Source organism: Saccopteryx bilineata, chromosome 3, assembly GCF_036850765.1.
Source record: "Saccopteryx bilineata isolate mSacBil1 chromosome 3, mSacBil1_pri_phased_curated, whole genome shotgun sequence".
In the NCBI taxonomy this organism is placed as follows: Eukaryota; Metazoa; Chordata; class Mammalia; order Chiroptera; family Emballonuridae; genus Saccopteryx; species Saccopteryx bilineata.
In genome coordinates, this window is record NC_089492.1 from 294065566 (window position 1) to 294350531 (window position 284966).

Here is a 284966-nt window from a genome sequence, read left to right on the forward strand (position 1 = left end):
TCCCAAAGGTGCCTTGACCAGACAAGGCCATGGTTTCGAAACAGTGTCCTCAGCGTTCCAGGTCGACGCTTTATCCACTGTGCCACCGCAGGTCAGGTCCCTTAATTAGACTTTTAAATAACTGGAAAGGGGGTATTAGGAGGCAGAGAGGCATTGAGACTTTGTAGGGTCACTCAGCTGATAAGAGTCAGCACCTAGGGCCTGACCAGGCGGTGGCGCAGTGGATAGAGCGTCAGACTGGGATGCGGAAGACGCAGGTTCGAGACCCCGAGGTCGCCAGCTTGAGCCCAAGGTCGCTGGCTCGAGCAAGGGGTTACTCGGTCTGCTGAAGGCCCGCAGTCAAGGCACGTATGAGAAAGCAATCAATGAACAATTAAGGTGTTGCAATGCGCAAAGAAAAACTAATGATCGATGCTTCTCATCTCTCCGTTCCTGTCTGTTTATCCCTCTCTCTCTGACTCTCTCTCTGTCTCTGGGAAAAAAAAAAAAAAAAAGGAGTCAGTATCTAGGGTTAAGACCAAGAGAAAATGCAGTCATCCCAGGTCACACAGTTCCAAAACTGATGACCTGGGAGCCAAGAGGTCTTTGAAACCTGCTGTGGTCACCCACTTCTCAGGACCTCCTTTTTTTTTTTTTTTTTTTTTTTTTTTGACAGAGACAGATTCAGAGAGAGGGACAGATAAGGACAGATAGACAGAAAGGGACAGAGATGCGAAGCATCAGTTCTTTGTTGCGGCACCTTAAGTTTATTGATTGCTTTCTTATATGTGCCTTGACCGGAGGGGCTACAGCACAGCGAGTGACCCCTTGCTCAAGTCAGCGACCTTGGGTTCAAGCTGGTGTGCCTTGCTCAAACCAGATGAGCCTGTTCTCAAGCTGACAACCTCAGGGTCTTGAACCTGGACCTGGGCCCTCCTCCTCCTCCCAGTCCGACATCCTATCTACTATACCACCTCCTGGTCAGGCAGGACCTCCTTCACACCGATTGTTACCATCAGTACAGAAGCACTTATGGACCCTGCAAAGGTGCGTGAGTGAAGGGTGTTTCAGAACCTCCTTGATCTTGATCCCACTCATGATCGCTGCAATTGTGGAGTCCTGGGAGTCTCTACCTATCTGTCTTCTAGCTCTTTGGAACTTGGACCTTGAACAAATCCTAAGCCCAGGGTCCTCAGACCAGGCTGGGGGTTATATGGAGTGGTTACTATTGCTAGCAACAAATCACATAAGGTATAAAGGCAGATTGCCCCAGATACAAGGTACAACTACATTTAGACTTGGAGGTGTGGGCAAGGAAACCTCAAGTCTCCTTTCTTTTATTATGAGAACAGTGAGCGAGAGGTCAGGAGTTAGGCCTAGGATGAAGATGTGTGTCTTATTTTGGAGGTGATGGGAACAATGAGAGGTTTAGAGCAGAGGAGGAAGGTGATCTGACCAAACCATCCTCTGCCTTCCTGTGGCTGCAGCACGGAGAACAGGCTGGGGTTGTGTAGGTGGTAGGAAGACCACGTTGGAAATGAGATGACTAATAGTCCAGGTGAGTGTTGGTGATGTGAACCAATGTGGTCATCTTGGAGGTGACAGAAGTGCATGAATTCTAGATCAGTTTTTTTTTTTTTTTCCAGTAGATCTACTCTGGTTTTCTGATTTGAAGGGAAAGGAGAAAAAGAAATCAGGGATGACTGCAAGGTTTTTGGGTTTAGCAGCTAAAAGGATGAAAATTTCATCAACTAGGATAGGGAAGTCAGTAGTAGGATTGATTTTCATTTAGTTAGCTAGGGGTTTTGTTTTGGTTATCGGGGTATTAAGTGAGCAGGTGGACATACAGGTCTAGGACTCTTAGGTGGTACTCAGGATGGAGACAATGGCAAAAGGTGGTGGATAGTAGTATATGGACCAGGGTAAAGCTGGGTAACTTAGCTTGGGCGGCTGAAACAAAATACCTTTGTTTCTCACAGTTCTGGAGTCTGGAAAATCCAAGATCAAACAGCTGGCCGATTCTGTTCCTGGCGAGGAACTCTTCCTGTTCTGCAACTAACTGGACCCTCACATGGCCTTTCCTGGTGCAAACAGTGGAGAGAGCACAAGATCTTTACCTTTCTCTTCAAAATCTTGCTAATCCCCCATCATGTGGGTCTCACCCTCATGACCTTATATGAAACTAATTTCCCAAATTCCTACCTTTAAATACCATCACATTGGAGGTTAATTCTTTCTTTAAAAAAAAAAAAAATGTTTATTGTATTGATTTTAGATAGAGGAAGGGAGAGACAGGAACATGAATCTCCTCCTGTATGTGCCCTGACTGGAGATTGAACCAGCAACCCCTGTTCTTTGGGACGATGCTCTAACCAACTGAGCTATCTGGCCAGGGCAGCAGTTAGGTCTTAACAGGAATTTTGGGAGGACTTATATATTGTCTAGGACACTGTGGGTCATGTTTAGTAGGGTAGTCCTGGTCATGATGACATTAACAGCACCCCAGGAAGAGGAGAGTGGAGTCTGAGGACTGGGTCTCATGCATGGGCACCTAGGTGGGGCATCGTAAACACCACAAACGCAGGTGAAGGAGAGAAGTGGCCATGAGAACGGTGTGGGAAAGGATAACCTGGCAGGTGAGCAAAGTGGCTGATTCACTGCTCTGGGTACTCAACCAGGATTTTGTTGTGACCTTGGTTGTGTTTAAGGAGTTTCACTCAGGTGGGTGGACTCATTTAGGGCACAAATAATCATGAGGCAGGGTCATGAAAAGTGTCTGAAAGGGTTTTTTGTTTGTTTGGTATTTTTCTGAAGTGAGAAGCAGGTAAGCAGAGAGACGGACTACCATATGTGCCTGACCAGGATCCACCCAGCATGCCCACCCAGGGGGCAAGCTCTGCCCATCTGAGGCATTGCTCCGTTGAAACTGGAGCCATTTTAGTGCCTGAGGCGGAGGCCATGGACCCGTCCTCAGTGCCCAGGTCAACTTTGTTCCAGTGGAGCCTTGGCTGTGGGATGGGAAGAGAGAGATAAAGGAGAGAGGGGAGGATGGAGAAGCACATGGGCACCTCTTCTTTGTGCCCTGGCTGGGAATCAAACCCGGGACTTCGAAACGCTGGGCCAACGCTCTACCGCTGAGCCAACCAGCCAGGACATGTAAGGGTTTTGAATGAGATTTCGGAAGAGGGAGGCATCAAGTGCAGCCCCAGTAAAAAAGAGTTATGGGTGTATGAGATCCACAGTGATTCTGGGTGGCTGAAGCTAAAGCAAGGAGCAGAGTCAGGCAAGTAGACCTGTGGAGCAGGATTGTGGGTTGCTGATGGCAGTGGGGACCATTGGAGGTCTGTGGCAATACTCGATTCTGTTTAAATTTGCCAACCACTCTATATGCCATGTGTTGAATAACTAGGAAGGACAGAGAGATGCCTGAGTTGGAGGGAAAGGAAGAGTTAGTGACTGAGAGACAGGTGTGGTAGAAAGTGATGTCCACTGGAGAGGGAGTGAGAACTGATGGCCAGGGGGCACCACCATTGAGGACATACAGTAAAATGTGAGCCAACACCCTTGTTTGTGTCTGGGAGGCATGATCTGGGATTCTAGCAGAAGGATTGCCTGACAAGGGGGAGTGCTTTCCTGCTTGCAGGTCCAGAACTCAGATATCTATTGCTCACCTGCCTGTTGTTACCATGGATGGACACAGTGATCAAAAGAATCATGAGAGCCCTGGCTGGCTAGCTGGGCAGTAGAGCATCAGCCCAGCGTGTGGAAGCCCCAGGTTCGATTCTTGGCCAGGGCACACAAGAGAAGCACCCATCTGCTTCTCCACCCTTCCCCCTCTCTTTCCTCTCTGTCTCTCTCTTCCCCTCCCACAGCCAAGGCTCCATCGGAGCAGAGTTGGCCCGGGCACTGAGGATAGCTCCATGGCTTCCACCTCAGGTGCTACAATGGCTCGGTTGCTGAGCAATGGAGCAGCACCTCAGAAGGGCAGAGCATCAGCCCCAGATGGGCCTTTCCAGGTGGATCCTGGTTGGAGCACATGCGGGACTCTGTCTCTGCCTCCCTGCTTCTCACTTAAAAAAATATATAAATAAAAAGGCATGTTCATCTAGGATTCACAGAATTTTCATAGAGTTAATTCACCTTGTTATATTTGAACCTTTTGGTGTCTTTCATCTTACAGAAATTAAATAAAAAGGCATGTTCATCTAGGATTCACAGAATTTTCATAGAGTTAATTCACCTTGTTATATTTGAACCTTTTGGTGTCTTTCATCTTACAGAAATTGTACACTTAAAAATACTCTCAGCCCTGGCCCTGGCCGGTTGGCTCAGTAGTGGAGCGTTGGCCTGGCGTGCGGAAGTCCCGGGTTCAATTCCTGGCCAGGGCACACAGGAGAAGCGCCCATCTGCTTCTCCACCCCTCTCCCTCTCCTTCCTTTCTGTCTCTCTCTTCCCCTCCTGCAGCCAAGGCTCCATTGGAGCAAAGTTGGCCCGAGCGCTGGGGGTGGCTCTATGGCCTCTGCCTCAGGCGCTAGAATGGCTCTGGTTGCAACAGAGCAACGCCCCAGATGGGCAGAGCATCGCCCCCTGGTGGGCATGCTGGGTGGATCCCAATTGGGCGCATGTGGGAGTCTGTCTGACTGCCTCCCCGTTTCCAACTTCAGAAAAATACAAAAAAAACCCAAAAAACTCTCATTTGCTTATTTTTTTTTAATTATTTTTATTTATTCATTTTAGAGAAGAGAGAGAGAGAGAGAGAGAGAGAGAGAGAGAGAAGGGGGAAGAGCAGGAAGCATCAACTCCCATATGTGCCCTGACGGGGCAAGCCCAGGGTCCTGAACCGGCGACCTCAGTGTTCCAAGTCGATGCTCCATCCACTGTGCCACCACAGGTCAGGCTCATTTGCTTATTTTTAACTTTTGGTTTTTGCATTGCTTTTTAAGTATTTGCTGTAACTTTTGTTATAAGAAATATAATTCTATATGGTTTTATTATATGACCAATGAACATTTGTTAGAGCAGTGAATAAACATGACACCTCAAAATCCCTTTTTTATTTTTACTCTTTTGGCTAGTCTGAATGCCCTCTTTAACTCTTTCCCCAAGCTAGAATTGCTCAATGTACTCCTGAATGAGAAAGAAACAAATTTTCTGGCCTGTGGTGGTGCAGTGGATAGAGCGTTGACCTGGAATGCTGAGGTCACTGGTTCGAAAACCTGGGCTTCCCTAGTTAAGGTACATTTGGGAGTTGATGCTTCCTGCTCCTGCCCCTCTCTCTCTCTTTACTCTCTGTTTAAAAATGAATAAATAAAATCTATTTATTTTATTATTATTTTTTTTTACAGAGACAGAGTCAGAGAGAGGAATAGATAGGGACAGTCAAGCAGGAACGGAGAGAGATGAGAAGCATCAATCATCAGTTTTTCGTTGCAACACCTTAGTTGTTCATTGATTGCTTTCTTGAAATATGTACCTTGACTGCGGGCCTTCAGCAGACTGAGTAACCCCTTGCTCAAGCCAGCGACCTTGGGTCCAAGCTGGTGAGCTTTGCAGAAACCAGATGAGCCCACGTTCAAGCTGGCAACCTCGTGGTCTCAAACCTGGGTCCTCTGCATCCCAGTCCGACACTCTATCTACTGCGCCACTGCCTGGTCAGGCCAAAATTGAATAAATAAAATCTAAAAAAAAAGAAAGAAAAAAAAGAAACAGGTTTTAGAGATGGTGTCCTCAGAGTGACCAAGGTTCCAGTAGAGTCACATGTTCAACTGGATTCTAATCTCTTCTCAGACTAACTTACTTATCAAATTTCACCCAGTTTTACACTTTTCACCCTTCACTGGTATTTCCCCAGAGCTTTCCACCTCTATCATTAAAGAACTACATGAATGTTATTTTTGAATTTTGTGCAATTTCTACTTTACAACTATCTTTAGAGAGATAATCTGAAAGCTTCATGCAGTAATGTCTATTCAAAAATAGGAGACGAGCCTGACCTGTGGTGGCGCAGTGGATAAAGCGTCGACCTGGAAATGCTGAGGTCGCCAGTTCGAAACCCTGGGCTTGCCTGGTCAAGGCACATATGGGAGTTGATGCTTCCAGCTCCTCCCCCCCTTCTCTCCTTTCTCTCTCTCTCTCTCTGTCTCTCCCTCTCCTCTCTAAAATGAATTAAAAAAAAATCAGTGATACTGTATCTTATTACATCCAAGAAACCATCTAGTATAAGCTACACCCAGATTCAAACATCAAACTATGAACAAAAAAATAGGAGACGAGATCAGGCACCTTCAGGGTGGTATGGCCGTAGACCAAAAATAGGAGAAATGCTTTTCTCATAATAATGACTAGTGTGACTCTGGCCTGTTATTCAGTGGGTAGAGCATTGGCCTGGTGTTCAGACTCCCAGATTTGATCCCTGGTCAGAGCACACATAAGAAGCAAACATCTGCTTCTCTTCCCCTCCCTCTTCCCTACTCTCTCTCTTTCCTTCTTGCAGTGAATGGCTTGATTGGTTCAAAGTAGGAGCTCCCCAAATTAGATCTTACAGGTTCTGTACCTTTACAGTATTCAAGCAATGGGCACGTGATTCCTTTAAGGTTTCCCAGGACTCAAGAAGAGGGGATGACGGCCCTGGCCGGTTGGCTCAGTGGTAGAGCATCAGCCTGGCGTGCAGGAGTCCCAGGTTCGATTCCCGGCCAGGGCACACAGGAGAAGCGCCCATCTGCTTCTCCACCTCTTCCCCCTCTCCTTCCTCTCTGTCTCTCTCTTCCCCTCCCACAGCTGAGGCTCCATTGGAGCAAGGTTGACCCGGGCGCTGGGGATGGCTCTGTGGCCTCTGCCTCAGGCGATAGAATGGCTCTGGTTGCGGCAGAGCGACACCCTGGATGGGCAGAGCATCGCCCCCTGGTGGGCATGCCGGGTGGATCCCGGTCGGGCGCATGTGGGAGTCTGTCTGACTGCCTCCCCGTTTCCAACTTCAGAAAAATACAAAAAAAAAATAATAATAATAATAATAAATTAAAAATAAGAAGAGGGGAGGAGGGAAAGTTTCCGTGGGGTCAGCAAAGGGGAAGCGGCTTCCAGATCACGGGTCATAACTACATACAGATCCTACTTCTCTTGCTTTGTGTTGCAAGCAGCTCTAAGCACACATTTAGAGAACTATGAGATGTAGTTAATTCATCACTGGCCAACTCAGTTATCCCTGCTGGCTCCTTTCCCCTGTATTCTTCTGGTTTCTCCTCTCTCAAGAGAGAAGGGAGGCTTGCTCTCTCTTCAATCCTTGCTGCCCAGACACGGGTGTGGGTCTCAGGGCTGCCTCCTCTGCAGTGGTGTGATTCAAATAATTTAACTGGTTCTCGGTCTTAATTACCATTTTAAGTATAAAAGAAGTGACATACCAAAAGGTATTTTATTATTTTATGCATTTAATACTTAAATAAAAACAGTAAGAGGTATACAAGACAAGATTTTTATGAGCTTTTAAATAGTAATGAAAAAATATCAAATAGTTCCTTACAAAAAACAATAACTGTTATTTAAGATATTCCTATATTGCTTCTTGATTGGCGTCCTCACTAGCAATTTTTTTTCACCTGTGGACGGAATGAACGTGACTGTGGGCGCTAAGAATACACTATGGCTCAGATGGATGTTAAAAAGGAATAAGGGGCCTTGGCCGGTTGGCTCAGCGGTAGAGCATCGGCTTGGCATGCGGGGGACCCGGGTTCGATTCCCGGCCAGGGCACAGAGGAGAAGCGCCCATTTGCTTCTCCACCCCCCCTCCTTCCTCTCTGTCTCTCTCTTCCCCTCCCGCAGCCAAGGCTCCATTGGAGCAAAGATGGCCCGCGTGCTGGGGATGGCTCCTTGGCCTCTGCCCCAGGCGCTAGAGTGGCTCTGGTTGCGGCAGAGCGACCCCCCGGAGGGGCAGAGCGTCGCCCCTGCTGGACGTGCCGGCTGGATCCCGGTCGGGCGCATGCGGGTGTCTGTCTGACTGTCTCTCCCCGTTTCCAGCTTCAGAAAAATACAAAAAAAAAAAAAAAGGAGTAAGGAATGTCAATTTGTGATTTCCACATGGGGCGGCTGCCCAGGTGCCCACCCTAGAGAGAACCCTGGTGACAAGTGCCATTTTAACCACCGGTTCACACCGAACTCAACAAAAAATTAGGTGTCGATTCTGCCGAACCAGTAGGAACTGAACCAGTAGGAACTGACTGAATCCCACTGTTAATCCAAATTCGGAGGAACCCGAAATATGGAAGATAGGAACAAGGTCCATCGTTTACACATTAAAGCTTTATTGTCTAGCTTGGCCAAGCGGCGCGAACTCCGACAGAAATCTGACGGCCCTTTGTTCCACTTAGTTTTTATAGTTTTGTAATTGGGAAGTACAGAAGCAAAAATTGCAATTAGGAGCCCCTTACCGCTATTGGTTATAGTCATATATCCTTTAACATGATAGGACCACGTTCAATTTGCAAACCATACATCATTTTGGAGAAAACAAAATTTACAAGCCAACACAATGGTAGAAAGATGTCTCTTTACATATTAAAGGCTTTCCTATATTATCTAGTGTTTATCTGCTATCTCTCTGTCCAGAGTCACACACGCATTTACATAGGAGAGGTAGTTTTGGTGGGGACAAATGCCCGCAAATGGCTCATTGCTATAAAAAAGGTTTATTTTGGCTTTTCTCTTCCTGCACCTGGCTAGCCATTCACCCCTTTCCCCACAGGTGTGGTGGAATGTCTGGGAATCTATGTTTTCCTCCCCTTGCATTTACAATACAATGCCAAGGGCCATCCTGGTTATGCCAATCACACAGTACAGAGACTATTTCTCACCATTTCTCTGCATACCTTAACCCAAATTAATAAAATGTTCTCCAAGCCTCCTAAAATATTAATATTGCCTGACCTGTGGTGGCGCAGTGGATAAAGCGTCAACCTGGAAATGCTGAGGTCGCCGGTTCGAAACCTGGGCTTGCCTGGTCAAGGCACATATGGGAGTTGATGCTTCCAGCTCCTCCCCCACCTTCTCTCTCTGTCTCTCTCTCCTCTCTGTCTCTCTCTCTCCCTTTCTCTCTCCTCTCTAAAATGAATAAATAAAATTTAAAAAAAATATTAATATTAATTCTGTAGCCTTTGGTACTTTACAACACCTGCGGGTGAAATGTCTCAGTGGCTCCTCACCACCACTGCCTCTCTGGAGACAATTCTCTTACCCCTGACCCAGATGAATCTCACAAAAGTGACTTAAAGCTTCCCTCTACACATATTTTTTTTCTTTTTTTTAAAATTTTTTTATTATTATTCATTTTTAGAGAGGAGAGGGAGAGACAGAGAGGAGAGACAGAGAGAGAGAAAGGGGGAGGAGCTGGAAGCATCAACTCCCATATGTGCCTTGACCAGGCAAGCCCAGGGTTTCGAACCGGCGACCTCAGCATTTCCAGGTCGACGCTTTATCCACTGTGCCACCACAGGTCAGGCCCTCTACACATATTTAAAAGAAAAGAAACAGAAGGGGACTCAGACTGACATTTCACGTGGCACTTAGATTTTGTTCTGTAGCCTTGGGGCATATCTGAGAGAATACCTCTCCAAACATTTCTTCCATCCCTGGAGACTTCCGCAGAGAGACGCGAAGCACGGCCGCCTAACTGGAGCTTGGAGGCACCATTTCCCAGCGCTCCTCGGGGTAGCAGAAGGCCTCAGTTCCAGGTTACAGCCCCGGGTGAACTACGCGACCCAGAAATTTCTGCGCCGCGCGGTAGCGGAGCTGTATTGGGCATTTTTCTGCGTGCGCGGAAAAAGCATGGGCGGGACTTCCGGAACTCACGGCATCTTCCTCGCCGCGGACATCTTGTTCGCTCTTGCCATGCGCGACCGTGCAGAGGTTTGCAGTCTCTGTTTCGGGTCTGAGGGGAGGGGAGCGGGTACCGCGGAAGGAGAACCCCGGTCCCCATGAGGAACAGGCTCCGTGGCGGCGGCGGCCGCGCAGATGGGCCTGGCCTAGGTAGGTGCTTTGTCCGCGGACCTTGACGCGGCCCCAGCCCTCCACTGGGAATCCCAAGTCCCCGATGCGCGGTGATCGCTGAGGTCGCCGCAGCAGGCCAGGCTCCAGAGCATTCGGGTTGCCCCCCCCCCCCATTTTCCAAAAGCCAGCGGGAGGAGTGACTTGAGTCGTGGCTTCTGCAAGGAGCAGCGTGTGAGCTGCGGCGTGACGGGGAGAGGCGAGGGCCTTCATTGCGAGGACGCCAGTCTTATACCCATTGTTCGCTCGGCGGTGGTGGTGGTGGGGGGGTGATGAGGACAGAGGCAGGAAGGCCGGTGCGGAGGCCACAGGCTTTCAGGAGGAGGAGGAGGAGGTGGTGGTGATGGAGTAGGTGCAGCGTGGGTGGAGGGAGAAGTCATTCACTTTTCTGGAGAGATTTACCAGAAGCCACAGGGTTTGATGCTGGGGTCAGATATTGGTTGTGAGTGGAAGTAGAGAATGGGGGGGGGGGTCTCCCGAGTTTTTAATGTTTCCCCTCCAGTGGAAGCTAGAGCAGAAGAGCACCTTTTTGGCTACCAGGAGTGGAATTTCGAAACGTGGTAAAGCTGAGGTGTCTCACAGTTGGAGGTGTCACATAGGCATCTGGACGCACTGGGCTGCAGTTCTGCAGAGGGAGAGGTGCTGGAGACCCCAGATGGATGAGGCCTGGAGTCAAACCATGGAGATCAGATTTAGGGGAAGAATTGTTTTTTTAAGTATGTTTTTTAAATTGTTATTGACTTATTTTTAGAAGAGAGGGGAAGTGGGCGAGAGAGAGGAACAGAAACATCGATTTGTTCTACTTATTTATGTATTCATTGGTTAATTTTTGTATGTGCCCGGACCGGAGATTGAATCTCTAACCTTGGCATATGGAGACAACATTCTCACCAACTGAGCTACCTGGCCAAGGTTAGGGGAAGAATATTAGGGATATTTTTTTGTTTGTTTTTGTGACACAGAGAGAGGGACAGATAGGGACAAACAGACAAGGAAGGGGGAAAGATGAGAAGTATCAGTTCTTTGTGGCACCTCAGTTGTTCATTGATGGCTTTCTCGTGTGCCTTGAGTAGGGGGCTACAGCAAAGTGAGTGACCCCTTGCTCAAGCCAGAGACCTTGGGCTTTAAGCCAGCAACCTTTGTGCTCAAGCTAGCAACCATAGGGTCATGTCTAGGATCCCACACTCAAGCCAGACCCCATGCTCAAGCTGGTGAACCCATGCTCAAACCCGTGACCTTGGAGTTTCTAACCTGGGTTCTCTGCATAACAGTCCGAGGCTCTAGCCACCATGCCACTATCTGGTCAAGATTAAGGATGTTATTTTATGTGGCCCCTGAGGTGAGAGAATGGAGGGCAGGGGAGAAAGGGTGGAACATCCCTGAGATTCTCTCCATAAAGTAGGGCTCCTGGCATATGAAAGAGATATGGCTGATGTTAGCAGGAGAAGGCTATACAGTATTAGGAGCGTGACATGGGTGGAGAGCAAGGTGTGAAGTGTTACTGATTTGCCATGGTGTGTGTACTCAGTGTGACCCATAGCTACTGTCTGTGGAGCAGAGGAATAGTCAGCCAGCCAAGTGGAGCTTCATCCAGTCCAGTCCAGGGCTTTGGTACATTAGTTCCCCAGTATCTCAGGTTAGAAGAGATAATGAACATTTGTAATGAATGGCCACTAGCAGGCTCACCTTCAGATGAGTATATGCTAGGCAGGCTGGTTTAGCGAAAGGCAAATATATACCTGGCAAATATATACGTAAGCAGGCAGTTAAAAATGAAAACATGGCCAGACCGGTGGTGGTGCAGTGGATAGAGCATCAGACTGGGATGCGGAGGACCCAGGTTCGAGACCCGGAGGTCGCCAGCTTGAGCGCGGGCTCATCTGGTTTGAGCAAGGCTCACCAGCTTGGACCCAAGGTCACTGGCTCGAGCAAGGGGTTATTCAGTCTGCTGTAGCCCCATGGTCAAGGCACATATGAGAAAGTAATCAATGAACTAAGATATCACAACGAAAAACTAATAATGATTGATGCTTCTCATCTCTCTCCGTTCCTGTCTTTCTGTCCCTATCTATCCTCTCTCTGAGATAGACTCTCTCTGTTAAAAAAAAAAAGAAAACATGTAACCTGACCAGGTGGTGGTGCAGTGGAGAGAGAGTAAACCTGGGACATTGAAGCCTCAGATTTGAAACCCTGAGGTTGCCAGCTTGAGCATGGGATCATACAGATGAACCCATGGTCGCCGGCTTGAGCTCAGGGTCACTACTTGAGCAAGGGATCACTAACTTGGTTAGAGCCCCCAAGTCAAGGCACATATGAAAAGCAATCAATGAATAAGTAAAGTGCTGCAACTACAAATTGATGCTTCTCATTTCTCTCTCTTCTGTCTCTGTCTAAAAAATAAAAGAATATGTAGATAAGATAAACAGATTTGTACCCATGCTTAATAATTGATGTTTTTGCCTCTGAGTGCTGTATATTATTACAATGGCAAGTCTCAAATTTCCCATTTCCTTAAAAGGTTAAAAACAAATTCAGAATTAAAAAAACAAAAAAAACTGTTACTTCATTTGCACCAGAACCATCTGCAAAGTGTTAAAGCTCACGGACAGTAAAAGCGAATTCAAAGATTTTTAATCTGTACTGACATGTCTGATATAAACAGCAGCTCTGTTGGGTACCCCTGTTATTACTGCTTAACAGATGAGGATACTAGACACAGATTTTTTTTTTTATTATTCATTGTTGAGAGGAGGGGGGGGGGGGAGAGCAGGGAGCATCAACTCCCACATGTGCCTTGACCAGGCAAGCCCAGGGTTTCGAACTGGCGACCTCAGCATTTCCAGGTCGACGCTTTATCCACTGCGCCACCACAGGTCAGGCTAGACACAGATTTTTACTCATCGTCATGCAAATGGTAGGGGGCGACACTTAAGGTCAGAGTATCTGAAATCATCCTCACAAGACAGGGCAGAAGTCTGGTTAACAGCCCAGGAGAAACCACTGTCCTAACCTCCCAGATCCCTCCTCCTCCAAGTCGCTGTGGTGGCAGAAGGGCTTATGGTCTCTTTATAGGTGACTGCAGAGTGTTCAGGCCCTCATTTAACCCACGCTCACCCTGTAAACTTAACAAACCAGTAGGTAAATGGTGTCTTGGGACTGTCTACCATTGAGTTTAGCGCTCCCCTGTCACCAGATGTCTTGTGTTCTGACTTCTATTCTCAAATCATATGAAAGGGTTTCTGTTACCACCAAGCAGTGGGATGGATTTCGGAACAGTATCACAGTAACAGGAACGGGCATGTGCAAATGCCTCTCATGAGATTGCACTGGGAGTGTTCAAGACCTTGGTCCCCATTATGTCTGGTGTGATCAGAGAGCAGGGAACGAGATTCAACTTTGGAATGATGGCCCATGAAGCTAGACTTCTATTCAGAGAGTGGCTGGAGCCATAGAAGGTTTGGGGCAGAGGAGGGAGTGGTTTTCTGAGGTGGGGGGGGGTGAGAGAAAGAAGGGAGGAGTTAGAGATGATCCCACAGTTTTTGGTTTGAGAAGGTGTAGGAATAGAGAGATCATCCATTGAGATGGTGAAGAGTTAGATTTTGACTTTTTCCTGGGGTCGATGCTCGGACCAACTTGAGCCACTGGCTGCAAGAGGAAAAGAGAAAGGGAGAAGGGGGAGAGAAAGGGAAAGAAAAGCAGAGGGTTGCTTCTCATGTGTGTCCTGACCAGTGATTGAACCCGGGACATTTGCACACTGGGCCAATACTCTATCCACTGAGCCAACCATCTAGGGCAGGGGTCCCCAAACTTTTTACATAGGGGGCTAGTTCACTGTCCCTCAGACCTTTGGAGGGCCAGACTATAAAAAAAACCTATGAATAAATCCCTATGCACATTGCACATATCTTAAAATAAAAAAACAAAATGGAAACAAATACAATATTTAAAATAAAGAACAAGTAAATTTAAATCAACAAACTGACCAGTATTTCAATGGGAACTATGTTCCTCTCACTGACCACCAATGAAAGAGGTGCCCCTTTGGAAGTGCGGCGGGGGCTGGATAAATGGCCTCAGGGGGTCGCATGTGGCCTATGGGCCATAGTTTGGGGACCCCTGATCTAGGGCTTAGATTTTTTTTTTTCTTTTGATTTTAGTGAGAGAGGAAGAGGGAGAGAAAAAAACAGGAACATTGAGCTGTTCCTGTATATGCCCTGACCAGGGATCGAACCATCAACCTCTGCTGCTTTGGAACGATGCTCTAACCAAGTGGGCTATCTGGCCAGGGCTACGGCTTAAATTTTGATCATATTGAATCCATGATATTCCAGACATCTGAATGGAGTTGTCAGATGGACAGCTAGACACACAGGTTTGGAGTTCAGAGCGATTCAAGTAGGAGACATCCACAAGGTGGCAGCCAGTGTGTGGATTAGGGTAGAGTTGTGTTATCAGATTTGAAGAGTGAACTTTTATATAATGGTAGCAGTGCTGTTCTGGTTCTAGAAGGGGGTGGGCACAGCATAGTGGGAGTTGAGTCCCCTGAGAGACAAAAAATGGAGGGCGTTAAGGGGGGAGGGGAAGAATAGGACCTGACAGGAGTGGTCTTCCTGAGAAAGTGGACGTGAGTTGGAAGCTGGGGTTTAGCAGTGAAAAAGATGAGGTGAAAGTAAAGCTGGAGCTCATGTTTAGATATCTCTCACTTCCCAGGCTTTTGTGGTGATGTCTGGGGGGACAATGGGGAGTTTCAATCATGCTGGCAAATAAGCTTAAGGTAAACTGAGTCAGTTGACAGAGTCATTATACTTAGGGTGGAAGGCCAATGGGTGTGCCTTACATGAGATTTCCATGTTAAGTCTTTGACTGACAAGGGAATAAGATCCTCGGTGTGCAATAGCCAAGTGAAAAAGGGGTAGGTGTGTCTTTTATTTTGTGGGTTTTTTTTGTTTGTTTGTTTGTTTTTGTATTTTTCTGAAGCTGGAAACGGGGAGAGACAGTCAGACAGACTCCCGCATGCGCCCGACCGGGATCCAACTGGCACGCCCACCAGGGGGCGACGCTCTGCCCACCAGGGGGCGATGCTCTGCCCATCCGGGGTGTCGCTCTGTCGAGACCAGAGCCATGCTAGCGCCTGGGGCAGAGGCCAAGGAGCCATCCCCAGCGCCTGGGCCATCTTTGCTCCAATGGAGCCTCGCTGCCGGAGGGGAAGAGAGAGACAGAGAGGAAGGAGAGGGGAGGGGTGGAGAAGCAGATGGGCGCTTCTCCTGTGTGCCCTGGCCGGGAATCGAACCCGGGACTTCTGCACGCCAGGCCGACGCTCTACCACTGAGCCAACCGGCCAGGGCTTGTGTCTTTTACCTGTACGTGGTTCTGAACTAAAGTTCAGTCCAGGAGGGGAAGATTTAAAAGCTGGATTTTATTTTCTTTTATAAACATTTATTAATTTTAATGGGGTGACATCAATAAATCAGGGTACATATGTTCAAAGAAAACATGTCCAGGTTATCTTGTCAATCAATTATGTTGCGTACCCATCACCCAAAGTCAGATTGTCCTCCCTCACCTTCTGTCTAGTTTTCTTTGTGCCCCTCCCCCTTTCCTCCCCCCCCCCCAACCACCACACTCTTGTCCATGTCTCTTAGTCTCGTTTTTATGTCCCACCTACGTATGGAATAATGCAGTTCATGGTTTTTTTTCTGATTTACGTATTTCACTCCGTATAATGTTATCAAGATCCCACCATTTTGTTGTAAATGATCCGATGTCATCATTTCTTATGGCTGAGTAGTATTCCATAGTGTATATGTGCCACATCTTTTTTTTTTTTAAGTTTTATTTATTCATTTTTAGAGAGGAGAGGGAGAGAGAGAGAGAGAAGAGGGGAGGAGCTGGAAGCATCAACTCCCATATGTGCCTTGACCAGGCAAGCCCAGGGTTTCGAACTGGCGACCTCAGCATTTCCAGGTCGACGCTTTATCCACTGCGCCACCACAGGTCAGGCGCCACATCTTCTTTATCCAGTCTTCTATTGAAGGGCTTTTTGGTTGTTTCCATGTCTTGGCCACTGTAAACAATGCTGCAGTGAACATGGGCTGCATGTGTCTTTACGTATCAATGTTTCTGAGTTCTTGGGGTATATACCCAGAGGGATTGCTGGGTCATAAGGTAGTTCTATTTTCAGTTTTTTGAGGAACCACCATACTTTCTTCCATAATGGTTGTACTACTTTACATTCCCACCAACAGTGTATGAGGGTTCCTTTTTCTCCACAGCCTCTCCAACATTTGCTATTACCTGTCTTGTTAATAATAGCTAATCTAACAGGTATGAGGTGGAATCTCATTGCAGTTTTGATTTGTATTTCTCTAATAAATAATGAAGATGAGCATCTTTTCATATAGCTGTTGGCCATTTGTATTTCTTCATGGGAGAAGTGTCTGTTCATGTCCTCTTCCCATTTTTTTTTTTTTTTTCTTTTCATTTTTCTGAAGCTGGAAACAGGGAGAGACAGTCAGACAGACTCCCGCATGTGCCCGACCGGGATCCACCCGGCACGCCCACCAGGGGCGAGGCTCTGCCCACCAGGGGGCGATGCTCTGCCCATCCTGGGCGTCGCCATGTTGCGACCAGAGCCACTCTAGCGCCTGGGGCAGAGGCCAAGGAGCCATCCCCAGCGCCCGGGCCATCTTTGCTCCAATGGAGCCTTGGCTGCGGGAGGGGAAGAGGGAGACAGAGAGGAAAGCGCGGCGGAGGGGTGGAGAAGCAAATGGGCACTTCTCCTATGTGCCCTGGCTGGGAATCGAACCTGGGTCCCCCGCACGCCAGGCCGACGCTCTACCGCTGAGCCAACCGGCCAGGGCTGTTGAGTTTTATGAGTTCTTTGTATATTTTGGATATTAGGCCCTTATCTGAGCTGTTGTTTGAAAATATCATTTCCCATTTAGTTGGCTGTCTGTTTATTTTGTTGTCAGTTTCTCTTGCTGAGCAAAAACTTTTTAGTCTGATGTAGTCCCATTCATTTATCTTTGCCTTCACTTCTCTTGCCTTTGGAGTCAAATTCATAAAATGCTCTTTAAAACCCAGGTCCATGAATTTAGTACCTATGTCTTCTTCTATGTACTTTATTGTTTCAGGTCTTATATTTAGGTCTTTGATCCATTTTGAATTAATTTTCGTACAAGGGGACAAACTGTAGTCCAGTTTCATTCTTTTGCATGTAGCTTTCCGGTTTTCCCAGCACCATTTGTTGAAGAGGCTTTCTTTTCTCCATTGTGTGTTGTTGGCCCCTTTATTGAAAATTATTTGACCATATATATGTGGTTTTATTTCTGGACTTTCTATTCTGTTCCATTGGTCTGAGTGTCTATTTCAATGTGATAAAGGCCATATATGATATGGCCAATACCATGCTGTTTTGATTGTCGTGGCTCTACAACAGGGGTCTCAAACTCAACTCAGCATGTGGGCCGCAGAGCAAGATCACAGCGTTCGACGGCCGCACTAGGTCTACAAAAGGCAACTGTTACACAACACTTCTCACTGCAGTTGAAAACAAAAAAAAAAATCAGTATATCTTTTTTGATTTCCCTTAACAATGTTTTGTAGTTTTCTTTAAATAAGTCCTTTACATTCTTTGTTATGTTTATTCCTAGGTATTTTTTGTTGTTGTTGCAGTCGTGAAGGGGATTATTTTTTTTTTAGTTCATTCTCAAATGTTTCATTGTTGGCATATAGAAAAGCTATGGACTTTTGTATGTTAATTTTGTATCCTGCGACTTATTGTATAGGCTTATTGTTTCTAGTAGTCTTTTTGTAGATTCTTTGGGGTTTTCGATGTATAGGATCATGTCATCTGCAAAAAGTGATACCTTTACTTCTTCTTGTCCAATATGGATGCCTTTTATTTCCTTTGTCTTGTCTGATTGCTCTGGCTAGAACATCTAGCACCACATTAAATAAGAGTGGAGAGAGTGGACAACCCTGTCTTGTTCCTGATTTAAGGGGGAAAGCCTTCAGTTTTGTGCCGTTTAATATGATGTTAGCTGATGATTTATCATATATGGCCTTTATCACGTTGAGATATTTTCCTTCTATACCCATTTTGTTGAGTCTTAAACATAAAGTTGTGTTGTATTTTATCAAATACCTTTTTTTGCATCTATTGATAAGATCGTGTGGTTTTTGTTCTGTTTTGTTGATATGGTATGGTGTATTACGTTAACCATTTTACGTATGTTGAACCATCCTTGAGATTCTGGGATGAATCCCACTTGATCATGATGTATTATTTTTTTAATATGTTGTTGTATTCGATTAGCTAGTATTTTGTTTAGTATTTTAGCATCTGTATTCATTAGAGATATTGGTCTGTAGTTTTCTTTCTTTGTGCTGTCCTTGCCCAGTTTCAGTATGAGGGTTATGTTGGCCTCATAAAATGTGTTTGGAAGTATTGCTTCTTCTTCAATTTTTTTGAAGACTTTGAGTAGAATAGGAACCAAGTCTTTTTTGAATGTTTGAGAGAATTCACTAGTATAGCCGTCTGGACCTGGACTTTTATTTTTGGGTAGGTTTTTAATAGTTTTTTCTATTTCTTCCCTACTAATTGGTCTGTTTAGGCTTTCTGCTTCTTCTTGACTCAGTCTAGGAAGGTTGTATTATTCTAGGAATTTATCCATTTCTTCTAGATTGTTGAATTTAGTGGCATAAAGTTTTTCATAGTATATTCTACAATAATTCTTTGTATATCTATGATATCCGTGGTGATTTCTCCTCTTTCATTTTGGATTTTGTTTATATGAGTCCTTTCTCTTTTTTCCTTGGTAAGCCTTGCCAAGGGTTTGTCAATTTTGTTGATCTTTTCAAAGAACCAGCTCCTTGTTCTATTAATTTTTTCTATAGTTTTTCTGTTCTCTATTTCATTTATTTCTGCTCTGATTTTTATTTTCTCCTTTCTTCGGCTGGTTTTGGGTTGTTTTTGTTCTTTTTCCAATTCCTTAACGTGTGAAGTTAAGTGGTTCACTTGGGCTCTCTCTTGTTTGTTCATAAAGACCTGAAGTGATATGAACTTCCCTCTTATCACTGCTTTTGCTGCATCCCATAGATTCTGATATGTTGTATTGTCATTTTGTTTGTATATATCTTTTGATCTCTGCGCTTATTTTTTCTTTGACCCATTCTTTTTTTAAAAGTATGTTGTTTAGTTTCCACATTTTTGTTGGGTTTTTTTTTTCTCTTTTTTGCAGTTGAATTCTAGTTTCAAGGCTTTATGATCAGAAAATATGCTTGGAACAACTTTGATTTTTCTGAATTTGCTAATGTTATTTTTGTGGCCCAACATATGGTCAGTTCTTCAGAATGATCCATGTACACTGGAGAAAAATGTATACTCTGTCACTTTGGGGTGAAATGTCCTGTAGATGTCTATCATATCCAGGTGCTCTAGTGTTTCGTTTAAGGCCAATATATCTTTATTGATTCTCTGATTGGATGACCGATCTAGAGCCGTCAGCGGTGTATTGAGGTCTCCAAGTATGATTGTATTTTTGTCAGTTTTTGTTTTAAGGTCAATAATTAGCTGTCTTATATATTTTGCTGCTCCTTGTTTTGGTGTATATATATTAAGAATTGTTATGTCTTCTTGATTCAGCATCCCCTCAATCATTATGAAATGACCATTTTTGTCTCTGAGTACTTTTGCTGTCTTGTAGTCAGCATTATGAGATATGAGTATTGCTATGCCTGCTTCTTTTTTTGGATGTTATTTGCTTGGAGTATTGTTTTCCAGCCTTCCACTTTGAATTTGTTTTTGGGTTTTTTTTGTTTTGTTTTTTTGTATTTTTTTGAAGCTGGAGACGGGGAGAGACAGTCAGACTCCCGCATGCGCCCGACCGGGATCCACCTGGCACGCCCACCAGGGGTAATGCTCTGCCCACCAGGGGCGTCTCTCTGCCACAACCAGAGCCACTCTAGCGCCTGGGGCAGAGGCCAAGGAGCCATCCCCAGCGCCCGGGCCATCTTTGCTCCAATGGAGCCTTGGCTGCGGGAGGGGAAGAGAGAGACAGAGAGGAAGGAGGGGGGGGTGGAGAAGCAAATGGGCGCTTCTCCTATGTGCCCTGGCCGGGAATCGAACCCGGGTCCCCCGCACGCCAGGCCGACGCTCTACCCCAGAGCCAACAGGCCAGGGCTGACGTTGAATTTGTTTTTATCCTTGTTGCTTAGATGAGTTTCTTGTAGGCAGCATACAGTTGAATTTTCGTTTTTAATCCATTCTGCTACTCTGTGTCTTTTTATTGGTGAGTTTAATCCGTTTACATTTAGTGTAATTATTGACAGTTGTGGGTTCCCTATTGCCATTTTATACATTGCTTTCTGTTTTTTTTGTCTTGATTATTCTCTTTCGTTTTTCTATCCTTTGTTTTTGTTTGGTTGTATTCCATACTTCTTTCTGCTATTGCTATCTTTTTTAAATCATGTGCTTCTGTGGTGGTTTTTTCAAGCGTGGTTACCATTAAGTAATGAAAAGGGTTCCTACCCTCTTCATTGTAATGCAGTATCTTGTGAGTACTTCTGTACTCAATCCTTTGCTACTGTTAATTTCTGTCCTCTCCCCTTTTTGTTTTAATTTTTTTAATTTTTTTTTTAGAGAGGAGAGTGAGAGAGAGAGAGAGAGAGAAGGGGGAGGGAGGAGCAGGCAGCATCAACTCCCATATGTGCCTTGACCAGGCAAGCTCAGGGTTTTGAACCAGCGACCTCAGCATTCCAGGTCGACGCTTTATCCACTGCGCCACCACAGGTCAGGCCTGTTTGTTTGTTTTTGTTGTCACAGTTTAAATTTGGTTTTATTATTTTTTTTGGTGGAGCTTTTACTTGTGGTTTGGTTTGGTTTTGTTCTTTCTGTCTGGTTGGAAAACCCCCTTTAGTAATTCCTGGAGTGGGGGTTTTCTGATGATAAATTCCCTCATCTTTTCTGTATCTGTAAATGTTTTTATTTCTCCTTTGTATTTGAAGGATAGCTTTGATGGGTATATTATTCTTGGCTGAAAGTTCCTCTCTTTCAGGACTTTAAATATTGGGGTCCACTCTTTTCTAGCTTTTAGAGTTTCTGTTGAGAAATCCGATGATAATCTAATGGGCCTTCTTTATATGTTGTATTCTTCTTTTCCCTGGCTGCCTTGAGAATTTTTTCTTTGCTGTTGGTTTGTGCCAATTTCATTATGATGTGCCTTGGAGTAGGTTTGTTGGGGTTAAGAAAACTTGGAGTTCTGTTTGCTTCTTGAATTTGAGGCTTTAGTTCTTTCCACAGGCTTGGGAAGTTCTCATGTATTATTTGTTTGAATATGTTCTCCATTTCATTTTCTCTCTTTTCTCCCTCTGATATACCTATTATTCTTGTGTTATTCTTTTTGATGGAGTCAGACAATTCCTGTAGGGCTTTCTCATTTTTTTTATTTTTATTTTTTTGAGTCTCTTTCTTCTTCTCTCTGCTGTGCCTCAAGTTGCTTTGTCTTCTATTTCACTAATCCTACCTTCTATTTGGCCTGTTCTATTAGCTAAGCTTGTTACCTTGTTTTTCAGCTCGTGAATTGAGTTTTTCATCTCTGTTCGATTTGTTTTTTTGTTTGTTTGTTTTTTTAATTTTTTTTATTTATTCATTTTTAGAGAGGGGAGGGAGAGAGAGAGAGAGGGAGAGAGAGAGAGAGAAGGGGGGGAGGAGCTGGAAGCATCAACTCCCATATGTGCCTTGACCAGGCAAGCCCAGGGTTTCGAACCGGCGACCTCAGCATTTCCAGGTCAACGCTTTATCCACTGCACCACCACAGGTCAGGCTCTGGTCGATTTGTTTTTATTTATTTATTTATTTATTTATTTTATTTTTATTTTTTACAGAGACAGAGAGTGAGTCAGAGAGAGGGATAGACAGGGACAGACAGACAGGAACAGAGAGAGACGAGAAGCATCAATCATTAGTTTTTCATTGCGCGTTGCAACACCTTAGTTGTTCATTGATTGCTTTCTCATATGTGCCTTGACCGCGGGCCTTCAGCAGACCGAGTAACCCCTTGCTGGAGCCAACGACCTTGGGTTCAAGCTGGTGGGCTTTTCCTCAAACCAGATGAGCCCGCGCTCAAGCTGGCGACCACGGGGTCTCGAACCCGGGGTCCTCTGCATCCCAATCCGACGCTCTATCCACTGCGCCACCGCCTGGTCAGGCTCGATTTGTTTTTATAGTTTCAATTTCTTTGGTCATATATTCTTTGTGTTCGTTGAGTTGTTTTCTGAGCTCCCTAAGTTGGTTTTCTGTATTTTCTTGTATATCTCTGAGTATTTTTAGGATTTCTATTTTCAAATCTTTGTCATTTAGCTCCAAGGTTTCCAATATATTAAATTTTTTCTCCATAGATTTTTCCTCATCTATCTGTGCTACCTCTCTGTCTTTTGTATCCATGATATTCGATTTCCTTTTCCTTAATGGCATCTGAGGGTGGTTTTGTTGGTAGTACTTTGCGTTTAGTGTGGAACTGCTGGAGGCTCCAAGGATAGAGTTTTCTGTCTCTGGTTGAAGATCTTGTTGAATTTTTGGGGAGATTTTTCAGTAGTATCGCTCCTTATGGCGCCATTTCTCTGACCTAAAAGCTGGATTTTCAGGTACCGATGGCAGTGGGGCCCATCAACAGCGGCAGCTGTACTTCCGGATTCATTAACTACATATTCTCTACATGCTGTGTGCAGGTTTGGGTGGTGCCTATATTGTGTGTGTCCATAGATAAGAGGGAGATGTGGTCTAAAGAGAGACATTTACATGGAGATGGAATCTTTATTATTTATTTATTTTGGTGACAGAGACAGAAAGGGGGACAGACAGGAAGGGAGATGAGAAGCATCAATTTGTCATTTCAGCTCCTTAGTTGTTCATTGATTGCTTTTTCATATGTGCCTTGACATATGTGCCTCTACAGCAGAGCAAGTGACCCCTTGCTCAAGCCGGCGGCCTCAGGGTTTCAAACCTGGGTCCTCTGCGTCCCAGTCTGATGCTCTATCCACTGCACCACTGCCTGGTCACGGCGAGATGGAATCTTAATATATGGTCTGAGGGCCTCGGGGAGAGTGCTGAGCCCAAATTTGTGTAGGAGATGTTGCACTCGCCGGGTAAAACAAACACTGGAGACGTTTGGAGAGTTTCAGACAAAGTTTTATGGCCAAGAGAAAAAGAAAACAAAGCAAAACAAAACAAACCTGCGCAGGGGTGAACTCAAGTGGTAGTCACAAGAGCCACACCGAGCGCCTACAGTCTAGGGGTTCTTATAGCATAGCAAGCAAGCAGTTCATACAGAAGCAAATTTGGCATTTAGCAATTGGCTCCCCTAAATTAAATTCTAGTCACGTGCCTTAGTAACCAGTCATACAGTTGAAAGCCCCAGCTGGAAATATCCCTATCTATCCCCTAGGATGTGGTTACATTTACTGTCTTAGGAGTTCTTGTGACTTCCTTATCTCAAGGACTCCTTAGCTCCTAACCATCCTGGGAGTCTAACGACTTCTCTATCTCAAGGACTCTTCAGCTCCTAGCCATCCTGGGAGTCTGGGCTCACCTGTTTACTGGACTAGTTCCTTTGAAGTTATTTCTAAAGCCTATTAATATATTTTATAGCTTTTATTCGAATGTCACAGGAGACACAATCTCTGGACTCTTAAAGGATTGGGCCGAGCATGCCAGGCCCATAATGTATATAGTTCTGTCTACCTGCCTGCCTGTTCTAGGCTGGAGAGAATGACACATGGGAAATGAGGAAAGAGCAGGCACCCGTCAGGGGCCTGGTGTCTTGTCCAACTTAGGCAGCTGAAGGAAAGTATGTGGTGGATAGACCAGGGGTCCTGGGGAGACAGATTGCCCCTCCCTTACTTAGTTGTCTTCTTATTATTCACGTGGGGTAATACGACTTGAGGATTTGTCTGTCTTCTGGGAAGAGTGGGTAAGGGTCTGCATATGCCGATTTATGGGTCTGTGCTCTGCTCTCCCAGGTTGTTGTTTCCTTCCTATAGCTGGATCGTGGGCACTGCTTTTCTCCAATCCCTCACATAGGTCCTCAGACCTTGGCTGTGTGTACTGTCTCCTCCACTCCCTGTGTTCCCCCAGCCCACTTCCCCAAACCCTTGCCAGAAAGGGTGTCAAGGTCAGTTTTGTGATCAGTCCAGTGGACACTTCCCTCCTTGGCGTCTCTGAGTCTGGATTGCTCTGTCCACACTCATGACATCTCCGTGCTCTAGATTCGGTCTCCGCCCTTTGATATCCCCTTGGGACTACTCATGTCATGAATTACAGTCAAGGTCACTGCTTGTGGGACCAATTGGGTTGTTCCTGCAAGACATCCATCTGCCCCTTGAGCAGGCTGCCCTGGGGCAGTGCTCTCACTCAGTGGCCTGCCTTCCTCTGTCACTTGTATCTTCCAGAGCCTCTGCAGTGACTTCATTGAAGCAGGGGAAAGAACTCAGTGCCTGGCTGAGAGGTCATGACTCTAGCTACAGCAAGAGGGGCTTGGACAGAGCCTGGGGAGTGTTTGACTTTAGGGTTGGGCTCAAGTGGCACTAGAAACGTGTCCTGTGCCACTACTGTTAGGTGCCTAGGCTATAGGTCATACCTTATTCCTGTTGTCCCTCCCCACTTTGGACACTTCACATACTTGTCATTTCCATTTTAAGTCACGTCCTCCTGGGCCTGGATGTATATATTATACATTCTGTATAGCACTTACTTGTTACCAATGGCCAAGGCCCTTTCTAAAGTTATTTGCAAGGAGGTCTGACCAGGCACTGGCGCTGTGGATAGAGCATCGGACTGGATGCAGAGGACCCAGGTTTGAAACCTTGAGGTTGCCAGCTTGAGCCCAAGGTCACTGGCTCGAGCAAGGGGTCACTCGGTCTGCTGTAGCCCTCCATCAAGGCATGTATGAGAAAGCAATCAAAGAACTAAGGTGCCACAATGAAGAATTGATCCTTCTCATCTCTATTCCTTCTTGTCTGTCCCTATGTGTCCCTCTGTCACACACAAAAACGTTATTTGCAAGGAAGAAGTTGAAGAGTCTATCTCCCTTCTCCCTAAGCTACACTCGAGCATTTTATCTTTGTCCTTTGTGAGGCCTTCCCATTCTCTGACCCTTAGAGCAGGCGTCCCCAAACTGCGGCCCCCTGAGGCCGTTTATCCAGCCCCTACTGCACTTCTGGAAGGGATACCTCTTTCATTGGTAGTCAGTGAGAGGACCACTGTATTTGGCAGCCCTCCAAAGGTCTGAGGGACAGTGAACTGGCCCCCTGTGTAAAAAGTTTGGAGACCCCTTATAGAACATAGTAATACACAGCAACTCTTTCTTTAACCTAACCCAGAATCTGTTATCCTGCCAAACACTTCATAGACTCAGTCCTGGGTGTGCTGGACACACTTTTGTGATGCTGTTACTCTCTCTCACCAAAGTCAATATGCACTTTTAACAGCATTTTTCTGTCTTCAGGTTTTTGGCCTCGAGTGAAGGATGAAGAGACAGCTTCTGAGCAGAGCGTTTCTGTGGAAGTGTTACATGTTCATCCTCCCAAGGCAGGTTCACCAACCCAGAAGGCTCACCCTTGTGACATATGTGGCCCCGTCTTGAAGGATATTTTGGATCCGGGTGAACACCAGGAAACACACCATGGACGGAAACCCTACTCATGTGAAGCATGTGGAAGACAGTTCTCGTTTGGTACAAACTTCCGCCAGTACCAAAAGCAGTACAATGTAGAGAAACCCTTAAGGAGAAACAAAGGCAAGGCCTTGTTTGTGAAGAACTTTCAAGTTTGTGAAGAACTTCACCTGTCAGAAAAGCCCTCTACATGTGAGGAGGAGGAAAAGAACCTCCAGGCATGTCTGGAAAGTCGCCAGAAGGCCGCCCACAGCAAGAGGAAAACAAGGAGCACTGAGAGTGCGGAGGCCTGTCACATGGGACAGATGCATTACAACTGCAGTGAGTGTGGGAAGGCCTTCAGCCGCAAAGACACACTTGTTCAGCATCAGAGAATCCACACGGGGGAGAAGCCTTATGAATGTCGTGAATGTAGAAAAGCCTTCAGCCGCAAAGCTACACTTGTGCAGCATCAGAGAATCCACACAGGAGAGAGACCTTATGAGTGCAGTGACTGTGGGAAATCCTTTAGCCGCAAAGACAACCTTACACAGCACAAAAGAATTCACACTGGGGAAATGCCTTATAAGTGTGGTGAGTGTGGAAAATACTTCAGCCATCACTCCAACCTAATTGTACACCAGAGAGTTCACAATGGAGCAAGGCCTTATAAGTGCAGTGATTGTGGAAAAGTCTTCAGACACAAATCAACTCTTGTTCAGCATGAGAGCATCCACACTGGGGAAAATCCTTATGTTTGCAGTGATTGTGGGAAATCCTTTGGGCACAAATACACCCTCATTAAACACCAGAGAATTCACAATGAGTCAAAGCCCTTTGAGTGCATTGAATGTGGAAAATTCTTTAGCCGAAGCTCTGACTTTATTGCGCACCAGAGAGTTCACACAGGGGAAAGGCCCTTTGTGTGCAGCAAATGCGGTAAAGATTTCATCAGAACTTCCCACCTCGTTCGGCACCAAAAAGTTCACACTGGAGAAAGGCCATATGAGTGCCAGGAGTGTGGGAAAGCCTATAGCTTAAGCTCCCACCTTATTCGGCACCAGAAGGTTCACAGTGCAGGAAGGCTTTAGGAGTCCTGTCAGCACAACAGGACTCTGGAGAGGAGCTCTGTGATTTCCTCTTGAGAGGAAGGAATCAAACAGAATTAAATTTCATATATCTGAACATTAACATTGGGGAAGATACCTTATGACTGAGACACAGGGGAAGCTTTCAGGGGCTACATTGCACTTTCAGACCTACTCAGGCCCCCTTGCCAGATACCAGTAGCTGGAACATCAATTCTCCCAGTTTCGTTACCCGATCAGAGAATGCAGAACTTTGTACTCTCCAGGCCCCAGGGAATTACACTAAACCTGAGGTAAATCGGGGAGGGGGTCCATTCCCTCCCCACTGCCTGGTAAAGGTGTGGACATAACCCATTTTAGCCAAGAGGACCTCAATTGTGTGACAGCAGGAAGTTTCCTTTCCTTGTGGATGTTATTGGTTTCATGCAATCGTTTTTATAGGTTTTTCCAGGCTCCGGTGTTAACTGAACCTGGAGAACTTCTTGCCTCACATTGCTCTGTTTTGTGTGATAGTAAAGACATCATTTAAGCTACCTTTAATTCTGGAGGCCATTTTTACTGTTTGGAGTGGTTTGGAAACAATTACTTTCTGGCAGACTGAAGAGGGGAATGAACAGTATTTGTGGGGTCCTCCAGCTGTGTGTGCAGGTTAGGAGAGAACAGTTTTCAATCCAGCTTTGGTGTTAATTCTTTGCTGACAGAAGAGTTTTTTGTTTGTGTTTGTTTTCAAACAAATTTTTGAAATCAAAGAAATACAACATTTAAAAGCAACATAGGGCTCCTGGCTGGTATGCTCAGTGGTAGAGCATTGACCCAGTGTGTGGAAGTCCCAGGTTCGATTCCTGGTCAAGGCACACAGAAAAAAGATAAAAATAGCTTGGTTGTGAGCACTGGCCCCAGATGGGTCTGCTGTGACCAGCTCAGCCGTGGGCATGCACAAAAGGAAGGTGCTGCAGGACTTAAGAAAAACACACAAGACACAACATACAGAAAAGATGGGTACAGGGGACTCCAAGCCGCTAGGACTGAGAGCCCAGATCTCTATAGCCTCATCGTATTTATTGGTCTCTCTTCTCACCAAGTAGATTAGCAGAACCTGGGTCAAATTAGTCTACAATGGATTCAGGTGCAGAAGAAAGAAGACCGACCAGGCACGTAGGGAAATGGCTATAGGGATCAGCTGCTTCCTATAAACAATCCTAGCAGTGCTTGCTGGAGCAGCGTTCTGTCCTTGCAGGACTTGGCATTCCAAAGTCCACACCCAAGACATCTCAAGGATGCAGTTTAATCTCTCGGTCATTTTCTTATCCCCTTTTTGTTTTTGTATAGCCATGTAAGCAGTTTTTACAAGTCTCCTTCTACACCCATTGTCAGAGGGTTTGTTACGAACATCTGAGGACTTTTAGAAAAACATTCTAAAATAATTCATATCCCAAGGAGACCTCCCAGTAATCCAGGACCCCATTGTTTTATCCAAGAAATAGGGTTAAGGAATTGCAGACCACCAGAACAGTATAGTTTTAATTAGACACACTCCATCACGGAATTGCAGGTCTCATTCTTGCCACAGCCTCAAACCACATACCCCTTAGGGGCCCAACTGATCCCAGTTCCATAGGAACCAGTAAGTAGCAAGATACTTTTAGGCCTGCGACAATTTTCCTAGTGCATTTTTTCAATTTTTCAATGGATGGAATTCAGTGGGCCGCTGTAGCATTGCCTGCAGCTAAAGGTCCTGGAAGATTAGTAAATGAACGAATTAGTGATAGAGAAAAGGAAGCAGTGTTGTCGGACAGTTTGCTGTAATTGCAAAGGATGGCTAATAAGGGGTTGTGGTAAAGGTTTTTTATTTTTAAGATTTATTTTTTAAAATTTTTTTTGTTTATTTTTTACACAGAGTGAGTCAGAGAGAGGGATAGACAGGAACAGAGAGATGAGAAGCATCAATCATTAGTTTTTCTTTTTTTTTTTTTTTTGCATTTTTCTGAAGCTGGAAACAGAGTCAGTCAGACAGACTCCTGCATGCGCCCGACTGGGATCCACCCTGCACGCCTACCATGGGGCGAAGCTCTGCCCACCAGGGGGTGATGCTCTGCCCATCCTGGGCGTCGCCATGTTGCGACCAGAGCCACTCTAGCGCCTGAGGCAGAGGCCACAGAGCCATCCCCAGCGCCCGGGCCATCTTTGCTCCAGTGGAGCCTTGGCTGCGGGAGGAGAAGAGAGAGACAGAGAAGAAGGCGCGGCGGAGGGGTGGAGAAGCAAATGGGCGCTTCTCCTGTGTGCCCTGGCCGGGAATCGAACCCGGGTCCTCCGCACGCTAGGCCAACGCTCTACCGCTGAGCCAACTGGCCAGGGCCAATCATTAGTTTTTCATTGTGCGTTGCAACACCTTAGTTGTTCATTGATTGCTTTCTCATATGTGCCTTGACCGCAGGCCTTCAGCAGACCGAGTAACCCTTTGCTGGAGCTAGCAACCTTGGGTTCAAGCTGGTGGGCTTTGCTCAAACCAGATGAGCCTGCGCTCAAGCTGGCGACCTTGGGGTTTCGAACCTGGGTCTTCCGCATCCCAGTCCGACGCTCTATCCACTGCACCACCGCCTGGTCAGGCGGTAAAGAAGGTTTTAACAAAGCTGTTTCAATCATACTAGGGTCTCCACGCAAAAGAAAATAAAGGAGAGAGCTCATGTGTCATAATTCCCACTTTTGGGCTAGGCCAATTAATATCTCCTAATAATTTCTATAGGACATTTAAGGTCTTAATGCTATTTCTGTGTATTTGTACTTTTTGGGGTCGTATTGTACTGCAGTCTACAATAGACCAGGACAGTCTGTTGAATCTTTTCAGGTGCTGTTTTTAAGCCAACAATTTGCAACTGTTTCTCTAGAGCAGAATAGTTGATTCTTCTTGGTTTCTTTTTTTTTTTTTTTTTTTTAATTCATTTTAGAGAGGAGAGAGAGACAGGGGGGAGGAGGTGGAATCATCAACTCCCGTATGTGCCTTGACCAGGCAAGCCCAGGGTTCCAAACCGGTGACTTCAGCATTTCCAGGTCGACTCTATCCACTGCGCCACCACAGGTCAAGCTCTTCTTGGTTTCTTGCTGCTACAAGAATATCGTCCATGTCTGACCGGGCGGTGGCACAGTGGATAGAGCATTGGACTGGGATGCAGAAGACCCAGGTTCAAGATCCCGAGGTCGCCAGCTTGAGCAAGGGCTCATCTGGTTTGAGAAAAGCTCACCAACTTAAGCCCAAGGTCGCTGGCTCAAGCAAGGGGTTACTTGGTCTGCTGAAGGCCCGCAGTCAAGGCACATATGAGAAAGCAATCAATGAACAATTAAGGTGTCACAATGAGCAACGAAAAACTAATGATTGATGCTTCTCATCTCTTCGTTCTGTCTATCCCTCTCTCTGTCTCTGTTTAAAAAAAAAAAAAGTATGGTCCATATAATGGGTGATGTAGCACTGAGGGAATTGTGACCAAACAGGTTCCAGGGCTTTTGCTACAAAGTTTTGACAAATAGTAGGGCTGCTAAGTATGCCTTGTGGCAATACCTTTCACTGAAATCTTCTCATTGGCTCTTTAGCATTCAGGAAGGTTCAGAAAAGGCAAATTTTTCTCGATCTTCATGTGGCAAAGATATAGTGAAAAAATATTTTAAATCAATCACTATTAATGGCCATTCCTTAGGTATTAAAGATGGGTTTGGTAACCCTCCTCGTAAAGCTCCCATAGTTTGAATTACTGCATTTATTGCACATAAATCTCAAAAATCTCCACTTTCCCAATTCTTAATCACAAACACTGGAGAATTCCATGGGCTAAATGATTTCTCTATATGTCCTTTTTCTAATAGCTCTAATACTAATTCTTGAAGGGCCTCCAATTTTTCTTAACGGTCATTGTTCAATCCAAATAGGCTTATCTGTTGTCCCTTTTAAAGGCAGGGCTTGGGGTTTAGAGAGGAGGCTTTTGTGAACAGCAACCACTAGAGAAAAATGCTACGGATATTCTATTCCTTGTCTATGGCCTCTTATTTTAGGCCGAAAGTTTCAATTTACTGGCTTTAGCCCTGCCAGCCTTCAACAATCGTTTTAAGAGACAGATATAGGGACGGCATGTCATAACACTGTCCCCGTTCCCCATGGTTACCCTGTATTTTCCAGAGGATGTCCTTACCACTTTCCTGTTATGAACTTAACTGAAGCTTCTACTTCCCCTCGGGTCCAGCAGTTATTTTCTTACCTTATTTATTGCTCTGGTGATCCTTCTTCCAATTAGGTCCCTGTTCGAGTGCCACTTGAGGCAACCAGCTCAGCAGTGGGCGTGCATGAAAGGAAGGCGTTGCATACATGAGACACAATGTACAAAAAAAAATGGTCCAGGAGACTCCCAGCCTTGAGGACTCCGAGAGCCCAGATCTCTGCAGACTCATCGTATTTTCTGGTCTCTTTGCTCACTAAGCAAATTAGCAGAGCCTGGGTCAAATTAGTCTACAGTGGATCCAGGTGCAGAGAAGGGTGACCGCCTAAGGTTCCCCAGGCATGTAGGGAAATACCTCCAGGGATCAGCTGCTTCCTATAAACAGTCCTAGTAGTGCTTCCTGGGGCTGTGTTCTGTCCCTGCAGGACTTGGGGTTCCAAAGTCTACACCCAAGACGCTTCAAGGCTGCCGTTTAATCTTTCTGCCATTTTCCTACAGGAGTCAACGGGTGGATTCCAGTTGGGGCACATCTCCTCTCTTATTTCCCCTCCTCTCACTTCAGAAAAAAAAAAAAAAAAAGGCGCTGGCTGGTTGCTCAGTGGTTTAAGTGCCGGCCTGGCGTGTGGAGGTCCCGGGTTTGATTCCCACAGGAAAAGCAACCATCTGCTTCTCCATCCCTCACTCGCCTCTCTCTTCTCCTGCAGCCATGGCTTAGCTGGTTCGAGTACATTAGACCTGGGCACTGAGGATGGCTCCATGGAGCCTCTATCTCAAGCAATAAAAATAGCTCAGTTGTGAGTATGGCCTGAGATGGGCAGACCATTGGCCCTAGATGGGGTCACCAGTTGGATTCTGGTCTGGGGCATGGGAGAATCGATCTATCTCCCCTCCTCTCACTTGGAAAAGAAAAAAAATTCAGAAATATTAGGACACAGATAAAGCAGCTATATATAACAAAAAAATTACCAATTAAATATCTAGTTCCTAAAAGTAAACCAAGGAAAAGAATAAAAATTCATAACATTTTAAAAATTAAAAAGTGTAGCCCTGGCCGGTTGGCTCAGCGGTAGAGCGTCGGCCTAGCGTGCGGAGGACCCGGGTTCGATTCCCGGCCAGGGCACACAGGAGAAGCGCCCATTTGCTTCTCCACCCCTCCGCTGCGCTTTCCTCTCTGTCTCTCTCTTCCCCTCCCGCAGCCAAGGCTCCATTGGAGCAAAGATGGCCCGGGCGCTGGGGATGGCTCTGTGGCCTCTGCCCCAGGCGCTAGAGTGGCTCTGGTCGCAACATGGCGACGCCCAGGATGGGCAGAGCATCGCCCCCTGGTGGGCAGAGCATCGCCCCTGGTGGGCGTGCCGGGTGGATCCCGGTCTGTCTGACTGTCTCTCCCTGTTTCCAGCTTCAGAAAAATGAGGAAAAAAAAAAAAAGTGTAAAAGATCTTCAAAAGAAATTAATAAAGAAAAAATATACTAATCAAAGAAAATGAGCACAGATACAGGTAGTTAGAATTAGCCATTAATAACCACCAAAATAAAAGCAAAGCATCACATGGGAATTTCTACCTAATTCTTTTTAATAAAATATTATTAAAATTCAAAACTAGGCTATTCAAAATTTAGATTGAGCCCTGGCCAGTCAGCTTAGTTAAGAGTTTTGTCCCAAAACAACAAGGTTGCAGGTTCAATCCCTGGTCAGGGTGCAGGGAAGCAGCCAATGAATGCTTTCCTTCCCCCTGTTGTCCTCCCTCTATTTCTTTCTGAAACAATAAGTCAAAATAAATTAGGCCCTGGACAGATAGCTCAGTTGGAGAATTGTCCCAGAGCACTAAGGTTGCTGGTCCTGATCACGGCACTTACAGGAGCAGTTTGATGTTCCTCTCTCCCCTGCCTTTCTCTCAAAGAAAAGAAAAAAATTTAGATCTATTACTTTAATAATTTATACATATTTTTATTTTTCACAAAGACAGAAAGGGACAGGCCCTGGCTGTTGGCTCAGTGGTAGAGCATCGGCCTGGCGTGCAGGAGTCCCGGGTTTGATTTCTGGCCAGGGCACACAGGAGAAGCGCCCATCTGCTTCACCCCTCCCCCTCTCCTTCCTCTCTCTCTCCCCTCCCGCAGCCAAGGCTCCATTGGAGCAGAGTTGGCCCCTGGCGCTGAGGATGGCTCTGTAGCCTCTGCCTCAGGCGCTATAATGGCTCTGGTTGCAACAGAGCAACGCCCGCTGGTGGGCATGCCGGGTGGATCCCGGTTGGGCGCATGCAGGAGTCTCTGCCTCCCCGTTTCCAACTTCAGAAAAATACAAAAAAAAAAAAAAAAAATATATGGTGAAAAGGACAGATGGGGACAGACAGGAAGAGAGATGAGAAGCATCAATTCTTTGTTGCAGCTCTTTTGTTGTTCATTGACCTCTCTCATATGAGCTGAGTCAGTGACCCCCTTGCAATAAAGAACTGATGCTTCTCATCTCTATCCCTTACCGTCTGTCCCTCTCTCTGCCTCTCTCACTAAAAAAGAGCCTAACCAGGTGGTAGTGCAGTAGATAGAGCATCAAATTTAGGTGCAGAGGAACCAGGTTTGAAATCCCAAGGTTGCTGGTTTGAGCACAGGCTCATCAGCTTGAGCATAGAGTGGCTGGACTGAGTCCAGAGGTCGCTGGATTGGGCAAGGGGTCACTCGCTCTGCTGTAGCCCCACCCCCACCCCCGTCAAGGCACATATGAGAAAGCAATCATTGAACTAAGGTGCTACAAAGAAAATCTGATGCTTCTCATCTCTTTCTCTACCTGTCTATCCCTATCTGTCTGTCTCTCTGTCACACACACACAAAAAGAAAAAACAATGTATCGATATACTTAATTTTAGAAATGGAGATAATTTAATATCCACTTCAAATCACCGAACTCCAAAGCAGTCCTTTGACTAGATCAACTTATAATTGATAAATCTCTAGGTAAATTGATCAGGAAAAAAAAAATTACCAATATGAGCAATGAAAGATAACATGGCACTAGGTATATTAAAGACATTAGAAAGGATCATACATGCAGCCCTGGCCGGTTGGCTCAGCGGTAGAGCGTCGGCCTGGTGTGCAGGAGTCCCGGGTTCGACTTCCAGCCAGGGCACACAGGAGAGGCGCCCATTTGCTTCTCCACCCCTACCCCCTCCTTCCTCTCTGTCTCTTCCCCTCCTGCAGCGAGGCTCCATTGGAGCAAAGATGGTCCGGGTGCTGGGGATGGCTCTGTGGCCTCTGCCTCAGGCGCTAGAATGGCCCTGGACGCAACAGCGACGCCCCAGAGGGGCAGAGCATCGCCCCCTGGTGGGCATGCGGGGTGGATCCCGGTTGGGCGCATGCGGGAGTCTGAATGCCTCCCGGTTTCCAGCTTCAGAAAAGTGAATAAATAAATAAAAAGGATCATACATGACATTTTAAACAACTCTACAATTCTATAAAAACTAAAAATTGACCCCCAAAATTCCTGGAGATACTCCCAATTATTTAGTTTTACTGATGAAATGAGTAATCTGAAATGCCCTCTCTTATAGACACTGAATTGGTCATTTAAACATTTCCCACGATAGCCTGAGCTGTGGTGGCACAGTGGATACAAGTGTCAACCTGGAATGCTGCAGTCACTGGTCGAAACCCAGGCTTACCTGGTCAAGACAAATAGAGGAATCAACTACAAGTTGATGCTTCCTGTTCCTCCTCCCACCATCAGCCTTTATTTAAAAATCTAAAAATATATATATAAATTTCCCACTATAATTTCATGCCAAGATGGGTTTGTTAGTGAATTCTAAATATTTAGGAAGAAATAATTCCAATTCCACTCCACTCAAATTATTTTTTAAAAAAACAATGGAACTCTTTCCAACTAGTTTATGAGATCAGCTGTAACTTGATAATAAACCCAGCCAATACTACTTTTTTAAATTTTATTAATTTTTAGAGAGGAGAGAGAGGGAGAAAGAGAGACAGAGAGGGAGAGAGAGACAGAGAGAGGAGGGGGGAGGAGCTGGAAGCATCAACTCCCATATGTGCCTTGACCAGGCAAGCCCAGGATTTCGAACCGGCGACCTCAGCATTTCCAGGTTGACGCTTTATCCACTGCGCCACCACAGGTCAGGCCCAGCCAATACTATTAATAGAAAACTGCTCATGCAATAGATGCAACAAAATTTTTTTTTTTTTTTCATTTTTCTGAAGCTGGAAACAGGGAGAGACAGTCAGACAGACTCCCGCATGCGCCCGACCGGGATCCACCCGGCACGCCCACCAGGGGGCGACGCTCTGCCCATCCTGGGCGTCGCCATGTTGCGACCCTCCTGGGTGTCACCATATTGCGACCAGAGCCACTCTAGCGCCTGGGGCAGAGGCCACAGAGCCATCCCCAGTGCCCGGGCCATCTTTTGCTCCAATGGAGCCTTGGCTGCGGGAGGGGAAGAGAGAGACAGAGAGGAAGGTGCGGCGGAGGGGTGGAGAAGCAAATGGGCGCTTCTCCTATGTGCCCTGGCCGGGAATCGAACCCGGGTCCTCCGCACGCTAGGCCGACGCTCTACCGCTGAGCCAACCGGCCAGGGCAAAATTTTTTTTAAATTATTTTTATTTATTCATTTTAAAGAGAGGAAGAGAGAGAGAAGGGGGAGGAGCAAGAAGCATCAATTCCCGTATGTGCCTTGACCAGGCAAGCCCAGGGTTTTGAACCAGTGACCTCAGCATTCCAGGTCAACGCTTTATCCACTGCGCCACCATACGTCAGGCAGATGCAACAAAATTTTACAAAAAAGAACAATGATGATCAGTAGGGATTAATTCCTCACCACAGTGAGGTGAGATATAATAAAAATATAATTATATTTTTGCAAATACACATATTAAAACATATATGCTTACATATAAAATACATGCCCTAAATACATGGAAATTACCTCATATAACATCAATACAATGATCAAAATGATAAAATTAAATATTGATGTAATAGTATATAATTCAAAACATATCCAAAGGTCAATTGTCTTGTCTTCCTTCAAGTTCAGAATGAAAGCCAATGTCATTAAATTATATTTTTCATCTAATTTTAGATTTTTTCCCCGAGAAATAAAAATACAGAGCAAGACATTTAGGCATTAAAAATATCATGATCAGGCCCTGGCCAGTTGGCTCAGTGGTAGAGCGTCGGCCTGGCGTGCAGGAGTTCCGGGTTCAATTCCCAGCCAGGGCAACAGGAGAAGCGCCCATCTGCTTCTCCACCCCTCCCCCTCTCCTTCCTCTCTGTCTCTCTCTTCCCCTCCCGCAGCCAAGGCTCCACTGGAGCAAAGTTGGCCCAGGTGCTGAGGATGGCTCTGTGGCCTCTGCCTCAGGCGCTAGAGTGGCTCTGGTTGCAGCAGAGCAACGCCCCATGGTGGGCATGATGGGTGGATCCTGGTCAGGCGCATGCGGGAGTCTGTCTGACTGCCTCCCCATTTCCAACTTCAGAAAAATATATATATATATCATGATCAAAGTTTGTATAGGTGGTGAAAAATTAAATGCTCAATTATGAAAGCAAAATGATTCTAGGCCCCGGGTTCAATTCCCAGTCAGGGCACACAGGAGAAGCGCCCATCTGCTTCTCCACCCTTCACCCTCTCCTTCCTCTTTCTCTTCCCCTTCTGCAGCCAAGGCTCCACTGGAGCAAAGTTGGCCCAGGCACTGAGGATGGCTCCATGGCCTCCACCTCAGGCGCTAGAATGACTCCGGTTACAACGGAGCAACACCCTAGATGGGCAGAGCATCAGCCCCTGGTGGGCATGCTGGTTGGATCCTGGTTGGATCAGTGGGAGTATCTCTGCCTTCCTGCTGGAAGATATACACTTATCAGGTTGCACCCTAGTGAAGACAAAAGGAAGATCTTGCTGAATAGGCAAGGAGAAAAAACAGGTTACCTAAGAAGAAATGTCCTTAAACTGAGTGAAATTAAAATAAAATAATGGAAAACAGAAAAGAATCACAATGTTTTAAAGATGCAGGAATAAAATCACTCTCTACTAGGGTTGCCTATAATTCTAAACGCTTCTATGAAAATATATGCAAATTGGCTTGTGCTGGCACAGTGGATAGAGCACCAACCTGAAATGCTGAGGTTGCTGGTTTGAATCCCTCGGCTTGCCCAGTCAAGGCACATACAACACACAACCAATGAACAGCTAGAGTAAAGCAACTACTTCTCGTCCTCACAATACTATGTACAATCAATTAAATTTTTTTTTTTTATTTATGTGAGAGGGGAGAAAGCAGAGAAACAGACCCCTGCTACCACCCCGACTGGGATCCACCCAGCAAGCCCTCTATGGGGCAATGCTCTGCCCATTGGGGGCTTACTACCATTGCTCAGCAACCAAGCTATTTTAGCACCTGAGGCAAGACTGTGGAGTCATCCTCAGCGCCCAAGGCCAACTTACTTGAGCCATTCAAGCCATGGTTGCAGCAGGAAAAGGGAGAGGGAGAGAAGAGGGAGGGGTGGAGAAGCAGATAGGTGCTTCTCCTGTGTGTCCTGACTAGGAATCAAACCTGGGACTTCCACAAGCTGGGCCTATGCTCTACTGCTGAGCCAACTGGCCAAGGCTAATAAAAGTCCTTAAAAAATATATTTTTAAATCAGTATTGTCTTTTTTTTTCTTACAGGGTGGGCCCCTCCCCAGCCTACCCTGGGAACTTTGAGTCCTTTATTTGGGGGGTTGGGCAGACAGAGAGTCAGAGAGAGGGACAGATAGGGATAGACAGACAGGAAGGGAGAGAGAGAAGAAACATCAAATCTTCATTGCGGCTCCTTAGTTGTTCATTGATTGATTTCTCATATGTGCCTTGACCGGGGTGCTACAGCAGACCAAGTAACCCCTTGCTTGGGCCAGCGACCTTGTGCTCAAGCTGGTGAGCCTTGCTCAAACCAGATGAGCCAGTGCTTAAGCTGGCGACCTCAGGGTCTCGAACCTGGGTCCTCCGAATCCCAGTCTGATGCTCTGTCCACTGCACCACCGCCTGGTCAGGCAGTATTGTCTTTATATTCCACTTGAGAGACTTGGTTAAAACTCTTCGGTTTTTGCCTGACCTGTGGTGGTGCAGTGGATGGGGTGTCAACCTGGAAACACTGAGGTCACCGGTTCAAAAAAAGACCCTGGGCTTGCCTGGTCAAGGCACATGTGGGAATTGATGCTTTAAAAAAAAAAAAAAAAAAAAAACCTCTTAGGTTTTCAAGTAACTTTATAAACAATTTCTTTCTGTAGTTATACCACCAACTCTACACAATCTTCCTAATGGTTTCATTCTCTTTTTATTCTGAAAATACTTTAAATTATCAAGTCTTCCAAACTGAAGACTTGAATGTGAGAGATTCAGAAAAAGTCTTTAATATTTATATATTTTTCCTAACCCACTGGTGACTTCCTCTACTTATAACTGTTAGATGTATTTGTTCTTCTGCTTTACTATTAAAAATAGTAGTAGTGTTTTTTAAGAGAGGAAGGGAAAGAGGGAGGAGACGAGAAGCATCAACCTGTAGTTGCTTCACTTCAGTTGTTCATTGATCGCTTCTCATACATCCCTTGACTGGGGGGCTCAAGCTTGTGAACCCCTGCTCAAGCCAGCGACCCTGTGCTCAAGCCAGTGACCCTGTGCTCAAGCTGGCAAACCAGAACTCAAACAGCAACCTTGGGATTTCAAACTGGGACCTCAGCATCCCGGGTCGTTGTAGCCCTAAGTGTGACTCCAGCCCAGGGACTGGTGAACACCTCTGTTTTTGTGGCATTGTTTCCCAACTCTCAGGATCTTTGTGTTCATTACTCATGATACCCATGTTTCTACGTGACACTTTGCTGACCGGGAAAGATTTTTTCCCCTCAATGTGGTTTAAGTCTGCCACCTTCTGCAGGGCACTACATTATTCCTGTCTTCCTTCCCATGCAAGTGACTACCAAGTGCATTTTTAAACATTTTTATTTCAATTACAGTTGACATTCAGTATTATATGGACTTCAGGTGTACAGCATAGTAGACATTTATATAACTTAGGAAGGGGATGCCTGACCAGGCGGTGGCGCAGTGGATGGAGCGTCAGACTGGGATGCAGAAGATCCAGATTCAAGACCCCGAGGTCGCCAGCTTGAGCGCGGGCTCATCTGGTTTGAGCAAAATCCCACCAGCTTGAACCCAAGGTCACTGGCTCCAGCAAGGGGTTACTTGGTCTGCTGAAGGCCCACGGTCAAGGCACATATGAGAAAGCAATCAATGAACAACTAAGGTGTTGCAACGCGCAATGAAAAACTAATGGTTAATGCTTCTCATCTCTCTCCGTTCCTGTCTGTCTGTCCCCGTCTATCCCTCTCTCTGACTCACTCTCTGTCTCTATAAAAAATAAATTAAAAAAAAAAATCCAAAAAAAAAAAATTTTTTTTTTTTTAATTTAACTTAGGAAGAGATCTCCCCAATAAGTCTAAAACTGCCTACCTGGCATAATAGTTACTACGTTATTGACTATATCCCCTATGCTGTGTAGTCACTTTACATCCCCGTATTTTGTAACTGACACTATGTTCTTAAACTCTTCCCCTTTTTCACCCACGCCCCAACAGCTTCCATATGGCAAACACCAGTTTCCTGTATGTGTGAGTGTTTCTGTTTTGTTTGCTCGATTCCTCATATATATGACTGAAATCCTATGGTATTTGTCTTCCCCTAGCTGACTTATTACACTTAGCGCAATACCCTCTAGGTCCATCTATATTTTCAGAAATGGTAAGATTTCTTCTTTTCTTTTTTTGGTATTTTTCTGAAGTGAGAAGTGGGGAAAGACAGATTCCTGCATGTGCCTGACCGGGATTCACCTGGCATGCCCCCAGGGGGCGATGCTCTGCCCATCTGGGGTGTTCCTCTGTTGCAATCTGAGCCATTCTAGTGCCTGAGACAAAGGCCATGGAGCCATCCTCAGCGCCTAGGCCAACTCTGCTCCAACGGAGCCTTGGCTGCAGGAGAGGAAAAGAGAGAGATAGAGAGGGGGAAGGGTGGAGAAGCAGAAGGGCACTTCTCCTGTGTGCTCTGGATGGGAATCAAACCCAGGACTTCCATATGCCGGGCCAATGCTCTATCGCTGAGCCATCCGGCCAGGGCCTCTTGATCCTTATAATCTTAAAACCTGTGATGTCACCCTACAGAATTCAGGACATAAAGGCCCAAGGCTCCACTGCATGACCTGTAGGGATGATGTTCCCGACCCGTGCTGAGCACAACTCAACAAAAGAACTCAATGTTGTTCTCAGAAGCACTGAAGGTTGTTACAAAGACCCTTTCCTCAGGTTGAACTCTGAACCTACAAAAGTCCTGGCACCCAGTCCTGGCTAGGTAACTCAGCTGGTTAGAGCACTATTCCAATACACAACATCCCTGCTTAGAGCACGTAGAAGAATCCACCAATGAATGCATAAATAAGTGGAACAACAAATCAATGGGTCTCTCTTTCTCCCCTTCCTCTAAAATACAAAAAGTTTTGGCATCCAAGTTTCAAATGAGGACCAGAAAGCTCTGCAGTCTCTCCTTAAAGGCTTTGAACAGTGATGCAAACTAGGCCAAAATTGAAGGGATATATTTTGCCATCATACTATTGGGTTGGGGAATAAGTTCGTAGCGTTTTTACTGAAGACTTATTTAAACAAAAAACAATAATTAGCCCTGGCCGGTTGGCTCAGCGGTAGAGCGTCGGCCTAGCGTGTGGAGGACCCGGGTTCGATTCCCGGCCAGGGCACATAGGAGAAGTGCCCATTTGCTTCTCCACCCCTCCGCCGCACCTTCCTCTCTGTCTCTCTCTTCCCCTCCCGCAGCCAAGGCTCCATTGGAGCAAAGATGGCCCGGGCGCTGGGGATGGCTCTGTGGCCTCTGCCCCAAGCGCTAGAGTGGCTCTGGTCGCAACATGGCGACGCCCAGGATGGGCAGAGCATCGCCCCCTGGTGGGCAGAGCATCGCCCCCTGGTGGGCGTGCCGGGTGGATCCCGGTCGGGCGCATGCGGGAGTCTGTCTGTCTCTCCCTGTTTCCAGCTTCAGAAAAATGCAAAAAAAAAACAAAAAAACAAAAAAAAAAAACAATAATTATATCAATAAGTTAATCAATTATATATTCGCCATTGCTGTTTACAACCTCTTCCCACCTCTCAACCCATTTGTTGATGCCGTTCTGCCAAAAATCACCTGGTCTGGTGTCAAAGAAGTTGTTGAGCCAGTTTTTAAGGACCTCTTTGTTATCAAAGGTAACGCCCTTCATATGGTTTGACAGGGAGCGGAAAAGATGGTAATCGGTCGGTGCAAGGTCCAGAGAATACGGTGGATGCTGAAGGACCTCCCATTCGAGCTCTTGGATTGCGGCTTTGACAACTTGTACAACATGGGGCCTGGCGTTGTCGTGAAGGAGTATGGTTTGACCATGTCGATCAGGTCTTTTCAGTCGAATAGCCTCATTCACGCGGTGTAGCTGGGCAATGTAGAGCTCCTTGTTGACCATGGCATTCTTTTCGAGCATTTCCCAGTTCTTCATCGAATTCAGAAGGCCTTCCACTGTGGCACGTGTCATCAACATCAAAGTCGCCATTTTTGAATTTTGCAAACCATTTCCGTGCTGTAGACTCGCCTATGACACCTTCTCCATACACGTCGCAAATGTCCCAGGCTGCTTCGGCAGCTTTTTGACCTCGATGAAAAGCAAAGAAGAGCAGATGTCGAAAATGTTGATTTCTGCCTCCTGGGTATTCCATTTCTAAGCCTCAAAACTAGTAAAAAATTAAATAACTCAAAAATACAATTAACATAGTTTTGTAGAGCAGAGTTTTATCGAATGAATACTTACCCTTTGCCAAACAGCAAACAAATCGTTGTAAAAGAAAAGAAAATATAAAAACGCTACGAATTTATTCCCCAACCCAGTATTATACCCTCTGAGGCACACACTTTGGGATCCCAACAAAAGCTGTTCACCCCTTCATGCTAGCAAACCCAGTTAACTTCAGAGCACCCCAAATAGTGACTAGAACCCCCAAGATTAAGGGTGGCTTTGAACAATAAGACCTTTATTGTCATACAAACAAGAGCAATGGTAGGCACATTTCCTGGGTTGGTGACATGGAGGCTGGAAAATACCATCACAGAAGTCACATGAGACGAACAATATCCCTGAAAAAATGTAGGCTATCTTCTCAAATATCCAACAGAGTCCTTTAGGCCAAAACTGGAAAAGGCCGTGTCCTAACGCATCAGAGTAGAAAAAATAGTTAAAAGTTAAGTGCTCAGGCTGCTCATGAGTCATCCTGCAAATGACAGAATACAAGGGTTTACTTCCCTGAACATTCTGGCATGAATAAATGTTGCCCATTGTGGGCTCCAGCCAGGAGGTAGAGTTGAAATGGCTTCTGCTACACAACTTCCAGTGACATAAATCCAACTATGGCTCTAGGCAGGTTAAAAAGTGCAACGCACGTCCCACATACCTAGCATTTATGTGGGTATTCAGATGTATTGAGGCTCAATATAGGAAAATGGCCCCTTCAGAAAGATCTCCTCCAGTGTTGGTGCACTGAACAAAAAAACAGTGTATACTTGTCCAGTTAAGACAGTTCTCCCATTTGACTCTGTGGTATCCAATAAGGTAAGTCTTTTGGTGGAAGTCTCACTCACTGCACTTATAAAACCCTTCTCTACTGTGAATTCCCTAGCTGTAATGAATGAGGCTAGATTTACCAAAATCATTTACTTTGGTAAATGATTTCCCACATTTGACACACTCATAAAGACCTTCATCCAATGTGATAATGGTGTTTTAGAAGCCTGGAGCTGAAGGTAAATAATTTCCCACATTCCAACACTCATAAAGCCTTTATCCAGTGTGAACTCTTCGGTGTTTAATGAGGCTTGAGCTATGGCTAAAAGATTTCCCACATTCGCTACATTCATAAGGCCTTTCTCCAGTGTGAATTCTCCTGTGTTTGATGAGACTCGAGTTTTGAGTAAAGGATTTCCCACATTCACTGCACTCATAAGGCCTTGATCCAGTGTGAACTCTTTGGTGTTTTAAGAGACTGGAGCTGTAAGTGAAAAATTTCCCACATTCATTGCACTCATAAGGCCTTTCTCCAGTGTGAACTCTCCGATGCTGAAGAAGTGCAGAGCTTTGACTAAAAGATTTTCCACATTCGCTGCACTTATACGGCCTTTCTCCACTATGAACTCTGCGGTGTTCAATGAGGCTGGAGTTTTGAGTAAAGGATTTTTCACATTCGCTGCATGCATAGGGCCTTGATCCAGAATGAACTCTCTGGTGTTTTATGAGACTTGAGTGGTAGGTAAAGAACTTCCCACATTCACTGCACTCGTAAGGCCTTTCTCCAGTGTGAACACTCCGGTGCTGAAGAAGCGCAGAGCTTTCGCTAAAGGACTTCCCACATTCACTACACTCATAAGGCCTCTCTCCAGTGTGAATTCTTTGATGTTTAATAAGGTTAGACTTGTTGCTAAATAATTTTCCGCATAAGTCACATTCATGAGGCCTTGCCCCAGTATGAACTCTCCGGTGTTGAATAAGGCTAGAGCTTTGCCTAAAGGACTTCCCACATTCCCCACATTTGTAAGGCTTTTCTCCAGTATGGACTCTCCAATGGTCATTGAGGCTATAGCTTTTGCTATAAGATTTTCCACATTCGCTGCACACATAGCATCTTTCTCTAGTGAGGACTCTCTGTGGCAGAGTAAGTGTGCATTTGCGATCAAAGGCTTTTGTGTATTCTCCAGAGTTGTAGGTTTTTCCCCTGTGAGAGGTGGCCCCACACTCTGTTTTCCAGTTTGACTTCTTGGTGTGTGAGGCCTGGTGCTGAAAAAATCTTAAGCTGGTCAGGAAGTCCCTCACAACTTCCCCACAGGAGAAGGGCTTCCCTGACATGCAGAATTTGCAGTCCTTTGCAAACAAGTCTCTTCCCCTGTTGCTTCGGAAGCACGTCCCTCCTACGTGCTGCTTTCGATGCTGAGCTTCTGTACTGACATGCAACTGTTTCTCACATGCCCCTGTCTTGTCCAGTTTCTGTCCATGACGTCTTCCCTGGTGCTCAGTCAAGTGCAAAATCTCTCTCAAGTCCACACCACAGATCTCACAAGGATGGGCCTTCTGAGGAGACACATCTGCCTTGGGAATCCTGACTTGCGACAATCCTGGTAAAGAATTGCTGTGCTCAGAAAGTGCCTCTTCATTCTGGGCTCCATGCCAACAACCTGAAAGCAAGAAGTGGTGATGAAGTGAAGTGGACGTTGCCTTTGGTGGGAGGGGGAAGTCCACACACGTCTGTCTAACAAACCCAGGAACAAATCTGCGGCAGTGTGTCCTGGTCCAGGGAGTTAGTTCAGGCTGAGGATGGGACGATTAGCAATACTGGGATATAGAGAACATAGAACAGGGAGAGGCCTTGTGAGGCAAAGGGCACAACCATGCAGTGTGACACAGAGAGGGGAGACAGGGTATACGATTCATTTCTCAAATAATAACTTTTCAAAAAAACTTCTCCATTGGTGACACCTGAATACTGTGTAAAAGGATGTATCAAGAACCAAGAAAACACACCTATAACAGGGCAACAGGTATCCAAGAACTGTTTAAGAATATGCACACACCTCGGGACACAATGCACAGAGGCCAATGCAGAAGGTGCTACATATGGACTGGTGAGAAAAATGAGTTAGACACAGAATGGAGAGATGTAAGGTTAACTCCAGGCTGGAAGCAAGAGTAGAAGTGACAAGTGACAGAATTGACAAATCAGCAAAAGGTCAAGAGAGGGGATCCTGGCCAGTTAGTTCAGCTGGTTAGAGCATCGTCCTGATACATCAAGGTTGCAGGTTTGATTCCTGGTCAGGGCACATATAAGAATCAACCAATGAATGTATAAATAAATAGAATAACAAATTGATGTTTTTCTCTCTCTCAAATCAACCAATAAAAAATCACAAAATAAAGGGAAGACAGAAATGAAATGTAGCTACTGGCATGGGCATCAAAATACTAGTCCAAGAGAATAAATGTCTAGTATGATCTGAACACAGCACTGACATCATGTTCTCCTCCAGGTACCACTCCTCAGGGCCACGCTCCCTCTGAGCCATTTTGCTCAGCCTAGACTCCTGCACATCCTGTGAGTCACTGCTCTGCAACCCAATCAACAACTCCATCAATGAGCAAATGCATGGCACCTTATACCAGTACTAAAGACCAAAGGCACCAATGAGTAGCCAGCACTAGCCCAGAGCAAACACAGCACATGACAGCCAACAGAAAACGAAATACTACACAGAAAACATCAGATGAGGGTCTTACAAGAACAGCCCGTGGTCCGTGTAATGAATAACCATGTCAGGGATGGTAATTCTTGGCTCAGGCAGGCCTGAGGAAATGCCAGCTAGAAGACCTGAACCTGGGTGGGCACACAGGTGCCTTGGATCTGGACGTCATCCCATGATGTAGAAGGCAAGTACTGTGGTATCCATTATGTTCACTGGAAGACTGCTGACCACGATTCCTTCCCTGCAACTCTGCAGGGAAGCAGGAATTAGAGCTGCTCCAGGAAGGGGAGGGCAGGGCACACACCTCAGCCCCTACCAAGGGAAATGGGAAAGAAAGCAGAATTCTTGGCTCTGGTGGGAGAACAGACCTCCCCCTAGGGGAAGAGGGAAGGGTGGAACTACTAGTTCACAGCACAGGGGTGAGTTTGAAAACCTTACCCAAGGAGGTTATAAGTGCCAAGTTCTCCAGCATCACATCGTGGTACAGACGTCTCTGAGCCTCATCAAGGAGCTCCCATTCCTCCAAGGAGAAGTACACGGCCACATCCTCAAAGGTCACCCTGCCCTGGCATGATGGGGACAGATGAAACCACAAAACGCTCCTCTGCTGTGAACCCACAATCCCTTCCTCCCCTCATCTACTATACGCCTGTCCTCTTCCCAATCTCCCCATCTCAAAGGACAATCAAGCCCTGATGCCATTGCCGCTGTTGTCTCCTCGTGGGCTCGCTGATGAAAGAATCAGCAGAAGGCAAGTGGATAAGCAGGTATCCCAGCTGTGGAGCTGGAATAGAGGGCTCACGCCAGGCTATCCCATTGGTGTGGCTAATGTCACATTAAATGTCGATACCAGGGCCCTGGAGGCATCAGGCATATCCCCTCTCCAATTACATACAGTGTTTGAGACTGGAACCCAGAGCCACATGCCTCTGGAAATCACCATCTCACTATTCCACAACAGAGGCATCTCCCTGGCCTCCCGTGTTCCTTTTACTTTAACCACACCTCCTCTTCACCTCACTGGTGAGGGCGGGATTCCCATCTTAGGGTCATGAGGACGGCCAAACACACGGCACCTAACCCTATACAGAAGACACTACACACCACACTGGGCCACACCTGGGGGCTGTACTCTGAAAAGGAGTGAACAAGCAGTAGCTGTACGATGCAAGCTTTATAAAATGAAAGAGTGGGATACCGCCTCGATCCTGCAAAAGGGTGTGATTGCCTTCTTTGAATAACTATAGGCTGGTAGAGAACAGAAACCCATACAGAGTGAGAAGCAGAAACTACCGAGTCCCTCTGATGAGGTTATTTGAACTGGAGACCTTATTAATGGCAGGAGAGCAGGTAGGAGACCTTGCATTTGGGTCACTGGAGTCCCTCTCCAGCTTCTACCACATGGCAAGGCCTTAATTTCAGGCCTCATACCACAACTGGGCAACAGCATCCAATATTACCCTACGCCTGCCATAGTCTCCAATAGCAACACCGGCCCCAAATCATTCTTTGAAGACCTCCACGCCAGCTCCATTCCTTGCCTCAGACTTAGCCACAAAGAACAATAGGTAGAGCTCAGAAACTCATGGTTCTCTTCTGCTTGTGCACGTGATGTCCCCTCAGTAGCCACAAACTTCCCATGTCTCTCATTCAAAGACAAGCCTCACTGGGGATCCACCAGAGAGGTCTAGTGATTCTCACAGGTGGCCACATCTGCAGGTCCCAGACCTTATTCTCCAAGCTGAAAAGAAAACCCTGGTAGAGTTTAGAGCGGTGAATAAGCACCCGCTCAAGCCAGAGAGTCATTTTGCCTTAATTACTCCTAAGCTGCTGCATCCATCTCATGTTTACTCTTCTGCCTTGGCCACTGGACAGACTATCCTATACCTGACACACTCTCCTTCCATGGCCACTTACCTCCCTCATCTGTGTTTCAATGCCATCACCTAGGTATCCAAGCAAGAGGGCCAGTCCTAAGACCCTAATGTCCATCCATTTCCTGGCACCTAACAGCTTTACCACCATTATCAGAAAAATGCTCCTCTCAAAGGTGACCCACTCATTCCCGTGGGCCCACACAGCAGCCCTAACATTTCTGATGTCTCCATCCTGAACTGTTCCCCAGATTTCCAGAATTGGGTGTTGAGCTGCTCACTTCATGCCTCCACATAGTGCGCCCTAAAAAAACTCAGAACACCCCGATATCTCCCATGAGTATTACTCCTACTACCAATTTCCTCATCTAAGTTGGTCGAGTTTCCAGTCTTACAGCTGCTAAGAACAAGCGTAGGATTATCCGAGTCCTCTGTTTTATACCCTCACAGTCCACAGCAGAAAACAAAGCTGTGTCGTCTTAAAAAAATGTCCAGCCCTGGCCGGTTGGCTCAGTGGTAGAGCGTCGGCCTGGCGTACAGGAGTCCTGGGTTCAATTCCCACCCAGGGCACACAGGAGAGGCGCCCATCTGCTTCTCCACCCCTCCCCCTCTCCTTCCTCTCTGTTTCTCTCTTCCCCTCCCACAGCCAGGGCTCCATTGGAGCAAAGTTGGCCTGGGCGCTGAGGATGGCTCTATGGCCTCTGCCTCAGGTGCTAGAATGGCTCTGGTTGCAATAGAGCAACGGCCCAGATGGGCAGAGCATCGCCCCCTGGTGGGCATGCCGGGTGGATCCCGATCGGGCGCATGCGGGAGTCTGTCTGCCTCCCCGTTTCCAACTTCAGAAAAATACCAAAAAAAAAAAAAAATACATGTCCGGCTTGACCAGGCGATGGCACAGTGGACAGTGTTGGACTGGGATGCAGAGGACCCAGGTCTGAAACACCGAGGTCTCCAGCTTCAGTGCAGGCTCATCCAGCTTGAATACAGGGTCACTGGTTTGAGTATGCGATCATAAACATGACTCCACGGTCGCTGCCTTGAAGATCAAGGTTACTGGCTTTAGCAATGGGTCACTCACTCTGCTGTAGCGCCACCCCTCCACACGTCAAGGCACATATGAGAAAGCAATCAATGAACAACTAAGGTGCTGCAACAAAAAACTGATGGTTCTAATCTCCCTCCCTTCCTATCTGTCCCTATCTGTCCCTCTGTCTGTGTCACACACACACACACACACACACACACCCGTCCAGAATGCAATGTCATCTCCTAAATCACGGCTCTTTTCTTTTAACCCTCAGTTGAATTATGGCAGTAGCCTCGCCTCCCCCCCCCCCACCCCATCTTCCTTTCTCTTCCCTCAACCCCAGTCTATAATGACACTATAGCCAAATAAAACTTTGGTAATATCACCACCTCCCTTCTCTGATCCAAACACTGTGTTAGCGCCAGAACAGACATCCAACTTCTCAGGTAACCATTCCAGTGCTTACTCCTGCCCCCTTCCTTGCTCTGTCGCCACAACAAAAAGACTTGTAGCTTCCTGAACACTCTCACCTCAGTTTGACCTCAAGCATGTGCACAGCCTTCTACCACCAGTCCCTGCAATTACCTTCCACACCGGTTTTTTTACTAAATTGACAAAAATGTAAACACCTTCAGGCCCTGGCCGGCTGGCTCAGTGGTATAGCGTCAGCCCAGTATGTAGATGTCCTGGGTTTGATTCCCCACCAGGGCGCACAGGAGAAGCACCCATCTGCTTCTTCCCGCTTCCCCCTCTCATTTCTATCTCTCTCTTCCCCTCCCTCAACCAAGGTTCCATTGTAGCAAAGTTGGCCAGGTTGCTGAGCAACAGAGCAAGGCCCCAAATGGGCAGAGCATCGCCTCCTGGTGGGCATGCCAGGTGGATCCCGGTCAGGCGCAACCAGGAGTCTGTCTCTCTGCTTCCTCGCTTCTCACTTAAGAAAAATACAAAAAAAAAAAAAGTAAAAACACCTCCATACCACCCTTGACATAGCCTTGGAACTCTGTGCTTGGGGTCTTCCTCAAGGCTCTCCAAACCCCAAAACTGAGGGGGGAAAGCATTTAAGAGTCCGAGGAGCTTGCCTGGTCAAGGTACATATGGGAGTTGATGCTTCCAGCTCCTCCCCCCTGTCTCTCTCTTCTCTCTCCTCTCTCTCTCCTCTCTAAAATGAATAAATAAAATAAAATTAAAAATTAAAAAAAAAAAAAAGAGTCCGAGGACACACATTTCGGACAAGATGTGGGTAGGGGTCGGGGCCAGCGAGAGGCTGGGAAACCCTACACTTCCCTGTGGTTCCTCTACCGCTCCTGCGGCTGCGGAACACGTGGAGAGGGGCCCGTCTCAGACAAGCGATTTCAGGGCTCAATTCGACCTTTACCGGGTGCCCCTCAGTCTGTAACTTCTCCCAGCCCCGTCACACCGGGTGTCACCCACGAGCGCCTCACGGTCCAGGACGCCGGGGCCTGGGCTGCCGGACGTGACCGGCCCCCGCAATTTCGGAGGTGTGAGGCTGTGAGGGCCCGGGGGCTCACCTCAGCCGGGCGCCTCGACGCGGCCGCCGCCATCGGACTCTGCGGGTGGGGCGGGAGCAGCGGGCGAGGAGGCGGCCCCGGGCAAGGAACCTATATCGGCTCAGGCGCAGGTCACCGACGAAACTCACAGGCGCGTCGCGGGGGCAGGGACGAGTCCCGCGTGTTTTTAACCGGGCACCTCGATCCTGACGCAGAACACTGGAGCCTTGAAGGACGAACAAAACCACGAACAACTAATATGGCCGCCACGAGGGAGCCGGAAGTCCCGCCCCCTCAGGATGAACACCACGTGAAATGCACTTTTCTAAGTTCTCATTGGGTAGTGATGCTACTGCTCTGCTCTGAACATTCTGGGTAATGTAGTTCGCACAAAGCCAGAAAATGGCGGGTATAATGAATGGTTTGTCAAAAAGTCCAGGCCTACCTGACCAGGTGGTGGCGCAGTGGATAGAGCGTCGGACTGGGATGCGGAACACCCAGGTTCGAGACCCTGAGGTCGCTAGCACCTGAGGTCGTTTGAGCCCAGCTCATCTGGTTTGAGCAAAAGCTCACCAGCTTGAGCCCAAGGTCGCTGGCTCGAGCAAGGGGTTATTTGGTCTGCTGAAGGCCCGCGGTCAAGGCACATATGAGAAAGCAATCAATGAACAACTAGGGTATTACAACACGCAACAAAAAACTAATGATTGTCTGTCCCTCTCTCTGACTTCCTCGCTCTCTCTGTAAAAAAAAAAAAGGCGTGCAGAAGTCTCGGGTTCGATTCCTGGCCAAGGCACACAGGGGCACACAGGAGAAGCGCCCATCTGCTTCTCCACCCCTTCCCCTCCCCTTCTCCTTCTCTCTGTCTCTCTTTTCCCCTCCCGCAAAGAGGCCATTGGCCCGGGAGCTGGGATGGCTCCTTGGCCTATGCCCCAGGCACTAGAGTGGCTGGGCGTGTGACTGTCTCTCCCCATTTCCAGCTTCAGAAAAGTACAAAAAAAAAAAAAAAAAAAAGTAAAAAGTCTAGGCATGAAGGAGCATTGGGGAAATGGCATAGCCAGGTAGACTTTGCCTACTTTTTAAAGAGAACGTCAGCTCAGCATTTTCCTGGAGGTTAATATATATATTTTTTTTTTGGGGGGGGGGGGGAATTGAATGTGGTACGTCTGCATGCTGGGCCAACCCTCTATTCACTGAGCAAACCAGCCAGAGCCTACAACCACCTTTCTTAAGCCACCATTCTGAAAATATATATATTTTTAAGTAGAGTCAGAAAGAGAGACTCACAGGGACAGACAGGAGGGGAGAGGGATAAGACACATCAATTCTTTGTTTCAGCACCTTAGTTGTTCACTGATTGCTTTCTAACATGTGCCTTGAGGTGGGGGCCACTCCAGCAGAGCGAGTAACCCCTTGCTCAAGCCAATGACCTTGGGCTCAAGCTGGTGAGCCTTGCTCAAACCAGATGAGCCCGTGCTCAGGGTGGCGACCTCAGGGTTTAGAACCTGGGTCCTCCGTGTCCCAGTCCAATGCTCTATCTACTGCACCTCTGCCTGGTCAGGCTCCAGGGTTGTTGTTTTTTTTTTTAATTTGTAGTTGAACCCAGTCTCCCTTACTAAAAAACCCTACTGCTCCAACACCTATCACAATGATCCAGAATACAGCCTGCCTAACCATTTAACAAGGGTCTCATTAGGGGTTTTTTAAGATCTGTTTGTGATTCTCAAAACATCTCACCTGCCTGTATACACAATTTTCCTGTCCAAATCAGTGAGCAATATTTTTATCCATTTAATATACTGAATTTCAAAAGGACACTGAGCATTTAGGCACAGGGCTTACACAGTCAGTGAGGTCACTTAACTCCAGGGCCAGAGAAAGAGCCAACGACGTAAGAGCCCATTGAAACTCCTGTGGACCCATAATTCAATTACCAGTCACTTCATACAATTTCCCATTACGCTAGAAGCACTTATGGAACCTACATAGGCCATCCCCTTCCTTGCCCTAACACCCACCCACATATTCCCTGGATTTTGGTGTCCTGGGGCTCTTGTGTCATTCCCCCAGACTCTGGACCCAGAGGAACCCCAAGCAGAGGGTGCCAAGTCCACCACAGGCTTTATGAAGAGGTGTTCCTGCTTTTGGCAACCAATGTAAAAAGGTTGGAGGGTTCTTCCAGGAAGTGGTTACCATGATGCGCAGATGCTCAGAGGTATAACTGAGGTAGGAGTGTTCAGGAAACTACAGCCTGACCTGGTGATGGTGCAGTGGATAGAGCGTTGGCCTGGGATGCTAAGGACCCGGGTTGGAAACCCGAGGTTGCCAGCTTGAGCGTGGGCTCACCAGTTTGAATGTGGGATCACAGACATGACTCCCTGGTCGCTGGCTTGAATCCAAGGTTGCTGGTTTGAGCAAGGGGTCACTCACTCTGCTGGAGCCCCCTGGTCAAGGCTCATATGGGACAGCAATCAATAAATAACTTCAGGTGACACAACAAATAATTGATGCTTCTCATCTCTCACCCTTCCTGTCTCTCTCTCTCTCTCTCTCTCTCTCTCTCTCACTAAAAAAAAGGAAACCACAGGTCTCCTTTATTTCTGGTAAAAACAAGAGCAGGGAGGCAGGAGTCAGGACTGGAATGACAGAGAAGTTGGGTGTCTCTTCTGGAGGTTTAGATCAAAGGAGGAAAGTGGTATTTACAAGGTCTTACAAGACTCCTTCTGGCTGCAGAGTAGAGGGCAGAGACTGTGGGACTGAAGCTACTACCAAGGCAAAGTCGGGGGGAAATGCATCAGAATGGTGGCTTAAGAAAGGTGGTTGTAGGCTCTGGCCAGTTTGCTCAGTGAATAGAGGGTTGGCCCAGCATGCAGACGTACCACATTCAATTCCCAATCACGGCAAACATGAGAAAAGAACATCTGCTTCTTTTCCCCTTTCTCCCTCTTCTCTCTCTTCCAAGTGTTGAGGATAGGTCAGTTGATTCTAGCATTGACCCCAACTGGGGTTGCCGGGTGGATCCCAGTCACAGCACATGCAGGAGTCTATCTCTCCTCCTCTCACTTAAAAGAAAAAAAAAGTGGTTGTACTCTGGATGTACATTTCAAATTGAGGCAACTAGATTTTCTCTAGTGGAGGGAGAGGGGGTGACATGCAGGATTCAGGGATGACCCCAGGATTTTTGGTTTTAGCAGCTGTTGTAATGAAAACTCCATTATCTAAAATGGATAAGGATGTATTGACAGTAGGAGCAATATTCAGCAGGAGCTTTCTTTTGGCCACGTTAAAAGTTTAAGGTGTTTCAGAGATCACTGAGTGTAAGGAAGCATGAGGTAGGCAGCTGGACACAGAGTTCTGAAAATCTGGGGAAGTGTTCAGGATGGAAGCATCTAAAATGAGATGGGTTCCATATGGACCCAGGTGAGTGAGCTGTGGTCACACTTAGGAGGACTAATCTTTTTTTAATTATAATTTTTAAAATTTTATTTATTAATTTTTAGAGAAAATGGGGGAGGAGCAGGAAGCAGCAACTCCTTCATGTGCCTTGACCAGGCAAGCCCAGGGTTTTGAACTGGTGACCTCAGCATTCTAGGTCGACGATTTAACCACTGTGCCACCACAGGCCAGGCTAGGAAGGCTAATCTTAAAGTTACAGTGGTAAAGCTATTAGAGGGCCAGGTAAGGAGGGGTAGTGGTGCCTATTTCTTGTGTAAATATTCAACACTACAGTAAATAAGCCATGATATGTGGTCTTGCCAATTTCCCCGGTGTATATAGGCTCACTGTGGCCAATTTTAAAATGCCAATTTGGCCTGACCAGGCAGTGGCACAGTGGATAGAGCGTCAGATTTGGATGCAGAGGACCCAGGTCGGGACCCTGAGGTCACCAACTTGAGCGTGGGCTCATCTGGTTTGAGCAAAAGCCCACTAGCTTGAACCCAAGGTCGCTGGCTCCAGCAAGGGGTTACTCGGTCTGCTGAAGGCCCATGGTCAAGGCACGCATGAGAAAGCAATCAATGAACAACTAAGGTGTGCAACGTTCAATGAAAAACTAATGATTGATGCTTCTCATCTCTCTCTGTTCCTGTCTGTCTGTCCCTGTCTATCCCTCTCTCTGACTCACTCTCTCTCTGTAAAAAAATTAAAAAATAAAATAAAATGCCAATTTGATGTCACTGAACATGGATTTGGAAAGTTACCAGTAGCCCTCCAATGTACTCTATCTACACCATACTACTTCAGAAGCCACATATAACCTGAAGAACATATAAAATAATACAAAGTAGAAAAATGATTATGAAGTGAGTTTTATATTTCTATTTTGAACAGTTTGAGGAATAACTGACTTGATGGTTTGATATATATATATATCGAGAGGCAAGGAGGCAGAGAGACAGACTCCCACAAGTGCCACAACAGAGATCCACCCCACAACTCCCATGTGGGGCTGATGTTCTGCCCATCTGGAAACACTACTCTGTTGCTCAGCAACCAACCTATTTTAGCACCTGAGGTGAGACCATGGAGCTATCCTCAGCACCTGGGGGCAAACTTGCTCATTTGAGCCTTGGCTGCAGGAGGAGAGAAGGGGAAGGGGAGAATTGTAGAAGCAGATGATCACATCTCTTGTGTTCCCTGATGGGAATCAAACCTGGGACTTGTACATGCCAGGAAAATGCTCTACCACTAACCCAACCAGCCAGAGCCACATTCCTGCATCTCGAAACAAAGAGTTTCTTGCTAGGTTTTTTTTGTATTTTTCTGAAGTGAGAAGCAGGGAGGCAGGCAGACAGACTGCCATATGCGCCCAACCCAGATCCACCCGGCATGCCCACCAGGAGGTGATGCTCTGCCCATCTGAGGCGCTGCTCCATTGTAACCGAAGCCATTCTAGCACCTGAGGCAGAGGCCATGGAGCTGTCTTCAGTGCACAGGCCAATTTGCTCCAATGGAGCCTTGGCTGCAGAAGGGGAAGAGAGAGACAGAGAGAGAAGTGAGGAGAAAAGGTGGAGAAGCAGATGGGCGCTTCTCCTGTGTACCCTGACAAGGAATTGAACCAGCGACTTCCACACGCCGGACCAACGCTCCACCAGAGACAACAGGCCAGGACCTCCTGCTACCTTTTTTAACTTATCCTTTCAACATATAAAATTACTCATACAATGACATATTATATCCTTTGTCATAGCTATTTTCAAATATATACAAAAATGAAAAAGAAAGTTTTATAAAGCTGGATAAACCTTTCCCCAATCTCTCATCATTATTTATCATTAAGTGGCCATTCTGTTCCATTTCTTCTCATATGAACTAGTGGGCTATTCTACTTAGTCTCAGACATGATACCAAAAGATACATAACCTCCTGAAAATATGATACATTTTTCCAATGTAAGAGCTCTTTCATAATGCCAATAATCATCACACAAAATAAAAATATTTTAAAATTTTTATTTACTGGTCCTGGTCGATTGGCTCAGTGGTAGAGCATCAGCCCAGCATGTGGGAGTCCTGGATTCAATTCCTATCCAGGGCACACAGGAGAAGCTCCTGTCTGCTTCTCCACCCTTTCCCCTCTCCTTTCTATCTCTCTCTTCCCCTTCCACAGCCAAGGCTCCATTGGAGCAAAGTTGGCCCGGGAGCTGGGGACTTCACCATGGCCTCCGCCTCAGGCTCTAAAATGGCTCCAGTTGCAATGGAGCACCGCCCAGATAGAGAGAGCATCACCCCCTGGTGGGCATGCCAGAGTGCATGCAGCAGTCTGTCTCTCTGCTTCCCCGCTTCTCACTTCAGGGGGGAAGGGAAAGTGGTTCCAAATAAAGATCGAGATATCCCTTTTTTCTTAGAATATTAAGTAGGGAACCCTATATAGTTCGACCATCACTCTCCTCATATCCCCTGAAAGGGGCAGCCTTGCCTCACTGGAAGTAAATATTGGCAAGCAGTGAAGCTATTGCCATTTGAATCAATAGGAATGCAGACTGAGTCACAAAAGACACATCCTGAGACTGACCACAGGATCACCCTTCTCTCCAGCTTTGTTTTCTTGCCTGTAGAGCAACAGCACTTTGGGTGAACACACCAGAGGCGAAGGTAATCCACAAAACCATTAGATTATTTTCTCTGCCAATGACCTTACTTATAAAAAAGTTAGAGATCTCAAATGTCTGTATACAGATCACACAAGCCACAATCCCTAAAACATTTGTGCATAAACTTTCAGAAGAGACACCTTCATATTACTGCAGTCTCTTCTCGCTACTAATACATTGATTCTGTCCAAAATGTGGTTCCACCTAACCTCAATCTTGAAACAAATGACACCAGCCTATGAAATTTTGTACATCATGGCATGTAGCTCATTCCAGGATCTGGGATGTGGTCTTCTCAACGTTGCTGGGAATTAGGTAGTATCTACTGTGAACAAGGAAATAAATCTACCGTTCAGAAGCACAACAAAGGCTTCCCCTTCAGGGTGATCTTTGACCACACCAATAATCGGGGCAGTAGCCTGCATATTAGAACCACAAAGTTATGCAGCTTTTCTTTCAAGGCCTTGGGAAGCAATGCAAAATAAACCCATATTGCACAAAGAGTGGTTTTGAGCCATCATGTTCTTGCTTCTAAAGCACGGAAAGTTTGGGATCCTCATAAAATGTATTCACCTCTAGATGATGACAGATCATAATTCTGCTTTCAAGTCATCCTGTACAGTGAACAGAACCAACAAAATAAGAAAAGACCACATTGGCTGGGTGGGTCAGTTGGTTGGAACATTGTCCCAAAGAGCAGAGGTTGCCAGTTCGATCCCTGGTCAGGGCACATACAAGAACAGATTCATGTTCATTCCTATCTCTCTCTACCTCTCTCCCTAACTCTCTACCAAATCAATTAAAAAGAAAAGATATTTAATAAAAAAGAGAAAGCAAAAAGACCTACACGTAAAGATCATAAAACAGAGCAGTGTACATAGAACAAGCTGTTTCTTTTCTTTTTTTTTAGAGATGAGAAGCATCAATCATTAGTTTTTCAATGCATGTTGCAACACCTTAGTTGTTCATTGATTGCTATCTCATATGTGCCTTGACCGCAGGCCTTCAGCAGACCAAGTAACCCCTTGCTCGAGCCAGCGACCTTGGGTTCAAGCTAGTGGGCTATTGCTCAAACCCGATGAGCCTGCGCTCAAGCTGGCGACCTCGGGGTCTCGAACCTGGGTCCTCTGCATCCCAGTCCGACACTCTATCCACTGTGCCACCACCTAGTCAGGCTTTTTTTTTTTGAGAGGGAGGGAGCCTAACCAGGTGGTGGCACAGTGGATAGAGCATCCAACTGGGATGTGGAAGACCCAGGTTCAAAACCCTGAGGTCATTGGCTTGAGCGTGGGGTCATAGACATGACCCCAGGGTCGCTGGCTTAAGCCGAAGGTCACTGACTTGAGCAAGGTGTCACTTGCTCTGCTGAAGCCCCTGGTCAAGGCACATATGAGAAAGCAATCAATGAACTGAGGTGCCACAACAAATTGATGCTTTTCATCTCTCTCCCTTCCTGTCTGTCCGTCCCTCTCTCTGTTGCAAAGAGAGAGAAAAGAGAGAGAGAGAGAGAGAGAGAGAGAGAGAAGGAAACATCAAGCTGTTCCTGTGTGTGCCCTGACTAGGAATCAAACTGGCAACGTCTGCACTTCAGGACAAACTCTAACCAACTGAGCTATCTGCCAAGTCTTAATTTTTTTTTATATTGATTGATTTTTTAGAGATAAAGAGAGGAAAGAAAAAAGAGAGAGAAGGGAAGCATTCATTTGTTGTTCCACTCTGTGAGGCATTCATTGGTTGCTTCCTGTGTGTGTGCCTTGACTGGGGAACAAACCCACAACTGTGTCACTTCAGGACAATGCTCTAAGCGACTGAGCAAACCAGCCAGGGCCAACAGTTTCAAGTCAGTAAATGAAAACCTGAAGAAATACACCACAGCATAATCTCAGAAAAACAATGTTGCTGAAAAATGTTTTCTTTCTTTGCTGAGGATGAATCTTCTGGACCAACACTAGTCAGAGAGAAGGGAAAGAAGATCCCACCAAGAGCTCAATGCATTCATCATTTCCTCAAGCAAAATAAGAGAACAGAGAGGTCAGTTTCCTAGCATGCTGGGGCCATGGCTGGTGCACACTGTGCAGCTGAGTCAGGTAATAGTGGTGAAACGGCTCCAGCCACAAAAACTGGACAGAAAAATTCACCTCAATCTGGTAATAGCCCTGGTCACCTTATAAAGTGTAATGCAGCCCCTTAAAGCTGAGCTTGTACCCAAAACACGAAGCATCTAGCCCAGTGTATTATCTGCTAAAAGGTCTACATTCAGATAAATGATTCTCAGACAGTGTCCTCCAGAGTTGTACTGAATGAGGAAGTAAAACACTTCCAGCACATGTATGGTTCTACTCCAATGTGAACTCTCCCACATGTTGTTATGAGTCGGGGGTGCAGAGAGAGAGAGCAGCAGACGACATCATCATGGACTAGCAAAGGACCACTGCTTGCTCAGGCAAATGGCCCCGAGTTCACGCTGTGTCCTATTTTTATTCACAAGACTTCAAAAAGCTTGTCTACTGAGAAATTGGCATAACATCAAGTGTAACTTTTACTTAAAGATACATGGAGTACACCTGCATGATAGCTTAATAACAGTATAATATCAAAAGGCATTAATTGCTATTGCTTCTATGGTTCCCACACCATTCCTCTCTTTATCTCATGAGATAACCTTGAAAGGAACAGAAATCTTATGAGAATGTTTTACTGAGAAAAAGCCCAGCAACTGCCTTCAGTCACATAGACCTGTTTCAGTGACCCGCCTTCAAGTCACAAAACAATTATCTTGGCAAAACATTCTTTTCTTGTTGGCTGTGTTCCCATCCAAGGCCATGCAATGGGTTATTCCACTACACCAGTGTTTCCCAACCTTTTTTGTGCCATGCCCCTTAACCTTTCTAAAATTTTTATGTCCCCCCCTATGTAACATACATAATTTTTAATATTAAAAAATTGATTTGTTCACTTAATAAACATAAATGATAGGTTCTAGGAAGAAATCACTATGAAATTGTTAACAAAATACAGTAAGTAAAATTTCAAAACATATAATGAAAAACAGAAATTTAAATTCCAAATAATTTTAATACAGATTTTTCTATATTAATTTATTATTTTAATTTAGTGTGATCCTTGCGCTTGATGCTTGCTGCACAGAGATTTTATATTAGGTTCCAATTTGGTTAGCTTTAGTCTCAAGTCTCCACGTTGTATTATATCCAGCCGATTTCTTTTTTTTACCAGTAAATCATTTACAGCACTAAATCCACCTTCAGCTAAAAATGAAGATGGAAACGGTAGCAATAGTTTTCTTGCACATTTGGTTGAATTTGGGTATTTGATTTCTGTTTCCTCACAAAGCCATGCCATCGCTCCTTTGATATTAAATAAAGCTTTAACTGACTCATCATTTTGAAATTCTGCGAGTTCTTCTTGATACTGCATATTTGATATATCAGACAAATCCACTAACATTGGCTGCATCATCCATGTTGGGAAATCAATTTGTTTTAAATCAGAAAATCTTTCTTTTAAATCAGCCGATAGAATATTCAAATGATTGACAATAACAAGTAAAGCGGTATCAGTTACTTCACATTTTTGGAGCCAATGAAACTGTTTAAAGTTTTTGTTGTTAATATGTTTCTGACATAACTCAATATTGGTAATGAAACAAAATATCTTTGCTTTTGCATCGACAAGAGTTTTATTTGTTCCTTGAAGTTGCTTATTTAATATATTTAGTTTTTCAAAGATATCGGCTAAATAACTCACAAATGCTTTACCATCTATTGTTAACAGATGTCATTTCAGGTTTGTTGCTTAAAAAATCACTAAGAATATCAAACAGTTCCATAAATCTTTTCAAACAGTTTCCTTTAGATAGCCATCTTACTTCAGTATGAAGTAAAAGTCTCACATGGTCTTCATTTTGTTCTTCACAAAATAGCTTGAAAAGACGCTCACATTTGGCACTAGCTTTAATAGCATTAACACACTTTATTACTGTATGTAATACTTCATTCAGAACAGGCGAGATGTTTTTAGCTACCAAGTTTTCCCTATGAATAACACAATGCACAAGAATCATTTCTGGATTTGCATCTTTCATCAATTTTAAGCAGCCATTTTTCTTGCCCATCATATTGGGAGCACCATCTGCAGCACAAGATGTTATCTTTTTCATTGGTATATCACTGACATCTAAGTAGCTTTTTAGCTTATTATATATATCTTTGGAGGTAGTGGTGCTTTCTAACCTTTTACAGAACAATATTTCTTCAGCAAAATGTCCTTTATCAATATATCTTACGTAAGTTATCAATACTGCCTCACTGTCTCTCAAAGTTGATTCATCCATTTGCAAGGAGAATTTTCTTCTTTTCAGCTTTTCAATAAGTTGTTTTTCAATATCCTCACTCATTTCATCTATTCTTCTGCTAACAGAATTGTTACTGAGTGGCATAGCTTTTACATCTTTGTCATCTTTTTCAAGAACCGTTTTAAGAAATGCTGATATTGACGGTTTTATTAAATTCTCTCCTATAGTGTGATTTTCTCCAGTTTTAGCGATGAATAAAGAAATTTGATAACTAGCCTCAAGAACACGATTATTAGTTGAAGTATGAGCAGTAAATAGAGACTTTAATGTTCTTTTTTCAAAATTTTTCTTTAAAGTTTTAAAGTAACTCAAATCTGAATTAATATGAGCACTATGTTTTGCCTTCAAATGCGCCTCAAGACGACCTCGTTTCATTGATTCGTTGGTCAAGCATTGCTGGCATAAAAGACAAAAAGGAATCCGCTCATCGTGAACAGCGGGTATGAACCCAAATTTTAAATATTCCTCCAAATATTGACGAGTTTTTTTCTTGCTTGCACCACTCATTTTACTATGGGCTATAATAAAAATAAGATCAATTAAAAACTAATATTAAAATATGTGTTAAAATATATTCAATGTGACAGAGTAAACATATACTAAAAATTCATATTTATTTAAATGTATATAACACATTTACTACACTACCACCGCAAATCAAAAGGTATCTATATTTTTTCCACTTGACAAAATTTTCTGGAAAGTTATGCTTCTAAAATTAAAATTGTCGTGCATGCACTATTATAGCCCCAATAATATTTATAAAATATTATTGCTTTCTAGCCCCGATGCAAGCAGTACTTAATAGTTTAATATTGATAAAAATAAAATCAAATACTTACCAATTATATCTATACAATATATATATGTATATTTATTAAATCAACGAGCTTTTACAACAGTTTTGACTGATACTTATTTCAAATTAACACCAACTGAATGATGTGAAACACTACAGAAGTTGCGATGGGCCAATTAGGTGAGAATAACTGCGTTGTTTAGCGAGTTTTTAAAACGTCCGGGGTTCCCTGCGGCAGACGGCATGCTCCGCGGTGAACCCAGGACGAAGTTTACTTGACGACGCCAATCACCCAGTTGATATTTTGGTCTCGTCAAACGAAATTATACTTAATAATTATTTAACGCAATTATTTAAGAATTGCATTTTTTGTTAAATTTGGCACCGATATCTAGCATTGCATTTAAATGGCCCGGGGCGAAAGAGTTAAAGTCGTGTCGAGTCCATTTTCAAATTGCCCCCCTTAACTATCGAATTGCCCCCCTGTGGGGCATGGGCCCCACATTGGGAAACACTGCACTACACCCACGTTTAAAGCGATGGGTTTTGAGGCTAAAAGATTTCCCACATTCACTACACTTTTAAGGTCTTCCTCCCATGTGACCTCTCTGGTGCTGAGTGAGGCTTGAGGAATGGCTAAAGGATTTCCCACATTCACCACACTCATAAGGCTTTTCTCCAGAATGAACTCGACGGTGTTGAATAAGGTGTGAGTGTTGTCTAAAGGTTTTCCCACATTCACAACACTCATATGGATTTTCTCCAGTATGAATTCTCTGGTGCTGAATGAGGATAGAGGTATTGCTAAAGGATTTTCCACATTCGCCACATTCATAAGGTTTTTCTCCAGAATGAACTCGAAGGTGGAGAATAAGGTGGGAGCGTTGTCTAAAAAGTTTCCCACATTCACAGCACTCATAGGGCTTTTCTCCAGTATGTATTCTCTGATGTTTAGTAAGCGCAGAGCTTTGGCTGAAGGACTTCCCACATTCACTACACTCATACGGTTTTTCTCCAGTGTGACCTCTCTGATGTTGAATGAGGATATACTTGCGGCTAAAGCACTTCCCACAAATACTGCACTCATTTGGCTTTTCTCCAGTGTGACCTCTCTGGTGTTCAATGAGCTTAGAGCTTTGGCTGTAGGACTTCCCACAATCACTGCACTGATATGGCTTTTCTCCAGTGTGAACCCTCTGGTGTTGAATGAGGGCAGAGCTTTGGCTGAAGGACTTCCCACAGTCACTACATTCGAAGGGCTTTTCTCCAGTATGAATCCTTTGATGTTGAATGAGGTTAAATTTGCGGCAAAAGCACTTCCCACACACACTGCACTCATAGGGCTTCACTGCAGCGTGAATTCTCCGGTGTTGAATGAGGTTAGAGCTTTGGCTGAAGGACTTTCCACAATCACTACACTCATAAGGGAATTCTCCAGAATGAACTCTCCTCTGTTGAATGAGGTTAAAGATTTGTTTTAAGGCATTCCCACAATCACTAGACTCATACAGACTTTCACCAGAGCAGACACCCTGATGCTGATCAAGTTTGTGGTGGCAACTGGCAACTTTTTCATTTTTACCACATTGGTGATGGCTTTTTCCACTGTCAGAACCCTGCAATCTCCCACTGTCACTGTGTGGCTCCTCACTGTTAGGAGTAGCCTGGTGCTGACGGAGTCCTGAGATGGCCAGGAAGTCCTCCCCAACCTTCTTACAGGTAAAAGGCGCCCCTGATACACAGAAGTTGCACCTGGTCACAAATGAGGCCCCATCCATATCTCCCTTCCAGGACTCTTCTTCTCTGGCCTGCCTCTGTTGTTGGTGAAGGTTTGTACAGATACCAAAGCCTCTTGCACCTCTGTCACTAAAGAATGCTTTCTGCTCAAGGTATGCTTCTGGGAGCTCATTCAAGTGTGAAATATCTTTCAAGACTGAGACACAGAGTGCACAGGGATGGGTGTTCTGAGTTGCTAGAGGTGTCTCATAAGCACTGACCTCTGACTCTCCTACAGATAGACTTTTCTCAGAAGAGGGCTTCTCATCTTCCGTTTTATGCCAACAACCTGAAAGCAGAGAAATGCTGAGAAAATGGATGCTGACTTTGGTGGAAGGAGAAAGTGCCTATACAAAGATGTGTCAGACATAAATTGGTTCCATGGGTGTGTCTGAAAATAAGGTACCCAGGGGCAGGTTGAATAAGGAGCTAACTGGCATTACTGGGCCTCTGAAGATCACAAAATAGAGGAGACATCACCAAACAAAGGACACAGAGATGGCATCCACCACATAGAAGAGAAACAGGATGTCCAACTTATTCTTTTACTAACAGCGTTTAACAGGGCTTGTCTGCTGGAGACGTGGGCAAGCTGTACAAAAGGTTATGGCCTTGGCCCTTGCTGGCTGGCTCAGTGGTAGAGTGTCAGCCCAGCATGTGAAAGTACCGGGTTCAATTCCCGGCCAGAGCACACAGGAAAAGCATCCATCTGCTTCTCCACCCTTTCTCCTCTGCTTCCTCTTTGATTCTCTCTTTCCCTCTCATAGCCAATTCTCCACTGGAGCAAAGTTGGCTCAGGTGCTGAGGATGGCTCCATGGCCTCCACCTCAGGCACTAGAATGGCTTCAGTTGTAGCGAAGCAACGCCCCAGATGGGCAGAGCATCACCCCCTAGTAGGCATGCTGGGTGGATCCCAGGAGGGTGCATATGGGAGTCTGCCTCCCCGCTTCTCACTTCAGAAAAATACAAAAAAAAAAAAAAAATGGGGGGAAATTAGCAGAGCCCATGGTCTAGCTGTAAGACAAATCTACCTCTGGAGAAAAAAAGGCAGGAAGGATGTCATCTCAAGAGAGATGTGAAGGTCTTACCCACAGATGCTACAAGGGCAAAGATCTCCAGCATCACGTCGCAGTACAGAAGTCTCTGAGCCTCATTAAGGAGCCCCCACTCCTCCTGGGAGAAGGCAATGGACACATCCTCCACGCTCATATCCTGTCATAATGGGAACAATTCATTCCATGAACAGCTTCTCTCCAAGGATGCCAAGTCTATCATATCCCCCACCATCTATATCCATCTGCTCCCTCACTGTATTTCACACCTCAGAAAAGTTATCAGCCTGACCAGGCGGTGGCACAGTGAATAGCGCGTCGAACTGGGATGTGGAAGACCCAGGTTAGAGACCTAAGGTCACCAGCTTGAGCGCAAGCTAATCTAGTTTGAGCAAAGCTCACCAGCTTGGACTCAAGGTCACTGGCTTGAGCAAGGGGTTACTCGGTCTGCTGAAGGCCCGCAGTCAAGGGACATATGAGAAAGCAATAAATGAACAACTAAGGTGTCAAAACGAAAAACTAATAATTGATGCTTCTCATCTCTCTCCGTTCCTGTTTGTCTGTCCCTATCCATCCCTATCTCTGATTCTCTCTGTCTCTGTTAAAAAAAAAAAAAAAAAGCTATCAGACCTTGGTGTCACAGGAATCACTGTCTCTCCCTTTATATTCCTATGGATACTGTGTGTTCCCCCAACACTACAACAACGGGTAAGCAGATGATATTTTAGCTCAAGGCCAGTATGTACTTCATATTGCTTATTGTCAATATGGTAGGGCTCAGAAACATAGGTTACAGAGAGGTGACCATAGAGAGAGTGTGAATGATTTGACACTGATCTTGTAAGGCCTATTCTCTCTTTTTATTTATTTATTTATTATTTATTTATTTTTGTATTTTTCTTTAGTTGGAAACGAGGAGGCAGACAGACTCCCGCATGCGCCCGAGTGGGATCCACCCGGCATGCCCACCAGGGGGCAATGCTCTGCCCATCTGGGCCGTTGCTCTGTTGCAACCAGAGCCATTCTAGCGCCTGAGGCAGAGGCCATAGAGCCATCCCCAGCGCCCGGGCCAACTTTGCTCCAATGGAGCCCTGGCTGTGGGAGGGGAAGAGAGAGACAGAGAGGAAGGAGAGGGGGAGGGGTGGAGAACCAGATGGGCGCTTCTTCTGTGTGCCCTGGCCAGGAATCGAACCCGGGATTCCTGCACGCCAGGCCGATGCTCTACCACTGAGCTAACCAGCCAGGGCCTCTGTTTGTTTGTTTTTTTGAGACAGAGACAGAGAGAGTCAGAGAGGGACACACAGGGACAGACAGACAGAAAGGAAGAGAAATGAAAGCATCAAGTCTTCACTGTGGCCCCTTAGTTGTTCACTGATTGCCTTCTCATATGTGCCTTGACAAGAAGACAAGAAGGCTACAGCAGAGCCAGTGACCCGTTGCTCAAGCCAGCAACCTTGGGCTCAGGCTGGTGAGCCTTGCTCAAACCAGATGAGCCTGCGCTTAAGCCAGTGACCTTGGGGTCTCGAACCCGGGTCCTCAGCGTCCCAGTACAACGCTCTATCCACTGCATTACTGCCTGGTCAGGCAAAGCCTATTCTTGTGGATCCCTGATTGTACCTACAAGACAAAAAGAGATCATCACCCTTCACTCTTATGACCTCAGTCCCAGGGCTGTCAGACCATCAGTTGACACTACCTTGTATACCATACTTTTGTCACAAAGCGCCATTCCCAGATGTACAACTTCAAAGGTAACACAACCATGCCATGATGAGGACAGTTTGCTCCCTGATCAGCTTCTTTCCCTGGATTTTAATTTCACCACCTCCCTAATCTAGCCCCTCCTTACTGTTTGCCCTTTCCCATGCCAGCAGATTGTCAAGTCTGGGATGCAATGATACTCACTTTTTTTGAGAGAGAGAGAGAGAGAAAGGGAGGAAGCATCAACTCCTAATCGCTTTCACATTAACTGAGCATTGATGCCTTTCAAGGGAGGAGAGCGAGAGGCACACACTTGTATTGTGCATGTGCTTGCTTTTCGTACATGCTTTGACCAGAGCCAAGCCAGTGTCCCCTTGCTCAATCAAGCAAGTACACTCAGGCTTCTAGTGCCAGTGACCTTTGGGCTCAAGCTGCCAAGCTTTGGGAACATGTCAATGATCCTCTGCTCAAGCCAGTGACACCATGCTGATGAGCCCGCGCTCAGAACTGGTGACTTCAGCATTACAGGATGACACTTTTATCCAGTGTGTCACCACCAGTCGGGCAGATATCCACTATATCATATTCCTACTGATCAATGTATTAGCCTACATGAACAATAGGAAAGAGAGAAGAGAAATGGTATGTATAAGAGCTCTGGACCTGCCATGTAGGACCACACTGCCACTTGTTTTCAGGCAATTCTTCCGGTGTCCCCATATTATTTCTTCCAGGGTCCTGGGGCCGTAGACTCACACTCACTGTCTGAGTGAACATCACTCTTTCTACCCTAGCCTCCTCATGCCCAGACCATAGTCATCTTGTTGGCCTCTCTACTCATTACTCAACATGTATGGTTCAGAGAATGCTTGCACAAATTCAAACTGGTTCAGTACCACCCAGACTCGATGGGTCACACTGAGAGAGGCAGCCTTGCATTCTGCTGTAAAGACTTCTCTCCCAGACTGGTCCTAGCTTCAACCTCACCTACAGAGAACCATATAAGTTCTCAGATATCCACAGCCCTCCTCTAAGGGTGCTACAGTTGAAGTCCCTTTACCGGTCACTCTTCCTCTCTCCGTCTCACTGTCAGGAGGTCCAGCCCAAGTGGTAATCTACATCATACCCAGTGAGTCTCCCAGATGACAACGTATGCACCTGCTAATCCACCCACCTGCTGGCAACAACCGAGGCCACACACAGGGTCACAACAAAATCCTGATTGAGTTTAAAGGAGTGAATACACACCAGCCCGTCTCACCTTTTGTGAATTCCTCGTAGGTCATCAATCCATCTTGCTTCCCAATCATCCCTTGAAGACCTTGGCGATTTGGCAGCCCACACCCTCTATCCCACTCTCTACAAGACCACTTCTGTCCCTAAGCTGTCACCCTAAGGTGACACCCACCTCCCAAAACCAGGGGCCCCAATAGAATACCCTGTCGTCAGGCCCACTTGCTTCTTTCTGGGCTGCTACTGTCATTATCACCCTGAACAGGATTCTGCATATTAAGGTGATCTACAGCTCCTCCCTGATCTATACACTCCTCACTACCCTTTAGAGAAATCTCCACCCTGAAATCCTCTTCAGAGTTTCAGACTCCCATGAACTGCTCTCTGAAACATCTCATATGCCTAACAGGCCCAACAAAAAACTCCTGATGTCCACAGTGAAAACTGCTTTGACTACAACAGATTTCTGCATCTCACTTGATGGTGCTTCCACACCTCCAGCTCTTAAAAAAAACCAACAACCTTCAAGTCATTCCAGAGTCCTACCTCCCTCCTCTCTCAACCTCAAAATGAGAAAACAGGTGGCCACATCTAAGACACTGACCCAGAATCGAACTGCTTCTCCCACCTCCACAGCCACTATTCTGTTCCAATCACCATCACACTCACCCAGACTACTGCAGCAGCCTACACCTTGGTCTTTCTAGCACCTTCCTCACACCCACAGTCTTCCCCATGCTGCTGCCCACAGGGAATCTGTATAGTAAAACACAGGTCGGATCAGCTGTCTCCACAGCTCCCAATCTCCCATTGCTCCTAACTCATGCAGGATAGACACCCAACTTGTCACAAAGCAGCTCTAGACTTGACTCCTGTCCCTCTGTTCTCAATTTCTATAAGAAAGGATACCTACCTGCAGGTCACTGAACCAGCTCAGTCTCCCAGCCAAGTTTTTTGTATATTCTGGTATCCATGTGTGGGAAGACCTCCTACATCTCACTCCACTGGTTGCCAAAAAACAGGAACCAGTCCTGGGAAGTAGAACCCTGGGTTTGGTGTGTGTTTAAGGTCCCAAGGTTCCAGTAATGGGTGACTAGCAAAACAGTCCCAGGCCATACCAGTGGGAGGTCCTAAAATAAGGTCCACAAACCAGCACCCATAAGCTATTCTGCAGTTGCAGGACTCTGTGGAAAGAGAAAGATCTTTTGTGAGCCTGGCAGCCACTCTCAAGATCCATGGGCTCGGCCCTGGCCGGTTGGCTCAGTGGTAGAGCGTCGGCCTGGCATGCAGGGGACCTGGGTTCGATTCCCAGCCAGGGCACATAGGAGAGGCGCCCATTTGCCTCTCCACCCCCCCCCTCCTTCCTCTCTGTCTCTCTCTTCCCCTCCCGCAGCCAAGGCTCCATTGGAGCAAAGATGGCCCGGGCGCTGGGAATGGCTCCTTGGCCTCTGCCCCAAGCGCTAGAGTGGCTCCGGTCGCAGCAGAGCGACGCCCCGGAGGGGCAGAGCATCGCCCCCTGGTGGGCAGAGCGTTGCCCCTAGTGGGCGTGCCAGGTGGATCCCGGTCGGGCTCATGCGGGAGTCTGTCTGACTGTCTCTCCCCGTTTCCAGCTTCAGGAAAAAAAAAAAAAAAAAAAGATCCATGGGCTCAGGCCACTAAGTGTCCTTATCCAGGAGAGATGACCTCATTACCTCAGGGCCTTAGACCTCAGGCTGGGCTCTTCTTGCCAGTTACTTACCTTCTTTACAGGACATCACCTAACTGCGATCATCTATCTCTCTTTCAGTCTGTCCTTCCTCTGAGCAGTTTTTGGAAACCTTTAAAATTCTACCTCAGATAGGCCTGACCTGTGGTGGTGCAGTGGATAAAGCATTGACCTGGAACACTGAAGACGGCAGTTCAAAACCCTGGGCTCGCCTGGTAAAAGGACATATATAAGGTGACCAATTGTCCTCGTTCAGGGAGGACAACCCTTCTTTTGGAAGTTTCTTCCTCCCTCGAAAAGTATCTTCCTACATGTCCTCCTTTTTTATATTGGAAAATTAATCTGTAAATGTCCATATTTGATTGATGAAGAGTCAATCTGTTGCATGTGATGTGACGTATTTGTATCTAAATGAGTACTTCCTTCTTAAAATTATTAAAAATTAATAGGCATGTAAGCTTTTATATTACAATATAAAATATTACAAATGTTTTTATTATGCATTGATCATATTCTAATGCAGGGGTCAACAAACTTTTTACATAGGGGGCCAGTTCACTGTCCCTCAGACCGTTGGCGGGCCGGACTATAAAAAAAACTATGAACAAATCCCTATGCACACTGCACAAATCTTATTTTAAAGTAAAAAAACAAAAATGGGAGCAAATACAATATTTAAAATAAAGAACAAGTAAATTTAAATCAACAAACTGACCAGTGGCCCTGGCCGGTTGGCTCAGCGGTAGAGCGTCGGCCTGGCGTGTGGGGGACCTGGGTTCGATTCCCGGCCAGGGCACAGAGGAGAAGCGCCCATTTGCTTCTCCACCCCTCCCCCTCTCCTTCCTCTCTGTCTCTCTCTTCCCCTCCCGCAGCCAAGGCTCCATTGGAGCAAAGATGGCCCGGGGCGCTGGGGATGGCTCCTTGGCCTCTGCCCCAGGCGCTAGAGTGGCTCTGGTCGCGGCAGAGCGACGCCCCGGAGGGGCAGAGCATTGCCCCCTGGTGGGCAGAGTGTAGCCCCTGGTGGGCGTGCCGGGTGGATCCCGGTCGGGCGCATGCGGGAGTCTGTCTGACTGTCTCTCCCCGTTTCCAGCTTCAGAAAAATACAAAAAAAAAACAAAAAACTGACCAGTATTTCAATGGGAACTATGCTCCTCTCACTGACCACCAATGAAAGAGGTGCCCCTTCCGGAAGTGCGGCGGGGCCGGATAAATGGACTCAGGGGGCCGCATGTGGCCCGCAGGCCGTAGTTTGGCGACCCCTACGTATTAGTGTATTAGTGCTGCAATCAATAAATGTTCCTTTTATTTACAATATTGTTTTCAATATCGTAATTTTTGTCCTCCTTTCCATTGTAAAAATGTTGGTCACCTTAACATATGGGAGTTGAGCTTCCTGCTCCTCCCCCCTTCTCTCTCTCTCTCTCTCTCTCTCGCTCTCGCTCTCGCTCTCGCTCTCTCCCCTTCGCCTCTCTAAAATGAATATTTAAAATCCTACCTAAGATAAAGTTTCTCCTTTGGTCACACCCTTCCATGGCCCCCAGCGTCCTGAGAACGAAAAGTAAAACTACTCAGACCCAACCCTCTGTCACCCTGACACACCGGTGTCACCCACGAGCTCTTTACGGTCCGGGACGCCGCAGCCTGGGCTGCAGAACGTAACCGGCCCCCGCACCGGGCTCCGGGTTCGGAGGGGTGAGGCGGTGAGGGCCTGGGGGACGCGCTCACCTCAGACAGGCGCCTCAGCGCGGCTGCCGCCATCGACTGCGAGGACCGGGTACCAGTTAGGAGCGGTTAAGACTCAGGGTTAAGACCCGACTCTGCACGCAGGACGACGCCCTCGACTCCTCTTCAGCTGAGACCCGCAATCTGCAGCCTCTGACTGGGGAACACTTCTGAAGAGGTACACTGGACAGCCACGAGAAGGACGCCGGAAAACCGCCCAAAGTAGGTGGGCCCGCCGGGAAATGAAGCTGTCCTGATCTTTCATTGGCTCAATCCCGCCATCGTTGGGCGCATTCCTCTCTGGGTAATGTAGTTTCCCCAGCAGCAGAGGTTTCCTTAGCATCCTTGTCGCTGACCTTGACAAATAGTTTTTTGGGGTTTTATTTAGATTTTAGTTATTCATTTTTAGAGAGAGAGAGAGTAGAGAGAAAGAGAGAGAGAAGAGGAGGAGCAGGAAACATCAACTCCCGTATATGCCATGACCAGGCAAGGCAAGAGTTTTGAACCAGCAACTTCAGCATTCCAGGCCCATGCTTGATCCACTGCGCTACTCCAGGTCAGGAGACAAATAAAGGGTTTTTTTGTGATACAGCCAGTGGCACTAGGAAGTGACAAGTTTAGACTTCAGGTCCCAAGTTTTTTTGTTTGTTTGTTTTGTTTTCTGTATTTTTCTGAAGCTGGAAACGGGGAGAGACAGTCAGACAGACGCCCGCATGCGCCCGACCGGGATCCACCCGGCATGCCCACCAGGGGGCGATGCTCTGCCCACCAGGGGGTGATGCTCTGCCCCTCCCGGGGGTCGCTCTGCCGCGACCAGAGCCACTCGAGCGCCTGGGGCAGAGGGGCCAAGAAGCCATCCCCAGCGCCCGGGCCATCTTTGCTCCAATGGAGCCTTGGCCTTGCTTGCAGGAGGGGAAGAGAGAGACAGAAAGGAAGGGGGGGAGGGGTGGAGAAGCAAATGGACGCTTCTCCTCTGTGCCCTGGTCGGAAATCGAACTCGGGTCCCCCGCACGCCAGGCCGACACTCTACCGCTGAGCCAACAGGCCAGGGCCTCAGGTCCCAAGTTTTATGGGAACGTTGTCTCCTACGAACCACTTGTATGGAGACATTATTTCATTTTAAGAGAGAGGGGAAACATGGATTCGTTGTTCGTTTATTTATGCATTCATTGGTTGATCTTGTATGTGCCCTGGCAGGACAACAAATTGAACCTCAGAATGTGACTATATTTGCTTCTTTTTTAAAAAATGTTTTTATTTTTTATTTTTTTGCAGAAACAGAGAGTCAGAGAGAGGGATAGATAGGGACAGACAGACAGGAACGGAAAGATGAGAAGCATCAATCATTAGTTTTTCGTTGCGCATTGTGACACCTTAGTTGTTCATTGATTGCTTTCTCATATGTGCCTTGACCACGGGCCCTCAGCAGACCGAGTAACCCCTTGCTTGAGCCAGCAACCTTGGGTCCAAGTTGGTGAGCTTTTGCTCAAACCAGATGAGCCCGCACTCAAGCTGGTGACCTTCGGGTCTCGAACCTGGGTCCTCGGCATCCCAGTCCGATGCTCTATCCACTGCACCACCGCCTGGTCAGGCTGCTTCTTTTTATTTTTAATTTTATTTATTTATTTTAGAGTGGGGGGAGAGAGAAGAGTAGGGGGAGTGACTGTATTTGAGTAGGGAGAGAAGAGAGTTGGAGCAGGAAGCACCAACTCCCATATGTGCCGTGACCAGGTATGCCTAAGGTTTCCAATCCACGATGTTAGCGTCCCAGGTCGACACTTTATTCACTGCACCACCTCAGGCCAGGCGTGACTGTATTTCAAAAGAGCATTTGTAGAAAGGTAAAATAAAGCCAACAGGGTGGACCGTTGTCCTTACAAGAAAATAGGATGCAGACAGACAAAAGAATGCCCATGTGAGGACACAGAAGACAGCCATCTGCAAGCCAAAGAGAGAGGCCTGAGGAGAAACCAACCGAGCTGACACCTTGGTCTGACTTCGAGCCTCCAAATATGGGAGAACACAAAATTTCTGTTGTTTCAGTTGCCCAGTGTGAAGTACTTTGATACCGCTGCCAGGGACCATCACAGGGACTATCATCAGCTAGGAAGGAGAAGATATGCAGGGCACCCTCAGGATGAAGGGAGACCCAGTGTTAGGGTAGGTTGCTATATATTAATAAAGAAAGGGAGCACAAGGAATAGGACATCGAGTCTAAACACCAGGGAGCTGAATTGGACAGTAAGTCCACTTCCTTCATTAGAATATCACAGGTTCACTGTGATTAGAATATCACAGGTTCACTCCTCAGGAAACCTCCACCCTTGAAAAATCCCCAATGAGGACAGGATCATAATTAGTCATTACTGTGGAAGGACACATGCGCACGCGCGCGCGCGCACACACACACACATACACACACACACTCCTCTCCTGGACACATGCCCAGAAAAAAACACTTCTAACTTCAGAAAAATACAAGAAAAAAAAATTGTGTATTGAGGTTATCAGAATCCTTACCTTTTGGAAATGCATTAGTAAAAAGTTACACATTAAAAAAAAAGTTACAGTGCCTGACCTGTGGTGGCGCAGTGGATAAAGCGTTGACCTGGAAATGCTGAGGTCGCCGGTTCAAAACCCTGGGCTTGCCTGGTCAAGGCACATATGGGAATTGATGCTTCCAGCTCCTCCCTACCTTCTCTCTCTGTCTCTCTCTCCCTCTCTGTCTCTGTCTCTCCCTTTCTCTCTCCTCTCTAAAATGAATAAAAAAAAAAAAAAAAGTTACAGCCTGACCAGGCGTTGGTGCAGTGGATAGAGCGTCAGACTGGGATGCGGAAGACCCAGGTTCGAGACCCCAAGGTTGCCAGCTTGAGCACGAGCTTATCTGGGTTGAGCAAAAAAAAGCTCACCAGCTCAGACCTAAGGTCACTGAGCAAGGGGTCACTCGGTCTGCTGAAGGCCCATGGTCAAGGCACATATGAGAAAGCAATCAATGAACAACTAAGGTGTCGCAACGAGAAACTAATGATTGATGCTTCTCATCTCTCTCCGTTCCTGTCTGTCTGTCCCTATCTATTCCTCTCTGACTCTCTCTCTGTCCCTGTAAAAAAAAAAAAAAAATTACACATTTACATATGTGGGATTTAAAAAAAATTATTCCCTGGCCGGTTGGCTCAGCGGTAGAGCGTCGGCCTAGCGTGCGGAGGACCCGGGTTCGATTCCCGGCCAGGGCACATAGGAGAAGCGCCCATTTGCTTCTCCACCCCTCTGCCGCGCTTTCCTCTCTGTCTCTCTCTTCCCCTCCCGCAGCCAAGGCTCCATTGGAGCAAAGATGGCCCGGGCGCTGGGGATGGCTCTGTGGCCTCTGCCTCAGGCGCTAGAGTGGCTCTGGTCGCAACATGGTGATGCCCAGGATGGGCAGAGCATCGCCCCCTGGTGGGCAGAGCGTCGCCCCATGGTGGGCGTGCCGGGTGGATCCCAGTCGGGCGCATGCGGGAGTCTGTCGGACTATCTCTCCCTGTTTCCAGCTTCAGAAAAATGCAAAAAAATAATAATAATAATAATAATAAAAAAAATTATTGAGTTTAGAGACAGAGGAAGAGAAAAACAAAAAAACCCAAAATTGTTTATTCTATTTTTTTTTTAACAGAGACAGAGAGTCAGAGAGAGGGATAGACAGGGACAGACAGACAGGAATGGAAAGATGAGAAGCATCAATCATTAGTTTTTCGTTGTGCATTGCAACACCTTAATTGTTCATTGATTGCTTTCTCATATGTGCCTTGACCACGGGCCTTTAGCAGACCGAGTAACCCCTTGCTCGAGCCAGCGACCTTGGGCTCAAGCTGGTGAGCTTTTGCTCAAACCAGATGAACCCTTGCTCAAGCTGGCAACCTTGGGGTCTCGAACCTGGGTCTTCTGCATCCCAGTCCGACGCTCTATCCACTGCGCCACCGCTCGGTCAGGCTATTCTACATTTTTATGCATTTATTGGTTGCTTCTTATATATTCCTGACTGGAAGTTGCTAAAATAGCATTCATGGTGGTTAGTTAGTCTTTTCTATTTATAGACATATTTTAATTTTTTATTATATTTTGTGACAGAGACAAAGTGACAGATTAGGACAGACAGGAAGGGAGAGAGATGAGAAGCATCAATTCTTTGTTGAGGCTCCATCGTTGTTCATTGATTGCTTTCTCTTATGTGCCTTGACCTTGGAGGGGGGGGGGCTACGGGCAAGTGAGTGACCCCTTGCTCAAGCCAGCGATCTTAGGCTTCAAGCCAGCAGCCTTGGAATTTCGAACCTGGGACCTCAGTGTCCCAGGTTGATGCTCTATCCACTGCGCCATCACCGGTCAGGCTATGGATATACAGATATTGATGGACTTACGACCTATGCAACTTACGACCATTCGACTTTACGACCACAATCACTAGCCACGACTGCTCTGCGTCTGGCAGCACAAGCGTTGCCCAGCTGGGTGTACGACAATGCGGACCACCTTCTGGCAGCACTACCATCTCCGCATGCACCATTTCAACTGTTATCCCAGACTCGGCACAGCAATTTGTGTTTTGTGTCTTGGATATTTTTCATCAAACCCTTCCCAAGATGTCTACCAAGAGGAAATTGTCTTTGTCTATGCCTCAACCTGCCAAGAAGGAAAGAAAGGCCATCAATCTCAACAGGAAAATGAGCGTGGGCTCATCCGACTTGAGCATGGGTTCACCAGCTTGAGTACAGGGGCGCTGGCTTGAGCATAGGATCATAGACATGACCCAAAGATCGCTGGTTTGAGCCCAAGGTCACTGGCTTGAGCAAGGGGCCACTCGCTCTGCTGTAACCCCCTGGTCAAGGCACATATGAGAAAGCAATCAATGAACAAGTATGAAGGAGGAAAGAAAGTGAATGTGATCGCACATGTTTATGAAAAAACCAACTCTGATAACCCCAACTGCTGCCTCAGATGACATCAACAATCCGCAGCTAAGCACCAGCAGCCAATAAAATGTTTTGTATGTTTATATATTTTGATGTTTTGCAATTGGGAAAATGTTTCCTATGGTATTTTTTACACCTGTATTTTGTATTTTTGTATGCACCTGTATTTTGTAATTTTGTATGTTTTGCAAATATTAAACCAGTTGTACTGGTAATGCAGTGTTTTACTTAAACTTGACAAATTAAAAAATAAGAAACAAAATGGTGTAGAGATTATACAAATGAACAAAGAAAATTATGATATATAACAATAATGAAAGAAAATTATGATAAAATATGACTTAAAGATTTTTATAACATCATTTCACAGTACTGTACATATAGCCTACTCAACTTACGACCAAATCGTGTTACGACTGGTCTGTCAGAACCGATCATGGTCGTAAGTCAAGCACTAGCTGTATTGTATTTGAAAATAGCCATTACAAAAATAGAATCTGTCCTTACATCAGCAATATGGTGAGAAAGGAGCACTGAAAAGGGAAGAAGGTGCTTGGTTTCAGGGATGAACGCATGCATGGAAATATAAAAAATGTACATATAAAAAATATGTACCCCCTGGCCAAGTAGATCAGTAGGTTAGAGCATCATCACAATATGACAAGGTTCCGGATTTGATCCTTCAGTAAGGGCATATCAAGAATCAACCAACGAATGCATAAACAAGTAGAAAAACAAAACAATGTTTCTACCAGATCAATTAAATGGCACATTTTCAGAAAATTTTACTTAAGTCAAACTTTTTTTTAAAAAATGCTTAAAACTAGCCCTGGCTGGTTGGCTCAGCGGTAGAGCGTCGGCCTAGCGTGCGGAGGACCCGGGTTCGATTCCCGGCCAGGGCACACAGGAGAAGCGCCCATTTGCTTCTCCACCCCTCCGCCGCGCTTTCCTCTCTGTCTCTCTCTTCCCCTCCCGCAGCCAAGGCTCCATTGGAGCAAAGATGGCCCGGGCGCTGGGGATGGCTCTGTGGCCTCTGCCCCAGGCGCTAGAGTGGCTCTGGTCGCAACATGGCGACGCCCAGGATGGGCAGAGCATCGCCCCCTGGTGGGCAGAGCGTAGCCCCTGGTGGGCGTGCCGGGTGGATCCCGGTCAGGCGCATGCGGGAGTCTGTCTGACTGTCTCTCCCTGTTTCCAGCTTCAGAAAAATGAAAAAAAAAAAAAAAATGCTTAAAACTGCCTGACCAGGCAGTGGCGCAGTGGATAGAGTGTCGGACTGGAATACCGAGGACCCAGGTTCGAGACCTCGAGGTCGCTAGCTTGAGCGCAGGCTCATCTGGTTTAAGCAAAGGCTCACCAGCTTGGACCCAAGGTCGCTGACTCCAGCAAGGGGTTACTCGGTCTGCTGAAGGCCCACGGTCAAGGGACATATGAGAAAGCAATCAATGAACAACTAAGGTGTTGCAATGTGCAACGAAAAACTAATGATTGATGCTTCTCATCTCTCCGTTCCTGTCTGTATGTCCCTGTCTATCCCTCTGTCTCTGTAAAAAAAAAAAAAAAAAAAAAAAAAAAAAAAAGCTTAAAACTTATCATTTCCCAATCATTTTACTGTTTTACTAAAATTCTTCAGGTTCTTTGTTGCTACTATATCAGTATGTTGGAAATAAAATATAATGGTGTGCTACTGAGATATTTAAGCATCTTCATGTTCTGTGATATCATATTCATAGTTAAAGATTGACCATGATAAAAATATTTATATCAGAGAAACTGAAACCTAGAAAAAGATTTGAAACCTAGAATTCAATGTGAATTACTTAATGTTTACCCTTAAGGTACTGGAAAGTATGTTAACAATGCAGATGAAAATTTTAAGTGTATGGTACAAGTAGTCGTTAAATTTTATATAGAATAGAAAATTAAGGGAAAAAATTTCCTTCCAGTAGTAAAATAAAAAAATAAAGAATTGCTCCATATAGGAAACAAGTTACTCGGGTCATTGAAAAATGAGCAAAATGCCTGACCTGTGGTGGCGCAGTGGATAAAGCGTCGACCTGGAAATGCTGAGGTCGCCGGTTTGAAACCCTGGGCTTGCCTGGTCAAGGCACATATGGGAGTTGATGCTTCCAGCTCCTCCCCCCTTCTCTCTCTCTGTCTCTTTTCTCTCTTTCTCTGTCTCTCCCTCTCCTCTCTAAAAAAATGAATAAAAAATTAATTTAAAAAATGAGCAAAATTTGAACATGTCTTTTATTCCTGCACTATCTTCCTATTGGTTACGATAATCATAAAAATAAAAAAGGTAAGATTCGCCTGACCAGGCGGTGGCACAGTGGATAGAGCGTCTAACTGGGATGTGGAGGACCCAGGTTTGAGACCCCGAGGTTGCCAGTTTGAGCGTGGGCTCATCTGGTTTGAGCAAGGTTCACCAGCTTGGACTCAAGGTTGCTGGCTAGAGCAAGGGGTTACTCGCTCTGCTGTAGCCCCACAGTCAAGGCACATATGAGAAAGCAATCAATGAATAACTAAGGTGTCGCAACAAAAAACTAATGATTGATGCTTCTCATCTCTCTCCGTTCTTGTCTGTCCCCATCTACCCTTCTCTCTCTCTTAAAAAAAAAAAAAAAAAAAAAGGTAGGATTCAGCACATTTTTACCAAAAAAAGATAAAGAGGGTAAATAAATACTTTAAAAAATGCTCATCATTGCCTAACCAGGCGGTGGTGCAGTGGATAGTTTCAGACTGGGAATTGGAGGACCCAGGTTCGAGTCCCCAAAGTTGCTAGCTTGAGCACAGGCTCATCTGGTCTGAGCAAGACTCATCAGCTTAAGCCCAAGGTCCCTGGCTGGAGCAAGGGGTCACTCACTCTGCTATAGTCCCCTGGTCAAGGCACATATGAGAAAGTAATCAATGAACAACTAAGGTGCTGCAACAAAGAACTGATGCTTCTCATCTCTCCCCTTTCTCCCTGTCTGTCCCTACCTGTCCCTCTCTCTGTCTCTGCTGCAAATAATAAAATAAATAAATAAAAATTAAAAATGCCCATCATCATGAATTGTTAGGAAAATGAAACAAAACCAAAATGAGTTACTACTACACTGATTTCTAGGGCTAATATGTGAAAAGATTTACCCTAGCAAGAGTTAGCAGAATGGCAGCAGAACAGGAATGTTTATATACTGTGGGAGTGTGCAAAGACAAAGGGAATTACCATTATATACCATAGTTCTGCATTTCTTACAATAAAAAACATTCAACTACGTTGTAACAATTTGAGAAATAAAACATAGAACTGAATGTAAATATTACATAGCAGCTTTATTTGTAATTTCCTAAACCTGGAAATAATCCAAAACATAGACAGATAAATGGATACACAAAGTGATTACCCATAGGATAGAATGCTATTCAATAAAAAGAATAAATTATTTACATAAGCAGTATTTTTGAATCTCAACAACTGCAGCATGAAGGAAATCAGTATTTGTTAAAGAGTATACACCTTATGATGCCTATAAAAATTATAGAAAATACAAACTAATCAATTGTAATAGAAGATAAATCAATGATTACCTGGAGTGCTGAGGAAGACAGGGACACTATAAATGGGTTGGCAATAAATACATATATGAGTGACGGATGAGCTCATTTCATGTGTGACGATTTCACAGCTTTATCCATGTCAAGCTCACAAACAATACACAACACATAAGTGCACTTTGTTGCAGGTCAAATATACATATACCTGAATAAAGCTTTTACAAGTGGTTCCAGTCCTGGCTGGCTAGGTCAGCTGGTTAAAACGTCATCCCGCTACACTGAGATGGTAGGTCCAATGCCCAGTCAAGCCACCTATAAGAATTAACCAGTGGGTGCTTGGAAGGGTAGAACAAAAAAATCATTCTTTCTTTCTCTCACCCCATTCTTCTTGCCCTCTAAAATCAATACATTTAAGAAGTTAAAAATACTAAAATAAAAGTGGTTCCTAATGAAGACCTAGATATACTATTTTTTTTTTCTAAAAATTACATTGGCAACATTATATAGACTCTACCATCTATGTCCTCATGTCCTGGAAGAAGTACCCTTGCCTCAGTAGCAGCAAATATTGGTAAGCAGTGAGGACTACTGCTATCTGAAACAACAGGAATGCTGAGTGGGTCACAAAAGACAAATCCCCGGACTGATCACAAGACCATCCTTCCCTCAAGCTGTTTCCATGCTTGTGAAACAATAATCTTGAGATGAACACTGCAGAAAGTCTAAAGGATCCCACAAAACCATTAGATTATTTTTTACTGCCAGTGACCTCAGCTACAAAACATAGTAATGGAGGTCCTGAGAATGTCTGTACACACAGATCACACAAGGCATAGTCCCTGGTAACATCTGTGGCCGAGTTTTCAGAAGAGGCACCTTCTATCTCATTTAAGTGCAGTCTCTTCCACTCACTATTAATTGTTTCTATTCCAATTGCAATTTCATTTAACCCTAAGACTCTTACAACAAATGACACTAGCTTATGAAATTTTGTACATCATATAACCTGGGGAAAGGTCCCCGAACCATTGCAGTGAAACAGATAATGTTTACTGTGAACATGAAAATAAAATTCCATATTGTTCACTGAAGCACAATAAAGGCAACTCTTTAGGCTGACCTTTTTTTCTTTTTTCTTTTTCTTTTTTTATTTTTCTGAAGTGAGAAGCAGGGAGGCAGAGAGACAGACTCCCGCATGCGCCCAACCGGGATCCGCCAGGCATGCCCACCAGGGAGCAATGGTCTGCCCATCTGGGGTGTTGCTCCGTTGTAACCAGAGCCATTCTAGCGCCTGAGGCGGAGGCCATGGAGCCATCCTCAGTGCCTGGGGCCACCTTTGCTCCCATGGAGCCTTGGCTGTGGGAAGGGAAGAGAGACAGAAAGGAGAGAGGGAAGGGTGGAGAAGCAGATGGGCGCTTCTGCTGTGTGCACTGGCCGAAAATTGAACCCAGGACTTCCACACGCCAGGCTGATACCCTACCACTGAGCCAACTGGCCAGGGATAGGCTGATCTTTCACCTATCCAATATTCATGGCACCAAGCTGCAAATTAGGACTACAAAATCATGCAGTTTTCTTTAAAGGTCTAGGGCAGCCATGCAAAATATGCCAGTATTTGACAAAGAGCCATTTCCTGCCATCAACGCTCTTCTTTCTGAAGCATAGCATTTTGGGATCCCCAAAAATATCTGTTCATATGTACATGCTGACAGATCACAATTCTGCTTTCAAATCATTCTGTGCAATACATATAACCAACCACAAGGGTAAATATACAAAAGCAAAAAGACTCACAAAAAGAGAAAAAAAACAGAGCAGTGTACAGTAAGAAGTTCCCAGGTTGATGAATGACAACTTGGAAAAAAAATTTTATTTATTTATTTTATGTGAAAGGAGGGGAGACAGTGAGGCAGACTCCCACAAGTGCTCCAACTGGGATCCACTCGGCAACCCCTTCTGGGGCTGATGCTTCTTGAGTACTGAGCTATTTTTAGCTCCTAAGGCTGATGCAGTTGGACCAACTGAGCTACCCTCAGTACACAGGGCCAGTGCTTGAACCAATCAAGCCACTGGCTGCAGGAGGAGAAGAGGAAGAGAAGGGGGAGAGAAAGGGGAGAGGGAAGGGTAAAGGGAGTGGGAGAGAAGCAGATGGACGCTTTTCCTGTGTGCCCTGACTGGGTATCGAACCCTGGACATCCATATGTTGAGCCGATGCTCTAACCACTGAGCCACCCACCAGGGCTACACCTGGAAAAATTAATCACAGCATAATGTATATAATGTTAAAACAACCATGACCATGAAAAAGTTAATCATTCTTAGCCAAGAATGGGTCTTTTGGACCAACACTGGGAAGGTTCATTCCTTAGCCTAAGCTCACTTCCAAAAGCTCAGTGTATTCTTAACTGCCTCAAGTTAAAGGGAAAGCGCAGAGGTCAGCTTCCCTGAACACACTGGGGTTGTGACTGGTACATGCCGTGCAGGTGAGCCAGGTAGGAGAGGTGAAATGGCTTCAGCCACAATTACAACACTCTGGTAATAGCCCTGGGCAGGTTAGAAAGTGTACTGCAGCTCCTTAAAGCCTTGCTTGTACCTGAAAATGATGAGGAACTTAGCACAATGCATGTTCTGCTAAAACAGGTTTAAAATTCAGGTAAATGACTCTCAAAGAGTCTCCTCCAGTGCTGATATACGTACTGAGTAAGGAAATAAAACACGCCCAGCACATTTCAAACTGGTCTTCAATGTAAACAAACTGATGTGTAGAAGTGAGATTTACAGCTAAAAGATTTCCCACATTCACTCCACTCATAAGGTCTTTCGTCAGTGTGAACTCTTGGGTGCCTAAAAAGGGTGAGATTTGTGACTAAAAGACTTCTGACATTCACTGTATTCATAGTCTTTCTCCAGTGTAAATTCTGCTCTTAAGTGAGACTAAAGAAATTACTCAAGAATTTCCCACAAACACTACACTATTAGGCATTTCTCCAGTGTGAGCTCTGTGGTGTTTAATGAGGGCAGTTTTGGCTTAAGGACTTCCCTCAATCACTACACTCATAGATAGGGCTTTTCTGCAGTGTGAACTCTCCGGTGTCGAAAGAGGTAAGATTTGCGGCTAAAAGATTTTCCACAATCACTACACTCATAAGGCCTTTCTCCAGTGTGAACTCTCTGGTGTCGAATGAGGTTAAACTTATAGCTAAAGCATTTCTCACAACCATTGCATTCATAAGGCTTTTCTCCAGTGTGAACTTTGTGGTGTCGGAAAAGGCCAGAGCTATTACGAAAGGATTTTCCACACTCGTTACACTCATAAGGTCTTTCTCCAGTGTGAACTCTCTGGTGCTCAATGAGTCGAAAGGAATTGCTAAAGTATTTCCCACACTGGCTACACTCGTAAGGCTTTTCTCCAGAATGTACTTGATAGTGTCGAAGAAGGGAGCTGCGTTGGCTAAAGGATTTCCCACATTCACTGCATTCGTATGGCTTTAAACCAGTATGAATTTTCTGGTGTTTAATGAGAGTAGAGGTTTGGCTAAAGGATTTCCCACATTTTTCACACTCATAAGGCTTTTCTCCTGAATGAACTCGACCATGTCGGAGAAGGTAGCTATGTTGGCTAAAGGATTTCCCACATTCACTGCACTCATACGGCTTTTCTCCAGTGTGAATTTTCCGGTGTTTAATGAGAGTAGAGGAATGGCTAAAGGATTTCCCACATTCACCACACTGGTAAGGCTTTTCTCCAGAATGAACTCGATGATGTTGAATGAGTTGGGAGCGATTCTTAAAGGATTTCCAACACTGATTACATTCATATGGCTTTTCACCAGTGTGAATTTTCTGGTGTTTCATGAGGATAGATTTGTAGCTAAAGCATGTCCCGCAAACACTGCACTCATATGGTTTCTCTCCACTGCAAATTCTGTAATGATGAATGAGGCTAGAGCTTTGACTGAAGGACATCCCATAATCACTCAACTCACTAGGAATTTCTTCAGTGTGAATTGTCCTATTTTGAATGAGGTTAAAGATGTGTTTAAAGTCTTTCTCGGATTTTCTACACTCATAAGGCTCTTCTTCACAAACACTGACACCATGATGTTGAACATCTTTGTGGCTGGGGCTGGAAGCGTTTTCACAATGACCACACTGGTGATGACTTTTTCCACTGGGAAAGGCCAGCCCACTCCCACTGACACTGTGTGGTTCTTCACAGTCATGAGTGACCTGGTGTGGGAGAAGGTCTGAAATGGCAGGGGCATCCTCCCCTACCTTCCTAGAGAAGAAAGGAGCCCCTGAGGGGTAGAAGGTGCAGCTGGTCACAAACGAGGCCCTGTCTGTATCTCCTTTCCAGGGTGTCTCTCCACCGGAATGCCTCTGTTTCTGGTGAAGGTCTGCAGTGAAAGAGAAGCCTCTGATGCACGTGTCAATGAAGAATGTTTTCTCCTCAAGGGATCCTGCTTGCAACAGAGCCAGGTGCAAAGTATCTTTCAAGACTGAGCAACGCTTCTCACAAGGATGGGCCTTCGGAATGGCTGAAGGTATCTGATAAGCACTGACTTGGGATTCTCCTTCTACAGATACATGTTGCTTGGAAGGGGGCTCTTCCTCTTCCACTTTATGGCAACAACCTAAAATGAGAGAAATGCTAGGAAATGGATGTTCAGTTGGGTGGCAAAGGAAAGTCCCTTTACAAAGGTGTGTCATACATACTGTGTTCGTTCCATGGGAATCTCTGAATAGAAGGGACCTGGAGGCAGGGTGAATAGGGGCTGCTGTGCAGTTCTGGGCCTCTGAAGATCACAAAATTGGGATGACTGCACCCGAAATGAACACAAAGAGGGCATGCGCTACAGGGGACAGAAGTAGGGTCTCCAATTCATTCTTCTGCTAGTGGCATTCAGCAATGTTTGTCAGCTGTTGACATGGGCAAGTTGTACAGAAAGTTATTTATGTACTTTTCCCAGTAAAAAAAAAAGTAGCTGCCCTTTCAGGGTTACTTAAAAATGTATGTGATGGCCCTGGACAGTTGGCTCAGCGGTAGAGCGTAGGCCCACCATGTGGAAGTCCCAGGTTTGATTCTCAGTCAGAGCATACAGGAGAAGCACCCATCTGCTTCTCCACCCTTCCCTCTCTCCTTCCTCTCTATCTTTCTCCTCCCCTCTTGCAGCCAAAGCTCCATTGGAGCAAAGTTGGCTCAGGCACTGAGGACGGCTCTATGGCCTCCGGCTCAGGTGCTAGAATGGTTCCAGTTGCAACGGAGCAAAGGAACACGTGATGTATGAAGGCTAGAAAGTAGCCAGGAGTCAGAAAGTCAGAAATAAAATGACAAGCAACAAACTTTCAAGTATGGGAAAGAAAATGCAGGAATGGCCATGACTGGATAGCTCAGTTGGTTAGAGCATTGTCCTAAAGTGCAGAGGTGGCGGATTTGATCCCCAGTCAGAGCACATACAGGAACAGATCTATGTTTTTGTCTCTCTCTCCCTTCCTCTCTCACTGAAATCAATAAATAAGAAAATTTAGGCCCTGGCCGGTTGGCTCAGCAGTAGAGCGTCAGCCTAGCGTGTGGAGGACCTGGGTTCGATTCCCGGCCAGGGCACACAGGAGAAGCGCCCATTTGCTTCTCCACCCCTCCGCCGCGCTTTCCCTCTCTGTCTCTCTCTTCCCCTCCCGCAGCCAAGGCTCCACTGGAGCAAAGATGGCCTGGGCGCTGGGGATGGTTCTGTGGCCTCTGCCCCAGGCACTAGAGTGGCTCTGGTTGCAACATGGCGACGCCCAGGATGGGCAGAGCATCGCCCCCTGGTGGGCAGAGCGTCGCCCTTGGTGGGCGTGCCAGGTGGATCCCGGTCAGGCGCATGCGGGAGTCTGTCTGACTGTCTCTCCCTGTTTCCAGCTTCAGAAAAATGAAAAAAAAAAAAAAAGAAAATGTAAAAAAGAAAAAGAATATGTAGAAATGAAGTGTTACCAGTGACACTTGAACCAAAACACTACTGAACACACTGCAGGTTCCTAGTATGATCTCAACACAGATCGTAGGTCATACCCTCCTCCAGCTGCTACTCACCAGGGCCAGGCTTCCTTGGAGACCATCTTGCCACCCTGTACAAACCCAGGGCTCTCCACTCACCTTCTATTATAAAACTACTCAGAACTTGAATAATCTTGAGTTTTCAAAAAGACAACAGAGGTGAGCAGCTAGCTGAGCCCAGAGCGACTAGACATACAATAGTATTCAGAGAAGAAAATATTACAAACAACACTGATGAAGGGAGTTACCAGAACAGCTCACAGTTCATACAAGTAATGACCATGACCTCGCATGGGCAGTCACAGAGAACCATTAGCTACACGAAACGAGCAGAACTGGAGGTCACTGTTCTGGACAGAGTCACAAGGAGAGAACAAGCAAGGTGGGTTCCACTACTCTGCCTGGAAGACTACTGACTCCCAGATACTTCCCTGCACTTTTTTTTTAAGTAGAGGGGAGATAGAGAGACATGCACCCCAAACGAGATCCATTGGCAAACCCCAACTGAGGCCGATGCTTGAATCACCTAAGCTATTCTCAGTATCTGAGGCCAACACTCAGACCAACTGAGCTGTCCTCAGTGCCCAGTGCCGATGTTTGAATCAATTGAGCCACTCACTGGCTGTGAGAGGAGAAGAGAGAAAGAGGGGTGGAGAAGCAGATGGTCGCTTCTCATGTGTGTCCTGACCGGAGATCAAACCCAGGACGTCCGCCTGCTGGGCTGACGTTCTATCCACTGACCCAATCAGCCAGGGCCACTTCCCTACTTTTTTTTGAGGCAACAGGTTTTCAGAATGTTCAGGGAGTCCAGCACTGGCAGCCAAAGAACATATGACAAGAAAGTGGAAGACGTTAGTAAAACCCATGGTCTGGCTTTACTAAAGAAAAATTTAACTCTGAAAAAAAAGAAGCCTGACCTGTGGAGGTGCAGCAGATAGAGTGTCAACGTGAAATGCTGAGGTTGCCAGTTTGAAACCCTGGGCTCACCCAGTCAAAGTACATAAAACTAGCAAACAATGATCAATTAAAGTGAAACCACTATGAGTTGATACTTTTCTCCCCACCCCACCTCTCTCTGGAAAACCAGTAAATAAAACCTTTTATAAAAAAAAAAAAAGAGCATAGAACATCACCTCAGGACATTAGGAGAGATGTGAAGGTCTTACCCACAGATGCTACAAGTGCAAAGATCTCCAGCATCACGTCGCAGTACAGAAGTCTCTGAGCTTCATCCAGAAGCCCCCACTCCTCCTGGGAGAAGGCAATGGCCACATCCTCAAAGTTCATATCCTGTCATAATAGGGACAGTTCATTCCATGATCAACTTCTCTTCCAGGATTCCAAGTTAAGCATACCCCCACCCTGCACAACCAGGTGCTCACCCAACTCCCCATCTTCGAGAAGAAACTAGGCCTTGGTATCATCAGAGTCACTCTCTCCTTCTATTCCCATTCATACTGTGTCATCCCACAACAGGCAGATACCAGAGCTCGAGACCTTGGTTGTAGGCCAGATTGCCTCGTGTCCATATGGTGTCACAAACATACCATATTTTTCGCTCCCTAAGATGCACCTTTTCCCCCCAAAAGTGGAGGGGGAAATGCCCATGCGTCTTATGGAGTGAATGTTCATTTTTTTTTTTTAGCTGCTGCGGGTTCCCGGACAACTAGAAGAATATTTGAACATTAAAGTCTCTTCTCATTTGTTAATAACAGTACTAATGGTTGTTAATACTGCTGTTGAGTTTGCATGGTTGACATATTATTGTGGTATATTTTATTAAACATTTTTAATAACACACCATTTGGTTCAGAATTTTTTTTTTTTATTATTATTTTCCTCCTTAAAACCCTAGGTGCATCTTATGGTCAGGTGCGTCTTATGGAACAAAAAATATAGTAGGTTAAGCAAAGAAGTTGATCATAGAAAATGTGTGAGTGGTTTCATACTGGTCTTATTAGGCAATATGGGTGATACCCCAGAGTTGATCTCCAAAACATAAAAAAACATGGCATAGACCTTCACCCATATGACTCCAAACTCAGGCTCCTGATGCCATCAGTTTACATTACCCTTGCTCTGCACCTATCTTTGAATGACACCTCCCTTCTACAGCTAAATTCCCAGAAGCACAATGTCAAAAATAACCCAGCCCAGCCATGACAGGGACAGTTTGTTCCCTGATCCCCTCCCTCCCCAGGATTATAATTCCACCACCTAATATATCCCTTGCTTTCCCCTTTCCCTTCCCCATGCCAAGCATGTAGGACCCCAATAACCCCTTTATGGGGGCACTTCCCCTGGCGGTCCCCTCATCATTTCTTTATAAAAAACGCACCAGGCCTTGGCCGGCTGGCCCAGTGGTAGAGCACTGGCCTGGCATGTGAAAGTCCTGGGTTTGATTCCTGGTCAGGGCACATAATAGGAGAAGCACCCATCTGCTTCTCCACCCTTCCCCCTCTCCTTCCTCTCTATCTCTCTCTTCCCCTTCCGCAGCCAAGGCTCCACTGGAGCAAAGTTGGCCCAGGTGCTGAAGATGGCTCCCTGGCCTCAGGTGCTAGAACAGCTCCAGTTTCAGCGGAGCAATGGCCCAGATGGGCAGAGATAGCCCCATGGTGGGCATGCCAAGTGGATCTTGGTCGGGCACATGCGGGAGCCTCTCTGCCTCCTGGCTTCTAACTTTGGAGAAAAAAAATCCTCAGATATTCACAGCTCTTCTCCACAGGGACTGCACTTGACATTCCTTCTTCAGGCACAGCCTATCTCTCTCCACCTCATACTTACTGGAAGCCCATCCCTAGGGGTCCTCTACCACCTCATGATGACTGAGTCTCACAGATGACCACTTAGGCCATAAGGTCATCTGCCAGAATTACTGCAACACCCAAGACCACACCAAGGTTCACACACACACACACAAATCTCACTAAGGCTATAGCCAAGTGAACTCACACAAGGCCCCATCTCATCTTGTCTGAATTACTCTTTGGCCACCCATTCATTTAAAGTCCACTCATCCCTTGAAGGCCTTGGACACCTGCCAAACCATTCTCTCTCCCCACAATCTACATGACCACTTCTGTCCCTAAGCAGTGTTTTGACTCCCACAATCCGGGACCTCATCAGGAAACCCAGTCCACAGGTCTACCCTCTTCTTTCTAGGCTACTACCGTGTTTCCCCCAAAATAAAACGGTGTCTTATTTTCAGGGGATGTCTTATTTTTCCATGAACAAGAATTCACATTTATTGTTGAACAAAAAAATCAACATTTATTAATATACTGTAGTCATGTCATCACAAACATCAGCATAACCAGCCAAACTCTGAATTCCATCAAGAATTTCTTGGGACTCTATTTCCATGTACAACCATCTATGGTACTACCATTATTATCCTGATAGATTCTCCATATGAAAGTGATCTACAGCTCCTCCCTGGTCCATAAACTCTCCACTACTTACTGGAAAAGTCTCCATCCTGTACTCCTTCTCAGAATTCCAGATGCTCATGAACTACTATCGGAATGTCTCAGACCCTTAACGGACCAAAAAGAAAACACCTGACATCCCCAATGAATATTATTACTCTTAATTAGTATGGCTTTCTCCATCTCACTTCATGGTGCTTCCTTAGCTCCACTGCTATAACCAAATCTTCACAAATCCCTCCTACCTCTTCTCTCTTTCTCAAAACTGGAAAATCCTGGCGGCCACACCCAGAACACTGATGGAGAATCTAACTGCTTCCCCCACCTCCACGGCCACCATCCTGATCCAGTCACCATTATTACACTCAGGCAGACTATCAGAACAGTCTCCGCCCTGGTCTTTCTACCACCTCCCTCATACCCACTGTTTTCCATGCTGCAGCCACAGGGATTCTAATGAGACCTGGGTAAGATCACCTGCCTCCATGGTACCACATCTCCCATAGCTCCCATCACCTGCAAAACAGACACCCAACTTGTCACAAAGCAGCTCTAGACCTTGTTCCTGTATTTCTGTTCTCAGTTCCTATAAGAAAGGGGCCCTGACCGGTTTGCTCAATGGTAATGCGTCAGTCCGGTATGTGGAAGTCCTGGGTTCGATTCCCAGCCAGGGCACACAGGAGAAGCGCCCATCTGCTTCTCCACCCTTCCCCCTCCTCCTTTCTCTCTGTCTCTCTTTTCCCTTCCTGCAGCCAAGGCTCCATTGGAACAAGTTGGCCCAGGTGCTGAGGACGGCTCCATGGCCTCTGCCTCAGGCGCTAGAATGGCTCTGGCTGCAATGGAGCAACAGCCCAGTTGGGCAGAGCATCATCTCCTGGTGGGCATGCCGGGTGGATCCCGGTCGGGCGCATGTGGGAGTCTGTCTCTCGGTCTCCCCACTTCTGGAATGGAATGGAATGGAAGGGAAGGGAAAGGAAAGGGGAAAAGGGAAAGGGGAAGGGAAGTAAGAAAGACTGACTTGCTGATCCTTGAATCGGCTTCGACTCCACACCAAGGCTTTGCACAAGCTGGTATCTATCTATGCCTGGGAGGATCTCCCATGTCTCATTCCTGATTGCCAAACAGTAATAACTTTATCAAATCCTAGACCTGGACTTAGGACCCTGGGCTTGTTGTCCGTTCAAGGTCCCCAGATCCAAAGGCTGGAAGAATGGTCAAACAGTCCCAAGGCCATAAGAATGTCAGGCCCTGAAATAATCTCCATAAAGCAGCACCCCTAAGAGATTCTGCAGTTGGAAGAAATCTGAGGAAAAAGGTCTGTTGAGGGTCTGGCAACCACCTCCAGGATCCATGAGGTCCAGGATCCAAGGGTCTTTAAGCCGCTGAATACCCTTGCCCCAGCGGTGTCGCAGTGGATAGAGCATCAGACTGGGAAGCAAAAGACCCAGGTTTGAAACCCCAAGGTCGCCAGCTTGAGCCCAAGGTCACTGGCTTGAGCAAGGGGTCACTCAGTCTGCTGTAGCCTCCTGATCAAGGCACATATGAGAAAGCAATCAATGAACAACTAAGGAGCCGCAAGGAAGAATTGATGCTTCTCATCTCTCTCCCTTCCTATCTGTCCCTCTCTCTCTGTCTCTGTCTGTGTCACAGACAAAAACAAACAAAAAAACCCTTGTCCAGCTCCGGGATGAATGCATTAATTACCTCAAGGCCTAACTGAGTACTCTCGCCAGTGACTCATCTTTTCGAAGACGTCACCTCCACCTAACTGCGATCCTCTCTCTTCTATTGTTCTTCCCAGACACTTTCTGGGAAACTTCAGGACCCTACCTCAGACTGTGCCGCTCTTTGGTTCACAACCCTCCAGTGTCCTGAGGACGAAAGGAAAACTCCTCAGGCACCACGTACCGTCCCCTTCTCCGTCGCCTTTAGACACAAAACGCGGGTTTCCCCGAGTCCTCCCAGCTCCGCGGCCCCTCTGCCTGTCACCCTGACACGCCATCACACCGGGTGTCACCCACGAGCGCCTCACGGTCCGGGACGCCAAGGCCTGGGCTGCAGGACGAAACCGGCCCCCGCACCGGGGCTCCGAGTTCGGAGGGGCGAGGCAGTGAGGGCCCCGGGGACGCGCTCACCTCAGCCGGGCACCTCAGTGCGGCCGCCGCCATCGGACTCTGTGGGCGGGGCGGAGGCTGCCAGGCGCGGAGGCCCCGATCTCGGCTTGTGGCGGGTGGCCAAGCCCCGGAGCCGCCTTTGCACCTTCCGGACAATCTTCCTGCCGCCCCCCTCGGTCCTGAACAGAGCGGGGAGGACAAAATGACCGCCACGAGAAGGACGCCAAAAGCCCCGCCCAACCCCGTTGGGCCAAAAGGGAAATGCATCTTTTCTGTATTTTCATTGGTTGGATCCCATCAACGTTTTGGCGCATTACCCTCTGGGTAAAGTAGTCCCCTCAACCGAAAAGGTGTCATTAGCGAACTTGGATTTTCATTGGTTGGATAGCTGTCAACGTTTTTACGCGTTGGCTCCGGGTAATGTAGTTCTTTCAGCCGCAGAGATGGGGGTTAGCGATCCTGGATTTTCATTGGTTAGATCGCCGTCAACGTTTGGGCGCATTGGTCTCTGGGTAATGTGGTTCCATCCGCCTCCCAGGCCGCGTTAGCGGCCCAGTCACACTGACCTTGGGGAAAAAAATGGGTTGAGACCTCCAAGGAGGGGCACTTGGAAATGTCAACTTCACGTCGTCGTCGTCGGGGCGGTTTGCAGGTTTCTGGGGAGTGTTATCTGCAACTGACGTTGATGGGAAATATTGTTTCAGACTCCGTGAAGCTCACAATGTTCCCTGAGGGAAAATGTATTATTTCAGTTATTCCCAAAGACCGCAAATCTAAATGGACATATATTCTCATTCCAACACAAAGTGCATCCACTCTTACATTTTTTAAAAAAAGATATTTATTTATTCATTTGAGAAAGGAGAGAGACAGGGGGGAGGTACAGAAGCATCAACTCCCATATGTGCCTTGACCAGGCAAGGCCAGGGTTTTGAACTGGCGACCTCAGTATTCCAGGTCCACGCTATATCCACTGTGCTAACACAAGTCAGGCCTGAAAGTGTTAACCATTTAATGCCAATTCATAAGCACGGAATCTGAATCTGTAAGTCTTAGTGAATTTTGTAATCCTGTATCTTCAGTGCGGGCCATGACTTGAAATAGAAAGGAGGGATTTAAATAGCCCTCAAGGAGGAGAACAAGGAGTTATCTCTGCCTGGGTTCCCACAGAGAATATCTCTCCTGCTTGTATCCCTGATGACGGTCTAATCCATAAAACATTGTTTATCCATTTAGTATTTCCTACTCAATTTTAAGATATATTCCATTTCTTTAGGAATCCCACATATTTCTCATGGGATATAGGGGTAGTGACTGGAGTTCTCAGGAGAACATGTGCAAAGGGTGCATCTGAACACCATCATCTCATTTCATCTTGCAAGGAACAGATAGATGATCATTTCTCTGGTGATGGCTGGGACTCTTGTACATGAGAAAGATAATTGTGAAATGCAACTTACAGAGTTATTATTAATGATTATGTAGTTGCTCGGAGGAAACATCACTGAAGAGTTAAGACCTCAAATAATTTTTATCAACAGACACTTTTTTTTTTTTTTTTACAGAGACAGAGTCAGAGAGAGGGACAGACAGGAACAGAGAGACGAGAAGCATCAATTATTAGTTTTTCGTTGCGCATTGCGACTTCTTAGTTGTTCATTGATTGCCTTCTCACACGTGCCTTGACCGCGGGCCTTCAGCAGACTGAGTAACCCCTTGTTGGAGCCAGCGACCCCAGGCTCAAGCTGGTGAGCTTTTTGCTCAAGCCAGATGAGCCCGCGCTCAAGCCAGCGACCTCGGGGTCTTGAACCTGGGTCCTTCCACATCCCAGTCCAACACTCTATCCACTGCGCCACCACCTGGTCAGGCTATCAACAGATACTGATGTGTGTGTTAGGCTGAACCGAATCTTGGTAATGGGAATCAGGTTCCATTTTAGTGGATTTGTAGTGCTTTCCCATTGAAGTTTTAACTTACAATTTAATTTTAAGTGAGAGGAGGAGAGATAGAGAGGTAGACCCCCACATTTGCCCCAACCAGAAACCACTTGGCGACCCCCATCTGGGGCTGATGATTGAATCACCCTAGCTATCCTCAGCACCAGAGGCTGACACTGGGTCCAAATGAGCTATCCTCAGCACCCAGGGCAGACACATGAGCCAATGAAGCCACTGGCTTGAGAGAACAGAGAGAGAAGGGAGAGAGGAAGGGGAAGAAAGCAGATGGTCACTTCTCATGTGTGCCCTGACCGGGGATGGAACCCAGGACGTCTGCATGCTGGGCCAACTGGCTAGGGCCCACTTATAATTTTATAATAACTCATGTGAAACAACACTTCTAGACCTAACAATCATATGTTGTTTAATGAAGACTCTGCTTAAATATTTTTGTCTTTTACTTACTGATTTCTAAGATTTCTCTTATATTCAAGTTTTTCAGTTAAATATTCACAAGTTTTTCCTAATACTCATCATTGCAATTTGTAATCATTTTGAGATAATCAACTGTATTTCCTCATGTATAAGATGCACCCTTTCCAAAAAATTTGAGGTCTAAAAAATTTGGATGCGTCTTATACAGTGGTTGTAGATTTTCTTACTTGCATTTCCCACGTTTTTGTGCTTGTTTTTGGCCTCATTGTTGAAGACAGTGATTCATCATCAGACACAGATGAGGACAAGGTAATGGATGGGAGTTTTGACAGTGATGAGGAGTTTTATGAATTTTATGGTGAATAAAACTTGAGTTCAATCACTTTATTGAGGTTTTTTTTTTTTTCAAATTTTGGGTCCCCAAATTAAGGTGCGTCTCATACAAGGGGAAATACGGTATATGTGATATAATCACAGTAGTTTTGGAGTTGTCTTGAATTAAAATTAGCAATTCCTTAAGACTCCAATATTTAGTTTTCTTATTTATTGATTTTAGCGAGAGAGGAATAGAGAAAGAGAGAGAAAAACAGGAACATTGATCTGTTCCTGTATGTGCCCTCATGGGGGATCGAACTGACAACCTCTATGCTTCAGGATAACACTCCAACCAACTGAGCCATCTGGCCAGGGCTACACCAATATTTTAGTTAACAATTTATATACTGTATATTAACATTTCCCTATTCAAATAGCTATAGAAATTCTTTCTTCTGATTGAACCGTAACTGAAAATGAATTGGGTCTGGCAATATTCCTAGGAGATACACACCCATAAGGATGAAATTTGGGGACTGGTTTGGCCAAACCCTTGGGCTTCAATGAAGTACTGAAAATCTAGTCAGTGGGGCCTGACTAGGTGGTGAAAAATCAATCAATAGACATCTAAGAAACCGCAACAAAGAATTGATGTTTCTCATCTCTCTCCCTTCCTGTCTGTCCCTCTCTCTGACTCTCTCTGTCTCTGCCAAAAAAAAAGGAAAGAAAATCTAGTCAGTGGGAAATGAGATACTTGTGACTCATGGCTCATAATGGCATCATAATTAATGTGTTATCTGGGGCTGATTATGATGGAGTCGCAAGTGCGGCACATAAGCCCTGACCACATAGCATGGTTGGTTAGAGCAGTGGTTGGCAAACTCATTAGGCAACAGAGCCAAATATCAACAGTACAATGATTGAATTTTCTTTTGAGAGCCAAATTTTTTAACTTAAACTATATAGGTAGGTACATTGTTATTAACTTAATTAGGGTACTCCTAAGCTGGCCAAAGAGCCACACTCAAGGGGCTAAAGAGCCGCATGATGCTCACTAACTGCAGTTTGCCAACCAAGGGATTAGAGCAGGGCTCGGGAACCTATGGCTCGCAAGCCAGATGTGGCTCTTTTGATGGCTGCATCTGACTCGCAGAAAAATCTTTAATAAAAAAATAATGTTAAAAATATAAAACAGCCTGACCTGTGGTGGTGCAGTGGATAAAGTGTCGACCTGGAACGCTGAGGTTGCCGGTTCAAAACCCCGGGCTTGCCTGGTCAAGGCACATATGGGAGTTGATGCTTCCTGCTCCTTCCCCCTTCTCTCTCTCCTCTCTCTCTAAAAATGAATAAATAAAAAATAGATATAAAACATTCTCATGTATTACAATCCATTTCCTACCGCTCATGTTCATGGTTGCAAGTGGCTGGAGCCAATCACAGCTGTCTTCCGGGACAACACCAAATTTTTATTGGATAATGCGTAATGTACACAGGTTGTTGTATGGCTCTCATGGAATTACATTTTAAAATATGTGGCATTCATGGCTTTCTCAGCCAAAAAGGTTCTCGACCCCTGGGTTAGAGCATTATCCTGAAGTGCAGAGGTTGCCAGTTTGATCCCTGATTGGAGGACGTACAGGAACAGATTGATGTGCCCGGGCACTGAGGATGGCTCTGTGGCCTCTGCCTCAGGCGCTAGAATGGCTCTGGATGCAACAGAGTGACACCCCAGAGGGGCAGAGCATCGTCCCTGGTTGGCGTACCGGGTAGATCCCGGTCAGGCGCATGCGGGTGTCTGTCTGACTGCCTCCCCGTTTCCAGATTTGGAACAATACAAAACAAACAAACAAACAAACAAACAAACAAAAAACGCCTGACCAGATGGTGGCGCAGTGGATAGAGCATTAAACTGGGGTGTGGAAGGACCCAGGTTCGAGACCCCAAGGTCACCAGCTTGAGTGTGGGCTCATCTGGCTTGAGCAAAAAAGCTCACCAGCTTGGACCCAGGGTCACTGGCTCCAGCAAGGGGTTACTGAGTCTGCTGAAGGCCTGCAGTCAAGGCACATATGAGAAAGCAATCAATGAACAACTAAGAAGTCGCAACACGCAACGAAAAACTAATGATTGATGTTTCTCATCTCTCCGTTCCTGTCTGTCCGTCCCTGTCTATCCCTCTCTCTGTCTCTGTAAAATAAATAAATAAATAAACAAATAAAAAAAATATATTTAAAAAATAATAATAACAGCACATGAGTGCTTCCAATGGGAAGTAGATGAGCCATTGTACATGGGAACTAATTTGTGGTCAGATTATGAAAACTGAAGAGGTGTAGTGTGCCCTCAAACTATATAAGTAAATGTTATACTAGATGCAAAATACAGAGAAGTGAAACAGACAGCAAAATTTGAATAATACCCTGAACAGGAGGTGGCACAGTGGATAGAGTGTCAAGCTGGGATAGGGAGGACCCAGGTTCAAACCCCCAAGGTTGCTAGCCTTAGCCTGGGCTCGCCAATGGAGCACGAGGTCTTTGGCTTGAGCGTGGGATCACAGACATGATCCCATGGTCGCTGGCTTGCAGCCCAAGGTCACTGGCTTGAGCAAGGGGTCACTCGCTCTGCTGGAGCCCCCTGGTCAAGGCACATATGAGAAAGCAATCAATGAACAACTAAGGTGTCGCAATGAAGAATTGATGCTTCTCATCTCTCTCCTTCCTGTCTGTCCCTATCTGTCCCTCTCTATGTCTCAAACACTTGAATCATAATAGCTTATAGGTTAGAAATGATTTAGTAGTTTTCTTTTTTTTTCTTTTTTAATTGATTTGTTGATTTTACAGAGGAAGGGGGGAAAAGAGAGAAAGAAACATCAATCTGTTTCTGTGTGCCCTGTCCCGGGATTGAACTGCCAACCTCTGCATATCTGGATGTTAACTCCAGCCATCCAGCCAGGGCTAGAGGGTTTCTCTTAATGAAGGCGATGGGACCTGACTGCCTCCCATTCAACTGCCTTTCACTTTTGAGAAAAATTAGGCCTTCACATCTATCCAAGGTTATGGCCCTGCCCCATTCTCAATGGTTCATGGTTCAGCAAGACAAATGCTGACACAAAAACTTCCTAGAAATGGGTCTAAATTGCAGTGTGGGACCATGTTATCTAGCCAAGAGGTTGGTCATCACTGCATTCTTTGCATTGTGACCAGGAAGGGCAAGTGTGAAGGAAAAAGGAGCCACATACGAAACCCGACACGCTCTGTGGAGGCCTACATGGCAGACTTACAAGCTCCGAGACCTAAAGTATCACACGGATGGTCTGAACCTCAAAGCTTTCTAGTAGGGCAAGCTAACAAAAGTCAAAGTTTACCTTAACTGAGCCTTTTATTTTATTTTATTTTTTTGCACGAACAATAACATATCAGATAACATACCTTTATTTATTTATTTATTTATTTATTTATTTATTTTAGGTGAGAGGAGGGAAGATAGTGAGGCAGACTCCAGCATGTGCCTTGACTGGCATCCACCTATCAACCCATCTTGGGCCAATGCTTGAATACCAAGCTATTTTTAGCACCTGAGGCTGTCATGCTCCTGTGGAGCTATCCTCAGTGCCAGGGGTCACGCTAAAACCAACTGAGCCACTGGCTGCAGGAAGGGAAAAGGAAGAGAAGGGGGAGAGGGAGAGGAGAGAGAAGCAGATGGACACTTCTCCTGTCTGCCCTGACTGGAAATTGAACCAAAAATGTCCATATGCCTGGCTTATGCTCTATCCACTGAGCCACTGACCAGGGCATCATGTTAGAATAATGTGCCCTTGAAATGTAAGAATAATATTTTTCTAATGTTTATCTTATTGATTTCTAAAGAAAAAGGAAGGGAGAGAGGGAGATTGGAACATAGACCTGCTCCTGCACATGCTCTGACCAGGGATCGAACCAGCATCCTCCACACTTCAGAACGATGCTCCAACCAACTGAGCTATCTGGCCAGGGCAGAATAATCTTTTCCAGATCCCTTAGGGAACAACCACAGCACTAAAGCAGAGACCACAAATCCCCTCCTTGTTATCATCATGTTAATTATCCACTGTTAACTATCCTATACCTGACTATGTAAAAGAAGTATGTGTCGCCTGACCAGGCGGTGGCGCAGTGGATAGAGCGTCGGACTGGGATGCAGAGAACGCAGTTTCAAGACCCCAAGGTCACCAGCTTGAAGGTCACTGGCTCCAGCAAGGGGTCACTCAGTCTGCTGAAGGCCCACGGTCAAGACACATATGAGAAAGCAATCAATGAACAACTAAGGTGTTGCAACACGCAATGAAAAACTAATGATTGTTGCTTCTCATCTCTCTCCATTCCTGTCTGTCTGTCCCTATCTATCACTCTCTCTCTCTAAAAAAAAAAAAAAAAAAAAAAAAAGAAGTTTGTGTCTAGCATCGCCACACAGCTCGGTGGATTAGAACATTGCAGGTCCAATCCCTGGTCAGAGCACAGACAAGAACAGACTGATGTTTCTATCTCTCTCTCCCTTCTTCTCTCTCTAAAATCAATCAATAAATTTCTTTAAAAAGTATATGTCCAGATATTTTACTTTTTTTTTTTTTTTTGCATTTTTCTGGAGCTGGAAACAGGGAGAGACAGTCAGACAGACTCCCACATGCGCCCGACCGGGATCCACCCGGCACGCCCACCATGGGGTGAAGCTCTGCCCACCAGGGGGCGATGCTCTGCCCATCCTGGGCGTCTCCATGATGCGACCAGAGCCACTCTAGCGCCTGGGGCAGAGGCCACAGAGCCATCCCCAGTGCCCGGGCCATCTTTGCTCCAATGGAGCCTTGGCTGCGGGAGGGGAAGAGAGAGAGAGGAAGGCGCGGCGGAGGGGTGGAGAAGCAAATGGGCGCTTCTCCTATGTGCCCTGGCTGGGAATCAAACCCGGGTCCTCCGCATGCTAGGCCGACGCTCTACCGCTGAGCCAACCGACCAGGGCCCAGATATTTTACTTTTAATCTAATCTCAGACTTCCCTGCTTTGCTTTCTCCCACCTCACTACTCTAACACCAATGGATTTCATGTAACCCCCTTATGTCTTACCCTTCAATTCCAATGTAGACAATAAAGTTGTGTAACTGCCATTTTCTCAATTCATTGAGATTTTCCTTCCCGGCAATGGTCATCAGTTTGGCTCAACTAAACAATGTTCTTACGGGTTGGGTCGCTTTGTATGTTGACTTCTACTTGGCATCATTCCGAAGCCCACCCAGGCTCACATTGTAGGCCAGACCTGGGCTCTGTAGCATAAGGGGCGCATTGGGCTCCACTGCTCCACATTTTTCATCAGGCAGTTTTGGGTGAGCTTTGCTTGGAATTCTTTTCTTTTTTTTTTTTTTTGTATTCTTTTTTTTTTTTTTTTGTATTTTTCTGAAGCTGGAAACGGGGAGAGACAGACAGACTCCCGCATGCCCTGACCGGGATCCACCCGGCATGCCCACCAGGGGGCGACGCTCTGCCCACCAGGGGGCGATGCTCTGTCGCGACCAGAGCCACTCCAGCGCCTGGGACAGAGGCCAAGGAGCCATCCCCAGTGCCCGGGCCATCTTTGCTCCAATGGAGCCTCGCTGCGGGAGGGGGAGAGAGAGACAGAGAGGAAGGAGAGGGGGAGGGGTGGAGAAGCAGATGGGCGCTTCTCCTGTGTGCCCTGGCTGGGAATCGAACCCGGGACTTCTGCACGCCAGGCCGACGCTCTACCACTAAGCAAACCGGCCAGGGCTTTTTTTTTTTTTTGTATTTTTTTCTGAAGTTGGAAACGGGGAGGCAGTCAGACAGACTCCCGCATGCGCCCGACCGGGATCCACCCAGCATGCCCACCAGAGGGCGATGCTCCGCCCATCTGGGGCATTGCTCTGTGGCAACCAGAGCCATTTTAGCGCCTGAGGCAGAAGCCACAGAGCCATCCTCAGCGCCCAGGCAAACTTTGCTCCAATAGAGCCTCGACTGCGGGAGGGGAAGAGAGAGACAGAGAGGAAGGAGAGTGGGAGGGGTGAAGAAGCAGGTGGGTACTTCTCCTGTGTGCCTTGGCCGGGAATTGAACCCGGGACTCTTGCACACCAGGCTGACGCTCTACCACTGAGCCAACTGGCCAGGGCCTTTGCTTGGAATTCTTGACCTCACTGGTTTTGAGGGTTTTTTTTTGTTTTGTTTTCGTTTTTGTATTTTTCTGAAGTGAGAAGCTGGAAGGCAGAAAGACAGACTCCTGCATGCTCCCGACCGGGATCCATCCATCATGCCCTAGGGGGCTTTGCCCATCTTTGCTCCAATGGAGCCTTGGCTGCAGGAGGAGAAGAGAAAGACAGAGAGAAAAGAGAAGGGGAAGGGTGGAGAAGCAGATGGGTACTTCTCCTGTGTGCCCTGGCTGGGAATCGAACCCAGGACTGCCACACACCGGACCGACGCTTTATTGCTGAGCCAACCGGCCAGGGCATGGGCCTCTCTGTTTTAAGGTAATAAGAAAACTAGGGAACAAAGGTGGGTATGGGTTAAAATATATGAATTGACAGCCTGACCAATACTCTAAACATTCACTGAAGCAACCAACCAGTACTGACATATATATATTTTTTTATTTTTTTTTTATTTTTATTCATTTTAGAGAGGATAGGGAGAGACAGAGAGAGAGAAGGGGGGAGGAGCTGGAAGCATCAACTCCCATATGTGCCTTGACCAGGCAAGCCCAGGGTTTTGAACCGGCGACCTCAGCATTTCCAAGTCGATGCTTTATCTACTGCACCACCACAGGTCAGGTTATATTTTTATGTATTTAGGTTCTCAAAGTCCATACATTTGGAAGTAGATCAAAGAAAGTTTACATATTTACTTGTAGAAATTTTAAAATATTGATTTGAGAGACAGAGAAAACACCAATTTGTTGTTTCAGTTATTTATATGTTCAATGGTTCCTGTTATATGTACCCTGACCAGAAATTGTGAGAATGGGATTCATGGGGATTTGTAACAGTCTTTCCTATTTATATATATATTTGAAAATAGCCATTACAATGGCAGACCATGTCCTTCCATCAGTAATTTTTTTTTTGAATTTTATAAGTTTTATTGCAAACCTGCGCAGGGACTGCAGGCAACCCACGCAAGGGAACACTGCAGCCTTTTTTTTTTTTCCATCAGTAATTTTATAAGTGAGAAGAATCACTGAAAGGGGCAGGAGAAACTTGGTTTCAGGGATGAGAGACCATGTATGAAAATGTCAAAAATGTACTTAAAAAAAAAAAGTACAAAAAAACACACACACAGCTCTGGCCGGTTGGCTCAGCAGTAGAGTGTCGGCCTGGCGTGCAGGAGTCCCGGGTTCGATTCCCGGCCAGGGCACACAGGAGAGGCGCCCATATGCTTCTCCACCCCTCCCCCTCTCCTTCCTCTCTGTCTCTCTCTTCTCCTCCCGCAGCGAGGCTCCATTGGAGCAAAGATGGCCCTGCGCTGGGGATGGCTCTGTGACCTGTGCCTCAGGCACTAGAATGGCTCTGGTCGCGGCAGAGCAACGCCCTGGAGGGGCAGAGCATCGCCCCCTGGTGGGCAGAGCTTCGCCCCTGGTGGGCGTGCCGGGTGGATCCCGGTCTGGCGCATGCGGGAGTCTGTCTGACTGTCTCTCCCCGTTTCAGGCTTCAGAGAAATACAAAAAAAAAAGAGAAGAACCAAATGCAAATATTCATAGCACCTTTATTTCTAATGCCCCAAAATTGAAAATAACTCTACCATAGGCAGATTGATGAATAAACAAAGTGGTGATCTATAGAACACATACTACTGAGCCACAAAAGGAATCAATTATTCATATAAGCACAGTTGTTGAATCTCAAAATAACTGCAGGATAAAGAAAACCAGTCTATTAAAAAGGATTCAACTTATGATGCCTATAAAATGATAAAAAAAAATACAGACTAATCTATTGTAAAGGAAAATAAATCAATGCTTGCTTAGAGGGTGGGGGGAGGCAGTGAGATTTAAAAAGGACAGGAGATGAATGCATACATGGGTGACAGACAGGTTGATTTCCTGTGTGATGATTTCACAACTTTATCAGAATCTCAAAGCTCACCAACTAGGACATCCTAGGTACATGCACTTTCTTGCATGTCCATTACACACATACCTGAAAAGAGCTTTAGAAAGTGGTTCCAAATAAAGACCTAGATATACTTTCCTAGAAAATCAGGGTGGCAATCCTGTATAATAGACTTTACTCTCTGTCTCCTCAAGTTTGGGGAGGAGCACCCTGGCTTCTGTGAAAGTTAAGTATTGGCAGAGTGAAGACTACTGTCATCTTGGGTCAACAGGAATGCTGAGTGGGTCACAAAAAGACACATCCTGGGACTGATTACAAGACCATCCTTCCCTAACAGCTGTTTTCTTGCCTGTAGGGCAATGGACTTCAAGTGAACACCCCAGAGAGGCTGCTAGGGGAACCCATGAAACCAGAGATTAATTTTTTTGGCCAATGACCTCAGCTAGAGGAAATAGTTATGGAGGTCTTGAGAGTATCTACACACAGAGATCACAAAAGCTAAAGCTCCTGGAAAATCTGTGGACGAGCTTTCAGGAGAAATGCCTTCCATCTAATTTGTGTGTGTGTGTGTGTGTGTGTGTGTGTGTGTGTGTGTGTGTGTGTGACAGAGACAGAGAGAGGGACAGATAGGGACAGACAGAAAGGGAGAGAAATGAGAAGCATCAATTCTTCATTGCGGCACCTTAGTTGTTCAGTGATTGCTTTCTAACAGGTGCCTTGACCCAGGGGCTCCAGCCGAGCCTGTGACCCCTTGCTCAAGCCAGTGACCTTGGGTTCAAGCCATTGACCTAGGGCTTCAAGCCAGCGACCTCTGGGCTCAAACCAGTGACCATGGGGTCATGTTTATGATCCCGCACTCAAGCTGGTGAGCCTTGCTCAAGCCAGAAGAGCCCGCGCTCAAGCCAGTGACCTCGGATTTTCAAATCTGGGTCCTCCACATCCCAGCCCAATGCTCTATTCACTGCACCACCACCTAGTAAGGCTCCTTCTATCTAATTTATTGCAGTCTCTTCTACTCACTATTAATAGAGTGCTTCTGTCCGAACTGTGGTTCCTCCAAACCCTCAGTCTTACAACAAATGACACCAGCCTACAAAATTTTGTATATCATGCCACATGGCTCCTTTGCAAAATCTGAGGAGGAGGTCCGCTAAACATCACTAATAATTAGGTAATATATACCTAATTTTATTCCATTTTGTTCACAGAAGCTCAGCAAAGGCAACTCTTCATAGTGACTTCTAAACTCCTGAATAATCATGGCAACAGACTGCAAATTAGGAACTGAAAGTCATGTAGGTTTTCTTTGTAGGACTTGGGCAGGAATGCCAAATAAACAAAGTGGAAAAGAGCGATTTTCTGCCATCCTGCTGCCTCTTTTAATTTTTTTTTCCTGAAGTGAGAAGCGGGGAGGCAGAGACAGACCCCCACATGTGCCCAACCGGGATCCTCCCAGCATACCCACCAGGGGGCGATGCTCTGCCCATCTGGGGCGTTGCTCCACTACAACCAGAGCCATTCTAGCACCTGAGGCAGAGGCCGTGGAGCCATCCTCAGCACCTAGGCCAACTTTGCTCCAACGGAGCCTTGGCTGCGGGAGGGGAAGAGAGACAGAGAAGAAGGGGAGGGGGAGGGGTGGAGAAGTAGATGGATGCTTCTCCTGTGTGCCCTGGCCGGGAATCAAACCTGGACTTCCACACACCAGGCCAACGCTCTACCACTGAGCCAACCAGACAGGACCTGCTGCCTCTTTCAAAAGATAAAGTTTATGACCCTCACAAAATGTGTTTACTTCTACATGGTGACAGATCACAATTCTGTTTTGAAATCATCCCAGTGAATAGAACTGCCAAAATTAAAAAGTACAAAAGCAATAAGACATTTACAAAAACATCATAAACAACCCTGGCTTGTTGGCACAGTGGTAGAGCGTTGGCTGGTATGTGGATGTTCTAAGTTCAATTCCCAGTCATGGCACACAGGAGAAGTGACCATCTGCATCTCCACTCCTCCCCCTCTCACTTCTCTCACTCTCTTCCTCTTTCTCTCTCTCTCTCTCCACCCATCTCCTGCAGCCATGGCTCGACTGAAGAGAGTTGGCCCGAGGCACTGAGGGTGTCTCTGTGACCTCTACCTCAGTCACTAAGAATAGCTCGGTTGCTGAGCAATGGAGCAATGCCCCAGATGGGCAGAACATCACTGGTAGAGAGCTTGCCGGGTGGATCCTGGTTGGGTACATGCGGGAGTCTGTCTCTGCCTCCCTCCTGTCAATTAAAAAAAGAAAAATTAGGCCCTGGCTGGTTGGCTCAGTGGTAGAGTATCGGCCTGGCGTGCAGAAGTCCCAGGTTCGATTCCTGGCCAGGGCACACAGGAGAGGCGCCCATCTGCTTCTCCACCCCTCTCCCTCTCCTTCCTCTCTGTCTATCTCTTCCCCTCCCGCAGCCGAGGCTCCATTGGAGCAAAAGATGGCCCGGGCGCAGAGGATGGCTCCTTGGCCTCTGCCCCAGGCGCTAGTGGCTCTGGTCGCGTCAGAGCGACGCCCCAGATGGGCAGAGCATCGCGCCTTGGTGGGCGTGCCGGGTTGATCCCGGTCGGGCGCATGCGGGAGTCTGTCTGACTGCCTCCCCGTTTCCAGCTTCAGAAAAATACAAAAAAAAAAAAAAAAAAAAAAAAAGAAAAGAAAAGAAAAATTATAAACCAGAGCAGTGTACAGCAAGCAGTTCCCAGGTTGTTGAATTACAACCTGCAAAATTCATCACAGCATAACGTAAAACAAACAAAAATCCCTGAAAGAGGCAGTCCTTTTTAGCTGAGAATGGGTTCCTATGTTAGAGAGAAAATAATAAGAATCCTACCAAGAGAACAGTTTATAGTGCAATGCAGCACCTTAAAGCCTCACTTGTACCTCAAACTAATGAGGAACTTAGCCCAGTGTATGTTCTGCTAAGAGTTTTAAATGTAGGTAAATGGCTTTCAAAGAGTCTTTTCAAGTGTTGTTATATTGAGTGAGGAAATAAAACATTCCCTGCATATCTAAGGCTTTTATCCAGTATGAACTCTCAGGTGTCTAAGAAAGTGATATTTTCAGCCAAAAGATTTCCCACATTCACTTCACTCAAGGGTTTTCTCCAGAATGAACCCAAGAGTGTAGAATAAGGGAGTAGTGCTGTCTAAAAGATTTGCCACATTCATTACATGTGTATGGCTTTTCTCCCGCATGGATTCTCTGGTGTTTTTTGAGGACAGAGATTCTGCTAAAAGATTTTTCACATCTGGTACATTCATAAGGCTTTTCTCTAGTATGAATTCTCTGGTGTTGAGCAAGGTTAGCGTTACTGCTAAAAAAGCTTCCCACATTTGCCACACGTGTAAGGTTTTTCTCCAGAATGAACTCGTTGGTGTACAAGAAAATTGGAGTGTTGGCTGAACGATTTCCCACATTCACCACACTCGTATGGCTTTGCTCCCGTGTGCATTCTGTGGTGTCGAATAAGGTTAGGCGTACTGGTAAAAAACTTCCTACAGGTGTCACATTTGTAAGGCTTCTCTCCAGAATGAACACAACAATGGGAGATAAGGTGGAAAGGCTGTCTGAAGAATTTCCCAAATTCGCTACATTCATATGGCTTTTCTCTAGTGTGAACTCTCTGGTACTGAGTGAGGAAATATTTGCATCTGAAGCATTTCCCACAAACATCACACTCATACTACTTTTCTCCAGGGTGAGTTCTCCAGTGTTCAATGAGCCCAGAACTGTTGCTAAAGCACTTTCCACAATCACTACATAAGGCACTTCCCCGCTGTGAATGCTCTTCTGTCATATGATGTTCAAGGTCTGCTTAAAGGCATTCCTGGACTCGCTACATTCATAGCGTCCTTCTCCAGAGCAGACATCCTGATGTTGAACAAGTTTGTGGTTATGGCTGACAGCTTTGTCGTATTCACCCCACTGGTGACGATGGCATTTTTTTTTTTACCATGAAAGGCCTGCCCAGTCTCATTCTCACTGTGTGGCTCCTCGGTGTTAGGAGTCTGGTACTGAAGAAGGCTTGAGATGGCGGGAAGTCCTCCCCACCCTCCCTACTGCCGAAAGGTGCCTCTGATACATAGAAGCTGCAGCCGGTCACAAACAAGGCCCCATCGTATCTCCGTTCCAGGGCTTCTCTGAACTAGTGTGCCTCTGCTGCTGCCGGAGGTTTGCACTGAAAGAGAAGCCTCTCAAAGATGGGTCATGGAAGAGTGCCCTCTGTTCAAAACATGCTGCCTGAAACTCAGTTGGGTACAAAATATCTTTCAAGATGGAGACACAGCGCTCACAGGGACGGGTCTTCTGGGTCTCGGAACCTGTCTGAAAATCCTTGCCCTGTGACTCTCCTTCTACAGATAGACTTTGCTCAGAAGAAGGCTGCTCTTCTGTTTCATGCCAACAACCTGAAATCAGAGAAATACTGAAAATAACGCACATTGACTTTGGTGGGAGAGGAGACAAGTCCCATTACAAAGGTGCGTCACGCATAATGCACTGGATCCATGGGAACGTCTGAATATAAGGGACTGGAGGCAGTTTGAGTAAGAGGCTGCTGGGTCTCAGAAGATGACAAAATAGAGACGACCTCACCAGAATAAAAAACACAAAAATGATGGCATGCGCCTCATGTAACAGAAGTAAAATCTCCCATTCTTCTGCTAATGGTGTTTAGTAAAGGCTTCTCTGCTGGTGACATGAGCAAACTGTGAAGGTTGGTACTTTTCTCAGTAGAATTCAGTAAATTAGAAGTTTGTATGTATGACTCTGCTTAAGAATCTCTGCTCATCTCATAGCACATGGACAGGTTGATGTTGGAGAATACTGCCCAGGGAACTGTGCTGACAAACAAGAGATTCACGAAGGTCACAACAGTGAAGGTAGCCAGAAGCCAGGAAGTCAGATAAAATGACAAGTAAGCCTGACCGGGCGGTGGCGCAGTGGATAGAGCGTCGGACTGGGATGTGGAGGACCCAGGTTCAAGACCCCGAGGTTGCCAACTTGAGCATGGGTTCATCTGGTTTGAGCAAAAACTCACCAGTTCGGACCCAAGGTCGCTGGCTCGAGCAAGGGGTTACTCAGTCTGCTGAAGGCCCGCGGTCAAGGCACATATTGGAAAGCAATCAATGAACAACTGAGGTGTCACAAAGAGAAACTGATGATTGATCCTTCTCATCTCTCTCCATTCCTGTCTGCCTGTCCCTATCTATCCCTCTCTCTGACTCTCTCTCTGTCTCTGTAAAAAATAAAAATAAAAATAAATTTTAAAAAATAATAATAAAAAATAAAATAAAATGACAAGTAAGCAGCCTGACCAGGCAATGGTACAGTGGATAGAGTGTTGACCTGGGACCCTGAGGACCCAGGTTTGAAACCCTGAGGTGCCTGACTTGAGCGTGGGCTCATTAGGCTTGAACGCAGGGTCATAGGCATGACCCCATGGTCGCTGGCTTGAACCCAAACGTCACTGGCTTGAAGCCCAAGGTCATTGGCTTGAGCAAGGGGGTCACTAGTTCAGCTAGAGCCCCCTCGTCAAGGCACATAGGAGAAAGCAATCAATGAACAACTAAGGTGCTGCAACAACAAGCTGATGCCTCTCATCTCTCCCTTCCTGTCTCTCTGTCCCTGTCTCTCTCTCTCTCTCTTTCTCTCTCTCACTCACTCACTAAAAAGAGAAAAGAAAAACACAAGTAAGCAAAGTATCAAAAATGGTACAGAAGAGGTAGAACTGAGGTTCTGCCAGTGGCAATAGCATCAAAAAACTATTAAACACAGGGCAGGTTCTAGGTATTATCTGAACACAGGCCATATGCCATGCCCTTCCCTAATTGTCACTTAAGGCCAGGCCCCCTCTGACACCATGCTGCCATGTCAACCCTGTGAAAAATACCAGGCTCTTCTTGCACTTTCTATTGTAAAACTACACAGAACCTAAAAGATCTCAGTCTTAATGAAAGACACCAGAGTTGTCTTTCCTTTGGGCCAGCACTGACCCAAAGCAACTTGGCACACAATAGTATACAGGGAAGAAAAAATTACAAACAACTGCCCTGGTTGGCTAGCTCAGCGGTAGAGCACCGGCCCGGCATGTGGAAGTCCTGGGTTTGATTCCCAACCAGGGCACACAGGAGAAGTGCCCACCTGCTTTTCCACCCTTCCCCCTCTCCTTCCTCTCTCTCTCTCTCTCTTCCCCTCCCACAGCCAGGGCTCCATGGGAGCAAAGTTGGTCCAGGCGCTGAGGACAGCTCCACGGTCTCCACCTCAGGTACTAAAATGGCTCCTGTTGCAATGGAGCAACACCCCAGATGGGCATGCCAGGTGGATCCCGGTCGGGCGCATGCAGGAGTCTGTCTCTCTGTCTCCCCGCTTCTCACTTCAGAAAGATATAAAAAAAAAAATTACAAATAACTGAAGGAGGGTCTTATAAAGACAGCCCACAGTTCATGTAAGTAATGACCATGGCCTAACACGGGCAGTCTCAGAGAACCATTAGCTACAGAAAGGGGCACATGGTAGGTCATGTGTCTGGACATAGTCACACTGTCAGAAAGAGGGCAAGCAAGGTAGGTTCCATTCAATTGCCTGAAAAGCTTGTCACTCCTAGACAGTTCCTACAGTTTTTGTTTTTTTTTAAGATTTTATTTATTCATTATAGAGAGGGGAGAGAGAGAAAGAGAGAGAGAAGGGGGGAGGAGCAGAAAGCATCAACTCCCATATGTTCCTTGACCAGGCAAGCCCAGGGTTTTGAACTGGCCACTTCAGCGTTTCCAGGTTGACACTTTATCCACTGTGCCACCACAGGTCAGGCACCAGTTCCTACAGTTTTTGACACCACAGTATTAGAGATGCTCAAAGAGTCTGTGATTTGGGACACAGCACACAACTCAACACTGACTAGCCACAACACATATGACAAGAAAGTGAAATGAGCCTGACCTGTGGTGGCGCAGTGGCGAAACCCTGGGCTTGTCTGGACAAGGCACATATGGGAGTTGATTCTTCCTGCCCCTCCCCCACTTTCTCTGTCTCTTTGTCTCTCTCCCCTCTAAAAAATGAATAAATAAATAAATAAATAAATAAGAAAGTGAAATGAGGTTCCTGAGATTATCATTAGAGGAGAGAGCAGAGAGGAGAGCAGAAAGGCCATGTGGAGGAGGCCAGGAGAAGCAGCCAAGATGGTGGAGTGTTGAGTGAGAAGCCAGTTTGTGCAGAGTTTGTGCAGGGAGAAGGAAGGAGATGGGGAACAGGGGTGAATAAATCTGGTGAGCTAGAAACCTTTGATTCTAGGAAACTTGGATAAGTCAGTAGCTTTGTGAGCACTGAATGTGAGTGGGTTTTGGAGCCCAGTGTGTGTTTTTACTTGCCCGCCAGGTGCAAGCTAGGATTAAAGATGATGGCCCACCAGGAAAAAAAAAAAAAAAAAAGAAAGTTAAATGATCAGATACCACGGTTTGGCTGTTACAGAGCATATGCTAGTTCTGGAAAAAATAGAAAGGCAGGACATCACCTCAAAACTCAAGAGGAGAGGCCCTGGCCGGTTGGCTCAGTGGTAGAGCGTTGGCCTGGCGTGCAGGAGTCCAGGGTTCGATTCCCGGCCAGGGTACACAGGAGAAGCGCCCATCTGCTTCTCTGCTTCTCCACCCCTCCCCCTCTCCTTCCTCTCTGTCTCTCTCTTCCCCTCCCGCAGCTGAGGCTCTATTGGAGCAAAGATGGCCCAGGCGCTGAGGATAGCTCTGTGGCCTCTGCCTCAGGCGCTAGAATCGCTCTGGATGCAACAGAGCGACGCCCCGGAGGGGCAGAGCATTGCCCCCTGGTGGGCATGCCGGATGGATCCCGGTCAGGTGCATGTGGGAGTCTGTCTGACTGCCTCCCCATTTCCAGCTTTGGAAAAATGCAAAAAAAAAAAAAAAAAGAATTAAAAAAAAAACTCAAGAGGAGATGGGAAGGTCTTACCCACAGATGCCACAAATACAAAGATCTCCAGCATCACATCAGAGTACAGAAGTCTCTGAGTCTCATCAAGGAGCCTCCACTCCTCCTGGGAGAAGGCAATGGACATGTCCTCAAAGTTCATATCCTGTCACAATGGGGACAGTTCATTCCATGATCAGGTTCTCTCTGAGATTGCAAGTTCACCAAAACCCCCACCCCTTCCACATCTAATAATTCACTTGATTTCCCACATCAGAGAATATACCAGGCCTTGGTGTCACTGGAGTAACTTTCTCATTATAGTCCCATGGATACTGTTTTCCCACCTCAGTAATAGCAGATGGGGAGATACATGATACCTGAGCTCTGGGCCTGGCATGTACCCAATTATTGTCTCTAGTCAATGAGATGGGTGTTACAAACATATGTTTAGGGAGAGAAGGTGCTCACAGAGAGAGTATGAGTGATTTGATACTGGTCTTATTGATCTCCGTATTATTCCTCAACATAGGCAGGTGGGCAGGTAAATGGCATGTAAATTCTGCACCTGGCAGGACCAGAACACCCCCTTTTCTCAGGCAATTCCCCTGAGGCTTCCAATGTTTCTTTTTTTGTTTGTATTTTTCTAAAGTGAGAAGCAGGTGTGGGGGGGAGCAGACAGACAGACTCCCACATTCATCTGACCAGGATCCACCCAGCATGCCCACCAGGGGGCAATGCTCTGCCCATCTGGCATCTGGGCTGTTGCTCTGCTGCAACCAGAGCCATTCTAGCACCTGAGGCAGAGGCCACAGAGCCGTCCTCAGTGCCTGGACAACTTTGCTCCCATGGAGCCTTGGCTGGAGCAGGGGAAGAGAGAGACAGAGAGACAGGAGAGGGGGAAGAGTGGAGAAGCAGATGGGTGCTTCTCCTGTGTGCCCTGACAGGGAATTGAACCCAGGAGTTCCACACACCGGGCCGATGCTCTACCACTGCCAGTGTTGTTTCTTTGACACTACCAGACATAAGCTCAACATTCAATCTCTACTATATAAAAGCCAGCACCCTGGTTCCATGATTCATACATATTCCCTGTCCATTACTCTTCCTACCATAACTCTCTCTTGCGACGGTACTTCTACAGCCCCAGCCTCTTTTTGCCTTGTACCATAATCGTCTCCGCGGCCCCTCTACTCATGACTCAGCCTATGTGGTCCCGAATATCATTGGCAAATTCAAGCATCATCAAGTATTACCCTGACTCTGATGGTCCCTACGAACATAGGCAGTCTTGAGTCCTTCTGCAAAGGTCTCCCTCCCTACATTCCTCGATTCAACCTCACCTGCCAAGAATCATTTCATCACTCCAATTCCAGCCCAAGCGGTGCTCTTTCCCCAGGACCACTGAGTTTCCCCGAAGATCACTTACGCCCCTACACTAATCCTCCAGCCTTACTGCAACACCCCAGGCCACCCCAAAATCCTGGTGAGTCTTTAGAGCAGTGAACACGCATGAGGCCCCATCTCATCTTCTGTTAATTACTCTTCGGCCACCCATTCATGAGATGCCCGCTCATTCCATGGAAGTTGTGGCCACGTACAAAATCATACCCTTCACCACCATCTACACAACCACTTCTGTACCTAAGCTGCGTGTGACAAACACAGCTCACAACTACATGCCTGAGATATCATGACATCCAGTTCTCAAGCGTATCTTCTTCTTCCCGGACTACTACTACCTTGATCATCCTAACCAGGATTCCTCATATCAAAGTAATCTCTAGCTCCTCCTTGGTCCATAGCCTCTCCACTACCCTTTAAAGGTGTCTTCATCCTGAACTCCTCAAGAGTTCCAGATGCCAGTGTTACTGCTCTCCGAAACATCCCATACCCTTAAAAGCTCCCGCCCCCCCAAAAAAACCTGATATCCCCAATGAGAATTACTCTTACTACTGTGGCCTTCTCCATCTCCGTTGAAGGTTGGTAAAACCAAACCTTCAACTCATCCCTCTGACCTCTCTCTCTCTCAGCCTCAACATTAGAAAACACAAGTGGCTACACTTAAAACACCAACCTAGAATCCAACTGCTTTTCCCACCTCTACAGCCACCATCCTAGTCCAATTACCATCACACTCACAGAGACCATCACAGCAGCCTCCTCTCTGGTCTTTCTACCACCTCCCTCACACTGACACTGTTTGATGTGCTGCAGCCACAGAGATTCTAATGAGAACTGGGCCAGATCACCTGCCTCTACTGCTCCCAAACTCCCATTCCTTGGCCCTGGCAGGTCGGCTCAGTTAATTTAAAAAATCATCCTGAAACAACAAGGTTGTGGGTTTGATCTCCAGTCAGGGCACACACGGGAAGCAGCCAATGAATACTCGACTGAGTGGAATAAAAAATGAGTGTTTGCCTGACCAGGTGGTGGTGCAGTGGATAGAGCATTGGACTGGGATGCAGAGGACCCAGGTTCAAGACCCCGAGGTCGCCGGCTTGAGCACAGGCTCATCTGGTTCTTGAGCAAAAAAAAAAAAAAAAAAAGCCCACCAGCTTGAGCCCAAGGTTGCTGGCCCCAGCAAGGGGCTACTCGGTCTGCTGAAGGCCCGCGGTCAGGGCACATATGAGAAAGCAATCAATGAAAAACTAATGATTGATGCTTCACATCTCTCTCTGTTCCTGTCTGTCTGTCTCTCTCTCTGACTCACTCTCTGTCTCTGTAAAACAAACAAAAAACCAATTAAAAAAAATTAGTGTTTCCCTTCCTCCTCCCCTCTCTCTCCCTCTCTCTGAAACAATAAATCAAAAGAAATTATACCTGGCTGGATAGCTCACTTGGTTGCAGCATCCCGGAGCAAGGAAATTGCTGGTTTGATCCCTGGTCAGGGCACATGCAGGAGCAGTTCAAAGTTCCTGTCACTCTTTCCCTGCCTCTCTCAAAACAAAACAAAACAAAAAATCCCATTCCTTCCATCACCTGCAAAACTGACATCCAACTTGTCACAGAGCTGCTCTAGATCTGACTCCTGGCCTGACCTGTGGTGGCGCAGTGGATAAAGCATCGACCTGGAAATGCTGAGGTTGCCGGTTCAAAACCTGGGCTTGCCTGGTCAAGGCACATATGGGAGTTGATGCTTCCAGCTCCTCCCTCCCTTCTCTCTTTCTGTCTCTCCTCTCTCTCTCTCTCTCTCTCTCTCTCTCTCTCCTCTCTAAAACAAAATGAATAAAAAAAAAATAGATCTGACTCCTGTTCATTGTTCCCAGTTCGCATAAGAAAAAAAAAGGATACCTGCATGTCCCAGGACAAGCTCAGCCTCTGCACCAAACAGTTGCACATTCTGGTATCTAGGCCTGGGAGAACCTCCCAGATCCTATTCCACCGGTGGCCAAATATAGGAACCACTTCATATAACCCCAGTCTGAGATTTCAAGATGAGCCCGACACAAGTACTTGGATGAGTGGCACAACAGTCCCAGGCCATAAAAGTGGGAGGCCCTGAAATATGCTCCACAAACCAGTTACCCCTAAGCGATTCTGCAGTTGCAGGAAATTTGTGGAAAAAGAAGGGTCTGTTGAGAGCCTGGCAACCACCACCAGGGCCCATTGGCTCAGGCCTGAGTTCATGTGACCTCAATATGACCGCCTTACCTCATGGTCTCAAACCTTTGTGTGGATCTTGCCTTTTTTTTTTTTTTTTTGACAGAACATCACCTTCCTGTACCAAACGACTATCATCTCTCTTCTACCGTTGTTCTTCGTTTGAGCAGTTTTTGGAAAACTTCAGATCCCGACCTCAGACAATGTCTCTGTTATGTCCACGATGCTTCAATGGCCCCTGGGCCGTCACTTTTTCCATTGCCTTTCGACACAAAACATGGCCTGTATTTCCGGGCTGAGCGATCAACCCAGCATGCCCACCAAGGGGTGATGCTCTGCCCATCTGGAGTGTTGCTCAGCAAACCAGCTCTTGCCAACACCTGATGGAGGCCACGGAGCCATCCTCAGTGCCCAGGCCAATCTTGCTCCAATGGAACGTTGGCTGCAGCAGGAGAAGAGAGAGAGAGAGAGGAGAGGGGGAAGGGTGAGAAGCAGATGGGTGCTTCTCCTGTGTACCCTGAACAGGGATCGAACTCGGGATTTCCACACACCGGGCCGATGCTCTACAGCTGCGCCAACTGGCCAGGGTCACCCCTCCATGGTTGTTGTTTTTTTTTTACTATTTTCTTTTTTATTTAAATAAATTGTTTTCAAGATTAATGGCTATGAGCCAATCTCTATTTTAAAATTTTATTTTTATTGATATCAGAGAGGAAGGGAGAGAAAGAGAAAGAGAGAGACATTGATCTGTTTTTCCACCGTTCCATGCCTTCATTGGCTGACTCCTGCATGCACCCCAACTGGGATCGAACCTGCAACCTTGGAATGATGCTCTAACCAACTGAGCCAACTGGCCAAGGCAGCAAATCTTTATTTTTAATACCCTGCTAAGGCAAGATATTTTACTTTAAAATTTCTTTTTAATATCCTATTTTATAGTAAAAAATTATGTGGTATTCTTATGCTCAAATACTAAAAGTAATCTTTAGTCCCAACCAAAGTTGGTACTCTAAGATTAAAACAAAATTTTAAATATTTACATAATAAATATAATTTTAATCACTAAGTTCTTCTTCATCACTGAAATATGTGCTTTTCTTTATCCTTGGGCGTCTTGAACCATCTGACGTTGAGGGACCCCCTGAACTGGGTTTCCTTTTTTTTTGCTCTTCAATTTTGGCTTGCTGAAAAGCAATGGCCTGAGGCTGTCAAGAGCAGGATCTTCCCCTTCATCTTCACTTTCTTCTACTTCTTCAATTTCTTCTTCTGGTTCAGGAATTTTCTGTTTTTTCTTTTTCTCTTTCTTCTTTGGAGGTTCACGTACTCCAAGCATATTTTTAGGACAGGCATAACTTAAGTGTTCACTTTACTGTTCGATGTTTATTGCCCTGGTACAGTTTTGTGCAGTCTTTATCCAAAAATAAAATAAATGCAACACCTTTACTCTTCCTGGTATCTTTATCTTTCATTATGGTAACCTTGACAACTTTGCCATACTTGGAAAATACCCGGTATAAGTCACTGTTGGTCAGGGAAAAGAGCACCCTCCATGTCTTTACACAGAGGCTTTGGAGCCTGTCATCCTCTCCCATCCCCGTCACGCCGTGTGTCACCCACGAGCTGGCACCTGCTGGATTAAAACCGCGCGACTTGGAAGATCTAATAGTGAACAGCCCTGAGGGATCCAAGGGGTCAAAATGACCGCGAGGAGGAGAACGCCGGGAAATACGCCTGTTCTGGGCTTTCATTGGCTCGAATTTGTCAAGTGGGACGCATTGCCCTCTGGGTAATGTAGTTCCTGCAGCCGCTCACTTAGCTTTGTCTTAGTCATGGACCTTGGAGAATAAAGTGTTGTGCCGTCCCCCAGTGGCAGTGAGAAATTGACGAGCTTGGGGCGGTTCTCAGGTTTCTGGGGAGTGTTGTCTGCAACCCATCACAAGTTTGTCGACATTATTTTCTTTTATTTTTGGAGACATTATTTGAAACTCGTGAAGCTCAGATTGTTCCTCCCCGAGGGGGAAAAGTATGATTTCAGGTATTCCCAAAGATTAAAAATCCAAATGGACATATATTCTCATTCGGACACAAAATGCATCCACCCTTAGCTGGAATGAGTTAAGCATTTCTGCCAGTTCAAATGCACGGAGTCAGAAACATTAGTGGACTTTGTAACTCGTCAGGTTCAGTCTGTACTATGGCTTAGAAGACAAGATAACGAGGGATCTGGGTTCCCCCAAGGAGGGTCAGGAGAGATTATCTCTGCTTCTGGTTCCCACAAAACATTACTGCTACCTGTATCATCACTGACGGTGTTCAATCTACAGAAAAACAGTTTACCCTTTTAGCATTTTCTACTCAATATTCTAAGATACATTCAATGGTTTGAGAATCTGACATATTTCTCAAACGGAGAGCAACTTATCAAATTTTGTCTGGGGATGGGATAGTGACTACATCTGAACACCAAAACCTCTGGTTTTGGAGGAAAGGAATGATCATTTCCTTGGTGATGGCTGGGACTCATGGGCGTGGGCAATTGATATGTCAGAAAACAAGTGGTAAAACACAATTTACAAAGAGCTATTAATAGTGATTATGTATTAATACTTATTCAAAGACAGTGGTAGAAGAAGCTCTGAGGAAACATCAGTGGATGGGGAAAGGACTTAGAGCTCAGATAATTTATATCAGGAGACACTGAGGTCTGATTTAGGCTGAATCCAATCTTGGTATTGTGACTTCTTTTTTTTTTTTTAAAGATTTTATTTATCCATTTTTATTGTAGAAACAGAAAGAGAGAGAGGAAAGAGATAGAGAGAACAGGAGGAGGAGCAGGAAGCATCAACTCCCATACGTGCCTTGACCAGGCAAGCCCAGGGTTTTGAACCGGCAACCTCAGCAATCCAGATCAACGCTTTATCCACTGCGCCACCACAGATCAGGCTCTTAATTTTTTTTAATTGATTCATTTCAGAGAGAGAGAGGAAGGGAGAGAGACAGAAACAACAATTTATTCCTGTCTGTGCCCTGACCGGGGATCAAACTGGGCAACCTCTGTGCATCACAATGATGCTCTATCTAACTGAGCTGTCAGCCAGGTCTTCATCAGATAATCACAATTTTTTTTACTACTCTGTGTTACAGTCCTTAATCATTTTTATTATATACATATCAATATAAAGATAGAGGGTATCCCACTGATTTTAGAGTTTTCTTTATTATAACTAGCAATTCCGAAACATTCCAAAGTTTTAGTTAGTAAATTATATTAAGCTTTCTCTACAAATGGCTATAAAATTTCTTTATTCTGATTGAACTCTAACTGATAATGAATTGGTTCACTCGGTAGTCCAAATAAATAAACCCATAAGGATGACAATTGGAGAATGCTTTGGGTATACCTTGGGGTTGAATGAACTCCTAAACATCTAGCCAATGGGAAATGAATGCTAGTGACTCGTGGCACACAACAGTAGCATAATTAGTCTGTTATCTGAGTCTGATAATAATGGATTGGCAAGTGTAGCACACCTTGAGAACAAGGAAGTGCTGCACTGAGTATTAAGGAATTGAGAGTGACTACAGACTGTGGCAGGGGAAGGAGTCTTTCGAGTTCATGTTATTGCTTACAAAGAGAAAATGGTCATTTCAAGCCTCAGTATGAAAAACAGAAAGTTTCATGGTAGCCCTAAAAGAAGCTTTGATTTCCTTAGTTTACAGTGCTTATAGTGCTGAAAATCAAAACAGTAAGTCAGTGTCTTGTTGGATTACAGTAAGACTTTAAAACAGTACCACAATATATCTTATGACTAACTTAGGTTATTGATTTGTAAAGCAAAACTCAGAATCTTTAAATAGGACTGTCCCATTGAATGCAGGAGAAAATGACTATCTGGAATTCTTAAGTGACTCAATCTCTCCTTCTAGGTGTCTGGGGAGACTAGCCTTCCTATGATAACATCATGTTTTTTATGGGCAGTCAACACCACACACACACACACACACAAAAGGCCAATTCCCCTCAAATCTAACCACATCTGTAACTAGTCTCACTCCTACCATAATCCAGGATAATAATAGATACATCAAAAGGATTGTGGCCTGACCAAGTGGTGGCACAGTGGGTAGAGCATCAGCCTGGGATGCTGAGGACCAAACCCCAAGGTTGACAGCTTGAACGTGGACTCACCAGCTTGAGCACGGGGTTGCTGGTTGAGCTCAAAAGTTGCTGGCTTGAAGCCCAAGGTTGCTGGCTTGAGCCCAAGGTCACTTGCTTGAGCAAGGGGTCACTAGCTTGGATAGAGCGCCCTGGTCAAGGCACATATAAGAAAGCAATCAGTGAATTACTAAGGTGTGACAACAAAGAATTGATGCTTCTCATCTCTCTCCCTTCCTGCCTCTCCATCCCTGTCTGTCCCTTTCTCACCGTCTCTCCCTCGCTTTAAAAAAAATGCATTAGGATAAGTTTACACACTTACATATCTGAAACTTTTAAAAATTTATTAATTTTAGAGAAAGAGCCTGACTTGTGGTGGCTCTGTGGATAAAACATCAACCTGGAATGCCGATGTCACCAGTTAGAAACCCTGGGCTTGCCCTGTCAAGGCACATACAGGAAGCAACTACTACAAGTTGATGCGTCCAGCTTCTACTCCCTTTCTCTTTCTCTCTTCTCTTTCTAAAATTCAATAAAAGCTAAAAATAATTCTAGAGAAAGAAAAATAAAGAAACAGAAACATCAATTTATTGTTCCACGTATATATGTATTCACCAATTGTTTATTTATCTTTGACAGAGACAGAGAGGGACAGATAGAAAGGGAGAGAGATGAGAAGCATCAATTATTTGTTGCAACTCCTTCATTGTTCGGTGATTGCTTTTTCTTATGTGCCTTGACCAGGAGGCTCCAGCTGAGCCAATGACCCCTTGCTCAAGCCAGCGACCTTGTGCTTCAAGCCAGCGACCATGGGGTCATGTCTATGATCCCACGCTCAAACTAGCGACCCTCACTCAAGCTGGTAAACCCGTGCTCAAGCCAGATGAGCCTGCGCTCAAGCTGGTGATCTCGGGGTTTCAAACCTGGGTCTACCGCATCCCAGTCCAATGCTCCATGCACTGCGCCACTGCCAGGTCAGGATATATGACTTGATCTTAACAATCTCTTCACATGGTGTAGTTTCAGGTAACATTGGATTATTCATTGTGTAAATGTCACTGGAATTTATTGAATCTGCATGACTAGGTTTGATGCGTGTTCCTGGAGGCTGCCATAGTCAGAAGGGACCCACGTAGGTACCAGGTCACAAGGAGGAAGTATGAAACTGAGGCAGCACTGTTATGATTGGGCCAGGCACTGCCAGCTGAATCCCAGGCCCACATGAATCCCAGACATGGTAGGCTGAGAGATCTGGGTGGTGGTCTTGAGCCAGTGCCATAATTCTATGGGCCAGGATCTCTGGGCCCCCTGCCTCAGAGATGGTTCATTTTCTGCACTGATCCTCCACTGTTGGAGTGCCCTTATGGTCATGTGAGATCCATGGATTTGGGGAGCAGTGGCTGTGTCCCAGGAACTCCTTTTCCCGTTATGATGGGGACCTGGGGCTGCCTGTGTCTCATGGTGACACAAAAAGTTGTCTATGGGGTCCCATCTTGTTACCGGGCTTGTGAGTTGTACGCTGTGTGCTTTGACCCAAGACACTCAAAGAAATTCAGCAGAATGGGGCCTCCTGGACATGCATCCTGTCGTTGGGAGGAATGTTGTACTGTCACCATGACAGGATTTGGCTTTGCTAGAATGTTCACAAGTACCTTGCTTTTCAAGAGCTGCAGTTAAGTTCTCAAAATACACACGTCCACCACCAAGCGGGCAAACTCAAGCGGTTCTCCCAACCTGACGTGTTTCCCCACTGGATCTCTGACAGTCCGTGGAGATTTCTGTGCTCTTAGATGCCCAAAGCTAAGTTTGGCCGACTCCTACCCTTGTGTTCCCCCCTGGCGCTGGCTCTGCACTCTGTCCAGATGTGACAGCATCAGCCCTGCGGCTGCGCCACCACCCTAAAAGCCCTCCTGCCAGGGCTTAGGCTGCACAGCTCTGTACCTCCGCACCGCCAAGCTGCTGAGGAATCTCTATGGGCACCTATCCCTCCCAGGATCACGCCCACCCCTTCTTTCCTCTTAGGAATATATCTCCTAAACTAGGGTCCCCATGAGATTTGCAACCAGGGGAGCAGTGGGCAGTGGCAGCTCATTCTGGGCTAACCCCATAGGCCTTTCTTCAAGGCCCCTTTTCTCTGACTTCCCAGCGAGCCATAGCAGAGCCTCACAGAGGCTCTCCTGTTGGTTCTTGTATCCTAGGCCCTTCCTGGTTTCATTTGCCCCAGGTTTAATAAACATCCTCTCAAAGAAAAATGTATTGTACAGTCGTTTTTAATTCTGTGAAATGGTTTCACCACATCTATATTTATTTTCCTACCAATGTAAATTACATTATAGATTTGGTTGATAAATTTGCATGCCTGATAAACCACACTAGGGTATTATTTATTAATGTTTATATAATATGTCCATGGCTGAATTTAATTTGCTAAAACTTTGTTAAGATTTTGTTCTAGCTATGTTCACGTGGGTATTGGTCTGTAATTTGTTTTAGTGTTATCATTGCTTTTGGTGGCCTGTGCTGGGTTTATTTAGTTAGCTGGGACATGTTTCAGCCTTGTTTTGGAAGAGGGTGTATACAGTTGGTACTGCTTCATCTCTAAATATTCTGTAAAAGTGCCTGACCAGGCGGTGGTGCAATGGATAGAGTGTTGGACTGGGATGCAGAGGACCCAGGTTCGAGACCCCGAGGTCGCCAGCTTGAGCGCGAGTTCATCTGGTTTGAGCAAAACTCACAAGCTTGGACCCAAGGTCGCTGGCTCAAGCAAGGGGTTACTCAGTCTGCTGAAGGCCCACGGTCAAGGCACATATGAGAAAGCAAGCAATGAACAACTAAGGTGTCACAAAGTGCAACGAAAAACTAATGATTAATGCTTCTCATCTCTCCATTTCTGTCTGTCTGTCCCTGTCTATCCCTCCCTCTGACTCTCTGTAAAAAAAATAAAAAATAAATAAAATAAAAATTTAAATATTCTGTAAAAGTTCTATCATGTTCCAGGGATGACCCTCAGCCACTGAGAAAACAGGCAGATCAGTCCTAAATCCACAAGGAACTAAAAACATCCAATAACTCAAATGGACAGGAAGTTCCTTAGACTCTGCCAATACCTTATGTTAGCCCAGTGAGACCCTGCCCAGGTTGGACTGACAACTTACAGAATTCTAATATAATTTATGTTCTTTAAATCACAGGTTTGTGGTAATTCATTCAGACAGCAATGGAAAGCTCATACATTATTCTGTGCAAATTTCTTTACTGTCTGATACAAGAATATCTCCTAGATGCATGTACCTTTCCTGCCCCAACCTGGAAATAGCCTCTTTTCTAAAGAGTTTTGGTTCTGGGTTATTTATTTATTTATTTATTATGTGTGACAGAGACAGAGAGTCGGAGAAAGGGACAGATAGGGACAGACAGACAGGAAGGGAGAGGGATGAGAAGCATCAATTCTTCATTGCAGCTCCTTAGTTGTTCAATGATTGCCTTCTCATATGTGTCTTGACCGAGGGGGGGAGGGGGCTACAGCAGATTGAGTGATCCCTTGCTCGAGCCAGCGACCTTGGGCTCAAGCTGTTGAGCTTTGCTCAAACCAGTTGAGCCCATGCTCAAGCTGGCAACCTAGGGGTCTCAAACCTGAGTCCTTGGCATCCCAGTCTGACGCTCTATCCATTGCGCAACAGCTGGTCAGGCACTGGGGTTTTTTTTTTGTTTTTTTGTTTTTTTTTTTGAGAAAGAAAACATGTATGTATAAGCCAATAACTGGGTTATTGAGCATAATAAATATGCTTATGACCACTGGCAATGCCACTGCTTTCGAGGCTACCTCAGAAGAGACAGGATATACACACATGTAAACCTCTCTGCATTAAATCTATAAAGATTTCACAAGATTGGATATTTAAAAGGATTTATAAGGCTCCAACAGCATACTCAAATAAGGCTTTTATTTATAAAGATACAGAACTGTAAGAAAAAGCCTCACCTGTGGTGGCGCAGTGGATAAAATGTCGACCTGGAAATGCTGAGGTTGCCGGTTCAAAACCCTGGGCTTGCCTGGTCAAGGCACATATGGGAGTTGATGCTTCCAGCTCCTCCCCACCTTCTCTCTCTGTCTCTCTCTCCTCTCTCTCTCCCTTTCTCTCTCCTCTCTAAAATGAATAAATAAAATAAAATAAAATAACTCCAGACTTATGTTAAAAAAAAAAAGAACACAATGCCAAATGCACAATTAATAAAAGAACAAATGGATAAACTGGACTTTATGAAAATTAAGAAATTCTGCCCTGGCCGGGTAGCTCAGTTGGTTATAGCATCGTCCTAATGCACAATGGTTACCAGTTCAATCCCCAGTCAGAGCATATGCAGAAACAGATCAATGTTTCTCTGTGTCTCTCTCTCCCCCTCCTCTCTCTCTCAAATCAATCAATATTTTTTTAAAGAAATTCTGCTCAAAGAAATATTAAGAAAAAAAGGCCTTGGCCACTGGCTCAGTGGTAGAGTGTCGACTGGCGTGTGGATGTCCCAGGTGTGATTCCTGGTGAGGGCACACAGGAGAAGCGCCCATTTGCTTCTCCACCCTTCCCTCTCTCCTTTCTCTCTGTCTCTCTCATCCCCTCTTGCAGCCAAGGCCCCATTGGAGCAAAGTTGGCCCAGGTGCTGAGGATGACTCCATGGCCTTCACTTCAGGTGCTACAATGGCTCCGTTTGCAAGGAAGCAACAGCCCAGATGGGCAGAGAATCGCCCCTCGTGGGCATGCCGGGTGGATCCTGGTTGGGCGCATGCGGAAGTCTGTCTCTTTGCCTCCCTGCTTCTCGTTTCAGAAATAAATAAATAAATAAAATAAAAATTAAAAAAATGAAAAGTCAACCCATAGACTGAGAATATTTGTGAAGCACATATCAAACAAGAAACTTGAAGCCAGAATATATGATATTAATAAACTGCAAAACAATTCTTTTAGGCCTGACCTGTGGTGGCGCAGTGGATAAAGCATCAACCTGGAATGCTGAGGTCACCGGTTCAATACCCTACACTTGCCTGGTCTAAGGCACATATGGGAGTTGAAGCTTCCTGCTCCTCCCCCCTTTCTCTCTCTCTCTCTCACTCTCTATCTCCTCTCTAAAATGAATAAAAAAAACCCAACAATTCTTTTAATAGTAGGCAAAAGATATGAACAGAAGATATATGGATGGCAAATAAACCCAGGGAAAAGTGCTCAACACTGAGTCACTAAGAAAATGCCAATTAAAACAGTGAAATATTTATTATACACCTACAGAATGGCTAAAATGAATGGCCCATGTCTAACATACAAAGGTCAACAGAACATGAAGAAACTTGGAACCTAACATACTCCAGGAGGAAAAGTGAAATGGCATGACCATGTAAAACACAATTTGGCAAGTTTTTAAAATGTTAAATATGTGGGTCAACTTCCAGTGTATGTGTGAGGAGTTTTGTGACCTTGCTTCCCATTAAGACTGTGGAAGTGGTCCTAAGGGTGCACAGCAAATGAAGAAGCATTTCTTGCAGGAAATCTAATATTCTGCAGGAAGAATAAGAGCCAGTCACATCCGAACCAAGACCACTCCCTCTCTCCCTCTTTCAAACTCAGATGAAAACGACACTCAGGACCAATACAGCCAAGAGCACAGGGCTCTCTCTCTCCTTCTGAACTCCCGCCATGCAGAGGGCTGTCTTCTCAGGAGGGACAGGGTGTCAGCAATGTATCACCGTGTGCTCAGTGTGCCTACTTAGATGAGTGATGTTCAATTGCTGGCTTCTTGACAAAGCCTCCTCTCAGAGCTGCTCTCGTGTTAGGTTTCAGTTGACCAGAGACAGCACATCCCTTTCAGCCTTACGGCCTTTGTCCAATCCAAACCTTCCAGTGTTGAACAAGGTTAATGAAGCCTTTGGCTGAAGCATCTCTTCCTGGTGACTGCATCCATAATGCCTATCTGGGCTATGAAGTATCCTTTGCTCAATCAGAGCAGACTTTTGGGTAATGGCTTTCCCCTATTAGTTGCCTTCAAGACTTCACTCCTCTGTGAACTTTCTGGTGTTGAGTGAGGTTGAAATGCTGAGTAAACGATTTCCCACAATCACTGCACTCATAAGGCATTTCTCCAGTGTGAATCCTCCGATGTCTAGCCAAGCTGGGGCTGTGGCGGAAACATTTCCCACATTCCCTGCACTCATAAGGTCTCACTCCAGTGTGAACCCTCTGGTGTTTAACGAGGTTGGAATTCTGACTAAAGAATCTTCCACATTCATTGCATTTAAAAGGCTTTTCTCCAGTGTGCACTTTGCGGTGTTGCACGAGGCTGGAGCTTTGGCTAAAAAATTTCCCACATTCCCTGCACTCATAAGGCCTTGCTCCAGTGTGAACTCTCCAGTGAATAATAAGGCTTGACTTGTAGTTATAGAATTTCCCACATTCAGTGCACTTATAGGGTCTTTCTGCAGTGTGCACTCTCTGATGTTTCCTGAGGCTTGAGGTGAAGCTAAAGAATTTCCCACATTCATTGCACTTGTAAGGCCTTACTCCAGTGTGAATACTGTGGTGCTCAACAAGGGTGGAGTTATGCCTGAAGGATTTCCCACACTCACTGCAGGTAAAAGGCTTTTCACCAGTATGAACTCTCTGGTGTCGAATGAGCTCAGCATTGCTGCTACATGATTTTCCACATTCACTACACCCATAAGGCCTTTCACCAGAGTGAACTATTTGGTGTATAAAAAGTTTGGATTCATGGCTAAATAATTTCCCACATTCCCTGCACTCATAAGGACCTTCTCCAGTATGAACTCTCCAGTGATTAATAAGACTTGACTTGTGGCTATAGAATTTCCCACAGTCAGTGCACTTATAAGGTCTTTCTCCAGTGTGAATTCTCTGATGTTTCCTGAGGCTTGAGTTGAATCTAAAGAATTTCCCACATTCACTGCACTCATAAGGCCTTACTCCAGTGTGGATTCTGTGATGCTCAACAAGGGTGGAGTTACGCCTGAAGGATTTCCCACACTCACTGCAGGTAAAAGGCTTTTCACCAGTATGAACTCTCTGGTGTTGAATGAGTTCAGCATTGCGGCTAAAGGATTTTCTACATTCACTACACCTGTAAGGCCTTTCACCAGAGTGAACTATTTGGTGTATAAAAAGGTTGGATTTATGGCTAAATAATTTCCCACATTCACAGCACTTGTAATGCTTTTTTTCAGGGTGACTCTCCGAGTTCCTATGTGGCTCCCCTGTACTGGGAGTCACTTGATGGGTAAGACCGGAGTTGGTCAGGAAGTCCTTCTCACGCGGCCCCCAATCTTCTCTTCTCAAGGGTTTCTCTCCACAGGGCAGCTTCTGATGTTCGGGAAGGTTTGCTCTGAGCACTCGTTCTACATGAACACTCTGCTCAACCTCCACTCCACGCCAACAACCTGAAAGTACAGAAATGCTGGTGATGTGGGTGTAGACTGGGGGTCGGGGGCAGCACTGTCACAAACACAAACGTGCACCCGACACACCCATCCGTGAGTCCCTGGGACGGCTGCCAGGATGCGGGGCCAAAGATCTGTGTGATGCAGGGCTGCTGTACAGCGCTGGACCCTGATATGCACCCAGGTCAGTGTGGGGGTGCAGAGCCTCATGCAAAACAGGGACACAGCCTGACCAGGCGGTGGCGCAGTGGATAGAGCGTCGGACTGGGATGCGGAAGACCCAGGTTCAAGACCCCAAGGTCGCCAGCTTGAGCGAGGGCTCATCTAGTTGAGTCCAACATCGCTGGCTCAAGCAAGGGGTTACTTGGTCTGCTGAAGGCCCGCGGTCAAGGCATATAAAAAAACAAACTAAACAAAACAAACAAACAAACAAACAAAAAAACAGGGACACAAAGATGGGTGCAGCGCCTACACACTCCCCTGCCAATGGCTTTCAGCAGGGCCTTAGTTTCTGGTTACACAGGAACAGAGTGCAGAAGTGTTCTTCAGACCCAGGAAAACTGAAGCAACTGAATAGCTGGTGTTTAAGCCCTCCTGACTTGCAAATACACCAGTGAAGTCCCCTCGCACCTCTTCATGTGAACCCCACCTGACTGCCAATAAAGGCACTTACCCACAGGTTCCCTCCATATCTTTGCAGCGCTCCCTCCCAGGTAACACCCACTCCCAGCAAGCAGTAACTGTCTTTCTGGGTCCTGTGAGTATAATAAACTTTGTTTATTTCCACACATCTCCTCTGTCTTTCCATTTTTTTTTGTATTTTCTGAAGTGAGAAGTGGGAAGGCAGAAAGACAGACTCCTGCATGTACCCAACCAGGATCCACCTGGCATGCCCACCAGGGGGTGATGCTCTGCCGATCTGAGGTGTTGCTCTGTTGCAACCGGAGCCATTCTAGTACTTGAGGCAGAGGCCATGGAGCTGTCCTTAGCGCCCGGGCCAACTTTTGCTCCAATGGAGCCTTGGCTGCAGGAGGGGAAGAGAGAGATAGAGAGGAAGGAGAGGGGGAAGGGTGGAGAAGCAGATGGGCGCTTCTCCTGTGTGCCCTGGCTGGGAATCAAATCTGGGAACTCCACAAGCCGGGCCAATGCTCTACTGCTGAGCCAACCGGCCAGGGCCTCCTGTCTCCTCTTGTGGCCACATCTGACCATCTCATTAAAGGATACAAAACAATTGGCATCACAAACAGGATTCTAGTTACAAGCACAGGAGAATTTAGGAGATGCCCCTCAACTGCTTGGCTTGTTAACTGGCTGTCCCAGCTGGGCTCTACCATCTACCAGCATCATGCTGATGGCCCCATGTGCTGCTGGGCTGCTCCGTGCTCGCTCACCCAGGCACTACCAAGGCTTTGCACCCTAAGTTGTAGATCTCGTTTCCCTAGAATACCCTTTAATGGTACCCTGAGGTCGTAAGGAGTTAGAAACTAAAATTCGTAATTTTACAAGACTAGAAATCCACACTATCAATAATAAAGATTTCACTCAAATAGCTGGGGAAAGGGGGAGCTGATTGGTTACTGAGAACATTTAATCTGGACTTGCAGCTCCAGGTCACAGAGAGCCCCAGAAATGAGGCAGCGGCTGGCATTACTAAACAGCCCAAAATACATGATTTACTTAAAGATCCTTTGGCCCTGGCCAGGTATCCCAGTTGGTTACAGCCTCATCCTAATACATGAAGGTTTGCAGGTTCAATCCCCCATCAGGGCACATACAAGAATCAACCAATGAATGTATAAATAAGTGGAACAACAAATCCATGTTTCTCTCTCTCCCTTCCTCTCTCTCAAAAAACAAAGATTCTTTGACCCCCACACCCCCATTCTCAAATGGTATTTCAGGACTGAAGGCACCCAAGCATAGAGGACATCCCAAACACCAGAGCAGGTATGACAAAAACCAGAACGTTTGCCTGACCTGTGGTGGCGCAGTGGATAAACTGTCGACCTGGAAATGCCGAGGTTGCCGGTTCGAAACCCTGGGCTTGCCTGGTCAAGGCACATATGGGAGTTGATGCTTCCAGCTCCTCCCCCGTCTCTCTTTCCTCTCTCTCTCTCTCCCCCTCTTTCTCTCCTCTCTAAAATGAATAAATAAAAATTAAAAAAAAAAAAAACCAGAACGTTTGATAAGATTATAAAGGCCTCAGCTGAGGAACCTGAAACCTCTACCACCCTCAGGGATTTAAAAGCCCTGCCATTACAGACTTGGATTTTCAGGGCTTGGAGATGCCCAATGAAAAACTATTAAGAAAGATTGCATGCTCCCACAAAACTGTAGTGGTTCAGCTGACCTACCAGTTCTATGAACATTCAGGTAGGAAAACCCTGACTGTGTTTCTAATCCAGACGAAGCCCCCGTTGTCACAGAGGCCAGGAGTTGGGTGGCAATTCTTCATCTAATTGGTATGTCCACACCAAACTGGAGACCATGGTTGAAACTGCTGACAGGCCATGACAGTTCCGCCCTCCTGACTCACAAAACATTGACTCATCACACTGGGGGTCTCCTGGCACAGAAGTACTGGCCACCCAGCTGTTCTGCCTGCTCCTTCTTTCCCAATGTTCTGTCGCCCCTGCTGCCTCTAGGTGGGCATGTCTCATGAATGTATCACTAGGCAAGATTTTCCCAAATTACGACTAAAAAAGATATTATTAAAAGACCCTCACTCGCCTGACCAGGCAGTGGCGCAGTGGATAGAGTGTCGGACTGGGATGCAGAGGACCCAAGTTCGAGACCCCGTGGTCACCAGCTTGAGAGCGGGCTCATCTGGTTTGAGCAAAAGCCCACCAGCTTGAACCCGAGGTCGCTGGCTCCAGCAAAGGGTTACTCAGTCTGCTGAAGGCCCGCGGTCAAGGCACATATGAGAAAGCAATCAATGAACAACTAAGGTGTCACAACGAAAAACTGATGTTTGATGCATCTCATCTCTCTCCGTTCCTGTCTATCTGTCCCTATCTATCCCTCTCTCTGATTTTAAAAATAAAAAAGAAAGAAAGAAAAGGGGGGGCAACAGTGGTACAGCATTGGCACAGTGTGTGGATGTCCAGGGTTTGAATCGCAATCAGGGCACACAGAAGTGCCCATCTGCTTCTCCATCCCACCCCCTCTTGCTTCTCTCTCTCTCTCTCTTTCTTCTTCTCTCTCTTCTTCTGCCCTCCTATAGCCAAGGCCTGATTGGAACGAGTTGGCGCCAGGTGCTAAGTATGACTCCATGGCTTCTGGCTCAGACATTAAAAAATGGCTCTGGTTGCAGCTGAGGAACACCCCAGATGTGCAGACCATCACCCCCTAGTGGGCATGCTGGGTGGATCCCGGTTGGGGTGCATGCTGGAGTCTGTCTCTCTGCCTCCCCTCTTCTCACTAAAAAAATAAAAATTAAAGGCCTGACCTGTGGTGGCACAGTGGATCAAGCATCGACCTGGAACACTGAGGTCGCTGGTTCAAAACCCTGGGCTTCCCTGGTCAAGGCACATATGGGAGTTGATGCTTCCTGCTCCTCCCCCCTTCTCTCTCTCTCTTCTCTAAAATGAATAAATAAAAATAATTTAAAAATAAAATAAAATTTAAAAATAAATTAAAAAGCGGGCAATTATCACCATTTCTCCTTCAATAGTCCAATTTGGCTAGTCTTAAAGGCTTCTACCAACAGTAGCACTGAACTATCAATTATTGTCCTCCAAGCCCCCCATCAGGGTTCCAATATCTAATATAAGCTAAATTAAACAATGACCTCTAAAAGGTGCCCAGTGACTATTGTGACATGGTGTCCCTGGCCTGTATATTTTATTCAGTGCCTGTTTACCAGTCACAGCCTCAGTTCACCTTTCCCTTTGAAGGAACCCAACATACATTTTCTGAGCTGTTCCATGAGTTCAACAGCCCAGCCACTGCCAACAATCGGTGCTGCCAGGACCCAGTCAGGGTCCACGTTCACTTACACTATCACCCTTGTTCACACTGTTCTCGCCTGAGGACAGCTGCATGTTATAATAAACCAGCTGCACTTGGTCAGTCTCCCACATGCGGACCATCTTCATTCACCCTCATGCTTACAAGCTCATGAACGCATTATGCTTTGAACAATGGAACTTTGGGATCCTATTGTGGTCCAAAGTCACAGGCACAAAACCCCATATACCTTTTCCCCCTTCTTTTCCAAGTGAGAGGGCAGGGAGAGATAGAGACAGACTTTCATATGCATCCTAATTGGTATCCACCCAGCAACCCCTATCTGGGGCCGATGTTCTGCCCATCTGGGGCCATGCCTGTAACCGAGCTATTTTTAGCACCTTAGGGAGAGGCTCCATGAAGCCATCCTCAGCACACAGGGCTGACACACTTGAACTAATTGAGTGATGGTTGCAGGAGGGAAAGAGAGAGAGAAAGAGAGAGAGAGAAGGCGGAGGGGGAGGGATGGAGAAGCAGATGGTCTTCTCTCTTGTGTGCCCTGACTGGTAATCAAACCTGGAACATGCACACTCCAGGCCGCTGCTCTACTACTGAGCCAACTGCTAGGGCCCCTATATACTTTTACCTGTGGATTCCCAATAAAATTGTACCCCAGTTTGCAATGGTTACACAGGAGGTCCCCACAGTTCTTTATCCACTGGGTATCTCTGTTTCCATCAACCCAAGGGCGCCGGAAAAATCAGGCAATATCTATTCCCATCTTAACAGCACTTGTCTCAGCTACGGGAGACACCAGCACTGGCACCGTACAACAGCCTTCACTAAGATCACACCATGACTGCCAACCAGCACCTCTCAATGGCCCTCTCAGATGTACAAAGGATGCATGAGACCCTGTCCCTCTGCAACAAGCCCACGAGTCTCTAAGCCCAAATCATCAAGAATAACAGATGGGCTCATGACCAGGCAGGAGTGGGGGTACCTGTGCCATATAGGGCACCTCCTGCCATATGTACAATAATCACTCCAGACAACTACAGGCCAAACCACTAGGTTTAGGCCATGAAGTAAAAAGAATAACGTTGCCTGACCAGGTGGTGGTGCAGTGGCTAGAGTGTCGGCCTGGGGACACCAAAGCCCCAGGTTCAAAATCACAAGGTCGCCAGCTTGAACATGGGGTCATGTCTATGGTTGCTGGCTTGAGCCCAAAGGTCACTAGCTTGAGCCCAAGGTTGCTAGCTGGAGCAAGGGGTCACTGGCTCAGCTGGAGCCCCCTGGTCAAGGCACATACGAGAAAGCAATCAATGAACAACTAAGGTACCGCAACTATGAGTTGATGCTTCTCATCCTTTTTCCTCCCTGTCTCTCCCTCAATACCTCTCTAAATAAATAAGTAAATAAAAACACCAGATTCCCTTATACCTCCTTGCTTTTTCCCTCCAAGTACAGTGGCGTGTGCTGCCTAGGGTCACATTCATCATAGGCTTAGGAGGACTTCTCTCTCTCTCTCTTTTTTTTTTTTACAGAGACAGAGACTCACAGAGAGGGATAGATAGAGACAGACAGACAGGAATGGAGAGAGATGAGAAGCATCAATCATTAGTTTTTCATTGCGACACCTTAGTTGTTCATTGATTGGTTTCTCATATGTGCCTTGACCGTGGGCCTTCAGCAGACCAAGTAACCCCTTGCTGGAGCCAGCGACCTTGGGTCCAAACTAGTGAGCTTTGCTCAAATCAGATGAGCCCGTGCTCAAGCTGGCGACCTCAGGGTCTCGAACCTGGGTCCTCCACATCCCAGTCTGACACTCTATCCACTGCGCCACTGCCTGGTCAGGCTAGGAGGACTTCTCTTGGTTGTCACCTCTGTCTAAAGCTTCCCTATGGTGGCTAGACCAAGCTGTTCCAGTCACCTCTAAGTCTTCACCACCCCAGTGGCCATCGTTCTCCATCCCTATTAGTGCTATTAATGATGTAGAGATACTACAGAGTCAGCTGACCTGACAGTTTTAACACTTCCTTTCTTCCTGCTGTCTCAACATTCCCACAAACAGGCCGACTGTCAGCACCCCACCCTGGTGACCAGGGGACCAAAGGAATAAGGCTGCCCTCTGCCACAAGTGCCCTTTCTGACTCTCCCATGACTGACATAGGGATAGTCACATGTCCCAGTGACATCCCCGCATCTTTTCTCATCTATTCTACCGGAGCACCAGTAGGGGCGCAGGCCCTCAGTCCTGCTCACTCTCTGCTTCCTCCCTGCTTGGTTGGGCCCCCTCAGCGGGCGCTCCCTTCCAAATGATCCTGACCCCTTGGCAGGCAGGGACAGCCTCTCTGGACCTGTGTATCCTCTCGTAGCTGCACCTGACTGACCATCTCATAAAAGAACACAAAACAAGGCGACTGTTGGCGAGCTCTGCAGAGGGGGCTGTGGAGAGCACCCGGTGAGAGACAGAGAAGGGGGCAGCCCTGGGTCAGACGTCAGAGCCGGCATGATAAATGGGCCACTTAGAAAGAAAAGATGGAAACCCGGCACGGCCTCTTGCCTCGGCGACAAACAGCTCACAGCTGTCCTGCTTCCCCTCCGAGTACCTCTTGGTGTGGCTGCATCTGTGACTCCCTGGGCAGGGAGATACGGTGCTCCCCACTGCTCCGGCTGGGTAATTCCATGCGTCCTAGAAGATGCAAGTCCTAAGGGAGAGACAAGACGGGGGGGTCAAAGCCACCCAACCCGTGACAGACCAAAGGGGGGAAAACTGAGTATTACAAAGATAACCTCAGCCTGACCTATGGTGGCGCAGTGGGTAAAAGCGTCGACCTGTAACACTGAGGTCACTGGTTTGAAACCCCGGGCTTCCCTGCTCAAGGCACATATGGGAGTTGATGCTTTCTGCTCCTCCCTCCCTTCTCTCTCTCTCTCTGTCTCCTCTCTCTAAAATGAATAAATAAAATCTTTAAAAAAAAAAAAAGATAACCTCAGAGGAGGGTCTTGCATGAACAACACACTCAAGGTGGTGCCTCAATTCCTGCCCCAGGTAACGGCTCCCGTAGAAACCAGAGGAGGAGGGCAGAACCTGGGGACAGAACTGCCACAGACCTTCATAGTGTCACCAGAAGAGGAAGGAGCCAAGATTATGATCTGTTAAGCTGAATGCAAGACTCCTCATCCTCGAACCGTTACCCACAAGGCTTTGGGCAGCTCGGGGCAGAGGGGGTTAGTGCACACCACCCAGGAACGGGCCGGGGGCTCACACAACACTCACTCCAGGATGGGAAAGGAAGCAGGGTCCACTGTGCAGCTTCAGGAAGGACAGACCTGCCACTGGGGAAACAGGGAACAGCAAGCCCCACCCAGGATGCCGGACTGGGCTGTGCAGACCTTACCCAGAGATGCCATGAGCGCCACGTTCTCCAGCATCACGTTGCGGTACAGACGTCTCTGGGCCTCATCGAGGAGCCCCCACTCCTCCCAGGAAAAGTAGACGGCCACATCTTCGAAGGTCACACAGCCCTGCCAGGACAAGGACAGTAGAGTTCATGGGCAGATGTCTCTCCCAGGAGTCGAAGCATCTCCCCTACCACCCACTCTCCTCCAGGGCTCCCGACATCAGAGAAGATGCCAGGCTGCGGTGCCAGCGACACCCAACTTCTCCTCACAGTCCCATTCATCCCTGCTCAGCCCTCAGTAACAACAGGCAGCCAGGCAGATGGACATCATGTAAGCTCTAGGGCTGGCCAGCAGGTCCTCACCCTCCTCCTGCAGACAGTTTACCTGTGAGCCTCCAAATGTGCTTTCCCGACTGACCAGGCGGTGGTGCAGTGGTTAGAGTGTCAGACTGGGATGCAGAGACCCAGGTTCAAGACTCGGAGGTCGCCAGCTTGAGCGCAGGTTCATCTGGTTTGAGCAAAAGCTCACCAGCTTGAACCCAAGGTTGCTGGCTTGAGCAAGGGGTTACTCAGTCTGCTGGAGCCCCACGGTCAAGGCACATATGAGAAAGCAATCAATGACCAATTAAAGTGCCACAACGAAAAATTGATACTTCTCATCTCTCTCCCTTCCTGTCTACCCCTATCTATCCCTTTCTGTGACTGTCAAAAAAGAAAACAAAACAAAACAAAAAAACAAATGTGCTTCCCCAACACAACCAAACTTGGGTCACTGTTCTCCCATCAGTCCCCAGGACACGGCCTAGGGCCATCAAGTTCTACTCCCTCCCAACGTGCATGTCCCTGTGGACCCCTCACATCCCCAACCTCTCCCTGCCACCTCCCACATACACAGCACACCACATGCACCTCCCTGGCTGGACCACACGCCATCTGTGCACACAGCCTCCAGAGGGTACAAGGCAAATGTCATCAGTCTCATCCTGTCCAGGCCCTCAGTGGCCCTGACGGCCAAGGGGGAACTCCCAGCATTGAAGGCCTCCCTACCTGACCCCTTCTCCTCACTTTATCCTCAGCCACTTTGAACCACACATAGATTTCAGACACCCTCAGTCAGCTCTCTTCTGCATTGCTGTTGGAAAGGTGTCCCCTGCAGTCTCAGCTTTCTTGGACGCTTATCGGAAGCCCAGGGCCACCTGTCTCTCACAGTGTGCCTGATTCTCTCAAGGAGTTCTTTTGATCTGAGCTAATCCCAGGTCCCACCAAGGTCAGAGCCTAAGGCCACCAATCTCACTCTCTGCCTTGCCTGCATACCCAACTCATATCCACTCCCCATGGAAACCCTGGCCACCAGCTAGATAACCCTCACTCCTGCAACCCCTCCCCCCACGGCCACTATTCTGTGTCCTGTGAAGCTGACCACTTCTATCCAGGTGTCCAGTGAGTAGCCATGTCCTTGGCCCCGCATGCCGCTCGTTACCTAACGGTGTGGCCAGCAGCATGGAAGATGCCTGCTGCCAAATCTGATCGACAGCTTCATCCTGGTCCGCACACCATCAGTGTAGTGGGCGTCTCCAATCTGAATCCTTCACCTGAGCACCAGACTTGTGCGTTCCACTCAAGGGTCCACGGGAGGGTCTCGAGCACCTCAGTTCAACAGAACCCAAACCTGACTCCTAATATTCCCACTGAAAATTCATTTTACAATAAACACTAACTTCCCTGCTTCTAGCTACTAAGGCCAAACATCTCAGAGACACTCCTAACTCTTCCACTTCTCTCTCCCACCTTCTACATCACAGTCTGCTTGGACCTACTTAACATTCACACACAGACTCCAACACGTCTTTAACCTCCACAGCCACCCTGGTTCAGCCACCACCAACACTCACCTGAACTACTGCAGTAGCCTCTTCCCTGGTCTCCCTGCAACCCAACAATCCGCTCTCTCTTCTGCAGCAAAACAGCCTGTTCGGTCTGATTCTGATCATGCCCCATCTCTGCTCCAAATATCCTCCAGCTCCCACCCCCATCAGACTAGAGGCCCCGCTCTTCAGACTACCACGTCAGGTTTAATTCCTGCTGTTTCCACCAGGTAGAATAAAGATCTAAGGTTACCTCAGCATTCCCAGCTCAACCTCGTCCCCAGCATTCCCTGATGGGCTGTGAATAAAATTTGTGCCACTGGTTGCCAGATATGGGAACCAGTCCATAAAATCCCAGGTCAGGACTCATACAGCCTTGGCCGTGGGTGATCGCTTTCCAGGGATCTCAGATGGCAGGATAGGAAGAGTAGCAGGTAGAGAGTCCCAGTCTACGCAGGTGGGAGTGGACAAGGATGAGGATCTGGGAGACCACCCCTTACTACAGCAGATCTAGAAGCAATCCTGCAGGCCACAGTGCTGGGCCCCAAAGGCTCATCTAAGGCCTCTCGCACCATCTGGGCCTCAGTCCTCAGTAATACTTTATCTAGCTTGGTAGTTACTGAAAGGCAGAAACCAAACAGGATGAACCAAAAACACAAGGCTAGTGTGTTCTCAAAGGAAATTTTATTTTACAGGCACTTAGGTGCAAGCGGACTGAGACCAGCAAAGGCTGTCAGCACTGAGCTGCAGGAGGGGGCAGTAGATATAGGGGTTGCTGCAAGCATTTGCTGGCATGGGGTTGCCTGTACCTGGGCATGCCCAGATTAGCATATTGGGGTTTGTGGCCTTGGTCACTGTCTCCCTTTCCCAACACTCAGGTCCTCACGATGGCCTTGTCTCAAGGACATTTCTCAGAACCTTCCCAAGGTGGGGGGAGTTGCTTAAGAGGAGGGGGGAGGTTGGGTGAGGGAAATCTCAGTTTTAAAGGGGCTTTGAATTTAAGGGAGCTAACTTAAACCTAACAGTTATTTCCTCTCCACAGAAATTGTTCTTGCCCTCCTAACTGACTAATACACTTGGTAAATCGTCCCTCCTTTTTTGATATTTGTAAGATAGCTAAAAGGAACTGCATATATCTCTGTACATGGTAATAAAAAATCTCTTGTGCCTGACTGGGCAGTGGTACAGTAAATAAAGCGTGGGCCTGGGACACTGAGGTCATCACCAGGTTTGAACTCCTGAGATCTCCAGCTTGAGCATGGACTTATCCAGCTTGAACGTGGGGTTGCTGTCTTCAATGTGGGATCATAGACATGATGCCTTGGTCGCTAACCTGAGCCCAAGGTCACTGGCTTCAGCACACTGTCACTGGCTGGGCTGGAGCCCTGCCCCCCATCAAGGCACATATGAGAAAGCAATCAATGAACTATGGTGCTACAACGAAGAATGAAAAATTGATACTTCTCATTTCCCTTCCTGTCTGTCCCTATCTGTCTCTGTCAAAACAAAAAACCCTGGCCGGTTGGCTCAGTGGTAGAGCGTCGGCCTGGCATGCAGGAGTCCCAGGTTCGATTCCCAGCCAGGGCACACAGGAGAAGTGCCCATCTGCTTTTCCACCCCTCCCCCTCTCCTTTCTCTCTGTCTCTCTCTTCCCCTCCTGCAGCCGAGGTTCCATTGGAGCTAAGATGGCCCGGGCGCTGAGGATGGCTCTGAGGCCTCTGCCTCAGGTGTTAGGATGGCTCTGGATGCAACAGAGCAATGCCCCAGAGGGGCAGAGCATCGCCCCCTGGTGGGCATGCCGGGTGGATCCCGGTCAGGCGCATGCGGGAGTCTGTCTGACTGCCTCCCCGTTTCCAGCTTCAGAAAAATGCAAAAAAAACCCCAAACAAACAAAAAACAAAAAACAAACAAACAAAAAACAACAAAAAACAGAATACTGCAGAAGAGGTACAGAGGAACAAGAGATGCATGGAAGCCACAATGGCATGTACCCAATAGTATCTCTTATCAATGCGCAGGTGTCAGCAACTTAGGCTAGGGAGAGAAGTTGGTTACAGAGAGGGTATGAGTGATTTGACACTGGTCTTATTGATCACTGTAACAGCCCTCAACAATAGGTAGTGTGTAAAATAAATGACATCTAAATTCTGCACCTGTATGTAAAACTACAACCACCCCTCTTTTTCAGCAATTCCCCTGTGGTTCTTAATATTGTTTCTTCAACACCACCAGACACGGACTCACCCTTCCTTTACAACCTCTGTCCAAGTCTCCTCCTACATTGCACCATAGTCATCTCCTTGGCTATTCTACTTGTTACTTAGCAACTCTGGTCCAGAGGTCTGGCAAATTCAAACGAGATCAAGTACTAAACAGACACTTATGGTCCCACATTGATAGAGGCAGCCTTGCATCTTATTATGAAGACCACCCTCCCTGACTGTTCCTTTCTTCAACCTCACCTACTGAGAAACCACATCAGATCTCAGATATCCACAGCCCTCCTCCACTGGTGCTGTACTTGATGTCTCTCCACGTTGCCCTCACTCCAGGCCAGTCCCAGTGTTCTTCTACCCTGTGACCATAAGTTTCACAAATGACCAATTATGAACTGCTCTCTGAAATATCTCATACCCTTAACAGGCCCAAAATAAAAGCCCTCATGTCCCCAATAGAAACTACTGTTAGGCCCTGGTCAGTTGGCTCAGTGGTAGAATGTCAGCCCGGTGTGTGGAAACCCCTGGTTCGATTCCCGGTCAGGGCACACAGAAGCACCCATCTGCTTCTCCATCCTTCCCCCTCTCCTTTATCTTTCTCTCTCTTCCCCTCCTGCAGCCAAGGCTCCATTGGAGCAAAGTTGGCCCGGGAACTGAGGATGGCTCCATGGCTTTCAGGCAAAGCACTCAGAGAGATTTTGTAAAGGGCAACTTTGTAATTGTTGAAATTGTATGAATTGTACTGTTACTGTAATGTTTGTATAACGCACCTCATTCCTGCACTGGAATGCCTGTGGTATATAGATGACAAAGCGAGCAAAAGGGGTAGAATGTTGACCAAATAAGTTGGTGAAATGATTTTTTTTTTTTCAGAGACAGAGAGTCAGAGAGAGGGATGGATAGACAGGGACAGACAGACAGGAACGAAGATAAGAAGCATTAATCATTAGTTTTTCGTTGTGCGTTGAGACACCTAGTTGTTCATTGATCGCTTTCTCATATGTGCCTTGACCGCAGGCCTTCAACAGACCCAGTAACCCATTGCTTGAGCCAGCGACCTTGGGTCCAAGCTGGTAAGCTTTGCTCAAGCCAGATAAGCCCACGCTCAAGCTGGTGACCTCGGGGTCTTGAACCTGGGTCCTCCGCATCTCAGTCCGACGCTCTATCCACTGCACCACCACCTGGTCAGGCCAGAAATATGATTTTTATGTTTGCTCGCTTGTGGTTTACAATGGAGGCTGGGCAGCGCCAGTTAAAAGTGGTCAGTGAAATTGCAAGTTACCTTCCAGCTTGGGAAAGGCTATTATTTTGCTAATGGAGAGGTTTTCTTACTAGAAAGTTTTGTTTTTTTTACAGGGACAGAGACAGAGTCAGAGAGAGGGACAGATAGGGACAGATAGACAGAAACAGAGAGATGAGAAGCACCAATCATTAGTTTTTTGTTGTGACACCTTAGTTGTTCATTGATTGCTTTCTCATATGTGCCTTGACTGCGGGCCTTCAGCAGACTGAGTAACACCTTGCTCGAGCCAGCGACCTTGGGTCCAAGCCAGTGAGCTTTTTGCTCAAGCCAGATGAGCCTGCGCTCAAGCTGGCAACCTCAGGGTCTCGAATCTGGGTCCTCCACATCCCAGTCCGACGCTCTATCCACTGCGCCACCGGCCGGTCGGACCTTACTAAAAAGTTTTAAAGAAAGAAAGGAAGGAGAAGTCAGTTTCCTCCTACCCCTCCTCCACTGAGGAGGAAGAAGCTAGGAGGAATTCAGGAAGGAGACCTGCAGGGGACTATCTGAAAAACCCCTTCCTCTGTGATAAAATATCAAGGGACTGCAAAATTGTTAACATTAGTATTTTAAAAGAAAGAGTCAGGCCCCCTTACTCCTCCTTTCTGAGGAAGAAAAAACAAGAATGCAAGAAGAGCTTGCAGGGGCAAAAGTCAGCTAGTCATAGTTTAACTATTTCTTATAGTTCTCTGAAAGGACTGACACCACTTGCTAGACAGAGCAAAGATAGAATCTATCTGAAAACCCCTTCTTTTTCTCCTTTATTAAAAGCCTTTAGGAAACAATGTTTACATACCTTAATTAAATATTCCTACACTAATCCTGACCCACCCTCTCATCCTGGAGTTATGAGTGAGGTATACCTCTAGACAAGGGGATCACGAGCCCCGCTCCTTGCATGAAAACCTGTATCCTGTAACATTTTCTATGCTTTCTAATAGTCATCATTTTGAAATTCTTTGTAGCTGCAAAACTTGTAAACTAAACAAAGCAGGGCCTGACCAGGCGGTGACACAGTGGATAGGGCGTCAGACTGGGATGAGGACTCAGGTTCGAGACCCCGAGGTTGCCAGCTTGAGCGCAGGCTCATCTGGTTTGAGCAAAGCTCACCAGGTTGGAACCAAGGTCACTGGCTCGAGCAAAGGGTTACTTGGTCTGCTGTAGCCCCACGGTCAAGGCACATATGAGAAAGCAATCAATGAAAAACTAATAATTGATGCTTCTCATCTCTCTCTGTTCCTGTCTATCCCTATCTATCCATTTACTCTCTCTCTGTCTCTGTAAAAAATAAATAAACTTTAAAAAAAAAACAACAAAAAAAAAACAACAAAGCGGGGACTAGCTTGACTTCCTAATAAGCTAGCCCCAACACTCTTAGCAAAAGTAACTTCATTTAACTTCTCTCCTTATCCCAAACTAAACATTTCCCATTATTGTGGTGACAGGGAGAGGTTGTAAATCCTAGAATGTTTGGGAATGTCTCTGCCAGGTATGTAAAACACTTATCACTACTGTAAGATTAATGACTTTTGTACCATGCTCCCTGTCCTTTCCCCCCCAACCAGTATGTGGTTTTTTTTGTTTTTTGTTTTTTTTAAATTTCAGTTTATTTTTTTAATTTTTTTTTAATTTATTCATTTTAGAGAGGAGAGGGAGAGACAGAGAGAGAGAGAGAGAGAGAGAGAGAGAGAGAAGGGGGAGGAGCTGGAAGCATCAACTCCCATATGTGCCTTGACCAGGCAAGCCCAGGGTTTCGAACCGGCAACCTCAGCATTTCCAGGTCGACGCTTTATCCACTGCACCACCACAGGTCAGGCCAGTATGTGTTTTTTGTCTATAAAAGCAGGCTCAGAACTGTACTCATTACTGCATGATTTGAGATGATGCCCATGCATATCTACGACTTAATAGAGCTGCTCTTAAAATTTCCTCTATAACCCACCTTGGTACCTCTGTGGAACTCACTGGATTACTTGATAACACCTCTTTCCTAATCTTAAAAGTTTTTAAGACCTTAATGGGCCATTTCCAACTCTTATTCTCTGACCTCACCTAAACCTCCTCCCACGCTGAAGTCAGGTGACTGACGTGGGTACCTCCAGACACAGGGATCAGGAGCCCCTTGCATATAAATCTGTGTTCTATAAAGGGTATGTAAGATGTAAAAAATCTAACTATGGGGAGCATGTGTCCTTACAGCCTCTAGCACCGCCTGCTCCGCTGGCTTTTTTTTTCCTTCTTTTTTTGTATTTTTCCGAAGTTAGAAGCAGGGAGCCAGAGACTGATGCCCCTATGCACCCAACCAGGATCCACCATCCCCCTTCACCCCCCTATCCCGGCATGCCCAGCAGGGGGTGATGCTGTGCCCATCTGGGGCGTTGCTCGTTTGGAATCCGAGTCATTCTAGCGCCTGAGGTGGAAACCATGGAGCTGTCCTCAAAGCCCGGGCCAACTCCCTGGAGCCAATGAAGCCTTGGCTGCAGGAGGAGAAGAGACATGGAGAAAAAGGCGAAGGAGAAGGGTGGAGAAGCAGATGGGCGCTTCTCCTGTGTGCCCTGGCCGGGAATCGAACCCAAGACTTCCACAGGCTGGGCCAACGCTGTATCACTGAGCCAGCCGGCCAGGCCCCCGCCGGCTTTTTAATTCTCTTTTTCTTTCAATAAGTTATCTGAGCGTCTATCCTCCGTCGGGTAGCTTTCCTGGTACAACCTCAGACTAGGTCTCTCTTGTGTTCACAAACCCTCCATTGCCCCAAGCGTCCTGAGAAGAAAAGGAAAACTCCTCAGGCACCACTTCCGTCCCGTTCTCCGTCGCCTTTAGACACAAAACAGGGCGCGGGCTGTCACCCTCTGTCAACCCGTCACACCAGGTGTCACCCACGAGCGCCTCACGGTCCGGGACGCCGGGGTCTGGGCTGCAGGACGTGACCGGTCCCCACACCGGGGCTCCGGGTTCGGAAGGGTGAGGCGGTGAAGGCCCGGGGGACGCGCCTACCTCAGCCGGGCGCCTCAGCGCGGCCGCCGCCATCGCAGCCTCAGGGCCGAGGACAATGGCGAGAGCCGAGCGACCGGGGCGGGAACTCCGGCACCAACGTCAGAGGCCGGCCTCACGGGCAGCGGCGTCCCCGGCCTTAAAGCAGGCCCTACGCCGTGGCCACAAAGCCTCCTCCGGCGCTTTTGTTTCTCCGTCACCTCAGAACCGACCTGTCGGAGAAGGAGCACAAACTTCTGCAGCAACCCGAGAGCCACTAAAATGACCGGCCGGAAGTCCTGCCCCAATGGGATTCTCCCTCTCGGAAACGCCCCTTTCTGGACTCTCATTGGATTGTCGCTTCGCCGCTCAATGCATGGTTTTCTGGGTAATGTAGTTCCCACGGCTGCGCAGCAATGGATGCCACAAGCCAGACTCTCCCTAAAAAAAGGTTAAGGAAAGCCTGGAGCTGGAACTCTGAGATCGCCGGTTCGGAACCCTGGGCTTGCCTGGTCAAGGCACATATGGGAGTTGATGTTTTCTGCTCCTCTAGCCCTTCTCTCTCCTGGTCTCTTCTCTCTAAAATGAATTTTTAAAAATCTAAAAATAAGTAAAAATAAAAAAATTTAAAAAGAAAGAAAAGGTAGCCTGACCAGGTGGTGGCGCAGTGGATAGAGCGTCGGACTGGGATGCGGAAGGACCCAGGTTCGAGACCCCGAGGTGGCCAGCTTGAGCGCGGGCTCATATGGCTTGAGCAAAGAGCTCACCAGCTTGGACCCAAGGTCGCTGGCTCCAGCAGGGGGTTACTCGGTCTGCTGAAGGCCCACGGTCAAGGCACATGTGAGAAAGCAATCAATGAACAACTAAGAAGTCGCAACGCGCAACAAGAAACTGATGATTGATGCTTCTCATCTCTCTCCGTTCCTGTCTGTCTGTCCCTGTCTATCTCTGCCTCTGTAAAAATAAAAAAAAAAACAAAATAATAATAATAATAAAAATAAAAAAAAAAAGAAAGAAAAGGTTAAGGAGTGTGGTAAAGCCGCTAGGGAAGGGAGCTCACTATACTTGTTGGGTGGGAGAGCGGGGTTCGTTCCTTCTCTCAAAAGGGCAGAAGGGCGATTTCTGGGTTGCTTTTTTTGGGGGGTGGGACTACCCATTGCTCAAACCAGCCACGCTGGTCTTCAAGCCAGCCACTATGCAATCACATCCATGATCCTGCACTCAAGTGGATGAGCTCCCGCTCAAGCTGGCGAACCTCCGGGTTTCCAACCTCGGATAGGTCCCGGGTTCCAAGCGTTAAGGTAATTTTTGCGAGCCTCAGTAGGTTTCTGTGTAACATAAAAGAAGACATCATTCGGGCCAAGATAGAAAAGATAGAGGAGAGGTAATGGGCAGCCCTAAAGCAGAGGAACAAGGGGGGATCTAGACCTCTGGTTCCCACAGAAAACACTTTTCCTTACTCTCTCCAATCTCAGTGATTGTGCCCAACATGATGAGAAACTTTTATTCATAAAACACAAAATTGTTTTATCTACAAAACTTTTATATATGCAGTTTTTCCTAATATACACAACTTTTTTTTGTGTGTGTGACAGAGACAGAGAGAGGGACAGACAGACAGGAAGGGAGATGAGAAGCATCAATTCTTCCTTGTGTAGCAGGAATCAAGGAGGATAAAGACACCCAGGCAACCTGACAAAGAAAGTAGGATTTTTTTATTTTTATTTTTTGTATTTTTCTGAAGCTGGAAACAGGGAGGCAGACTCCCGCATGCACCCGACCGGGATCCACCCGGCACGCCCACCAGGGGGCGTCGCTCTGTCGCGACCAGAGCCACTCTACCGCCTGGGGCAGAGGCCAAGAAGCCATCCCCAGCGCCCGGGCCATCTCTTTGCTCCAATGGAGCCTTGGCTGCGGGAGGGGAAGAGAGAGACAGAGAGGAAGGAGAGGGGGAGGGGTGGAGAAGCAGATGGGCACCTCTCCTGTGTGCCCTGGCCGGGAATCGAACCCGGGACTTCCGCACGCCAGGCCGACGCTCTACCACTGAGCCAACTGGCCAGGGCCGAAAGTAGGATTTTAATAGCTGGTGGAGCTGCCTAACCCCAAAAGTGGCAACAAAACATGAGCTCCCCAAAGTTAGATTTCTTACATCTTAAGTACCTTTATACCTCTAACTTTCACGTGACAAATGCCTGATTTCTATAACTTCTTCATTTGCAGGCCTACGTAACTTCTGTCTCAGGGAGGAGAGGGGGAGAGGAGGCCAGAGGGTCTCTCCTTGACTATCAATCACACTATTCTTCTCTCTGGAGCTGCAAGTTCATTTCAAGGAACTGATAATAAGCAAAGACCACAGCTGTGGTTTGTTATTTTTCACTTTTCTGTCTGGTCTTGTTCCTTCAGTTCTAAACACTGAGGCCACAGGCTGAAGCAAAAGATTCCAGACATTGCAGACCCCCCTCTTCTGCATTCTTCTGGTTTTTCGTCCCTCATTTGCAGCACCTTACTTGTTCATTGATTGCTTTCTGATTTGTGCCTTGACAGAGGTGGGGGGTGCGGCTACAGCAGAGTGAGTGACCCCTTGCTCAAGCCAGAGACCTTTGGGCTCAAGTCAGCGAACGTGGGGTCAAGTCTATGATCCCGCGTTCAAGCCAGCAACGCTGTGTTCAAGCTGGATGGGCCCATGCTCAAGCCAGCAACCTTGAGATTTCAAACCTGGGTCCTTCGTGTCCTTCTATCCACTGCGCCACTGCCTGGTCAGGCTACATTGAAAGTTTTTAAGGTGTAAAATATAAAATTAGCTGTTGTTTATGAAGGAGCATTACTTTATGGACATTTATAAAATACAAAGTGGAAAGTCTGAAAATTATTTTAATTTTTATTTATTATTATTATTATTATTAGAGAGGGGAGAGAGAAAGGAGGGGGAGCAGGAAGCATCAACTCCCATAGGTGCCTTGACCAGGCAAGCCCAGGGTTTTGAACCAGCAACCTCAGCATATCAGGTTGATGCTTTATCCACTGCACCACCACAGGTCAGGCCAAAAGTTTGACAAATCTGCTAGAGAAAAACAATGTTGGCAGCCTGGTATCCTTTTAGAATTCTCTCTGCACAAGGAGTGACCACTCTGTGTCTGTGCATTCCTGTATATTCCTATACAAGTTTTTTTTTTTGTTTAGTACATCAGAAGTTATATAAATGTCTAGTCTAGTACAACTGAAACTATATAATACTGTATGTTAACTGCAGTTGAAAAAAATTTTTTTTAATTTTCAAGTCATAATTTGTATACAGACAGATGTGTAGCTTGCTTTGCTAACTTAAGAATATATTTTGTGGCCTGAACCATGGTGGCACAGTGGATAAAGCATCAACCTGGAACACTGAGGTCACTGGTTCGAAACCCTGGGCTTACCCGGTCAAGGCACATATGGGAGTTGATGCTTCCTGCTCCTCCCTCCTCCTCTCTCTCTCTCCCTCTTTCCCTTTCTCTCTCTCTCTCTCTCCTCTCTGAAAATTGAATAAAATCTTAAAAAAAAAAAAGAGAAGAATATATTTTGTGCCTAGCCGGGCAGTGGCGCAGTGGATAGAACGTTGGACTGAGATGTGGAAGACCCAGGTTCGAGACCCCATCGCCAGGTTAAGTACAGGCTCATCTGGTTTGAGCAAAGCTCACCAGCTTGAACTCAAGGTCGCTGGCTCGAGCAAGGGGTCACCCGCTCTGCTGTAGCCCCCCAGTCAAGGCACATATGAGAAATCAATCAACTAACAACTAAGATGCCAACAACTAAGATGCCGCAACGAAGAATTGATGCTTCTTATCTCTCTCTCTCTCTCCTGTTTGTCCCTCTCTCTGTCTCTGTCACAAAATAAATTAAAATGCTTTAAAAAATTAAAAATATTTAAATATATATATATTTTGCATAACTTGAATCTGCTTGTTCCTGACAGTTCCTTATTTTGACCAGTTGTACACTTAAAGCTGCTGCCTTTTTTTTTTAGGGGCTACAATGTGTCAATGTAAGAAAAGTCCAAAATTGTAGAGAATTTTTTTAAAATTTATATGTAGGAATTTAATCCACTTTGAGTTCATTTTTCTTTTTTTTTATTCTTCTTTCTTTCTTTTACAGAGACAGAGAGAGAGTCAGAGAGATGGACAGACAGGCAGGAACAAAGAGAGATGAGAAGCATCAATCATTAGTTTTTCGTTGCGACACCTTAGTTGTTCATTGATTGCTTTCTCATATGTGCCTTGACCGTGGGGCTACCGTAGACCGAGTAACCCCTTGCTCAGCCAGCAACCTTGGATCCAAGCTGGTGAGCTTTGCTCAAACCAGATGAGCCCGCGCTCAAGCTGGCGACCTTGGGGTCTCGAACCTGGGTCCTCTGCATCCCAGTTTGATGCTCTATCCACTGCACCACCGCCCAGTCAGGCCAAAATTGTAGAGAATTTTGATGAGTTTATTTGAACCAAGCTGACAATTGCCTGGGAAAAAAATCTCATGGGATTGAGAAAATGCTCCAGAAAATGCCTCCTTTGGTAGCTTATTTTATACACTAGAATCAAAGGAGGAGATGTAGGGGATTATAGGAGATTAATTGGTGGTAGACTGGGGAGGCAGTATAAATAAGTAAAGCAGGGAAATCTCTGAATTGGATAAAAATTAAAATAAACATACACTTCTTTTTACATTGGTGGTTACAGAATAGTTAACATTTACGGCACACAGAGATGGTATGCAGGGAACAGCATACCAATGAGGGTTAAAGTGGTTTTGTGCTCTAGTACTGTCAGTTGTGCCCTGAGGGATCATGAAAAGGTTACTGACATTTCAGACAATAGACAGATTCACTTAAGGCAAAGATAAACCTTTATCAAGGAAGCTACAGACCTAGGGTGTGACTACCTGCCAAGATCCACTTTTAGTTAGATTCTTATCTTCAGACCATCTTGCGTGGTCCCCCCACTGCGGACTTCGGAGACTGCTGGAGAATCTGACCACAGCCCTTCCTGGTGGCAACCCACTGCAATGTCTGCTGTCTCAACTTTCACTGGTCATCATGGAGAAAACCATGGTAACCACAGGTTGACCTGGAACGCAACTTAGTCTGGATCAGAGGATGAAAATACTACAAAACTTCTGTGGCCATCACTGGAATGAGCCCACATCTAAGTCCCTGAAGGACTAGATTCTAAGTCTAGTTGCCACCAAATGCAGAAATTCCAGTTCCATGTCATCTGCTTGGGGGGGGGAGAAGTGAATTTTAAATTTTTGTGAACAATGTGTGATCTCTGGTCAGTTATCCTACACTCTTTGGAAATGCTGTATTTGTCATCTATAAAACGAGTCACTATTGGAAAGTATTCATTTTTATTATTTTATTTTTTTACAGAGGCAGAGATAGACAGGGACAGACAGACAGGAACGGAGAGAGATGAGAAGCATCAATCATTAGTTTTTCATTGCGCGTTGCGACTTCTTAGTTGTTCATGGATTGCTTTCTCATATGTGCCTTGACCGCGGGCCTTCAGCAGACCGAGTAACCCCTTGCTGGAGCCAGCAACCTTGGGTCCAAGCTGGTGAGCTTTTCGCTCAAGCCAGATGAGCCCGCGCTCAAGCTGGCGACCTCGGGGTCTCGAACCTGGGTCCTTCCGCATCCCAGTCCGATGCTCTATCCACTGCGCCACCACCTGGTCAGGCACTATTGGAAAGTATTAACTGGGCCACATTACAATTCCAATACTCCCTCTGGTCTAACAGGCCTCCGTTGTCTGAGTATGTAGTATGTAATATGTAATGCTGACATTAAAAGTCAGCTCTGGGCTTGACCAGGCGGTGGTACAGTGGATAGAGCATCGGACTGGGATGCAGAGGACCCAGGTTCGAGACTCCAAGGTTGCCAGCTTGAGCGCAGGCTCATCTGGTTTGAGCAAAAGCCCACCAGCTTGAACCCAAGGTCGCTGGCTCCAGCAAGGGGTTACTTGGTCTGCTGAAGGCCTGCAGTCAAGGCACATGAGAAAGCAATCAATGAACAACTAAGGTGTTGCAACGCGCAATAAAAAAACTAATGATTGATGCTTCTCATCTCTCTCCGTTCCTGTCTGTCTGTCCCTGTCCATCCCCTTCTCTCTCTCTCTGTAAAAAAAAAAAAAAAGTCAGCCCTGGCAGGACCTGTGGTGGCACAGCAGACAGTCAATCTGGAACTCTGCGGTTGCTGTTTCGAAACTCTGGTCTTGCCTGGCCAAGGCACAGATGGGAGTTGATGCTTCCTGCTCTTTCCCTCTTTCTCTCACCTCTAAAATGAATAAATAAAATCTTTAAAAAAAAAAGTCAGCCCTGACCGGGTAGCTAACTGAACTGGTTGAAGTAGCCTATTGATATTCCAAGATTGCGGGTTCTACTGCTGGTCGGAGCACATACGATAAAGCATCAGCCTGGTGTATGGACCAGGATTGATTCCCAGTCAAGGCACACAAGAGAAGTGGCCATCTGCTTCTCTCTCCTTCCCTCTCCCGCAGCCAGTGGGGCTTGATTGGTTCAACTGTCAGCTTCAGGTGCTGAATATAGGTCAGGTTGATGCCAGCATCAGCCCCAGATGGGACTGTTGGGTGGACCCTGGTTGAGGCGCATGTGGAGTCTCACTATCTCCCCTCTTTTCACTTAAAAAACAAACAAAACCCAGAATCAGCCAGTGAATGCATAAATGGAAGAACAAATTGAGCTTTCTCTCTCCCCCCTTCCTCCCTAAAAATCAATTTTTTTAAAAAAGGCATTTTTATCACAAAGTGTATTTATTCAGGAACAGCAAAGAGCTGTAATTTGGGAAGGAGAGGAATGTTACGGGGGGTTGTGGGTTGTTGGGAGGGGTTGTTTTGAAGAGAGAATTCAGGGTGACAACTGGTGAGTGGCTGGAATAGTTGATTTCTTGGAGGAGACACATTTACAATAGCCAAAAAGTTGGAAACAAGTCAAATGTCTTCCACTGAGAGATTTAAATGTAAACAAACTGTGTACATTCATAGAGCAGAACTGTATTCAATAAAGTATGTCACATAAGTGTGATATGCATGAACCTCAAAAATAATTATGAACATGAATGAAATTTTTAAACCTTTGAGGACACTTCATGACTCGAATCATATAAAATTCTATAATACAAAATCTGTGAAAGAAACACCAGCCCCTAGCTGCTGTGAGGGAGAGGGGGAATTTTAAAAAGGGCACAAGGTGAGAATAAGAGTTCGTAGTTTTCCATTACAATTTTTGATCATTCCATGGGCACATGCCAAAACTAAACAATTCAAATAGGTGCAGTTCCACAGCACGTCGATATAAAAATCATTCAGATGGAAGTCTGGACCCCTTCAATTTTTTTTCATAATCAGAAATTTAGAAATGTCGACTTTTGCTTTGGGAGGCACAGCCCTGCCACATCCCTGGTCTCATTCCTTTTTTTCTTCCCGCTTTGACATATGTTCAGTGAAACAGTGCATACACTAACATAATAACCAAAGCTGTATTTGCTGACAATGGCCTTAACTATATAGAACACTCATCCCCACACCCTTTAGTCACTTGAACAATATGCGCGGAGGACATAGGTTTCAGCCCAACCCCTGCAATATTAAAACATGGACACCAGAGAACCTAACTCAAGACAGGAAAGGCACGATTCCTTTGTATACCTGGGAAACAGCTTCCCAGTAGCACCGGGCATCTGATGTGACATCGCTGGAATAAGGGAACCAATTTATACTCTCAGAAGCACTGCAAGGTTTTCATGACAAGTCTTTTTTTTTGTATTTTTCTGAAGTGAGAAGCAGGGAGGCAGAGACAGACTCCCGCATGCGCCTGATCGGGATCCACTGGGCATGCCCACCAGGGGGTGATGCTCTGCCCATCTGGGGCATTGTTCTGCTTCAATCGGAGCCAATCAAGCACCTGAGGCAGAGGCCATGGAGCCATCCTCAGTGCCCAGGCCAACTTTGCTCTAATGGAGCCTTGGCTGCGGGAGGGGAAGAGAGAGACAGAGAGGAAGGAGAGGGGGAAGGGTGCAGAAGCAGATGGGCGCTTCTGTGTGCCCTGTCCGGGAATTGAACCTGGGACTGCCACATGCCAGGCTGATGCTCTACCAATAAGCTAGCTGGCCAGGGCCTTCATGACAAGTCTTACCCTTCTACTCCTCCTCTGGGCTGAACACCCAGAGTAAAAATGAGGACTACAAAGTGCTGGAAGTCTCTCTTTGGCAGCCTTTTGCAGCAATGCAGATTAGACCAGAACTGGAAGGTACGCTTTTTCGAGCTACCGTTACCTAGCCTGATTTTGGCCAACAGAACTGGGTCCAGATTGTGTCCTAACGAGTTCCCCCCACAATGGTTGGTAGAGTTAAGAGGGCTTGTGGCAGGGGCACGAATTCAGGGAAGGGAACCAAACCAGCAGGGCAGGATATGCAACAGGACTGCTAAAAGCTTCCAATGTAACCAGAATTCCCAAGAAGGAACTGCCCCACTGGAGACATTGAGATGTATAAAAGTTCAAGCAGAGGGCTGCCTAACAAAAAAGCAGCATGTATCCTGAGGTTGGTCTCCAGCTTCTTTCCTGTGGTGGACTTTCTGGGGCCAGTTGATGTGAATACCTTCAGATCCAGTCTCTCTGGGTTAAGCTGTCACAGTAAATTGAGAGCAGAGCAGGGACTGAAAAGTTTGCCCAGAGCCATTGCACGTTCGTGAGGTTATCTGGTATGAAGTTTTCTGTGTTGAATGATGTGAGAGCTCTGGCTAAAGGATTTCCCACATTCCCCACACTCATAAGGCCTTTCTCCTGTGTGAACTCTCTGGTGCTGAATGAGGTTGGACTTTTGACTGAAGGATTTTTCACACTCATCGCACTTGTAAGGCCGGGCTCCAGTGTGGATCCTCCGGTGCTGATTGAGAGTGGAGCTGTGGCTGAAAGATCTTCCACAGTCCCCACACTCGTACGGCCTTTCACCAGTGTGGATCCGCAGATGCTGCACGAGTTTGCACTTGTAACTGAAAGATTTCCCACACTCACTGCATTTGTACGGCCTTGCCCCATTGTGAATTTTCTGATGCTGGACAAGGTTGGAGCTCTGGCTGAAGGAGTTCCCACACTCACTGCACTTATAAGGCCTAACTCCTGTGTGCACTCTCTGATGTTTAATGAGCGTGGAGCTGTAGCTGAAGGATTTCCTGCACTCCCCACACTCATATGGTTTCACTCTATTGTGAATCTGCAGGTGCTGAACAAGTCTCAGTTTGTACGTGAAGGCTTTTCCACACTCATTGCATTTGTAAGGCCGGGCTCCAGTGTGACTTCTGTGGTGCTGAATGAGGTGGTAACTTTGGCTGAAGGATCTTCCGCATTCGTTGCACTGATAAGGCTTCGCTCCGCTGTCAGGTCTCTGGCAAGTACTAATGGAGGAGCTTTGGTTCAAGGGTTTCTCACAATCATCACAGTCGTAGTGACTTGGAGAATGGAGCTGCTGAAGCTGAAAAAGTCTGTCTTCATCGCTGAGCGGTTTCAGGTAGTCACTGCATGGGTCACAACTCCTCCCACTGTGAAAGGTCTCCCCATTCCCACACATGAAATTGCTGGGTGACTTGGCCCCTCTGAGAGTGGCCTGATGCTGGAGAAGACTCAACATGGCCAGGAAGTCTTTCCTGACTGCCTCACAAGTGAAGGTAAAGGGCTTCCCTGACGTATAGAATTTGCAGCTTGTCCCAAACAAGGCTGTGTCCATGTCCCTCTGGAGGGGCTTCTCTTCGTTGTGTGGGTTTGGAATGAACCAAGTTTGTTTTCCACAGGCCTCACAGGTGTGTGATTCCTGGCCAGGATGTAATCCTGGGTCCTCTGACAGGTACAAGGCTTCTCTCCCGGCCAGTTCACACTTCCCACAGGGGTGAGTCTCCCGAATGGCTGGATCTGCATCTGGGGTCTGGTCCAGTGCCATTGGTGCTACAGGAACAGTGTGTACGGAAAGGGCTGCTTCCTCCTCCATTCCATACCAGCAACCTGAAAGCACAAAGGCAGGTGAGTGCTTGCTGACCTTGGGGGGAGGGAGCAGTCCCATCACATATGTGTGTGAGGGACACCAAATAATCGAATTCAGTATGTTGCTAAAAAGGGCTGCTTTGTACTAAGTATGGGGACTCTAAAAGGCCCAAGAATTAGGGAGCTTCCAAAGGAGTCCTCTAACTGTGGCCTTCCATAAGGTGTTGGCTGTGTGGAAGTTGACATTCATGCAAGGAAAACCAGGTGTGAGCTGGCTAGGTTAAACTCAGTATTCAGAAATTGTTTTAAAGATGCAGGCAATCCTGGCCCTGCCTGGGGAGCTCAGTTGGTTAAAGCGTCATCCCCACACACCAAGGTTATGGATTTGATACCTGGCCAGGGAACATACAAGAATCAATCAATGAGCCTGACCAGGCAGAGGTGTGGTGGATAGAATGTCGGCTTGGGATGCAGAGGACCCAGGTTTGGAACCCCAAGGTCACTGGCTCGCCTAGAGACCACAAGTCAAGGCACATATGAAAAAGCAATCAATGAATAACTAAGATGCTACAACAAATAATTGATGCTTCTCATCTTTTTTCCTTCCTGTCTGTCCCTCCCTCTCTCTCATTAAAAAAAAATAAATAAATTCAACCATAAATGCATAAACAAGTAAAACAACAAATTGATGTGTGTCTCTCTCTTTAAAATGAATTTTTAAAAACTTTTTTTTTCCCCCCCTGAAGTTGGAAACGGGGAGGCAGTCAGACAGACTGCGCCCAACCAGGATCCACCTGGCATGCCCACCAGGGAGCAACTTTCCACCCATCTTGGGGCATCGCTCTGCCGCAATCAGAGCCATTCTAGCGCCTGAGGCAGAGGCCACAGAGCCATCCTCAGCGCCCAGGCAAACTCTGCTCCAATGGAGCCTTGGCTGCGGGAAAGGAAGAGAGAGACAGAGAGGAAGGAGAGAGGGAGGGGCGGAGAAGCAGATGGGCACTTCTCCTGTGTGCCCTGGCCGGGAATCAAACCCAAGACTCCCGCACGCCAGGCCTACGCTCTACCACTGAGCCAACTGGCTAGGGCCTAAAAATGTTTTTAAAGATACATGCAACCCTTGCAACATTATATGTGATGGACGCAACAATGGGGCAACCATGGACCATAACCAGGGTAGAAATGAGAACTGGGGAAACGCTGGCAGTCGTAAGGTGGGTCAGACATTGGTGGGCCCAGGATAGGTTCCTGGTGTGATCTGAGCACACCCTCCTGCTAGGCCCTGCCTCAGCTGCCATTCACCCTCACGTCCATCCTGTGAGGCACCCAGAACTCTTCTTATTTAACCCCAGGTGAACACTATGGGACCTGGGTAACAGAAGCCCTAAGGTCACAGGGGAAGAAAGACCATTGGCCCAGAGCAATTCTGCACATGACAAAATGAAACTGAATGATACAAAGAACTTCAGAAGGATCTTTTTTTTTTTTTTTTTTTTTAATTTTTCTGAAGTGAGAAGCAGGGAGGCAGAGACAGACTCCTGCATGAACCTAACCAGGATCCACCCGACATGCCCACCAGGGGGTGATGCTCTGCCCATCTGGGGCATTGCTCCATGGCAACTAGAGCTGTCCTCGGTGCCCAGGCCAACTTTGCTCCAATGGAGCCTTGGCTGCGGGAGGGGAAGAGAGAAATAGAAAGAAAGGAGAGGGGAAGGGTGGAGAAGCAGATGGGCGTTTCTCCTCTGTGCCCCGACTGGGAATTGAACCTGGGACTTCCACACGCCAGGCCGACGCTCTACTGGGCTGATGCTCTACCACTAAGTCCACCGGCCAGGGCCAGAGGAATCTTGTGAGAACAGCCCTTGGGACAGACCAATGACAGCACATACTGGCCATAGATGGGGAGAAATGCCAGATAAAAGGTAGGTAAAATAACCTGGGTGGAGGTGTCAGGCCTACAAACAGTTACCCAGCGAGGGGAGGGATAAGCAAGGTAAACCCAGGCAGCACATTTTGGGCTCTAGGCTCGCCATCGGTCTACCTGGGCCAGGACCTAAGAGGTAAGGTCCAAATGTGAGAACAGTGCAGCTCTGGGAGGAGAGCAAAGACAGAGCCTCTATCTTTGGCATCTGGTTGGCATTTAGTTGGGTACTGAGAATAGCAGGGGTAACATTTTGTGAAGTATATGATTCTCTGAAACTAAGACAGTAATATGGAATGTTAACCGTAATTTAAAGCCATGGAGTGCAGCCTGAGCACTAGTACAGGTGTGAGGGGCTTACCCAGTGAGGTCACAAGGGCAAAGTTCTCCAGCATCACGTCATGGTAGAGGCATCGCTGGGCCTCATCCAGGAGTCCCCACTCCTCCCAGGAGAAGTACATGACCACATCCTCGAAAGTCACATGGCCCTGGCATGAGGGGGAGAGATGAAACTATAAACAACTCTGTTAAGGCCCTAGAGTCAAGCTCCCCAACTCAGAGAGAAGATATCAGGCCTTCCTTGTTCTGAGATATTGGAGATGAAATACTTTAACCTCTAAAGTTTAGGGGGACACAACTCAGCCCCTAAACTTATAGAAAAGCTCATCTAATAGCTTTACTTAAATACCTCAGGCTCCATAAAAAAATCCCCCTAAATTTCTGATGAGTCAAGAATGGTGACTAAGCAACAGGCCCAGGCTTTAGGTTGGCCATCTTGCCTCTACTACTCCTAGGCTTCTACACCCATCTCCTGTTCGCTCTTCCCTTGGGAGCCTTGGCCATCGGCCGTTCCCTCCAACTAGGTGCCCAAAACGAGAGCAAGACTTAGCACTAACCCTCTTCTTCCCAGCCTGTTAGTAACATACCACCTGAATTCACCATCTGGTCTACAAACTAACCACTACCTCTTAGGTGTCTAACGTGAAGCTCACCTCAAATTTGTCAACTTTTACGTCCTGCTGCCTCCATTTAGTGTTCCTGGAACTGTGTCATACTCCTGACTGAAATGACTCTCCGGGACCAACAGCTTGCTGCATCCCAGCTAAGGGAGCCGTTCAGACAAGAACTGTAGGGAGGTCATCCATGACACTTTCCTATATCTGTTCTTCACTAGCCACAGCTGACATTTGTCTCAGCTGGACTCTGTAGTAGCTCTCTTCCCAACCATCCCAGATCTGCATTCTGCAACTAGATGGAACACGCTGACATAGGTAAGACCATCGCCATGTTACTCCTGCCTCTGTTCCCAGAGTTTTGCACATTCTGGTACCTGTGCCCGTTAACAGCCTCATATTGACTACAAGGACTGCAAATGTCTCCACGTATTCAGTCTGGGTTGGCTGCCTCTCCAAGGTTTCAGACACAAGGGCTAAGAAAACAGCAGATGAGGAGGACCAGGAAACTTACTCCTCTAACTTGTGTTAACAGTTATAGTCTACGGCCATACCACCCTGATTGCACCCGATCTCATCTGATCTCGGAAGCTAAGCAGGGTCGGGCCTGGTTAGTACTTGGATGGGAGAGAAACAAGTGGGCAGAGGGGAGGACACAAGAGGTCATCATAGTGGAGCTCAGCCAGGAGGCTGGTTTCTTTACTCTGGGATTCAATCCTGTGTGCTTTTTTCTTTTTCTTTTGTATTATTCTAAAGTGAGAAGAGGAGAGGCAGAGAGACAGACTCCCGCATGTACCCGACCGGGATCCACCCGGCATGCCCACCAGGAGGCGATACTCTGCCCAACTGGGGCATTGCTCTGCTGAAACTGGAGCCATTCTAGCGCCTGAGGTGGAGGCCATGGAGCCATCCTCAGCGCCCGGCCAACTTTGCTGCAATGGAGCCTTGGCTATGGGAGGGGAAGAGAGAGATAGAGAAGAAAGAGAGAGGTAAGGGTGGAGAAGCAGATGGGTGCTTCTCCTGTGTCCTGACCGGGAATCAAACCCAAGACTTCTAAACCTTAGTGCTCTTAAACAATCTCCTCGTGCCATCACACTGCCATCAACCTTCTCTCTAATCTGTTCTTCCTGTAAATGGTCTCTTGGCAAGCGTTTATATCCCCAACTCAGACTGTGTTTCTCCTTCAGTGAAACTTCCCCTGGCTCCCATGGCCCTCGGCCCAGTATTTCCAGGTGTCACTCCACCTCACATCATCGGTTCCCTGCAGGCAGAAGGCCAGCCCCAGGTTCTCAAATCCTCCTGGCTCCGTTGCACCCCCACGTCTTTGCGTGGTCGGCCCTTGTGGGGTATCACCCACGCGCACCTCGCTGACCTGGAAGCTGGGGTCTGGGCAGCAGGTCCTGACAGGTGCAATGTACCAAGGGTCTTCAGGATTTGGTGAGGGGACGTGCACTCACCTCAGCCAAGCCCTTCAGAGCGGCCACTGCCATTGTGTTCTGTGCAGCAAAGACAATGGCCCCGACTTTGCCTTCTCTGTCTGGTTTTCACATTCAGATTCTCTGAATGAGGAACAGCCACAAGGAGGGTGCTGGCAGTCCTGGACCTTCATTGGCTCCACACAGAGTTCTCTGGGCAATGTTCTTAGAGCTCTAGAGGCCAACAAGTTGGACAGCGCATGGTGGAATCTCCTGGAACAGAGAGAAAGCATCACTGACAGAGATGCCCTGGCTGCAGAGTGGGGGATTCCATCTTCTTAAAATGGGCGAACTCAGTTTTCTGGGGAATTGCCTGCAACTGATAACTTCAGTGTTTAGAGACATTTCAGACTCAATTAAGTAGACAGAAGGTACTAGTATTATTTTAGATTCCCCCCAACTTTTTTTTTTTATTAAGTGAGAGCAGGGGAGGCAGGAAAACAGACTCCTGCATGCACCCCAACTGGGATCCACCCCGAAAGCTCCCTATAGAGTAATGCTTTGCCCATCTGGGGCACTGCTTATCTATTTGGCAAACAAGGTGTTTTTTTGTGTTTATTTTTTAACAGAGAGTCAGAGGGAGGGATAGACAGACAGGAATGGAGAGATGAGAAGCATCAATCATTAGTTTTTCGTTGCACTTTGTGACACCTTATTTGTTTATTGCTTGCTTTCTCATATGTGCCTTGACCGCGGGCCTTCAGCAGACCGAGTAACCCCTTGCTTGAGCCAGCGATCTTGGGTCCAAGCTTGTGAGCTTTGCTCAAACCAGATGAGCTCACGCTCAAGCTGGCAACCTCAGGATCTCGAACCTGGGTCTTCTGCATCCCAGTCCAATGCTCTATCCACTGCGCCATTGCCTGGTCAGGCCAAACAAGGTGTTTTTAGTGCCTCAGACAGGGGCCATGGAGCCATCCTCAGTCCCGGGAAACAACTTGCTCGAATCAATCGAGCCAGGGCTGTGGGAAAAGGGAGAGGGAGACAGGGAGAGAAAGGGAGAGAAGGAGGGAGAGAGGGAAGAAAGGAGAGAGAGGATGGAAGGGGTAGAGAAGCAGATGGGTGCTGTTCCTGTATGCCTTGACCAGGAATTGAACCCAGGACTTCCACATGCTAGGCTGCCACTCTACCACTGAGTCAACCGGCCAGGGCCAGGTTCCGCCAACTTTGACATCAGCTCATTTTAGTCATGTCAATGACACCAACTGTGTTCATTAGCTTCTATGGCTTCTGCAGCTGAGTTTTGGTCTATTTATGTATTATTTCTATTAGGTTATTAGATCAGCCAAAAGAACCTGGATGGTAAGGCCGAGTTTCTTCCTCCCCCACAGCGACGTAATGAAAATGAATGAACAGAGGAGCCAAATGTGCTCACCTGGATCAAGATGGTGCCTGTGGCTCTGGTTTCATAGGAAGGTCCGGAATACCATAGTGTAGGGCCAAGAGTGTACAGCACTCATTGCTTGTATCTGTAGAACACAAAGACAGTAGAGCCATGAACACAGACCATGAGGCAGACTCACATTACATGAAAACCACAGATTCATACAATAATTCCTAAACCTCTCAATTCTATCTAAATACACCAAGAGTTTCAGGATCCAATGAGGAAACAGCAGGAGCTGAGGTACTAGGACCAAGCCTCACAACCCGGCACCTACACAGGAGGTAAGTCATGCTAGGGGGCAGTCCCAGGCTTGTTCTGCATCAAACGTGAAGACCGGTAACTTCTAGCAAACCTACCAGTGCTAGATGACCTGTTTAGAAAAATAACTAATTTGTTAAGCAAGTTGTTACCAAGGGCCCGATGTCTTGAGTTTCAAGGCATGCCTCCTTTTGTTAACTTTAAAAAAAACAAAGTGAGGAATTTCCAAGGGTCCCAACCCCAACCTGAGTAAGATAATGTCCAAATGTAAGTGTGTTTAAATTTTTTCCATTGATTTGAGAGAAGAAAGGAGGTGGGGAAAGGCGTATCAACTCATTGATACACTTAGTTGTGCACTCACCGGTCGCTTCTTGTATGTGCCCTGATCAGGGATCAAAACCGTGACTTCGGCATGCCGGGCTGACCCTCTATCCACTGGGCAACCAGCCATGTCCCAAATTTAAACATGTGTAGAGGCTGACTGCATTTGAATCAGAGGAACGGAGTGACAAAGAAAGAACAGAAAATCCCTATCATCACACCGGGAAATGTCTCAACCCAGATGACAAATTCTTTCATAATTACAAAGCTGTTTTCTGCAGATTAGAATAAATATATATAAATAAAAAATACTTTCCTTTCCAGTAACATAAAGACTTTATCTGTGGAGAATGGTTGGAGTGAAAGCAATTAGGGAGAAATTGCAGCTACTGGTATAGAATCCTGAAGAAAAGGAGAAACTGGGTTGGGTTTTTTTTTCTTCTCCTACTTTGCCCAGTGGTGTCAGTGTGCAGTTTAGGATAAAGTAAAAGCCACCCAAAAAGAAGATGGAGTTGCCGGTGTCTCTGCCATACTGCCAAGCCCAGGGAAGGGTCCAGTGTGAAATACTCCTCAAACTAAATAATCCAAAATGAATTGGTTCCCTAGTTAAGAGGGTGGTCTGCAGGGAAACATTTGGGGGTGGGAAGATTCATTGTAGATTATTGGAGTTCTAGTAGCTTCTAAGCCAATATGGTAGGCAGAATACCACTGCACTTAAAAAAAAAAGTCCCTACGCCTGACCAGGCGGTTGCGCAGTGGGTAGAGCATCAGACTGGGATGTGGAGGACCTAGGTTTGAAACCCTGAGGTTGCTGGCTTGAGTGCGGGCTCATCCGGCTTGAGTGCAGGCTTACCAGCTTGAGCACGGGATCATCGACATGATCCCAAGGTTGCTGGCTTGAGCAAGGGGTCACTTGCTCTGCTGGAGCCCCCCGGTCAAGGCACATACGAGAAAGCAATCAATGAACAACTAAGGTGCTGCAAAGAAGAATTGATGCTTCTCATTTCTCTTCCTTCTGGTCTGTCTGTCCCTATCTGTCTCTGTCACACAAGAAAACCTTCATGAGCGTGTTCACCGCTACAGTGCTGAAGTATAAGGTCTACCAGAAAGTTCTGTCTGTTTTTGGAATAAAACAAAATATATAATAATATCTGAACATATTTATTTTAAAGCATATAATGTGATGAATTTTAGCAGGTCCCTGTAAAACGATCACCAGTCAAGAGGGTGACTGTACTCATTATCACCCAAAGTTTTCCTTTCCTTTTTTTTTTTTTTTAAGATTTTATTTATTCATTATAGAGAGGGGAGAGAGAGAGAGAGAGAGAAGGGGGGAGGAGCAGAAAGCATCAACTCCCATATGTGCCTTGACCAGACAAGCCCAGGGTTTTGAACCGGCAACTTCAGCGTTTCCAAGTTGACACTTTACGCCACCACAGGTCAGACTATCACCCAAAGTTTTCTCATAACCCTTCCCTCTACTTCTCTCCTCATCCAAATCACCATTCTCAAGAAACCACTGATCTGCTTGTTATGACAGATTAAGATGTATCTCCTAAAATCTTACATAAATAAAATCATGCTGTGTTCTCTTTGTCTGAATGCTTCCACTCAGCATAATTATTTAGCCATTCATATATGCTTCTGCAGATATCCGTATTTAATTTGTTAAAAATTGATGTGTAAGGAAAAAAAATTCTGATGTGTGCCCCCCCACAATGTAATGGTATTAAGAGGTGCAGTTTAGAGAGGTAATTAGATTAGATGAGGTCATCAGAAGGGGACCTTCATGATAACATTAGTGCCCCCATATGATATACCAAACAACTTGCCCTTCCTGTCTTTCCACCACATGAAGACACAAACAGGCCATTTGTAAGCCCAGAAAAAAGTCTTCATCAAGAACCAAACCAGCCTGACCTGCAGTGGCGCAGCGGATAAAGTGTCGACCTGGAATGCTGAGGTCGCTGGTTCGAAACCCTGGGCTTGCCTGGTCAAGGCACGTATAGGAGTTGCTGCTTCCTGCTCCTCCCCCTTCTCTCTCTCTCTCTCTCTCTCTCCCTCTCCCTCTCTCTCCCCTCTAAAATGAATAAATAAATTTAAAAAAAAAATTCTTTTTTTTTTTTTTTTTCCTGAAGCTGGAAACAGGGAGAGACAGTCAGACAGACTCCCGCATGCGCCCGACCGGGATCCACCCGGCACGCCCACCAGGGGCAACGCTCTGCCCACCAGGGGGCGATGCTCTGCCCATCCTGGGCGTCGCCATGTTGCGACCAGAGCCACTCTCGCGCCTGAGGCTGAGGCCACAGAGCCATCCCCAGCGCCCGGGCCATCTTTGCTCCAATGGAGCCTTGGCTGCGGAAGGGGAAGAGAGAGACAGAGAGGAAAGCGCGGCGAAGGGGTGGAGAAGCAAATGGGCGCTTCTCCTGTGTGCCCTGGCCGGGAATCGAACCCGGGTCCTCCGCACGCTAGGCCGACGCTCTACCGCTGAGCCAACCGACCAAGGCCAAAAAAAGAATTCTTTAAAGAACCAAACCAACCTGACCAGGTTGGTGGCACAGTGGATAGGGCATCGAACTAGGATGCTAAGGACCCAGGTTCGAAACCCTGAGGTCACCAGCTTGAGTGCAGGCTCATCTGGTCTGAGTGCAAAGTCGCTGACTTGAGCAAGGGGTCACTTGACTGGAGCCCATCAAGGCATGTATGAGAAAGCAATCAATGAACTAAGGTGCCACAACTATGAGTTGATGCTTCTCATCTCTCTCCCCTCCTGTCTGTCTGTCTCACTATAAAAAACAAAACAAAGTTGGCTCTGGGCACTAAGGATGGCTCCATGGCCTCGGCCTCAGGTGCTAAAATAGCTCAGGTGCAAACAATGGAAAAGGAGCAGCTGCCCAGACGGGCAGAGCATTGCCCGGTACTGCCTTGCCTAGTAGATCCCACTAGGGGCACATGAGGGAGTTTGTCTCTGTCTCTGCCTCCCCCTCTCTCACTTAATAATAATTAAAATAAACAAACAAACAAACAAAAACACTTGCCAGATTGCTTTTCAAAATGTTTACACCTTTTCCATTCCTACCATCAGTGAGTAAGAGCTCCAGTTGCTCCACATGCTTAACAACACTTGGCATGGTCAGAATTTTTCATTTTAATGACTCCAATAAGTACATAGTGATAAGTCACTATGGGTTTTCATTTTCAGTTGTAAATATTTATATACAAGGTGGGGCAAAAGTCGGCTTACAGTTGTATGTGAAATACAAGTTTACTTTTATTAACTGTTGCATTATTTCCCATATGAACTATATACCTACTTTTGCCTCATCCTGTATATTTGATACTTGTTCTTTGTTGGATGTATCTTGCAAATATGTTCTGCTAGTCTCTGCCTTGACTTTTCATTTTTCTGTCATTAGAAAAACAAAGTTTCTAATTTCAAAAGTCCCTCCCTTCTTTTAGCACCCAGAACTGTGAGACATTCCTGTTTATATAAGTTACCTAGTTTATGGTATTTTGTTATAGCAACACAAGGAGATCAGAGCACTTTCCTTGCTCAGGAAATCTCGTGTTCTTAATAAAAACACATCCAGAATCTAGCCATTTCTCCTAATATTCCTGGAACTCTGGTTCCACGAACCCGCAACTGAATTACTGCAGTTGTCTCAACTTTGGTTTTCCCTCCTCTTCCCTCAACCACATAGTAGTTTTTATTTAACAATTTTTAAAATTTATTGATTGATCTTAGAGAGAAAGGGAGAAAGAGAGACAAAAACATCAATCTGTGTCTGTATGTGCCCTGACCAGGGATCGAACAGGCAACCCCTACTATCCAGAGGATGTTCTAACACCAACCAAGTTATCTGGCCAGGGCTCACAATAGATTCTTTACTGTGCACCGATGGAGTCTAAGCCCTGGGGGTAAGGTCATCTGCCTCCTCTGATCCAAACGTCCCATTACCTCCAGAATAGATACCCAACTTCTCCAACGGCCATTCCAGTCCTGAATCCTGTCCTCCTGCTCTTGATTCCCATCTGGAAATAAGGAGACCTATGGTTTCCAGAATGCTCTTAGCTCAGTTTTACCTCCAAGCAATTTTACGTCCCCATACTAAGATAATCTTGCGACACTTCTTTCCAGTAAGATGCCACAAAAAACAAACAAACAAAAAACAAACATGTCAGGTCTCAATGGTTTCATGCCTGGCCCTTGAGCCAGGTTCACTAAACTAGGGCTGGATGTCTAATCTCTGTGCCTCAGTGTTTCATCAGACTAGCTCTTTGCTGTTAAAAAAAAAAGATTCAGCCTGACCTGGCAGTGGCGCAGTAGATAGAACGTCGGACCCAGGTTCGAGACCCCGAGGTCGCCAGCTTGAGCGCAGGCTCATCTGGTTTAAGCAAAGCTCACCAGCTTGGAACCAAGGTTCCCGGCTTGAGCAAGGGGTTCCTCAGTCTGCTGCAGCCCCACGGTCAAGGCACATATGAGAAAGCAATCAATGAACAACTAAGGTGTCACAACGAAAAATAGAGATTGATGTTTCTCATCTCTCTCCGTTCCAGGAGTTGATACTTCCTGCTTCTCAGCCCTTTCTTTCCCTCTCTCCCCTCTAAAATGAATAAAAAATTTAAGAAAGCTTCAAACACCTAGTGCTTCAATGTCTTCCCCTCCTTCAATCTGTTCTAGCATTGCACAACCTTTGGGAAACTTGTAAAACTGTAATATAATTCATGTCCCTCCTTTGTTTAAAATCCCCTATGGCTCCTACAGTACTGAGAACGGAAAATACACAGCCTGTTATTACAGGCGTGGTTCCGCCTCAAACACTGTTCTCCTCCTCCTGTAACCCACCCCCACACCTAATTACACCCCAATCGTACAAGTAAACTGTTGTAGTAATATAGTGTTATAGTAATTAAATACATAGAAATATAGAAAAATATGGACAATACATAGAAATAATTAGGATATAATATCAAAAGCAACTAAGGAAATTAAAGTTATCCCGTCTGGATAGGAATTAATCTAGTGTGTACAGACCGGATAAACAGAAGACTCTACTTTCGTGCAGGGCTCAGTTAGCGTGTGTGTGTGAAGTTATCTCTAGATAAGTGGCTTGATGTCATAACTCTGTGGATTAGCGTAAACAGGAGGCTTCCCTAGGAACATCTTAAAAGTGGCTTGATGTAACATTTCAGTAGATTAACATAAAAACGGCTCCACCACCTCCCAAGAAAGTGGTTTGAGGTGATAACCCTGTACATTGACACTTGTTAGAAGGCGTTGGCCAGAAAAGGTACTAAAGGTAAGGGGACCCCTGCTGAGGTAGTCAGTCACCCAGACTCCAACGTGAACGTGGACCTGTCTCCACGCCGCTCTGACCAAAGACAGCCGAGAGGAGTACGTCCACGGGCCGTTAAGCTGTACCCAGGCACGCCACAAGGATTTGTGAGTAATAAACTGCCTGTGTGATTCTCACAACTAACTTGTGTGTCCGTCTTGTGTCTTTCTACCGGTGGCGATTGGTCTCAGTACCAATAAATAGCGTCCTCATAGCCTCCTCAAAAGGAAGTTTCAAAGGGGCTGCCAGCCCTGCTGATTGATAAGCAGGAATGTCCCACTGCACGGGGAAGTCTAATTGGGGACGCCTAACAGACGCAAAGCTCGGGCTCTAATAGGACATCAAGCATGCACAACCAAGACCAGAAACAGGACGCGCGCATTCACTCACCTCTGCCCGGCGCCTCAGCGGTCCGCCGCCATTGGATTCTGAGAGCGGAGCGGGCCGGCGGTTCGCATCCCGGTCCCGACCATCTTGGGCGGGACCACAGCCAAGACTACGATGACGCGCCTTTCTGAGGTGGGGACTACCACGCTGACTTGTTGGTCACCGTCCCCAGGCCACGATCCCGCGCCGGGAACCACGGCCCAGAAGAACACACCCCAGCAGCCAAAATGACCGCCGGGAGGAGGATACAGGAAGTCCCTCCCGACGCCGGAAGTCCCTCCCCGGAGCCCCACTCGGTGCCACGCACGGTAACACCTCCCTCCTGAGCCTTCATTGGCCCACCCAGACTGCCGCTCTGCGCAGAACATACCGGGTAATGTAGTTCCCACCAACTGGCGCTGGCGTTCTGGCTCTGACCTCCTGCAGAAAATTTTAGATTCTGAATGCGTCTGGAAGATGCAGTTTCTGGATCTAAAGTCTTAGCACCGTCTTGGTCACTGTATGAAGCGGCAGAAACTCCAGTTCTGGCGAGAGCGGTGCGTTGCCTGCACTTGTTCACTCTAGTGTTTGGAGAAACCTCAAACTCTGTGAAGTTCAGCTGGGTCCCAGGGGCTCAACATTATTTCAGACGTTCCCCGAGAGACTATAGATCCAAATGCGCACATCCATAAATAAGTTATTATTATTTAAGAGAGGGAGGGAGATAAACAGGAAGGGAGAGAGATGCTATGCATCAACTTATAGTTGCCTCACTTTAGTTGTTCATTGATTGCTTCTCATACGTGCCTTGACGGGGGTGGGGGTGCTCAAGCAGAGCCAGCGCCCTCTTACTCAAGTCAGCAACCTTTGGGCTCAAGCCAGAGAACGGTGCGGTCATTTCCATGTTCCCACTCTCAAGATAGCAACAACTTTCAGGTTTTGAACCTGAGACCTTAGGGTCAAGGCTATCCCCTGTGCCACCACCGGTAAGGCCTGCAGCCGACCAGGACCAGGGCGGCTAGTAATTGTTCAGGTCCTGAATGAGAACGGTGGGGGATGAAGAAATAAACTCAAGAGAAAAAGGATGGGATCAGGAGGTCTCTTTGCACAGCCCATGGCTCGCAAGAGCAAAGCAAAACCCCTGGGGTCTGCTTTATTATATATATTGTAGAGCCCTAGGCCATAAAGGAAGTCTCTGAAATCTCATACAAAGTCACATATTTGAGGCATAAACAGGAATTCTTTTCTTTTTTTTTTAATTTTTATTTATTTATTTATTTTTTACAGAGACAGAGAGTGAGTCAGAGAGAGGGATAGACAGACAGGAACAGAGAGAGATGAGAAGCATCAATCATTAGTTTTTCATTGCGCGTTGCAACACCTTGGTTGTTCATTAATTGCTTTCTCATATGTGCCTTGACCGCGGGCCTTCAGCAGACCGAGTAACCCCTTGCTGGAGCCAGCGACCTTGGGTTCAAGCTGGTGGGCTTTTCCTCAAACCAGATGAGCCCGCACTCAAGCTGGCGACCTCGAGGCCTTGAACCTGGGTCCTCAGCATCCCAGTCTGACGCTCTATCCACTGTGCCACCTCCTGGTCAGGCCAGGAATTCTCTTAAGGCTTAAATAGGAATCCTCCCACCAAGCATAGCTGAAATCAACAGCAGAACAAACAAGTAGTGAGAGGAAGGGCATGTAAATTGCCTTTAACAACTTAAGCAAGGTGGGGGGAAGGGACGAATAGAAACAGCTTCACAGCTAACGTGGAGTTGTGGGGAAGAGCTTAGCCTTTAGCTTAAGCCTTAAACTGCTAGGACTTTGTTGGCTTGCAGTCTCCCAGAAAGGCTAAAAAGATTTTTTTTTAACGTATATATCATTCCATAGTTTTTATCATCTGCTGAACTATTGCTGCTACTACCCTGTTTCCCCGAAAATAAGACCTAGTGCAATTTTTTTCAGGCTTAGAAATTATAGGGCCTCCCCTGAAAATAAGATCTAGCGCATCTTTAGGAGCAAAATTAATATAAAACACTGTCTTATTTTCGGGGAAACAGGGTACCTTCGAATGACTACAGTCATTGTTAATAGCTTTCTGTAATTTGCATTTTACATGCTGGGGGTATATTAAATTGATTATTTCAACTCCTCACTGGAAAGCAATTATCACTTTTCTTGTTATTGTAGGGACTCACCTCCATGATGATTTAACTTTTATCAGGGGGGAACAAAATGGTTTAAAATAAAAAATGACAGGCCCTGGCCGGTTGGCTCAGCGGTAGAGCGTCGACCTGGCGTGCGGGGGACCCGGGTTCGATTCCCAGCCAGGACACATAGGAGAAGCGCCCATTTGCTTCTCCACCCCCCCTCCTTCCTCTCTGTCTCTCTCTTCCCCTCCCGCAGCCGAGGCTCCATTGGAGCAAAGATGGCCTGGGCGCTGGGGATGGCTCCTTGGCCTCTGCGCCAGGCGCTAGAGTGGCTCTGGTCGCGGCGGAGTGATGCCCCTGAGGGGCAGAGCATCGCCCCCTGGTGGGCAGAGCATAGCCCCTGGTGGGCGTACCGGGTGGATCCTGGTCGGGCGCATGCGGGAGTCTGTCTGGCTGTCTCTCCCTGTTTCCAGCTAAAAAGAGAAAAAAAAATTTAAAAAAAAGAAAAGAAAAAGGCCCTGGCCGGTTGGCTCAGTGGTAGAGCGCAGCCTGGCGTGCAGGAGTCCCCAGTTCGATTCCCAGCCAGGGCACACAGGAGAAGCGCCCATCTGCTTCTCCATCCCTACCCCTCTCCTTCTTCTCTGTCTCTGTCTTCCCCTCCCACAGCCAAGGCTCCATGGGAGCAAAGTTGGCCCGGGCGCTAAGGATGGCTCTGTGGCCTCTGCCTCAGGCACTAGAATGGCTCTGGTTGCAACAGAGCATCGCCCCCTGGTGGGCATGCCTGGTGGATCCCAGTCGGGGCATGCGGGAGTCTGTCTGACTGCCTCCCCATTTCCAACTTCAGAAAAATACAAAACACACACACACACACAAAAAAATCTCAGAAAAGTTTTAGCCATGATGTCTGAATAAAGCAAAATTAAGGTGAGCATGTAACTAGCATGGTCACTCAAGGTTTTGTATCCAAGATGTGATTCTTCATTATTATTTTTTAATTGATTTTAATTTATTGTGTTTACATAGATTCTAGTGTCCCCCCGAATGCATCCCCCCGGTGTTTGACTCTTCTTTTTTTTTTTATTAGAGTCAGAGAGAGGGACAGATAGGGACAGACAGAAAGGAAGAGAGATGAGAAGCATCAATTCTTCGTTGCAGCACCTTAGTTGTTCATTGATTGCTTCTCATACTTGCCTTGACTGGGGGTGGGGGGCTCCAGCTGAACCAGTGACCCCTTGCTCAAGCTGGCGATCTCAGGGTTTTGAACCTGGGTCCTCAGCATCCCAGGTCAATGCTCTATCCACTGTGCAACCACCTGGTCAGCCTAATTGTAATGATGTTTCCAGTTTCATATGTATGCCAAAAATTAGCTAATACTAAAAAAAAAAGCTAATTCTACTCTTTAAATATGTACAGTTTATTACATGTAAATTATACTTTAATAAAGCTTTAAAAGATGGCTCAAGATTTTTTTTTTTTTAGATTTTTTTTTATTTATTCATTTTTATTAGAGAGAGAGAGGAGAGAGAGAGAGGGAGAGATAGAGAACAGGAAGCATCAACTCCCATATATGCCTTGACCAGGCGAGCCCAGGGTTTTGAACCGGCGACCTCAGCATTCCAGGTCGACGCTTTATCCACTGCGCCACCACAGGTCAGGCGGCTCAAGATTTTAAAAAAATTTTATGTCCTACTCTTTTTGGGAAATAGGATTATCAACCCTGTTGATCCCACCACCATCTTTCTCCTACTGCCATCTGAGGGTTATTCTTGCCGCAGAGACAGCAAATATTGGCTAGTAATAAAGGACATTTCCCCTTCAGTCCAAAGGAATGCTGGCTGGGTCACAAGAGCGACATCCTTGGACTACTTTTCTTTATCTGTGTTTCCCTGCCTGCAAAATCTTGAGATGATCATCATTAGAGGAATCCACAACACTTTTTATTGTCTCTGACAAAGACTTCAGTTACACAACATAAACACGCCTGGAGATCCTGAGATTTGTGTGCACGCTGATCCGGTGAAGTCACTGTTAAAGAAACATTTATGGCCCTGGCCGGTTGGCTCAGCGGTAGAGCGTCGGCCTAGCGTGCGGAGGACCCGGGTTCGATTCCCGGCCAGGGCACACAGGAGAAGCGCCCATTTGCTTCTCCACCCCTCCGCCGCGCTTTCCTCTCTGTCTCTCTCTTCCCCTCCCGCAGCCAAGGCTCCATTAGAGCAAAAATGGCCCGGGCACTGGGGATGGCTCTGTGGCCTCTGCCTCAGGCGCTAGAGTGGCTCTGGTCGCAACATGGCAATGCCCAGGATGGGCAGAACATCGCCCCCTGGTGGGCAGAGCGTCACCCCATGGTGGGCATGCCGGGTGGATCCCGGTCGGGCGCATGCGGGAGTCTGTCTGACTGTCTCTCCGTTTCCACCTTCAGAAAAATACAAAAAAAAAAAAAAAAAAAGAAACATTTATGGGTTCATTTTAGAAGCATAGTCTATCGAGTTGGCTAAAGTCTGCTCAATCCCTACAAATCCAGTGTTGTTTCAGTAGCAGTTATGGTTTTCCCTAACCCCTGCGGTCTTACAAACAGTGACCGTCATCCATGGAATTGTTAACATGAGGGCACATGATTCTTTGCAGGACCTCTAAAACAGATTCCCCTCAACAGACTTCTTCCTGAGATTATCGCTGTGAACAGGGGAGAAAATTCATGCTTCTCCAAGAAGCACTTGAGAATGTCACATCTGGCCCATTCTCAAGAGTGATTTCTGAATCTCCTAAAACTCATAGCATCCAGGCTTCAAATAAAGACCGGAACCCTGCAGCCTTTCCTAGATCGTTGGCAGGAATGCAAATGTGGCAAAAACCAGTGAGCTATATTTTGCTATTATACTGTCTTCATGAAGATCCTTAAAAATGGTCACTCTTCACACTTCTGGTGCCAAAATCTGTTTATAAAACACCCCTCAGAGTAAACAGAACACTCAAATTAAAGAGAACTGGCCCTGGCTGGTTGGCTCAACGATAAGAGTGTCAGCCCTGTGTATGGAGGTCCCAGGTTCGATTCCCAGCCAGAGCACACAGGAGAGGTGCTCATCTGCTTCTCCACCCTTCCTCTTCTCCTTTCTCTCTATCTCTTTCTTCCCCTCCCACAGCCAAGACTCCACTGGAGTAAAGTTGGCCCTGGGCGCTTAGGATGGCTCCATGGCCTCCACCTCAGGCGCTAGAATGGCTCCAGTTGCAGCAGAGCAACAGCTTCAGATGGACAGAGCATCGCCCCCTGGTGGGCATGCTGGGTGCATCCCAGTTGGGCACATGTGGGAGTCTGTCTCTCTGCTTCTCACTTAAAAAAAAAAAAGAAAAAAGATGAAAGAGAACTTACATAGTAAGGACTTAAACAGTATTGTACAAACCAAAGCAATGTAATGTATATAGCAAAGAGTTCATGTTGGTAACTTGGAAGCTGAAAAAATTTATTGGAGAACATGGCCCTCCAGCCAGACTCATAGGCTATTCTCTGAGCCAACAATGGGTTCGAGTCCTGCCCAATGTAAACTCCAAAGAGCTCAGGTCATTCCTAATTTCCTCCAATACAAAGAGAATAGAAGTTAATTTCCTTGAGCACATTAGGATGGTGATGGACACAAACTGTGCGGACCTGCCATGCAGTAGATTGAAATGACTTTAACAACGGAAAATGGCAAAGAACCCTGGACAGGTTTCAAAGTGCAACCTGGAAATACATGCTTCCCACATATCTGACACTTATGGGGAATGTACTAACGAGGACAGAGGTGGCTTCTCACAGTTTCATCCAGTGTCATTATACTGTACAAGAAAATTGCACATTGCCTTGCACATCTAAGGTCTTTCTCCCGTGTAAATTCTACACTGTATAATATGGTAAGTTTTTTTGGGAAAAAGTTTCCCATACTCCCTGCAATCATAAGGCCTTTCTTCTGGGTGAACACTCTGTGATGAAAGAGTGTCAAGCGATGGGTAAAAGATTTTTCACATTTGCTACACCATAAAAACTTCATCCTATGAGAACACTCAGACAACAAACTCCAGAGATACAGGTAAAATATTTCCTACATTCACTATACTTATGACCTTTTTTTCCAATACATATCAAGTCTCAGGTGTTAAGGAAAAATTATGACTAAAGGATTTCCCATATTTTTGCACTCAGACGCCTTTCTCCAGTATGAATTCTTTGGAGTTAAGTGGACTGAAAACTATCCTTAAAGGATTTCCCACATTCACTACACTCATAAGGCTTTAACCCGGTATGAACACTCTGATGATAACGAAGACCTGAGCCAGATGAAAAAGATTTCCCGCAGTCATTACATTGGTAAGGCTTTTCTCCAGTGTGAACTCTCCAGTGTTCAGTGAGGTAAGAATTTGCTCTAAAGAATTTCCCACATTCAGTACACTCATAAGGCCTTTTGCTTGTATGAACTCTCTGATGATCATGTAGCACATAACTAGAGGTAAGAGATTTCCTACATTCAAGGCATTCATAAGGCCCTTCTCCAGTGTGAACTCACTGATGATGATGAAGTTTCCTCCTAGTGTTAAAAGTTATCCCACATACACTGCATTCATAAGGCATTTCTCCTGTATGAACTTTCAGGTGTATAAGAAAATAGCATTTTTGGATAAATGATTTTCCACATTCACTGCATTCATAAGGCCTTTCTTCTGTATGAACTCTCTGACAACTTTTTTTAAAGCATTTTAATTTAATTAATTAATTAATTTACTTTGTGACAGAGACAGAGAGAGGGACAGACAGGAAGGGGGAGAGATGAGAAGCATCAATTCTTTGTTGCAGTACCTTAGTTGTTTGTTGATTGCTTTCTCATATGTGCCTTGACCGGGGTCACAGCAGACTGAGTGACTCCTTGCTCGAGTTAGTGATCTTGGGCTGAAGCTGATGAGCCTTGCTCAAACCAGATGAACCTGCACTCAAGCTGGAGACCTCGGGGTCTCAAACCTGGGTCCTCCGCATCTCAGTCTGATGCTCTATCCATTGCGCCACCGCCTCGTTGGGCTCTGACAATTTTTTAAATTAAAACCAGCTGAGGTCCTGGCCGGTTGGCTCAGTGGTAGAGCGTTGGTCTGGTGTGCAGGAGTCCCAGGTTCGATTCCTGGCCAGGGCACACAGGAGAAGCGCCCATCTGCTTCTCCACCCCTCCCCCTCTCCTCCTTCTCTGTCTCTCTCTTCTCCTCCCGCAGCCAAGGCTCCATTGGAGCAAAGATGGCCCAGGCGCTGAGGGCGGCTCTGTGGCCTCTGCCTCAGGCGCTAGAATGACTCTGGATGCAACAGAGCAACGGCCCAGATGGGCGGAGCATCGCCCCCTGGTGGGCATACCAGGTGGATCCCGGTCGGGTGCATGCAGGAGTCTGTCTGACTACCTCCCCATTTCCAACCTCAGAAAAATACAAAAACAACAACAACAACAACCAGCCGAGCCTGACCAGGCAGTGGCGCAGTGGATAGAGCATTGGACTGAGATGCAGAGGACCCAGGTTCGAGACCCCGAGGTTGCCAACTTGAGCGCAGGCCCATCTGGCTTGAACAGAAAAAGAAAAAGCTCACCAGCTTGGACCCAAGGTTGCTGGCTCAAGCAAGGGGTAACTCAATCTGCTGAAGGCCTGCTGTCAAGGCACATATGAGAGAGCAATCAATTAACAATTAATGTTTTGCAACAAAAAACTGATGATGGATGCTTCTCATCTCTCTCTGTTCCTGTCTGTCTGTCCCTACCTATTCCTCTCTCTGACTCTCTCTGTCCCTGTAAAAAAACAAAACAAAACAAAACAGCTGGAAAAGTTTTCCCATATTCATTGCACTGATAAGGCCTCTCATCTGTGTGAACTCTCTGGTGTGTAAGGTGATGTCTTTGAATAAAGGATTTTCCACATTCACTGCAGTCATAAGGTCTTTCTCCTAAGTGAACTCTGATGATTACTGAGGTTGGAAGCAGCTAAAAAGATTTCCCACATTCACTGCACTGGAAAGGCCTTTCTTCTGTGTGAACTCTCTGATGTTGAACAAGGTTGGACCTTTGGCTATAAGATTTCCCACATTCACTGCACTTATAAGGTCTTTTGCCAGTGTGAACTCTCAGATGATAATGCAAGCCAGGGCAAGAGATAAAACATTCACTACATTCATAAGACTTTTTTCTACTATGAAGTCTCTGGTGTTGAGTGAGGTAAGATTGATGGTTAAAGGATTTCCAACATTCACTGCACTCAAAAGGCCTTTTTCCTGTATGTACTCTCTGGTGTAGAATGAGTATTGAACTACTGGTAAAAGATTTCCCACACTCACTGCATTCATAAGGCCTTTTCCCAGTGCGAGCTCTCCAATGTACAAAGAGGTAAAACTTACTTCCCACATTGCATGCACTCACCATGCCTTTTTCCAGTGTGAACTACAGTGTCAAATAAGGATGACTGTTTGGCTAAAAGATTGCACACACTCATGGCACATGTCACCTTTTTTCCCAATGTGACTTCTCCAGGGATGAATGAGGACAAATTTTTGGTTAAAGGATTTCCCACATTTGCCGCACCTATACTGCGTTGGCCCAGAATGAATTCTTCAATGCCAATTGAGGGTTGAGCTTCGCCAAAGAGAACTGCCACATTCACCATGCACATTAAGCCTTTCCCCAGAGTGTACTCTCTGGTGAACAACAAATGAAGACTGGTATCTGAATGCTTTCCCACACTCACAGCACACAAAACACTTCCTGCCGGTGTGGACATCCTAGTTCCGAATGTGTGTGTGTCTGGGGCTGAAGGCTTTGTTATACTCTCCCTGGGTGAAATGAAGTTTTCTCTTTTGTACAGTTGTCCAGCACAGGTGATTTGGTTGGACTCCTCCTTGGTGTGCATGTTTGGTTGCTGCAGATGCTCTGAGTTGGCCAGGAAGTCCTTCTCAACTTCAGCACAGGTAAGAAACTTCTCTGAAATATGGAATCCAGAGCTCGTCCAGAACAAGGCCCTGCCCACACTGCTTCTGATGGGTTTCTTGACATGGTGCTGCTCTGGTCATTTGGGAGGTGTGTACTAAAATCACATTGTTTCATACACACCCCACACCTGAACACTGTCGGCTGTGTGGCATTCCTTGGCGCTTAGTCAACTGGAATATGTCCCTCAAGAAGGGACCACAATTCTCACAGAAGTGGGTCTTCTGGTAAGGCAGAGCTGCCTTGGAGCTAATGGTCTATGACACTCCTACAGAAACACTCTGTTCAATGGGTGCTTCTAAATCCTCTGCTCCACAGCATCGACCTGAACATATATAAATGCTGGTGAAGTACATGTTGACTATAGGAAAGGAGCAACACTATCACAAATGTGCCTCTGTCATATCTAGGAAGGAGTCTGTAGGAAGCTTTTCAATGAAAGAAGTTAAAATCTGCTGTAGAAGTGGCTATTGGGCATGACTATACCTCTAAGGCAAAAGAATGGTGAAGTCATCACCAGGAAAGGACACAAGAATCAGATATAACACAAAAAAGCTAAGCATATTCTAAGACTTGTTCTTCAACAAGATTTCTATAGGATCTTTTCTGCTGGTGACATTAGACTGTGGAAAAGCACATGTCCGAACTCAGAAAAAACCAATTGTAGGTCTGACCTGTGGTAGTGCAGTGGATAAGGCACCGACCTGGTAATACTATGGTCGCCAGTTCAAAACCCTGGGCTTGCCTGGTCAAGGCACGTATGAGAGTTGATGCTTCCTGCTCCCCCCCCATCTCTAAAATGAATAAATAAAAAAATCTAAAAACAAAAAACATTGTGCCTGACCTGTGGTGGCGTAGTGGGATAAAGCGTCAACCTGGAACACTGAGGTTTCCGGTTCGAAACCTTGGGCTTGCCTGGTCAAGGCACATATGGGAGTTGATGCTTCCTGCTCCTCCCCCTTCTCTCTCCCCTCTCTCTAAAAATCAATAAATAAAATATTTTAAAAAATAAAATAGCCCTGGCCGGTTGGCTCAGCGGTAGAGCGTCGGCCTAGCGTGCGGAGGACCCGGGTTCGATTCCAGGCCAGGGCACACAGGAGAAGCGCCCATTTGCTTCTCCACCCCTCCGCCGCGCTTTCCTCTCTGTCTCTCTCTTCCCCTCCCGCAGCCAAGGCTCCATTGGAGCAAAGATGGCCCGGGCGCTGGGGATGGCTCTGTGGCCTCTGCCCCAGGTGCTAGAGTGGCTCTGGTCGCAACATGGCGACGCCCAGGATGGGCAGAGCATCGCCCCCTGGTGGGCAGAGCGTCGCCCCTGGTGGGCGTGCCGGGTGGATCCCGGTCGGGCGCATGCGGGAGTCTGTCTGACTGTCTCTCCCTGTTTCCAGCTTCAGAAAAATGAAAAAAAAAAAAAAATAATAAAATAAAATAAAATAAATTATTTAAAAAAACAAACAAAAAATTGTATATAAAAAAAAACCCAAACCAATTTTAACAGATTAGTTACTGTTTGAGGCCCATTTAAAGATACATGCTGCAACTTCCCTAGCCTGGATCCATGTTTCTTTCCTCGGGGCCAGGGAACCTTGCCGGGCAGGGTATGCGCTCTGTACTCAATAAAGCCGTTTATTATTTCACACTTTGCGGTTCCGGCCCTCTTCCTTCCTTCTCGGAGGGGAAAAATACCTTACATTTTTGGTGCCAGAAACCTGGGAAGGAGTTAGAAGTCTGCAAGGACCGCTCCTTTCACCTCCCCTCCAAGAAAGAACCAGGAGAAAGAACCAGGATCTCCGATCTCCAACCCACTTTGGCGCACGGTGCGGTAAGTCCCCTGCCTCCAGCTTTCCTCTCAGTTCTTTCCTCCGAGACTCCCTGTCCGAAACCGTAGCTACATCAGGAAACTCTTTTCCGTTAGTCCGAGTGAGCATGTGCTTGTCCCCAAGCACATCCACTTTCATCCGTGCTGGACATTGAGTTTTTAGGACGCTAATGCTCAGGTCTGACCACTCCGAGAACTGAGTGCGGCTGTTGGGGCACAGGAATTTCCCTCCCTAAGGAAGAAGAAACTGTTCTTCTTCTCCGCTGTGGCCAGGCCACAGAACCCACTGAATTAGCCTCCTGAAGGGACTTTCGGTGTTAACACCCTCACCAATTTAACTATTGCCAAAAAAGCTGGCAACTGATTGGAGATCTCTTTCATACACGGCACCTAATTATTTGTGCAACCGTCCTTAATCTCTGTGCTGCCTGTTCCACCGCGCAGACCTTTTTCTGGCCAAAGAAACCTTACCTAAAACCTCTTCCTAATCTTTCCTTCTCCGCAGACTCACAACTCTCTTTCCCTCCTGCCTGACCTCCGGGGGCACCTCTCTCCCTCACTCTTTCTCTCTCTTTCTCCCTCTCTTGGGACTTTTCTCTGGTCCCTCTGCGGACCTCTCTTTCCTCTGAGAGCCTCCTCCTCTCCCTTCGCAAAAAACCTGTTTCTTATTCACCATCTACTAACTACCTTCTCTTTCTCCTCCCCTGCTAAAAAAAAAAAAGAAAAAAAAAGAAAAAAATAAAATAAAATAAAGATACATGCTTATCACATGTCACATGTGGAACAATGTTGCAGAGCAATAGAGGAAGAGATGAGAGAAATGTGTGAGATATGAAGTCTAGAGATGTGGAGGTTCTCTATGAAATAGAAGTCAGGGTAAAAATGACAAAATAGTAGAATGGATTAGTCAGCACAGTAGCAATGATGAGAAAGTGAATAAAGCATCAATCTGGAATGCTGAGGTCGTCTGTTTGAAAGCCCAGGCTTGCCTGGTCAAGGCACATATGAGAAACAACTACTCTGAGTTGATGTTTCCCTCTCCTACTGCCGCCCCCCTTCCTTCTCTCTCTCCTCTCTCTAGAATCAATAAATTTAAAAGAAATATTAAAGAAAAAATATTATAGATAATTAAGTTCTGAGGATCTAACGTAAAATATGGTAACTATAGTTAATAATGCTGTATGTTACATTTAAAAGTTATTGGGAGCCTCACCTGTGGTGGCACAGTGGATAGAGCGTCAACCTGGGACACTGAGATCACTGGTTCGAGGCCCTGGGCTTGCCCAGTCAAAGCACGTATGACAAGCAAGCAATGAACAACTAAAGTGAAGCAACTATGGGTCAATACTTCTTGCTCCCTGCTCTCTGTAAAACCAATAAATAAAGTCTTAAAAAAATAAAAGAAGTTATTGGGAGAGTATATCTTATGTACTATTACCAAAAGGAAAAAAAATTAATTATATCAAGTGATGGAAGTGTTCATTAACTAGATTATAGCAATTATTTCACAATATATACATACATCGGATTATTACATTGTACACTGGAAATATATACCATATTCTAGACCAGCAACACTAAAACAAAAACAAAAAAAGAGAAAAAATCTAAACTAAATTCTATAAATCATGCAAAAGGGTCTTGAGAAATAGCCCACAGTTCAGGAAAGTAGTGACAATGACAATGCCTGGGAAATGTCAGCTAAGGGAAGGGACTAAATGAAGTACTATGGACCTGGAAACGCTGACCTGGCAGGAAGGGGGCAAGCATGGGGAAATGCATTAGGCTCACTGCAATCCTAAACCACAAGAGTTCAGTGCAGCAGAGAAGAAGGCAGAGCAAACACACCCCCCCAGCCCCAGAAAAACAGAAAGCCAGAGAAAAAAAGCAGTGCCTAAGCCCTGGCCGGTTGGCTCAGTGGTAGAGCACTGGCCCGGTGTGTGGAGGTCCCAGGTTTGATTCCTGGCCAGGGCACACAAGAGAAGCGCCCACCTGCTTCTCCACCCTTCCCCCTCTCCTTCCTCTCTGTCTCTCTCTCTTCCCCTTCTGCAGCCAAGGCTCCATTGGAGTAAAGTTGACCTGGGCACTGAGGATGGCTCCATGGCCTCCACCTCAGGCACTAGAATGGCTCCAGCCACAATGGAGCAATGCCCCAGATGGGCAGACATCGCCCCTTGGTGGGTTTGCTGGGTGGACCCAGTTGGGCACATGCAGGAGTCTGTCTGACTGCCTCCCTGCTTCTAACTTTGGAAAAATACAAAAAAGAAAAAAAAAAAAAAAGAAAGCAGTGCCTATGGACCACATGTGAGGACAGATCACCTTCTCAAGAAAAAAGAATGAGGCAGGACTGAGCCTAATCCAAGTCACTGGTGAGACTGTGAGAATCTTACCCACAGAGGATATAAGTGCAAAAGTTGTCCAGCATCACATCGTGGTACATGTGTCTCTGAGCTTCATCAAGGAGACTTTATTCCTCCCGGGAGAAGTACAGGGCAACATCCTCAAAATTCACACTATCCTGTCAAGATGGTGACAGAGGAAATAATAAATTCTCTTTCTGAGAACCCCACAGTCCATCACCTCACACATCTTCCCATAGCTCAGCTTCCTCCAGAGCTCCCCAGCTCAGAGGAGATACCAGGCCTAGGAGTGATGTCTGCTCACTCCTCACAGGGTCTCCTGATGCAACAGGGGACCTCACAGCCCCTCAGCAACAGGCATGGGGACGCATAGATACCTTCCAAGCTGTGGGCCAGGCCTGTAGGACCCCATCCCTCCTGTAAAGCAATTCCCTTAAAGTCTCTCAGACTGTAACTGTTAGGCTCAGCCAAAGATGGGCTCCTGTTTATCTGGTCCCCACACCAGGGCTTGGGGCCATCAGTTCTCACTACATCCATATATATCCACACCGTACTGTTCACGCTATCTCTCTAAAATCCTCAGTCCCAGAGTTACATTCCCAGAGACCTGTTAACCTCTCTGTGCCACATTACAGAGATCTCTTTTGACTAACCTATGTCTTTCACACATAGCATCCTGACAGTGCTTAACAAATTCAAGGAGGATCCAGAACAACATTATTCCCTATGATGGATCCCACAGACAGGGAAAGCTCCGAATGCACTTTAATAACCTCTTTGCTTGCCTGACCAGGCGGTGGCGCAGTGGATAGAGCGTTGGACTGGGATGCGGAAGACCCAGGTTCGAGACCCTGAGGTTGCCAGCTTGAGCACGGGCTCATCTGGTTTGAGCAAAGGTTCACCAGCTTGAGCCCAAGGTTGCTGGCTCAAGCAAGGGGTTACTCTGTCTGCTGAAGGCCCGTGGTCAAGGCACATATGAGAAAGCAATCAATGAACAACTAAGGTGTTGCAACGGGCAATGAAAAACTAATGATTGATGCTTCTCATCTTTCTGTCCCTGTCTATCCCTCTCTCTGTCTCTGTAAAAATAATAATAATAATAAAAAATAACCTCTTTGCTACCCTCTGATCTTTACTTTAATATTCATCACCTAGAACCACAGGTGACTTAAAGATACTTTTTTTTTTTTGTATTTTTCTGAAGCTGGAAACGGGGAGGCAGTCAGACAGACTCCCGCTTGCACCCGACTGGGATCCACCTGGCACGCCCCCCCCCCCCCCCCCCCCCCGTCAAGGCACATATGAGAAAGCAATGAACAACTAGGGAGCCACAACAAAGAATTAATGTTTCTCATCTCTCTCCCTTCCTGCCTGTCTGTCCCTCTCTCTTGACTCTGTCTCTGCCACAAAAAAAGAAAAAAAGGTAGTAGTGCCTGAAGAGGTAGTAGTTAGGTCCTGTGGATAGAGTAGATGGCTCAGTGGCTAAAGCTGGGCCTGGCATATGTACCTCCCAGGTTCGATTCCCGTGAGGGCACAGAAGAAACCATCTGCTTCTCTCTCCCCATCCTCTCCCATTTCTCTCCATCTTCCCATCCTGCAACCAGCTCGGCCCCAGGTGCTGGGGATAGCTCGGTTGGTCTGAGCATCAAGGATCGGCTATCTCACTTCCTCTTACTTAAAAAAAAAAAAAAAAAAAAAAAAGTAGTTAGCCTCACATCACACACACACACAAAAAGAGCGCATGCCAACACCCTGGCCCGCCGTTTGAGCAGCTTGCTAAATGATTTTCTTCGATTTGCACTTGGCTCGCTGAATAATATACACTTTCGCTCGCTCTCGAGTTCTACGGCTCTTATTTCTTCCCTCGCCAAACTCCAGAACCGAGGTCACAACCCTTTTTTCTCCACTCCAACTGCCTTACGGTCCGGGATGCCGGGGCCTGGGCTGCAGGACGTGACCGGCCCCCACTCCCTGGCTCTGTGTCGAGGGGGTGAGGCGGTGAGGGCCCCGGGACGCGCTCACCTCAGCGTGGCCGCGGCCATCGGACTTTGCGGGCGGGGCGGGAGGGTGACAGAGGAAACCCAAAGCACAGTAGTCGCTGTCCTGACTACGGCGCTTGTCACCCGGGCAGCGTGGCTGAGCCTCAGAACTGCAACTGAGTGCCACAGACCATGACTCCTCTGTCCAGAATTCAGACTGCAAACGGCGGAAGTCCCGCCCCTAGACCATGAAATCCCACGAAAATGCTTTTCTCTATCATTGGCTGAACCTTCCGCACCGTTTTCTGGGTAATGTAGCTCCCAGCCTTATAGCCACGCAGGGAAGTTCTTTATCCCGGCCTCGTAGAACATTCACTATGGGAGTATTCCTGCGAGGTACTTTCTACTACCAGAGAAGGGCTTTGCTCATTGTTGTGTGTTAGAGAGAGGAACAGATGGGGACAGACAAGGATGGAGAGACGCGAAGCATCACCATTGGGGCACCTCGGTTGTTCATTGATTGCTTTCTAATATGTGCTTTGACCCAGGGAGCTACAGCAGTGATCCCTTGCTCAAACCAGATGAGCCTGCACTGAAGCCAGCGACCTCGGGGTTTTGAACTTGGATCCTCCCCGTCCCAGTCCGACACTATCCACTGTGCCAGCGCCTGGTCAGGCTAATTGATTTTTACAGAGACATTGACTATTGTCCCATTTATTTAAGCATTTATTTGTTGATTTTTGTGTGTCCTGATTGAAGATTGAACCTGCAACCTCGGAATAGTGGCACAATGCTCTAACACGTTTATTTGTTCACAGGTTCTTACACATTGAGAAACTTATACCTTACTAAAGCTTTAAAAATTGTTCCCACACTTCTCAGAAAATAAGCTATATTGGTCTACAAGCTCTTCTGTACTAGTGAGGTTGGTCCAGCTTCAGCGGAAACTGGCAAAGGACAGATGTGGTCATTATGAGGAATATGATGATGGTTTCATAGGTTCATACCTATGTGAAACTTTATTAAATTGTACACTTGAAATATATGCAGGTAGTACATGTAAACAGTGAAGTTTTAAAAACCTTTAAATCCCAACATTTTTAGAAAAAATAGGTTTGACCACCCTACACTGAATCCATGGTCTCTCTCTCCTCATGCTTTTTGGTATATTACCTCAAAGGCAGCAAGTATGCTGAGTAACAAACATTTCCCCCGAGTAAACAGGAATGCTTCCTGGGTCGAGCCAAATCCCTGGACTACAGCTCCCCCTCCGTTTCCTGTTCTGCTGTAATAACAGCTTAGAGGGACATCATTGACAGGCTATGGGAACACACAAAACCTTTCAATTATTTTTATTTTGACAATGATGTCAGCTACACAAGATAAACATGCCTGCTGGTCCTGAGATCTGTGTACACTGATCATGCAGTCACTGCCACAGAAGTGTTTCTGGATGCATGTTTAGAAGAAGCACATTCACCTAGTTGCCTGCAGTCTCCTCCAATCCCTATTAAGCCAGGGTTTCTGAACCATCTGGTTTGCTTCTCCCTGGATCCAGTCTTTCAACTAGTGACCATAGCCCAATGAATTATGGGCACCAGGGCACAGGAATTTTTATAGACCTAAGAACGATAGCCCCTTGACAGTGCTGGTATAATTTGTAATATTTCGCTTTGGGTTAAAAAAAAAACAAAAAAAAAAACACCAAAAACATGCTACTGTCGTTAAGTACCTGAGGTCCTCACACCTACCTCCTCCTCAGGGTCAGACTCCTAAACCATGTAGCATTCAAATAAGGACCAGAAAGGCTATGGAGAGTAATGCAAGTTGATCAGATCTGGCAAGTTACCTCCTGCCATCATACAGTATTTCAACAAGTAGAGAAAGTTTGAGACCCCCTAAATAGTTGTTCACCTCTTCTAGCTTGTAGAGTCTAAATCAGTTTATAAACTACTCCATACAGTGAAAAGAACCAAGATGAAAGGGGAATTAAAAGAGTAAGGCCTCGATTATTGTACAAGCCAAGAGCAATGTGCAGTGGGCACTTCTCAAGTTCATGAACTGGAAAAACTCATCACAAGTCTCATGTGAGAGCCACACATCCCTAGAAAGGTAGTCATTTCTTTGCAAGGTAAACGAAATCCTGATATTCTCTGGGCCAACACTAGAAAGGTTCATATTCAAATAAGTCATCAAGGGAAAGCTGATCCTCCTCTAAGGACTCGGGTTATTCATAGTTAACTACAATGTCTACTGCTCACAACAATAAGGGGATATTTTATCGCTTCATATTCATTTTAAAATATTCTCTAATTTTTGTAAGGAGTGTATATGAGACCAGAGGTCAGCTTTCCTGAGCACATTAGGGTACTGACTGTTGCAAAATCTGTGGACCTGCCAGGTGGGACTAGTGAAAGGACTTTAGCCACAGAAACTAGCAGCACCATACCTAGAAGGAACCCTGGACAAATCAGAAAGTGCAACATACTTATACACGCTTCCCACAGTAATGAAATCTTATGGGGGCTCTCCCCACTGTGCATATTCAGATATATGAGTTTAAAATCAGATAGATGGCTCCTCAGAATTTCCTCCAGAAAATTGCACATTCCCTGCACATCTAAGGATTTTCTTTAGTGTGAACTCTCTGATGTTGAGAGAGGGTAGATTTTCGCATAAAAAATTTCCCACATTCACCACACTCATATGGCCTTTCGCCAGTGTGACCCCTCCGGTGTTGACTGAATTGGGAACTATCCCTAAATGACTTTCCACATTCATTGCACTCATAAGGCCTTTCACCAGTGTGAACTCGCTGATGATAACGAAGTTTGGAACTACAGATAAAAGACTTCCCACAGTCACTGCACTCATAAGGCCTCTCTCCTGTGTGAACTCTGTGATGGTAACGAAGGGTGGAACCAGAGGCAAAAGATTTTCCACACTGACTGCACTTGTAAGGCTTTTTCCCTGTATGAACTCTCCGATGATAAGAGAGAGTGTCGCTACTGGCAAAAGTTTTCCCACAGTCACTGCACTCATAAGGCCTTTCTCCAGTGTGAACTCTCTGGTGCCGAACCAGTATGGAGCTACTGGTAAAAGATTTCCCACAGTCAATACACTGATAAGGCCTTTCTCCCCTATGAAGTCTCCGATGATATCCAAGGCCAGAGGTAGAGGTAAAAGATTTACCACACTCACTACATTTATAAGACCTTTCTCTATTATGAATTCTCTGGTGTATTGAGAGGGAAGATTTGTGGCTAAATGATTTCCCACATTCACTACACTCGTAAGGCCTCTCTCCAGTGTGACCTCTCTGGTGTTTAGTGAACTGTGATCTATCCTTAAAGGTTTTCCCACATTCTCTGCACTCATAAGGTCTTTCTCCAGTGTGTACTCTGTGATGATAACGAAGGCTGGAGCTAAAGGCAAATGATTTCCCACATTCACCGCACTTATAAGGCCTTTCTCCTGTATGAACTCTCTGATGGTAATTGAGGGTGGAACTAGACGTAAAAGATTTGCCACATTCACTGCACTCATAAGGCCTTTTTCCTGCATGAGTTCTCAGATGATAACAGAGCGTGGAGCTAGAGGTAAAGGACTTTCCACATTCACTGCACACATAAGGTTTTTCTCCTGTGTGAACTCTCCGGTGTTGAATGAGTGTTGACTTATTGTTAAAAGATTTTCCACATTCACTACACTCATATGGCCGCTCACCTGTGTGAACTCTCTGGTGTAAAATGAGGTTATTTCTTCGAATAAAGGATTTCCCACATTCCCTACACTCATAAGGCCTTTCTCCTGAATGAGTTTTCTGATGATACTGGAAGTCAGATCTAGAAATAAAAGACTTCCCACATTCATTGCATTCATAGGGCCTTTCTCCTGTGTGAACACTCTGATGATAACGGAGGGCAGAACTAGTAGTAAAAGATCTACCACAATCACTGCACTCATAAGGCCTTTCTCCAAGGTGGCCTCGCTCATGATACTGCAGAGTGGAGCTGCACGTAAAAGATTTACCACATTTACTACACACATAAGGCTTTTCTCCTGTGTGAATTCTCTGGTGTCGGACAAGTGTCCACCTATTGTTAAAAGATTTCCCACACTCACTGCAATCATAAGGCCTTTCTCCAGTGTGCACTCTATGATGATAACGGAGGCTGGAGCTAAAGGTAAAAGATTTCCCACATTCATTGCACTCATAAGGCCTGTAACCTGAGTGTACTCTCAGGTGTATAAGAAGGTTATTTCTTCGAGTAAAGGACTTCCCGCATTCAGTACATTCATAGGGTCTTTCTCCACTGTGAACTCTCTGGTGATAGCGAAGGGCAGTCCGAGTGATGAAAGACTTCCCACACTCACTGCACTCATAAGGCCTTTCTCCAGAATGAACTCTCTGATGGTAACGAAGGTCGGACTTAGAGATAAAAGATTTCCCACAATCACTGCATCCATAAGGCCTTTCCCCTGTGTGAGAGCTCTGATGATAACTGAGGGCAGCGACAGAGGTAAAAGATTTTGCACAGTCATTACACTTATAAGGCTTTTCTCCAGTCTGAACCCTCTGATATCGAATGAATACTGAGCTGGGACTAAAAGATGGTGCACAGTCACCGCACACATAACTGTTTTCTCCTTTGTGCCACCCCCGGGGATGAATGAGGACAGATTTGTGATTTAAGGATTTCCCACATTTGCTGCACTTGAACTGCTTTGCTCCTGTATGAATTTTTCGATGCTGAACAGCAGCTGATTTTCTACTAAAGGATATTCCATTTTCACCACACACACGAACCATTTTTCCGGTGTGGGCTCGGCAGTGCGTCACAAATGAAGATTTGTACCTGAACGTTTTCCCACATTCACTGCACACTAAACGCTGTCTGCCAGTCTGTACGTCCTGATCCTGAGCAGGTAGGTGTTGAGGATTCAAGGCTTTCTCGCATTCCCTCAAAGGGTCATGACCCTTTCTGCTTTGTAAAGTTACTTCCCACTGGGTGTCTTTGTTTGGTTCCTTCACTTTAGGAGTGTCCTGTTGCCGCTGATGTCCCAAGCTGGCCACAAAGTCCTTCTTAACCTCCCCAAAGGTAAAAGTCTTCCGAGACATTTGGATTCGACAACTCTTCACACACGAGGCCCTGTCCACACGACTTGTGAAGGGCTTCTCTCCAATGTGCTGCACCTGTTGCTTGTGAGAATTTGTGCTGAAATAAAATCGCTTTGCACACGCTCCACACTTCAGCAGTTTCTGGCTGTGTTTTGTGCCCTGTTGCTCAACTAAGTGGAAAATGTTTCTCAAGACTGGCTCGCAATTTTCACAAGGGTGGCTCTTCTGTGAATAGGAAGCTGCCTTGGGATTTCTTGCCTGTGACACTCTTACAAAAATGTTCTGTTCAGTGAATTGTGCCACATTGTCTGCTCTACAGCAGCAACCTGAAAGCAAACAAATGTCAATAAATTACAGGTTGACTATAGAAAGGGGCTAAGCCCATCCTAAATATACACAAGTCAGATGTATGCCTAAATACATAAAATGCTTTTCTTTTCTTTTTTTTCTCCCCCTGAAGTTAGAAGCAGGGAGGTAGTCAGACAGATTTCTGTGTGTGCCCGACTGGGATCTACCCGCATGCCCACCAAGGGGTGATGTTCTGCCCATCTGGGGCCGTTGCTCCACTGCAACCGGAGCCATTCTAGCGCCTGAGGCAGAGGCCATGGAGCCATCCTCAGTGCCTGGGCCAACTTTGCTCCAGTGGAGCCTTGGCTGTGGGAGGGGAAGAGAGAGACAGAGAAAAAAGAGAGGGGGAAGGGTGGAGAAGTAGATGGGCGCTTCTCCTGTGTGCCCTGGCTGGGAATTGAACCCGGGACTTCCACACACTGGGCCAACGCTCTACCGCTGAGCTAAGTGGCCAGGGCTAAAATGCTTTTCAAAACAAGAAAATTCAGGCCTGACTGGTGGTGGTGCAGTGCATAAAGTGTTGACCCAGAATGCTGTGGTCACTGGTTCGAAACCCTGAGGTTCCCTGCTCTGAGCATAGGTTCACAGTGTTGGGTCACTGGCTTAAAGAAAATGACACTGGCATGGCCCTGGTCAAGGCACATATGAAAAGCATCAATGCACAACTAAAGGGAAAGCAGGCCCTGGCAGGTCGGCTCAGTGGATGGAGTATCCACCTGGCATATGGATGTCCCAGGTTCAATTTTTGGTCAAAGCATACAAGCGAAGCAACCATCTGCTTCTCTCCGTCTTTCTTTCCCCCTTCTATCCCTCTTCCCCTCCCATAGTCAGTGGCTTGATGGGTTTGAGTGACAGCCCCAGGAATTGAGGATAGTTTGGTTGGTCTGAGCATGTCAGCCTCAGGCGCAAAAAATAGCTCAGTTGATCTGAGCATCATACCCAGGTGGGAGTTGCTGGGTGGATCCCAGTCAGGGCTCATACAAGAGTCTGTCTCACCATCTCCCCTCCTCTCACTTATAAATACATAGATAAATAAAGTGAAAGAAACTCTGAGTTGATACTTCTCACCTGCTCTCTCTTCTCTCAAAAAAAAAAAAGAAAAAAGAAAAGAAAAAAGATAAGAAAATTCAGTTGAAGGACTGGTTGACTTGTGTATTACTAGGCTTCTTAGGTCACAAAATGGTGGAAGGGGGAAGGATACATGGTCAGGGCATGACACAAGGAAGAGAAGAAGCAGGACACACAATTCATTTCCTCTGTCAACAGCTTCCTCTACAGCCTTTCCTGTTGCTGTTGTGAGGCTGGGTAGAAACATGCATGCAAGCCCACTGATATCTAATTGTAAGATATTAGTTCCTCCTCATGGTCACCAGCTTGAGCTCAAGGTCGCTAGGTTGAACAAGGGGTCACTCGCTCTGCTGTAGCCCCCAGTCAAGGCACATATGAGAAAGCAATCAATGAACAACAAAGGTGATGCAATGAAGACTTGATTGTTCTCATCTCTCTCCCTTCCTTCCTATCTCTCTCTGTCTCTCTCACTAAAACAAACAAAAAAAAATATCGGTTCTGGTAAAAGGTCAACATAAGGATTAGTGAACATCTCACAGCAGAACTTATGAGGGCCAACAGTAAACAGTATTTCAGGAAGAAGTGAGAAAATGAATGAGATGTGGAGTCAAGGGACATGAAAATATCCCCAGGCTAGAAACCACAGTAGAAATGATGAGTAGTAGAATAAACAAGTCAACAAACTGCAAAGGCTGGGAAATAAAGAATAGAAATGGGTGTGGCTACTGGTAATGACACAAAAATTCTGGTTGAACAAAGATGGTTCCTCTATGACCTAAATAAGGCCCTGATGGCCCAATTTCCATAGCTGTCATTCACTAAGACCAGACCCCCGTGAGCCCACTTCGCCATGGCTGGAGAGATATCTACCTTGTGATACATACAAAAAGGGCTCTTACTCAAAAGTCCTGGATGGGCAACTACATAGAACAGGGATGACACAAGAAAAAAACAGAACAATTGCATGTCCAGGTCTCTCTTAGAGCAACTCAGCATACAACAGACCCTGGAAAGAGATCTAAGCGAGTAATGTCAGCAGGATGGTGAAGGAAATCAGACTTCATCACCAACAACAAAATAGTAAGACAACTATCTATAAAAAACATTGACATTGGCACTGGTCAGTTGGCTCAGTAGTAGAGCATCAGCCTGGTGTGTGGATATCCTGGGTTTGATTCCCAGTCAAGGCACACAGGGGAAGAGCCCATCTGCTTCTCCAACCCACCTCCTCTTGCTTCTCTCTCTCTTCTCCTCCTCTCCTCCTGCAGTCATGGCTTGATTGGAGCGAGCTGGCCCCAGGCACTGAGAATGGCTCCAAGGCTGCCACCTCAGGCACTAAAAAATGGCTCTGGTTGCAACATAGCAAGGGCCCCAAATGGACAGAACATTGCCCCCTAGTGGACTTGCTGCGTGGATCCTGGTAGAGGCCCATGCAGGAGGAGTCTGTCTCTGCCTCCCTGTCCTCTCACTAAACTAAACAAAACAAAACAAAAAAACATTGACCTTTGGAGGACTCCAGAGTACAGTTAAGATACAACCACAACACAGGGGAGCATAAAACGGGAATAACCACAAGGTCGAGGACATCAGCTTAGTGAAGACACTCGGGGAAGGGAGAAAAGGAAAAGGGCAGGAGCCCGGTGTACCAGCCAAAGGTGGTCTTACATTCCCAATGTCCTGTTCTGCAGAGGACCCCAGAAGGCTTTGGCCACAGAGGTCCTCAACAGCTCCCACTACAGCTGAGTACCTTCACAGTTTGCACCGCATTAAGAGGCCAAATGACTATAGGCACAGACCCCAACTGCCTGTTCCACAGAGGGTACTAGTAGCTCTCACACTCAGGAAACCAGCAGCCACTCTCACCAGAGACCTGTCAGACAATAGCAGGTTAGTTGCCCCCCACCCAACAAGGAGCTCTTGCTCCATTCCAGGAGCAGGGAAGCCACACCCACACCCCCTGATTCACAACTGTTCCCTGAATGCCCTTACTGGATAACCGGACTCCGTGGCTGTCATAAATACCCATGTCACAGGCCCCAAAGTGACGACAGCCCTTCTGAAGGGCTCCTCAGACTCCAGAAACACGATGCGTGTGTATCTGTGCTCTGGCCAGAGAGGCTGTATCACCGATCAATGTGTGACCGCACCTCACACAGCAAAGCCAGTGGCACTGGGGGCTATTCAGTATCTAAAACCCTAGAACTGCCATTGCTCTGAGTCTCTTCTCATCATACAATCCAGATTCACACTTGCTGCATGGGTGCCTGAAAATCAGACACTAATGCCACCATCACTACCGGGGTGCCCTGCACTTGGCATCAGAAGAAAACGACACAGACAAAACAATTCCCATGAGAGAACAAAATCAAAAGGTTCCCAACAACCTTCTCTCCTACTGTGAACACCCAAAGCCTTAGCTGTTGAAGACCCCTGCTGTTTCACTACCCTTGCCCTCAGGTTACAGAGAGCTGCAGGCACTAAGTTACTGGGCCTTCTTGTAGTCAGAACTGCAGCAACACCCCACCAAGACAGCACGGTGACACCCACACACAGGTGAAGACATTCCTCATCAAAACCTTTCTATAAAGTGTGGAAGGCGTTCTGCTCTGTGAAATGTACATAAAGACTACAATGAATAAATAAATAAGGAAACATGACATCCCCTAGACCAAAGGAACACAATAATTTGTCAAGCACTTCAAAAAACTAAGATCTGGCCTGACCAGGCGGTGGCGCAGTGGATAGAGCGTTGGACTGGGATGCAGAGCACCCAGGTTTGAAACCTTGAGGTCACCAGCTTGAGAGTGGGCTCATCTGATCTGAACAAGGGGTCACTCGGTCTGCTGTAGCCCCCCAGTCAAGGCACAGATGAGAAAGCAATCAATGAACAAATAAGGAGCTGCAGCTAAGAATTGATGCTTCTCATCTCTCTCCCTTCCTGTCTGTCTGTCCCTATCTGTCCCTCTCTCTGTCTCTGTCACAAGGAAAGACTTCAAAATAAAAAAACTTGGCCTTGGCCGGTTGGCTCAGCAGTAGAGCGTCGGCCTGGCGTGCGGGGGACCCGGGTTCGATTCCCGGCCAGGGCACATAGGAGAAGCACCCATTTGCTTCTCCACCACCCCCCCCTCCTTCCTCTCTGTCTCTCTCTTCCCCTCCCGCAGCCAAGGCTCCATTGGAGCAAAGATGGCCCGGGCGCTGGGGATGGCTCCTTGGCCTCTGCCCCAGGCGCTAGAGTGGCTCTGGTCTCGGCAGAGCGTCGCCCCCTGGTGGGTGTGCCAGGTGGATCCCGGTGGGGCGCATGCGGGAGTCTGACTGTCTCTTCCCGTTTCTAGCTTCAGAAAAATATAAAAAAAGAAAAAAAAGAAAAAAACACCCAGACCATTGTAAAAAACAAACAAACAAAAAAACCCAGACCATTGTATAAAATAAAATACACATACAAAATAACATTTTTTTTAAGTGACAGGGAGAGACAGGAAGAGAGAGAGATGAGAAGCATAAAGTAGTTGCAGCACTTTATTTGTTTATTTTATTATTTTTTTTTAAGATTTTATTTATTCATTATAGAGAGGGGACAGAGAGAGAGAGAGAGAGAGAGAGAGAGAGAAGGGGGGAGGAGCAGGAAACATCAACTCCCATATGTGCCTTGAACAGGCAAGCCCAGGGTTTTGAACCAGCGACCTCAGCATTTCCAGGTTGACGCTTTATCCACTGCGCCACCACAGGTCAGGCTTTACTTGTTTATTAATGGCTTTCTCATATGTGCCTTTACTGGAGGGCTCCAGCTGGACCAGTGACCCTTTACTCAACTGAGTAACCTTGGGCTCAATCCAGCAATCTTTGGGTCATGTCTATGAACCCATGCTCAAGCTGGTGAGCCCGAACTCAAGCCGGAGACTTTGGGGTTTTGAAACTGGGTCCCCCATGTCACAGGCCAACACGCTATCCACTGCGCCCCCACCTAGTCAGGCCAAAATAACATTTTCAGCAGAGAAACAGTAAAATAATATATAAACAGAGCCTGACCTGTGGTGGCGCAGTGCATAAAGCATTGACCTGGAACACTGAGACCGCTGGTTCGAAACCCTGGGCTTGCCTGGTCAAGGCAATAAATGGGAATTGATGCTTCCTGCTCTTTCCCCCTTCTCTCTCTCTCTCTCTCCCTCTCTCCCTCTCTCCTTCTCTACCTTTCTCTACCTCCACTCTCTAAAAATGAATCAAATCTTAAAAAAAATTAAACAGAAAATACTGTGCTGAAATAAAATAATGCAATAGAAAGCATTAACAGTTAACTTGATCAATCAAAAGAACTAGTCTAAAAATAAAAGTAGTCTTAAAATCATGCAGTCAAAGAAGGAAAAAAGACAAAAAAACTGGGCCCTGGCTGGTTGGCTCATTGGTAGAACGTCAGCCTGGCGTGCAGGAGTCCCGGGTTCGATTCCCGGCCAGGGCACACAGGAGAAGCGCCCACCTGCTTCTCCACCCCTTCCCCTCTCCTTCCTCTCTGTCTCTCTCTTCCCCTCCCGCATCCAGGGCTCCATTGGAGCAAAGGTGGCCTGGGCGCTGGGGGTGGCTCTATGGCCTCTGACTCAGGCGCTAGAATGGCTCTGGTTGCAACAGAGCAATGCCCCAGATGGGCAGAGCATCGCCCTCTGGTGGGCATGCCGGGTGGATTCCGGTTGGGCGTATGTGGGAGTCTGTCTGACTGGATCCCGGTTTCCAACTTCAGAAAAAAAAAAAAACAAAAACAAAAAAAACAAGGAGAGTAAGGAAAGCCTACATGAATTATGAGTTATCATGAAACAATAATATTTCCATTATGAGAAGTTGAGAAAGAGGAGAGAGAGGAAGGAACAGAAAGCTCTCTCAAGTTCTCCTCCCCACTCCCATCAGGGCACGTACAGGAAAAAATCGATGTTCCTGTCTCTCTCTCTCACTCTAGTCTCTCCCTCACTCTCTCTAAAATCAAGATAAACATCAAAATAATAAAGTCAGTAAGAAATAAAGATGATTTCTAGAAATGTTAAAAACAATAAAAGAAATTCATACAGGGTGATATGGGTATGAGTGGTTTTCTTAGCTGCAACACTGCACACCAGGGAAGTGTGTGATGGCATGTTCTAAATGCTGAAAGAGCCTGACCAGGCAGTGGCCCAGTGGTAGAGCGTCAGTGGTAGAGGACCCAGGTTCGAGACCCCGAGGTCGCCAGCTTGAACACAGGCTCATCAACTTTGAACAAAGCTCACCAGCTTGAGCCCAAGGTCGCTGGCTCAAGCAAGGGGTCACTCGGTCTGCTATAGCCCCTGGTCAAGGCACATATGAGAAATCAATCAATGGATAACGAAGGAACCACAATGAAGAATTGATGTTTCTCATCTCTCTCCCTTCTGGTCTGTCTGTTCCTATCAGTCCCTCTCTCTGACTCTCTCTGTCTCTGCCAGAAAAAATAAAATAAATAAAAACAAAACAAAACAAAATAAAATAAATGCTGAAAGAAAACTGCAAGCCACCTCTGGCTGGCTGGCTCAGTGGTAGAGCGTCAGCCCAGTGTGTAGAAGTCCCGGGTTCAACTCCTGGCCAGGCACAGAGGAGAAGTCCCCATCTGCTTCTCTACCCTTCCCCCTCTCCCTCTTCGTCTCTCTCTTCGCCTCCCGCAGCCAAGGCTTCATTGGAGCAAAGTTGGCCTGGGCGCTGGGGATGACTCCATGGCCTCCGCCTCAGGCACTAGAATGGCTTCGGTTGCAATGGAATAATACCCCAGATAGGGCAGAGCATTGCCCCTGGTGGGCATGCCGGGTGGATCCCAGTCAGGCCCATGTGGGAGTCTGTCTGACTGCCTTCCTGCTTCTAGCTTCTAACTTCGGAAAAATACAAAAAAAAAAAAAAAAGAAAAAAAGAAAAGAAAAAAGAGAATCCCCTTCCCCCAAAGAAAGCCAAAATACTTTACTAGCAAAGCTGTCCTTCATAAATAAAAGAAGGACACTTCCTCAGATTAACAAAAGATGAGGGAATATGTCACCACTTGCCCTACCCTACAGGAAATGGTACAGTGAGTTGTCCAAGCTGAAATGAAAGTGTGTAACTGGCAACAAATGCACTGTATTATTGATATTAGTCTGACTGGGCCTGGCCATAAAATGGAGCTATATAACAATATACTAGCCTGACCAGGTGGTGGCAAAGTGGATAGAGCATTGGACTGGGATGCAGAGGACCCAGGTTTGAGATGCCGAGGTCCCCAGCTTGAGCGCGGGCTCATCTGTTTTGAGCAAAAAGCTCACTAGCTTGGACCCAAGGTCGCTGGTTTGAGCAAGGGGTTACTCAGTCTGCTGAAGGCCCATGGTCAAGGCATATATGAGAAAGCAATCAATGAACAACTAAGGTGTCGCAATGAAAAACTGATAATTGCCTGACCAGGAGGTGGCGCAGTGGATAGAGCGTCGGACTGGGATGCGAAAGGACCCAGGCTCGAGACCCCGAGGTCACCAGCTTGAGTGCAGACTCATCTGGTTTGAGTAAAGCTCACCAACTTGGACCCAAGGTCGCTGGCTCAAGCAAGGGGTTACTCGGTCTGCTGAAGGCCCACGGTCAAGGCACATATGAGAAAGCAATCAATGAACAACTAAGGTGTTGCAACGTGCAATGAAAAACTAATGATTGATGCTTCTCATCTCTCTCCATTCCTGTCTGTCTGTCCCTGTCTATCCCTCTCTCTGACTCACTGTTTCTGTAAAAAATAAAAAAATAAAAAAATTAAAAAATAAAAATAAAAATAAAAAACTGATAATTGATGCTTCTCATCTCTCTCCGTTCCTGTCTGTCTGTCCCTATCTATCCCTCTCTCTCTCTCTGTCTCTGTAAAAAAAAAAAAAAAAAAAGTTAAAAAAACCCACAATATACTAACAGTCCAGTTTTGTTGTTTTTTAACTTATTGATTTTAGAGAAAGAGAGGGAGGGGGTGGGGAGAGAAAGAAACACTGAATTGTTCTTCCACTTATTTATGCATTCATTGGTTGATTTTTGTTTTGTATTTTTCTGAAGTGAAAAGCAGGGAGGCAGGCAGACAGACTCCCACAGGCACCGAATCGGGATCTACTCCACAAGCCCACCAGGGTGCGATGCTCTGCAGATGGGCAATTCTCCTGTGTGCCCTAACCAGGAATTGAACCCAGGACTTCTACAAGCTGGGCTGACGCTTTACCACTGAGCCAACCAGGCAGGGCCTCATTAGTTGATTCTTGTATATGCCCTGACAGGGGCACCCCTGGCAACCCCTGCACTTTGAAACAATGCTCTAATCAACTGAGCTACCTGGCAAGAGCTACTAACAATCTAGTAGCTCTTTTTTTTTTTCTTTTCATTTTTCTGAAGCTGGAAACAAGGAGAGACAGTCAGACAGACTCTCGCATGCGCCCGACCGGGATCCACCCGGCACGCCCACCATGGGGCGATGCTCTGCCCACCAGGGGGCGATGCTCTGCCCATCCTGGGCATCGCCATGTTGCGACCAGAGCCACTCCAGCGCCTGAGGCAGAGGCCACAGAGCCATCCCCAGCGCCCGGGCCATCTTTGCTCCAATGAAGCCTTGGCTGCGGGAGGGGAAGAGAGACAGAGAGGAAAGAGCGGCGGAGGGGTGGAGAAGCAAATGGGCGCTTCTCCTGGTGCCCTGGCCGGGAATCGAACCCTGGTCCTCCGCACGCTAGGCCGACACTCTACCGCTGAGCCAACCAGCCAGGGCCTTATTGTTTTTTTTTAAGTGAGAAGGGAGACAGAGAGACAGACTCCTACATGTGCCCCCACTGGGATTCACCTGGCAAGCCCCCTACAAGACAACACTCTGCCCATCTGGGACCATTACTCGGCAACCAAGCTACTTTTAGTACCTGAGGTGCAGGCTCCATAGAGCCGTCCTCAGGGCCTATGGCCAATGCACTTTGAACCAATTTAGCCATGGCTGTGGGAGGTGAATAGAGAAAGAGAAGAGAGAGAGAGAGAGAGAGAAGGGGGGAGTGGGTGCAGCAGAGAAGCAGATGGTTGCTTCTCCTGTGTCCCGAGAGGGGAATCAAATCTAGAACATCCACACGCCCCGCCGACACTCTACCACTGAGACAGCCAGCCAGGGCCAGTTTGCTATTTTTATTTTTTTATTTTTCTGAAGCTGGAAACGGGGAGGCAGTCAGACAGACTCCCGCATGCGCCCGATCGGGATCCATCTGGCACGCCCACCAGGGGGCGTCGCTCTGTTGCGACAGAGCGCCTGAGGCAGAGGCCACGGAGCCATCCCAGCGCCCGGGCCATCTTTGCTCCAATGGAGCCTTGGCTGCAGGAGGGGAAGAAACAGAGGAAGGAGAGGGGGAGGGGTGGAGAAGCAGATGGGCGCTTCTCCTGTGTGCCCTGGACGGGAATCAAACCCGGGACTTCCGCACGCCAGGCCGACGCTCTACCACCGAGCCAACCGGCCAGGGCTGATCTCTATTTCTTACTTCCTCTTTCCCTTCATTTCTCTTTCTCAGAAGAAATGGAATAATTTAAAAAAGAAAGAAAAAGTATATTATCAATCCTGCACTTTGACCTCTGGCCAAGTTCTTGCTACAGTTGAAAGGCCTCTTCCCCTCCGGCTGGTGTACATCAAAAGTTAACATCGCCTGACCTGTGGTGGCGCAGTGGATAAAGCGTCAACCTGGAAATGCTGAGGTCACCGGTTCGAAACCCTGGGCTTGCCTGGTCAAGGCACATATGGGAGTTGATGCTTCCAGCTCCTCCCCCCTTCTCTCTCTCTCTGTCTCTCCTCTCTCTCTCTCTGTCTCTCCCTCTCCTCTCTAAAATGAATAAATAAATAAATAAAGTTATCAACTATAATTAAAAGATAAAAAAAATTTAAAAAAAAAAAAAAAAAAAAAAGTTAACATCACAGGCGGGAGCTAAATGACTCCACCATGTCCCTTCCCTGCCTTCTGCTCACTCCCACCATGCTCAGACTTGCAATTCTGACTCTCACTCAAGGCCAAGAACAACCTGACTGCAGGGATGCATCAGCACCTGTCTAAAAAAAAAACAAAAAAAGCCTGACCAGGCGGTGGCGCAGTGGATAGAGCGTCGGACTGGGATGCGGATGACCCAGGTTCAAGACCCCGAGCTCACCAGCTTGAGCACGGGCTCATCTGGTTTGAGCAAAAGCCCACCAGCTTGAACCCAAGGTCGCTGGCTCAAGCAAGGGGTTACTCGGTCTGCTGAAGGCCCGTGGTCAAGGCACATATGAGAAAGCAATCAATGAACAACTAAGGTGTTGCAACGCGCACTAAAAAGCTAATGATTGATGCTTCTCATCTCTCTCCGTTCCTGTCTGTCCCTGTCTCTCTCTCTCTCTGACTCACTCTCTGTCTCTGTAAAAAATAAATAAATAAATAAAATTAAATTAAAAAAAAAAAGAATAACTAAAATAGAAAGTAGAAAAACAGTAAGATCAGCAAGTCCAAGAGCTGGGTGTATTTTTGTTCTTTTCCAAGCAAGAGGAGGGAAGATAGAGAGACAGACTCCTACATGTGCCCTGACTGGGATTCACATGGTAACCCCCGTCTGGTACCAATGCTCTGCCCATTGGGGGCCATGCTCACTACCGAGCTACTTTTAGCACCTGAGGCAGAGGTTCCATGAAGCCATCCTCAGTACCCAGGGCCAATGCGCTACAACCAATTGAGCCATGGCTGAGAGAGGGGAGAAGAACAAGTGGGGAGAGAGAGAAAAAGGAGTAATGGAGAAGCAGATGGTCACTTCTTCTGTGTGCCCTGACCAGGCATCAAATCGGGGACATCAACAAGCCAGGCCAATGCTCTACCACTGACCCAGCTGGCCAGGGCCTAAGAGTTGATTTTCAAAGACAAAAAAAAATTGACAAAGCTTTAGCTGAGTTAATTTAGAATAGAGGGAAGACTCAAATAAATCAACTCAGAAATAAAAGAGAAATTACAATTGAAAAACACAAACATAAAGGATCTCAGAAGATTACCATCAAATCAGGTCAAGAAATCAGCTACCTCAGAAGACACAAATAAATTCGTAGAGCCTGATCTGTGGTGGCACAGTGGATAAAGCATCAACCTGGAACTCTGAGGTCACTGGTTCAAAACCCTGGACTTGCCTGATCAAGGCATATATGGGAGTTGAAGCTTTCTGCTCCTCCCCTTCTCTCTCTCTCTCTCTCCTCTCTAAAGTCATTAAATAAAATGTTAAAAAAAGAGAACTTAAAAAATAAATAAATAAAAAACAAATTCATAGAAACATACAACCAATCAATACTCAATCATGAAGAAACAGAAAATCTGAATAGACCAACGACAAGAAAGAAAATTAAACAAGTATAAAAATAAAATCTCATAAGAAAAGGATCATGACCAGATAGATTCACTAGTGAGTTCTATTAACATTTTTAAAATGACTGTCAATCCACCTGACCAGGCAGTGGAGCAGTGGATAGAGCGACGGACTGGGACACGGAGGACCCAGGTTCATAACCTTGAGGTTACCAGCTTGAGCGCAGGCTCATCTGGTTTGAGCAAGGCTCACCAGCTTGAGCCCAAGGTCGCTGGCTTGAACAAGAAGTCACTCGGTCTGCTGTAGCCCCCCGGTCAAGGCACATATGAGAAAGCAATCAATGAACAACTAAGGTGCCGCAACAAAGAATTGATGCTTCTCATTTATCTTTCTCCCTTTCTGTCTGCCCTTATCTATCCCTCTCTGACTCTCTGTCTCTGTCAGAAATAAATAAATAAATAAATAAAATGATTGTCAATCCTTTTTAAAGTCTTCCAAAAGTTTAAAGAAAAAGACATTTCTGCCTGGCCTGTGGTGGTGCAACGGATAAAGCGTCAACCTGGAATGCTGAGGCTGCCAGTTCAAGACCCTGGACTTGCTTGGTCAAGGTATAAGTTGATGCTTCCTGGCATGACCTGTGGTGGCGCAGAGGATAAAGTGTCGACCTGGAAATGCTGAGGTCGCCGGTTCGAAACCCTGGGCTTGCCTGGTCAAGGCACATATGGGAGTTGATGCTTCCAGCTCCTCCCCCCCGTCTCTCTCTCCTCTCTCTGTCTCTCTCTCCCTCTCTCTCCTCTCTAAAATGAATAAATAAAGTTAAAAAAAAATAAGCTGATGCTTCCTGCTCCTCCTGCCCTTCTCTCTCTCCCCTCTCTAAAATGAATAAAAATGAAATCTTAAAAAAAAAAAGAGATGACTGGGGTTTGAGGATGTAAATAAAAAGCATGGTGACTATAGTTGATAAATGATATATGCTTGAAATTTACTGAGAGTACTAGTTCTTAAGCATTCTTAGCATAAAAAACACATGGTAACTTTATTTGGTGATAGATGTTTAATTAACTTCACTGTGGCAATTATTTCACTATATACATATATACATATATATATATATCACCATATTGCACACTTTTATACAAGTTCTTATCTCCACAAGAGAAAAAAAAAAGGAAAACAGATCTAAACACTATAAACTGAGCAGAATTGTGTTAAAGAAAAACCCATGGTTCAGGTAAGTAAGGACCATGATGACAACATGTGCAACTCCTAACACAAGTAGGTTGGAGGAAATAAAGCTAAAAGGGGTCCAATCTTGGGATACAGAAGTGATATGGATCTGGACACATTAACCCAGATAATGAGGGCAAGCATGGTGCATCCATTAAGCGCAATGCAATACTACTGACCTTGAATCCTTCCCTAAAAGGGTTCAGTATTGGGCCTTCAGGGGACCGAAGAGGGCAGTGCAAACAAAGCAGCCCTAGCAACACAGCAACTACCCAGAAAACTAAAGTAAGCAGTGCCCTGTGGTCTTCACCTGAGGACTGAGAGAGAGTGGTCAGGGTTGAGAAAATACCACTTCCCCGAAAATAAGACCTAGTGCAATTTTTTTCAAGCTTAGAAATACAAGGCCTCCCCTGAAAATAAGACCTAGTGCGTCTTTAGGAGCGAAAATTAATATAAGACACTGTCTTATTTTCAGGGAAACAGAGTAGATGGTTGTACATGGAAATAGACTCACAAGAAATTCTTGATGGAATTCTGAGTTTGGCCGGTTATGCTGATGTCTGTGATGATACGACTACAGTGTATTAATAAATGTTGATTATTTGTTCAACAATAAATGTGAATTCTTGTTCATGGAAAATAAGACATCTCCTGAAAATAATACCTAGTGCGTCTTCAGGAGCAAAATTAATACAAGACACTGTCTTCTTTTCAGGGAAGCACGGGAGTCTAGTCCAAATCACCACTGAGGATGTGAGTCTTACCCAGAGAGGATATGAGTGCAAAGTTCTCCAGCATCACATGGAGGTACAGACGTCTCTGAGCCTCATCAAGAAGCCTCCATTCCTCCCAGGAGAAGTAAACGGCAATGTCGTCAAAGGTCACACTGACCTGTGATGATGAGATGGAGAAAGCCATGAACATCCTGCCTCTGAAAAACCACAATCCATCTCCCACACATCTACCCCCCTCCACTCATTCTCCTCCAATGCTCCTCGCCTTGGGCATTCCATAGCTGGATGTCACTGATGCCCATCCTATCCTTAGGGTCCTTTTAGTCATTATATTCAGCCCTCAGCAACAACAGGCAGGAAGGCACAGGGAGGTAACAGAATTCTGGTCTGGGCCTGCAGGGTTCCATCTATCCTGTCATGAATTCCCTTGCGTCTCTAGATTGTGACAGGACACAGCGAAAGGTGGACTCCCTGCGTCCCCAACACAAGGGCCCTGGGGCTGTAACTCACACTTCTTTATTATATGCGGCTTAAGTGTCTGTTTGTCACCGATAGCTTATTGGTTGCTTGCGTAACTGTACTAGCCAATGGGGTGAAGTTGCCACGGCATTCAAATAGTCTCGCCTTCTGGCATGCCACCTCACAAATTGAGGTTAAAGATTGGAGCAATAGCCCTGGCCGGTTGGCTCAGCGGTAGAGCGTCGGCCTAGCGTGCGGAGGACCCGGGTTCGATTCCCGGCCAGGGCACATAGGAGAAGCGCCCATTTGCTTCTCCACCCCCGCCCCCTCCTTCCTCTCTGTCTCTCTCTTCCCCTCCCGCAGACAAGGCTCCATTGGAGCAAAGATGGCCCGGGCGCTGGGCATGGCTCTGTGGCCTCTGCCTCAGGCGCTAGAGTGGCTCTGGTCGCAATATGGCGACGCCCAGGATGGTCAGAGCATCGCCCCCTGGGGGGCAGAGCACCGCCCCTGGTGGGCGTGCCAGGTGGATCCCGGTCGGGTGCATGCGGGAGTCTGTCTGACTGTCTCTCCCTGTTTCCAGCTTCAGAAAAATGAAAAAAAAAAAAAAAAAAGATTGGAGCAATTATTATGCTGTTAAGAAATCTTCACACCAGAAGGGGTCTTTGCAATGGTACAAGACTAGAGGTTCTCCAATTGAAAAATAATGTCATAATAGCTAAGTCTTTGACTGGCTCCTCTAAAGGTGAAATACATGTCATTCCAAGAATTGATTTGGCTCCATCTCAAACAGGGTTGCCGTTTCAATTGAGACGTAGACAATTTCCTGTAAAACTTGCCTTTGCTATGACCATCAATAAGTTTCAGGGCCAAACGCTTAAGCGTGTTGGCATTTTTTTACCTGAGCCTGCATTTGGACACGGTCAACTTTATGTTGCCTGTTCAAGAGTTCGTGAAAGAACGGACATAAAATTAAAAATAATTGATGATCCTCTGCAAGGCGAGCTTAAAAATGATGGAAAGATCTACACAAGAAATGTTGTATACAAAGAGATCTTTGACATGTGAATTAACATTTTATTATTTAAATCACATTTATTGAGCTAGCGGTGGCTCTTAAGAAATGTACCGCCAGTGGTTTCCTTCATTGCACTCTACTTTAAGCAATTAAGCAAGTAGAAGGAGGAAACCCTGTGGGGCAGTAAGCAAAGCGTCCTAGCCGCCTGCCCTGGGTAATTCAGTTTGAATTAGCAGACACCTTTGCACAAATCATTTTAATTACAATTTATAATATCTAGAACAGCGGTCATTTCGTATGACCCCCGGGCTTTCTAGTCCCGTTAATACGCTCATCACGCAGTATATTGTACCTCTCTTAACACTTTAGTCCCACTTGCAATTGCAGTTACACGTGGGAGGCTGCAGTTTGGATTTGTGAGGGACAGAGTGTGGGGGACTGGCAGTGAGCTGACAGGGTTCTTGCTGCTCATCGCCCCACCTCACTTGCTTAAGTTGCTAAAAGCTAAGCTCTTCCCTACACCTCATGTTGCCTGTGAAGCTGAATGTTTTGACTTGTCCCATCTCCAAAACCTCTGATTGTTTTAAGTTGCTAGAGCAACTTAAGAGGCCCTTCCTCTCACCCTTTGTTCTGATGTTGGCTGATTTCAGTTATGTATGGTGGGGGACATTCCTGTTTATGCCTCAGATGTGTGACTTTGTATGGGAGACTTCCATACTTTGCATACAGCTCTGTATTATATACCGTTTCCTCAAAAATAAGACATCCCTTGAAAATAAGACCTAGTACCAATTTTTTTCAAGCTTAGAAATATAAGGCCTCCCTCTGAAAATAAGACCTGGCGCGTTTTTAGGAGCAAAAATTAATGTAAGACCCTGTATTATTTTCGGGGAAACACAGGTAGATGGTTGTACATGGAAATAGAGTCACAAGAAATTCTTGAAGGAATTCAGAGCTTGGCTGGTTATGCTGATGTTTGTGATATGAATACATGTCGATTTTTTTATTCTTTTGGTTCAACCATCAATGTGAATTCTTGTTCATGGAAAAATAAGCCCCCCCCCCCAATCAGACCTAGCGCGTCTTGAGCAAAAATTAATATAAGACACGGTCTTATTTTTCGGGGGGAAACATGGTAATAGAGCAAACCAGGGTTTCTGCTGTAGTGCTGGCTTGCCCTTAGCTTGCAGAGGCCTCCTGGTCCCGTGACTTCTGAGTTTTTTTTTTTCTTCTGCATCGTTCTCACTCGGACCTGGACCCTTTACTCGCCGGGCGCTGGTACCCCGGCAATTTGCGCCTTTGGGGAGCCGCTGCTCTGAAGGCCGCCTCCACGCTCCCTACGTGCCTCCCAGAAACACCACTGAATTCCCGATGCCCGGAACCGCTTTCCAATCCATGTTGTGCTCGCTGTGTCCCCCTTGGGCTGCAGGATGTGACCGACCCCCGCACCCCCCTGTACCCCCCGGGGCTCCGGGTTCGGTGGGGTGAGGCGGTGAGGGCCCCAGGGGACGCGCTCACCTCAGCCGGACGCCTCAGAGCAGCCGCCGCCATTGGAGTCTGAGGGCGGGAGCTGCCGGCACGGTGGTGCCTGACTCGGCCCTGGCGCGGGGCCTTCCGATCGGCGTCGCTAAGCCTCCCAATCCAGTCGGTGCGGCTGGGCTCGCCGCTCCTGCCAGCCTTCTTTGGTCACCTGAAAATAACAACCCAGCGTTCCCAAGGCCAGAATGAACTCGCACAAGCAGTAAGAATGGCCGCCGCCAGGAGGAGGACAACGGAAGTCCTGCAGTCCTGCACTCCCCCTTCGGAAAGAATGAAATCTTCCGGAAACGCTCTCATTCTGTTCTGTCATTGGCTTGGCTCCGCATTGTCTTCTGCGTAATGGAGTTCCCAGCACTCCGCAGGCCTGAGAGGAGGGAGTTCTTCCCCAGCCACTTAGAATGCTTGGCGCTGGAGTGATGCCGTAAAGCAGTGGTCCCCAACCCCCGGGCAGCGGAGCGGTACCAGTCCGCAGAGAAAGAATAAATAATTTAGGTTATTTCCGTTTTATTTATATTTAAGTCTGAACGATATTTTATTTTTAAAAATGACCAGATTCCCTCTGTTATATCCGTCTAAGACTCACACTTGACGCTTGTCTCGTAAGTTCGACAATTATATTTAAAAATACCACAGTAAAAAAAAATAAAATAGCCTGACCAGGCGGTGGCGCAGTGGATAGAGCGTCGGACTGGGATGCGGAAGTACCCAGGTTCGAGACTCCGAGGTCGTGCGCGGGCTCATCTGGCTTGAGCAAAGAGCTCGCCAGCTTGGACCCAAGGTCGCTGGCTCCAGCAAGGGGTTACTCGGTCTGCTGAAGGCCCACGGTCAAGGCACATGTGAGAAAGCAATCAATGAACAACTAAGAAGTCGCAACGCGCAACGAGAAACTGATGATTGATGCTTCTCATCTCTCTCTGTTCCTGTCTGTCTGTCCCTGTCTATCTCTGCCTCTGTAAAAAAAAAAAAAAAAAAAAAAATGCACATAGATATATTTGTTAAAAAATAAATAAATAAAAATAAAATAAATAAATAAATAAAATAAAAATACCACAGTTTTGGCCCTGGCCGTTTTGCTCAGTGGTAGAGCATCGGCCTGGCGTGCGGAAGTCCCGGGTTCGATTCCTGGTCAGGGCACACAGGAAAGCGCCCATCTGCTTCTCCACCCCTCCCCCTCTCCTTCCTCTCTGTCTCTCTCTTCCCCTATCGCAGCGGAGGCTCCATTGGAGCAAAGTTGGCCGGGGCGCTGGGGATGGCTCCTTAGCCTCTGCCCCAGGCGCTAGAGTGGCTCTGGTCGCGACAGAGCGACCGCCCGGATGGGCAGAGCATCGCCCCCTGGTGGGCGTGCCGTGTGGATCCCAGTGGGGCGCATGCAAGAGTCTGTCTGACTGTCTCTCCCCGTTTCCAGCTTCAGAAAAGTACAAAAAAAAAATTAAAAATACCACAGTTTTTACGCCGGTTGCATAATTTTATTTTGTGCATTTATCTGTCCCACCCTAAAGGCCGGTCCATGAAAGTATTTTCTGACATTAAACTGGTCTGTGGCCCAAAAACGGTTGGGGACCACTGCTGTAAAGAAGTGATGCTTCTGTCTGACCTGTGGTGGCACAGTAGATAAAAGCCTCAACCTGGCTTGCTAAGGTCACCAATTGGAAACCCTGGGTTTGCCTGGTTGGGACACATATGGGAGTTGATGCTTCCAGCTCTTCCCCTTTCTTTCTTTCTCTCTCTCTCTCTCTCTCAAAATGAATAAATAAATAAAAAAGGTCTTTGGACTATGATACCATTAAAAAAAAAAAAAAGAAGTGATGCTCCTACCTCTAGGGAAGGGCCTTGCTAGTTGCAGCAAAAACTCAATGCTTTTATTTTTTAAATTTTATTTATTCATTTTAGAGAGTGGGGGATAGAAGTCGAGAGAAGGGTAGGAGAAGGAGCTAGAAGCATCAACTCCCATATGTGCCTTGACCAGGCAAGCCCAGGGTTTTGAACCAGCGACCTCAACGTTCCAGGTTGATGCTTTATCCACTGCCCCATCACAGGTCAAGCAAAAATCTCAATTCTTAAACTACCTGAAGATAGAGTGAGGGCTGAGTCCCACAAGACTGCAACCCCCACTTCAGAGGCCAGTTGCAAACCCAGGGGGGTTACCTGTGGTTCAAAACAGGTTATTGTTTTTTTAATAATTTTTAAAGAGTTTTTAAAATTCATTTTTATTAGAGAAATAGAGAGGAGAGAGAAAGAAGAAAGAGATAGAACAAAGGGGAGGAGCAGGAAGCATCAACTCTCATAGGTGCCTTGACCAGGCAAGCCCAGGGTTTTGAACAGGTGACCTCAGCGTTCCAGGTTGATGATTTATCCACTGCATTACCACAGGTCAGGCCAGAACAGGCTATTGTTGATCAGAAAACCACAGGCCCCAAAATAGGATCAATCGTACTGAAAGTGCATGATACCAAACCTAGTTTAACAACTAATATAATTGCAGTTTTGACTTCTCCCAGAAACATAATCTAGTTTTTTAAAGATTATATTTATTGATTTTAGAGTAGAGAGAGAAAGGCAGGAAAGGGGTAGGAGTGGGAAGTATCAACATGTAGTTGCTTGTCTCATGTGCCTTGCTCAGGCAGGCTCAGGGATTTGAACCAGTGACCTCAGCCTTCCAGCTTGATGCTTTTATCCACTGGACCACCACAGGCCAGGCCAGAAATATAATCAATCTGTGTGACAATTTCTGGTCAAATATCAGTAAAGTGATATGTCTCATGAAAACTCTTCATTCCCTAAGAAGAGGCAATCTGAATCATGAGAACCCTTCTAGGCCTTTTCTACTGAAAACAAGGTGTCCTGGCTCAAAAATATCTTGTCTTTTCTTTAGCTAATAGTCTCCTGGCCACACTGTGCTTCCTATAGGACCCTTCAGATAAGATCTCCAATTTAAGGGAAGGTGACTTTGCCTAAAATAATCCCACCCCTTTCCAAAATTTAAAAAGAATTTTACATTTTTTTTTACAACTCTCAGCACCCTCCAAGTATCTAGATGCAATGCTGCCCAATTCATGAATTACTTAAAACCAGTTAAATCTTTAAATTTATTCAGTTGAATATTAATTTATTTATTTGTGTGTGTGTGTGTGTGTGTGTGGCAGAGACAGAGAGAGTCAGAGAGAAGGACAGACAGGAAGGGAGAGAGATGAGAAACATCAATTCTTCATTGTGGCTCCTTAGTTCATTGATTGATTTCTCATATGTGCCTTGACCAGGGGGGTACTGCAGACCAAGTGACCCCTTGTTCAAGCCAGCGACCTTGGGCTCAAGCTGGTGAGCCTTGCTCAAACCAGATGAGCCCGCGCTCAAGCTGGCGACCTTGGGGTCTCGAACCTGAGTTCTCCGCATCCCAATCCGGCGCTCTATCCAATACACCACCACCTGGTCAGGCTGAATTTTTTTAAATTTATTTATTTATATATTTTTTTCATTTTTCTGAAGCTGGAAACGGGGAAGCAGTCAGACAGACTCCCGCATGCGCCCCACCGGGATCCACCCGGCATGCCCACCAGGGAGCGATGTTCTGCCCCTCTGGGGCGTCACTCTGTTGCATCCAGAGCCATTCTAGCGCCTGAGGCAGAGGCCACAGAGCCATCCCCAGCGCCCGGGCCATCTTTGCTCCAATGGAGCCTCAGCTGCAGGAGGGGAAGAGAGAGACAGAGAGGAAGGAGAGGGGGAGGGGTGGAGAAGCAGATGGGTGCTTCTCCTGTGTGCCCTGGCCAGGAATCGAACCCGGGACTCCTGCACACCAGGCCGACGCTCTACCGCTGAAGAATTTTGTTTTTAACACTATAAATCAGCCCTGGCTGGGAAGCTGAGTTATTAATGTCATCCGGATACATCAAAGTTGTAGTCATTTTTCTTTTTTTAGTGAGAGGAGGGGACGCAGAGACAGACTCTCGCATGTGCCCCAACCAGGATCCACCGGGCAAGCCCTCCAGGGGGCAATGCTCTGCCCATCTGGGGCCCTTGCTCTGTTGAGACCGGAGCCTGAGGCAGCGGCCATGGAGCCATTCTCAGTGCCTGGGGCCAACTTGCTCCAATTGAGCCACAGCTGCAGGAGGTTAGGAGAGAGAGAGAGAGAGAAGCAAGAAAGGAAGGAGTGGAGAAGCAGATGGGCACTTTTTCTGTATGCCCTGGCCAGGAATCAAACCCAGGACATTGACATGTCAGGCCAACACTCTACCACTTAGCCAAACGGCCTGGGCCAAAGTTGCAGATCTGATCCTTGGTTAGGGTACCTGTAACAATCAAGAAATGACGGCATAGCCCTGGCTGGTTGGCTCAGCGGTAGAGCGTCGGCCTAGCGTGCGGAGGACCCGGGTTCGATTCCCGGCCAGGGCACACAGGAGAAGCGCCCATTTGCTTCTCCACCCCTCCGCCGCACTTTCTGTCTCTCTCGTCCCCTCCCGCAGCCAAGGCTCCATTGGAGCAAAGATGGCCCGGGCGCTGGGGATGGCTCTGTGGCCTCTGCCCCAGGCGCTAGAGTGGCTCTGGTTGCAACATGGCGACGCCCAGGATGGGCAGAGCATCGCCCCCTGGTGGGCAGAGCGTCGCCCCTGGTGGGCATGCTGGGTGGATCCCGGTCGGGCGCATGCGGGAGTCTGTCTGACTGTCTCTCCCTGTTTCCAGCTTCAGAAAAATGAAAAAAAAAAAAGAAAAAAAAAAAAAAAAAAGAAATGACGGCATATCTTTACCAGGCAGTATCACAATGGATAGAGGTTCACCAGGGATGCTGAAGACTCAGGTTCAAAACGCTGAGGTCACTGGCTTCAGTGTGGTCTCCCCAGCTTGAGTATGGGGGTTGCCACTTTGAGTGTGGGATCATAGACATGACTGCAGGTTACTGGCTTTAAGCCAAACGTCACTGGATTGAGCAAGGGGTCACTCGATCTGTTGGACCCTCCTGGTCAAGAGACATTCAAGAAAGCAATCAATGAACAACTAAGGTGATGCAATGGAGACAGGTGCTTCTCATCTCTCTCCCTTTCTGTCTATCCCTATCTCTCCCTCTCTCTGTCTCACTGACTCTATCTCTTGCTAAAAAAAAAAAAAAAAGGCCCTGGCCGGTTGGCTCGGTGGTAGAGCGTCGGCCTGGCATGCAGAAGTCCCGGGTTCGATTCCCGGCCAGGGCACACAGGAGAGGGGCCCATCTGCTTCTCCACCCCTCCCCCTCTCCTTCCTCTCTGTCTCTCTCTTCCCCTCCCGCAGCCAAGGCTCCATTGGAGCAAAGATGGCCCGGGTGCTGGGGATGGCTCCTTGGCCTCTGCCCCAGGCACTAGAGTGGCTCTGGTCGCGACAGAGTGACGCCCGGGAGGGGCAGAGCATCTCCCCCTGGTGGGCAGAGCATGCCCCCTGGTGGGCGTGCCGGGTGGATCCTGGTCGGGCGCATGCGGGAGTCTGTCTGACTGTCTCTCCCCGTTTCCAGCTTCAGAAAAGTACAAAAAAAAAAAAAAAAAAAAAAAAAAAAAAAAAGTTCTAAAGTCCCAGACAGCTCACAGGGCTTGCTCAGGTCTGATCCCTGTGCTGAAATGCAAAATCAGTAACACTTGGAAGAGCTTTCAAAGTTGACCTGGAATGCTAAGGTCACCAGTTCAAAACTCTGGTCTTGCTTGGTCAAGGCACCGACTGAGAGGCAACTAGGAGTTGATACTACTCCCTCCTTTCCCTGCTCCGCCTTTCTCTCTCTCCAATCTTTTTCTTTTTAATTTTTATTTATTTATTTTACTGAGGAGAGAGAGAGAGAAAGAGAGACAGAGAGGGGAGGTAAAGTAGAGAGAAGCAGGAAGCATACACTCGCATATGTGCCTTCACCAGGCAAACTCAGGGATTTGAACTGGCGACCTCAGCATTCCAGGTCAACGCTTTATCCACTGCACCACCACAGGTTACTCCAATCTCTTAAAAAAAAAAAAAAAAGACATAAAAAGAGCTCTAGAGATTCAACACCAATCCAAATTTTTCTGACAGGGGTGAGGTAGAAACAGCAAGGGAGAAAGGAGGCAGTTTTCAGATAGTGTCCAAGAATATAACCTGGTGCCTTTTTTTTTTTTTTTTTAGTTTTTTTTTTTTTTTTTTTTTTTAAATTTTTTATTTATTCATTTTAGAGAGGAGAGGGAGAGACAGAGAGAGAGACAGAGACAGAGAGAGAGAGAAAGGGGGGAGGAGCTGGAAGCATCAACTCCCATATGTGCCTTGACCAGGCAAGCCCAGGGTTTCGAACCGGCGACCTCAGCATTTCCAGGTCAACGCTTTATCCACTGCGCCACCACAGGTCAGGCAACCTGGTGCCTTTTTTATTTTTCTGTATTCACGCTGTATAGGGAATACAAAAAAATATTACATTTTTGGATCATTAAATAAACATGGTGATATAAACATGGACAATAAGAATACCTGAATGATAGGAGTAACTGGTTTTCCAGTTCATTGGTGTTGGAATCCATGGGAGTCCGAAAAGACCAAAGTAACAGGCTTTATTGAAAGGAAGAAAGGAACCCTGCTGGGCACTTCTCTGGGGAGAAGGGCACCGGTTACAGACTAGGGGCAAATTTTATAGGGTTTGGGAGAGCCTGAGGGGGTACTGAGTCAGAAGTTCCGGTATGTTCCCCTTTACGGTTTTGGCTTCCTGGAACTCTTCTCCTAGGGGCGATTATCTAGTAAGTGAGGGTGAGGTCAGGCAGCCAGGTGGAATAACAAAAGGGCAGTGGAAGTTCTGGTAAATTCATATATATATCAATTGGTAGTTTCCCAGATCTTCAAAGAGAACCATATTACTCAGCCACTGAGTTTTGGCTTTAACTTCTTTTTTTTTTTTTTTACAGAGACAGAGAGAATCAGAGTGAGGGATAGACAGGGACAGACAGACAGGAATGGAGAGCTAAGAAGCATCGATCATTAGATTTTCGTTGCGCATTGCAACACCTTAGTTGTTCATTGATTTCTTTCTCATATGTGCCTTGACCACAGGCCTTCAGCAGACCAAGTAACCCCTTGCTTGAGCCAGCGACCTTGGGTCCAAGCTGGTGAATTTTTGCTCAAACCAGATGACCCCACACTCAAGCTGGCGACATTGGGATCTCGAACCTGGGTCTTCCACATCCCAGTCCGATGCTCTATCCACTGTGCCACCACCTGGTCAGGCTGGCTTTAACTTCTTTTTTTTTTTTTGTATTTTTCTGAAGCTGGAAACGGGAGGCAGTCAGACAGACTCCCGCATGCGCCTGACCGGGATCCACCCGGCACGCCCACCAGGGGGCGATGCTCTGCCCATCCGGGGTGTCGCTCTGTTGCGACCAGAGCCTCTAGCGCCTGGGGCAGAGGCCAAGAAGCCATCCCCAGCGCCTGGGCCATCTTTTGCTCCAATGGAGCCTTGGCTGCGGAGGGGAAGAGAGAGACAGAGGAAGGAGAGGGGAGAGGGGTGGAGAAGCAGATGGGCACTTCTCCTATGTGCCCTGGCGGGGAATTGAACCCAGGACTCCTGCACGCCAGGCCGATGCTCTACCACTGAGCCAACCGACCAGGGCTGGCTTTAACTTCTTAATGGCTGGAAGGAGAGCCAGTGTCGTGAACCATCTTCATCACAGCAAAATGAAATCGGCACAATTAAAAAAAAAATTGTAGATCTTATGAAGAACTCCAGACTGACTCATAAATTGATCTGAGTGGCCTGACCAAGCAGTGGCACAGTGAATAGAGCATCATATTAGGATGCTGAGAACCCAGGTTCAAAACACCGAGGTTGCCAGCTTGGGCTTGGGCTCATCTGACTTTGAATGAGCCTGCTAGCAAACACATTTCTTTGAGATATATATATATATATAATATATATTTATGGGTTTTGGTCCATAGATATATTTTTTTATGGTATATATGATCATATATATACACATACATGTGTGTGATTTATATATATATATTATGATCTTTGCTATATAGATTTATGCTATATGTAAATATACATTTATGGTTGCTATATATATATTTATGGTTATATACATTTGTGGTTCCTTATATTTTAAAAGATTTTATTAATTTTACAGAGAGAGAAGGGGGGTAGCAAGAAGTTATCAGTTCATAGTTGCTTCTCTTTAGTGGTTCATTGCTTGCTTGTTGTATAGGCCTTGACAAGGGAAGGCCAGGGTTTTGAACCTGCAAACTCAGTGTTTCAGGTCAGTGTCTAGCCACTGCACCACCACAGTCTAGGCTGAACACATTTCTTTATTCACTGATGTATAACATAAACCTAGGTGATCCTCTGAAGAAGGTAATTAGTAAATGTTGAGCAATGAAACATGTTGCTATGGCTTTCCGTCCACTTTTCTAAATTTTTCTGCTTATAGCTACCTATATATTTTTCAGCTCATTATATTTTCCTCAAGTTTTCATGGAGGAAAACAACTCACAAGTTTATTTTATTTTTTTGTTTGTTTTTTTTTTTGAATTTTTCTGAAGCTGGAAATGGGGAGAGACAGACAGACTCCCGCATGTGCCCGACTGGGATCTGCCCCTCCGGGGCATCACTCTGCCGAGACCAGAGCCACTCTAGCGCCTGAGGCAGAGGCCAAGGAGCCATCCCCAGTGCCTGGGCCATCTTTGCTCCAATGGAGCCTTGGCTGCGGGAGGGGAAGAGAGAGACAGAGAGGAAGGAGGGGGGGGTGGAGAAGCAAATGGGCACTTCTCCTATGTGCCCTGGCCGGGAATAGAACCCGTGTCCCCCGCATGCCAGGCCGATGTTCTACCGCTGAGCCAACCGGCCAGGGCCTCACAAGTTTATTTTAAAGTAAATTTAGTATGAGAGACAGACAGGAACATCAACTTGTTCCTGTATGTGCCCTGACTGGTGATCAAACCAAAAACCTCTGTACTTCGGGATGATGCTCTAACCAACTTATCTACAAGTTTATTGTAAAACGTTTAAATAAAGAAGTGACTAAACCAAATATATTCTAGATGTGCAAGAATTGAATCCTTCCATACTGTTAAAAATACGCAAAAAGGTACAATCAGTTTAGATAACTTGCTAATTGCTTTACTTTAAATATTGACCTAGCCGACTACTGAGACTATACACTGATGTACAGAAAAAGGTAAATGAAATACACATTGACAGAAGGAATTACAAATTTTTGTACCAGCTTTATTTTCAATAGTCCAAAATAAGAAACAACCAAAGAAACAAACAAATATCATGAACAAATGAATGGATAAACGAGTGGTGATATAATCAAAGACAAAATATTTATCAGCCAAAACAAGATGAGTAACTAATATAACATCAAGCCTTAAATATTTATACAACATAAATGGAAACAGAAGAATGACAACAGTGTGTCCGTAAAGCCATGGTGCACTTTTGACCGTTTACAGGAAAGCAACAAGATGATAGAAATGTGAAATCTGCACCAAATAAAAGGAAACTCTCCTAGTTTCATACCTATTCAGTGCAGTTCGATGTGGGCTCATGCACAGATATTTTAGGGCTCCTTAGGTAGCTATCCCGTATAGCTTCTACAGACTCGTTACTGACTGATGACCTACCAGAACAGGGTTTCTCCACCAAACTGCCGGTTTCCTTCAACTGCTTATGTACTCCCACTGAGTAATGTTATTCCTATGTGGTGGCGCTTTGTTATAAACGCGCTGATACTCATGTTGCACTTGGTCACGGATTCGAATTTAGCGAGCCACAGAACACACTGAACTTTCCCCTGCACCGTCCACATCTCGACTAGCATGGCTGTGGGCTGCTCATGCCTGGAGATCCTTAGATTTGTGTACAAACTGAACTTGCAGTCTTCTTCACAGAAACAGTCCGGATTCATGTTTAAAACAGGAAATTTTCACCTTGCTAGCTAAAGTCTCCTCCAATCTGCATTACATCACTGATTCTCTAACAACTGTGTTTTCCCCAATGTTCTAACAGCCATTGACCATCACCCATGGAATTCCAGACATTAACACACATGGTACATTGCAGGACTTTCAAAAGTGATTCCCTTCAAAAGTAGTGACATACCAGGTGATAACGTAGTAACTCATGCTACCCCTAGAAGCTCTTTAGGTTGTCTCACTTGCTCCTTCTTCAAAGTAATGAGTCACCTAAACCTCATACCATCCAGACTTCACATGAGGACCAGCCAGCCCTGCACTCTTTCCTAGGAGGATGTGGGCAGCAACGAAAATTCAGCAAAAACTTGAGTCAATTTCAGCACCAGATTATTCTTTCAGAGGCAAAGAAAGCTGGAGACCACTGTAAAAGTTATTGGCTTCTTACTGCATTTAATCCAAGATTAAAGAAAACTTGAACAAAAATGCCTTCATTATTTCAAAAACCAAAGAGACATGGACCTGGCAGTTCTTGCAAAGGTGACACTGATTCTGGAAATATTCATCACAAGTTATCTAGGAAAAATAGGTCCCTGCAAAGCAGTCCTTCTGCAAGCTGCCATCTGAACTTGCATGATGTGCCTTGCGGTCAACACTGTGTAGGTCCACACCCCAACTAGAGTGATGCAAATGCAGATCTCATAGGGCTTAGACTGCTTCCAATTTCCTCCAGCAAATCGAAGGACGGTCAGCTTCCTCATAGACAGTAGGATGGTGACTGATGTAAAGTGTGGCGATCTCTTAGGTGGTAGTATATGTGAAAGAGCTCGACACTGGAATCTGCAAGGACATAAATCTGGCAAGAACCCTAGGAAAGTTAGAAAATTAACATAAACAAGACATACATGTTTCCCACATAACTAAAACTGAAGAATCTCCCTACCATTAATGTTAAAATGTATGACATTTCATTCATAAAAATGGGATCTCAGTTACTAAAAAAAAAAAAAACCTGTAATTTCCTACCCATCTAAGAATGTCCTCCAATATGAACTCTCATGTGCTTAGACAGATCAGACTTGTAGAAATAAGATTTCCCACATGTACTGCACCCATGTGGCCTCACTCCATTGTGAGTTTTCTTATGACAATAAAGACCAGTGATAGAGATAAAAGTTTTTCCACATTCACTGCACCCATAAGGCCTTTCTACAATGTGAATTCTCCGATGATGAAGAAGACCAGTGTGAGACATAAAAGATTTCCCACATTCACTGCACAGATGAGGCCCTTTTTCTTTGTGAATGCGCTGATGAGAAGAAAGGTGAGAGGGCCTGATAAATGATTTCCCACATTCACTGCACTTGTGAGGCCTTTCTCCACTGTGAACTCTCTGATGACAACGAAGGTCTTGTTTCCCCTTAAAAAACTTCCCACATTCACTGCACCCATATGGCCTTTCTTCTGTGTGAACTCTCTGATGACTATGAAGGTCATAGTTCCTGAAAAAGGATTTCCCACATTCATTGCACTTATAAGGCCTTCTTCCAGAGTGAACTCTACCATGAGTATTAAGGGCAGCATTAGAGGTAAAAGTTTTCCCACATTCTCTGCACTCAAAAGGCCTTTCTCCTGTGTGAACTCTCTGATGAATACGAAGGTCAAATTTCCTGAGAAAGGATTTCCCACATTCACTGCACTCATAAGGCCTTTCTCCAGTGTGAAATGTCTGATGAATACGAAGGTCACAATTCCTAAAAAAGGATTTCCCACATTCACTGCATCCATAAGGCCTTTCTCCTGTGTGAACTTGCTGATGACGATGAAGATTAGATTTCCTGATAAAGGATTTTGCACATTCACTACACTCATAAAGCCTCTGTCCAGTGTGAAGGTTCTGATGATAATGAAGGCCAGAGATTGTTGTAAAATATTTTTTATATTTATGATACAAAAAATCTTCTCTTATATGATGGACACCATGGTCCTGAAAAAGTGTTGTGTTGTACCCAGTGGCTTTCTCACACTCTTTACTGTTGTAGTAGTTTTTTCTTTGAGAAGTCACCCAAGATGTAGACATTTCATTTGACCTGTCCCTTGTGTGAGTATCTGGCTGTTGAAGATGTCCGGAGCTGGTAAGGAAGTTCTGCCCAACCTCCCAACAAGTAAAAGGTTTCAGGGACACATCAAAATTGCAGCCCTTTAGAAGTGAGATGCTGTGCACACCTTTTATGAAAGGCTTCTTTTCCATGTGCTGAACCTCGTTCTGGACATACTCAGAACTGAAATAAAACTGTTTTAAACATACCCCAAACCCCAACAATTTGTGGCAGTTCTGTGTTCCCTGATCAACCAAGAGGAAAATGTCTCTCATGACTGCTCCACAACTTTCACATGGGTGACTCTTCTGGGAAGACAAATCTATATTAGGATTCTTTGCCTGTGACACTATTAGAGAAATGTTCTCTTCAGTAACTTCCTCCACATCTTTTGTTCCACAGCAGCAAACTGAACAACAAAAACAAAAAACTCTGGTGAAATGCATGTTGACTTTGTAAGAAGAGAGTAACCTCACCACAAATGTCTATCTGTTACAGCTAGGCACTATTCTATAGGATTATTTTCAAGACAAGTGAGTTAGACTCTTATAAACTCCTTGAACTCAATGGTCAGCAAAGGTTGAAGATCTCAATAACAACAACACAAATATACAAGTATAAGATAAAACACAAGGAATAGAGGCAGGGTGCCTGAACACGCAGTGAAGTGGATAGAGCATTGGCCTGTGACACAGAGCACCCAAGTTTGAAACCCTGATGTTGCTGGCTTGATTGCGAGCTCACTGGCCTAAGTGTGGGCTCACCAGCTTAAGTGCATGGTTGCAGGCTTGAGCCCAAGGTCTCTGGCTTCAGCAAGGGGTCACGTTCTCTGCTGCAGCTCCCTGGTCAAGGCATAGTATATGAAAAGGCAATCAGTGAACAACTATGGAGACAAATGAGCTACAATGAAGAACTGATGCTTTGCATCTCTCTTCCTTTTTGTCTGTCTGTCCCTGTCTGTCCTTCTCTCTTTCTTTGTCACAAAAAAAAGGACTTCAAAATAAGTATTTTAAAAAGCTTACCAAGCTACAGCCTGACTGGGCGGTGGCGCAGTGGATAGAGCATCAGACTGGGATGCGGAAGACCCAGGTTCGAGACCCCAAGGTCGCCAGCTTGAGCGAGGGCTCATCTGGTTTGAGCAAAAAGCTCACCAGCTTGAGCCCAAGGTCACTGGCTCAAGCAAGGGGTTACTCGGTCTGCTGAGGGCCCATGGTCAGGGCATGTATGAGAAGACAATCAATGAACAATTAAGGTGTTGCAATGCACAACGAAAAATAATGATTGATGCTTCTCATCTCTCCGTTCCTGTCTGTCCGTCCCTGTCTATCCCTTTCTCTGTCTCCGTAAAAAACAACAACAAAAAAACAAAAACAAAAACAAAAAAAAAACTAAAAGCTTACCAAGCTACATATAGAAAAATAAAAAAATTTTTAAGTAGGGAGACACACCAAGACAGAGAGACAGAAATAGACAGGAAAAAAGAGAGATAAGAAGCATCGACTCATAGTTGCAGACTTTGCTTGTTTATTGATTGCCTTTTCAGATGAGTCTTGATGGGGGTGGGGGGGGGCTCCAGCTGAGCCAGTGACCTTTTACTCAAGCCAGCAACCTTGGAGTCAATCCAGTGACCCCACACACAAGCAATTCACCTAAGCTCAAGCTAGTGACCTCGAAGTTTGGAACATGGGTCCTCTGCATCCCAGTCTGACACTCTATCCACTGTGCCAACACTTGTCAGGCTTGTTTTTTTTTTTTTGAGAGTAAGTTTATTAAAGCTTGAGACAGTGAGGCAAAAGTGAAGGTCCCTGGAAAAAGAATCAAGGTGACCCCAAGTCCAGCTGCTCTCTTCCATTCACTCCTGGATGTAAGTCTCATTTGGTCTCTTAGAGCTTAAAATACAAGAAGCAGAGTACAAGCTTGAGTAAAAGGGGCACAGGAATGCTCAAAGAGTGCGCCAGGAGAGTCAGGGTCTTACCCAGTGAGGATATAAGTGCAAAGTTCTCCAGCATCACTTCCAGGTACAGGCATCTCTGAGCCTCATCAAGGAGGCACCATTCTTCTCTGGAGAAGTACAGGGCAACATCCTCAAAGGTCACACCAACCTGCCAGAAGTAATACAAGTGAATCCAGAACAGTCTCTTTGAGAAGCCACAATCATACTACATAGAAATCTTACCCATGTGCCTGACCTGGCAGTAGTGCAGTGGATTGAGTGTCCACCTGGGACAAAGTGCACCCAGGTGGGAAACCCTATGGTCACCGCCTTGAGCCCAAAGGTCCCTGGCTTGAAGTCCAAGGTCGCTGGCTTGAGCAAGGGGTCCTCACTCTGCTGTAGCCCCCCAGTCACCCACAACACTACCCTAGTGCACCAAAGAGCTACCACTTTTCTGTGTCTTTATCATGGAACACTCCCCAAATAATCAGGCCTATGTGTTCAGCTACCAACTTGATGTCTCCACTCACTGTTCTTTTTTATTTTCTTTCTGAAGTTGGAAACGGGGAGGCAGTCATCTATTCACTGTTCTTTAAAATTTTTTTAACTGCTAACCAAAAAAAAAAAAAAAAAATCTTGTAATATTCACAAAGAAAATTAAATTAACTTCCCTAGTCCAGTTGATGCATCCTCAAAAGTTCTGGCTGCTAAAATCAAGAACCCTTGGGTTCTCCTAAACTTCTCCTTTTTTTCTCCCAGAGCTGCAAATCTGAAACTCTACCAGGTCCTTCTTTAAAAATGAACCAGTAGCCTGACCAGGCGGTGGCACAGTGGATAGAGCATTGGACTGGGATGCGGAAGGACCCAGGTTCGAGACCCCGAGGTTGCCAGCTTGAGTGCGGGTTCATCTGGCTGGAGCAAAATAAAAAATGCTGGCCCTGGCTGGTTGGCTCAGCGGTAGAGCGTCGGCCTGGCGTGTGGGGGACCCAGGTTCGATTCCCGGCCAGGGCACATAGGAGAAGCGCCCATTTGCTTCTCCACCCCCACCCCCTCCTTCCTCTCTGTCTCTCTCTTCCCCTCCCGCAGCCAAGGCTTCATTGGAGCAGAGATGGCCCAGGCACTGGGGATGGCTCCTTGGCCTCTGCCCCAGGCGCTAGAGTGGCTCTGGTAGCAACACAGCGATGCCCCGGGTGGGCAGAGCGTCGCCCCCTGGTGGGCAGAGCCTCGCCCCTGGTGGGCATGCCGGGTAGATCCCGGTCGGGCGTATGCGGGAGTCTGTCTGACTGTCTCTCCTCATTTCCAGCTTCAGAAAAATACAAAAAAAAAAAAAAAAAAAAAAAAAGCTCACCAGCTTAGACCCAAGGTCGCTGGCTCAAGCAAGGGGTTACTTGGTCTGCTGAACGCCCACGGTCAAGGCACATATGAGAAAGCAATCAATGAACAACTAAGGTGTTGCAACAAAAAACTGATGATTGATGCTTCACATCTTTCTCTGTTCCTGTCTGTCCCTACCTATCCCTCTCTCTGACTCTCTCTCTCTGTCCCTGTAAAGAAAAAAATAAAAAAATAAAAAAATTAAAAATTAAAAAAAAAAAAGAACCAATAGCCTGACTGGTGGTGGCGCAATGGATAGACTGTCATCAACCAGGGATGCTAGGTCCTGGGTGTGGACAGCTTGAGCACCCGCTTCATCTGGCTTGAGCACAGGCTAACTTGAGCGCAGGATCCTGGCTTGAGCATGGTATTATTGACACAATTCCATGGTCACTGGGTTAAAGCCCAAGAGCATTGGCTTGAGCCTCAGTTTGCTGGCTTGAGCAAGGGGTCACTGGCTCTATTGGTGCCTTCCAGCCAAGGCATACGTATAAGAAGTGATCAATGAACAAATAAGTGCTACAATAATGAGTTGAACCTTGTCATCTCTCTTGCTTCCTCTCTCACTATAGAAAAATAGTATATTTTTTCTATATAAATAAGTAAAAAAACAGGAGGAAATAACAATAATTAAACATTTCTTTCTACCTCCATGGCCACAACTCTAGTTTCTGCCTTTTCTGATAACTGTATCTGTCAACCTTATCAAGCCCATAAGTGATTTATGTTTGAAGTGTGATAATGTAACTCAATGACGTGAGCCGTGGCCAAACCAGATATAAGTAGCGAGGGTGAAGATCAAGTCGGTTGCCTGAGACTCCAACACAGACACCACATGGACCAATCATTTGGCACAATCATTTGGCAACTGCCACAAAGCACTCTGCCTCTCCAATCAAGTTTGTTTGGGACCCCAGGGAAGTGAGAACTTATACTTAGCGGGCCACATATCTTAACTCTGAGTAAATTAAAATCTGTTATTTGGCTTAGTATGAGTGTCTCTGCCTATTCAATTGACTCCCAATTACTTTCATTTTACATCGTGACCTACCTAATGAACCCAGCTATAAATTAATTATAACTAACTAAATAGTTTAGCAATAAAAAAGTGATTTTTTCCAACTTCACACTTTCACTTCAGGTAAGCAGGTTCTTTTTATCCCCACCCATCCCTGAAGTCTGGTGACCTCCTCTGTGACTCAGTTCTCAGTGCTGCCTCTGACTGGCTCTGTGACCTTGCACAAGGATGCCACTCCCTGGGCCTCGCTGTCCTCATCCCCCCATTCCACTCTGTTTTCTCTCTCTCAGCAGGATATAAACAGTTAATAAACTCATAACGCAAAGCCCTGGCTGGTTTGCTCAGTGGTAGAGCGTCGTCCTGGCGTGCAGGAGTCCCAGGTTCCATTCCGGCCGGGGCACACAGGAGAAGCGCCCATCTGCTTCTCCACCCCTCCCCCTCTCCTTCCTCTCTGTCTCTCTTCCCCTCCCGCAGCCAAGGCTCCACTGGAGCAAAGTTGGCCCAGGCTCTGAGGATGGCTCTGTGGCCTCTGCCTCAGGCCTAGAATGGCTCTGGTCGCAACATAGCGACGCCCTGGATGGGTCGAGCATCGCCCCCTGGTGGGCGGGCCCGGTGGATCCTGGTCGGGCGCATGCGGGAGTCTGTCTGACTGCCTCCCTGTTTCCAACTTCAAAAACACACACACACAAAAAAAACCCTCATAACGCAGGTGGTGACCCTCTCTGTTCACAACCTTCCATGGCTCCAAGGACTCTCAGAATGAGGTACAATCCTCAGCCTCTCAGTGAAGACGTGGCTGCACCTCAGACTGGTTCATGCAGACAGAAGAGGAATCGGTCTTCCGGGTGTCTCCCGGGTTCGCGGCCCCTCAGTCTGTCACTTCTCCCAGCCCCGTCACCCCGTGTACCACCCACGAGCGCCTCACGGTCCGGAACGCCCGGGCTTGGGCTGCAGGACGTGACCGGTCCCCGCACCGGGGCTCCGGGTTGGGGGAGGGTGAGGCTGTGAGGGCCAGGGGTACGCGCTCACCTCAGCCGGGCGCCTTAGCGCGGCCGCCGCCATCGCACTCCGCGGGCGGGGCGGGGTGGGAGCGGCGGGCGAAGATGCGGCCCCGGCACTGCGGTCGCTGTCCTGCCCCGGCGTGGGTCACCCGGGTGTCGTCAGGGAGCCTTACAGCTGCCGCGGGAACTCCACTTTTTTGCCTTTTGCGTCCAATCGTACCATCAATGGTAGCTCCTAACCCAGTGAGACTCCACTGAGAAGAGGAAATGCCGCCGGTAAGGCCACAGAAGTCCCGCCCTCCAGTACTGCCCACACGGAAATGAGCATTCTGGGTAATGTAGTTCCTACAGTAGTACTTCCCTGGAAATTAGCATACTGGGTAAAGTAGTTTCTACAGTAATACCCACCTAGAAATGAGCATTCTGGGTAATGTAGTTCCTAGTCCAAAGAGGGGATTCTCTCATTTTCTAGCCTTCTAGAGGAGTGGATTTGGGGGCATGTTCCCAGTGGTGGAATTAAAATAATTTAACAACCGGTTTCTACACTAATGACTGTTTTCATTATTAAAAATGATATTCCAAAAGATAGTTTATTATTTTATGCATTTAATATTTGAATGAGAATAAAATAGGTACAGAAAATTGGATTATGTTTTAAAATACTAATAAAAAATTAATACCTGAAAAAAACAATAAAACTGTTATTTAATATATTTCCATATTACTTTTTTTTTCTGAAACAGAGAGAGAGAGAATGGGAGAGATAGAAATAGAAAAACAGGAAAATGAGAAGCATCAATTCATTCTGGCACCTTAATTGCTCATTAATTGCTTTCTCATATTGCCTTGACCGAGGGGCTCCATCAAAATTAGTGACCCCTTGCTCAAGCCAGTGCTTTAGACTCAAAATAGCAACCTTGGTCTTCAAGCCAGTGAGAATGGTGTCATGTCTATGATCCCACACTTAAGACAGCTACCGTACGCTCAAGCTTGTGAGTCCATGTTTAAGCCAATGACCTCGGGGTTTCGAACCTGGGTCCTCTCTTTTGCAGTCCTTTGCTCTATCCACTGTGCCACCACCTGGTCAGCCTCCACTTTGCTTCTAGATTAGCTTTTGCACTTGCTATTTTTTTTCACCTATGGAAGGAATAAACATTTCTAAAAGTTCGTGGAATATACTGTTGTGCAGATAAATATTTTTTTAAAAAGAGTAAAAAAAGTAAATTTGTGATTTTCACATTGGGCAGCTGCCCAGGCACCTGCCTTAGAGAGAACCCTGATTACAAGTGACATTTTAACATGTGATTCACTGAACTCAAAAAATTAGATATCGGTTCTGCTGAACTGGTGCAAACAGGCTGTGTCCCACTACTGCATATTCCCCGAGAATACATTCAGACTACTAAGCGTGCTCTAGCACTACCGGTAGAAGTGATTTCTAGGGCATGGTTGTCACTGGTGCTCCCGTGCGACTTCCTTTGCCTGCTGGTGTTGCCTTTCTTTCTTCAGGATGTGCTCTTTCTGACTGCAAGGCATCCTGTTTCATGTCAAATAGGCCATCTGCCATCAGGATTTTTCGTGCAGAATGTTACTGGGAGAAGTGGCTAAAGTTGTTCATGCTATCTGTTCTGCTTCATTTCAGAACCTTATACAAATTTAATGTCAGAAAACAGACACAAATACTTAATGTCAATTGCCCTTGATGATATCAGAAGTCTCAGCTCTGCCTGTGCCAGAGTGGCCAGGATCAACCTGGATTTGAACTGATGCTTCTGCCTCTAATCTATTTTAAACAATGAAGAATATGTTGAGGACATCCAAGATATGCAATTACAGGCATTCCACAGACAATGCTGGTTGGGTTCCAGACCAGCCAAGGAAATATGGCAATAAAGACAGTCACATTAATTTGTAATCTCCCAGTGCATATAAAATTTGTTTTTAATATGTATTACTGTCATCTATTAAATGCGGTATAAAATTATGTCGGCCCTGGCAGATTGGCTCAGCCCTAGAGCGTGAGTCTGGCATGTGGGAGTCCTGGGTTCGGTTCCTGGTCAGGACCCACAAGAGAAGCACCCATGTTCTTCTCTACCCTTTCCCCTCTCCTTCCTCTCTGTCTCTCTTCTCCCCCCCCCCCGGCCCCCATCCCGCAGCCAAGGATCCATTGGAGAAAAGTTGGCCCAGGCGCTAAGGACAGCTCCATGTCCTCTGACTCAGGTGCTAGAATGGCTCTACTTGCAATAGAGCAACGGCCCAGATGGAGAGAGCATTGCCCCCTAGTGGGAATACCGGGTGGATCTTGGTTGGGCACATGCAGGAGTCTATCTCTCTGCCTTCCTGCTTCTCACTTTAGGAAAGTAGTAATGTACAGGCCTAGGCTGGTTGACTCAGTGGATAGAGCATCTGCCTGGTGTCCTGATTTCTCAGTTTAGAACTCTGGTCAAGGCACACCTGAGAAGTATCTCCTTCTCTTTCTCTCCTCCTCCCCCTTCTCTCTTTTTTACCCCCTCACAGGCAGCTGCTCGATTGGTTTAAGCATCAGTCACAGATGGGATTTGTTGGGTGGATCCTGGCCAGGGTACATGTGGGAGTGTCTTTCTCCTCCTCATTAAAAAAAAATAGTAATGGGCCCAGGCCAGGTTGCTCAGTGGTAGAGCATCGGCACCGCATGTGGAAGTCCTGGGTTCAGTTCCCGGCCAGGGCAAAGAGAAGAGCCCATCTGCTTCTCCACCCTTGCCTCTCTTCTTTATGTCTATCCCTCCCTTCCCCTCCACAGCTAAGGCCTATTGGAGCAATGTTGCCCCAGGCACTGAGGATGGCTCCATGGCCTTTGCCTCAGATGCTAGAATGGCTACAGTTGCAACAAAATAACACCACAGATGGGCAGAGGATTGCCCTCCAGTGGGCATGATGGGTGGATCTTGGTTGGGTGCATTCTGAAGTCTGTCTCTCTGCCTCCCTCCTTGTCAATTCAGAAAAATACAAAAAAAAAATTTAGTAATTTACATACATTAACTTTGAAGTACTTTTTAGACCTGGCTGGTTAGCTCAGTTAAGGATGTTGTCTCTAAATAAAAGGTTGTGGGTTCGATCTCCAGTCAGGACACACATGGGAGGCAACCAAAGAACGTGCAACTGAGTGGAACAACAAATGTTTCCCTTTTCCTGTCCCCTCCCTCCCTTCTTTTCTCTGTCTTTCTAATAATCAATAAAAATTGAGCCCTGGCCAGATAGCTTGGTTGGTTGGTGCGTTGTCTCAGAGCATATAGGAGGTTGCTGGTTCGATTCCCTGGTCAGTGCACATACAGAAGCAGCTCAGTGTTTCACTGTCTCTCCCTGCTTCTCTCTCAAAATAAAAAGAAATAAATAATACTTTAGTGACTAAAAAAGAAAGCAAATCATCATCTGTACCATTCTTGGGTTGCAATGGTTTTGTGGGTGGACAGTCTTGTTTAATGTCTTAGAAAATGCATTTATCTGTGAAGGTCAATAAAGCGCATCATGATCAAGTAAGGTTTGACTGCATTAGACAATCTGGGAAATTTTATTAAGCAAATAATCTAATCATCTAGTTATACCATCATACATATGATAAATATAACACAGGAATGTAGCACACTTTCTTTTCTTTCTCTCTTTTCTTTTTACAGAGACAGAGAGAGAGTCAGAGAGAGGGATAGATAGGGACAGATAAGAACGGAGAGAGATGAGAAGCATCAATCATTAGTTTCTCATTGCAACACTTTAGTTGTTCATTGATTGCTTTCTCATATGTGCCTTGATTGCGGGCCTTCAGTAGACCGAGTAATCCATTGCTCAAACCAGCGACCTTGGGTCCAAGCTGGTGAGCTTTTGCTCAAACCAGATGAGCCTGCGCTCTAGCTGGCGACCTTGGGGTCTCAAACCTTGGTCTTCTGCATCCCAGTCTGATGATCTATCCACTGCGCCGCCTAATGGTCAAGCCCTTTCTTTTTTTTTTAAGTGAGAGGAGGCGAGATAGTGCAACAGACTCACACATGTGCCGAACTGGTACACATCTGGCAATCCCGTCTGAGGACAATGCTCGAATCATCTAAGCTATTTTTAGTGTCTGAGGCTGACACTCTGACCAACGAGCTATCCTCAACACCTGGGGCCAACCTTGGAGTCACTGGCTGCAGGAAAGAAAGAGGTGAAGGGGAAGAGAGTAAGAAACAGAAGCAGATGATCACTTCTGTGTCCTGACAGGAATTGAACGTGGGACATCTGCACGATGGTTCAATGCTCTATCCATTGCACCAACTGTCCAGAGCCACAAACTTTAGAAATAATAAAAAAACAGGATGCGTAATCGAAGCATAAATGGGAGTGTATTTAATAATAATTTAAATACCAATTAAGAAAATTGAATTTTTGAAAAAATGAAGGCATTAAATGCTGATAAAGTTTTTGGTATTTTGGTTAGTATGAAAATACTTTGTGTCTGACTGGTGTTGGCGCAGTGGATTGTTGACCTGGAATGATGAGGACTCCAGTTCAAAACCACAAGTTGACAGCTAGAGTGTAGGCTTGCCAAGTTGAGCACGGGGTCACTGCCTTTTACCCAGGGTCCCTGCCTTAAACAAGGGGTAACTGGGTCGGCTTGAGCACCCCCACTCCAAGTCAAGGCACATACATGAGTAACTAAAAGTGATGCAACTATGAGTTGATTCCTCTCACTCTCTCTCCTCCCACGTCTCGCCCATCCTGTTTCTCTCTCTAATCAATAAATTAAAAAATGCTTTTGGATTATCCTAAGGAAAGGGAACTTGTGACTTACACACATATTTAAGATTCAGAAGTGAAATAATGGTACCTATGGCATTGTCAATGCGGTAATATTAAAAACAGTCACAAATTACATTTATAGGAATTTAAAAAGTACATTTCCCCATGTATAAGACACCCCCTTGTATAAGATGCACCTTAATTTTGGGGCCTGAAATTTGAAAAAAATAATGTAATACATAAAGTTATTGAACTCATTATATTCATCATAAAATTCATACAAATCCTCATCACTGTCAAAACTCCCATCCATTAGTTTGTCATCTGTCTGATGATGAATCACTGTCTTCATTTATTTCTTCATGCTCAGATACATCTATGGCATTTGTAATGCCACACTTCTTAAATGACTTGATGATTTCAATCTTGATATTCTCCCAGGAACTTTTGACCCAATTACAAATGTCTTCTATACTTGGTTTCTTCATGCTTCCTGCTAGTGTCAAATTGTGCCCAGAAGACTTCATCCATTGGTTTCATTCGTTGCTCATAGCAACTTTGAAGGGTTAATGCTGACAATAAGAGGTGGGAGCTGAGATATCAAGCCTCCAGGTGCTCCATCTGAGCCAGTGACACCTTGCTCAGGCCAGTGACCTTGGGCTCAAGCCAGTGATCTTAGGCTTCAAGTCACCTACCTCAGGTTTTCAAACTGCGTCCTCAATGTCCCAGGTCAGTGGTCTGTACACTGCACCATGACTAGTCAGTTTGTTCAAACATTTAACGTGTGGTGAGCCTGAACAGGTGATGGCACAGTGGATAGAGCATCGAACCGGGACGCAGAGGACCCAGGTTCAAAACTGCGATGTCGTTATCTTGAGGCCAAGGTCGCTGGCTTTAGCCCAAGGTCGCTGGTTTGAGCGAGGGGTCACTCAGTCTGCTTTTGCACCCCAGTCAAGGCACATATGAGAAAGCAATCAATGAACAATTAAGGAGACACAAGAAAAAATTGATGCTTTTGGTCTCTTTTCATTCTTGTCTATTTCTATCATCCCCCCTCTCTGACTCTGTCCATCTGTTAGAAAAAAAACCCAAAAACATGTGTGGTGAGGCCCTGGCCGGTTGGCTCAGCGGTAGAGTGTCGGCCTAGCGTGCGGAGGACCCGGGTTCGATTCCCGGCCAGGGCACACAGGAGAAGCGCCCATTTGCTTCTCCACCCCTCCGCCGCGCTTTCCTCTCTGTCTCTCTCGTCCCCTCCCGCAGCCAAGGCTCCATAGGAGCAAAGATGGCCCGGGCGCTGGGGATGGCTCTGTGGCCTCTGCCCCAGGTGCTAGAGTGGCTCTGGTCGCAACATGGCGACGCCCAGGATGGGCAGAGCGTCGCCCTCTGGTGGGCGTGCCGGGTGGATCCCGGTCGGGCGCATGCGGGAGTCTGTCTGACTGTCTCTCCCTATTTCCAGCTTCAGAAAAATGAAAAGAAAAAAACAAAACAAAACAAACAAACAAACAAAAAAAAACATGTGTGGTGACATGACAGTCTGCCATTCTCCAAGGGCTATTAGGAACATAAATTTAAAAAAAATAAATTTAATTCCCCTGTGTATATTTTTAAAAAGATTCTATTAATTTAAATAAGAGAGAAGGGAGGAAGAGCAGGATGCATCAACTGAGTTGCTTCTCCTATGTGCCCTGACCAAGCAAGCCTGCTTTTCAAACCAACCTCAGCATTTCAGGTCAAGGCTTTATCCACTGAGACACCACAGGTCAGGCAAGAACATTAACTTTAAAATCAAATAAAATTTTATAATTAACAAGAAATTATGCCTATGTACATATGTAATAAGAATTAAAAAATCAATGATTCTGCACAAAACGTATTTAATTTTTTTGAGGAAATACAACATCAAAATAAACAAAAATTTGAAAAACATTAAAACTAGCTAATGGAAGTGTTAACAAAAATCTCAAGTCTTACTGGAAATGATAAAAATTTACTTGTAAAAAAATTTAAACTATCTCCAGTATCCTGCAAATAGCACAATAATCATATAAGTGGTCGGACATTCAGCCAAAATGTAAACACGAGAAAATTGTATTAGTTTTTCCTTATCTATGGAACATCTTCCAGATGCAATAAAATCTTTCTCAACTAAATGTGCTCTTAAAACCCTCAGGAACCACGTTTCTCATTCCTGGTGCTGCTTTTCTTACATTTCAACAGTACCGGATACCCTATAATGTACTATAACAGATTGTTTTCTTTTTGACTCATCGGCTAGCTTTTATTTTTAATTGAGAGGAGGGGAGATGGACAGACTCCAACAGGTGCCCTCTGGGATCCACCTGGCAACCCCCATCTTGGGCCGATGCTCAAATCAATCAAGCTATCTTCAGTGCTTGGGGCTGACGCTCGAATCAGTTGAGCTACAGGTTGTAAGGGAGGAGACAGAGAAGGGGGAGAGGGAGGAAAACAGAGCAGATGGTTGATTCTCATGTGTGCCCTGACTGGGGATCGATCCAGGGATATCAGCATGTTGGGCCAATGCTCTATCCACTGAGCCAGCCAGCCACGGCCATGGGCTAGGTTTTAATAAAGGCTTTGAACAAGCTAGGTAACGAATACAGCTCTTTATTCATTGATGTATAAAGCAGACCTAGGTGAACCCCTGGAGCAGTTGAAATAATTAGTAAATGATTGCTGAAGCAATGAAACATGTCACTGTGGCTCTCCTTCCGTGCTTCTAAATTTTTCTTCTCATACCTTACTGCAAGTTCTCACCTCACTCTATTTTCCTCAAATTGTCATGAATGAAAGAACTCAAATTTGTAGAAACTATCTGTAGCCATATTTTTAGACTCATAGCTCACGTTAATTCTTAGAACTCACTGTCCATTATTTACCATTCATTAAGATTTCTGTTCTCAAGCTTCAGAGCATTTTCCCTTTTAGCTATTTAAGTAATTGTCATTATAAACTTACGATACCTTTCTGTAGTTTGCCTAAACATAATTCTCTTCCAGATATAACCTAAAGTCCTCCAGAATACATTTTTACTGCATTTCCAGGTTAAACGATCATTTTCTGAAAAGGCTGTGAGATGCTGGGATCCAAAATTCATATATCAAGTACAGATTCCCACATTCCAAATCTTCATGAATACCAACACTGAAGCTATCCTGGCACCAGATACAAATTCGGTTTGTAACTACTATTCCCAACTACTAGTCTTATTCTCTCATTTGGAATAGACCCTATCTCAGAAAATTTAATAAAACGTTTTCCGTGAAGCCTGACCAGGTGGGGATACGGTGGATAGAGCCTGGGACACAGAAGATACACGTTCAAAACCCAGAGGTTGCTCATTTGAGCGCAGGCTCACCAGCTTGGGCTCAGTGTTGCTGCCTTGAGCATGGGATTATAGACATGATTTCACAGTTGCTGGCTTGAGCCCTAAAGTCACTGGCTTGAATCCAAGGACAATGGCTTGAACAAGTGGTCTCTTGTTCTGCTGTAGCCTCTCAGTCAAGGCACATATGAGAAAGCAGTCAATGAGCTACAAAGGTGCCATAACAAAGAACACATGTTTCTCATCTCTCCCCCTTCCTATCTATCCCTATCTGTCCCTCCCTCTCTCTTAAAAAATAAAATGATACACAAGTGTTTGCACTAGCTTTGTTTTCAATATTAAAAAATGAGAAATAACCAAATGTACATGAACAAATGTACAGAAAAAGAAATAATGATACAATCAAGATATATCTCAGGAAAAAAAGAGGAGCTACTTATATAACATTAATGAATGCCTAAGGACTTATACAATATAAATATAAGCAGAAAAAGTAGTTTTATTCCCATCATATATATTCTAGAAAATGAAGTGATCTAGTAAAATACATAGTAAATCGCTGGTTACTTGGAGAGCTGTGATGAGCAGGAAAAGATTATAAAAGATACGAAGTAAACCCACAGTGACAGACAGGGTCAGTATTAGGACTATGGGGAGCTTTAGTTTCACAGATATGTTGAGGTTCAAAATGAAACAATCTGCCCAATAACTTTCAAAAAATGAGTTTGTGAATTCTTTGTTCAAGTCATATCTTCATGCCCCCTGGGGCTCAGTCTTTCTTCAGTGACATCAAATATACAAACAATGAAGAACTAGCTTTCAATCAATAGCAATGGTGGCTAGGTCACAAAAATGTATCCCTATAAAATAGATACCAGTTTTCTTTAAATTCCTGTCTTGGTACAATAGCTCATAAGGTACAAAAATTTACAACACCTTTGTTTATTTTCAGTAACAGTGACTTCAGCCATGAAAGATAAACATAGCAGAAACCCCTCCCATTTGTGTAGACACCGATCCTGGAGTTTTTTTCCCAGAAATATTTCTGGACGCACATTCAGGAGAGGCACATTCCATCTAGCCTGTGTCTAGATATGGTCCCCTCTAGGCCAGTGCTTCTGTAGCAGTCAGTGGTTCCTTTTTAATGCCTATGCTCCTGCAACCAAGTGACTATTAGTCACAGAATTGTACACATTACAACACAAGGCAGGCTCCCTGTCTGGCTGGTTCAGTGCTAAAGCATCAGTCCGGTATGTTGATGTCCCTGGTTCAATTCCTGGTCAATGCACACAGGAGAAGCACCCATCTGCTTCTCTACCATCTCCCCTCTTCTCTCTCTCTCCCACTCCTGCATACATGGCTCAATTAGAGTGAATAGGCCCCGGGTGCTGAGGTCTGCATCGCATCTGCCTCAGGCACTACGAAGAGCTCGGTTGTTGAGCAATGGAGCAATGCCCCAAATAGGCAGAGTATCGCCCCTTAGTGAAATTGCCAGGTAGATCCCAGTCAGGGAGCATGCAGGAGTTTGTCTCTCTGTCTCCTTCTCACAGAAGTCAAAAATAAAAGACACACAGCTGTTTGCAACACTTTCACCAATACAGGCAGTGCTTGTAAACAAGAAAAAATGTCATGTGTTCCCAGAGGCACCTGATTTTGCGATACCTACTAACACTTCAAAATAATATCTGAGTCTCCTAAAACTCATGGCATCCAGGCTGCAGACGAGGGCCACAAAACCTGGCACTCTTTTCTAGGATATGAGCAACAATGACAATTCGGCAAAAGTTGATTTCAGCACCACACTGTGCCTTCAAAGGCAGAGAAAGTTTGAGACCCGTGTAAAAGTTCTTGATCTCTTCATGCCTCCAGAGCCAAAATCTACTTATACCCTAAATGACGCAGTAAATAAAACATCCAAAATTAAAGAGTACTCAAACAAAAGGGCTTTACTGGCCCTGGCCGGTTGGCTCAGCGGTAGAGCGTCGGCCTGGCGTGCGGGGGACCCAGGTTCGATTCCCGGCCAGGGCACATAGGAGAAGCGCCCATTTGCTTCTCCACCCCCACCCCCTCCTTCCTCTCTGTCTCTCTCTTCCCCTCCCGCAGCCAAGGCTCCATTGGAGCAAAGATAGCCCGGGCGCTGGGGATGGCTCCTTGGCATCTGCCCCAGGCGCTAGAGTGGCTCTGGTCGCGGCAGAGCATCGCCCCCTGGTGGGCAGAGCGTCGCCCCTGGTGGGCGTGCCGGGTGGATCCCAGTCGGGCGCATGCGGGAGTCTGTCTGACTGTCTCTCCCTGTTTCCAGCTTCAGAAAAATACAAAAAAAAAAAAAAAAAAAAAAAGGGCTTTACTTATTTTACAAACCAATGGAACATGGCTCTGGCATTTCTTGCATTGGTGACTTCAACATTGAAAATATTTATCACAGGTATTCAGGGAAACCAGGTCCCTGAAAAGGTGGTCCATCGCAAGCTGCCAACTGAACTCAGATGATGTTCTCTTAGGTCAACACTGAGTCAGGTCCTGTAACAACTTATCAGCATTAAAGAAATGCTGATTCCACCTGATCTATGGCGGTGCAGTGGATAAAGCATCGACCTGGAACACTAAGGTTACTGGTTCGAAACCCTGGGCTTACTTTGTCAAGGCACATATGGGAGTTGATGCTTCCGGCTCCTCCTCCCTTTCTCTCTCTCTTCTCTCTAAAATGAAAAAAAAAATACTGATTCTTTAATACCTCACACTTCCTATAATTTATTCTGACAAATCATAGGAAGAAATCAGCTTCTCTAAGGGCATTAGGATGGTGGCTGATGTAAACAGTGGACACCTGCTAGATGGTACAGGTGAAATAACTTTGGCCACAGAAATTTGCAAAGACATAAATCTAGCAAGAGTCCTGGACACCTTAGAAAGTACAACACAGACACACATGCTTCCCAACTAAGGAAAATTTATGGAAAATCTCCATACCGTTGACATTTGGGTACATATAATTAAAATTACACAAATGAAGCCTCAGAGTTACCTACAGAGTTGTTAACACTAAAAAACTGTACATTTCTAATACATCTAAGATTGTCCTCTAATGTGAACTCTCATCATGTGCTTAGAAAGCTGAGAATTGAAGGGAAAGGATTTTCTACACTCACTGCACTTATAAGGCCTTTCTCCAGTGTGAGTTCTCTGATGACACTGAAGGTTACTGCTACTGGAAAAAGACTTCCCACATTCGTGGCACTCATATGGTCTTTCTCCAGTGTGAACTCTCTGGTGATAGCAAAGTTGGGACTTCTGGATAAAAGATTTCCCACATTCATGGCATTTATATGGTCTTTCTCCAGTGTGAATTCTCTGATGACAGCAAAGGTGGGACTTCTGGGTAAAAGATTTCCCACATTCACGGCACTTGTATGGCCTTTCTCCAGTGTGAATTCTCTGATGATAATGAAAGCTAGTACTCCTTGAAAAAGATTTCCCACACTCCCTGCATTCATAAGGCCTTTCTCCAGTGTGAATTCTCTGATGACAGTGAAGGTGGGACTTCCTGATAAAAGATTTCCTACATTCATGGCACTCATAAGGCCTTTCTCCAGTGTGAACCCTCTGATGACGACAGAAAGCAGCTTTTGAGATAAAGGATTTCCTACATGCAGTGCACTCATAAGGCCTTTCTCCTGTGTGAACTCTCTGATGATAACGAAAACCACAGCTACTGGAAAAAGATTTTCCACAGTCAATGCACTCATAAGGCCTTTCTCCAGTGTGAATCCTCTGATGACGATGGAAAGCAGTGTTTGTAATAAAGGATTTTCCACACTCACTGCACTCAAACGGTCGTTCTCCAGTGTGAATTCTCTGATGATAACGAAGGTCAGAGTTCCTGATAAAACATTTCCCACATTCACTGCACTCATAAGGCCTTTCTCCAGTGTGAACTCTCTGATGACGACGGAAAGCATTTTTTGTAATAAAGGATTTCCGACATTCACTGCACTCATAGGGTCTTTCTCCTGTGTGAATTTTCTGCTGATAATATTTTCTCGTATGCAAAGTCATCCCAGACACTGAGGTTTCATCTGGCCTGTCCCTGGTACGTGTAGCAGGTTGTTGGAGATGTCCTGATTCAGTAAGGATGTCCAGTACTACCTCCTGGGAGGTAAGAAGCATCTGGGACAAATTGGAATTGTGGCCTTTTGCAAGTGAAACTCTGTCCACATGTCTTTCAAAATGCTTCTTTTTCACATACCGATCCTCATGGTGCTGACACTTTGTACTGAAATAAAATAGTTCTTCACATGCACCACATTTCAACAGCTGTGATCCCTGCTGCTCAACGAAGTTGAAAATGTCTCTCAAGACAAGGCCACAACTCTCACAGGGGTGGCTCTTCTGAAAAGACAAAGCCAGATTAGGATCCTTTGCCTGTGACACCCTTTCAGATGCATTCTGTTCAGTGGCAGCCTCCACACCCTCTGCTCCACAGCAGCAACCTGAACAAAAGAAAATGCTGGTGAATTACATGTTGATCTTATAGGAAAGAACATTTCTCAACATAAATGAACATCTGTCACAGGTAGGCATAATTCTATGTGATGATTTTTAAGAAAAGGTAAACTTTGAAAGAATGGTAGTTACCCATTACTCAGCCCGAAAAGTCAGTCAGTAGTGGAGACCTCACCCAGCAAAGATGCAAGCATACAATGGGACACAAAAATAAAGGCTGGGTCCATGACTTTTTCTTCCACAAAAGGCTTCCTGGATGACTTTTCATGATGGAGTAATCTGAATGTACTCAAAGCCATAAAAATCAATTATATTAGGTCACATGATATAAACACCAATTTAAGAGTTCAGTATATGAGGTGATGAGGCTGCAACGAGAGTGAAGTGCAAACAAACAAGCCCTACCAAGGACAGCAAGTACCCAGAACATTGCAAAAGCAAGTAGTGCCCACAGTGCACATGTGAACACATGCATCCTCCAGGGACTAGAAGGCACAGGGAAATGCAAATCCTAGGCCAGGTCACTGGGGATAGTGAAGCTCTTACCCAGCGAGGACATAAGCTCAAAGTTCTCCAGCATCACATCTAGGTACAGGCGTCTCTGAGCCTCATTAAGAAGGCACCATTCCTTCCTGGAGAAGTACAGGGCAATATCTCCGAAAGTTATACCGACCTGTAGGAATTAATACAAATGAAACTAGAACAGTATTTCTGAGAACCCACAATTCTACTCCTTATACATCTTCCCCATGCACAACTCCCTCCAGGCCTCTCCAGTTCAGAGACAGCCCAGTCCGGTTACTGACTCTTATTGCCCCTCAGCAACAATAGCTGGCCTAAGAGGGACGGCAGGGAAATGAGACCCAAGGCAGTGTTTTTCAAGAGAGGGTTCGTGAACCGATTCACTAGGAATTTCACGTTGGTCCACAAGCAAGTTAACCACCCTGATGTTATAGCAATAATTCTATTTTCACCATTCGCCAAGTGTAAAAAGATTGAAAAGCAGTGATCTAATCTCAGGGCCATGGCTGAAGGACCTCATTCTTCCTGCCAAGGAATTCCACTGAGAATCCCACATTATGCATCCATTCCACAGCCAAACGTGGGTTATGCTTTATCCTTAAATTCCTTTTTTTTTTTTTAACAGAGACAGAGAGAGTCAGAGAGGATAGCTAGGGACAGACAGACAGGAATGGAGAGAGATGAGGAGCATCAATTATCAGTTTTTCATTGTGACACCTTAGTTGTTCATTGATTGCTTTCTCATATGTGCCTTGACGGCGGGCCTTCAGCAGATCGAGTAACCCATTGCTCAAGCCAGTGACTTTGTGTCCAAGCTGGTGAGCTTTTTTTTTTAAGGTTCTCAAAGACTTTATTTATGAAACAGAACGACAGACAGAATATGAATGTACACATCCATATTTACATCGTAGCCAAAATAGATCACAGCTTTAACTTATGGACAGAAAGGTCTGGTCTTTTCTTCTTCTTCTCTGTCTTCTTCACATCACTGATCTGCATTTTCACTTGATCTTGCAGTTTGGAGAAGAAGGCCTGAGATGACTTCAAGGCGTTGTCTCTGCCTTCATCCTTGAGCAGCGCGGCCCGGGCCATTCCGGGCCAGCTGCCTCAGCATCTCGGTGGCAGCGGCCCTGCTGAGCCGCCCTGCCTGGCCCACACCGGCCTTTTCCAGGAGTTTCCTCCACTTTTCCTTCTCCTTCAGCTTCACGCACTTCCTCTGTTTCCTCTTCCTCCGCTCGCGCTTCTTGTCTGTGGCTGTTTTCTCCGCACCGGATTTGATGTCTCCGGCTTTGTTTTTCTCCTTGACTTCCTCTGATGCTAGGAGGGCCGCATTGCTGACGCTCACGGGCGCCACCTCCTCCATGGTGATGGCCGGCAGGTTCGAGGCGACTTTCATCTCTGGAACGGGCAGCTTGGGGATGAAGTAGAAGTTCGAGAGGGCATCCAGCTTCAAGAAGAGGGAGTCCATCAGCTTCTGAATTTCCATGTGCTCGGGGTTTTCTTCCTCTTCTGTTTTTTGCTGGTGGAGTCTGATGCACTCCTGCTCATAAGATCTCAGCCAGGCTCGGCTTGCTCTTCTTGTGGTCCAGTGTCAGCCGCTTCTTGTACTCGTACGCGTCCTCCTTCGGCTTCTCCTTCCGGACAATGTCGTCCCAGGCCTGATCTCTGATCCTCTGCTTGATGATGTCCTCTAGTTGAAGGGTGGTTTCCTCGGTGATCACAGGTGCCATGCGGACGGCGTGGTCGAAGTGCAGGGTCTCCTCCAGCAGGCTGTTCTCTGGCCGCTTCTGCGCCGTGACCTCGCCCTGGAGCTGCCACGGCTTTTTCTCCAGCAACTCTTTCTCTAAAGACACAATTTTTTCGTTCATCTTTTCCTGTCTTATTTCAAAAGAGGATTTAACTTCTGTGGAATCTCTCTGTACATTTAAGGTATTGGCATCCTCAGTCTCCTCATCCTCTGGCAAGGCGAACATCACCCTTTTCGAGGTTTCTTTATGTTGCTTATTGTCTTCAGTTTCTTCAAGGTCATTCTCTTCATCCATTTCCGAAATGCTTTCTTCTCCTTCCTCAGCATTTTCTTCCTCTTCTTTGGCAATTCCTTCCAATTCCTCATCTGAACCCTGTTCTCCACCATGAGCACCTGCTATATCTTCATCACTTTCAACTAGGTCAAAATAATCTTTGTATTTCAAGTTTCTGGAACTTTTACCTGACTTAAGTTTCTGACTTCCAAACAGTCCTCCCTCATCTGCGTCAGAACCAACATCTTCAAATAGAGCAACCTCCTCTTCCTCCTCTTCCTCAGCAGCGTCTTTCCGTTCCTCTTCCTTTTCCATGTTTTCTAAAAAGGTCTCCATTTCGGCAAGTTTGAAGAACCGGTCGTCCACAATGGACTTTTCTCTGGGTTTTGAGGGCATTCTGTTCTGCGTCTTGCTCTGCTGTTCCAGTTTGCCGATATCAAAGTTAAAGTCAGAATCCTCGTCACTGAAAACTGGGCTTTCCCTCAGGTCAGCTCTGCTTGAGGGTTCGGCCATCCCCTCCCCCTCGAGGTCATCACCACTCAGGTGTGCTGCGTCCTCCTCCTCCGCACCTTGTTCTGGGTCTGCCTGGCCGTTGGCCTCCATCTTCGAGCCACCCTGTTCAGACTCCTGCTCTTCACCTTCACCCTCCGGAAGAAGACTGATGTCTTCATCCGCAATGGTTTCATTCATGGCGTTCTCAAAGTACCGTAATGCCGGCTCATTCTGCAATTCCAGCTGTTGCCAAATCTGCTCATCATCAAAATGATCTATCACCAGTTTCTGTAAAGGACTCCCACGGACATTGCCATTCTCCAGTGCTTTACTAAAGTCGTAAAGTATTTTTGTTAAGGAAGTGAAGTTTGATGCCAATTTATCTTGAACCGTGAGAAAGCTCTCCGGCCGGCCCGTGGCTTTCCCCACCTCGTCCAGACAGCGCGGCGACACCACAGCCGTGTCGCCACGGTGCCATGGCAGTCCACGACCCGGCTCTCAGTGCCGCATCCAAGCTGGTGAGCTTTTTGCTCAAACCAGATGAGCCCGCGCTTAAGCTGGTGACCTTGGGATCTTCCGCATCCCAGTCTGACGCTCTATCCACTGTGCCACCACCTGGTCAGACTCCTTAAATTCTTACACCAGGTTCTCAGACATCCTCTAGCTGTACACATCATTGTGTAATCTCTATCTCTTTCGCATATTTAAAACCTAAGTTTCTCTCAGTGCTGCCACCTTCCTGCTGCATACCATAGGGATCTCTGTGCACTCACCCATAAATTTGGTACATGGTATCCAGAGAGCGCTTAATATACTCAAGCAGGATTCTGAAACACCAAAACCCTCTGAGGGATCCCAAATGGAGGAAAACCCTAAATGAGGCTCTGATGTCCTCCTTATCTACTTCTGATCACTGGTACAATATTTGCCACCCAGATTCTAACGGAAATTTCACAAAGAAATGACCCCTTTCCACTCTGTTTACGTACTGTCCCCTCACAACCCACAACCCTCTTCTCACCGCTCAAACTTGGCTTAACAAAATCAATTACATGGTCTCTATTACTGGCACAATGCCACTTCCAAATGACCATATTTGCCTATGACTTTAGCCATCAGCAAGGCAAAAACTAGCCAGAACCCAGCAAAGCACAAGGTAAAATTCCTGTGAAGCACGATCCTGCCCTCAGTATCATTTCCTCTCAAATACCTCTTGACCTCTACAGCCAGCACTGTCACTGATCCCATCCAGCCTTGATCACCTGGGGGAATCACACTCTCTCCACTCTAATGCCACTATCACTTCTCTACCTCACCTGTGTTTGTGAGGATGAGCACCCCTAATTGGGTGACCAGGAGTCAAACCACTAAGCTTTTGCAATCATTTCCACCACAATATGCACTCCCTCCTGAATGTCTACCTCATCTCCACCCTGTTAAACAAAAAACCACAGCTTTTGCACATCTCCATCCTGTATCCCTCCCCAAATTTCCAGATTTGTGTGTTCAGTTTCCCACTTGATACCTTCTGAGTCTTACCACAGACGAGAAAACACTTCTGATATTTCCAAGGAAAATTAAGCTACTACCATCTTACCCAGCAGATGATGGAGCATCCATCACTTTAGCTGCTAGAACCAAAATTCCTGTGTTGTCCCCAACTCTTCCCTTTATCTCCCTCCATTGCAGTGTCTAAAACTCTACTGGGCCCTACTTTTAACAACATGAACCATGGAAATGACCAGGCAGTGCTGGAATGGACAGAGCACTGAACTAGGATGCAAAGGACCCAGGTTTGAAATTCCAAGATCGCTGGCTAGAGCGTGGAGTCGCTGGATTGATTGTGGGATCATAAAAATGACTCCATGGTTGCTGGCTTGACTCTAAGGTCACTCGCTTTGCTGTAGCCCCCTTTCATAGCCCAGGTCCAGGCACATATGTAAAAGCAATCAATGAACAACTAAGGTACCGCAACTAAGAATCGACGCTTTTCATCTCTTCCCCTTTCTGTCTGTCTGTCCCTATAAGTCCCTCTGTCTGTCTCTGTCACAAAAAGAAAAAAACTGAACCATGGCAACGACTCTGGTCCATCAGCACTCCTATGGTCACAGCACTTGTTTTCTCCTGAGCTCCTGCCACTCCCTTAACCCCATTATCTGTCCTCCACTGTGCGGCCATATAGAGCCTGTTAAACCCAGGAGAGACCCACTCCTTTATCCTATGCAAATGCTCCATTATCTCCATAATACTGTAGATGCCAACACTGTCACTTTGCCATTTTACAGGTCTTAATCTAGAGTTCCCTGCTCTTTGTTTTGAACACAAAGAATGGAAACATGTGCTACCTATTCTCAACTCAGTGGCATCTACAAGCATTTTGACATGCTGGTGACTCTCCCTGGGTTAACCTTCCATATCTGTTTACATTTATCACCAAAAGTTGGGGCACGGTCATTTTACCTGTGGCCTACACTCAGGACACTGGGCTTGAGGGTACTGCATTGATTTCCACATCCAAAAACTGAGAAAATACCAAGAAAACATTCTGGAGGTGAGGAAGGAGAAACCAGAAGAATGCAGAAGAAAGGGGAGCCTGCAATGTCTGGGATCTTATACTCCAGCCTGTGACCTCAGTGTTCTTGACTGAGGGAACAAGGCCAGACAGAAAAGTCTGAAAAATAATAAACCATTTGTATGGACCTTGCTTGTTATCAGTTCCTTGAAATAAAATTGCAGCTCCAATAAAAGGAATGAAAAGTTTATCAAGGACAGACCCTCCAACCTCCTCTCTCCTTCCCCACCCTAAGACATGAAAGTCATGTAGACCAGCAAACAAATAAGTCATAGAAATCTGGCATTTGTCACGTGAAAGCTAATGCTGTATAGGTATATAACTGTGATGGCGAACCTATGACACGTGGCTGCATGCTGCTGCATACCAAAGAACTATGGGGCCGCATGCCAAGAAGGATGTTTCATCCTCGGCTCCTGCACGGCCAGGTGCAGTAGCCAAGGATAAAACATTTGCTGTAGTGTAGACACTCTATGCCGAAGGTCTGTAAGCCAAAACAACAGAACTCCAGTACAGAGCGTCTAGTTCTGGGACTTCCGGTTAGGCCATTAGGGGGTCTTTGACCTCACTTCTGGCCAGCGGAGCAGGGAGCAGCGGAATGCTGCAGGGGACGCATCTCTGGGGGCCCTGTGATCGCCATTACTAGCAACCACATAACCACAGCAACCATCATCCAATCTACTGTTCTGGGGTGTCTTGGATTTCTAATTGACCTTCATTACTGAGATAAGTGAGGGGGAGGCTGGGAGAGGTGAGGGCCTGTGCTATGGGTGCCGTTTCCCACCATTAGAAATAGCGGCAGCCATCTTAATTTACATAAGATGCAACTTGCAGAATTTCAAGACAGCATCTGGGCTCAGGTGTTTGTCCACTTGAGGTCAAAGCTTGAGAATATGGAAAGGTGCCGCTTGGAGAATCAAAAGAAGTGCTACTACGAACAGGAAATTTGGAGCGTCTGGAACTGATTACCAGACACTTTTAGCACCCTGAAAAATATAGCAATGGCTTTACTCACAATTTTTCCCTCTACATACTTTTGTTAGACCTTATTCTCAGTGTTAAATAACATCAAAACCAACAAAAGAAACAGATTGACAGATGAAGTTAGTAGCACTTCCTTGGGCTTGAAGCATACAAAATACCAACCTTCAATTGAAGACTTAGCCAATGAAATTCAGCAACAAAAGTCACTAATAGGCAGGTTAGTTAAAGAATTTTCCCTCACCCTCACTTATCTTAGTTCAGGGCACCCCACACAAGTTAAATAATATCAAGACCAACAAAAGAAACCGACTGACAGATGAAGAAAGAAGTCACTAAGCAGATAAGTTAAATAATTAGTTTTTGGTTTATTAAATAGTTATATATTACAATTATACATTTTTTATTTAAACTATAAATATTGCGAAATTATGGGTTTTTTTCCTCAAAGTGACACATCATCCAAGCTATGCTCGGTTTTTTGGTGAATTTTGACATACCAAACTCAAAAGATTGCCCATCACTGGTATATAATATGTAAGAAATCTAACTTCAGGGAGCACGTGTTTTGTTGCCTCTTTTGGGGTCATGCACCTTTGAGAGCTAAATAAATCCTACTTCTTTCATCAGGTTGTCTGGGCGGTTTTGTCCTCCTTTGATCCCTGTAACAGAGGCACCAGGATCCCAGACATTACAAGGTGGTGTCAGGACCAGAGGGAATCGCTGACACCCAATCCTGACTTGTGTAATTTACATAAGTGGTTTTTCAACCTTTGGAACCAGTGGGAAGACACAACCACTATTCCCTGACCAGTTCTGGAGTCTATTGACCTCTAGCAAACCCTTTTTTTCTGGGAATCAGTCCTCAGTGCTCCCTCTTCCCAGCTCTGTGACCTTATACAAGGGCTCAACTCCTGGGGCCTCACTGTCCTCACCACCCCATTGCAGTCTGTTCTCTCTCTTCTCAGCAAGATTTTAAAATGCCTTAAAAACCCCTGTCCCTCTTTGTTCACAAACTTCTATGGTTCCAATGACCCTAAGAATGAAAGTATAGGCCCCTGCCTCCCAGTCAAGACGTGACTGTCTGCTTGTAATTCCAAGGGCCGCCACCATCGTGACCATTCACATGCAGGTGTCTCAATGAATTCAGGCAGAAGGTAAAGAAACAGTAGAGCCCAAGGATGGTTGGCTATTCTGTTTATTGGTGTCTCCCTAGACCGGAAAGCCACAAGAAAGCCACCCTTGAGAGCAAGAAATCAGATGTACCAGGAAGCAACCCAAGGGAGGACAGATAACATTCTTTCTTTTCTCCTCCATGAGAGAGACAGAGAGAGGGATAGCCAGACAGAGAGAGAAATGAGAAGCATCAATTCTTTATTGCAGCACCTTAGCTGTTTATTGATTGCTTTCTCATACGTGCCTTTACCAGGGGGCTACAGCAGACCTAGTGCCCCCTTGCTCAAGCGAGTGAACTTGGGTTCAAGCTGGCAGGCTTGGGGTCTGGAACCTGGGTTCTCTGAATCACAGTCTGATGCTCTATCAACTGTACCACTGCCTGGTCAGGCTCAGATAACTTTTATAAAGGAATGAGAATTTATTAAAGCCAGTGGAGCTCGTGTAGCATGTAGCTCTAAAATATGAACTTCCTGAATTTGATTTTCTTACAGGTTATATACCTTTACAGTGTCTAAGCAACGGGCATGTGATTTCTTTTAAATTTTCCCAGTAGTAAAAGAGAGTGGAGGGAAAGTTTCAGTGGGGTCAGAAAGGGGCAAGGGGTTTCTAGATCCCTGGCCATAGTTAAATACATATTCTGCTATTCTTGCTTTGTATTGTAAGTGACTCTTAAGCACTCATAATGACAACTATGGGATGTAGTTGACTTATCACTGGCTGAATGAGTTACCCCTGCTGGGTCCTTTCCTTTGTATTCTTTTTGTTTCTTCCTTCTTAGGGAAAAGGGGGCCCGCCCCTCTTCCTCACGGGGAGGAAAAAGAAATCCTGCTGTGAGGGAAGAATATCTTTTCCACTTCTGTTCTTTCCTTCCAAACTTTCTGGCGGGAAAAATCTCTTCCCCATCAAACAATGGCGCTTCGCAAGCAGGAACGCAAAGAGCAATTTGCAATCAGCTGCCACACGCTGAACTGCCCAGCGCCATTTTTTTTTGGGGGGGGGTAAGTTTTTCTAAGTAAGAAGAGGGGGGAAGGAAGACAGATCAAGACTCCCGCTTGCGCCCCACCGGGATCCACCCGCCATGGCCACCAGGGGGCGATGCTCTGCACTTCAGGGACGTTGCTCTGCTGCTGCTGGAAACATTCTAGTGCCTGAGCCAGAGGACAAGGCACCATTTTCAGTGCCCGGGCCAACTTCGCTCCAAAGGAGCCTTGGCTGCGAAAGGGGAAGAGAGAGAGAGAAAGGAGAGGGGGGGGAGAGTGGAGAAGCAGATGGGCACTTCTCCTGTGTTCCCTGCCTGGAAATCAAACCCGGGACTTCCACACGCCGGGCCGACGCCCTAATGCTGAGCCAACCGGCCAGGGCCACCACTTTTAACAAGAAAAGTGAGGAAACTAAAAACAAATTTTCCAAACTCATTTGCCCAGTTCCGCACTTACCTCAGTCCCGCGCCGTAGCGCGGACGCCGCCATCGCCTTTGGGAACTCGGAAGCGGGGCGGAGTGGCAGACGAGGAGGTGGCTCAGGGCGAGGCGGTCCAGGTCCTGGCCCTGGAGCAGGTCGCCTGGGGCGGCGTCGCCAAGACTCACACTTCCGTTAGCGAGCCGGGGACCACGACTCCCGGATCTCGCGCCTTCCCTCCCCACGATCTCCACGGCGACTTAGCGCTCCGGAAGCGCAGACTGACCTTGAGAAGAGACCAACCACAAGCCCGAAGAACCACGGAAGTCCCTCCCCTAAGCCTTGTGCCTGAGCGGAAACGCCGTTTTGGAGCCTTCCCTGACGCAATCTGCGGTCGTCGGCGCACCTCCTTCTGGGTAATGTAGTTCCTGCACTCCAAGGCGGTGATTCTGTCTTCTCGCACTGACGCCAGGACTACCCCACGTGTATTGCCAGGAAATTCGAGGGTCCTTATCTCAATGACGTTTTGAAAATGTCCATAAAAAGCTCGGTTAACAAGCTGTTTCCTAGTTTTGATTTGTTAATGCTGACACCAATAGGTTGGAGCTGAGATATCAAGCCTCCAGGTGCTCCATCTGAGCCAGTGACATCTTGCTCAAGCCAGTGACCATGGGCTCAAGCCAGCGATCTTAGGCTTCAAGCCACCAACATCAGGTTTTCAAACCTGGGTCCTGAGAGTCCCAGGTCAATGCTCTATTCACTGTACCATGACTGGCCAGTTTAAAAAAAATTTTTTTTTTAATTTTATTTACTCATTTCAGAGAAGAGAGAGAGAGAGAAAGAAAGTGGGAAGGAGCAGAAGCATCAACTCCCATATGTGCCTTGACCCATATGTGGGTTTCAAACTGGCGACCTCAGCATTCCAGGTCAAGGCTTTATCCACTGCGCCACCACAGGTCAGGCAACTGGTCAGTTTATTCAAACATTTAATATGTGTCGTGAGCATGAACAGGTGGTGGCACAGTGCATAGACAATCGAACTGGGACACAGAAACACAGGTTTAAAACCTTGAGGGTGCCAGGTTGGGCACAAGGTTGATGACTTCACTAGGGGTCACCCAGTCTGTTTTAGCCCCCCTTCAAGGCACATGAGAAAGCAATCAATGAAAAGCTAAGGAGAGGCAACAAAGAATTGATTTTTCTCATTTCTCTCCCTTCCTGTCTATCCCTATGTATCCCTCTCTCTTTGTTAAAAAAAACCAAAACATGAGTGGTGATATGATACTCTGCCATTCTCAAAGGGATATTGTGAACATAAACTTTTTTAAAAATAAATTTAATTCCCCTATGTATCTTCTTAAAAAGAGTTTATTAATTTTAGAGAGGAGAGAGAGAAGGGGGGAGGAGCAGGATGCATCAATTAGTTGCTTCTCCTATGTGCCCTGACCAAGCAAGCTTGCATTTCAAACCAGCAACCTCAGCATTCCAGGTCAAGGCTTTATCCACTGAGATACCACAGGTCACGCAGGAACACTAACTTTAAAATCAAATAAAAAAAATTTTTTTTTCATTTCTCCGAAGCTGGAAACAGGGAGGCAGTCAGACAGACTCCTGCATGCGCCCAACCGGGATCCACCCGGCATGCCCACCAGGGGGTGATGTTCTGCCCATCTGGGGCATCACTGTGTTGCATCCAGAGCCATCCTAGCGCCTGAGGCAGAGGCCACAGAGCCATCCCCAGCGCCTGGGCCATCTTTGCTCCAATGGAGCCTCAGCTGCGGGAGAAGAGAGAGAGAGGAAGGAGAGGGGGAGGGTTGGAGAAGCAGATGGGCGCTTCTTCTGTGTGCCCTGGCCGGGAATCGAACCCGGGACTCCTGCACGCCATCCCGACGCTCTACCGCTGAGCCAACCAGCTAGGGCCCAAATAAAATTTTATAATTAAAAAACTATGCCTATGTATATATATAATAAGTATAAAAAATGAATACTTCTGCACAAAATCTATTTAATTTTTTTGAGCAAATATCACACCAAAATAAACAAAAATTGGCCCTGGCCAGTTGGCTCAGCGGTAGAGCGTCGGCCTGGCGTGCGGGGGACCCGGGTTCGATTCCGGGCCAGGGCACATAGGAGAAGTGCCCATTTGCTTCTCCACCCCTCCCTCCTTCCTCTCTGTCTCTCTCTTCCCCTCCCGCAGCCAAGGCTCCATTGGAGCAAAGATGGCCTGGGCACTGGGGATAGCTCCTTGGCCTCTGCCCCAGGCACTAGAGTGGCTCTGGTCTCGGCAGAGCGACGCCCTGGAGGGGCAGAGCGTCGCCCCTGGTGGGCGTGCCGGGTGGATCCCGGTCGGGCGCATGCGGGAGTCTGTCTGACTGTCTCTCCCCGTTTCCAGCTTCAGAAAAATACAAAAAATAAATAAATAAATAAATAAACAAAAAATTTAAAAACATTAAAACTAGCTAATGAAAGAGTTAAGAAAAATCTAGTCTTACTGGAAATTATAAAAACTTCTAAAAAAATTTAGATTCCCCAGCATCCTGCAAATGGCACAACATTCATATAAGTGTTTGGACACTCAACCAAATGGTAAACAAGAGAAAATTGTGTTAATTTTTTCTTATTCATGGAATATCTTCCAGATGTAATTGAATCTTTCTTCTCTCATTTAAATATGAGCCCTTAAAACCTTCAGGAACCACGTTTCTCATTCCTGGTGCTGCTGTTACATTTTTCTTTCTTTTTTTTTTTCTCTTACATTTCTACAGCACCTGTTACCTTATAATTTACTATAACATAGAATATTTTAAGACTTTATTCCATTTTTTTTTTCCAGACAGGAGACGGATGGAAAGGGGGAGAGTAGGGGGAGGAGCAGGAAGCATCAACTCCCCTATGTGCCTTGACCAGGTAAGCCCAGGGTTTTGAACTGGTAACCTTAGTGTTTCCAGGTCAATGCTTTATCCCACTGCGCCATCACAGGTCAGGCAGTTTTTTTTTTGACTCATAGGGTAGCTTTTTTTTTTTTTTTCTTCATTAGTTTCTCGTTGCGCATTGCGACACCTTAGTTGTTCATTGTTTTTTTCCCCATTGATTGCTTTCTCATATGTGCCTTAACCGTGGTCCTTCAGCAGACTGAGTGACCCTTGCTTAAGCTAGCGACCTTAGGTCTAAGCTGGTGAGCTTTGCTCAAACCAAATGAGCCCGCGCTCAAGTTGGCGACCTTGGGGTCTTGAACCTGGGTCCTCGGCATCCCAGTCCGTCGCTCTATCATCTGCGTCACCGCTTGGTCAGGCAAGGGGTAGCTTTTTTTTTAAGTGAGAAGAAGGGAGCTAGACAGACTCCAACAGGTGCCCTAACTTGGAGCCACCACCTGACAACCCCAATCTTGGGCTGGTGCTCATATCAATCAAGCTATCTTCAGTGCTTGGGGCAATTGAACCAGTTAGGCCACAGGCTGCAGGGAGGAGGAGACAGAGAAGGGGGAGAGGAAGAAAAACAGTAGCAGATGCTGGCTTCATGTGTGCCCTGACTGGGGATGGAACCCAGGTTATCTACATGTTGGGCCAATGCTCTATGCACTGAGCCAGCCAAAGGCCATGGGCTAGGTTTTTGTTTTGTTTTTTTAGAAGAATTGCTTTTTTTTTTAAATTTTCTTTTAAATTTATTTTAGAGAGGAGAGAGAGTGAGACAGAGAGAGAGAGAGAAAGGGGGGAGGAGCAGGAAGCATCAACTCCCATATGTGCCTTGACCGGGCAAGCCCAGGGTTTTGAACCAGCGACCTCAGCATTCCAAGTTGACGCTTTATCCACTGCGCCACCACAGGTCAGGCGCAGGTTAGGTTTTGTTTTTTGTTTACAGGGACAGAGAGAGAGAGTCAGAGAGAGGGATAGATAGGGTCAGACAGACAGGAACGGAGAGAGATGAGAATCATCAATCATCAGTTTTTCATTGCAACACCTTAGTTGTTCATTGATTGCTTTCTCATATGTGCCTTAACCGTGGGCCTTCAGCAGACTGAGTGACCCTTGCTTAAGCTAGTGACCTTGGGTCTAAGCTGGTGAGTTTTTGCTCAAGCCAGATGAACCCGCGCTCAAGCTGGCGACCTCGGGGTCTCGAACCTGGGTCCTTCCGCATCCCAGTCCGATGCTCTATCCACTGCGCCACTGCCTGGTCAGGCAAATCCTTAAGTATTTATGCAATATAAATATTAGCAGAAAAAGTAGTATTATTCACATCATATACATTCTGGGAAATGCAAAATGATCTATTAAACTAGAAAGTAAATCAGCCCTGGCTGGTTGGCTCTGTGGTAGAGCTTCGATGTGGCATGTGGAAGTACCGGGTTGGATTCCCTGTCAGGGCACTCAGGAGAAGTGCCCATCTGCTCCTCCACCCTTCCCCCTATTTTTCCCCTCTCTTTCTCTTCCCCTCTCACAGCCAAGGCTCTACTGGAGCAGAGTTGGCCACGGCACAGAGGATGGCTCCATGGCCTTTGCCTCAGATCCTAGAATGGCTACAGCTGCAACAAAGTAACGCACAGATGGGCAGAGAACTGCCCTTTAATGGGTTTGTCAGGTGAATCCTGGGCAGGAACATGCTGGAGTCTGTCTCTCTGCCTCCTTGCTTCTCACTTCAGAAACAAACAAACAAACAAACAAAAGCAAAGAAAGTAAATTGGTGAATACTTGGAGAGCTGTGAAGGGCAGGGAGAGGAATGTAAAAGGATATGAATTAAACCCACAGTGACAGACATGGTCAGTATTAGGACTACGGTGAGTTACAGTTTCACACATATGCTGAAGCTAAATATAAAACAATTTGCCCAATAATTATTGGAAAATACATTTGGTAACTATGTTTTATCCATATTCTCATGCCCTCTGAAGGGTCAGTCTTTCCTTAGTGACATTAAATATACCAAACAATGAAGGACTGTTTTTCAATCAATAGCAATGCTGCCTAGGTAAAAAAAAAAACCCGTATCTGTAGACAACAGATACTTTTCTTTATCTTAGCTTCCTGCCTGGGCACAATATCTGATAAGGTACAAAAATTTACAAAACCACTGGTTTATTTTCAATGATAATGACTTTAGTCACAGAAGAAAAATATGGCAAGAAACCCTACAATTTGTGTAAACAGTGATCCTGCAGTTCTTTTCACAGAAACATTTCTGGACGCACATTTAGACAAGTCACATTCCATCTAGCCTGTGCCTAGATTTAGAATCTTACAACACCTATTGGGCCAGTGTTTCTGTAGCAATCAGGTGTTCCTCTTTAATCCCTATAGTTCTGCAACCAAGTGACCATTAGCCTTGGAATTGTACACATTACGGCACATGATGCCCTATTGGTAGGCTCAGTGGTAAAGCGTCAGCCTGGCATGTTGATGTCCATGATTCGATTCCCAGTTAGGGCGCTCAACAAAAGCACCCGTCTGCTTCTCTACCTCTCCCCCTCTTGCTTCTCTCTCTCTCTTACTCCTGCAGACATGGCTTGATTACAGTAAGTTGGCCCTGGGTGCTAAGGAAGGCTCCATTGCATCTGCCTGAGGCACTAAGAAGAGCTAAGTTGCTGAGCAATATCCCAAATGTGCACAGCATCACCCCTCTGTGGGCTTGCCAGGTGATCCCTGTCAGGGTGCATGCAAGAGTCTCTCTGCCTCCCCTTCTCTCGCTGAATAAAAAAAACAGTGGACACATGGCCCTTGGCAACACTTTCAAAAATGATTCGTTCAATACTGGCAGTGCTTGTAAACAAGGAAAAATGTCCTGTGTTTTCAGATGCAACTGATGTTGTGACACCTCTCAACACTTCAAAGTAATCTCTGAGTCTCCCAAAACTCATGGCATCCAGGCTCCACATGAGGGCCACAGAATCTGGCAGGCTATTCTGGGTGGATATGGGCAACCATAAAAATATGGCAAAAGCTGATTTCAGCACCACATTGTACTTTCGAAGGCAGAGAAAGTTTGAGACCCATGTAAAAGTTCTTGACCTATTCATGCCTCTAGAGCTGAAATCTACTATAATCTAAATGATACAGTAAATAAAATATCCAATATTAAAGAGAAGTCAAATAAATGGGCCTGCATTATTATACAAGCCAATGGGACATGTAAAATGGCTCTGGCATTTCTTGCATTGGTGACATCAACACTGGAAATATTCATCACAGATATTAAGGAAACCAGGTCCCTGAAAAGGCAATTCCATCTGCAAGCTGCCAGCTGAACGCAGATGATGTTCTCTGCGGTCAACACTGAGTCAGGTCCCGTCACAACTTATCAGAGTTAAATAAATGCTGATCCTCTAACAGCTCACACTACCTATAATTTCCTCCAACAAATCAGAGGAAAACATGAGCTTCTCTAAAGACATTAGGATGATGAATGATGTAAACAGTGGACACCTGCTAGATGGTACAGGTGAAATACATTTGATCACAGAAATCTGCAAAGATATTAATCTGGCAAGGGTTTTGGAAGCCTAGAAAGTACAACATAGACACACATGCTTCCCACCTAAAAAATCTTATGGAGGCCCTGGCCGTGGTAGAGCGTCGGCCTGACGTGCAGGAGTCCCGGGTTCGATTCCCGGCCAGGGCACACAAGAGAAGCGCCCATCTGCTTCTCCACCCCTCCCCCTCTCCTTCCTCTCTGTCTCTCTCTTCCTCTCCCATAGCAGAGGCTCCACTGGAGCAAAGTTTGCCCGGGCGCTGAGGATGGCTCCGTGGCCTCTGCCTCAGGCGCTAGAGTGGCTCTGGTCTCAACAGAGCGATGCCCCAGATGGGCAGAGCATCGCCCCCTGGTGGGCATGCCGGGTGGATCCTGGTCGGGCACATGCGGGAGTCTAACTGCCTCCCCGTTCCTGGCTTTGGGGGAAAAAAAAAAAAAAAAGTCTTATGGAAAATCTCCATGCCACTGACATATGGGTGCATATAATTAAAATGAGCCAAATGGAGACTCAGAGTTACCTACACTATTGTTAACACTTATTAAAAATACTGTACATTTGCCTGACCTGGTGGTGGCGCAGTGGATAGAGCATCGGACTGGGATGCGGAAGGACCCAGGTTCGAGACCCCGAGGTCGCCAGCTTGAGTGCGGGGCTAATCTGGTTTGAGCGAGGCTCACCAGCTTGGACCCAAGGTCGCTGGCTCCAGCAAGGGGTTGCTCAGTCTGCTGAAGGCCCGCGGTCAAGGCACATGTGAGAAAGCAATCAATGAACAATTAAAGTGTTGCAACGCGCAATGAAAAACTAATGATTGATGCTTCTCATCTCTCTCCGTTCCTGTCTGTCTATCCCTGTCCATCCCTCTCTCTGACTCACTCTCTGTCTTTGTAAAAAAATAAATAAAAATTTAAAAAAACAAAACAAAAACAAAAAAACCCTGTACATTTGTGATACATTTAAGATTGTCCTCTAATGTGAACTCTCATGTGCTTACACAAGAGAGAATTGATGGTAAAAGACTTCCCACATACACTGCACTCATAAGGCCTTTCTCCAGTGTGAATTCTCTGATAACGAAAATCAGTACTACTGATAAAAGATTTTCCACATTCAGTGCACTCAAAAGGCCTTTCTCCAGTGTGAACTCTCTGATGGTAATGAAGGTTGGACTTCTTTCTTTTTTTTTTTTTTTTTCCATTTTTCTGAAGCTGGAAACAGGGAGAGACAGTCAGACAGACTCCCGCATGCGCCCGACCGGGATCCACCCGGCACGCCCACCAGGGGCGACGCTCTGCCCATCCTGGGCGTCGCCATGTTGCGACCAGAGCCACTCTAGCGCCTGAGGCAGAGGCCACAGAGCCATCCCCAGCGCCCGGGCCATCTTTGCTCCAATGGAGCCTTGGCTGCGGGAGGGGAAGAGAGAGACAGAGAGGAAAGCGCGGCGGAGGGGTGGAGAAGCAAATGGGCGCTTCTCCTGTGTGCCCTGGCCGGGAATCGAACCCGGGTCCTCCGCACGCTAGGCTGACGCTCTACCGCTGAGCCAACCGACCAGGGCCAGAAGGTTGGACTTCTTGATAAAGGATTTCCCACATTCACAGCACTCATAAGGCCTTTCGGCAGTGTGAACTCTCTGATGAGAATTCAAATGATACTTCTGCTTAAAAGCTTTTTCACATTCAGAGCACTCATAAGGCCTTTCTCCACTGTGAACTCTCTGATGATAATGAAGGACAGAGATTCTTCTAAAACATTTTTCACATTCACTGCATTTATAAGGCATTTCTCCTCTGTGAAGTTTCTGATGGTAACTAAGATCAGAGTTACTGAAAAAAGATTTCCCACACTCACTGCACTCATAAGGCTTTTCTCCAGTGTGAATTCTCTGATGATAACGAAGTTTGGACTTGTGGGTATAAGATTTCCCACATTCATGACACTCATAAGGTCTTTGTCCAGTGTGAACTGTCTGATGATAATTCAAATGATGCTTCTTTTTAAAAGATTTCCCACACTCATTGCACTCATAAGGCCTTTCTCCGCTGTGAAGTTTCTGATGACAACGAAGGTTAGAGTTCCAGAAAAAAGATTTGCCACATTCACTGCACTCATAAGGCCTTTCTCCAGTGTGAAATCTCTGATGACAATGGAAGTAAGTTTTAGTGAAAAAAAATTTCCTACATTCACTGCACTCATAGGGCCTTTCTCCTGTGTGAATGCTGTGATGATATCGAAGGCCACTGCTACTCGAAAAAGATTTCCCACAGTCACTGCATTCATAGGGTGTTTCTCCAGTGTGAACTCTCTGATGATAATTTTTCCTCGTTTGCAAAGTCACCCCAGAAATTGAGGTTTCATCTGGCCTGTCACTGTAATGTGTAGTCTGTTGTTGTAGATGTCCTGATTCAGTAAGGGGGTCCAGCCCTAACTCTTGGCAGATAAAAAGCGTCTGGGACACATTGAAATTGCATCCCTTTGCAAGTGAGACCCTGTCCACACGTTTTTCAAAATGCTTCTTTGTCATGTACTGATCCTCATGCTGGTGACACTTTGTACTGAAATCAAACTGTTCTCCACATGCACCACATTTCAACATGTGTGATCCCTGCTTCTCAACCAAGTTGAAAATGTCTCTCAAGATGAGGCCACAACTCTCACAGGGGTGGCTCTTCTGGGAAGACAAAGCCACATTAGAATCCTTTGCCTGTGACACCCTTTCAGAAGCATTCTGTTCAGTGGGCGCCCCCACATCCTCTGCTCCACAGCAGCAACCTAAACAAAAGGAAATGCTGGTGAGTTACATGTTGACCTTATAGGAAAGAAAATTTTTCAACATAAACAGACATTTGTCACAGGTAGGCATGATTCTATGTGATGATTTTTAAGAAAAGTAAGTTAAACTCTGAAGAAATCATAGTTGACCATTACTCGGCCCCAAAAGTCAGTCAATGGTGGAGACCTCACCAAGGAAAGATGCCAGCAGACAATGAGACACAAAAATAAAGGCCGGGTCCACTATGTTTTCCTCTGCAAAAGGCTTTTTGGAGAACTCTTCTTGCTGGAGTAATCTGAATGTGCTCAAACCCATAAAAATCAATTCTATTAAAACCACATGATGTAAACATCAATAGAAGAGCATGTGCAAACTTCAAGATTCTGCTGGCGGCCCTGGCCAGTTGGCTCAGCGGTAGAGCGTCGGCCTGGCGTGCGGGGGACCTGGGTTTGATTCCCGGCCAGGGCACATAGGAGAAGCGCCCATTTGCTTCTCCGCTCCCCCCTCCTTCCTCTCTGTCTCTCTCTTCCCCTAGCAGCCAAGGCTCCATTGGAGCAAAGATGGCCCGGGCACTGGGGATGGCTCCTTGGCCTCTGCCCCAGGCACTAGAGTGGCTCTGGTCTCGGCAGAGTGACGCCCCGGAGGGGCAGAGCGTCGCCCCTGGTGGGCGTGCCGGGTGGATCCCGGTCGGGCGCATGCGGGAGTCTGTCTGACTATCTCTCCCCGTTTCCAGCTTCAGGAAAAAAAAAAAAAAAAGATTCTGCTGGCATGGATCAGGGTTGCAAAGTAGTAAAGAGAAACCTGTGAGAGAAACGGTTGGCATGTGAAGTTTAAAGAGGTGAAGATTACCAATGGGTTTGAAATATGAGTAGTAATGACAACTGTCATATCTGAGTAATTGGCAAAGTGCCAGCAATAAGCTTACAAATAGATTAAGCAATAAGCAAGGACAAACAGATTAAGGTATGGCAATAGCAATATTAACAACACGCTATTAAGCCAAATTCGTTCTAAAGATACAACCTTAAAGACCTGGCGTGAAACCCTCAGCAATTGCCATTCACCAAGCCAAGAACCCTCTGAGCCCACCTGGTTATTGGTGGAGTCATGTGCCTTCTGTGATCCACAAATAACTCTTCTTCTTAACCCTAGTTGAGCCACTAATGGGATTCGGATCAATCAAATTCATAAAAAAAAACAAAACTTAAGAGAGTGATGGTCAGAGCACAAAACTGACCACAGAAAAAGATCTATTGGCCCTGGCCGGTTGGCTCAGCGGTAGAGCGTCGGCCTAGCGTGTGGAGGACCCGGGTTCGATTCCCGGCCAGGGCACATAGGAGAAGCGCCCATTTGTTTCTCCACCCCTCCGCCGCGCCTTCCTCTCTGTCTCTCTCTTCCCCTCCCGCAGCCAAGGCTCCACTGGAACAAAGATGGCCCGGGCGCTGGGGATGGCTCTGTGGCCTCTGCCTCAGGCGCTAGAGTGGCTCTGGTCGCAACATGGCGACGCCCAGGATGGGCAGAGCATCGCCCCCTGGTGGGCAGAGCGTCGCCCCCTGGTGGGCGTGCCGGGTGGATCCCGGTCGGGCGCATGCGGGAGTCTGTCTGACTGTCTCTCCCTGTTTCCAGCTTCAGAAAAATGCAAAAAAAAAAAAAAAAAAAAAAAAAAGAAAAGAAAAAGATCTATGTGAGTGACATCTGCAGGATGGCATAAAAGTAGATAGGAAAACTCATCCCCCTCTTCAGATAAAGTGGACACCTGGCCATGAAAAAAGCAGCCACAGGATAAAGGAATAAGAGACCAATTAAGACTAACATCAACACAGAAGAGCCTAAAAGGGAGACCTGTAGGGAAAGGTTAATTGGAAAGACTATATTAGCAAACAATTGTAACAATGGCTAGGTTCAAATACATGGGCCAGAGTTACCTCTATCAGCCACTGTGCTGTGTTAGCTTTGACCTTAGTGGTTGGTTTGCAAAAAACCGGGGGAAACTTTGCTGTTAGGAATCAGAGACATATTTGCAAAAATAAAATCCAGGACCAATGGCTTCACTCGTGAATCCTACCAAACATTCAAAGAAGATTTGATACTTTTTTGGGGAATTAATATATAAAAAATAAAAGGCATTCAAAACTCATTAGCCCAAAAGTAGTTAAAAATCTGGTTAACGATGTAGAGACATTTTCTGAAGAACTATGTACAAATGAGCAACAGGAATATAAAAATGTGTTTTCATTGATCAAGACGAAACCTATTAGGGCCACTGCAAGACTACCAAGTACAAATCCTGCCCAATGAAAGCTCAGTACAGCAGTTACTGGGGCTGCAAGGGGAAGGGAGGGAGGTGCAAACAAACAAGCCTTACCAAGACGGCAAGTACCCAGAACACTGGGGAAGCAGCAGAGCCCACAGTCCACCTGCTGACAACGAAGCATCCCCGAGGGAACTGGGGGCACAGAAAAATGCACAGTCTAGTCCAGGCCACCGGGAAAATCTTACCCAGAGAGGACATAAGTGTGAAGTTCTCCACCATCACTTCGAGGTACAGGCGTCTCTGAGCCTCATCAAGGAGGCACCATTCTTTCCTGGAGAAGTACAGGGCAACATCCTCAAAGGTCACATCAACCTGTCAGAATTAATACAAGTGAATCCAAAACAGTCTGTCTGAGCACCCACATTCCAACTCCATAAAAACCTTCCCCATGCTCCACTCCTTCCAGGGCTCCACACTTCAGAGAAGACACCACGGCTTGGTGCAGCACTGCCTTCCCGTTCACCACAGTCCCCTCCATCACTTCTATCTCCCTCAGTGAAAGCATATAGGACAAAGGGAAATGGGGGTGAGGGTGAGGGTGAGGATGGGGGTGGTGAGAAGAAGCAGACAAATGCCACCTTAGTTCTCGGTCATGCTTCCTGGGCTCCATCCTCCTTGCCATGAAAATCCACTACTATCTCCTAGATCAGAGGTAGTCAATCTTTCTACGCCCACTTTTGTATCTCTGTTAGTAGTAAAATTTTCTAACCGGCCACTGGTTCCACAGTAATGGTGATTTATAAAGTAGGGAAGTAACTTTACTTTATAAAATGTATAAAGTTAAAGCATATAATAATAATTACTTACCAAGTACTTTATGTCAGATTTTTATTAGTTTGGCAAAAAAATCTTTATAAAACAACTTACTATAGTTAAATCTATCTTTTTATTTATACTTTGGTTGCTCTGCTACTGCCCACCATAAAAGCTGGAACGCCCACTAGTGGGCGGTAGGGACTACCACTGTCCTAGATCATGCCTCTAAAACATAGCAAATCATGAGGTTATGCTTTACCCTTCAGTCCCCACATCAAGTACCCAGGACCATCAGCTCAAACTTCCTCTAGTTGTGCACACCACTGAGTATCCCTACTTTCTTCAGATCTTCAGACCTCAGGCTCACTTTCTCAGCTCAGCTATCTTCCTATTCCACACCACAGGGATCTCTCTGAATGCACCCATATACTTGATACATGGTACCCAGAGAGTGCACAACATATGCATACAGGGTCCAGCACAACCCCAATCCTCTGAGGAAATCCACAGCTAGGAAAAGCCGCAAATGAGGCTCCAAAGTCTTCCCTGCCTGCTTCTGATCTTTAATTCAATATTTGCCACCCAGCCTGACCTGTGGTGGCGCAGTGGGTAAAACTTCGACCTGGAATGCTGAGGTCACCGGTTCAAAACCCTGGGCTTGCCTGGTCAAGGCACATATGGGAGTTGATGCTTCCTGCTCCTCCCCCTGTCCTCTCTTTATCTCTTCCTCTCTCTCTCTCTCCCCTCTCTCTCTAATAAAAATGAATAAATAAAATCTAAAAAAAAAAAATATTTGCCACCCAGATCCACATGGGAATTTCAAATATGAGTAACTCCTTTCCACTCTGCTGTCCCCTCAGAAGCCACAACATTCTTCCCTCTACTCAAACTTTTGAAATAATCCACTGCCTTTGGTCTCTATTTCAGGCAGAGTGACACTCACAAAGGACCACATTTGCCCACAACCTTATCCACCAGCAAGACAAATCAGCCAGACCCCACAGAAGCACAACACAAAACTCTGAAGGGGTAGCAAAGCCCTGCCCTGGGTATCAGCCTATCTCTCTACTCCTTGTCTGCCTCGACAGCCATCATAATCAACCCATGGAAACCTTGGCCATTTCAGAGATCACCATCTCTCCCATTGTGATGTCACTATCACTCCTCTCCCTCACATGTGCTTGTGAGGACCAGCAACCCCTATTAGGTGACAGAAAAGGAAATGCTCTTCATGGGCTATTTTTAACCACTACCACCAAAACCTGCAGGCTCCACAGCTCCACACTAATTCACAAAAGAGCCACCACTTTTACATGTCTCCATCCTCAAAGGTTGTCAAAGTAAAAGAATTATATCTCTATACATTTTCATTTTTATGCAACCCCAGAGATATCCTCACATTGCTTTCTCCAACCTCCCTACTCTATTACCAATGGATTTTATGTAACCCCCTCATGTCTGTCTTTCCCTTTGATTCTGTATTTTTTTGATAGAGAAAGAGAGAGAGGAACAGATAAAGACAGTCTGGAAGAGAGAGATGAGAAGCATTAATTCTTTGTTGCGGCACTTTAGTTGTTCACTGATTGCTTTCTCAAATGTGCCCTGACGGGGGGGGGGGGGGGGGGCTAAGCAGACCGAGTGACCCCTTGGTCAAACCAGCAACTGTTTGCTCAAGCTGGTAACCCTTGCTCAAACCAGATGAGCCCGCGCTCAAGGTGGTGACCTAGAGGTCTCAAAGCTGGGTCTTCTGCACCACAGTTTGATACTCTATCCATTGCACCACCACCTGGTCAGACCCAGTTTGTTTCTGAAGTGTAAAGTAAATGGTGTAACTTCCATATTCCAGAACATCTTCTTAATCTAGTGAGATTTTTCCTCCCTGGCAATCATCATTAGTTTGGCTCCAATAAACTCATTAAAAATTTTTTCGGCCCTGCCCAGTTTGCTTAGTGGTAGAGCATCGGCCTGGCGTGCAGGAGTCCCGGGTTCAATTCCCCATCAGGGCACACAGGAGAAGTGGCCATCTGCTTCTCCACCCCTGCCCCTCTCCTTCCTTCCTCTCTGTCTCTCTCTCTCTCTCTTTTTTTTTTTTTTATGTGCTTTGACCACGGGCCTTTAGCAGACCAAGTAACCCCTTGCTTGAGCCAGCAACGTTGGGCTCAACTAGATGAGCCCTTGCTCAAGCTGGCGACCTCGGGGTCTCGAACCTGGGTCCTCCGCATCCCAGTCCAATGCTCTATCCACTGCGCCACCGCCTGGTCAGGCTCTGTCTCTCTCTTCCCCTCCCGCAGCCAAGTCTCCACTGGAGCAAAGTTGGCTCAGGCACTGAGGAAAGTTACATGGGGCCTCCACTTCAGGTGCTAGAATGGCTCCAGTTGTAATGGAGCAATGCCCAAGTTGGGCAGATCATTGCTCTCTGGTAAGCATGCCGGGTGAATCCCAGTAGGGCGCATGCAGGAGTCTGACTGCCTCACTGCTTCTAACTTTGGGAAATTACGAAAAAGAAAAAATTACTCTAATACTCTGGAATATTATCTTGGCTGGTTAGTGTCATCCAAAAGGACAGAGGTTGCTTCGGTTAAGGCATATACAGGACAGACTAATGTTCCTATCTTTCTGCCTCTCTCACTGAAATCAATGAATTAAAAATTTTCATTTAAATAATAAAATTGTCTACAAATATGAATTTTTTTTACATTCACACCAGAAACGGGAGCACCTTGATGTTACCTGTGCGCTGCACTGAAAATATAGGGTTGGGGGTATCCTTAGAGTCCCCACATCCAAGAGCTGGGAAAATACCAAAGGAAAAGTATGCAGACACTGTATAGTAGTGTCACCAGAGAGGGACTGGGGCACTCTTTCCTTCCTTGTCTAATGTACAGAAATTAAAGTGGTTTTTCAACTTCAAAACTTGTGAGAAGACACAGACAACCACCAGTCACCTCCAGGTAAGCAGGTCTCCTCGACAGGCCTGCCCAGCAATGACGTCTGGTGACCTCCAGCAAACTGTCCATGCCCCACAGTCTCTCCGCATTGCTGCCTCTTACCAGCTCTGTGAACTGGGACCAGGACTCAATTTCCTTGGACTCACTGTCCTCATTTCCCTATTCCAGTCCGTGTTCACAGCAGGATTTAAAATTTTTTAAAAATATTTTATTCAGGCCCTGGCTGGTTGGCTCAGCGGTAGAGCATCAGCCTGGCGTGCGGGGAACCCGGGGTTCGATTCCCGGCCAGGGCACATAGGAGAAGTGCCCATTTGCTTCTCCACTCCCCCCCTCCTTCCTCTCTGTCTCTCTCTTCCCCTCCCGCAGCCAAGGCTCCATTGGAGCAAAGATGGCCCGGGCGCTGGGGATGGCTCCTTGGCCTCTGCCTCAGGCGCTAGAGTTGCTCTGGTCGCGGCAGAGCATCGCCCCCTGGTGGGCAGAGCGTCGCCCCTGGTGGGCGTGCCAGGTGGATCCCGGTTGGGCGCATGCGGGAGTCTGACTGTCTCTCCCTGTTTCCAGCTTCAGAAAAATACAAAAAAAAAAAAAAATATATATATATATATATAATATTTTCATTAATATTTTAAACCATAATCTAGTTTTGTGTACCTCTTATTGCTCTCATTTAAGTATTAAATGTATGAAATAATAAAATACCTTTTGTTGTATCTTTTTAAATAAGAGGGGTTCTCTTATTTTTTAGCCTGCCAGAAGAGTGATATATATATTTTATTCATTTTAGAGAGAGACAGAGAGAGAAAGCATGTGAAAGAGAGAGAGAGAGAGAGAAAGAAGGAAAGAAGAGCAGAAGGCGCCGACTCCCACATTGCCTTAACCGGGCAAGCCCAGAGTTTCAAATCCACAAACTCGGTGTTCCAGGTTGACACTTTATCCACTTCGCCACCACAGGTCAGACTCTCAGCAGGATTTTAAAACTTTATAAAAGTGTAAGACAGCCGGTGTCCACTTCTGTTCAACACCTTTTATAACTCCGAGGATCCCCCTCAAAATAAACGCACAATCCCTCTGCCTCCTAATCAAGACTTAACTGAACCTTAGATCGTTTCATGCAGACAGAAGAGGAACCACAGTCTTCCGGAACGAAACCGGCACCAGCACCGGGGCTACGGGTTCGAAGGGGTGAGGCAGTGAGGGCCCGGGGGACGCGCTCACCTCAGCCGGGCGCCTCAGCGCGGCCGCCGCCATCGGACTCTGCGGGCCGGGTGGGATGGGGCGGGAGCAGTGGGCGAGCAAGCGGCCCCGGCCCCGCGGTCGCTGTCCGACCCTGGCGTGGGTCACCAGGGTGTATTCAGGGAGCCTCACAGTTGCCGCGGGAACTCCACTCTTTCCCCTTTGCTTCCAATCCCACCACCACTGATAACTCCTGACCAAACCAGACTACATGAAGAGGAAATGCTGGCGTAAGATCACGGAAGTCCCTCCCTGTAGTATTGGCCACCTGGAAATGAGCATTCTGGGTAATGTAGTTTCTACAGTCCAAAGAGGGGTTCTCTTATTTTTTAGCCTGCTAGAAGAGTGATTTGGGGGCACAGTCCTAGTGGTGGGATTGAACTAATTTAACCGGTTTTCTGCCCTAATGACCATTTTCAGTATTTAAAAAGATACAACAAAAGGTATTTTATTATTTCATACATTTAATACTTAAATGAGAGCAATAAGAGGTACACAAAACTAGATTGTTATGGTTTAAAATATTAATGAAAAATACTAAATAATACCTGACAAAAAAAAAATAAAACTGTTAGATATTTCCATGTTGCTTCCTCTTCTTTTTTTTTTTCTGAGACAGAGAGAGACAGAGAACAGGAAAGATAGGTACAGAAAGACAGGAAGAAAGAGAGATGAGAAGCATCAAATTTCATTGTGGTACCTTACTGTTCATTCATTGCTTTCTCATATGTGCTTTGACCAATGGCCTCCAGCAGAGCTAATAAACCCTTAGTCAAGCCAGCAACCTTGGACTCAAGCCTGCAACTTTGGGCTTCAAGCCAGTGATGATGGGGTCATGTCTATGATCCCACATTCAAGCCAGCAACCCCGTGCTCAAGCTGGTGAGTCCATGTTCAAGCCACCGACCTCAGGGATTTGAAGAACCTCGGTCCTCTCTGTCACAGTCTGATGCTCTATCCACTCTGCCCTTTCCTGGTCAGACTCCATATTGCTTCTTGATTGGCATCTGCACTTGAAATTTTTTTCACCTATGGATGGAATGAACATTTCTACAAGCCTGTAGAATATTCTACTGCACAGACGAACATTAAAAAAAAAAAAGAGTAAGGAAAGTAAATTTGTGATTTTCACATTGGGCAGCTGCCCAGGCACCCACCTTAGAGAGAACCCTGACTACAAGTGACATTTTTTTTAATTTTATTTATTCATTTTAGAGAGGAGAGAGAAAGGGAGAGAGAGACAGGGGGGAGGAGCTGGAAGCATCAACTCCCATATGTACCTTGACCAGGCAAGCCCAGGGTTTCGAACTGGTGACCTCAGCATTTCCAGGTCGACGCTTTATCCACTGCGCCACCACAGGTCAGGCCACAAGTGACATTTTAACATCTGGTTCAGCAAACTCAACAAAAAATTAGATATTGTGGCCCTGGCAGGTTGGCTCAGTGGTAGAGCATCAGCCTGGCATGCAGAGGTCCCGGGTTCGATTCCGGCCAGGGCACACAGGAGAAGCGCCCATCTGCTTCTCCACCCCTCCCCCTCTCCTTCCTCTCTGTCTCTCACTTCCCCTCCCACAGCGAGGCTCCAATGGAGCAAAGATGGCCCGGGCGCTGAGGATGGCTCCTTGGCCTCTGCCCCAGGCGCTAGAGTGGCTCTGGTCACAACAGAGCGATGCCCTGGAGGGGCAGAGCATCGCCACCTGGTGGGCAGAGCGTCACCCCTGGTGGGTGTACCGGGTAGATCCCGGTCGGGCGCATGCAGGAGTCTGTCTGTCTTTCCCCGTTTCCAGCTTCAGAAAAATACAAAAAAAAAAAAAATTAGATATTGGTTCTGCTGAACTGGTGCAAACCGGCTGAATACCACTACTGCATATTCCCCAAGAATACATGCAGACTGCCTGACCAGGTGGTGGCGCAGTGGATAGAGCATTGGACTGGGATGCAGAAGGACCCACGTTCGAGACCCCGAGGTCGCCAGCTTGAGCGCGGGCTCATCTGGTTTGAGCAAAAAGCTCACCAGCAAGGGGTTGCTCGATCTGCTGAAGGCCCGTGGTCAGAGCACATGTGAGAGAGCAATCAATGAGCAACTAAGGTGTCACAACGAGGGACTGGTGATTGTTGCTTCTCATCTCTCCGTTCCTGTCTGTCTGTCCCTGTCTATCCCTCTCTCTGGCTCTCTGTCTCTGTAAAAAAAATAAAAAAATTAAAATATATATATTAAAAAAAAAAAGAATACATTCAGACTACTAAGTGTGTTCTAGCACCGCCAGTAAAAGTGATTTCTAGGGTGTGGTTGTCACTGATGCTCCCGTGCTGCTTCCCTTGCCTGCTGGTGTTGCCTTTTTTTCTTCAGGATGTGTTCTTTCTGACTGTTAGGCATACTCTTTCATGTAGGCCATCTGCCATCAGGATCTTTTATGCAGAATGTCACTGAGAGAGGTGGCTGAACTTATTCATACTATCTGTCCTGCATCAGTTCAGACCCTTACGCAAATTTACTGTCAGAAGACAGACACAAATACTTAAGGTCATCTGCCTCTGAGGATATCAGAAGTCTCAGCTCTGCTTGTGCCAAAGTGGCTAGGATCAAGCTGGATTTAAACTGATGCTTCTGCCTCTAATCTATTTTAAACAATGAAGAACATGTTGAGGATATCAAAGACATACAGGCATTCTACAGAGGCAATGCTGGCTGGGTTCCAGACCAACCAAGGTAATATGCCATTAATGCCAGTCATATTAATTTGTAATTTCCCAGTGCATATAAAATTTATGTTCATAACATATATTACTGTAGTCTATTAAATGTGGTATAAAAATATGTTGGCCCTGGCCGATTTGCTCAGTGGTAGAGCGTCTGCCTGGTGCGTGGTGCAGTGGATAGAGTGTCAGACTGGGATGCGGAAGGACCCAGGTTCATCTGGCTTGAGCAAAAAGCTCACCAGCTTGGAACCAAGGTCGCTGGCTTGAGCAAGGAGTTACTTGGTCTACCGAAGTCCTGCAGTCAAGGCACATATGAGAAAGCAATCAATGAACAACTAAGGTGTCGCAACGAAAAACTGATGATTGATGGTTCTCTCTCTCTCCATTCCTGTCTGTCCCTAACTATCCCTCTCTCTGACTCTCTCACTGTCCTTTATTTACCACCCATTGAGACTTATCTGTTCTCAAGCATCATAGAGCCTTTTCTATTCAAGCTATTTAAGTAATCATTATTATAAACCTACATCAATACTATTCTGTAGTTTGCTTACCATATTTCTCTTCCAGAGATAAATTTAAGATGTCAGAATACACTATCATTTCGTTTCCAGGATGAAATGATCATCATATCCTGAAAGGCTATGAGATGCTGGGATCTAAAATCTGCATATCAAGTACAGATGCCCACATTCCAAATCTTCATGAATACGAACATTGAAGCTATCCTGGCACCAGATGGAAAATTGGTTTGTAACCACTATTCCCATGTCTTAGTCTTATTCTCTCAAGTTTGAAATAGACCCTATCTCAGAAAATTCATTAAGAAATCTCACGTGGAGCCTGATCAGGTGGTGGTGCAGTGGATAAAGCATCATCCTGAGACACAAAAGATACACTTTGGAAACCTCGGGGTTGCTGACTTGAGTGCAGGATCACCAGCTTGAGTGTGGAGTCATTGGCTTCAGGATCATAGACATGATCTCATAGTTGCTGGCTTGAGCCTAGAAGTTACTGGCTTGAAGTCCAAGTTCACTGGCATAAATGCAAGGTCACTGGATTGAACAAGGGGTCACTTGCTCTGTCGTAGCCCCTCAGTCAAGGCAAATATGAGAAAGCAATCAATAAACAATGAAGGTGCCACAATAAAGAATTGAAGCTTTTTATTCCTCTTTCTATCTATCCTTTCTGTCCCCCTCTCTCTCATTTAACAAATAAAAGTATACACAAAACTTTGCACTAGCTTTATTTTCAATATTTAAAACTGTGAAATAATGACATCTCCATGAACAAATGAACAAATAAAGAAATAATGATACAATCAAGAAATATTACTCAGGAAAAAAAAAGAGCTAATTATATAACATTAATGAATCTGTGAGGATTTATGCAATATAATTATAAGCGGAATAGGTAGTTCTATTTCTACCATACGCATTCTAGGAAATGCAATGTGATCTATCAAAATAGAAATTAAATCGTCCCTGCATGCGGAAGTCCCGGGTTTGATTCCCAGCCATGGCACACAAGAGAAGTGTCCATCTGCTTCTCTACCTTTCTACCTCTCTTTTCTCCCTGTCTCCCTCTGCCCCTACTGCAGCCGAGGCTCCATTGGAGCAAGTTGGCCTGGGTGATGACGATGGCTCCATGGTCTCCACCTTAGGCCCTAGAATGGCTCTGGTTGCAACAAAGCAATGCCCCAGATGGGCAAAGCATTGCTCTTTAGTGGGCTTGTTGGGAGGATCCTGGTTGGGCACATGCAGGAGTTTGACTCTCCACCTTCCAGGTTCTCACATTAGAAAAAACAACAAATAGGCCCTGGCCAGTTGGCTCAGTGGTAGAGCATCGGCCTGGCGTGCAGAAGTCCCGGGTTCGATTCCCGGCCAGGGCACACAGGAGAAGCGCCCATCTGCTTCTCCACCCCTCCCCCTCTCCTTCCTCTCTGTCTCTCTCTTCCCCTCCCACAGCTGAGGCTCCACTGGAGCAAAGATGGGCCGGGCGCTGGGGATGGCTCCTCGGCCTCTGCCTCAAGCGCTAGAGTGGCTCTGGTCACAACAGAACGACACTCCGGAGGGGCAGAGCATTGCCCTCTGGTGGGCAGAGCGTCGCCCCTGGTAGGCGTGCCGGGTGGATCCCAGTCGGGCGCATGCGGGAGTCTGTCTGACTGTCTCTCCCTGTTTCCGGCTTCAGAAAAATACAGAAAAAAAAGAAAAAGAAAAAACAACAAATAACAAAATAATAAAAATAAAAACAAAGAAAGTAAATCAGTGGACACTTGTAGAGCTGTGATGGGCAGGGAGAGATTATAAAGATATGAAGTAAACCCACAGTGACAGACAGGGTCAGTATTAAGACTATGAGGAGGTTCAGTTTCACACATATGTTGAGGCTAAAAATAAAATAATTTGCCCCAAAATTTTTGGAAAATAGGTTTAGAAACTCTATGGTCAATACATATTCTCATGCCCTCTGGGGGTCAGTCTTTACTTAGTAACACCAAATATACCGAACAATGAAGAACTGTCTTTCAATCAATAGGAATGCTGGCTAGGTAAAAAAAAAAACAAACTTATCTCTTCTTTAACTTCCTGCCTGGGAACAATATCTGATAACATACAAAAATTTACAAAACCTTTGGCTTATTTTCAATGACAATGACTTCACCCATGGAAGATAAGCATGGCAAGAAACCTTCCGATTTGTGTACACACTGATCCTGCAGTTTTGTTCACAAAAATATTTCTGGATGCACATTTAGAAGAGGCACATTCCATCGAGCCTGTGCCTAGATATGGTCCCTTCCAACCCCTATTAGGCCAGTGCTTCTGTAGCAATCAGAAGTTTCTTTTTAATCTCTATGGTCCTGCAACCAAGTGACCAGTAGTCATGAAATTGTAGATATTAGGAAACATGGCACACTGTATCAGAATCAGCCTGGCATGTTGATGTCCCTGGTTTGATTCCCAGTCAGGGCACAAAGGAGAAGAACCCATCTGCTTCTCTATCCCTCCCTCTCTTACTTCTCTCTCCCATTTCTGCAGCCATGGCTCGATTAGAGTGAATTGGCCCCATGTGCTGAGGAAGGTTCCATCTTATCTGTATCAGGCACTAAGAAGAGCTCAGTTGCTGAGCAATGGAGCAATGCCCCAAATGGGTAGAATATCACCCCTTAGTGGGCTTTCCTGGAGGATCTTTTTTTTTTTTTTTTTTTTTTTTACAGTGACAGAGAGAGGGATAGGGACAGACAGACAACAACAGAGAGAAATGAGAAGCATCAATCATTAGTTTTTCATTGTGACACCTTAGTTGTTCCTTGATTGCGTTCTCATATATGCCTTGACCACCGGCCTTCAGCAGACTGAGTAACCCCTTGCCAGTGACCTTGGGTCCAAGCTGGTGAGCTTTTGCTCAAACCAGATGAGCCCACGCTCAAGCTGGCGACCTCGGGGTCTCGAACCTGGGTGCTCCACATCCCAGTCTGATGCTCTATCCACTGTGCCACCGCCTGGCCAGGCCCAGGAGGATCTTGATTGAGGTGCATGTAGGAGTCTCTGTGCATCTCCTTCTCTCACTGAATAAAAATAAAAAAGACACATAGCTCTTTGTAACACTTTCAAAAATGATTTCTTTCACCAATACTTGTAAAAAAAGTTTTTTCATGTGTTCGCAGAAGAAACTGATGTTGCAACACCTACCAATACTTCAAAACAATCTCTGAGTTTCCTAAATCTTATGGCATTTAGAATTCACATTAGACCCACAGAATCTGGCAGTCTATCCTAGGAGTATATGGGAAATAACAAAAATTTGGCAAAAGGTGACTTCAGTACCACACTGTGCCTTCGAAGGCAGAGAAAGTTTGAGATCCATGTAAAAGTTGTTGACCTCTTCACCCCTCTAGAGCCAAAATCTACTTATAACCTAAATGACACAGTAAATTAAACATTCAAAATTTAGGAGGACTCAAACAAAAGGGGCTTCATTATTTTACAAACCAACAAAACATGGCCTGACCTGTGGTGGCGCAGTGGATAAAGCGTCAACCTGGAAACACTGAGGTTGCCGGTTCGAAACCCTGGGCTTGCCTGGTCAAGGCGCATATGGGAGTTGATGCTTCCTGCTCCTCCCCCCTTCTCTCTCTCTCTCCTCTCTATAATGAATAAATAAAATCTAAAAAAAAAAATTATACAAACCAACAGAACATGGCTATGGCTTTTCCTGCATTGGTGACATCAACATTGGAAATATTCATCATAGGTATTTAGTGAAACCAGGTCCCTGAAAATGCTATCCATCTGCAAGCTGACAGCTGAACACAGATGATCTTCTCTGGGGTCAACACTGAGTCACATCCATGGCTCAACTTATCAGAGTTAAATAAATGCTGATCTCCTAATAGATTATCCTACTCATCATTTTTTCAATAAATCAGGAAAAGAAATCAGCTTCCCTAAGAACATTAGAATAGTGGCTGATGTAAACAGTATACACCTGATAGATGGTACAGATGAAACACCTTTGGCCACCAAAATTTGCAAAGACAATAATCTGGAAAGAATCATGGAAAACTTATATACACATGCTCCCTCCTAAGAAAAGATTATGGGAAATTTTCATACTATGGACATTTAGGTGCATAAAATTAAAAAGCCAAATGGAGCCTCAGAGTTATCTACACTGTTGTTAACACTTATTAAAAAAAAACTGTAGGGGGAAGACAAGATGGCACTGGAGTAGGCGGATGGACCAACATCCACCTCCCAGAACCAAAGTGGACTAAAAACTAATTTTAAGAACTATCATCTGGAAAAACCAACTTTGGACTAAACTAAGAGGACTCTTCAACCAAGGAATACTGAAGAAGCCACACCGAGACTGGTAGGAAACGCGGAAACGTGGAGAGGGCTGCCCAGCTCCCTGGAGCGAATGGCAGCTGGGAGAGACTTGTGTGGTGGGAAGTGAGTTTAGCAGAGAGGGGAGGGTCCTGGGTCCCAGGAACAAAGCCCCAGCCTGCAGTCCCAGAGCCTAGAAGAGTTGTATGGACAGTATTTAGCTGGAAACAAGTCAGGATACTGTTTGTGAGAAAGAGACTGATTTCTCAGACCCAAGATTCTTCTTAAAGGAACCGCACAGAACATCTCTCTCACAACCACTAACCTGGGGCTCTGGGAGATGGAGAGAGAGGAGAGTAACAGAGTAGCAGGAAGAGAGTGTAATCTAGGAGGCACAGGGAGAAACATTTTGGGAGACACCTACCCTAATCCCTGGGATGAGTCACTCTCCAAATCTGACGTGAATATTTCTCCTGGAAAACACAATACCAGCAAAGGGAAGCAGGACACCAGCCAAACAAGCTCTCCTGCAGCACTCAGAGCAGAGTCATTTAGAAGGACGGAGCTTTTGGGGCTACAGTAGTGAGTATTAGGGTCTGAGCTGCAGCGCCCACACCCCACACAGCTGAGGGCTCGCCGGAGGGTGGATGGTGGCGGGATGCAGAAACGCGGTTCTGTCGGCAAGGGTGGAAGCTGGCTGGCCACCACTAGGCCCAGGTGTGAGCTCAGTCTTGCTGGGGAGGAGGGGGCGTGCAAAAGTGGTCAAGCCCAGCTGCGGGCCACCTGTAGTCCAGCCTGCAGGAGAAGGGTGGGAACCCTGGAAGGGGTGGACACCAGCCCTTGAACAAGGGCGTAGGAGCACAGCCTTGCCCCGTCCGCGGAACTGAGGCTTGTGGCTTGACTTGGGAGCCAGTTCCTCCCGTGGGGGTTGAGCCAAAAACCCAGAACAGGCAGAGTCCCGCTACTGAGCGTGGGTACGCAGTCCTGCAGCCCCAGTTGGCAGGCACTGGCAACACTCATACCCAAATGCCCTAGGCAGCCATAGCAGAGGGGGTGGTGGGCCTGCAGACAGACCATACCTAGGGAACAGAAGCCACACCCAGTGGACTCCAGTGGTTAAAACCTTCCTTTACACAGAGAAAATGAGAAGGCAGAGAAATGCAACACAAATGAATCAAGAGAAATCCCCAGAAAAGGATCTGAATGAATCAGATAAAACCAAATTACCAGATGCATAGTTTAAAATAACGATTGTTAGGATGCTCAAAGATATTAGAAAAACAATAAATGGTCATTATAAATACCTAAATAAAGAGATAGCAAATATAAAAAAGGACATTGAAATAATAAAGAAGAATCAGTCAGAAATGACAAATACAATATCAGAAATGAAGAACACAATGGAAGGAATTAAAAGCAGGATAGGCTGACCAGGCAGTGGCACAGTGGATAGAGCATCAGACTGGGATGCAGAGGACCCAGGTTCGAGACCCCGAGGTCACCAGCTTGAGTGCGGGCTTATCTGGTTTGAGCAAAGCTCACCAGCTTGGACCCAAGGTCGCTGGTTCGAGCAAGGGGTTACTCGGTCTACTGAAGGCCCACGGTCAAGGCACATATGAGAAAGCAATCAATGAACAACTAAAGTGCCACAACAAGAAACTGATGATTGATGCCTCTCATCTCCGCTCCTGTCTTCCGTCTGTCCCTATCTATCCCTCTCTCTGACTTTCTCTCTGTCTCTGTTAAAAAAAAAAAAAAGCAGGATAGATGGTCTGACCTGTGGTGGCGCAGTGGATAAAGCGTGACCTGGAAATGCTGAGGTCGCCGGTTCGAAACCCTGGGCTTGCCTGGTCAAGGCACATATGGGATTTGATGCTTCCAGCTCCTCCCCCTTCTCTCTTTCTGTCTCTCTCTCCTCTGTCTCCCTCTCTCTCCTCTCTAAAAATGAATAAATAAATAAATTAATTAAAAAAAATAAAAGCAGGATAGATGGACCGGAGAATCGAATCAGCAAGTTAGAGGACATGATAAATAAAGGCACGGAAGCAGAGCAGAAACAAGAAAAGAGACTCAAAATGTCTGAGCAAACTCTGAGAGAGCTGTGACAACATGAAGAGAAATAACATCTGCATCATAGGTGTTCCTGAAGAAGAAGAGAAAGAACAAGGGATAGAGACTTTGATCAAGCATATCATAGCTGAAAACTTCCCTCAATTAAGGCAGGAAAGCATCTCACATGTTCAAGAAGCACAGAGGACTCCATTAAGGAGAAACCCAAAGAAATCAACACCAAGGCACATCATAATTAAAATACCAAAGCTAAGTGATAAAGAGAAAATATTAAAAGCTGCTAGAGAAAAAAAGACTATCACCTACAAAGGAGCCCCCTTAAGGATGACTTCTGACTTCTCAACAGAAACACTTGAGGCCAGAAGGGAATAGCAAAAAATATTCAAAGTAATGCAGAACAAGAGCCTATAACCAAGACTACTTTATCCAGTAAGGCTATCTTTTAAAATTGAAGGAGAAATTAAAAGCTTCCCAGAACAAAAAAAAACTCAAGGAATTCACTACAACCAAACCAAGGCTGCAAGAAATGCTAAGGGGACTGTTTTAAACAGATCAAAGGAAAAAAATAATATAGCAAAAGAGGAATACTGTTTTAAAGAATAAAATAGCTGGCAGGTGGATCCCGGTCGGGCACATGCAGGAGTCTGTCTGACTGTCTCTCCCTGTTTCCAGCTTCAGAAAAATGAAAAAAAAAAAAAAAGAATAAAATAGCAATAAACAATTACATATCAATAATAACCTTAAATGTAAATGGATTAAATGATCCAATCAAAAGACAGAGGGGAGCTGCGTGGATAAGAAAACAGGACCCACACATATGCTGTCTACAAGAGACACACCTCAAAACAAAAGATGCACATAGACCGAAGATAAAAGGATGGAAAAAATATTCACACAAATGGACATGAAAAAAAAAGCTGGGGTAGCAATACTTATATCAGAGAAAATGGACTTTAAAACAAAGACTATAGTTAGAGATAAAAAAGATCACTACATAATGTTAAAGGGAGCAATCCAACAGGAAGGTATAACCATTATAAATATCTACGCACCTAATATAGGAGCACCTAAATATATAAAGCAGATTTTGATAAATTTAAAGGGTGAGATAAACAGCAATACTATAATAGTAGGGGATTTCAATACCTCACTAACTTCACTAGATAGATCCTCAAGAAAGAAAATTAACAAAGAAACAGCAGACTTAAAGAACATACAAGATCAACTCCAACTCGATTTAATAGATATCTTCAGAACCTTTCACCCTAAGGCAGCAGAATATACATTCTTTTCAAGTGCTCATGGTACATTCTCTAGAATAGACCACATGTTAGGGCACAAAAGCGGTCTCAACAAATTGAAGAAGATTGAAATCATATCAAGCACTTTCTCTGATCACAATGGCATGAAACTAGAATCAACAGAAAAATTGAAAAATACTCAAACACTTGGAAACTAAATAGCATGTTATTAAATAATGAATGGGTAAACAATGAGATCAAAGAAGAAATTAAAAAGTTCCTAGAAATGGGCCCAGGTTGGTTGGTTCAGCGGTAGAGCGTCGGCCTGGCGTGTGGGGGACCTGGGTTTGATTCCTGACCAGGACACATAGGACAAGCATCCATTTGCTTCTCCACCCCCACCCCCTTCTTCCTCTCTGTCTCTCTCTTCCCCTCTCGCAGCCAAGGCTCCATTGGAGCAAGGATGGCCCGGGCACTGGGGATGGCTCCTTGGCCTCTGCCCCAGGCGCTAGAGTGGCTCTGGTCACGGCAGAGTGATGCCCCGGATGGGCAGAGCATCGCTCCCTGGTGGGCAGAGTGTCGCCCCTGGTGGGCGTGCCGGGTGGATCTCGGTCGGACGCATGCGGGAGTCTGACTGTCTCTCCTCGTTTCCAGCTTCAGAAAAATACAAAAAAAAAAAAAGTTCCTAGAAATCAATGATAATGAGCATACATCAACTCAAAATTTATGGGACACAGGCCCTGGCCGGTTGGCTCAGTGGTAGAGCGTCGGCCTGGCATGCAGGAGTCCCAGGTTCGATTCCTGGCCAGGGCACACAGGAGAAGCGCCTATCTGCTTCTCCACGCCCCCTCCTTCCTCTCTGTTTCTCTCTTCCCCTCCCACAGCCAAGGCTCCATTGGAGCAAAAAGATGGCCCGGGTGCTGGAGATGGCTCCTTGGCCTCTGCCCCAGGCACTAGAGTGGCTCTGGTCACAACAGAGCGATGCCCCGAATGGGCAGAGCATCGCCCCCTGGTGGGTGTGCCAGGTGGATCCCGGTTGGGCACATGTGGGAGTCTGTCTGACTGCCTCCCTGTTTCCAGCTTCAGGAAAAAAAAATTTTTTTAAAAGAGAAAAAATTTATGGAACCCAGCAAATGCAGTCCTGAGAGGGAAGTTCATAGCATTACAGACATACATCAAGAAGCTAGAAAAAGCTCAAATGAAAAACTTGACCCTACATCGAAAAGAACTAGAAAAAGAACAGCAAGTAAAGCCCAGAGCTAGTAGAAAGAAGGAAATAATAAAGATCAGAACAGAAATAAATGACATAGAGACTAAAGAAACAATACAGAGGATCAATGAAACCAGGAGCTTGTTCTTTGAAAAGGTAAACAAGATCGATGAATCTTTAACCAGACTCACCAAGAAAAAAAGAGAGAGGACTCAAGTAAATAAAATTAGAAAGGAGAGTGGAGAAATAACAACTGACACAACAGAAATACAAAATATTGTAAGAAAATACTATGAAGAACTGTACGCCAAAAAACTAGACAACCTAGTGGACCAATTCCTTGAAACATATAATCTTCCAAAAATTAATCTGGAAGAATCAGAAAATCGAAACAGACCAATTACAACAAATGAGATTGAAACAGTTATCAAAAAACTCCCCAAAAAGGAAAGTCCTGGGCCTGATGGCTTCACAAGTGAATTCTACCAAATATTCAAAGAAGAAATAACTCCTATCTTTTTTAAGCTATGTCAAAAAATTCAAGAGAAAGGAAGACTTCCAAGCTCCTTTTATGAGGCAAGCATAATTCTGATTCCAAAACCAGGCCAAGACAACACAAAGAAAGAAAATTATAGGCCAATATCCCTGATGAATTTAGATGCTAAAATCCTCAACAAAATATTAGCAAACTGAATCCAGCAATATATGAAAAAAATCATACACCATGATCAAGTGGGATTTATTCTGGGGAGGCAAGGCTATTGCAATATTTGCAAATCAATCAATGTGATTCATCACATAAACAAAAGGAAGGAAGAGCCCTGGCCGGTTGGCTCAGCGGTAGAGCGTCGGCCTAGCGTGCGGAGGACCCGGGTTCGATTCCCGGCCAGGGCACACAGGAGAAGCGCCCATTTGCTTCTCCACCCCTCCGCCATGCTTTCCTCTCTGTCTCTCTCGTCCCCTCCCGCAGCCAAGGCTCCATTGGAGCAAAGATGGCCCGGGCGCTGGGGATGGCTCTGTGGCCTCTGCCCCAGGCGCTAGAGTGGCTCTGGCCGCAACATGGTGACGCCCAGGATGGGCAGAGCATCGCCCCCTGGTGGGCAGAGCGTCGCCCCTGGTGGGCGTGCCGGGTGGATCCCGGTCGGGCGCATGCGGGAGTCTGTCTGACTGTCTCTCCCTGTTTCCAGCTTCAGAAAAATGGAAAAAAAAAACAAACAACAAAAGGAAGGAAAAGAACTATATGATAATTTCAATAGATGCAGACAAAGCATGTGATAAAATCCAGCACCCATTCATGATCAAAACTCTCAACAAAGTGGGAATATAGGGAACATACCTCAACATGATAAAGGCCATCTATGACAAACCCACAGCCAACATCATACTCAATGGGCAAAAATTAAAAGCAATCCCCTTAAGATCAGGAACAAGGCAGGGGTGCCCCCTTTCACCACTCTTATTCAACATAGTTCTGGAAGTCCTAGCCACAGCAATTAGACAAGAAAAAAAAAGGTATCCAAATTGGAAAAAAAGAAGTAAAACTATCATTATTTGCAGATGATATGATATTGTATATAGAAAACCCTAAAGTCGCAGTCACAAAACTACTAGACCTGATAAATGAATTCAGCAAGCTGGCAGGATATAAAATTAATACTCAGAAATCATGGCCCTGGCTGGGTGGTAGAGCGTCGGCCTGGCATGCAGAGGTCCCGGGTTAGATTCCTGGCCAGGGCACACAGGAGAGGCGCCCATCTGCTTCTCCACCCCTCCCCCTCTCCTTCCTCTCTGTCTCTCTCTTACCCTCCCACAGCGAGGCTCCATTGGAGCAAAGATGGCCCGGGTGCTGGGGATGGCTCCTTGGTCTCTGCCCCAGGTGCTAGAGTGGCTCTGATTGATGCAGAGCGATGGCCTGGAGGGGCAGAGCATCGCCCCCTGGTGGGCAGAGCGTCACCCCCTGGTGGGTGTGCCAGGTGGATCCCGGTCGGGCGCATGTGGGAGTCTGTCTGACTGTCTCTCCCCGTTTCCAGCTTCAGAAAAAAAGAAAAAGAAATCAGAGGCATTTTTATGCACTAACAATGAACTGTCAGAAAGAGAAATTAAGGAATCAATCCCCTTTACCATTGCAACCAAAAAAATAAAGTACCTAGGAATAAATTTAACCAGGGAGATTAAAGACTTGTACTCGGAACATTATAAAACATTGATAAAAGAAATCAGGGAAGATACAAACAAGTGGAGGCATATACCGTGCTCATGGTTAGAAAGAGTAAACATCATTAAAATGTCTATATTACCCAAAGCAATTTATAAATTCAATGCAATACTGATTAAAATACCAATGACTTACTTAAAAGATACAGAACACATATTCCAAAAATTTCTATGGAACCAAAAGAGAATATGAATAGCCTCAGCAATCTTGAAAAGGAAGAATAAAGTGGGACGTATCACACTTCTGGATATCAAGTTTTACTACAAGGCCATTGTACTCAAAACAGCCTGGTACTGGCATAAGAACAGGCATATAGATCAATGGAACAGAACTGAGAACCCAGAAATAAACCCACACTTTTATGGACAACTGATATTTGACAAAGGAGGTAAGAGCATACATTGGAGTAAAGACAGCCTCTTCAACAAATGGTGTTGGGAAAATTGGACAGCTACCTACAAAAGAATGAAACTAGACCACCAACTTACACCATTCACCAAAATAAACTCAAAATGGATAAAAGACTTAAATGTAAGCTGTAAAACCATAAGCATCTTAGAAAAAAACATAGGCAGTAAGCTCTCTGACATCTCTCGCAGCAATATATTTGCTGATTTGTCTCCACAGGCAAGTGAAATAAAAGACAGGATAAACAAATGGGACTTTAAGGGCCCTGGCTGGTTGGCTCAGCAGTAGAGCGTCGGCCTAGCGTGCGGAGGACCCGGGTTCGATTTCCGGCCAGGGCACACAGGAGAAGCGCCCATTTGCTTCTCCACCCCTCCGCCGCGCCTTCCTCTCTGTCTCTCTCTTCCCCTCCCACAGCCAAGGCTCCATTGGAGCAAAATGGCCCGGGCGCTGGGGATGGCTCTGTGGCCTCTGCCTCAGGCGCTGGAGTGGCTCTGGTCGCAACATGGCGATGCCCAGGATGGGCAGAGCATCGCCCCCTGGTGGGCAGAGCGTCGCCCATGGTGGGCGTGCCGGGTGGATCCCGGTCGGGCGCATGCGGCAGTCTGTCTGACTGTCTCTCCCTGTTTCCAGCTTCAGAAAAATGCAAAAAAGCCCAAATGGGACTTTATCAAACTAAAAAGCTTCTGCACAGCTAAAGACAATAAGAACAGAATAAAAAGACAAACTACACAATGGGAGAATATATTGACAATGCATCTGATGAGGGGTTAATAACCAAAATTTATAAAGAACTTGTAAAACTTAATACCATGAAGACAAACAATCCAATCCAAAAATGGGCAAAAGAAATGAATATACACTTCTCCAAAGAGGACATACAGATGGCCAATAGGCGTATGAAAAAATGCTCAACATCACTAATCATTAGAGAAATGCAAATTAAAACCACAATGAGATATCATCTCACACCACTCAGAATGGCGCTCATCAACAAAACAACACTGAGTAAGTGCTGGCGAGGATGTGGAGAAAAGGGACCCCTCCTGCACTGCTGGTGGGAATGCAGATTGGTGCAGCCACTGTGGAAAACAGTATGGAGATTCCTGAAGAAATTAAAAATCGAACTGCCTTTTGACCCAGCTATACCACTGTTAGGAATATGCCCCAGGAACACCATAGCACTGTTTGAAAAGAAGAAATGCACCCCCATGTTTATGGCAGCATTGTTCATAATAGCGAAAATCTGGAAACAGTCCAAGTGTCCATCAGTGGACGAGTGGATTAAAAAGCTTTGGTACATATATACTATGGAATACTACTCAGCCATAAGAAATGATGACATCGGATCATTTACAACAACATGGATGGACCTTGATAACATTATACTGAGCGAAATAAGTAAATCATAAAAACTAAAAACTATATGATTCCATACACAGGTGGGACATAAAAATGAGACTCAGAGACATGGACAAGAGTGTGGGGGTTACAGGGCAGGGCAGAGGAGAGGGATGGGTTTGGTGGAGGGGAGGGGCACAAAGAAAATCAGTTTGTTTTTTTTACAGAGGCAGAGATAGACAGGGACAGACAGACAGGAACGGAGAGAGATGAGAAGCATCAATCATCAGTTTCTCGTTGAGCATTGCGACTTCTTAGTTGTTCATTGATTGCTTTCTCACATGTGCCTTGACCGTGGGCCTTCAGCAGACCGAGTAACCCCCTGCTGGAGCCAGCGACCTTGGGTCTAAGCTGGTGAGCTCTTTGCTCAAGCTAGATGAGCCCGTGCTCAAGCTGGCGACCTCAGGGTCTCGAACCTGGGTCCTTCCACATCCCAGTCCGATGCTCTATCCACTGCGCCACCACCTGGTCAGGCAGAAAATCAGTTTGAAGGTGACGGAAGACAATTGGACTTTGGGCGATGGGAATGCAGCCTAATCAAATGTCAAAATAACCTAGAGATGTTTTCTCTGAACAAATGTACCCTGATTTACCAATGTCACCCCATTAAAATTAATCAAAGAAAAAGAAAAAAAAGACTGTAAATTTCTGATATTTCTAAGATTGTCCTCTAATGTGAACTCTCATGTGCTTAGAGAGTTGAGAATTGAAAAGATTTCCCACACTCACTGCACTCATATGGCCTTTCTCCAATGTGAATTCTCTGATGATATTGAAGGCCAGTTCCACTGGAAAAAGATTTCTCACATTTACTGCACTCAAAAGGCCTTTCTCCAGTGTGAACTCTCTGATGACAATGGAAGTTTTTGTGATAAAGGATTTCTTACATTTACTGAATTCATAGGGTCTTTCTCCTGTGTGAGCTCCCTGTTGATATCAAAGGCCACTGCTATGGAAGAAGATTTCCCACATTCACTGCACTCAAAGGGCCTTTATCCAGTGTGAACTCTCTGCTGATAATGGAAAGCAGTTTTTGTGATAAAGGATTTCCTACATTCACTGCACTCATAGGGTCTTTCTCCTCTGTGAACTCCCAGATGATATCAAAGGCTAGTGCTACTGGAAAAAGATTTCTCACATTCACTGCACTGATAAAGCCTTTCTCCAGTGTAAACTTTCTGATGATAAAAAAGTTTAGAGGCCCTGGCCGGTTGGCTCAGTGGTAGAGTGTCGGCCTGGCGTGCAGAAGTCCTGGGTTCGATTCCCAGCCAGGGTACAAAGGAGAAGCGCCCATCTGCTTCTCCACCCCTCCCCCTCTCCTTCCTCTCTGTCTCTCTCTTCCCCTCCCACAGTGAGGCTCCATTGGAGCAAGGATGGCCCAGGCGCTGGGGATGGCTCCTTGGCCTCTGCCCCAGGAGCTAGAGTGGCTCTGGTCGCAACAGAGCGACGCCCCGGAGGGGCAGAGCATTGCCCCCTGGTGGGCAGAGTGTCGCCCCCTGGTGAGCGTGCTGGGTGGATCCCGGTGGGGTGCATGCGGGAGTCTGTCTGACTGTCTCTCCCCGTTTCCAGCTTCAGAAAAATACAAAAAAAAAGTTTATAGTTTACAGTAAAAAATTTCCCACATTCATTGCACCCATAAGGCCTTTCTCCTTTGTGAACACTCTGACAAATATGAAGAACCAAATTCTAAATCTGTTTAAATAAAAATATTATAACATTCACCAAGAAAATCAAATCAACCCTAGTGTAAATTATCTGATGATAATAAAGTTTAGACTTTTTTTTTTTTTTACAGAGACAGAGAGTGAGTTAGAGAGAGGAATAGACAGGGACAGACAGGAATGGAGAGAGATGGGAAGCATCAATCATTAGTTTTACATTGTGTGTGGCAATACCTTAGTTGTTCATTGATTGCTTTCTCATATGTGCCTTGATCGCGGGCCTTCAGCAGACTAAGTAACCCCTTGCTGGAGCCAGTGACTTTTGGGTTCAAGCTGGTGGGCTTTTTGCTCAAACCAGATGAGCCTGCGCTCAAGCTGGTGACCTCGGAGTCTCGAACCTGGGTCCTCTACATCCCAGTCCAATGCTCTATCCACTGCACCACCGCCCAGTCAGGTCAAGTTTAGACTTTTTGATAAAAGATTTCCCACATTCACTGCACTCATAAGGCCTTTCTCCAGTGTGAATTCTCTGATGATAATGAATGCCAGTGCTTGTAGAAAAATATTTCCCAAATATGCTGCACTCATAATGCCTTTCTCCAGTGTGATATTTCTGATGATAATGAAAGGTAGTACTACTAAAAAAAAGATTTTCCACATTTGCGGCACTCATAAGGTCTTTTGCCAGTGTGAACTGGCTGATGAGAATTCAAATGATACTTCTTAAAATATTTTCCACACTCACTGCACTCATAAGGCCTTTCTCTACTGTGGACATTCCAATGATAATGAAGGCCAGAGATTCTTTTAAAACATTTTTCACATTCACTGCATCTGCAAGGTCTTTCTCCTCTGTGAAGTTTCTGATGGTAAGTAAGGTTAGAGTTCCTGAAAAAAGATTTTCTACATTTATTGCATTTATAAGGCCTTTTTCCAGTGTGAACTCTCTGATGATAATGAAGGTTGAACTTCTAGATAAAAGATTTTTCATTCATGGTACACATAAGGTCTTTCACCAGTGTGAACTGTCTGATGACAATTCAAATGATCCTTCTCCTTAAAACATTTCCCACACTCATTGCAGTCTTAAGGTTTTTCTCCACTGTGAAGTTTCAGATGACAATGAACATTAGAGTTCCTGAAAAAATATATCCCACATTCACTGCACTCATAAGGCCTTTCTCCAGTGTAAATTTTCTGATGATAATGAAAGCCAGTGCTTGTGGAAAAAGATTTCCCAAATACACTGCACTCATAAGATCTTTCTCCAGTGTAAACTCTCTGATGATAACAAAAGCCACTGCTACTAAAAAAGGATTTGCCACATTTACTGCACTCATAGGGTCTTTCTCCTGTGTGAACTTTCTGATTATAAGTTTTTCTTGTTTGCAAAGTCACCCCAGACCCTGATGTTTCATCTGGCCTGTTTCTGGTATGAGTAGCCTGTTGTTGGAGATTTTCTGATTCAGTAAGGATGTCCAGTCCTACCACTTGGCAGGTAAAAAAAAAGTCTGGGACACATTGAAATTGTGGCCCTTTGCAAGTGAGATGCTGGCCACATGTCTTATGAAATGATTTTTTTTAATGTACCGATCCTATTGGTGGTGTTACCTGAGGAGGCATCAGCGGTGGCAGGCATGGAAAGACCACACCTTGGGAATAGAGAGGCCACACACACTGGCCAAGAGTAGATAAAAGTCATCCTAGGAGTGCATCTGATATTTACAATGTTATTGGGGCCAAGCAGAGCCAACCACAAATTCTGGATTGTCTGTAGCTTCAAGAATGTTGCTAAAGGCCAGTCATAACAAGTGACCCTCACTGGTCTGCACCAAGTTCCAGCTAGGGAGGTCCAGGGCTGGTACTTCCAGTGGCCAGATATGAAGAGCATCAGCTCAGGACCTAACAACCCTAGTTAGAGTGTTATCTGAAGGAACGGGTCCTCACACTTGACCCAGCTAAGGCATAGAAAATGCTGACACAAATAGAAAAAAGAGCAGTAGCAGCAGACAAATAGCCCACAGCAGATTATAAACAACAGCTGAGGCCAACCCAAGATGATCTAGAAACAACACAACTGAAAGCTGGTGGCAGAAAACACCAACCCTATACTCAGCTAGCTACACAAACAGCACAGTCAAAGTAGTCTATACAGAGACAAAATGGGAAGGCAGAGAAATGCAATACAAATGAATCTACAAGAGAAATCCCCAGAAAAAGAACTGAAATGAATGGAAATAACCAAGAAACCAGATGTAGAGTTTAGAATAATGATTGTTAGGATTCTCAAGGATCTTAGAGCAACAATATATAGACATAATGAGCACCTAAACAAGGAGATAGCATCAAAAAGGACTTTGAGGCCTGACCTGTGGTGGCGCAGTGGATAAAGTGTCAACCTGGAAACACTGAGGTTGCCGGTTCAAAACCCTGGCTTTCCTGGTCAAGGCACATATGGGAGTTGATGCTTCCTGCTCCTCCCCCTTCTCTCTCTCTCTCTCTCTCTCTATCACACCCCCTCCTCTCTAAAATGAATAAATTTTAAAAAATTTAAAAAAAAGATATACGTGAATATTAAAAAAAAAAAGGACTTTGAAATCATAAAAAAGAATCAGACAGAAATAACAAACACAATATCAGAAATGAAAACTACATTGGAAGGAATAAAAAGCAGGCTGGATGAAGCAGAGAATTGAATCAGCAATTTAGAGGACAAGATAAACAAAAGTAGAGAAGCAGAACAGAAACAACAACAACAAAAGAGAATCAAAAAGTCTGAGGAAACTCTAAGAGAGCTCTGTGACAACATGAAGAGAAATAACATTTGCATCATAGGGGTTCCTGAAGAAGAAGAAGAACAAGAAATAGAGAACCTGATTAAAGAAATCATAGCTGAAAACTTCCCTAAACTGATGAAGGAAAAAGTCACACAAGTTTAAGAAGCACAAGATAATCCCATTAAAGAGGAACCCAAAGAGACCTACACCAAGACACATCATAATTAAAATACCAAAGCTAAGAGATAAAGAAAAAATATTAAAAGTTGCAAGAGAAAAGCAGTCAATCACCTACAAAGGAGCCCTCATAAAGATGACATCCAACTTTTCCACAGAAACACTTAAGGCCAGAAGGGAAGGGCAAGAAATATTCAAAGTATTGCAAAACAAGAACCTACAACCAAGACTTATTTATCCAGCAAAGCTATCATTCCAAATTGAAGGAGAAAAAAAAAGCTTCCCAGACAAAACAAACAAACAAACAAAAAAACAAAAAAACCCCAAAACCCTCAAGGAATTCATTATAACCAAACCAATGCTGCAAGAAATGTTAAGGGGCTTGCTGTAAACAGAACAAAGGGAAAAAATATCTAGTAAAAGAGAAATGTAGATTTATAGAATAAAATGACAATAAAGAGCTACATATCGATAATCTTAAATGTAAATGGATTAAATGCTCCAATCAAAAGACAAAAGATAGCTACATGGATAAGAAAACAGAACCATACATATACTGTCTATAAGAGACCTACCTCAAAACAAAAGATACACATAGATTGAAAGTAAATGGATGGAAAAAATATTTTATGCAAATGGAAATTAAAAAATGCTGAGGTAGCAATACTTATATCTGACAAAATAGACTTTAAAACAAAAGCTATGGTAATGAATAAAGAAAGTCACTACACTACATAATGGTAAATAAATAAAGTACCCAGGAGTAAATTTCATCAAGGAGGTTAAAGACTTGTACTCGAAAAATTATAAAACATTGATTTAAAAAATCAAGGAAGATACAAACTAGAGGAAGCATATACCATGTTCATGAATAGGAAGAATAAACATCATTAAAACGCCTATATTACCCAAAGCAATTTACAAATTCAATGCAATTCCTATTAAAATACCAATGGCATACTTCAAAGATATAGAACAAATATTCCAAAAATTTATATGGAACCAAAAAGAACACAAATAGCCTCAGCAGTCTTGAAAAAGAATAAAGTGGGTGGTATCACACTTCCTGATATCAAGTTATACTACAAGGCCATTCATTGTACGCAAAACAGCTTGGTACTGGCATATGAACAGACATATAGATCAATGGAACAGAACAGAGAATGCAGAAAAAAACCCTACACCTTTATGAACAATTGATATTTGACAAAAAATGTAAGAGCATACAATGGAGTAAAGACAGTCTCTTTAAATAATGGTGTTGGGAAAATTGGACAGCTACCCGCAAAAAAAAAATGAAACTAGACCAGAAAGTTACACCTTTCACAAAATATAAACTCAAAATGTGCCGTGGACAACATGGCTCCTAATAACGGTGCAGAATTAAGGAAACACACTTATTAAGAAAAAATGGGACCGGGAGGACTCTTCAAATGCTGATGGCAATATCGGAGTGCCCTATAGCCCCAGTTTGCTTTATTATATAGCCATATGCAAATCAAGAAAGTCCTTGATACAAAGTTACACATCCAAGGCTAAAACAGGAACTCTCCCAAGGCATAAACAGGAATGCCCCCACCACATAAGTGAAATCAACCAACATCTGAATGAACAAAGAGAAAGAAGAAGGGCATGTAAATTGCTTCCAGCAACTTAAGCAAGCAAGTGAAATGGGTGCAAATACTCAGCATCATAGCCAATATGGAGGTGGAGGGGAGAGAACTTAGCCTTTTGCTAAGCCCCGAATCTACAAAGGCTTTTTGCCATTTACGGTCCAAAACAAAAATGAATAAAAGACATAAATATAAGTCGTGAAACCATAATCACCTTGGAAGAAAACATAGGCAGTAAACTCTCTGACATCTCTCACAGCAATATATTTGCTGATTTATCTCCATGGGCAAGCCAAATAAAGGACAGGATGAACAATGGGACTGTATCAAACTAAAAAGCTTTTGCACAGCTAAAGACAATATGAACAAAATAAAAAGACAAACCACACAATGGGAGAACATATTCAACAATATGTTTGATAAGGGGTTAATAACCAAAATCTATAAAGAACTTGTAAAACTCAACACCAGGAAGATAAACAATCCAATCAAAAATGGGCAAAAGAAATGAATAGATAATTCTACAAAGAGGACATACAGATGGCCAATAGGCAGATGAAAAAATGTTCAACATCACTAATCACTGGAGAAATGCATGTTAAAACCATAATGAGCTACCACCTCACACCAGTCAGAATGGTGCTCATTAAGAAAGCAACAAATAATAAGCGCTGGCGAGGATGTGGAGAAAAGAGAACCCTCCTGCACTGCTGGTGGGAACGCAGACTGGTGCAGCCACTGTGGAAAACAGTACGGAGATTCCTAAACAAATAAAAAATCAAACTGCCTTTTGACCCAGCCATCTCACATTTAGGAATATATCCTAAGAATACCAAATCAATGATTCAAAAGAAGAAATGCACCCCCATGTTTATGACAGCATTGTTTACAATAGCCAAGATCTGGAAACAGTCCAAGTGTCTGTCAGTGGAGGAGCAGATTAAAAAGCTATGGTTACATATACACCAGGGGTCTCAAACTCGCGGCCCGCCGAACAATTTTGTGCGGCCCGCAGACTAATCCACAAAGTTCAGAATATTTTGGATAAAATTAAGTAAGCCTAGGAGCCTACCTGTATTTTTCATTTCTCTAGCATCCTAGCTAGATATTAGCTTAGTTAACAGCAGTTGTGATGCGAACTACAGTTTCTGGTCGTTTTGTGACACTGAGTAAACTGCATGTACGATTGTGCTTGTTGTACTGATTTTTTTTTGTTTTCAACTGCAGTGAGAAAAGTGTTGCGTAACAGTTGCCTTTTGTAGACCTAGTGAGGCCTGCTGAACGGCTGTGATCTTGCTCTGCGGCCCACATGCTGAGTTGAGTTTGAGACCCCTGATATACACAATGGAATATTATGTGTCAGTGAAAAAGATAATCTTACCTTTCATGCAACATAGATGGTCCTGAAAACTATTATGTTATGTGAAATAAGCCAGACAGAGAAAGAAAAATATCATATAATCTTACTCATTTGAGGAATCTAATAAACAATGTGAAATGAGGAACAGAATAGAGGCAGAGGCAAGATCAAAGGGACCAGAGGAAAAGCAGACAGAGGCAAGGGGGATGAGAGGATGGGATTAGAGAAGGGAAAGAGATTGGTGAAATTATATATACATAACACAGCATTACAGAGAGCAGAAAAGAAAATCCTGGAGGGAAGGGGGAGGGTGTTGGGGGAGGGTGGCAAAGGAGATGTTGAGGGGAACACAGGGGGGGATGTATTCTGTGGGACACTTGAATCTATGTGAACACAATAAATTAAAATCAATAAAAGTTAAAAAAGTGTTGACCTAGCTGATGACTGAGACTCTACACTGACATATAGAAAAATGTAAATGAAACATATATTGATATGAAGAATTACACACAAATTTTTGTACCAGCTTTATTTTCATATTCCAAAATAAGAAATTACCAAAAAGAAAAAAGCAAATGTCATGAACAAATAAATGGATAAAGAAGTGGTGATATAATAATAAAAAAAAACTTATCATCCAAAACAAGATGAGCAACTAATATAACATTAATCAAACCTTAAGTATTTATACAACACAAATGAAAGCAGGAGAATGACTATTATTCCCATCATATAAACTCTAGAAAATGCAAAGATCTATTAAAATAGAAAGTAAACCAGTGGTTACTTAATAGGCTGGGAAGGGAAGGACAGGAAAAGAAAGATTATAAAACAATTTTTTAAAAAAATCCAGTGACAGCCTGACTGGGCGGTGGCGCTGTGGTTGGAGCATCGGACTGGGATGTGGAGGACTCGGGTTCGAGACTCCGAGGTCCCCAGCTTGAGTGCAGGCTCGTCTGGTTTGAGCGGAGCTCACCAGCTTTAGCCCGGGGTCACTGGCTCAGGCGGTGGGGGGGTCACTCAGTCTGCTGTAGCCAACTCCATCCCCCCCATCCTGGTCGGGGCACATGTGGGAGAGCAATCAACAGACAGCTAGGGTGCCGCAGCCAGGAACTGGTGCTTCTCATCTCTCTCCGTTCCTGTCTGTCCCTCTCTCTGACTCTGTCACTGTGACAAAATAAATAAATAAATTAATTAAAAAATAAAAAAATAAAAATCCAATGACAACTCTGGTCAGCATCTGACTGTGTTGAGTTTCAGTTCCTACATATGCCAAAGGCTGCACTTCAAATACATTGTTTACTAAATAAAACTTTTGAAAAATGGTTCAAAATAAAATCTCCATGTCCAACATTTTGAAAATATTTGGCAACTTTATACTGAATCAAAATTCTCATGTCCTTTGGGAGACAGACTTTCTTCATTGACATCAAATATACCAAATAATCAAGGACTTTCCTTCAAATCAACAGGAATGATGGCTGAGTCTCAAGTCACAGCCAGGAGTGTAGATACTGCTTTTCTTTACCTTTCATTTCCTGCGTAAGCACCAGTGGTCTTAGGTGAACATCTGAGAGGGTACAGACATTCACAAAACATCTTTTTTTCAGACTTTATTTATTCCTTTTTTATAGGGAAGAGAGAGAGAGAAAAAAAGGGTGGGGAGAAGCATGAAGCATCAACTCACATATGTCTTGACCAGGCAGCCCAGGGTTTTGAATCAGCGACCTCAGTGTTCCAGTTCGACACTTGACCCAGTGCACCAGCACAGGTCAGGCCACAAAACACTTGTTTATTTTCAATTACACTGACTTTGGACAAAGAAGATAAACATGCCTGGTGATCCTCAGATTTCTGTACACACTGAACCTGCAGTCTTCTTCACAGAAACAGTCTGGATTCACGTTTAAAGAGGCAATTTTTACCTTGCTAGCTAAAGTCTCCTCTAATCCACTGATTTTCTAATAGTTGTGTTTTCCCCAATGGTCTTACAGCCACTGACCATCACCCATGGAATTGCAGACACTAATACACATGGCGCTTTGCAGAACTTTCAAAAGTACTGACATACCAGGTGATAATAACTCATGCTACCCCCGGAAGCTTTAGGTTGTCTCACTTGCTCCTTCTTCAAAGTAATGAGTCACCTAGAACTCATACCATCCAGACTTCACGTGAGGACCAGACAGCCCTGCACTCTTTCCTAGGAGGATGTGGGCAGCAACAAAAATTTAGCAAAAACTGGTGAGCTAATTTCAGCACTAGACTGTTGTTTCACAGGCAAAGAAAGCTTGAGACACCGTAAAAGTTATTAATCTCTTACTGCTTTTAGAGCCAAAATCTACTTATAACCTACACCGCACAGTAAATAGAACATCCAAGATTAAAGAAAACTTGAACAAAAACACCTCCATTATTTCATAAACCAAAGAGACATGGAGATGACAGTTCTTGCAAAGGTGACACTGATTCTGGAAATATTCATCACAAGTATCTAGGGAAACCAGGATCCTGCAAAAGCAGTCCTTCTGCAAGCTGCAGTCTGAACTCGCATGATGGTCCTTGCGGTCAACACTGTAGATCCACACCCCAACCAGAGTGATGCAAATGCAGATCTCATAGGGCTCAGGCTGCTTCCAATTTCCTCCAGCAAAACAAAGGATGGTCAGCTTCCTCATAGACAGTAGGATGGTGACTGATGTAAAGTGTGGTGATCTCTTAGGTGGTAGTATATGTGAAAGAGCTCGACACTGAAATTTGCAAGGATATAAATCTGGCAAGAGCCTTGTGAAGGTTAGAAAATGTAACATAAACAAGACATACATAATTCCCACATAACTAAAAGTCTTGGGGAGTCTCTCTACCATTATTGTTAGACTGTATGACATTTAATACATACACATGGACCTCAGTCACTAAAAAAAATCAAACTGTACATTTCCTACCCATCTAAGAATGTCCTCCAATGTGAACTCTCATGTGCTTAGGTGAAACTTGTAGAAATACGATTTCCCACATGTACTGCACCCATATGGCCTCACTCCAGTGTGAATTCTCTGATGACAATAAAGACCAGTGTTAGAGATAAAAGTTTTCCCACATTCACTGCACCCATAAGGCCTTTCTACAATGTGAATTCTCTCATGAAGAAGACCATTTTTTAGAGGTAAAATATTTTTCACATTTACAGCACAGATGAGGCCCTTTTTCCTTGTGAGTGCGCTGATGAGAAGAAAGGTGAGAGGGCCTGATAAAAGATATCCCACATTCACTGCACTTGTGAGGCCTTTCTCCACTGTGAACTCTCTGATGAATATGAAGGTCATGTGTCCCCTTAAAAAACTTCCCACATTCCCTGCACCCATATGGCCTTTCTTCTGTGTGAACTCCTTGATGACTACTAAGGTCATAGATCCTGAAAAAGGATTTCCCACATTCACTGCACTCATAGGCCTTTCTCCAATGTGAAATCTGATGAAATCGAAGGGCACAGTTACTGAAATAAGATTTTCCACATTCACTGCATCCATAAGACCTTTTTCTTGTGTGAACTCTCTCACGACAATAAAGGATAGATTTTCTTTTTTTTTTTTTTTTGTATTTTTCTGAAGCTGGAAACAGGGAGAGACAATCAGACAGACTCCCGCATGTGCCCGACCGGGATCCACCCGGCACGCCCACCAGGGGCGATGCTCTGCCCACCAGGGGGCGATGCTCTGCCCCTCCGGGGTGTCGCTCTGTGGCCACCAGAGCCACTCTAGCGCCTGGGGCAGAGGCCAAGGAGCCATCCCCAGCGCCTGAGCCATTTTTGCTCCAATGGAGCCTTGGCTGCGGGAGGGGAAGAGAGAGACAGAGAGGAAGGAGGGGGTGGAGGTGGAGAAGCAAATGGGCGCTTCTCCTATGTGCCCTGGCCGGGAATCGAACCCGGGTCCCCCGCACGCCAGGCCGACGCTCTACCGCTGAGCCAACCGGCCAGGGCCGAAGGATAGATTTTCTAATAAAGGATTTTGCACATTCTCTACACTCATAAGGCCTCTGTTCAGTGTGAAGGCTCTGGTGATAACGAAGGCCAAAGATTCTTGTAAAACATTTTTTAAATTCATGACACACAAAACCCTGTCTTACATTATGGACACTGACCTGAAAAAGTGTCTTGTAGCACCCAGTGGCTTTTTTACATTCTTTCTGGTTGTAATAATTTTTTCTTTTTTGAGAAGTCATCCAAGATGTAGACATTTCATTTGACCTGTCCCTGGTGTGAGAAGCTGGCTGTTGAAGATGTCCAGAGCTGGAAAGGATGCTCTGCCCAACCTCCCCACAAGTAGAAGGTTTCTGGGACACATCAAAATTACAGCCCTTCACAAGTGAGACGCTGTGCACACCTCTTCTCAAAGGCTTCTTTTCCACGTGCTGAGCCTGGCTCTGGACATCCTCCGAACTGAAATAAAATTGTTTTGAACATGCCCCATACATCAGCAGTTTCCGGCAGTTTTGTGTTCCCTGCTGATCGACCAAGAGAAAAATGTCTCTCAAGACTGCTCCACAGCCCTGGCCGGTTGGCTCAGCGGTAGAGCGTCGGCCTAGCGTGCGGAGGACCCGGGTTCCATTCCCGGCCAGGGCACACAGGAGAAGCGCCCATTTGCTTCTCCACCCCTCTGCTGCGCTTTCCTCTCTGTCTCTCTCTTCCCCTCCCGCAGCCAAGGCTCCATTGGAGCAAAGATGGCCCGGGCGCTGGGGATGGCTCTGTGGCCTCTGCCTCAGGCGCTAGAGTGGCTCTGGTCGTGACATGGCAACGCCCAGGATGGGCAGAGCATCACCCCCTGGTGGGCAGAGCATCGCCCCTGGTGGGCGTGCCGGGTGGATCCCAGTCGGGCGCATTCGGGAGTCTGTCTGACTGTCTCTCCCCGTTTCCAGCTTCAGAAAAATAAAAAAAATAAATAAATAAAAAAAAGACTGCTCCACAACTTTTACATGGGTGACTTGACTGGGAAGACAAAGCTATATTAGGATTCTTTGCCTGTGATACTTCTACAGAAATGTTCTCTTCAATATGTTTCTCCATGTCATCTGTTCCATAGCAGCAACCTGACCAACAACAACAAAAAACCTTGGTGAAACACATGTTGACCTGATAAGCAGAAGTAACCTCATCACAAATGTCCATCTGTCACAGCTAGGCACTATTCTATAGGATTAATTTCAAGACAGGCGAGTTAGACCGTGAGTAAATGGCTGTTATTTACTGCTTGAACTAAAAGGTCAGCAAAGGTTGAAGATCTCATAACAACACAAAGATATAAGTGTAAGATAAAACACAAAGTAGAAAGGCAGGGTGCCTGACCAGGCAGTGGTGACATGGAAAGAGCATTGGCCTGTGACACACATGACTCACATTCGAAACCCTAAGGTCACTGCCTTGATTGCGAGCTCACCAATCCTGCGTGGGGGCTCACCAGCTTGAGCACACAGTCGCAGGCCTGTCCCAAATGTTACTGACTTGAAGCCTGAGATAACTGGCTTGTGTAAGGGGTCACCCGCTCAGCTGGAGATCCCTGGCCAAGGCACATATGAAAAAGCAATCAATGAACAAAAAGGAGACAAAGGAGCTACAGTGAAGAACTGATGCTTCTCATCTCTCTCCCTTCCTGTCTGTCTGTACCTATCTGGCCCTCTCTCATTCTCTGCCACAAAAAAGAAAGACTTTAAAATAAATCATTTTTTAAATAAATTATTTTAAAGAGCTTACCAAGCTACATATAGAAACAAAATAAAAAAATTTTAATCAAAGGGCAGACACAGAGACAGACAGAGAGAGAATAAGATACAAAGAAAGGAAGAGAACTGAGAGGCATTGACTCGTAGTTGCAGACTTTGTTTATTGATTGCTTCTTCATATGACTTGACAGGGGTTCCAACTGAGCCAGGGAACTTTTACTGAAGCCAGTAACCCTGCCCTCAATCCAGTGACCGTGGGGTCATGTCTATGATCCCACACACAAGACACTGATCCTGTGCTCAAGCTGGTGAGCCCACTGTCAATCCAGATAAGCCTGCAGTCAAGCTGGTAACCCCAGGGTTTTGAACATGGGTCCTCTGCATCCCAGTTTGACACTATCCTCTGTGCCACCACCTGTCAGGCTTTTAAAAAAAATTTGTGTCTTTTTTTTAATGAGAGTAACTTTATAAAAGCTAGACACAGTGGGGAAACAATGAAGATCCTGGAAAAAGAATCAGGGTGACCCAGAGTCCAGCTGCTGCTTTCCATTGGCGCCTGGGCGTAAGTCCCATTTGGTCTCTTAGAGATTAAAATAGAAAAAGCAAGGTACCAGCCTGAGTAAAAGGGGGCACAGGCACACCCAAGAATGTGCCTCGGGAGTCAGGGTCTTACCCAGTGAGGATATAAGTGCAAAGTTCTCCAGCATCACATCCAGGTACAGGTGTCTCTGAGCCTCATCAAGGAGGCACCATTCTTCCCTGGAGAAGTACAGGGCAACATTCCCTAAAGGTCACACCAATCTGCCAGAAGTAATACAGGTGAATCCAGGACAGAAGTAATACAAGTGAATCTCTGAGAACCCACAATCATAATACATAGAAATCTTACCCCCACATCTGACCAGGCAGTGGCACAGGGGATAGAGTGGTGGCCTGGGACACACACAACCCAGGTTAGAAACCCTGAGGTTGCTGGCTTGAACACAGTCTCACCTAGCTTGAGCATGGGGTCGCTGGCTTGAGCTTGAGATCATAGACATGACCTCATGGACACTGGCTTGAGCCCAATTGTCATTGGCTGAAAGCCTAAGATCGCTGGCTTGAGCCCTAAGTCGCTGGCTTGAACAAGGGGTCACTCGCTCTGCTGTAGCCCCCTGGTCATTCACAGCAC

The 284966-nt window shown here is 46.1% G+C and overlaps 10 protein-coding genes, 3 long non-coding RNA genes and 6 pseudogenes across 21 annotated transcripts in view; 3 read left to right on the forward strand and 16 right to left on the reverse strand.

Moving 5' to 3' along the window:
* Positions 1–4087, forward strand: part of LOC136331819 (uncharacterized) — a 4593-nt gene extending 506 nt beyond the window's left edge. Inside the window, exons 2-3 of one of the 2 annotated variants that reach the window (XR_010730541.1) lie at positions 783–1026; positions 1959–4087. This is a non-coding gene — a long non-coding RNA (uncharacterized lncRNA). The remainder of the gene's footprint in view (positions 1–782; positions 1027–1958) is intronic. The other variant, XR_010730540.1, reaches the window with a different exon arrangement.
* Positions 4088–9803: 5716 nt separating this feature from the next.
* On the forward strand, positions 9804–27283 carry LOC136331803 (zinc finger protein 134-like). Its single transcript, XM_066270845.1, has 2 exons — positions 9804–9993; positions 25515–27283. Exons 1-2 carry the CDS (start codon positions 9942–9944, stop codon positions 26750–26752), a joined length of 1290 nt encoding a protein of 429 aa, XP_066126942.1. The 5' UTR covers positions 9804–9941; the 3' UTR covers positions 26753–27283.
* A 13816-nt stretch (positions 27284–41099) lies between these two features.
* On the reverse strand, positions 41100–49961 carry LOC136331792 (zinc finger protein 154-like). Its single transcript, XM_066270820.1, has 3 exons — positions 49716–49961; positions 45724–45850; positions 41100–44223 (listed from the first exon to the last, which is right to left on the reverse strand). The coding sequence occupies exons 1-3, from the start codon at positions 49746–49748 to the stop codon at positions 42839–42841; spliced, it is 1545 nt and encodes a 514-aa protein (XP_066126917.1). The 5' UTR covers positions 49749–49961; the 3' UTR covers positions 41100–42838.
* An 8280-nt stretch (positions 49962–58241) lies between these two features.
* On the forward strand, positions 58242–199827 carry LOC136331817 (uncharacterized). The gene is made up of 3 exons (XR_010730538.1): positions 58242–58340; positions 111310–111387; positions 199615–199827. It is a non-coding gene; the product is annotated as an uncharacterized lncRNA (long non-coding RNA).
* LOC136331788 (zinc finger protein 551-like) lies at positions 60685–70345 on the reverse strand. Its single transcript, XM_066270814.1, has 3 exons — positions 70146–70345; positions 63818–63941; positions 60685–63018 (listed from the first exon to the last, which is right to left on the reverse strand). Exons 1-3 carry the CDS (start codon positions 70176–70178, stop codon positions 61535–61537), a joined length of 1641 nt encoding a protein of 546 aa, XP_066126911.1. The 5' UTR covers positions 70179–70345; the 3' UTR covers positions 60685–61534.
* Positions 80441–90415, reverse strand: LOC136331779 (zinc finger protein 551-like). The gene is given in 5 exon segments (XM_066270802.1): positions 80441–81642; positions 81644–81681; positions 81683–83256; positions 85823–85946; positions 90220–90415. Coding segments are annotated over 5 exon segments (1842 nt in total). The 5' UTR covers positions 90253–90415; the 3' UTR covers positions 80441–81569.
* Positions 104044–109043, reverse strand: LOC136328790 (zinc finger protein interacting with ribonucleoprotein K-like; annotated as a pseudogene).
* On the reverse strand, positions 113554–114090 carry LOC136328791 (zinc finger CCHC-type and RNA-binding motif-containing protein 1 pseudogene; annotated as a pseudogene).
* Positions 121889–140046, reverse strand: LOC136331785 (zinc finger protein 773-like). Its single transcript, XM_066270811.1, has 4 exons — positions 139802–140046; positions 131442–131568; positions 130650–130748; positions 121889–124089 (listed from the first exon to the last, which is right to left on the reverse strand). Exons 1-4 carry the CDS (start codon positions 139832–139834, stop codon positions 122684–122686), a joined length of 1665 nt encoding a protein of 554 aa, XP_066126908.1. The 5' UTR covers positions 139835–140046; the 3' UTR covers positions 121889–122683.
* On the reverse strand, positions 145893–162281 carry LOC136331793 (zinc finger protein 211-like). Of its 6 annotated transcripts, XM_066270824.1 has the most exons (7): positions 161827–162055; positions 160059–160132; positions 156141–156260; positions 155510–155603; positions 154120–154350; positions 152071–152197; positions 145895–149812 (listed from the first exon to the last, which is right to left on the reverse strand). In XM_066270824.1, exons 5-7 carry the CDS (start codon positions 154150–154152, stop codon positions 148512–148514), a joined length of 1461 nt encoding a protein of 486 aa, XP_066126921.1. In that variant the 5' UTR covers positions 154153–154350; positions 155510–155603; positions 156141–156260; positions 160059–160132; positions 161827–162055; the 3' UTR covers positions 145895–148511. The 6 variants fall into 6 exon arrangements, with proteins under 6 accessions (XP_066126918.1, XP_066126921.1, XP_066126922.1 ...); XM_066270825.1 differs by lacking the exon at positions 160059–160132; XM_066270823.1 differs by lacking the exon at positions 156141–156260.
* On the reverse strand, positions 163205–177269 carry LOC136331820 (uncharacterized). Its single transcript, XR_010730542.1, has 4 exons — positions 177119–177269; positions 175127–175254; positions 173950–174101; positions 163205–163450 (listed from the first exon to the last, which is right to left on the reverse strand). It is a non-coding gene; the product is annotated as an uncharacterized lncRNA (long non-coding RNA).
* Positions 166849–172875, reverse strand: LOC136328794 (zinc finger protein 211-like; annotated as a pseudogene).
* Positions 178413–199063, reverse strand: LOC136331763 (zinc finger protein 814-like; annotated as a pseudogene).
* Positions 199828–208058: 8231 nt separating the features above from the next.
* On the reverse strand, positions 208059–216456 carry LOC136331790 (zinc finger protein 154-like). Its single transcript, XM_066270815.1, has 3 exons — positions 216222–216456; positions 212843–212969; positions 208059–211276 (listed from the first exon to the last, which is right to left on the reverse strand). Exons 1-3 carry the CDS (start codon positions 216252–216254, stop codon positions 209799–209801), a joined length of 1638 nt encoding a protein of 545 aa, XP_066126912.1. The 5' UTR covers positions 216255–216456; the 3' UTR covers positions 208059–209798.
* Positions 216457–226628: 10172 nt separating this feature from the next.
* On the reverse strand, positions 226629–238667 carry LOC136331791 (zinc finger protein 211-like). Of its 3 annotated transcripts, none has more exons than XM_066270816.1 (3): positions 237986–238667; positions 229332–229458; positions 226629–228772 (listed from the first exon to the last, which is right to left on the reverse strand). In XM_066270816.1, exons 1-3 carry the CDS (start codon positions 238016–238018, stop codon positions 227352–227354), a joined length of 1581 nt encoding a protein of 526 aa, XP_066126913.1. In that variant the 5' UTR covers positions 238019–238667; the 3' UTR covers positions 226629–227351. The 3 variants fall into 3 exon arrangements, with proteins under 3 accessions (XP_066126913.1, XP_066126916.1, XP_066126914.1); XM_066270819.1 differs by lacking the exon at positions 237986–238667 and adding an exon at positions 228918–229064 and having other exon boundaries at positions 229332–229459; XM_066270817.1 differs by lacking the exon at positions 237986–238667 and adding an exon at positions 228918–229073 and having other exon boundaries at positions 229332–229454.
* Positions 230228–232597, reverse strand: LOC136328796 (U3 small nucleolar ribonucleoprotein protein MPP10 pseudogene; annotated as a pseudogene).
* Positions 238668–245920: 7253 nt separating the features above from the next.
* LOC136330103 (zinc finger protein 211-like) lies at positions 245921–254634 on the reverse strand. The gene is made up of 3 exons (XM_066266624.1): positions 254405–254634; positions 249674–249800; positions 245921–247173 (listed from the first exon to the last, which is right to left on the reverse strand). The coding sequence occupies exons 1-3, from the start codon at positions 254435–254437 to the stop codon at positions 245921–245923; spliced, it is 1413 nt and encodes a 470-aa protein (XP_066122721.1). The 5' UTR covers positions 254438–254634.
* A 16676-nt stretch (positions 254635–271310) lies between these two features.
* On the reverse strand, positions 271311–273776 carry LOC136330104 (zinc finger protein 551-like; annotated as a pseudogene).
* Positions 273777–281029: 7253 nt separating this feature from the next.
* LOC136330105 (zinc finger protein 211-like) lies at positions 281030–284801 on the reverse strand. The gene is given in 7 exon segments (XM_066266626.1): positions 281030–281067; positions 281070–281244; positions 281246–281691; positions 282031–282640; positions 283038–283165; positions 284469–284579; positions 284789–284801. Coding segments are annotated over 7 exon segments (1521 nt in total).
* Positions 284802–284966: the final 165 nt, after the last annotated feature.

Excerpts from the sequence above, each read along its gene's own strand:
- LOC136331803 (XM_066270845.1), top strand. The coding sequence starts at position 9,942 with ATGAGGAACAGGCTCCGTGGCGGCGGCGGCCGCGCAGATGGGCCTGGC. Across the intron at positions 9,994-25,514 it reads CGCAGATGGGCCTGGCCTAG|GTTTTTGGCCTCGAGTGAAG; the intron begins GTAGGTGCTTTG and ends TTCTGTCTTCAG.
- LOC136331792 (XM_066270820.1), bottom strand. The coding sequence starts at position 49,748 with ATGGCGGCGGCCGCGTCGAGGCGCCCGGCTGAG. Across the intron at positions 45,851-49,715 it reads CGTCGAGGCGCCCGGCTGAG|GGCAGGGTGACCTTTGAGGA; the intron begins GTGAGCCCCCGG and ends CCATCATGCCAG. Across the intron at positions 44,224-45,723 it reads GGCACTTATAACCTCCTTGG|GTTGTTGGCATGGAGCCCAG; the intron begins GTAAGGTTTTCA and ends TCTTGCTTTCAG.
- LOC136331788 (XM_066270814.1), bottom strand. The coding sequence starts at position 70,178 with ATGGCGGCAGCCGCGCTGAGGCGCCTGTCTGAG. Across the intron at positions 63,942-70,145 it reads CGCTGAGGCGCCTGTCTGAG|GATATGAGCGTGGAGGATGT; the intron begins GTGAGCGCGTCC and ends CCATTATGACAG. Across the intron at positions 63,019-63,817 it reads TGCCCTTGTAGCATCTGTGG|GTTGTTGGCATAAAACGGAA; the intron begins GTAAGACCTTCA and ends CTCTGCTTTCAG.
- LOC136331785 (XM_066270811.1), bottom strand. The coding sequence starts at position 139,834 with ATGGCGGCGGCCGCGCTGAGGCGCCCGGCTGAG. Across the intron at positions 131,569-139,801 it reads CGCTGAGGCGCCCGGCTGAG|GGCTGTGTGACCTTCGAAGA; the intron begins GTAGGCGCGTCC and ends TTGTCCTGGCAG. Across the intron at positions 124,090-130,649 it reads AGATGCAGCCACACCAAGAG|GTTGTTGGCGTGGAGTGGAG; the intron begins GTACTCGGAGGG and ends CTGTACTTTCAG.
- LOC136331793 (XM_066270821.1), bottom strand. The coding sequence starts at position 153,572 with ATGGCTCCATGGCCTCCACCTCAGGCGCTAGAATGGCTCCAGTTTCAG. Across the intron at positions 152,198-153,458 it reads GCCGGGTGGATCCCGGTCGG|GGCCATGTGACTTTCGAGGA; the intron begins GTACATGCGGGA and ends CCCTCATGCCAG. Across the intron at positions 149,813-152,070 it reads TGCCCTTGTGACCTCACTGG|GTTGCTGGTATGGAATGGAG; the intron begins GTAAGCCCCTCA and ends TTGTGCTTTCAG.
- LOC136331790 (XM_066270815.1), bottom strand. The coding sequence starts at position 216,254 with ATGGCGGCGGCCGCGCTAAGGCGCCCGGCTGAG. Across the intron at positions 212,970-216,221 it reads CGCTAAGGCGCCCGGCTGAG|GTTGGTGTGACCTTTGAGGA; the intron begins GTGAGCGCGTAC and ends TACTTCTGGCAG. Across the intron at positions 211,277-212,842 it reads TGCACTTATATCCTCACTGG|TTTGCTGCTGTGGAACAAAA; the intron begins GTAAGACCCTGA and ends TTTGTTGTTCAG.
- LOC136331791 (XM_066270816.1), bottom strand. The coding sequence starts at position 238,018 with ATGGCGGCGTCCGCGCTACGGCGCGGGACTGAG. Across the intron at positions 229,459-237,985 it reads CGCTACGGCGCGGGACTGAG|GTCGGTATAACTTTCGGAGA; the intron begins GTAAGTGCGGAA and ends TAATTCCTACAG. Across the intron at positions 228,773-229,331 it reads TGAGCTTATGTCCTCGCTGG|GTTGCTGCTGTGGAGCAGAG; the intron begins GTAAGAGCTTCA and ends TCTTTTGTTCAG.
- LOC136330103 (XM_066266624.1), bottom strand. The coding sequence starts at position 254,437 with ATGGCGGCGGCCGCGCTGAGGCGCCCGGCTGAG. Across the intron at positions 249,801-254,404 it reads CGCTGAGGCGCCCGGCTGAG|GTTGATGTGACCTTTGAGGA; the intron begins GTGAGCGCGTCC and ends TAATTCTGACAG. Across the intron at positions 247,174-249,673 it reads CACACTTATGTCCTCTCTGG|GTTGCTGCTGTGGAGCAGAG; the intron begins GTAAGATTTTCC and ends CCTTTTGTTTAG.